Raw genomic sequence first — 268,000 nt, forward strand, 5'->3', positions numbered from 1 at the left:
TGGGGAATTAATAATGGATCATAAGGAGATGGCAGATGAATTTTGCCAGCATTTTCTTTTAGCCTTTTCCATAGAGGATACAATAAATTGCTTGAGATGGGTTGGTGATACATGTTTGGGTCTTGTGAACTTTACATCAGCGTTTTTAAAAAGTGCCCAGTTGGAAAGATAGTGCATTGGTTTTAATTTTCCAAAATCCCGAGACTTAATAACTGCAACATTCTTATCAAATACTAGGGAATCCCCTGGCCCATGACTGTTCCAAGAGGAGAAAATTCATGGAATGTGAGGATACAGAGGCACAGCATAAAGGAGAGAAGGAGCTTACTATCTCCCAAGGCAACCACATCATGCATCTCCTGCCCCACTTCTGGCAATATCTGTCAGTCCACGTTGACTTATGAGTCACCTGAGATCCATTGAACTCACGCTCATTCTCAAGACATCCTCAATCCTGAGGGACTGCTATAGAATGGAAGAAGAACGTGGAATCAACATAAGGGACTTCCTTGGCTTTGAATTTCGCTCATTTAGTTCCTGGGTTGAGAGGATAATTTACTGGACGAATTTAGCAATACTCTCTGCCCATTGGAAGACTGAGAGGTGAACTTACTGAGGGGATTTAACAGGACAAATGCTGAGAGTATGTTTTCTCCAATAGGGCAATCTGGAGCTAGGAGGCAATAGATTCAGGATGAAGTGCACACCGCTGAAGTGAGCAGTAATTTTTTTCTGTCAGAGGATAGCTGGTAATTGGCTTATTATTGTCACATGTTATGATATACAGTGAAGAACTTTTGTATGCAAGCCATCCAGACAGATCATTTGAAACATTCCTAAGTACATTGCAGTAGTACAAAAGGGGAAAAAAAACCCAAAATGTAGCATATAGTGCCATGGTTACAGAGAAAGTGCACAGCAGATAGACTTCAAAGGTTCATCCTTATCGTACAAGGGGGTCTGTTCAAGAGTCTTATAACAGTAGGACAGAAGCTGTCTTTGAGCCTGATGGTATGTCTGTGCGATGGACTGGGCTACGCTCACATCTCCCTGCGATTCCTCGCCATCTTAGGCAGAACAGTTGCTGTACCAAGCTGTGAAGCATCTGGATAGGATGATTTCTATGGATGCTCAATTTCCTTAGACTTCTGAGGAAGTAGAGGCACCAGTGTGCTTCCTTGGCTGTAGCGTCCACATTGTAAATCTTTGGAATTTCCTACATTTGGGATATTCCAGGCTGAAATAGGTAAATATGGCTGGAAAAATAGAGTTAAAGTTAAGCACTGATCAGCCATGGCCTTAATGAACAACCGTGAATAAGGACAGGTGTAGGCCTTAATGGCCTGTTTCTGTACCTACATGCTCTTAAACTCCCCAAAGCTGGAAAACCACAGAGTTAATTATGCGATATCTTTACATGAAACCTGTCAAGTTAGTTACTGTGCCACATGCAGCATACAAACACAGGAGATAAAAGCTTTGGCTAATGTTTACCTCAGAAATATCTCTGAGTATCACATGGCAGCAATGATGAGGGACAATGCATCAGTTGGCCCACAACAGGAAACTGTTTAAACAAAGTCTCTCTCTGATGATGATAAGCACATTGAAGAGTGCAGAAAATGCACCTCTGCTCTTCTTGTGTGAGAGGACAAGTAGTTTTCTGTTCAGAAAAGGGAAATTTTCAGATCTATTGCTGACAAACCCCTCTGTTTGGCCTCCACTGTCCATCCAGGTAAACACTGACACTTTCCCAGGAGTTCATTGTCACGAGGTTACAGGGACAAATTGTCCAGCTTCCAATAGAAGCACCAGATATACAAAAATAAACAGTTGTGATATTGATGAAGGCATTTTATTAGCATGTGGTTGTGGGTATAACATGTAAATAAGTAACATGCAAATAAGTCCCCTAAAGCAGGAAAATTCTAGAATGCAGAATATTGTACCATCTTTATAGCAAATGGAGAAGCATCTATTCTTTGGTTTATTGATCATAGTTTCAAAACCTAAGATTCAGAATAATAAGTTTATTGTAAATATTATTTCAGGGCAACATGTAACATCACCTTTGTTCCTCTTACCCGATCTGTTAAGTATTTCCAGTATTTTCCTCTGTGTGTGTGTGAGTGTGTATTGAATGGATGAGATCAGGAAAATACTTGCTCAATAGATTTGAAAAGGGGAAAGTTTAATTAAGCAGCAAGAGCTAATGAAGGAGGAGTCCCTGTGGTGAGTTTGATTTTTAACTGCATTTGTAAACAGGGCCCACCCAAAGAAGTTCAGCTGCTTTTGTGTCCCGGAATAATGAGGGCAATAGTTGGATGGATGTGGGACAGTGATAAGAAAGATAACATCCAAATTCATGATGGTCTAGTTGGACTGCTGAAAGTTGAATAGGATTCCAGTTTATCTCAAAAGCTTCAGTTATTTATGAAGTATAGTGGTGCGTAAAATTAACCACAACAGTTAATTTCATTGTCAGTATTCAATATTTTCTATAAAGCGCAAAAACCCTAGTTCCTCTGATAAACTTATATCAATGTTGCATTTAAGAGAGAGATTTACCTTTCACAGGTTTACTTACTCTGTTATTTTGGTCCTCCAGGATAAACAGGGGAATGTTGTGTCTGGCAGTATTAAGTTCAGAGATAATTAAGTGTTTTTATTTGGAGGATATATTTAACTTGTCAGCTTTTGCTAGTTTTCCAGGTTGCCACAGTTTCTTTGTGTCACTGTTTGCATAAGCAAATGACGAAGAAAGGGCTATAAACAGAAGACAGTGACTCACAACTAATTGGTCATAGCTGAGCATAACAATGTATTCACAACCATACCAAGATACGTACATATAAATTCTTAACATATGCACATGATAACCACATAACGCATTTCACAAATAATATGGAAATTGGTATCCAAGTTGAAAATAGTTCGTGACCCACAAAAGCAGAATACAGTCATAGAATCATTAAAAAATACAACACAGAAACAGGCCCTTTGGCCCAACTAGTCCATGTCAAACCATTTAAACAGTCTACTCCCATCAACCTGTACTGAGACCATAGTTATCCACTGCCCCTACGATCAATATATCTATCCAAACTTCTCATATATGTTGAAGTTGAGCTCACATGCACCACTTGCACCAGCAGCTCATTCCACACTCTCATGACCTTCTGAGTGAAAACATTTCCCCTCATGTTCCCCTTAAACTTTTCACTTTTCACCTTTAACTCATAGCTTTTAGTTGTAATCCCACCCAACCTTGGAAAAAGCCTTTTTGCATTTACCCTATCTATACCCCTCATATTTTCGTAAACTTCGATCAAATCTCCTCAAAATCTTCTATGCTACAAGGAATAAAGTCCTAACCTATTCAATCTTTCCACTTAATTCAGGTTCTCCAGACTAGGCAACATCCTTGTAAGTTTCCTCTGTACTCTTTCAACCTTATTTATATCTTTCCTGAAGGTAGGTAACCAAAGCTGCACACAATACTCCAAATTAGGCCTCACCAATATATTATACAAATTCAACATAACATCCCATCTCCTGTACTCAATACGTATGAAGGCCAATGTGACAAAAGTTTTCTTTATGACCCTATTTACTAAGAGAAGTTCAGACATGAACAGTTAAGCCAAATGTACAAACAACATTGTACAGTCCGTATGCCCCCCATTCCCTATGCCACTGCACCACACACCTTCCACTTACTGGTGCATAAATATTCAGAAGGCCATATGGAAACATAGAAACATAGAAAATAGGTGCAGGAGTAGGCCATTCGGCCCTTCGAGCCTGCACTGCCATTTATTATGATCATGGCTGATCATCCAACTCAGAACCCCGCCCCAGCCTTCCCTCCATACCCCCTGACCCCTGTAGCCACAAGGGCCATATCTAACTCCCTCTTAAATATAGCCAATGAACTGGCCTCAACTGCTTCCTGTGGCAGAGAGTTCCACAGATTCACCACTCTCTGTGTGAAGAAGTTTTTCCTAATCTCGGTCCTAAAAGGCTTCCCCTCTATCCTCAAACTGTGACCCCTCGTTCTGGACTTCCCCAACATCGGGAACAATCTTCCTGCATCTAGCCTGTCCAATCCCTTTAGGATCTTATACGTTTCAATCAGATCCCCCCTCAATCTTCTAAATTCCATTGAGTACAAGCCCAGTTCATCCAGTCTTTCTTCATATGAAAGTCCGCCATCCCAGGAATCAATCTGGTGAACCTTCTTTGTACTCCCTCTATGGCAAGGATGTCCTTCCTCAGATTAGGGGACCAAAACTGCACACAATACTCCAGGTGTGGTCTCACCAAGGCCTTGTACAACTGCAGTAGTACCTCCCTGCTTCTGTACTCGAATCCTCTCGCTATAAATGCCAGCATACCATTCGCCTTTTTCACCGCCTGCTGTACCTGCATGCCCACTTTCAATGACTGGTGTATAATGACACCCAGGTCTCGTTGCACTTCCCCTTTTCCTAATCAGCCACCATTCAGATAATAATCTGTTTTCCTATTTTTGCCACCAAAGTGGATAACTTCACATTTATGTGATGCATTATCAAGCTATCTGCAGGAACAGCTATCACTCAATTGATAGCTGTCTCACTTCTCAACAGAGACATAAGAAACTGCAGATGCTAGAATCTCAAGCGAGAAAACAAACTGCTGGAAGAGCTCAGCAGGCCAAACAGCATCTGTGTTTGATATTTCAGGTTGAAACTCTGCATGAGCACTCGCAATAGGCTGTGGGTCCAAATCCCATTTCAGAGTCCTGAGCACAAACTGGTATTCTGAAGCAGTGCTGATGTTGGGTAAGATTTTGAACCATAGAACACAAAAAGCTATATATCTATACCTGAATCTCTGTTTATCTGTCTATATCTATCTATCTGAAGATGAATGGCTGAATTTGGTCCAGTCCACCAATTCAAAGCAGTCCTGTAAGTGTTCTTCTGCCACCCATGATCAGACCTTTGTGGTTCTCACCCCTGGTACTGCAGTGCCAGTCTCTGCCTGTATGCGGGAGTAAAGGTACAGCCAGGTGATCAGGGCTTGCCAAAGTGCTGGCTTGCCTGATGCATTAAGTATTCTTGATGGTGGTGTAACAGTGGTCAAGTGTGGGCTTCTTCAGATCGGCCTGGTTGAAGTCTCCTGCAATGATTGAGAAGATATCAGGGTGCACTGTTGATCACAGTATCAGTTACTCCAGTGTCAGCCTGACGGTTGCAAGGGGTGGAATGCACACTGCAACCAAGATGAAAGCAAAGAACTCCCTCAGCAGGTAGAATGGTTAGCATTTGAGCTACAGATGTTCCAGGTTGGGGGAGTGGGACTGAGACAGAACTGCCACATCCGTTCACCATAATGAGTTAATCTTGACTCAAGCATCTTTGTTTTCTCCTTTACCTGATACCACTGTCCAGTCTATGCAGTGAAAGTGAAGCTCTTGGGCCGGTGTTCTGTGTCCAGAGCGCTGGGAGTGAGCAAAGCCCCTGTGAAGCAAAGTACATGACAGTCTCTGATGTTCCTCTGGTACTGAAATCTTGCTCTGAAGTCTTCAATTTTATTTTCCAGAGACTGAACATTAGCTGGGGGCAGGGTGGGGGGGGGGGGGGTGGTTGAGAAGGGAGGGACTTAGGTCCCTGCATTTCAGTTTTACCTGGAGCCCTCCCCAGCAGTCACATTTCCTGTGACAACGAAAATGTTCTCTGAGCATCCAGCTAATACACTTATTCCCTGGTTGCTCTACAGTCCCAAGTTTGCTGATTCTGAAGATAGCTCACTTTTTTTAAAAACAACTTGAAACAATGTTGTTTACTGCCGTGTCTGGTTTCAGTTGTAGTGGTTCTGAACAGAAATACTTGATAATACCCTTGGAGAGCACACAAGAAGTTGCCACTCTCCCTTATGTTGTCACCTCATGGGCCATTCCCAACAGAATATCAACTTCAAAAGACTGTAAAATGTCATTGGAATTGCATTATTAACTATTCTTAGAAGATGGGAAAGCAAAGCACTAAATTCTTCTTAGCTTGTGTAACCACAATCAACTCACTGCCTAGCTGTTCTTGCTGAATTGGAATTTGATTATTATCACATGCAACAAGATACAATGATGAACGTACAGTAGTTTTGCAAGACAGTGCTTGTTCAAGATGGACTCGTAGGGAGAAAGGGAGCAGAAGAACTGTTAACTTTGAACTAGTTATGATGTTATGTGGTAGTACTAACTTATCATGGAAATCATGTTATGTTGGGGAATAAAAATCAGTTGGCCACGGAACAATTTGAAGCTAGCCACTGTCAGCAACAAAAGGGAACGGGCTCCCTCAGTGACTCAGACCGTATGCAATCTCAGCAAAACTAATGACAGAACATTAGAATGTTGGTTCTAAGCTCTTGGTTTCTTGAAGGACGACAACAGAGTGCATAATGTCCCATTCTTAATCACAAGTCAGTAACAATGCAGGTAGGGTAAACCTAGCTACAGACTGAGAACAAGATTAGATTTGGATAGTTCCTCCCTGTTTAAATAGCCTGGCAACAACTTGGCATTGTCAGGGCTTCAATGGCCAAGTTATTTGTAGATTTGTACACCTCATTAATGCAAATATGTAATCATCCAAACATGTGGCAGCAACTCAGTACATAATAGCATGCAGACATGGTCAAGAGGTTCAGTTGTTGTTCTGACCAAACATCAGAATGGGGAAAATATGTGATCTAAGTGACTTTGACCATGGAATGATTTCTGGTGCCAGACAGGGTGGTTTGAGTATCTCAAAATTGATGATCTCCTGGGATTTTCATGGACAACAGTCTCTAGAGTTTACAGAGAATGGTGCAAAAAAATGAAAACAGAAACATCCAGTGAGTGGCAGTTCTGTGGGTGAAAACACCTTGTTAATGAGAGAGGTCAGAGGAGAATGTACAGACTGATTCAAACTGATAGAAAAGCAACAGTAACTCAAATAACAGCAGCAGAAGCCGACATACACTCAGTGGCCACTTCATTAGGTACAGGAGTTACTTAATAAAGTGGCCACTAAGTGTATTCATTACTGTCAGTAAGCAAGCAGGCAAGTTTTTTTGTATAGCACTTTTCAAACACAAGGCAGTTCAAAGTGCCTTATATAGAACAAGATTTAAAAATCAAACATCAAATTTCAAACAATATGAAAGAGAATAAAATCATACAAAAATAGATATGATAAATAGAAGTTACAATGCAAGAGATTCTAATTAAAAGCTGCAGCGAAAAGAAAAGTTTTAAGCCTCAATTTAAAAGAGCTTAAAGTTGGGGCAAACTTCAGACTCTCTGGAAGGTAATTCCAGATATGTGGAGCATAGGAACTAAAAGCTGCAAACACGAGGAAATCTGCAGATGCTGGAATTTCAAGCAACACACATAAAAGTTGCTGGTTAACGCAGCAGGCCAAGCAGCATCTCTAGGAAGAGGTACAGTCGACGTTTTGGGCCGAGACCCTTCGTCAGGACTAACTGAATGAAGAGCTAGTAAGAGATTTGAAAGTTGGAGGGGGAGGGGGAGATCCAAAATGATAGAAGACAGGAGGGGGAGGGATGGAGCCAAAAGCTGGACAGGTGATTAGCAAAAGGGATATGAGAGGATCATGGGACAGGAGGCCCAGGGAGAAGGAAAAGGGGGAGGGGGGAAAATCCCAGAGGATGGGCAAGGGGTATAGTGAGGGGGATAGATGGAGAAAAAGGAGGGAGAGAAAAAGAATGTGTGTATATAAATAAATAACGGATGGGGTACGAGGGGGAGGTGGGCATTAGCAGAAGTTTGAGAACTCAATGTTCATGCCATCAGGTTGGAGGCTACCCAGACAGAATATAAGGTGTTGTTCCTCCAACCTGAGTGTGGCTTCATCTTTACAGTAGAGGAGGCCGTGGGTAGACATATCAGAATGGGAATGGGATGGGGAATTAAAATGTGTGGCCACTGGGAGATCCTGCTTTCTCTGGCGGACAGAGCGTAGATGTTCAGCGAAACAGTCTCCCAGTCTGCGTCAGGTCTCGCCAATATATAGAAGGCCACATCGGGAGCACCGGACGCAGTATATCACCCCAGCTGACTCACAGGTGAAGTGTCGCCTCACCTGGAAGGACTGTCTGGGGCCCTGAATGGTGGTGAGGGAGGAAGTCTAAGAGCATGTGTAGCACTTGTTCCGCTTACAAGGTTAAGTGCCAGGAGGGAGATCGGTGGGGAGGGATGGGGGGGGAACGAATGGACAAGGGAGTCGCCTAGGGAGTGATCCCTGCGGAAAGCAGTGAGGGGGGGAGGGAAAGATGTGCTTAGTGGTGGGATCCCGTTGGAGGTGGTGGAAGTTAGGGTGAATTCTATGTTGGACCCGGAGGCTGGTGGGGTTTGGCTAGCCTCCAACCTGATGGCATGAACATTGACTTCTCAAACTTCCGCTAATACCCCACCTCCCCCTCGTACCCCATCCGTTATTTATTTATATACACACATTCTTTCTCTCTCTCTCCTTTTTCTCCCTCTGTCCCTCTCACTATACCCCTTGCCCATCTTCTGGGATTTTCCCCCCTCCCCCTTTTCCTTCTCCCTGGGCCTCCTGTCCCATGATCCTCTCATATCCCTTTTGCTAATCACCTGTCCAGCTCTTGGCTCCATCCCTCCCCCTCCTGTCTTCTCCTATCATTTCAGATCTCCCCCTCCCCCTCCCACTTTCAAACTTCTTACTAACTCTTCCTTCAGTTAGTCCTGACGAAGGGTCTCGGCCCGAAACATCGACTGTACCTCTTCCTAGAGATGCTGCCTGGCCTGCTGCATTAACTAAAAGCTGCTTCGCGTTTAGTTTGACCCTGGGGATGGTAGCAGACCTGCCCCAGACAACCTGAGAGCTCGGGAAGGTTCATAATGCATCTAGAGATAGGAGATGTATTTTGACCCTTGACACTCAGAGCTTAACCCAACCTTAACCTAACCTAACCTTAACCCAATGGAGCTGGAACCTGGCAAGGAGTCACCTCTTTTACAAGCAAAAGGAGGAGCAGCACTAATTCCAGTAAAAATGAAATGGACTTCAGTATCAACTTCTGAAAAATAATTCACTACATTTTGCTCTCACAGTTCAGTTTAAATAGGTGATCAGCTTTGTCAAGTGGACACTAGTGCTTTTAAAGAAACTAACAAATGACACATCATCGCAGAAAAAATAACTTGTGTTTGGTCCTGGCTTGCATTTGACTGGATATTCCAAAATGTGTAGAAGACTTTTTTTCTTGTTTGTTCATATTTTTGCAGCGTGGTTTTATTTCGAATAGTTTGGTTAAAATTTCCATTGAATGAAAGAAGGGCATTAAAGCTCTTGTCTTGTGCTAAAGGCATATATATTGCCTTGGAAATAAAATAGCTTGTAAGGCCACAGCCTCACAACTCCATTGACTTGGGTTCAATTCTGATCTCCGGTGCTGTCTGTGTGGAATTTGCACGTTTTTTGTGTCTGCTCCAATTTCTTTCCATATCAGAAAGAATTACAGGTTAGTAGGTTAATTAGCCCTGTAAATTGCTCCTAATATGTCAGTAAAGGGTAGAATAAAATAGGAATAGTCTAGGACTGGTGTAAATAAGTGGTTGGTACAGACTCGATATGCAGAAAGGTCTCTACAACTCTATTAAAGGTTATGCACCATTATTTCTCATGCTTTCTTAAAACAGAACAGTTAAGTTACAGCAGTGTATTTTGTAAACACGTACATTCAGTAGAATGTAAATTATTCTGACTCCAGTGACCTACATCAGAAAAGTGATGAATTTACTTTGAAAATGGTTACAGTAAAACTTTATCCTGGCATGCTCGAGACCTTGCTGGGGCTGGACTGGCAGAGCTTCTGGACTATTGGATGTTATTGGATATTAATTAATGCTCCAAGATTTTTAATCCACTCTTTTAAGGTGTTTCATATTTACATAGTTACATAGTACAATCCAATTTCCACTCAACCCAGTAAGCTTCAAGTGTGCGGGAAGCAGAATCAAATGAAGTTCAAGGAAATAAGAGTGACAGGGCCCTGGTGAATTTGTAGAGTGCATGGGATTTCTGAGCAATTGGATAGTGGATCTGTGGGAACAGAGGGATAGTTGACATTTTTGATTAACCCTGCATTAGGACTCTAGATTCCAGCATCCATAGTCTCTTATGTTTCTATTTTTATGCCTCTCATATTTGACATTGCTATCCTAGGAAAAAGTGTTGGAATTATACCCACTTCCAGCACCTCCTCTGGCAGCCTGTTCCAAATGCCCACCAGCCTCAGAGTGAAAAACCTGCCCGTCATATCCCCTTTAAATCCTTCTTCTCTCACATTGAACCGATGCATACTCACTTCAGACTCTCCTATCCTGGGAAAATGTCTGTGACTATCACTGCTTCTCAGAATTTTATACACTGCTATCATATCAACCCACCCACACCTTAGCCTCCAACTCTCCAGAGAAAACAATCCAAATTTGTCCAACTTCTTATTGTAGTTAATACTCTCCAAGCCAGGCAACATCCTGGCGAACCAGTTCTGCGCCCTCTCCAAAGCCACCACATCCAGAAGCCAGAAATGTACACAATTTTCCTCTGCAAAAGTCAATTCATGGTTTAACAATGAATAAATTTAAATCTGAAGAATTGATTATTGTTAACTAATGACATTAAGGAATATGGGCAGGCAGCCATGATCAGATTAAGTAGTAGAACAGCTTTGAGAAGTGAGAAGGCCTTTCCCTCTTCCTATAATCCTACGATGCTGTACAGCTACAGATTTTTATTGACTATTTTTAGATTTAAGCAATATCATTTTGTCCACTGAATATGCACGCCATCATCGGTTCCAAGGAGAGTGCACATAACTTGCTTTTACTAATTCATTACAATGCACTCAGAATTACACTTTAAGAGCAGACAGCCAGCTCTCCTTAATGACAAGTTACTTGGACATGAGGTGAATATAGGAAACTCAGTAATGTCCTACAGCCTGTAATAAAAGTAGGCTTCAGTACAAACCTTCTGAAGAATTTAAACAATTTAGAGCACATTAGAGAGCAGTGTGACACCGATTAGATTCAAGGAGAAGAGAGCCTGACAGAGATTAAACCTGTCAGTGGAGAACATGCTGGAACTTTGCCTAAACATAAAGAAAAGGCAGCAGAAATGTCTTGTAAAATCTACAAGGAGAATGATTAATTGCTCAGTCAAGCATTTATGATAAAATTCATATAACAATCATATTGTAAAAACATTAGAACTGTGCCTATAAACAGACAGGATTGTGTTTATAAAGAAACCATTGGAAAATTTGATATCTCCAATTTGCAATCTGCATCATACAACAAAAATGGGCTGGGATCTATCAGACAGTGGATGGTAAGTAATCTTCCAGAATGGGAATATTGTGAGACTCATTGTGAATTTTATGATGAGGATATCATGATTCTGTAACAGGATAAAGATAGCTTGAATGAACAGTTGGCAAATGGAGTCTCATGTAGGAAAGTGTGAGGTCATGCAGTTCGGCGAGAGGAATCAAAAGGTGCATTATAATCAGAATGGAACGAAATTGCAACTGAATGAATCAAAATAAAGTTAGAAGGTAGGTGCAGCAAGTAGTTAAAAGACAAATGGCATATTGGTCTTTAGCGTAATATTTCAAGATAGGGAAATTTTGTTACAATTCTACATGGTACTGATCTGTTCACACCGAGCATATCACACACAGTTTTAGACTCCTTATTAAAAATAAATTAATATCTTTTTCATTATCTATTCAGATTTTTTTTACATCTAATATTTACGTATATACACTCAGTGGTCACTTTATTAGGTACACATGTACGCAACTCATTAATGCGAATATCTAATCAGACAATCTTGTGGCAGAAACTCAATGCATAAAAGCATGCAGACATAGTCAAGGGGTTCAGTTGTTGTTCAGACCAAACATTAGAATGGGGAAGAAATGCAATCTAAGTGACTTTGACCATGGAATGATTGTTGGTGCCAGATGGGGTGGTTTGAGTATCCCAGAAACTGCTGATCACCTGGGATTTTCACGCACAGCAGTGTCTAGAGTTTACAGAAAATGGTGTGAAAAACAAAAAAACATCTAGTGAGTGGCAGTTCTGTGGGTGCAAATGCCTTGTTAATGAAAGAGGTCAGAGGAGAATATCCAGAGCAGTTCAAGCTGACGGGAAGGTGACAGTAACTCAAATAACCATGCTTTACAAAAGTGGTGTGCAGAAGAACATCTCTGAATGCACAATACGTCGAACCTTGAAGCAGATGGGTTACAACAGCAGAAGACCACAAACATACACTCAGTGACCACTTTATTAGTACCTAATAAAGTGATTTCATGTATTGCACTGTAATGCTGCCGCAAGAAAACTAATTTCATGTTAGATCTGAGTGATGATAAATCTGATTCTGATACAGGCCTCAATTACAGACTGAGAGTGAGAAGGGGGCAGGGAGAGAGGAATCATGGTTGGGAAAAAGAGAAGGGAGAGGGGAGGGAGCAGAAAGCACCAGGGAACATTTTGTAATGATCAATAAACCAAATGTTTGGAATCAAATGACCTTTCCTGGTGTCTCAGAACTGTGTGTCTCTGCACCCGCGCCGTCCCTTCCCACGCGCCCCCACCCTGGCACTCCTTCTCTGCCTTCTCTGAATAAATATGTCACAGTTGTCACTGACTTCATCCTGCATGGGTGAGTGTGTGCTTTCAAGAACATACTGGTTATATCCAAACCAGAAACCACGGATGAACCAGGAGATTCACAGTCTGCTGAGGGCTAGATCTGTTGCATTCAAAACTGGCGATCCACAACTCTACACGCCTCCAGATACGACCTATAGAATGCCAATATGAGAGTGTAAAGGTAATTCCATGTGAGGTTAAGAGTCACAATCGGATGCACGGCAACTGTGGCAGGATTTGAATACCGTTACTTTCTATGAGGCAAAACCTAAAAGTTTCACTCCCCAATTAACTGAACACCTTTTATGTATGTTTTGAAAGGGAGCATAAAACTACACCTGTGTGAATTGATGACGTTGTGATCTCTGTTTCAGAAGCCGACATCAGAACATTTGTCAAGAAGGTGAACTCCCACTGGGCTTCAGACCCCAATGGTGCACCTGGCAGGGTACTGAAAATCAGTGATAACCAACTGTCTGGAGTGTTCAAGGACATCTTTAGTCTTTCACTTATGCATTTGAAGGTTCCCATGTGCTTCAGAAGGGCAGCAATCATTCCAGTGTCCAAGAAGAACAGGGTGAGCTGCTTCAAAAACTATCGCCCATTAGCACTAACATCTATTGTGATAAACTGCATTGAGAGGTTTGTCATGGTTAGAATTAACTCCTACCTGATCAAGGACCTGGACCCTCTGCAATTTGCCTACCAGCACAACAGGTCTACAACAAACACAATCTCATTGAGTATTATTTCAGCTTTGGAGCATCTTGGCAACAGTAATAAATACATCAGACTTCTGTTCATTGATTACTGCTTGACACTCAATACCATCATCCCCTCAGTACTGATCAATATTTAAAACCAGGGCCTCTGTATCTCCCTCTGCAACTGGATCCTTAACTTCCTCACTGGGAAGCCGCAGTCTGTGTGGATCAGAAATAACACCTTTTTCTCACACCTCAACACAGGTGCGCCTCAAGATGTGTGCTTAGCCCACTGCTCTACTTTCTCTCTACATTCTTGACTGTACAGCTAAGCACGGCTCAAATGCCATCTATGAGTTCACCATTGACACAGCTTTTGTTGACAGAATCTCAGAAGATGACAAGGAGGTGCAAAGGAGTGAGATTTCTAGGCTGGTTGATTGGTGTCGCAAAAGCAACCTGGGACTCAAAATCAGCAAAACCAAAGAATTGATTATGGACTTCAGGAAAGAGAAGTCGAGGGAACACACACAAGTCCTCATTGAGGGCTCAGTGGTGAAAAGCGTGAAAAGCTTCAAGTTCCAGGACGTCAACACCTGTCTTCAGCCCATCACATTGATGCAATCGTGAGAAAGGCATACTATTGGCTATACCTCATGAGGAGTCTGAGGAGATTTGGTATGTCAGCAAAGATTCAAGCATGTTTAGACAACTGTACTGTGGAGAGCGTTCTTAATGGTCGATTTACTGCCTGGTGTGGAGACTCTCAGGTGTTGGATTGAAAGAGACTGTAGGGAGTTGTAGCGGCAGTCAGTTCCATCACAGGCACAATCCTCCCCGTCTTCAAAAGGTGGTGCCTGAAGAATGCAGCATCCATCATTAAGGACCCTCACCATCCAGCACATGCCCTCTTCTCGATACTACCACCAGGGAGGAGGTACAGGAGCCTGAAGACCCATACTCAATGTTTTAGGGACTGTTTCTTCCCCTCTGACATCAGATTTCTGAACACATGAACATTACCTCATAGGTTTAATAGGTACATTCAATGTCAGAGAAATGTATATAATATACATCCTGAAATGCTTTTTCTTCGTAACCATCCATGAAAACAGAGGAGTGCCCAAAAGATTGAATGACATTTAAAAACTTTAGAACCCCAAAGGCCTGCCCCAGCTCCTCCTGCCACGCACAATCAGCAGCAAGGCAATGACCCCCCCCACCCACCAGCAAGACAGCATCAACGTCCCCCCACCAAGCACTCAAGCATACAGCAAAGCATCAATGAAGACACAGACTTACAGTACCCCAAAGACTATATGTTCAGCTCTCTCTCTCCCTCTCTCTCTCTCTCTCTCTCTCTCTCTCTCTCTCTCTCTCTCTCTCCGTAATAAGTGATAAAAGAGGTATCCCCATTTCACAGTGAGAAGGTAGACATAACAAACAACTCGTTGATTTATGATGTGAAAACGTCTGTTTCATTGCTTTTCCTGAGCTCTGCACACAGAGAGTCACCCCCGGAAAGGCTTAGGAATCTGGACACACAGCCAGCAGCTAACCCGCTGCTCCTGATGTTCTGTGTTTCCCACGACGTCTCAGTCAAGGGCACTGGCCTTGAACCAGCCCATCTCCAGAGCCACGAAAATCCGGCACCCTGAAGGCATACTGGTCTTCCAGGCAGCGTCCTTGGATGTCAAAAAGTGGCCGGTCATAAGGCCCTGAGAGCGGGTCCCATTTCCGTAAAGAACCAAAGTCAGAGTGTAACTCCAGGTCAGGGTCTTCAAAAGGACCCTGAAAGGGGAAAAAAGGAGATATCAAAAATAGAAATCGAGCTGTTTCCGAAGATGCAAGCAAAAGAGTCACCGTTTAGTGCCATCTTGAATTTGTTCTGTCTCATTATTCACCTTTTGCGCTATGTATGTATTTAGATATCTACCTACCTACTTATATTGCATACAATTCTCTGATATTAAATGGAAATATCGAACTATTGAGAACCAGTGCAATTCCTGCTATAGGGTCACCTGGCATTCACTCAAGATCTGCAGAAAATTTCAGCACAAGATTATGTCTACCAGCTCCCAGGCGCCCTATGCAGGAGGCCACTGCGAAACTCCGAAACCTCACTTACAGAACAGAGCCAAAAACACCCACTTTCCAAGATGAAGAGGACATTGAAAACTGGAGAAGGTGCAGGAGGAGATGCTGATGCTCAGGAAGATCTTCAGAAGCTCAAGAAGGAAATGATTCATTGGCTGCTAAGGAATCAGAAACAGGGTCTGGGCGAGATCCTTCATCAGGAGCCCTGCCCTCTTGGAGCACAAAGGATCGACTACCTGCCCTTCTGCATGCCATACATCCCTCTTGCTCACCCTGGCCCCGTCCTTGGACCCTACGATCTACAGATCCATTACCCACTCTCGGCCTGGCCTCCAGGTTTCTCTCCCTTCCAGCTGAACTACCCCTGAAACACCTCCCGCATGGGATCAGCATACTGGGGGGGGGGGGGGGTGTTGACCAACCAGAGGCAGTAAGAATGCCATTGGGGACTATCTTCTCGTTTACCCAACTTGGACAAACTAGAAGAGAGGGAGAGAAATGTGACAGAGCAGGTCTGCCACAAGCAATTTCTTGCTCCCCCCCCCCACCCCAGTGGCCCCATAATTCTCATTATCTCTGTCTGGCAGTGCTGACTTCATGCTTATCCGGTGCACATGCTCAGTGCAAGAGTTCATTTTGGGGCTGGGGAAGAGTGAGGGCTCCTTGAAAATGGTTAGTTAATTGATTTTGTTGCTCACTGTCATTGCAAGCTTATTAAGATGAATGTATTTGTGATTGTAAAGAAGGATGTGAATTCCTGTACTTGGTTTTGTGCAATTGTTCAGGCTTATGGTAACAACTTCCCCACACCCCTCACATTCCAAGGAATGGGTTGTCCCTTCTCTCCTAGCATAAGAAGATTGCTGATTACAGTTATTTTAGTAAGTGATGAGAGAGAGTGTGGTAAGGTGTACTACTTTTAGACTGATGTTTTGGAGCTGTAGTCCTACAGGTCTGATGGTATATAGAGTATCACTATTTTTCTCTTTCGTCATTTTTGCTATTTTGCCCTTTTTTTCCACTGTAAGTATTTTTGCAGTTTTTACAAAAAGTTTTCTGCCTTTTGGCACACAATAAACACCTTTGCACTGATTGATCTATTGCAGCCTGTCATCTGAGTTTTTAAAGTTCACACCTTCAGCGGGGCATGCGACCCTCACCGAAACCCGAAGGTGAGACACCGCTCCTCTGCCTCCCGTGACCACCTCTTTGTTGTCCTTATCTCTGGAGCTTTGTTCTTTAGCGTCCGCATGTATGCAGGTAGGAGGACAGACAAGTGATCAGATTTCCTGAAATGTGATCTGGCCATGGAATGGTAGGCATTGCTAATCGTGGTATAGCAGTGGTCTAGTATGTTGGGACTTCTGCTGCTTCAGGTTATAGGCTAAAAGTAACTCGGCAGAGATTTACTCAAACAAACCTGGTGGAAATCCCCGACAATGATTTGAAATGCATTGAGGTGGACTGTTTCTTGTTTGGTGATAATGGCATGCAGTATTTTAAGTGCCTGATTACAGTCAGCCAATGGTGGTATGCAAACTGCCATCTATTGCCCCTCCTTAACTGCTGTTGGGAATATCAACTCCTGAACCAATGCAGTTCCCCTTTTTAAATTACCCCAACAGCTGTTGGGGATCAACTTTCAGGGTGTAGACCTGGTGACAATGTAAGAATGGAAGTATATTTCCATCTCAGGATTCTAAGTGTACAGATTGTGGAGCTCCCATTTTCCCAGAAGCCTCTTCTTTTAATGCATTTATATCTTATCCTTCAGTTCTTTTTTAATATCTTTTGTTTCATTGAACTTTTCAATTTTTCAGGTTTTTTTTAACATTGACTAAACAACAGCTTTTAAAATATTTTTGGAATGGTATTGCATGCCTGAAGTACAGTATCTGTTGTGTTTTGAAACCTTTGAAAACTGGCTGGTTTCGCTTGAGGGCATAATCTTACTGATTGTGGTGGTTTTCTCATCAATTTCACTAGTGATGTGATTCAGAACGCGTGGATTTGACGCTGCAGTTGTAATTATTGGACTTAAAGATAGCACTTTGCAGAAAATTCACAATGAAGAATATAAACACCACTGAGGAGGGAGGAGAAGATGGCGGCGCGACGCAGTGCGCGCGGCCGTTCCAAATTGATATCGATATTTGTTAACTAGAGGGCCGTGCACAATCCTGATTTGATGGAGACGGCTGTGAGAAGCACGGAAGAACATCTGGAGAAACTTCTGAAATGCCTGCTTCGCTGCCGCTGCTACTGTGCGATCGAGAATTGCTGGAGGGGAAGGCCCCAAATCCTCAGCTTTGCCTATTGCCTGTTGCTGGGGCCGGGGTCGAAGTGCTCAGCAGAGATGGTGCTCGGTGTCAGAGAGCTGGACGGAGGCTCGGAGTTTTCGGACAGACTCAGAGTCAGACTGTGCTCGGATGCTTCCAGGATGCTGCATCAGCAAGTTGGCGGTGCTGGAGGTTCACTGTCTGCGTGAGATGATGGGACTTTTGAGAGACTTTGAGACTTTTACCGTGTCCATGGTCTGTTCTTATCAAATTATGGTATTGCTTTGCACTGTTGTAACTGTATGTTATAATTATGTGGTTTTTGTCAGTTTTTAAGCCAGTTTGTCATGTGTTTCTGTGATATCATTCTGGAAAAACATTGTATCATTTCTTAATGCATGCATTACTAAATGACAATAAAAGAGGACTGCGTGTCCTCATAATCTGATCTAATAAGAAAATTGTGCCTGATCTCGTTTTATTAGTTCATGCTCACTGTGGCTGGCAAGGCAGCACAGCTGATAGAACTGCTGCAGCTCAGTTCCAGTGATCCTGGTTCACTGCTGAGTACTGCTGCTGTCTGTATGAAGTTCACACATTCTCCCTGTAACCACAGGGTTTTGCTCCAGATCCCTCTCACATCCTAAAGAACTGAAAGGTTAGCTAGCCACTGTGGGTCCTCCCAAGTGAGTAGATGAGAGGCAGGATGTAATTCTAGAAATATAATTAAAAAAACATAAGATCAACAGTAATTGAATCTGTCTTTAGTGATGTTTGTTGAGGAGTGATCATTGAATAAAACATCAATTTCCGGTCGTCTTCAAATAGTATCATCATATCTCTGAAGGTGGCCAGAAAGGTCTTGGTTTAACATCATGGAGACATCAGCTCCATGCTTCAGTGTAACCTGCTTCAGTGCTGAGTGACATAACCCAGTTTGTTGCTATGACAGTGTAGTGTTCCCTCATATTATACAGAAAAATGCAGTAATTGTCTTTTAACAAAACAACATTCTTTCAGTACTGCCCATCTAAAAATACCATTCCCCCCCCATCTGCACTGCACTGAAATGGCAGCCTAAGTAATGTCATTGTGTCCGGAATTGGATTGAATCCATGACTTGATGACTGATGAGATAAGTTTGCTAAAACTGGAGCCAGTTTTGACAGGTTTTTAAAAAGATTTAAAGATTAACTTTACTTCTACATGTTGTTCGTCCATCATTGTCAACGTTGATGAGGACCTCGACACCATTATGATGGTGTCGAGACTAGCGCGTGATTTGGATTTAAGTGAAGGAGAGTTGCGCAGCGTCAGCCTCACTCTCTCTTCCCAATTCCCATCTGGATCCAGTGGCAAGACAGAGTCTAGATGGCTGGAGATGGGACCAGGCGCAGTGGATGACCAGGACATCTTCTGTGTCTTGTCCTGCTCTACACGTTCCACGACGCTTGCAGAGACCACCTTCTTGACCGTTGGACCTTCCGCTGGTCTCGTCCGCTCAATCTGCCGGAGTCTGTCTTCACATGCTGGGATAGACAACTCCCTATCTCACCGAGGGTTTGAGACCCGTCGGCTACCCTCACCTGGTTTAGCCGGCTTGTCGAAGCCGTTGCCCGGGGTGTGGCCGCATCAAAACATACAGTGAAATGCATTGTCTACATGAACAACCAACACAGCCCGAGGATGTGTTGGGGGAAGCCCACAAGTGCTGCCACGCTTCTGATGCCAGCATCACATGCCTACAACTTACTAATCCTAACCAGTACGTCTTTGGACTGTGGGAGGAAACTGGAGCACCCAGAGGAAATCCAGACAGTCACGGGAGAATGTACAAACTCCTTACAGACCGTGGTGGGATTTGAACCCTTCCACTGCCGTTGTAAAGCGTTATGCTACTGTACCACCCCTTGGGACAAATTAAAATGGACAAAACATAAACATCTTGTGTTCTGAGTTTCTACGGATCATAAAGCCTGACTAATCTGAATGAGAAATAACAAAATCAATTTTTCTTCATTGGAACTGGTCAGGTAAGCTGTCTACCACGTAGCTGAGCTCAGGATAAATCAGAGGAACATGCCCACTCGACAGTTTAAAGCCAAAAGTAGCAGTCTAAGTGAGTTGTTGAAATTGAAAAATAAAACTTTGAAGTGGAATAAAACAGAAAAGGAGAGAACTTCTTCACTCAGAGGGTGGTGTGAGGTGCCAGCGGAAGTGGTGGTTGTGGGTTTGATTGCAACATTAAAGAGAAGCTTGGATAAGCGCATAGATGGGAGGGTTACGGAGGGCTATGGTCCAGGTGCAGGTTGATCAGGCTAGACAGAATAATAGTTTGGCACAGACTAGATGGGCCAAAGGGCCTGTTTCTGTGCTGTAGAGTGTATGACTCTAAAATCAGGGAACGCTCAGGCGGTCAGGAAGAATCTTTGGAAAGATAGATACTGTTTCAAGTTTTTGAAGTCTCAGAACATCCACAGATTCTGATTTTCAAACTCAGAGGTGGAGCATCATCTCCAAACAGTCTTCCTCATATTGTTTCAGTGACCTGATACTGTACTTGGAATGAATTTGTACTCATTGTGGTGTTGATACAAAACAAAGTCCTTGGATACTTGCAGCAGGTGTATTGCCAATGCAGCAACCCGTTGGAGAATTCAAGGGACCGAGCAGTATCTCCGAGGGGAAGTGGAATTGTCAACATTTTGAGTCTCAGGTCTGACATTGAGGAGGGGAGATAGCCAGTATAAAAAGGAGAGGTGGATGATTGGTGGACTGAGGAGAAGTGAAGGATAATAGGCAGATCGAGCAAAGTGGGAGACAGAGACAGATGGATGGTGCTTCTGCCTTCCCTTTTCTTAACAAATATTTCCTTCTGAATCATTGTAATACTAAACTATTTATAACCAATCAGAAATTGGATTAGAAAACTATTGGAATAATAGATTGTAACATCAATGGATGCAAAGAGGCTGATTAATTATGCAAAGAACTTGAAATCCTCAAAGACAAAATGGCTTAATTGTCCTTTTAAAATGCATATCCATATCCAATTTAAATTTCATTTATTTTCATAACTATTTGTGAACACTTTCTAATTGCCTGAGCATTTAATTATATTTGTTAAAGTGTATGGAAGATCTATGATAATATTTATACAGGAAAGTGATGTCCCCAGACAGATCCCTGTAATATTATCTACTCAGTCACACCAGCTGTAGCTGGCAAAAGAGAAGACTTAACTGAAGTGCAGAAAACGATGGTGTACTGCCCCTGTAAAGAGGTCAATTGCAATGATCTGGGGGCGTGGATTTAATTGGCATATAAATTAGAAAGAAATTGAGAGAGAAAGAAACTTTTTTCATCCAAAAAAATGGTGATGTGGAACTCACGATATCGCTGGGTGCTTACTGTAGAAACTCTCAATGCATTAACAAGCTATCTGGAAAGAGGCTTGACATAAAAAACCTACAAGTTTACGGATGATGAGCGCGAAAGGAGGATGATAGTTCTTCCTCTGTTAATGTGGACACTGTAATGACCTCCTCTGTGCTGTGACCTTCTATGATTCAAGTGTTGACTCAGTTGAGATCAAACCTCTCAACGTAGAATAATAGAAAACAGCATAAAAAGCTTTTTGCTGCTGCCAAATAGCATGGAGGTTCTTCAATAAGGGCAGAACAATATTCAGGAAGAGGTGTTTATTGATGACAAAATGTAAAGCAATCTTAAATGGAAAAAAGGGGATTGCATGAGGAACAAATCAGACATCAATAAATGTGTCATATTTTACTGACATTTTCAGTGTCATGAGCTGGAAAATTGATTAAATCCAGAAGACGCCATGACCATTTCCAGGTCAAATCCTGCTAATTGGTGTACTTCACAGAGAACTTCTGATCAGGAGTCAGCCATGCTACAGAATGTGACTTCCACACTGGGGTCAGATGGGTCTTATTCCCTGTGCAGTGCTGCATTTGGAATATTGCAAGGGCATGTGGACCATGTTGTACTGGCTGTTGGTCATACACACTCCCAAGCCAGCCATCATCTTAGTCATTGTGACAGGTGAAAACTGCACATGAGAATCTTATATAAATTCTATCACTGTACCCTCATAGAACATAGAACATTACAGCATAGCACTGGTCCTTTTGTAAACAAAGTCATGCCAAACTAATTGAACAAATAATTAAATGACGAGCTAAATTAGTTCTTCCTGTTTACATAAGGCCTATATCCTTCCATTCTCCATACATTTGTGTGCCTGTCTGAGAGCTTCTGAAATGCCTGTATTGTATTTGCACATTCCAGGCACTCACTATTCTCTTTGTAAAAAATCTCGTCCCGCACATCTCCTTTGAATTTATACCCTCCCACCTTAAGTTAAAATAAAATCTGGAGAAAAAAGCTGCTATTAGTAACCGTGACCATGAAACTACTGAGGTTTTGCAAAAAAAACTTTTGTTTTGAGATTACATGGGATGTTTGTGAAACCACATTTGGATATGGTGTAGCTTGGGTTTCTATTTGTGAGGAAGGTTTGACTCGTCCTGGACTCAATGTAACACAGGGTAACAACATGTCCTAAGATTTATCTAGAATTGTTAAGTTTGTCAAGTTTATTTTGACCGGCGCAGGTTTTCAGCCTGCTGTGATTATTTAAAGCTGACTTCCAATTAGTGCTTATCGCTGGGTCCTTGTGTGAGTGTTTCAAGAATGATTCAGCTCATGGTGTTGTTCAGTCAAGCCACCGACATTCTGTTGGAATTCAATTGAATAGACTCTTGTTTCTGTCTTGAACATGAGAGTCTGTCGTTCCTCCGTGCCTGGGTTCAGTCATTTGTCAGCGCACACCATGACACAACACTGACTCTTTGAGTGATGAAATGTAACTAGGGAAACTAGCTGGGCTTTAGAAGAACCAGGAGGGGTTTATTAAGATGTACAAGGGCTTTATTTCTAGCTTTTCCTAGTTCTGATGATAAGTCACAAACAAGAAGTATTAACTGTATCTCTACATATGCTGACTGACCTACTGATATCTCTAGCATGTTTTGCTTTTATTCAAGTTTCCGTTCATGTGGATACCAAGCGACTATTTCCCTTCAGTGCTAGTTTCAATTTTAGTGGCCATTCGTTATGGATTTCACTTCAGATTTTTTAATGCAGTCTATAATTGTTCCCTTCAGTTGGAAGGGACCTGAAGGAAGTGATTGACGGCCAGAGCAACACAAGACCCTTCTGTTTGCGAGGAAGGATATACTGATCCTAGTGCCAGTGTGATGCAGGGTAAAAAAACTGATTCTTGGAGTGAAGAAGAGCATGGAGAGCAGATTCCAGCATCTGCAGAATCTCTTGAGTTTATAATTTTCCAGAATTCCCTTGTTTCAAGAACATTACTTTTACAATGGTATATCATTCCACTATACAATTAAGGTCAAAGAAGGAAAACAGAAATTTAAAGACAATCTTGCTTACTGCCTATTAATAGGAATTATAATTAAAGATAAAGTGATGGAAGAGCTGTGGAAACTCAGTCTTTGAATTCATTTCAAAGTTCAAAAGTTCAAAGTTCAAAGTAAAATTTATTATCAGAGTACATACATGCCACCATGTACAACCCTGAGATTCTTTTTCTACAGGCACACTTAGCAAATCTATAGAACAGTAAATGTAAACAGGATCAATGGATAAAAAACTGTGCAAATGTAGTTTTAAATAAATAGCAATAAATAACGAGCATGTAATAACAAGATAAAAGAGTCCTTAAATGAGTGTAGTTATCTCCTTTTGTTCAAGAGCCTGATGGTTAAGGGGTAGTAACTGCTCTTGAACTTGGTAGTGAGAGTCCTGAGGCACCTGTACTTTCTACCGGATGGCAGCAGTGAGAAAAGAGCATGGCCTGTGTGGTGAGGATCTTTGATGATGGATGATGCTTTTCTATGACAATGTTTCATGTAGATGTGCTCAATGGTTGGGAAATTTTTACCCATGATGATCAAATCCACTACCTTTTGTAGGATTTTCCACTCAAAGGAATTGGTGTTCCCATACCAGGCCGTAATGCAACCAGTCAGCACACTTTCCACTACACATCTATGGAAGTTTGCCAAGGTTTTCAATGCAATGCCGAACCTCTGCAGAGTCCTGAGGAAGTAGAGGCGCTGTCGTGCTTTCTTCGCAATTATATTTATATGATTGATCCAGGACGTGTCCTCTGAAATAGTGACACCCAGGAATTTAAGTTACTGACCCTCTCCACCTCTGATCCTCCGATGATTATTGGCTCATGGGCCTCTGGTTTCCATCTCCTGAAGTCTACAATCAAAGATCAAAAGATTAAAACAAAGATCAATCGAGTTTTGGACATGGGAACAGCATGGGAAAATAGAGCTGAGGTATGAATGGTGAAGGGGATTCAAAGGGCCAGGTTACTTATTCTTGCCCCTACTTCTTAAGTTAATATCAAATTTCCGTAACTGAACGTAGAAATCTTTCGGTGATCAGTGAGCTAACATGGATATTGTAAAGGATAAGTCTTACCTGATGTACCAAGGTGATGTATGTGAAGTGATGAAAGAAGAAGGCAAGAGAATAGTGGTGAATGTTAATAAATGGACTTGTAGAAGTCATTTGTTAAAATCTCTTTGTCATTGAAAATCATTAAATTGAAGGGAATTTATTTTGAACACGCAAGAGTTTACAGATGTTGGAATCTGGAGAAAGAAACTGCTAGAAGAACTCAATGGAATAGGCAGCATCTATGGAGAGATATAGACAGTTAATGTTTCAGGGTGAGACCCTTCATCTGGACTGTATTTATTATTCTGGCTCAGAAATCATTCTGATAAAGGTCCTTTAATCCAAAGTATAAGCTCTGTTTCTCTCCACACGGACGCTTCCTGGCCTGCTGAGCACCCATGGCATTTTCTGTTTTAGAAGATAGCAGAGAAGCTGGAGATGGGGAACTGTGGCAGTGGGCAGCTTTTCAAACTTTCCTAATGCCATAATACTTAGAATAGCTAAAGACAATTTGAGGTTAAAATAGTAACTTGGAGAATGGCAAGTTTCCAAACTGGTTTGGTCCAAGAGAATTATAATCAAAGTTTAGTAGTCAAGGTTATAATTGAACCAGGTGGCATTATTTTAGTCCCTATCAAACCTATCTACAGGAGGAGGAAGGGTAGGAAGACAAACCAGAGCTTTGTGAATGACAAAAATGATAAAGAGTAAACTAAATAGACAGACAAGAGAAAATCTGCAGATACTGGAAATCCAAGCAACACACACAAAATGCTGGAAGAACCCAGCAGGCCAGGAGGCATCCATGGAAAAAAGTACAGTCGACATTTCGGGCTGAGACCCTTTGAGAGGAAATGACAGATGCTGTTACATACTTGTTGCTATTGTATATTTTGACCACACACTTAGTTGGAAATATCAGCTGAGATTTTACATGATAAATTACTTTACAAGTAGACCAGCTGTGCGGAGTTTTGTAAATTTACACAGCTGCTAGAAATATGTGGTGAAAAGTGAAAATGAAAATAACAGCGATAAAGAGCAAACATAAGACCAGAAAAAAGTATAAAAAGGAATACAAAAGTGTTATACAGGCAAATGAAAAGGAAACTGTAAGAAGAGAGTGGAGATGATTAGGGAACAAAAAGAAGAGGGCATTTGATTGGGAAGCTTAAGGTAAAGGAACCCTTAGGAGAAGTGATCATAATATGATAGAATTCACCCCACAGTTTGAAAGAGTGCGAAGCTGAAATCAGATGTATCAATATCACTGTGGAGTGAAGGGAATTACAGGGGCATGAGAGAGGAACTGGCCAAGGTTGAATGGAAGGAAACACTAGCAGGGATGATGGCAGAGAGGCAATGGCAAGAGCTACTGGGAGCAACTCGGAAGGTGCATAATTGATACATCCAAAGACAAAGTATTCTAAAGGGACGATGAGGCAACAGTGGCTGACAAGAGAACTCAAAGACAGCATAAAAGCAAAAGAGAGAGCACGTAATATAGCAAAATTAGTGGGATGTTAGAGGGTTGGAAAGTTTCTAAAAATCAACAGAAGGCAACTAAAAAAGCAATAAGTAGAAATGATGAAATATGTAGATAAGCTAGCCAATAATATAAAAGAAGATAACAAAGGTTTTTTTTTTGCAGATATATACAGAGGAAGAAAAGGAAAGAGTAGATATTAGACAGCTTGAAAATGACACTGGAGAAGTAGCAATGGGTGACAAATAAATGGTGACAAACTTAATAAGTATTTTGCTTCAGTCTTCACTATAGCGGACACCAGCAGTATGCCAGAAATTCAAGAGTGTCAGGGGGAAGAATTGAGTATACAGGTAGTTGCTATTACTAAGGAGGAGGTGCTTGGGAAGCTTGAGAGGCTTGGGAAGGTGAAGGTAGATAAATCACCTGGACTATACCCCAGGCTTCTGAAAGAGACAGCTGAAGAGATCATGAAGGCATTAGTAATAATCTTTCCAGAATCACTAAATGTTGGAATGGTTCCAGAGGAATGGAAAATTGTAAGTGTCACTCCTCTCTCTAAGAAAGGAGGGAGGTAAAAGATAGGAAATTATAGGGCAGTTAGGCTGACTTCAGTGATTGGGAAGATGTTGGAGTCCATTGTTAAGGATAAGGTTTTGGGATACTTGGACACACGTGATAAAATTGGCCAAAGTCAGAATGATTTTCCAAAGGGGAAATTTTCCCTTACACATTTGTTGAACTTCTTTGAGGAAATAACTAGCAGGATAGACAAAAAAGAGTCTGTGGATGTTGTTTACTTGGATTTTCAGAAGACCCCTGACAAGGTGCTGCACATGATGCTGCTAGACAAGATAAGAGTCATGGTGTTACAAGAAAGTTCGAAGTAAATTTATTATCAAAGTACATACTGTATATGTCACCATATACAACCATGAGATTCATTTTCTTGCAGACGTTCACAGTAAATACAAGAAACACAATAGAATCAATGAAAGGTCGCACCCAACAGGACAGACAATCAACCATTGTGCAAATACAAAAAGAAGGAAAAAAGTTATAATAAATAAATAAGCAATAAATATCAAGAACGTGCGATGAAGAGTCCATGAAAGTGGGTCCATAGGTTGTGCAAACTGTTGAGTGAAGTTACCCCTCTGGTTCAAGGGCCCAGTGGTTGAAGGGAAATAACTGTTCGTGAACCTGGTAGTGTGGGTCCGGAGCCTCCTGTACCTTCTTCCTGATCATAACACTGAGAAGAGAGCATGGTCTGGATGGTGGGGATGCTGATGGATGCTGCTTTCCTGTGACATTGCTCTGTGTAGATGTGCTCAGTGGTCAGGAGCACTTTACCCAAGGTGGGCTGGCCTGTGTCCTCTACTTTTTGTAGGCTTTTCTATTGGTCTTGCTGATATTGAGTGAGAGGATGCTGTTCTGGCACCACTCAGCCTATATGCCGATTTGTCACTACCTTTGATTTGGGCAACAACAGTGGTGTCATCAGCAAACTTAAATATGGCTTTGGAGCTGTGCTTCACCTCACAGTCATAAGTGTGAAGCGAGTAGAGCGGAGGGTTAAACACACAACCTTGTGGTGCATTTGTGCTGATGGAGATTGTGGAGGAGATGTTGCCAATCCAGACTGACTGGGTTCTGCAAGTGGGGCAATAGAGGATCCAATTGCACAAGGAGATATTGAGGCCAAGATTTGAAGCTCAATGATTAGTTTTATCCAGCTGTTCCAGGGGTGAGTGAAGAGCCAAAAAAATGGCATCTGCTAGCATTTATAGAAGATTGGCTGACAGGCAAGAAGCAAAGAGTGCAAATAAAGGCAGCCTTTTCTGGTTGACTGCCAGTGTTCCACAGGGGTTGGTGTTGGATACCTATATTCACATTATACCGTATGTAAATGATTTAGATGACAGAATTGATGGTTTTGTGACCAAGTTTGTGAACAATACAAAAATCGGTGGAGGAGCAGATAGTGTTGAGAAAGCAGGGACTTGGATAGATTAAGAGAATGGGCAAAGAAGTAGCAGATGGAATATAGTGCAGGAAAATCTATGGTCATGCACTTTGGTAGGACTAATGGCATAGACTAGTTTCTAAATGAGGAGAAAATTCAAAAATCAGAGGTGCGAAGGAAATTGGGAGCCCTTGTGCAGGACTCCCTAAAGGTTAAAGGTTAAAGGTTAACTTGTAGATTGAGACTGCGGTAAAGAAGGCATATGCAATGTTAGCATACATTTTGAGAGGACTAGAATATAAGAGCAAGGGTTTAATGCTGAGGCTTTATAAGGCATTGGTCAGATCACGCAGAGTATTGCGAGCAGTTTGAGGCCCCATATCTGAGAAAGGATGTGCTGGTACTGGAGAAGGTCCAGAGGAGTTTCACAAGAATGATCCTGGAAATTAAAGGGTTAATGTATGAGGAGCATTTGATGGTTCTGGGCCTGTACTTGCTGGAGTTTAGGAGAATGAGGGGGGATCTCATTGAAACCTATCAAATATTGAAAGGCATTAGATAGAGTAGATGCGGAGAGGATGTTTCCTATGGTGGAGAGGATGTTTCCTGTGGTGAAGGAGTCTAGGACCAGAGGGCACAGCCTCAGAATACATGGATGACCCTTTTAGCCAGAGGGTGATGAATATATGGAATTCATTGCTACAGGTGGCTGTGGAAGCCAAGTCATTGGGTATAATTAAAGCAGAGGTTGATACGTTCTTGATTGGTAATGGTGTCAAAGGTTACAGGGAGAAGGCAGGAGAATGGGGTTGAGAGAGATAATAAATCAGCCATAATGAAATAGCAAAGCAGAATTATTGGGCCAAATAGCCTAATTTTTCTCTTTTGTCTTATGGCCTTATGGTCTTATTGTCAGACCTGCACAGGCAGGCTCCTCCCATTCTCCACTCAGCTAAAAGGAGTCACCTCTCACTCGTTTCCAACTCATCACCTGCAGCCTATTTAAACCCAGCTCTCGTCCCCAGTCCTTGTTCATTGAACCAGCCTGCTACAACCAGTTGCTCCTAGCCTTCAGTTACCTTGCTGAGTAGCCAATCTCTCTTGTTTTGTGGCCCCTTGTGGCTTGTTAGTTTGCAGTTTATTACTAAAGTTATTGCTCACTGATAAATTTTCTCTGCTGCTCTGTGTTTGGGTTAAGCCTCCTCTACATTCCTGACACCTATGGCATAGCTCAAGTAAAAAATGTCCATGGTCTTTGCCAAGGGAGATGGTGTCATTGAGGTCTCAGCAAAGAAAAATATCATTAAGGTTCTGGTAAACTAAAAAGTTGATAAGTGGGGTTATGAGAAAAGCCAGCTGTATTTGAACTGGATAAGTCACCTGGTCTACTAGAGACATGTTGCAGTTTTCTGAGAAAATAAAGAAGGGAAGTGTGTAATAATCGTTCCACACATCTGTGTATTCAGAAGTGGTGTCTAGAGACTGGAAATCAGCAGCGAGAAAAACAGTTAACTCTGTATTTGCTAATCATCCAGTTTAATCTAAACTCTAAAAAACAATAATCAGGAACAGAATTGGTAGTCAAATCCTTGTAATCAGTGTTCAGCCAGTGAGAAAGGCAACTGTCTAACCAATTGAGTTTTTGATAAAATGTTTTGTGAAATTCATTGAGAGAAATGCATCTGACATGACATATAGAAACTCCAAAATGCATTTGATAAAGTACCATATGTCATTGCTTTGTCATCATTTTTGAAATCTGTAAAACCAAAGACTCTATAGCTGCATGAGTTCTTCAAGGCTATAAAGTGGGAGCACAGGGGGATTACTACCCAAAGTATACAGCCACCCTTCCCGTGAGCCTCCACCTGCCTCATCTGTGAAGTATTTGAGGTTCCATGTTGGTCTCAATAGCCACCTCAGAACCCACAAAGCCAGAGGGAAAATATGTCATTCTTTGATCCCTGAGGGTCAACTGAAGAAGAAGCAAGGTGGACAGAAGACTGAACAACTTACAGGAAACAGTGAGCAGTGGTCAATGGTTGATTTACAGATGAGAAGGAACTTGGTCTGTTGAACTTGAAAGTAAGTCCAATGTTGTATTTTACTAGTAGAGCCTCATGGAAAAGAGTGCTTTGCTTACATCCTCTGTCTAAGATAGAAATGTATTTAGTGCCTTGTCTCATGATGTTCTTAAGAATTGGAAAGCAGTGTGAAATAGAATAGAAGAGAACCCATCTCTATCTCTGATTGGTGTGCCATAACCATTGAATAATAATATGCATAAATTAATATTATTCAATCGGCCAATTGGTGCATTTCTAGTAATATTCAAAATGTAGTTGGATTTCAGCAGGAATGCAGTATATTGTTGCTGCATTTCCAATTGTGATACTTCAAATGTTGGAACGTATTGCAAAAACTAGCTATGTAATATATTTGTATTTAACTTGGCTGTCAGATATAGCATTGAACTTTCTCAATCTACTAGTTCATCACATGCCAGGGATCAAGACCCTAATCTGTATTTATAATACACTTGTAATCCTGGTGCATGAGTTCATGTATCTGGGATTTAAATCTAGAAAATCTCATGAGGTCAGATAAATGCCCATGATACCTGCTGTGCTGGATTGCCTGTGCAAATTTTTATCTTCTTACCATTAGTTGCTGTTCTTTAGTTTGTTCTGCCTTTGCCATATTAACGTTTCAAACTGCTTGACACTCAAAGCTGCTGTGCAGGTTGTCTCTGTGGTTAAGAGGGCATACAGTGCATTGATCTTCATCAATTGTGGGAATGTGTTTAGGAGCCAAGAGGTAATGTTGCAGCTATATAGGACCCTGGTCAGACCCCACTTGGAGTACTGTACTCAGTTCTGGTCGCCTCACTACAGGAAGGATGTGGAAACCATAGAAAGGGTGCAGAGGAGATTTACAAAGATGTTGCCAGGATTGGGGAGCATGCCTTATGAAAAAAGGTTCAGTGAACTCGGCCTTTTTTCCTTGGAGCGGCGGAGGATGAGAGGTGACCTGATAGAGGTGTATAAGATGATGAGAGGCATTGATCGTGTGGATAGTCAGAGGCTTTTTCCCAGGGCTGAAATGGCTAGCACAAGAGGGCACAGTTTTAAGGTGCTTGGAAGTAGGTACAGAGGAGATGTCAGAGGTAAGTTTTTTTTTTACGCAGAGAGTGGTGAGTGTGTGGAATGGGCTGCCAGTGACGATGGTGGAGGCAGATACAATAGGGTCTTTTAAGAGACTCCTGGATAGGTACATGGAGCTTAGAAAAAGAGGGCCATGGGTAACCCTAGGTAATTTCTAAGGACATGTTCAGCTCAGCTTTGTGGGCTGCAGGGCCTGTATTGTGCTGTAGGTTTTCTGTTTCTGCTTTAATAGTCATCCATGAATGAAAATGCATTGCAGGCACATGTCTATTTAGCTTTAACTCTTTCAGCCAGAATAGCACCAGGTAGATTCTAATTACTGTGTCCCTAGCTAGGGAAGCATTGAATAATCTTGAGTTCCTGCTCTTGATGGCAAACTGTTTAACTTGTTTGAAAGTGAATATATTTAAATGTTGATATTGAGCCTTGCTCTCAAGCTGGATATTAAATTAACTTGGACGTTAACTCATTAAATCACAAAATGAAATTGAGATGACTTTTGAGACTGAAAGTGCTATAGAACTTCCATAGTCGATGTATCAGTCCCTGTATGTACTTAAATATGGTGCATTAGCATTGTCTGAATCAATATTTTGATGCTGGTTGTTCCTGTTCAATGTTTCCCACAGCGAAATTGTCACCTATTATTCTGAACTCCGAAATTAAATGGTTGGGGATTTAACACATTTGTCTTCTAGTTTTCTTCAGATGGCCTTTTCAAAAATAAATACTAGATTAATACCTCTATTAAACACAAAGTGGAAGGATATTATAAATTTTATCTCGGAACATAAGAAGTCAGACATTTGGATTTTTGTGCCTGCTGTGGCTTTCAATAAGCACCTGTCAAGTGTTTTTTTCCCTCTCTCTTTAGTGTCACTCCCCTGCATTCACCTCAAATCCTTTGATTTCTTCAATATCTTGAAAGGCTATCATTCTGTTTTCAATATATTTAATGCTGGGGCAGAGAAATGCAGATATCTGCAACCTTTTTGGTGAAGAAGTTTCTTCTCACCTCAGCCTTGAATGGTCTGCTCATAATTTGAAGCTGTAATTCCTGGGACCGGACACTTCAGCCACCAGAAATTTCAACTCCACATCCATTCCACCAAGCTTTGTAAAAATGTTGTACTTTTCAATGAGATCTCACATTCTAAATTCTAGAGAGTTTAAGACTTGATAGCTTAACTTCAAGCTCCATTTCACGAATCAATTTGAACCTTTGCAGCAATCCCTCCATCACTATATCCATCCTTGGGTAAGGAGAACAACACTGAACACTTTCGGATGCAGTCTCACCTGAAATCTAAATTGGAGCAATATATCTATATCTTTGTGTTCAAATGCTTTTGAGCTAATGCACATACATGCTGAACTTTCAGGGATTTGTGTACAAGAACCTCTAGGTCCCTGTGACCACCAACACCTTTCAAGCTCTCTCTTAGAAAAAATACTCTGCCTTTCTGTTTGTGAAACCATAGGATGACCACACTTTTTCCACATTGTATTGCACAGCTCCATCATTATCAATCCCCTTAGGTTGTTTATATCCAACCCCACACCACTGTCCTTTTATGCACTTTCCTCATGGTCCATACTGCCAGCTGGTTTCATATCAACAAATTTGTATATATTACACTTATTCCCCTTATCTAAATCATCAGTAGAGATTGTAAATGGCTGGGCGCTTTGTGGAACTGCACTAGTCACTACCTCCCAATCTGAAAATAATCTGTTTATTCCTACTCCTTGTTTATTACTAATATCATTACAGTATCTATGAAATAAGTTCACAGGTAAGGATCCAATTTAGCTGCAGCAGTTCAAAAATAATTATACTACCCTGTTGTCTCCAGTCTACAACTTTATCGCAGGTAGATCACTTTCTTCATTCTGGACAATTATTGCTACAACAACCACTTCCTCCAAGAAATCTCCTTTTCTGATGAAAATCTAAAACTGCAGATGCTACAAGACTGAAATAAAGATTGAAATACTGGAGAAACTCAGAAGTTCTAAAATCCCTTTGAAGCAAATAGGATTTTCCTTTCCACTCTTCATTCACAGAGGGTTATAGGGCTGAGAAATATAGAATTATATTAATAAAACTTCAGAAAAAAATTTGCCATTTCTGATTTCCTTGGAATTACAAGTATAAGGGATTTTCTACGGATCTCTTTTCTCCATGAGACCTAATTTGTTTGTTTGTTCTTTCCAATGCCGTCACCTTAGATTACAAGCTATTTTGATGTACCACTTCATCTCCAATACATCACAGAGCTTCAACCTCTCATATTGATATACTTAGGGATTTAACTCAAGTACGGCACATTAAACAAGGTTGTTCACCAGTTTTTTGGTTTATGCTCTATGTCGAGGTCATGATCCAGCATCTGCTGCGGTTCTGAGTGGAACCATATCTGCAGCATAGGAGGAGCCTAAGACTCCCACTGTGTGCAGTTTGCTTTACTTTACAACACTCATTTAAAATTATTTACCACAATAAAGTTGCCCTATCATTCTTAATGCTCGCCAAGTCAATGTAACACAGTAACGAGAGGCAGACCAACTTTGTCTAAATTTGGCTGTAACAGAGTTCACTGTATGTTCGTCCAGCATCAGATGAGCTAAGTTGATGACTATATAGTGCTACAAGTACCAGCTGGCTTATTATTGTCATATGTACCAAGTGGTGTTCAGCTACTGAATTTTCCATATAACATTTATCCACCAATTTATTCAGGAGCCTATTTAGCTAAGCATTCCAAACTAAGGAAATACTTTGTTTATATAAATTCATGGCAAATTATATAAATTTCTGTCTTCATGTATATTAACTTACCTGGAATTTTATTAATACAGTTCTCACCCTATGTTTCTCAGCCCTATAATCCCCTCATTGTTACCATCAGGAAGGAGGTACAGAAGCCTGAAGGCACACACTCAATGATTCAGGAAAAGTTTCTTCCCCTCTGCCATTCGATTTCGGAATGGACATTGAACCCAAGAACACTACCTCACTACTTTATATTTTTATTTTTGCATTACTTATTTAATTTATATTTACTGTAATTCATGTTTTTGTCTATAATTATGTATTGCATTGTACTGCTGCCAAAAAATGACAAATTTCACAACATATGCTGGTGATATTAAACCTGATTCTGATATCTGTGCCCCTCTCAGATTTAACCACTTCACCATTCATGACCATGCCTTCAGCTCCAAAGGGCACAAACTCTTGAATTCCTTCCCTAAACCTCTCTTACTACTTTCATAAAACTCTAGAGTTGCATTTATAAAGGTGTCATATCAATGGAAGTAGTCTTTATATTGGACAGTTGTAGCCAGTTTGTGGTTAGACACTGATTATCAAAAAATAGGTACCTGGAACTCACTTTTCACACCAATTTCTTTCCCTCAGACTTGAGGTTTCTATGAAGTTTCCTCAGAATAACAAGCATAAGTGATTTTTCTACTGTGGTCTTTTCATAAGATTTAATTTGTTTATTTATTCTTTCCAATGCCATCACCTTAGATTACAAGCTATTTTGATGTACCACTTCATCTCCAATACATCAGAGCTTCAACCTCTCATCTTGTTATATTTAGGGATGTAACTCAAGTACGGCACATTAAACAAGGCTGTTCCACCCCGTCTACCTGTGGCTCCACTTTCAGGGAACCAGCTCCAAAGTCCCTCTGTTCTTATTCATAGATAATTTGTACAGAAGAGGAGTAAATATGAGGAAACAGAGGATGTGTGAGGGAGAAAGGAAAAAATGCCACTAGAACTTCAAGGGAAAAAAACTGAAGATGCAAAATATTAGTTGTTGCAAATCAGAAATAAGCAGAGGTTTGCAAACTCAGCAGGTCAGGTAGCGCCTGTGGAAAGAGGAACAAAGTTAATGATGCAAATAATGGCCTTTCATTCAGATTTGCTCATTTTAATACAAACTGAAAAGGCTGGTATTACGAAATAGTTGAACTTATTGCCATATTCAGAAGGCTGTGGCGTGCTAAGTGGAAGATAATATGCTGACCAGGTTCAGACTCTGAGGAGGGTGGAGAAGTGAAGTGGAAACTCAGAATCATCTGCCCTCTGGACTAGTTTTGTATTCTACTTTGCACATTGACTTTGGTACATGAATGCACAATTAATCACTCCTGTATTGCTGTGGTAAAATTTCATAACACCTGAGCTAGCAAGGTGTATGGATCACACAAAGGAATGTTTGCATTAAAAGTAAAGTCAGCTTTATGATAGCTAAAGGGAAGTAAAAGAAAAATACCTGTATCAGTTCTGAACTTTGAAAAGGTCCTGAAGTTCTCTCTGTCTCCAGGCAGTTTTGCGGTTAATGGCCGCATGGAAGAATTAAATTGAATACACTGAAAAGAACTCAATTATATTGTTTTGAAGGTTTTATTTTTTTTCCAGCATGTCAATTGATAGTATTTTCCACTGACAGTTCACCTGCTTCGTGAGCTCAATTCAAAAGGTTTTTAAAGGATCAGAGACCTTTTGTCATCTGTGTATTGGTGAGAGTGGAACCAATAGCCCCACAACTGCATACAAGTTTGTCAATTATAAACAAAGAGAAGCAGGACTGTAAATGGGTGAAAGCATTAACTGAGCGCTATTCACAGTCTCCAAAGGTCATAAAGCAAGTTATAGTTAATGGAGGTGGAAACATCAGAGGCTGCAGATGCTGGAATCTGGAGCAAAAATTAAACTGTGTAGGAACTCAGCAGGTCAGCCAGCATCTATGGAGAGAGATGCAAATTTGACAGTACAGGTCAAGATCCTTCATCGGGACATCAGAGGTATTATTACTGGTTATTACTAGTGTCTAAGAGTTTGGACTGCGGATCCTAAATCAGGAGTTCAAATTCCACCTTGGTTGCTGGGGAATTTTGCTTCTGGTAATTAAATAAATTTAAATTTATTGGCAATACCATGTAAGAAACTGAATGGGAGGGTTGGAGTCATAAGATTCAAAGAAAACTGTCTATAATATAGCAGACAAAGTCAATTTTCTCAAAAAGTTAAGCGTGATAAAGTCCGGTGAAAATTTAAATCTAAGGGGATTTTCTTATTGGGAGTAATTCTTCCTAATAAAATCAAGTTCATTTTTTCCAATAGAACAACATAAGTTTTGTTAAATGTAGAATCACTCCAAGTCACTTATAGAAGTATGCTCGCCAAATTTGATGGACATGGGAACTACGTAGTGAAAGCAGTGGAAATTTTTCACTTAATAAACAGAATTCATGAAAAATGTTTGAAAAATGTTTACTAGAAAATTACACAATCTCCCCTTCTCTGTATTCTCTTTTACTTTGAACTGCTTCAAGAAAGACTTTCTGAAACTGGTGAACGTGGGGAGTATGACAGTGACCAGAACAATAAACCATCTCATCTCTCCTCTGTTCCCTATAGGAAAAGTGTCTGTAATCAATACTTAACCCAGAAACTCAGCTTGCCAATGCATACTGCTACAAGAACAATTGTCCGGATGCTGTGCTGCACTATGCCCTCCTCCACACAACTCACTTGTAGTGAAAAAGTCTTTCTGTATACTTTGTGCAGTTCTTTTTCACCTTAGTATACTCTAGAGTTATGTTCTAATGCAAGACAGAAACAAGCCATTTGACCCAACTTGTCCATAGCAACCAAGCTGCCCATCTAAGGTAGACCCATTTGCTTGCATTTGATTCATATCTTAGCGTGCTCTGACAATGACCAGTAGTCTGAAGTTTACCTTCCTGCCAAGCTTGCACTTACCTGCAAATACTTATGGCATATATGCATTGATTATTTGGAAAGGTTGAGCAGCTTCAAGTTCCTGAGCATCAGCATCTCTGAGGATCTATCCTGTGCCCTACACAGTGAATCAATCATGAAGAAGGCGTGCCAGCAGCTATGCTTTGTTAGGAATTTGAGGAGATTTGGTATGTCTCCAAAGACTCTTGCAAATTTCTAGAGATGTACAGTGGAGAGCATTCTAACTGGTATAGAGGCTCCAATGCACTGGATTGCAAGAGATTGCAGAGAGTTATGAACTCAACCAGTTCCTCCATGGGCACAACACTCTTCGAGAGGCAATGGCACCTTCAAGACATAGAGTCTCAAGAAGGCAGCATCCATCATAAGGACCCTCACCATCCAGGACATGCCCTCTTCTCGATACTACCATTGAGGAGGAGGAACTGGAACCTGAAGACACACACTCAATATTTTAGAAACAGCTTCTTCTTCTCTACCATAAAATTTCTAAATGGTACATGGACCCATGAACACTACCTCATTACTCATCTTTTGCACTATTTACTTTGTAATTTATTATTTTTTTGTCTTGCACTCCACAGCTGCCACAAAACAATAAATTTCATGACAAACAAGAGAAAATCTGCAGATGCTGGAAATCCAAGCAACACACACAAAATGCTGGAGGATTCAGCATGCCAAGAAGTATCTTTGGAAAAGAGTACAGTTGACATATCGGGCCAAGACCTTTTAGCACAATTGGAGAAAAAAGATGAGTAAATATGTGCAAATTTCACGACATGCTATATGTCAATAATAATAAACTTGATACAGATTCTGTCAGCTAGAAAAATAGAGCTGCCTCTGTTAATAAATAAGTTGCTTTTTACCACAAAGTGCTTCGCAGAAAATTTGATTTACTCCAGAAATGTTAAATTCTTGCAAATAACACAGGAGAATTTATATGAACAAATTAGTTTGCAAGCTGATCCCAATTTAGTTTCCTTTCACACAAATAACCTTTAATAAATATGATAAATCTTTTAAATATACAGAATTCGACTTGCCTTTAATGCCAAGGTCAGTTGTACAATCCCAAGCAAGCTGCTCTGTGAGATAACCATTCAGGTGGCTGCAACAGAAATATACCCAGGCATGCTTGAACTAGCCATTGTTCAGCCATGGTCAAAGACTTAAACAGTATTTGTGCACCATTGTTCTATATCTTCCTGAACTGCAAGTAAAAAGTTTACTTTTTCTAAATAAATTTAACTGGTGATTCAGTGGTGTTTATTGGTTCAAGCAACACACACTAAATGCTGGTGGAATGCAGCAGGCCAGGCAGCATCCATAGGAAGAAACACAGTCAACGTTTCGGGCCGAGACCCTTCGTCAGGACTAACTGAAAGAAGAGATAGTAAGAGATTTGAAAGTGGGAGGGAAAGGGGGAGATCCGAAATGATAGGGGAAGACAGGAGGGGGAGGGATAGAGCTAAGAGCTGGAAAGTTGATTGGCAAAAGGGATACAAGGCTGGAGAAGGGAGAGGATCATGGGACGGGAGGCCTAGGGAGAAAGAAAGGGGGAGGGGAGCACCAGAGGAAGATGGAGAGTCGGCAAAGAGTTATTGTGAGAGGGACAGAGAGTGAAAAAAGAGAGAGAAAAAAGGGAATGAATAAATAAATAAATAAGGGATGAGGTAAGAAGGGGAGGAGGGGCATTAACAGAAGTTAGAGAAGTCAATGTTCATGCCATCAGGTTGGAGGCTACCCAGATGTAATATAAGGTGCTGTTCCTCCAACCTGAGTGTGGCTTCATCTTTACAGTAGAAGAGGCCGTGGATAGACGTATCAGAATGGGAATGGGACGTGGAATTAAAATGTGTGGCCACTGGGAGATCCTGCTTTCTCTGGCGGACAGAGCGTAGGTGTTCAGTGAAACGGTCTCCCAGTCTGCGTCAGGTCTCACCTATATGTAGAAGGCCGCACTGTCCGCCAGAGAAAGCAGGATCTCCCAGTGGCCACACATTTTAATTCCACGTCCCATTCCATTCTGACATGTCTATCCACAGCCTCCTCTACTGTCAAGATGAAGCCACACTCAGGTTGGAGAAACAGCACTTTTTATTCCGTCTGGGTAGCCTCCAACCTGATGGCATGAACATTGACTTCTCTAACTTCCGTTAATGCCTCTCCTCCCCTTCTTACCCCATCCCTTATTTATTTATTCCCTTTTTTTCTCTCTCTTTCTTTTTTCTCTCTCTATCCCTCTCACAATAACTTCTTGCCTGCTCTCCATGCTCCTCTGGTGCTCCCCCCCCCCCCTTTCTTTCTCCCTAGGCCTCCCGTCCCATGATCCTCTCCCTTCTCCAGCCTTGTATCCCTTTTGCCAATCAACTTTCCAGCTCTTAGCTCTATCCCTCCCTCTCCTGTCTTCTCCTATCATTTTGGATCTCTCCCTCCCCCTCCCACTTTCAAACCTCTTACTATCTTTTCTTTCAGTTAGTCCTGACGAAGGGTCTTGGCCTGAAACGTCGACTGTGCTTCTGCCTATGGATGCTGTCTGGCCTGTTGCGTTCCACCAGCATTTTGTGTGTGTTGCTTGAATTTCCAGCATCTGCAGATTTCATCATGTTTGCGTGTTTATTGGTTGTTCCAGGTCCAAAATGTCAGCTGACATTTCACATTAACAGTAATGTCAAGTACTTCAGAATATCAATGTGACATTGTTATATAAATACACATATTTCTTTTGTTTACTGATACTAATTGTGTGGCAGTAAGAACACTTAATTGGATTTGAAATTGGTTTACTATTGTCACATCTACTCACACAGTGAAAAATTGTCTTGCTCACTGTTAATGGTTCTTTAAATTTGTTATACTCAGGGTTTATAGAGGGGGATAAGCTCCCACTACCTATTACTCTGATCTCAAATGGCTGCCTTGTGGCTATACCCACTCATGCAGAAGACTTCGGGAGGAAAAATCCGGACCTGAAGCCCCTGCATTGAGTTCAACACTGACTGGCGATTCCTGAGACACCGCTGGTGCCAAACTGTATCGGTCTCTGCCGTTCCTTTGGATTCATCAGCTGCATGGGGAGGGGGAGCCTGCTGCATGGGCCACAGTTTGCACTCCATATCGTAATGCCCTGGCTACCGTACTTGTGTATCACATAGGCAGCTGGAACCCAACATCCATGGTCAACCCCAATCAATGGAGGACCTCATACTCTTCTTGCAGATCAAATCATCACATACTGCTTTGAGGTAAACAATATTGTTTCATATTCACAAACAGAAAAAAGAACCTGGACAGGATTTTTCTTATTATTATGCTTTTCCCACCCTCCCCCCCCCCCGCCCCTCCCAAACTGTCTTTAATTCCAGAGCTAAAAGCAAACTGCTGGAGGAACTCAGCGGAGAATCTTTCAGATCAACTAACAGTCGTGATTGATGTCAACCACCTCTCTGCCTCCAGACTACTGCCTCTCCCACTGAATTCCTCCAGTAGATTGGTTTTTGCTCAAGATGACAGCATCTGCGCTCTCTTGTGTCTCTCTTCAATTCCATTTCTGTGGGTTCTAATGTAGTTGATGAGCCCAACGTGGGATCCTGTGTCAGGATCAATATGGAACTCTGCCATAGGTAGGACAGGATGTGTTAGATAGGTTGGGAAGGTGGCTAATATGGGGGTGGGGGGGAAGTACTGCATTCTTTCTCCCATTTTTGCTCGGCTTCTGCATACTCGAGTGAAAGAGATTTGAGGTTCTCTATCCCATCTCAGATAGTACTTTTACATAGTGAGTTGGCATGGCCAGAGAGTGCAATGGCTGAGTGGAGGGTTACATTTTCTCAAAAGTTTTTAGATATTTGGATATAGGCGACGGGGTAGTGCAGCAGTAAGTACAGGGCTTTACAGCGCCAGTGATGAGGGTTCAATTCCTGCCACTGTCTGTAAGGATTTTGTATGTTCTCTCGGTGATTGGAATTTCTTCTCAAATTCCATTGATGTACGAATTAGGATTCGTGAGTCTTGGGCTCGGACTGTGTTGGACATTGACTCAATGCACATTTCACTGCATGCTTCAATGTTTCTATGTACATGTGATAAATAAAGCTTATCTTTAATGTTTATTCTTGCAATCTTTCCTCTCTATTTTTGATAATCTCTTGCCATGAAGGAGCTCCGGAAGGGTGCAAAGAATTTAACCCACTCATCACAACTTCTGAGTGTAATTGGTTCCTTGGTGCTGAAGCTGCCTACTGCAGCTGATATCTGTATTGAGCAACATTGTTTCAAATCATTTAAATAAAACCAACCATCTTCAGAATCAGCAAGCTTGGGACTACAGAACACCTCGCAGCAAGTGTAGCAGCTAAATGCTCAGGGAACGTCATCATTGTCACAAAAAGCGTGGCTGCTCGGGAGGACTGCTGGCAAAACTGAAACACAGGGCTCTAAAGCCCCACCCGATATCCTACTGGCTAATGTTTGGTCTTTGGAAAATAAAATTGAAGACCTCAGAACAAGGTCGCAGTACCAAAGGGACATCAGGGAATGTTGTGTCCTCTGTTTCACAGAGACATTGCTCACCCCAGCACTCTGGATACTGGCACGAGACAGAGAATATAGATGTCCTCCTGATCATTGCGGGGTGTTTCAACCAGACCAGCTCGAAAACGTCTCTGACAATTTATCACCAACATGTCACCTGAGGAACCAGAGGAGCCAACATACTGATCACTCTCACACCACCATCAAGAACTCTTACCATGCCATCCCACGTCTGTACGTCTGCAAGTCCGATCACCTGGCCATACTTCTTCTGATGTACAGGCAGAGACTGAGAACTATAGCACCAGTGGTAAGGACCACAAAGGTATGGTAAAGGGAGGTGGAGGAGCACTTACAGGACGACATTGAATTGGTGGACTGGACAATATTCAGGGATTCATCTTCAAAACTTCATTGTGACCTGTGTGGATGAGTGTGTGTCACTGTACAGGCTCGGAAAAAGCTGCAGAAAGTTGTAAGGTCAACCAATTCCATCATGGGCACTAGCCTCCCCAACATCGAGGACATCTTCAAATGGCAGTGTCTCAGGAAGGAGACATACATCATTAAGGACCCCCAGTAGACAGGACATGCCTTTAGTACCATCAGGGAGGAGGTACAGGAGCCTGAAGACCCACACTCAATGTTTTAGGAACAAACTCATCTCCTACACCATCAGATTTCTGAATGGTCCATGAATCCATGAACCCTATCTCACTATTCATCCTTTGCAATATTTATGTATTGATTTACTATAGCTTATAGTAATTTTTATGCTTTGCTCTGTACTGCTGCCACAAAACAACAAATCTCACAGTGGTAATAAACATGATTCTATTTTATTCTATTCTAGTTTAGTCTATTAAGCAGTTCCTATCTCTAAAGCACACAGGAGGGCAAGAATCACTGCTGTCTGGTAAACAATGAGGTTTGTTCCAGATTTCAGGTCTTGATCTTCCAACCAAAGATTGTAATAGCACACTGAAGGCAATGGTGAATTTCCCAATGGATGCATACTTACACCAACAGAATGCTCTTGAATTGTGGAGGTTAGTCTACACTTCCCAAAGTCTTTGTTGCATGAAGTGGGGGAGGTTTTGTTGACGACCTGTGTTTTACAAATGTTTAGTGTAAAACCTATTTTCTCATCCAATTCAATCAACAAGACAAAGATCCTAAATGCATATTGACAGAAAGTTGTCTGTCTACCTCAGCTTGATGACTGAGATAGGATTACAAAATTCCTTTTCATCCATTAGTTGAGCTCTGCTCCAACCAAGTGATGCTGTGATAATGGAGTCTGGACATGAGGTTGTAGTGAGAAAGACTGAGAAAATTGTGAGAGCAATAGCACAGACTTACTTGGCATCTGTCCACATTTACACTGTTGGTTCGGATCACTGCTTGCAAGCCTTCACATACGTTGTACATCTGGAATGAAAATGACTTCACTGGGGCTGACAAATTTGCTGAAGATGTTTGTTGGCAAACAGTTAAAGGTCTTGGTAAGGTCAGAAAAAGTCATGTATTGATGCAACTTCATGTGTTTTTTTGGAGTTTTCAACTATGCTTCTTAATGAATGGAGTGCAAACTGCAACATGAGGGCCTACTGCCCATCTACCAGGAAGTGATAATTGAGAAGGATCCTAATGATTATTTTGCCAGTGGAAATAACCCTTTGTAGCTATTGCAGCCAGATTTGTCTTGTTTCCGTCGTCAGAACACAGGCTAAAATCAGTAAGCAACGCAGGAAAACAACTATGGTCTCACATTCTTGCATGTAGCTCGTTCCATATTGGGCAATTCATGTTAAACAATCCTTATATTCACATGTGAACAGTACAGTGGTGCAGCTGGTGTGGACGCTGCCCATTGTCTCAGATTCAATCCTGACTCCAGTGTTTGTAAATGTGGAACTAACACTAACTCCCAGTGTAGATTTCCTCTGGATGCTCCAGTTTTCTCCCATGTCCAGAAATCAGATGTGTCAGTAGGTTAATTAGAGATTGTAAATTGTCCCTAGTGTGTAGGTGAGTGATAGGATTAAGGGGAATTGAGGGGAAAATATGGGGAGAATAATAGAATGCAGGATTAGTGCAAATGGATTTTTGATGGTTGGTACAGTCTCAATGGATCGCAGGGACTGTTTCCATGCTAAATGCCTCCATGACATTCTACTTATGAAATAATAAAGCAAAATCTAATGTAACAATGAGACTCTGTACATAACATGGTAAAATGTTACAAAGGACTTTGCAAAAGCATTATCGAGCAAAAATTAACACTGAACCACGGAAGTAGATAACATGTTTTTGTCAAAGAGAATGGATTGAAGAAATATCTTGAAGGATGAAAGAAAAATAGAAACTTGGAGAGATTCTGAGAAGTAATTCAAAGGACATGGACCTTGACATTTGAAGACATAGCTAACAATAGATGAGCAGTTAAACTTGTGATTGATTCAATGACAAGAGTGGGAGGAGCACAGCCATCTCAGAGTGTAACTGGAGACTATGAAGCATGGGAACATTTTAACATTAAGGCTTAGATTAACCAAGAGCCACTCTAGGTCACTGAGCATGCAAGTCATGGATGACTTGGATTTTAGAGCTTTGGATAACTTTTTATTTATGGACAGAAAAATGAGCGAGGTTAGCCAAGAGTGACCTGAAAAATTCTGAGTAATCCACGGAAGTCTCGGAAGAAAAGCAATGATAGCTAGTTAAAGTGTTCACTCACTGGAGGTTAATTTGAACTTGAAATTAAATCCAAATTAAATTTCATAAGTTACAAAACATTTAAGTATTCACGGACATCTGAAATCCGTCTCCAGCAATTAATGAAAATAATGTTTGAATTGATGTACATAAATATTATAAAATAAACAACTAATTAGTAAGTAGATTAAACAAATAATTGACTGATTTCTGCTGAAAGCAGGAACCTTAAGCCTAGTGAATGTCTGCAATAGTAAAGTGCTTGTTATCTACTAATGACTGTAAAGAATGGTCCTGCGTGTTTTATAGTGGCATGAAGAGCTTGTAGCTGATCAAGGCACAGTATGCAGCCTTGCACTTTAATCATCACTGAGTCCCCATCTGTACTCAAAGAAGAAGTGGAAGATTAACTATTTCTACTCCATCTGATTTTTGGTTCGGAACGCTGTTGTTCGCTTCCATTGTTTGCATGTTTGTACTTTTTTCTTTCTCTTGCACATTGAGTATTGGTCTTTTATTTTTATTTTTATTCTTTTTTTTCTTTAATTAATTTCTTTCGGTTTTCTTGCTTTGTGGCTACCTGTGAGCAAGCAAATCTCAAAGATGTATAATTTATACATTCTTTGATAATAAATGTATCTTGAATCTTTTATTCCCTACTCTCAATATTTTATTGTGAGAGAGTACAAGCTACTGACTTTAAAGTCCTGATTTTTGTGCACAGTTACTTGTATTCCAGCACATCTGCCAGAAGTGCATACGGCTGGGGGATCTGGAAGACCTTGTAAGGAATCTGGAGCAGCAGCTGGATGACCTTCGACTCATAAGGGAGAATGAGGCAGTCATAGATGAGAGCTACAGGGAGGTAGTCACACCTCGGCTGTCGGAAGCAGGTCATTGGGTGGCAGTCAGAGGGGGGAAAGCGAAGGTGAGCAGACAGGTAGTGCAGAGCACCCCTGTAGCCATACCCCTGAATAATAAGTTTACCGTCCTGGATACTGTTGGCGGGGGTGACCGACCAGGTGTGAGCCACGGTGGCAGGGCCTCCGGCACTGAGTCTGACCCTGTGGTGCAAAAGGGTGGGATGGAGAAGAGGAGAGCTGTCGTCATTGGAGACTCTATAGTCAGGGGAGCAGACAGGAGATTTTGTGGACGTGAGAAGGACACCCGCATGGTTTCTTGCCTCCCGGATGCTGGGGTCCGGGATGTCTCTGACCGGGTGCACGGCATCCTGGTACGAGAGGGAAAGCAACCAGAAGTCGTGATACATGTTGGGACCAACGACATAGGCAGGAAGAGGGATGAGGTCCTGAAGTGTGAGTTTCCGGAATTAGGCAGAAGGCTGAAGAACAGGACCTCAAGGGTGACGTTCTCAGGATTGCTGCCAGTGCTACGTGACATAGATGGTAAGAATTGGAGGAGATGGCAGTTGAATGCGTAGCTGAGGAGTTGGTGTAAGGAGCAGGGTTTTAGATTTTTAAATCATTGGGATCTCTTCTGGGGAAGGTGGGACCTGTACAGATTGGATGAGTTGCACCTGAACTTGAGGGGGAGCAATATCCTTGCAGGTAGGTTTGCTAGCATGGTTCGGGAGTGTTGAAACTAATTTGCAAGAGGGATGGGACCCAGAGCGATAGAGCAGTGAAAGAAGTGCATGGAGTAAAGCCAGATCTAACATACAGAGAGGCTTTGAGGAAAGAGAAGCAGAATAAACGGTGTAAAGACAGTAAGGTAGAAGGGCTGAAATGTGTGTACTTCAATGCAAGAAGCATCAGGAACAAAGGTGATGAACTGAGAGCTTGGATACATACATGGAATTATGATGTAGTGGCCATTACAGAGACTTGGCTGGCACCAGGGCAGGAATGGATTCTCAATATTCCTGGATTTCAGTGCTTCAAAAGGGATAGAGAGGGCGGAAAAAGGGGAGGAGGGGTGGCATTACTGGTCAGGGATATTATTACAGCTACAGAAAGGGTGGGTAATGTAGCAGGATCCTCTTTTGGGTTAATATGGGTGGAAGTCAGGAACAGGCAGGGAGCAGTTACTCTACTGGGGGTATTCTATAGGCCCCCTGGTAGCAGCAGAGATACAGAGGAGCAGATTGGGAGGCAGATTTTGGAAAGGTGCAAAAATAATAGGGTTGTTATCATGGGTGACTTTAACTTCCCTAATATTGATTGGCACCTGATTAGTTCCAAGGGTTTAGATGGGGCAGAGTTTGTTAAGTGTGTCCAGGATGGATTCCTGTCACAGTATGTGGACAGGTCGACCAGGGGGAATGCTATACTAGATCTAGTACTAGGTAATGAACCGGGTCAGGTCACAGATCTCTCAGTGAGTGAGCATCTGGGGGACAGCGACCACTGCTCCCTGGCCTTTATAATTATCATGGAAAAGGATAGAATCAAAGAGGACAGGAAAATTTTTAATTGGCGAAAGGCAAATTATGGGGCTATAAGGCTAGAACTTGCGGGTGTGAATTGGGATGATGTTTTTGCAGGGAAATGTACTATGGACATGTGGTCGATGTTTAGAGATCTCTTGCAGGATGTCAGGGATAAATTTGTCCCGGTGAGGAAGATAAAGAATGGTAGGGTGAAGGAACCATGGGTGACAAGTGAGGTGGAAAATCTAGTCAGGTGGAAGAAGGCAGCATACATGAGGTTTAGGAAGCAAGGATCAGATGGGTCTATTGAGGAATATAGGGAAGCAAGAAAGGAGCTTAAGAAGGGGCTGAGAAGAGCAAGAAGGGGGCATGAGAAGGTCTTGGCAAGTAGGGTAAAGGAAAACCCCAAGGCATTCTTCAATTATGTGAAGAAAAAAAGGATGACAGGAGTGAAGGTAGGACCAATTAGAGATAAAGGTGGGAATATGTGCCTGGAGGCTGTGGAAGTGAGCGAGGTCCTCAATGAATACTTCTCTTCGGTATTCACCAATGAGAGGGAACTTGATGATGGTGAGGACAATATGAGTGAGGTTGATGTTCTGGAGCATGTTGATATTAAGGGAGAGGAGGTGTTGGAGTTGTTAAAATACATTAGGACAGATAAGTCCCCGGGGCCTAACGGTATATTCCCTAGGCTGCTCCACGAGGCGAGAGAAGAGATTGCTGAGCCTCTGGCTAGGGTCTTTATGTCCTCGTTGTCCACAGGAATGGTACCGGAGGATTGGAGGGAGGCGAATGTTGTTCCCTTGTTCAAAAAAGGTAGTAGGGATAGTCCAGGTAATTATAGACCAGTGAGCCTTATGTCTGTGGTGGGAAAGCTGTTGGAAAAGATTCTTAGAGATAGGATTATAGGCATTTAGAGAATCATGGTCTGATCAGGGACAGTCAGCATGGCTTTGTGAAGGGCAGATGATGTCTAACAAGCCTGATAGAGTTCTTTGAGGAGGTGACCAGGCATATAGATGAGGGTAGTGTAGTGGATGTGATCTATATGGATTTTAGTAAGGCATTTTACAAGGTTCCACATGGTAGGCTTATTCAGAAAGTTAGAAGGCATGGGATCCAGAGAAGTTTGGCCAGGTGGATTCAGAATTGGCTTGCCTGCAGAAGGCAGAGGGTGGTGGTGGAGGGAGTACATTCAGATTGGAGGATTGTGACTAGTGGTGTTCCACAAGGATCTGTTCTGGGACCTCTACTTTTCGTGATTTTTATTAATGACCTGGATGTGGGGGTAGAAGGGTGGGTTGGCAAGTTTGCAGACGACACAAAGGTTGGTGGTGTTGTAGATAGTGTAGAGGATTGTCAAAGATTGCAGAGAGACATTGATAGGATGCAGGAGTGGGCTGAGAAGTGGCAGATGGAGTTCAACCCGGAGAAGTGTGAGGTGGTACACTTTGGAAGGACAAACTCCAAGGCAGAGTACAAAGTAAATGGCAGGATACTTGGTAGTGTGGAGGAGCAGAGGGATCTCGGGGTACATGTCCACAGATATCCTGAAAGTTGCCTCACAGGTGGATAGGGTAGTTAAGAAAGCTTATGGGGTGTTAGCTTTCATAAGTCGAGGGACAGAGTTTAAGAGTTGCGATGGAATGATGCAGCTCTATAAAACTCTGGTTAGGCCACACTTGGAGTATTGTGTCCAGTTCTGGTCACCTCACTATAGGAAGGATGTGGAAGCATTGGAAAGGGTACAGAGGAGATTTACCAGGATACTGCCTGGTTTAGAGAGTATGCATTATGATCAGAGATTAAGGGAGTTAGGGCTTTACTCTTTGGAGAGAAGGAGGATGAGAGGAGACATGATAGAGGTGTACAAGATAATAAGAGGAATAGATAGAGTGGATAGCCAGCGCCTCTTCCCCAGGGCACCACTGCTCAATACAAGAGGACATGGCTTTAAGGTAAGGGGTGGGAAGTTCAAGGGGGATATTAGAGGAAGGTTTTTTACTCAGAGAGTGGTTGGTGCGTGGAATACACTGCCTGAGTGAGTGGTGGAGGCAGACACACTAGTGAAGTTTAAGAGACTACTAGACAGGTATATGGAGGAATCTAAGGTGGGGGCTTATATGGGAGGCAGGGTTTGAGGGTCGGCACAACATTGTGGGCTGAAGGGCCTGTACTGTGCTGTATTGTTCTATGTTCTATGTTCTATGTTCATTAATTTACCAATTTGTACATCAATTTATAGAGTCAATTTAGATTCACAAGCTAAGTAAAAGCTATCAATGTATCATCATTGAGATGTGTTCCCATTTCCATGCACAATCCATGTGTTTCTCATTTGGCCTTTTTTAAAAGATCAATTTAAAATTTCTTTAGGAAAAGCCATTTCTCACTGTGCACATGTCGCCATACTAAAAACTGCACATTCAACTTCATTACATTTCCAGAATGAATCTTATAATTTTTGTACATTAAATCAGCACCATGTGGAATTGCTGTTCTCTTTCTCCAAAGATGCCCAGTACCAATATTCTATTATGCTCCAGTGTCATGGGAGACATATGAAAATGCACGCAAAGCCTTTTCCAACACCAGCTCCACCATTGCAGGAGAAAGATCACTGAGGGAAGAAGTAACACTAGGACAAAGGGCAGCAACAGTGACAAAGTACATTGGGAATGGAGCGTCAAGGAGTAGAGAAACAATCAAATAGTCAAGGGTTGAACATGCATAAGGTGCAAAGAGAATTATTGAAGATAGCAACACACATCAAAGTTGCTGGTGAACGCAGCAGGCCAGGCAGCATCTGTAGGAAGAGGTGCAGTCGACGTTTCAGGCCGAGACCCTTCGTCAGGACTAACTGACGGAAGAGTGAGTAAGGGATTTGAAAGTTGGAGGGGGAGGGGGAGATCCAAAATGATAGGAGAAGACAGGAGGGGGAGGGATGGAGCCAAGAGCTGGACAGGTGATTGACAAAAGGGGATACGAGAGAATCATGGGACAGGAGGTCCGGGAAGAAAGACAAGGAGGTGGGGGGAACCCAGAGGATGGGCAAGAGGTATATTCAGAGGGACAGAGGGAGAAAAAGGAGAGTGAGAGAAAGAATGTGTGCATAAAAATAAGTAACAGATGGGGTACGAGGGGGAGGTGGGGCCTAGCGGAAGTTAGAGAAGTCGATGTTCATGCCATCAGGTTGGAGGCTACCCATACGGAATATAAGGTGTTGTTCCTCCAACCTGAGTGTGGCTTCATCTTTACAGTAGAGGAGGCCGTGGATAGACATGTCAGAATGGGAATGGGATGTGGAATTAAAATGTGTGGCCACTGGGAGATCCTGCTTTCTCTGGCGGACAGAGCGTAGGTGTTCAGCAAAGCGGTCTCCCAGTCTGCATCGGGTCTCGCCAATATATAAAAGGCCACATCGGGAGCACCGGACGCAGTATATCACCCCAGTCGACTCACAGGTGAAGTGTTGCCTCACCTGGAAGGACTGTTTGGGGCCCTGAATGGTGGTAAGGGAGGAAGTGTAAGGGCATGTGTAGCACTTGTTCCGCTTACACGGATAAGTGCCAGGAGGGAGATCAGTGGGGAGGAATGGGGGGGACGAATGGACAAGGGAGTTGCGTAGGGAGCGATCCCTGCTGAATGCAGAGAGAGCAGGGGAGGGAAAGATGTGCTTAGTGGTGGGATCCCGTTGGAGGTGGTGGAAGTTACGGAGAGTAATATATTGGACCCGGAGGCTGGTGGGGTGGTAGGTGAGGACCAGGGGAACCCTATTCCTAGTGGGGTGGCGGGAGGATGGAGTGAGAGCAGATGTACGTGAAATGGGGGAGATGTGTTTAAGAGCAGAGTTGATAGTGGAGGAAGGGAAGCCCCTTTCTTTAAAAAAGGAAGACATCTCCCTCGTCCTAGAATGAAAAGCCTCATCCTGAGAGCAGATGCGGCGGAGACGGAGGAATTGTGAGAAGGGGATGGCGTTTTTGTAAGAGACAGGGTGAGAAGAGGAATAGTCCAGATAGCTGTGAGAGTCAGTAGGCTTATAGTAGACATCAGTGGATAAGCTATCTCCAGAGACAGAGACAGAAAGATCTAGAAAGGGGAGGGAAGTGTCGGAAATGGACCAGGTAAACTTGAGGGCAGGGTGAAAGTTGGAGGCAAAGTTAATAAAGTCAACGAGTTCTGCATGCGTGCAGGAAGCAGCGCCAATGCAGTCGTCGATGTAGCGAAGGAAAAGTGGGGGACAGATACCAGAATAGGCACGGAACATAGATTGTTCCACAAACCCAACAAAAAGGCAGGCATAGCTAGGACCCATACGGGTGCCCATAGCTACACCTTTAGTTTGGAGGAAGTGGGAGGAGCCAAAGGAGAAATTATTAAGAGTAAGGACTAATTCCACTAGACGGAGCAGAGTGGTGGTAGAGGGGAACTGATTAGGTCTGGAATCCAAAAAGAAGCGTAGAGCTTTGAGACCTTCCTGATGGGGGATGAAAGTATATTAGGACCGGACATCCATGGTGAAAATAAAGCGGTGAGGGCCAGGGAACTTATTGAAGATAGAATGGGGGAGACAAATAATATTAGCAGTAAGGATGAGACAGTACACCTAGTAAAATTCTCAACATTTAAATGAGCAATTATTGCTCCAGGCATATTCCTCATTTGTAATACATAGTGTGGTCGCGCTGATATGCAACGAGTGAAAGCAACACACTGAGTCGAGCAGGGTCTGGTTGAACTGTTTACTGTTTAAAATCAGCACGTGCTTAAGTGCCCGCTCCCAGCAACCCCCGCTCTTTGTGGGGCGGAAGTGACGTCGGCTTCCGGGCCGAGGTCTGCCCCGCACTCAGAGCCCCTTTGGTTGCCACTGGCTGCGGACTCGCCCGCGACTGCTCGAGCCGGCTCGCTTGCCTCGTGGGCGAGCCACCACATGACCGCCCCCCCACCCCAGAACCGGCACTAGGCAGTGCAGAGTCCACAGTCTGCACACTGTCAGTTATTTTAGGTGGCCGGCCTTGTCGTCGTGGGGGTGGCACCGTAACCAGGCATTCAAGGTCTAGGTGCACCAGTTTGAGACAGTCAATGATAAAAGACTCTTCACAACCGCCAATGTCAAGAACACAGGTTGTCCCATTACGGTGCACCACCTTGTAGGGTCCCTCGTATGGTCGCTGCAGGGGTGGTCTGAGCGCACCTCGGCGAACGAAAACATACTTGCTCTGTTGTAGGTCCTTGGGCACAAAAGAGGGTGTTGTTCCGTGATGGGATGTCAGGACTGGGGCAATTGTTCCAAGCTGCTCCCGGAGTTTAGTTAGGACCGCCGTAGGTGTGTCCTCCTGGCCACGGGGTGCTGGCACAAACTCACCGGGAACGGTGAGCGAGGCACCGTAAACCAGTTCGGCCGATGATGCGGGCAGGTCCTCCTTGGGTGCCGTGCGGATGCCAAGCAGCGCCCAGGGGAGTCCGTCAACCCAGTCTGGCCCTTAGAGGCGTGCCATCAGGGCTGACTTCAAGTGCCTGTGGAAACGTCCCACCAGGCCGTTGGACTGCGGGTGGTAAGCAGTCGTTCGGTGGAGCTGGATTCCGAGGAGTTGCGTCAGTACAGACCACAAAGCCAATGTGAACTGTGCACCCCTGTCTGAAGTGACGTGGGCTGGGAGTCTGAACCATGCCACCCAGCTGGTAATCAGGGCTCTGGCGCACGTCTCCGTGGCCGTGTCAGCAAGTGGGACAGCTTCTGGCCACCTCATGAACCTGTCCACCATGGTGAACAGGTATCTCGCTCCTCTCAAAACCGGCAGTGGGCCGGTGATGTCCACATGGACGTGTTCGAACCTCCTGTGTGTCGGCTGGAAGGGTTGCAGTGGGGCCCTCACGTGCCTCTGGATTTTGGAGGTTTGACAGTGTGTGCATGTCCTGGCCCAGTGCCCGACCTGCTTGCGTAGGCCGTGCCACACAAACCTGTCTGCGATCAGCCGGATGGTCGCCCGGATGGAAGGGTGGGCTAAACCGTGCAAGGCGTTGAAAACGTGGTGCCTCCAAGCGGTCGGAACAAAGGGCCGAGGTTGCCCCGTGGACACATCGCAAAGGAGCTCCTTACCTTCGGGCCCAATGGGTATGTCTTTCAGGCGGAGTCCTGAGACTGCGGTTCGGTATGCCGGCATCTCTCCGTCCAGTCGTTGAGCCTCAGGTAACGCCGCATAATCTACCTCCGGAGACAGAGAGGGCACTGATTGGATGGAGATTCGTGACAGCGTGTCTGCCACCACGTTGTTCTTCCCAGAGATGTGCTTGATCATGGTGGTAAACTCCCGAGATGTACGACAGATGGTGCTGTTGGCGGCCCGACCACGGGTCCGACACTTTGGCAAACACGAAAGTGGGGGGCTTGTGGTCTGTGAAGACCGTGAACTCTCTCCCTTCCAGGAAATACCTGAAGTGCCGGATGGCAAGGTACAGGGCCAGCAGCTCCCTGCCAAAAGTGCTGTACTTAAGTTCCGGGGGTCGTAGGTGCCGGCTGAAAGAAGTGAGTGGCTTCCACTGGCCTTCGATAAGCTGCTCGAGCACGCCGCCAACTGCTGTGTCGGAGGCGTCCACAGTGAGGGCAGTGGGGACATCGACCCGGGGGTGGACCAGGAGCGTGGCGTTTGCTAGCATGTTCTTGGCTTGTTCAAAAGCCGCCATCGCCTCCTCTATCTAGGTGACCTCTTTGACCTCGCCGGACATCAAGCCGAAAAGAGGCTGCATGATCCGGGCCGCTGAGGGCAGGAAATGGTGATAAAAGTTAACCATCCCAACAAATTCCTGCAGGCCTTTAACAGTGCTGGGTCTGGTGAATTGGCGGATGGCTTCAACTTTGCCGGCAGGAGCACAGCTCCATGGCGGTCGATCCAGTGTCCCAAGAAGTCGATGGCGGGTAGGCAGAACTAGCACTTGGCGGGGTTGATAGCCAGGCTGTAGTCGCTTAAGCGGTGGCAGAGCAGGCGTAAATGTGCTAGATGTTTCTGGCGGGAGCAGCTGGCAGTAAGTATGTCATCCAGGTAGATGAACAGAAAGTCCAGATCTCGCCCTACTGCATCCATCAGGCGCTGGAACGTCTGCACCGCGCTTTTGAGCCCGAACAGCATCCTGAGGAACTCGAACAGGCCAAAGGGGGTAATGAGGGCTGTCCTGGGTACATCGTCCGGGTGGACTGGGATCTGATGATACCCTTGGACCAGGTCAATCTTCGAAAAGATGCACGCCTAGTGCAGGTTGGCCATAAAGTCCTAGATGTGTGGTACCGGATAGCGATCGGACATGGTGGCGACGTTCAGCCTCCGATAGTCGCCGCACGGTCTCCACCCTCCCGCAGACTTGGGCACCATATGGAGTGAGGAGGCCCACAGGCTGTCAGAATGCCGCACAATCCCCATCTCCTCCATCTTCTTGAATTCCTCTTTCGCGAGGCGGAGCTTGTTGGGCGGTAGCCTGCAGGCCCGGGCATGAAGAGGAGGTCCCTGTGTGGGGATGTGTTGCACCACGCCATGTTTGGGGTTTGTTGAGGAAAACTGCGGTGTGATCATAGATGGGAACTCCGATAAAACTCTGGAGAACTCACTGTCGAAATAAGTGACGGAGTCCAGGTGCGGGGCCGGTAACCTGGCCTCACCGAGGGAGAAAGTCTGGAACGTCTTCGCATCGACCAATTGTCGTCCCTTCAAATCCACGAGCAGGCAGTGCGCGCGGAGGAAGTCCGCACTTAGCAATGGCTGTGACACTGTGGCCAGCGTAAATGTCCATGTAAGGGGGCTGGAACCGAACTGCAAGGGGATGGTTCTTGTGCTGTAGGTGCAGATGGTGCTGCTGTTGGCTGCCGTAAGTTCCGGTCCTGTTCTTCTAGTTCGGGTATCGTGGCTCGAGGGGGGTAGGACACTGATTTCCGTCCCCGCGTCTACCAGGTATCTTCGCCCGGAGTACTTATCCCAAACATAGAGGAGGCTATCACAGTGACCGGATGCTGTATCCATCAGCGACAGCTGGTCCTGTTGTTTCCCTGGAACGAGCATGGCGGTCGGCAGCGGTGGGCCCCAGAACCCCACCTTTGATGATGAAAACACCAAGACTCAGAAGTGGTGCCGTCCCTTGGTGTGGGTGTTACGTGCTGCGCTGCTGGAGTGCGGGAGGGCTGGGCTTTCGGCCGTGCTGCAGCACTAATTTTGATGGTGGTTCCGCCATTTTGTTTGGCGCGCCAAAGCATGTCTGCGCGGGCAGCCACCCTGCGCGGGTCTCTGAAGTCTTCATCTGCTAGCAGGAGACAGATGTCTTCTGGCATTTGCTCCACGAAGATCTGTTCAAAAAGCAGGCAAGGCTTATGGCCGTCTGCCAGTGCTAGCATGTGGCTCATCAGGGCTGATGGCGCGCGGTCACCCAGGCCGTCCATATGCAGTAACCGCGCAGCCCGTTCATGGCGGGAGAGGTCAAATGTGTGAATTAACAGGGCTTTGAGTTCCTTGTACCTGTTTGTTGCAGAAAGTCGATAACGCGGCCCGCTGTCTCCTGGTCGAGGGCGCCCACCACGCAGTAATACCTGGTGGCATCTGAGACAATTTGCCTGACCTGGAACTGGGCCTCTGCTTGCTCAAACCAGACCAGGGGTTGGGTGGTCCAGAAGGTTGGCAGTTTAAGGGAATCTGCATTTTGCAGAGCCGAGTTGTTCATGCTGGGTCCCAATGCCATTGAACTGTCGGGGTCACCAGTGTAGTCGCGCTGATATGCAACGAGTGAAAGCAACACACTGAGTTGAGCAGGGTCTGGTTGAACTGTTTACTGTTTCAATCTGCGCGCGTTTAAATGCCCGCTCCCAGCATTCCCCGCTCTTTGCGGAGTGGAAGTGACGTCGGCTTCCGGGCCGAGATCTGCCCCGCACTCAGAGCCCTCTCGGTTGCTGCTGGCTGCGGATTCGCCCGCGACTGCTGGAGCCGGTTTGCTTGCCGTGTGGGCGAGCCACGACAATAGAGTAAATACAATCTGGACATGCCTTTACCTACATTCATTGCACCAGAAATTAAAATCCCTCTCTTACAATGTTTCAATGCAAATTACTTCTGCAACAGTGGCATCCAAATATCATCGTGGATGCATGTACATATTCAAACAGAGGTCCTAAGAAATGCTTTTGGATGTGCATGAATCAGGCAGAAACAGCAATATTTAATAATGCGAATGGGATTTTAGAATAAATTCCTCTGAGTAGTAGTATTGCAAGGCTATGGTAGTTGGTGATATGGCCGTTTATTGACAAATTCACTCCAGTGTTGGTGTCAACATGAAGTGATAAACATTTTTTGACAAAAATTGAAAAGGAAATATTGTCATTGAAGTGCACAGAGTTGTGAGCGGAAAGATCTCCCTTCTCTGTCCTTAAACCCTATTTTATTTCTGCCATCTACATCCTTCCACTTTATTGGCAAGTAACTTTTGTCAGTTTATTCACAAATAGGACAATAAATTCTTTATTCACCATACTTTCCGACATGATAATTTTAGCGGTCTTTTCTTTAAATGTTATTTTAGTGCTCTGTGTTGACTTTGGAAGAAGTTGTCTCTGAAATAAAAAAAAGTGACCTAAACAAATGATTGTTCTTAATATTCCTCTTGATTGAGAAAATAGAACAAAGAACAGTAGAGCTCAGTCCAAGCCCTTGTTGTACTAACCTCTTAATCTACTCTATGATCAATCCAACCGTTCCCTCCCACATAACCCTCCATTTTCTTTCATCCATGTATCTAAGAGTGTCTTAAATGTCCCTAATGTATCTACCTCTCCCACCATTTCTGGCAGGGTGTTCTTCACACAAACTTCTCTCTGTGTAGAAAACCCATCGCTGACATCTCCCCGATATTTTCCTCAAATTACCTGAAAACTATACTTCCTGGTATTAGCCATTTCTGCCCTAGGGAAATGGCCAATGAGGATTTGCTTGGAAATTCATAAATTCTATATAAATAGTGACATTGAAATTGCTCTATGCCGCGTCTTTGGCATTGAGACAGTGGTGCAGGTTCCCCTAAAGCTGTTTTATGAAAGTCACAAAAGGCGGTGTGAGAAAGTTAAATGTCTGATTTTCCAAAAGAGCATTAGCAAGCTTCCCTGTACAATGTTACACTGGAACAACCTTGTTAGTTTATTGAGTTCTTGCAGGTTCTGCAATGTGACAATGTGGTGCAATTCTTGAAGCTTACTCTTAAAGTGATGTAATGCTATATGACTAGTGGAGAATATTGCCTAGTATGAATGGATGCTGCAGTGCTGGGAAAGAGTTGGAAGGGTACTGGGGAAGAATAATGTAGAAAACTCCCTTCTAGAGGAATGTGATATGTGAATGGGATGGAAGCATGTTCTGACCAGCACTTTCAGAGCCATGCTCTGATGCTTTTAGACAGAGATCTCTGTAATTGAGGAAGACTGCAATATAGGCAACTATCCATACCCATTTTGCCTTTTCCTGAGGGCTAAAGAAAGAAAAAAGTCCTGTTTGCTCAAATATAGAGTTTGGGTAGTTTTCCCAAGACGCTCAGAATTGTTAATTCAATTTTCATCTGCACAACACATTCTTTAGATGATTTGCAAATGAAGGTCATAACATATTAACAGAAGTTGTTTTGATAATGGAGATATTTGTTATTTTTCCATTGAATTCACATCCTACCTTTGTGAAAACATTCTTTTCTATATCATAGTAATCTGACTTTGAGTAGAGAAGTTTTGGGCACTTTTCTAGATAGCTGAATACTCACAGGGATATTTTTGGCAGGGATCTTATATTCCCCAACACTTTTCTTGAACAATATCAACAGTAATGCAACATTACTGTTCATGTACAATTACATTTTCAACCTCACTCGACTACCATTAGCACTTCTTAGCTCTGGTATCACTCCATGCTGAATATTATCCAGTATTGAATTCAGATAGGAAAGTTATTCCTCAATATTCAAACCTGGAGTGAGAAGAGGGTTAACAACAAACCTGGAGCCAGATTTTTTTCTGGTTGGCATTTCTGGATGAGATTGATGGGCAAGATTATAAAATGTGGAAATTTTAGCTGTTGTTCCTTTCCTTTCCAAGGAGCACACAAGCACATTTGATTTTACAGAGACTGTGTTCCTTTTCTGCACAAAGCTAATATTTATCTGTTGAATTCACTGAGCCACCTTAGACTTGAGTAAATTGGTGTAAGAAATCTTAGTGGTGGTAACTATGCTCATAGTATATTTTACATGTCATTAGTCTGAAATTGCAAAATTATAAATGAATCCAATCCTAATATATTACAACCAGTAAATAAAATAATTCTAATTTTAAAAACCACAATGCAAATATGTACATTTTAAACCATTACTAAGACATGGAAAACTTCAAACTTTGGATTAATTTCAATTTCTCCTATTCTTGATGGGTGTTTCTCCTCAATAAGGAATAATTTTACGATGAGCTATTTCAACAAGAGAGCTTCTTGTTTTTCAATATGATGCAACAGTAAACGCATTATAAAAGATCTACATTCCAACTATAGTGAAGAACTTCTTCCTTCTTTCTGCACAGCTGGAATTGCTGTAAAAAAACAATAATAATATTATAGGCCTCCCTCCCTGGTCCCGGTGGTTAGTTGTGTCTAAGACTCGTAGTGTTTCTCCCTGTCTCTGTGGTTAGTTGTGTTTAAGACTCTTAGTGTTTGTAGTGAAGACTGCAGAGAGAACACTAATAGAGTGATTATAGAAAAACCTTCATGTGACTTCTCTACTATACTTGAATAGCAAATTAATTGTCACTTGTTCATTGTAACTTATTTTGAATGAAACAAAATCAGTTTCAAGCTGCAGCTTATTTTAAAACCATACACCATGAGACCTCAGGGCCCCTCTTTATCTCCAAAAATCAGACTCTAAAGATCACAGAACAATCACACACGATAAATCAGTTCCAAAGCAAATAATGACTTAAGATCTCAATAATAATGTTGTACTGTAAACTGTACTGAATCCTTCCTATAACAAATGTAATACCACAACTCTGAAGTGATTGATAATGAACACAAATAGATGACACATTTTAAAGATATAGTTTCAAACAAGACAAGAGAAACTTCAGACATACTTTCATGCAAATGGAATCTCGGTTGCTTATAGTCATGCATCGTCACGTTACGGACTTTTCGCATTGATAGTTCATGAAGTTGTGAAGAAGGACCTCAGCTCGAAACGTCAACTGTTTATTCATTCCCATGGATGCTGCCTGGCCTGCTGAGTTCCTCCAATATTTTGTGTGTGTTGCTTTGAATTTCCAGCATCTGCAGAGTTTCTTGTGTTATTGATAGTTCATTGCCAGTTGCAACTTTAAGTATCTTTAGGGACACCCCTCTGGGTCATGAGAGTGTTCAGCCTCTCAGCTGGTCAGGACTTGGTGGAGGTCAATCCTCTCTATTTGCAGTGTTTTGAACAAGGCAGCCTTGATGTCTACTATGATGCTATTGGATCTGAGGAAAATGCAGCCCATCTGGGTCTGGTGTCTACTGTCAGTTCACCTTTCAGAGTCTGACCTTTAATGAGAAACTATATTAGATTAGACTAGATTAGATTATGAGGACACGCAGTCCTCTTTTATTGTCATTTAGTAATGCATGCATTAAGAAATGATACAATGTTCCTCCAGAATGATATCACAGAAACACAAGACAGGCCAAGACTGAAAAACTGACAAAAACCACATAATTATAACATATAGTTACAACAGTGCAAGCAATACCGTAATTTGATAGAAGAACAGACCATGGGCACAGTAAAAAATGTCTCAAAGTCTCTCGGAAGTCCCAACATCTCACGCAGATGGTAGAAGGAAGAAAACTTTCTTCCTGCCATGAGCTTCCAGCGCCGCAAACTTGCCGATGCAGCACCCTGGAAGCACCCGACCACAGCCAACTCTCAGTCTGTCCGAAAACTTTGAGTCTCTGACCAGCCCTCTGACACCGAGCACCAAGCACCATCTCTGCCAAGCACTTCGACCCCAGCCCCAGCCGTCAGCAACAGGCAAAGCCGAGGGTTTGGGGCCTTCCCCTCCGGAGATTCTCGATCGCACAGTAGCAGCGGCAGCAAAGCAGGCATTTCAGCAGTTTCTCCAGATGTTCCTCCGTGCTTCTCAAGTCTGTCTCCATCAAATCAGGACTGTGCACGGCCCCTATTTTACATGTGGTGGTATTTGGCATTAGTGGCTTCATCAGTATCTGCGGTCATTCCAGGTGTAGACTTCATTTTGGCCTCGGGCTTCTTCTTCCCGGTGTTGGCACTTCATTCCATCATAGTTGATCAGACAAAGTGGGATAAGCATAACTGCACTACTGTTCCAGAGGATGTATTGTTAATTATATTACCCCAGCAATAACTTGGAGTCTCTTGAATCCATTCTGGAGAAGGCGCTCACAACTACTTGATGTTGAATTATGTAGCCCCCCCGGCCACCCTCAGGGTCGCTCGGCTCGCTGTCGTCTAGGGAAACAGCCTCGGCCCTGCCAAACTGGGTAATTAGTTTGTGTGGATGCTGCGTGATGTACCCCACCCCGCCCAAATAACAGACAATACACCAGATACGATTAAATGATTTACAGTTTATAGATATTACTGGAACTATATAATTAATAGAGAATAAAATATAAAAGGAAAATAAAAGGTGCCACACTTATCAAAGTTCAATCCCTTCGTGCACAAACAGTTGGAGCTCAGGACCCTTCTTCTTCACCCTGCGACCCCTCGGACCACCTCGACCGGCCGCCTGGGACCAACAACGGTGGTCGACCAGACGCTCCACATGAGTCCGTCTCCGTCTCCTCGCCGAACGCCCTCCTCGGGGTCCGACCCCGTTAGCGGACATCACAGCACCTGGTCCATTCTCTGTCTCTCTCTCTCTCCCGCCTTCTGCCCCAAAACCCTGTGCATACAAATCTTCCGGATACACCAAAATCATAACAACTATCCCAATTGTCTAATAGCACCCTGCTGTCTGTATTAACCCAAGCAAATGTCTAGCTGGAGACTTTCTCAGCACTTAACATAACAAAGAAGCATTCCCAAGTATAACATAACAAAGAAGCCATTTTAATTAGCCTACGCAGTAAAAGACGAAACCCCCTTACACTTACTTGTTGGAATTTGAATTTTGGATCTACCTTTGGGGGTGACTTTATTCAAAACCCTTCCCATCACCTGCTCCCATGCCCCTGCATTTCCCTGCATTACACAGAGTTCAGCTGTTGCTTACTCAGACAAGCTATTTGTCCAGGAACTGTTTGCTACAAATGAAATAAGTTCTGTGAAATATCCACAAAATCAATTACAATTTCTGCATGCAATTCCCTGGTTCTGCAACTCTTTTTGTGACTTAAATGCAGTGTGCATATGTTAGCTCTAAATACCAGCTTAACTCAGCCTTGCTCTAACTTAATTATTTACTTCTGAACAGACTCAGCAAGTTTAAAAGAGACATTCAAAATTCTCATTTCATCTGTCTGCAAGTTTTATAACCCCTATTTCTCCAAGCATTTTTAGAAAGCTCTCCATGATCTGCTCTCTGTGATATGTCAGTGCCGCAGTATCTGATTTCAATTTTACTTCCAGAATCAGATATGTCTGCTCAGTCTTTCAGGGTATATTTGAAACCAAATACCCTCCTTTTGGGATATTTACATGTGCATCTTACTCTTTTTCTCATGAGCTGGTAACTAACCAGCAAAACTTCACCTCTTCTCCAAGAAGAACATCCCAACAGTTCCACTGCATCCAGCAGGGAAACTTGTAATACTAAAATTCCAGACTTACATGCACCATAAAATATTCTAGCCCTTTTGTTGTTTATCATCTACTGGAAAATGTCACCTTTTCTGAGCAGTTTATTGTTCTGCAAAGAAATCATTATTGCCATAACAACAACTACAAACAATACAAGCAATACTATCCATACAAACAAACTGTGGGCTATCTTGCAGCTGCTTCTTCTTGGGCACCTTCTTGAGCTGGCGTTAAGTCAAGACTCACATGGATTGACTTTGAAGAGCTTTTGCTTTATTTTTAGATACTTAAAAACAAAAGTGCTTTGCACGGTCTCTTAATCTGTGGACCCACAGTGGAATACTTATATTTTTTGTTTTCTTTTCTGAAGGACACCAGCTCCAATACATAATCAAAACAGCTGTGCTATATCAAGATTTGATACTAGTTTATTTTATTGATCCATTGAAGTCTATCGTAGACACTTACACTGTAGTGACCAAAACCATAGTGAAGATGGCAAAAATAGTATTGTAATCCATTGTGTCTGTGTAATGTCTAAAAGGGAATCAGTCTCCTCATAAACCATGAACTCTCAATGAACCTCCAATGATTTTGCTTGTTTTATGAATAATTAACCCATTTTATCTTTATTGCTCTTGTACTATTTTTTCACCTTGGGGTTCAACAATTGCAGGTTCAAATCCTGACATGACAGCAGAGTCTACACTTCAAGTGCATTTTGTCAGCTCTAAGGCATTACAGGCAGAAGGTTGTGAAAGGTGAAATAAAATGACAAATTCATTCTTTTATATAAATATGTTTGGAAAAAATATGCTACTGGAAAAAAGTACTAAATACCATTACATTGTTGATTTTAGGGGCATTCTAACATGCATTATGAGCTAAAGCTAAAGCTAAAGCGATATTTAATAAATTAGTTAAGTATGGTCCCTTGTTGCATGTATGTGCTCTAAAAGTCTAGAAGCAGAGTGTAAATGATGTGGTAGTGTATCAGAAACTGAAAGTCAAGGCACCAGGATATCTTGCAACATGACTTCAGCACTTTACAAAATAGTGTTGGAGGAAGAACTTGAATGCAGAAGTTACAAAATAACGGTAATAGAGCAGACTTTATGAACTTTTTTTAATTGCATACTTTTGTAGTTAAAAAGACTAACACATTAATTCACATTTAAGTAGATGTGAAAGGCAAAATGACAGAGAGAGAGAGAGAGAAACAAAAGTTGCAAGGGATTGAGGTCCCAGTTCAGGGCTAAAAGTAGGCAGAGCTCAATTCCTCCTTCAGGCTTCTTCCTGGCAGAACAGTTTTTCCAAAAATGGAGGACTCAGCAGCACCAGGCTTGCACATTCCTGTCTGCTCACACAGGGCTGTGATACGTATTTAAATGGAAGCTTTCCCTCAACCCAGGCTTCCATGGCTGATTTACTGTAAGTCCAAGGCCAGCCCGTCAGGATGGATGCAGGGAGAGGAGATTTAAAAACAGCAGCTGGAGCCGAGGCTGAAGGAAGGCGGGCAACCTGCCATTTACATATCAGTATCGGGGGAGTAGAATAACAGCTGATTGGACTATGGTGGTTGAAATGTAGAACAGAGAGAACATACATGAATGTCAGATGGCAACAGAGTGAGAATCATTGCTGGATAGAAATATTGTACAGTTGGTTGGATTACAACAGCACCTAGAGAAGCTTTCAACTGATTTGCCGCAATAACGGTGAAAGCTGATCACGGGTGCTTTCACAGATTTTAATGTCTAAAAAGAATTGTTACAAGTTGTGAGTTTAAGGAGGCAGTGAAAGGGAGGTAAAGTAATAAAGGAATGAAAGGGGGATGGAGGGTTCTCATTGACAGAAGGCACTGAATGGTTGAGTAAAGAAGGGATGGTCATTGATTTGGCAAGTTAGTGCCAGAAATTGGCGTTCCACATCTCATGCTCAATTAGACACCATGTGCCAGAGATAGGTGCTCTAAACAATGATGGGAGTGATCACTTCTGTCAGTTGTCACCCAATACAGGTTATAGAAAATCCCTCTTGAAAAGTACTGATACACCTGCTCCATCAATGCCTTTGCAAAAAAAAAGCCATTGCTGACTTCTACAGTGAACACCCTAAGGCTGACTTTCATAACTGTCTGAGCAAGTCTTTTTCCTTCAGTTAAAACTTGCCTTGCTGATCATACTCTTTCCCAGTCAACTATTCACCATCCAATATTGCAGCAGTGACATCAGGCTGGTGTTGCATTCTGATACCTTCAGTACTCCAAGTCTGAATCCTCGTACATTGGTTTGTACACACATGAAAACACAAAGTTCAATTTTCCATTATGGGAAAACTCAATTGATTTTACACTTTAGTTCAATTATATAGAGTGTACAAATGTGTAGCATAGATTTTATAAGCTTTTAATTTCAATATATTAGTAAATGTCTAACTTATTGAAGCAAATCCATAGATAGGGACTTTCAGAAGGCCAATTAGCGTACAATCTCACAGCATTTCACAAGAGAAGTATTTTCCACAATCCGAGAAAATAGCACATCTGTATCTTAATGGCATCTTAATATTGTTGGCACAGAGAGCTTCTCTCTACTGGAAGGAAGAAGAAAGTTGATCTAAGATCGTCACAAAGAAGCCAAATCCAAGAGAAGCATTCTTGCCAACAGAGTAAATGTGGAAATGGCCACCACAGAGAGTAGTTGAATAAATAGGGCAGATGCATTTAAGGGAAGTTAGATAATCTCGTGATGGAATAGGAGATGATGAGAGTGGGATGAGGCAGGATGTCAAAAGGCTTCAGAAGTCCATAGTGGGCCAAAGTGCTTATTCCAGGTGATCTTTATAATACTATGTAACTAAAAAATGAGAAGAGGATACATTCTTTTGAGTAAGAACCTGTCCATAAAGGCAAGGAAATGGCAACAGCAGCAAAATATTCCCTAAAGCAATCATATGGCATGAAGCAAATTATGGAATATCCCAATCAACAGAATGGGCAGACTGTAGTCAAACTGCTCATCTAACCATGCCCAGATCTCCTGAGTACTCAGGCAGTTCACGGAAGGATTTAACTGAATCTGAAATGATGTCGGTTTAATGACAATCTTCTACTTCTCCAGAACTCAGCAAAGAACACCAAACATTAAATGAGACTTCTAAACTATTTTTACAATCTCACTTTATATTTAGTTACTCTTCACTAATTAATTAAATCAGTTCGAAAATTTCCCTCACATGTCAGCATGCTGATGTTAATCTATCTGCGGCAGAATAGCAGTTAGTGTAACAGCTTACAGCACCACAATCAGAGCTCAATTCACACCGCTGTCTGTATGGAGTTTGTATCTTCTCACCGTGAATGGTGGATTTTGTCCAGAAGCTCCAGTTCCCTCCCACATTCCAAAGACATAGGGGTCAGTAAGGGTAAGTAAATCGTAAGCATGCTATGTTGTGCTGGAAGCATGGTGCCAGTTGTGGACTACACCCAGGACATCCTCGGACTGTGTTGGTCATTGACGCAAATGACACATTTCACTTTATGTTTTGATGTACAGGTGACAAATAAAGCTAATCTTTATCTTTATTACTTTGAACTGCTTTACTCTGTTTCCTTTTCTTGAACCCTAATTGTGAGTATTGTACCTAATGTTGCTTTATGTCAGTTGAACTGACTGAAGTTTTGATTTCTAACTTATTTCCAATTCGTACCCAAAGGGCAGACTCATTCAGTAACGTTTTGTCTCTCCTCAATGACCAGTGTCATTGCAGCTTTTTTTGTGACCTAGCTATCTAACTTCAAATGCAGAAAAAAACATTTAAAAGGATAGAAGAAACACTCTAATACGCTTCACAGCCATCAATGATAGGATATTCAAGTACTTCTGTTATGCTAGGTTTTGTAAAACATTGGATGAATGTCTGAAAGGTCAAAATGACAATTAAGCTCTTTCTGATCTTGTGGCATTTGGGGTCTGTTAGTGAGTAATGGTTGCAGAGTGTCTGTATAGAGTAAACACAGTAGGTCTGTTAATACCTATTAGTGACTAAATGGCTGTTGTTCACTTTGAGAGCTGGGTTGATGGATGGCTCATCACTTATAAGTAGACATTCCTTTTGTAAGTCCAAAGGAATGTTATGTGCTATGAGATAACAAGGAGTGACCATTACAATGTTTAATTGATATATGAACACTGTGTTATGGACACAGGCTGAGTTAATGTAGGATCAAAGAGTATGTCTGTCTCTGCGTGTCTCTGCATTATGAAGCTTGTGAATATATACCCTTTCCCAGTTTTGTTGTACTTCAACCAAGGACCGGAATTATGATCCGGGACTCGGAGTGGTTTCACGAGTGAGTCGGAACTCGGAGTTTCCTCAACAATAGCAACAATCAAGTGGTGGTTAAGAAACGTGAGCCCTGAAATCTTTGTAATTTGCAATGTAGTATTTTGTGTGTTTCATTTGTGCTTTCTATTTTATGATAATAAATTAGGCTTAAGGTACTTTGTTGTGCTTGTACACTTATTGCCACATCTCCTGGACACTCATAAAGTTTGGGTCTGATTAATCCAGCCCATTACAGTACTTCGGTGACATTTTAAGTACATCACACACAAAATTATGCCTTTTGGTGCATGCAAATAATGAAAAAGCTCTTCTATTACTAAGCAGCTGGGATGAAAGGACACAGTCCAGAAATGTCTTTGCCAAGAAATAAAAATAGAAAGGTTAGTATTTTGAAATACAGTACATTACCTACATATTTATATGCAGGGACATAAATATCTACGAAAATACTGAGATTTGTGGTAGGAAATGGCCTCTGGAAGCAACACAGGGTTTCAACCTCTATTAAATTAAAAGAAAAATTGGGATTAACTGCAGAATCTACCACATCCTTGTTCTTTAACACCGTGGAGCCTTACCAGAGTGCTAGAGGAAATGGTCTGTATTTGTGGCTCAAATTGCAATAACTTTTTTTTTTTAGTAGCAGCATGAGTCTAAACATCATCAAATGCTGTTAATGGATCTAGCAGGACAGAAAAACACTGTCTATCAGCTTTTGACAAAATTGCTAAATTATTATTCTATTTTAATCCGTACTCCTCTTCATGTGCTATTGTTCCTCATTCTACGTATGGGCAAGCATTATGAGTAGTAAAATCATCTTGAATATATTAGTGAAATTCCAAATTGATAAGGGTTCAGAGGGAGAACCCAAGGTAATTAAAGAGGTGTAATTGACTGTGTGTGAGCTTCTCACCTGTATCTTTTGTAATTGTCAAGGATAATCCCTCTGGACTGAAATATAGCTCATGTAGTTCTTACTTTTGAAAATCAGAGCTAGGGAACCGCAGGCTATTCTGGCTGACATAGTACAAGAAGTAATTTTAAGAGATGCCTTTATGGTCACTGGGCAATAGTTGAGGCCATCTGAAACCCACAACACAACTTCTGAAAAACAAATCTGAGTAATATGAGGGATGATCTTATTCAAACATATAAGATCCTAAGGAGGCTTGACAGGGTAGATATTAAGATGTTTTCACTAATGGGAAGGACATAAACAAGGTGATATAGTGACAAAGTAAGGGGCTGGTCATTTAAATCTGAGGTGTGTAGAAATTTCTTCCCTTAGACATTTGAAAGAGAAAAGAGAAATTAGTTAATCTATAGAATCCTCTGCCCAGAGGTTGGTGAAATTCAGATTATTTACGGTGTTCAAGGTGCAGATGGATAGATATTGGAAAGATTGAAAAATTGAGGGCTATGGAAAACCGGCATAGGACAGGATTTGAGGCCAGCATAGATCAGCTATGAACATATTGAATAGTAGAGAAGGCATGAGAGTTTGGTGACCTACTCTTGTTCCTATATTCTATTCCTTGTGTATTTTTTAACGTATTCATTGTTCTACAATTTGGTCATAGCTGCTGTGGCAGGCATTTACTGCCCATAAACACAAGAGATTCTGCAGATGATGGAAATCCTAAGCAAAACTCATGAAATGCTGGAGGCAGCAAATCAGGCAGCATCTATGGAGGAGAATAAACAGTCAACGTTTTGGGTTGAGACCTTTCACTAGGACTGCAAAGGAAGGGGCCAGAGCCAGAATAAGAGGTGGGAGGAGGAGAAGGAATACAAGCTGGCAGATGATAAGTGAGACCAAGTGAGAGGGAAGTAATTGGATGGAGGAGGGATGGATAAAATAAGAAGCTGGTAGGTAGAAGGGGTAAAGCGTTGAAGGAGGTACTTATTTGCCCTTGGGAAGATGAGAGTGAGCTGCCTTTTTGAATAAACACTCTCATCATTGTATTGAGGAGGGATTTCATGGTTTTGACCTACTGATGTTGAAGGACCAGCAATAAATTCCAGATCATGATGGTGTGCGACTTGGAAGAAAGTCTGCAGTACTGATGTTCCCATCCACCTACTGCCCTTGGCCTTCTGGGCAGCAGAGATTGTGAGTTTGAGGGGTTCTATGAGGATGGCCTGGGCAAGTAATGATACACGTTGCAGTTAATATGCACAAGTAGTGGAGGAAATAGTACTTTGGTTGATTGACGGGGTACCAATAAAGTGGATGTATTTGTGGTGGATGAACCTATCTTTTTGAGAATTGTTAGAGCTGGACTCGTTCTTCCTCTCCAACATCAGATTTCTAAATGTTCCATAACCTATGAATACTACCTCATTATTCTTCTTTAGCAAGACATAAAAATTATAATACATTACAAAAATAAATAAATAGTGCAAGAAACGAATAATGAGGTAGTGTTCATGTGTTCATGGGCTCTTTGGAAATCTGATAATGGAGGGGAAGAAACTGTTCCAAGCTCTCTTAAATTTACGGAATACTTTCCAATGTATGTCTGTACAAATTTGTAAAAATCTTTGGTGACATAGCAAATGCCTACTGAAGTGGAGCCACTGGAGTGCCTTCTTCATGACTGCATCAATGTGTTGGGCCCAAGATAGATCTTCTAAGATGCTGCTGTCCAGGAACTTAAAGCTGCTCAGCCTTTCCATACTGGCCCCTGAAAAGAACTAGCATGTGTTCTTTCAACTCCCTCTTCCTCAAGTCTGCAACAAATTCTTTGGCCTTGCTGATGTTCAGTGCAAGGTTGTTTTTGCGATACTACTCAACAACAACCTTGAACTGTCTCAATTCATTATGTTTCATTTATTATTCGTTGCCATTTGAGATTCTGCCAACAACAGTGATGATATTGGCAAATTTATAGATGGTGTTTGATCTGTACCTCGCTTCACAGTCGTGAGTTTACAGAGAGTAGAGCAAAGGGCTAAGCATGAATCTTGAGAAGTGCCTGTGTCACTTGTCAGCAAGGAGATATTACTTCTGATCCGCACTGACTGTCGTTTCCCGATAAGGAAGTCAAAGATCCAGTCGCAGAGGGAGGTACGGAGGCCTAGGCTTTGAAACTTGTTGATTAGCACTGAGAGGATAATGGAGTTGAACGTCAAGTTGTAATCAATAAACAGCAGCCTGACATATGTTTTACTGTTATCTAGGTGCTCCAAAGCTGAGGGGTGAGACTGCGAGATTACATCTGCTGTAGAGCTGTTGTGGTGGTAAACTAATTGCAGCAGGCCCAGGTCCTTGCTCAGGCAAGAATTAATTCTAGTCCTGACCAACCTTTCAAAGTAGATGTGAGTGCTACTTGGCAATAGCCATTTGGGTAGCTCATCCTGCTCTTCTTGGGCACCTGTATGATTACAGCCCTTTTGATTCAGATAGGAACCTCCAAATGCAGCTGTGAGAGGCTGAAGATGTTGGTGAACACTCCAGCCAGTTGGTCTACACCAAAGCAGAGTATGAGGTGCCATTCCCCTAATCTGTTTCTAGCCTCAATTTAGCAGCAGAGGAGGCTGTGGACAGCGTGGGAATGGAAAGTAGAATTAAAATGGCTGACTACTGGGAGATCTGGGCAATATGACAAGGATATGTATATATGCTAAGAGCTTAGGTCAAATTGTTAAATGAAATTTCACATGTGGTACCATGCTAGGTTTTTTTTAAAGACTCCCACACAATCCTGTGCTTGCGGTCATTCCCCATGTGCTCTCTGCAGCTGCAGTAACCTTTGGTAGTTGTAAGCATCTAAAGAATTTCAGGATTTCATTGCTGTAATTGTCTCTCACAGTGGAGTTGTGAATTACCAGCAACTAGGCCTTAGGTGGTGGAAAGTGAGGCCTCAGTCCCAAAATGCCAATAGCACTGTCAATAGTGCTGTTAAAGTCTTTTTTCAATTTTAAATGTCTCAAATACATACAGATTTAATGAACAAAATATTAAATATATTAAGTATAATGATAAATTTAATGGAATTAAAATAATCAATGTTAAATAAAACAGAGAAAAAAATCCACTTACCATCACTTAGCTTTTGACCAGGTCAGCAAACTCATCCAGATTAACTAAACGGTGCAAGAAACGCCGGAGTCAAGAAGGCAAAAGTTGAAGTGTACCTGGCCTCGCAGGCCACTCCAATTTAGCTGGGAATCCAGAAATGGAGTAAAAATTTGGACGTATTAAACACAAGAGTTTCTGCAGATGGTGGAAATCCAGAGTAACACACACAAAATGCTGGAGGAACTCAGCAGGTCAGGCATCACCTGCGGAGAGGAAAAAGCAGTCAACATTTTGGGCTGAGACCCTTCATCAGGAAAGGAGTGTTAATTTGTTCCTGACTTCCACATCTCCACTGCAGGGATCAGGAATATGGGGACCCATGTATTTCAGCACCCCAGCCAACCTGCTCAAAGCTGCCGATAAGCCTGGAGTACGATCCAATCAGGTACCTGCAGGTAACCATGCTAATTAAGGTTAAGATAATGTTTTTGATGTTACTGAACAAACATCATTGAAAGTTTATGACCAGTGTAGGCAACATGTAACTAAAGCTCACAGGATACTTGGTTGAATTAATGCAATTTCTTATAAAGCCATTTTAACATTATCCTGGTCTAGATTTTTTTGCCCAATTTTAGCCATCCCAAATTTAAGAACACTGGGAAAGGTCAAATGGCGAAAGGAAGCACTAATCTCTAGTTTAATGAACCTGAATTTTAAAAAAGCCTCAAAGAGCTGGGTTTGCTCTACAAAATAAATAAAAGGCAAGATAACATCCTGTTTATTAGATTGGTAGAGTTTAAATAGAACATAATTTTAAGCAATATAAGGTTAGGGAATAAGCAAGATATTATTAGTCAGTTTTTAATTTCCCAGAGAACTGCAAATCCTGTACTATATTGCCAGCTGGCTGTCTACATGCTGTTAAATGAAATTTGGATCAGTTCCTGACTGTGCATAGTAGAGTAGTTAAGTTTCTTTCTGGATAAAACCCGACCATGTGATCTCCTGGACTGATTTCAATTGTCTGATAAATTGGACATCAGCCCCAGAATATTTTTTCTCTGTTTAACTTGTCTTCAGCAAAAAGATGCCATGATACAAGTTTAGGTATAAGGTGGGGAAGGAATGGGAAGATTGGGAACAGAATAATGCTGCAAGGAGAATTAGGATGGACTTAATCAGAATTAGGTTTATTATCATTGACATATGACACGAAATTTGCACTTTTGCGGCAGCAGTACAGCACAAAAAACATAAAAGTTTACAAGTTACCAAAAAAAACACAAATAGCACAAAAATGAAATAATGAGACAGTGTTCATGTGTTCATGGGCCATTCAGAAATCTAATAGTGGAGGTGAAGAACTGTTCCAAAGTGACTGAGTATGCATCTTCAGGGTATCTGACATGTTTGTGCATGTCTTCATGCACCATCATGTCAAAGTAAGGAATATGGCAATTTCTTTTCAAATTGAAGTGATTGATCCATTTTTTTGAGGCATGTGGAAGTTTGAAGGGGAAAGCAAACAACTTTTGTTGATTGTACATTTTCCAAAAGACGCCCATTGTTCAGCTCAATTGGTAAAAAAAACTAACCTTAAGCACTTCTAGACTTTACTATGAGTGCATTTTTAAACTGAAAAGAAAAAGAACAGCAAAGTGACATTTGGTTTCAAAGCAGATCAATCAAACCATCTTATGTTCAAAAAAATACACTGCAACAATCAGTAGGTTCAGGTCTAAATGATGCCCTCATAAACACGAGGTTCTGCAGATGCTGGAAATCTTGATCAACCCACTCAAAATGCTGGAGGAACTCAATAAGTCAAGCAGCATCTATGGAAATGGATAAACAGTCAAAGTTTTGGGCTGAGACCCTTCATGAGAACTGGAAAGGAAGGGGTCAGGGCCCTGAATAAAATAGTAGAGGAGGGGAAGGTGTACAGGCTGCCAGGTGATAGGTGAGACATTCGCACAAGCCATTGGCTGCAGGTGATAGGTCATGGTTCAAGGCCACAATGGCCCAGAGGTCTAATATAAATTAGGGACTGTGGTGAGAAGAAATAACACTTGGGGTGCTGAACTGAGAGACCCAGGTGTTGATGAAGGCCTGCAGCCATTGATGATGTTAGAGGAACAACCTTTGGCCACCTGGTGGTATGGTCCACCATGGTAAAGACGTGTCAAACAAACTTTAAAGCAACCAGTTTCTGTGAAGCCTTCCTGCTCGGATACAAGAGGCCTTGAATGGAGTTAAAATCAGTATGCAGGCACAGTGGGGCGACAGCGACTGGTTGAGACATTGCACAGGAGAGAAACTCCTGCGTTCACGAACTTGACGTCACCCAACCGCAGGCCCGTGACTGCTATCCTGTAAGCCTGGACCTCTGGGTCGGTAGCTTAATCGGCTGCTATTATGGCATCACCAACACTGATGTATATGGCATCGACAGAGGGTCATGAGAGGCAATCAGCCACAGAATTATTTTTCCCTTGATGCCATGAATTCCAAAATGTGGGTCAAGGGCATTGCTGCCATGCAGACCAAAGGCCTGACACTTTGGCCATTGTGCGCACAAGGGGTTTGTGGTCAATGAACACTGTGAAATGGTGGCCCTCTAGTAGAAAAAGAAAATGGCAGATGACAGGTAGAGGCTGTTCATGCACAGCACCCAGAGCATAGTCTGAGGCATCAGTAGTGATGCCTATACATGCATTGGGGAGCAGGTGCACCTGTTCGAAAGAGCTTGTTTAGTGTCATCAAATGCTCTGGTCATGTCCGCTGACCACTCAAACATGCAATTACGGGCACTGTCTTTAGGGGCAATATCCAAGGGACGCACAAGTTCAGTGGTTCATAGAATAAAACAGTGATAGAATTCACCACACCCAAAAACTCTTTGTGCTTTGATAGTGTGGAAAGTCCATAATAGCGGCAACTTTTGACAGCAGGGGTGTGGCACCTTCTGTGGAGATGTGGTGGTCAAAAAACTTAATAGTAGACAACCTGAACTGGCATTTCACAGGGTTAATAATCAGCCCATGTTGGCTTAGGCACTTGAAAAGTGTGTGGAGATGTGATGAGTGTTCGGATTTGGATGCACTGGCAACAAGTATGTCGTCGAGGTAAACCAAAAGAAAATCTAAGTATTTTAACACAGAGTCCATCAGTCACAGAAAAGTCTGTGCTGCATTTTTCAGCCCAAACTGCATGCACAGAAACTCAAACAGGCCAAATGGGCTTATAAAGGCAGTTTTGGGAACATCCTCTGTGCACCCAGGCACCTGATGGTAGTCCCTGACTAAGTCCACTTTAGAAAAAGTTATCTTTCTGGCTAAACATGTGAAAAGTCTTGAATATATGAGACTGGGTAACAATCGGTAGGGTGGGGGGGGGGAGAGAGCAGCCTCGTTAAGACAGTGGTAATCGCCGCATGGACGGCAACCACCATTGGGCTTAGAGACCATGTGGGGTGGTGAAGCCCAAGGGCTATTCCACCTGCGCACAATGCCAAGCGTTTCCATGTTAGCAAAAATTTCTACACTCACAGGTGTGAAAATGTGGTGCTTGACCCCATGCTTTGTGACTGTAGTGGAAAATGTAGGTTTGGAGCGGTGCAGAAACTCGCCCAGCAGGCGACTGAATTCAAATGTGGTGGTGCATGCCCTTGACCGAGTCATTGTGGGGGTACAGGGTGGCAACTCAAAGTCCTTTGTGTTCTCAAGTTCTTAAGGTCTACATGCAGTCCTTTGGCACACAGGAAAGCTGTGTTGAGCAGAGGTCTAGCAATTTCAGCCAAGACAAAGTCCCATGAGCAGCATCATCCACTGAAGTAAAGCATCACACATCATGTCCCATAAGTTTGGATCCTGCTGCCATTGGCAGCCTTTAGTGAGGGTTCGTCTCTCTCTGCCTTATATTCAATTGGTGATGCGAGCAGCACACTCACTTGAGTGCCCATGTCGTGCAGGAAGTGTCTCCCTGAAAGGGGTGTCCGTAATGAACAGTAGACGACCCTGGCAGCTGGAACCCACGGTGTTCACAGACCTCTGATGTCCTGATGTGCTGGCACTGTCAAAGCTGCATGGTGGCCGCCATTTATTGGCATTTGTGTCAAAGCGTACATGGTAAAAACACAGACCCGCCATTGACTAGTTTGGAGTTGTGGGCATGAGTCTGCTGGAGGCTCTGCTGACAGGGCTTACTGAGGCAGGGAAAGGAGGAGGAACGATGCAGCTCTGCCCGGCTGAGTATAGAATACCGGCCATCTAGCAAGTTCCCTATAGTCCTTCATGGGTGTATTAGTGAGAACTGTGCAAATTTGATCAGGCATTTGTTGTATAAAGAGTTATTTAAAAATAAAACAAGGATGGTGATTGCCCAGCACGTGGTCCATTAGTTCTGAAGGCCTAGCGTCACCCAGGCCGAGCAAGGAGAGCAACTGGCACGCTCAGACTCAAAAGTCTGTAATAGGTGAGTTTTCAGAGTGACAGATTTATCATGTGCAGGTGGGTCTTCTAGTAGGCTCTGGCTGCAGTGGAACTACTTAGCAATGCTACGACATTGTAAAATTTGGTATTATCCTCAGTGATTTATTGCAGCACTAACTGGGCTTCCGCCCGTGCAAACCATGTGATAGGATGCTGTTCCAAAAACTCCAGCAGCTTCAAAGTGACTGTGTTGGTTGACAGGTCATTGAGTAATTCTGGAATTGTCCAAGAGCATCGGGGTCACCAATGTAGGATTTTGTGAATAAAGCACGCGAGAGTTGTTTTATGGGCTTAACAAAAGCCGCTGTCCTTTACTTCCATTATGAACCAAGCAAAAGCAATCTCCTTACACTGACGTCATTACATCAGACACCATCTCACCATTGAGTGAACACAACAACTTAATGATGGTGTTTGTGAATTATGTAGAACAGTTTCTATTACGGACAATATGTGTCATCTGTCACCCATTACATTACCCAACAGCTTGTTGCGGGGGGGGAGGTGAATGAAGTATGAAGTGGGGAGGGGATAGGTGGAAGCTATAAAGGACTGAAGAAGAAGGAATCTATTAGGTGAAGACAGTGAACCATGGAAGATAGGGAAGGAGGAGAGTAACCAGAGGGTGATGATGGGCAGGTGAGAAGAAGGGGTGAGAGGGTAATCATTTGGTCTCACCTATCAACTGCCCTGACAGCATTTATTCCTCCTCCTCCCCAGACCTTCTTATTATGGCTCCTGCTCCCTTCCTTTCCAATCCCGATGAAGGGTCTTGACCCAAACCATCAACTGTTTATTCCCCTCCATAGATGCTACCTGACTTGCTGAGTTCATTTGTGTGTGTTGCTAAATGATGCCCTCAGCTTGTTGGTGAATCCCTTCAGTGGGCCCTGTAATCCTTTCAATATGGACAATGCAACTTAGCATCTAGTCACTGAATGCAGGCCTCCTGTTGTAACAACAGAACTTTATGAATGTATTCAGTCAGTGCACCCTCCCAAGCAAGTTTTTCCAGCCTATCAAAAGACAGGCAATAAAACACTCTCATATAATTAGGTCAAGTGCAAACTAATAAAATGGCGTCTTTCAAGCTACATGAAAGGCAGTGTGCTGATTAAAGTGCTGGACAAGAAATCTGGAATCAGGAGTTTAAACTGACTATGAAGCCAGCTGAATTTAAATTCAGAAAAATAAATTCTCTGGAAATTTCTTTTAAAAGAAGTTAACATCAGTATTGGGACCAGGACACTACTTAAACAGGGCTTTGACCTGAAACATCAACAATTTCTTTCCTCCCACAGATGCTGTTTGACTACTGACTTCTTTCAGCAGATTGATTGTTGCTGCAAATTCTAGCATCTGCAGTCTCTTGAGTCTCCACGACACTGCTGGATTGTTCTTAAAATCCAATAGGTTCACTTCAGGAAAAGTAGCGCTCAGCTATATTGGCTCGTATATGTCTAGGGGAAATCCCGCCCGGCACTGGCCTGAACGCTTCCCGCTGGGTCGGTTGCTGTACCACTGCCACCCGACTCGATCCCACACATCAATCATCAGCCAGCACACACAGTACGTTTTACTCAGTACACTTTATCGATATTACTAAGTCTATGAAATGAATATAAGTTCGATACAGAAAAGGAAGTAATGGGGAAAAAAAAGGCGCCAGACTTATCAAAGTCCAGGTTCTTCGTGCACAAGTTGGAGCTCAATTGATTCTGGACGACCACCTGGATCCTGTCGACTCACGGCTCGGGACCACCCGGAGTGATCGATCGGAGACTTTCGCACATCCACCGTCCTCTCCGTCTCTCCTCCGACTCCCTGCCAAAAAACCCATCCACAGTCATATGAGACAGCATTATCACCCCAAGAAACGATAACATGAACACCCATTGTCTCATAGCACCCTGCTGTCTGTATTAACCCAAGCAAATGTCTAGCTAGAGGCTTTCTCAGCATTTAACATAACATAGAAGCCATTTTAATCCACATACGCTGTCATTTAAAAGATTAACATAACGAAGAAGCCATTTTAAATTTGACATACAAAGAAGAGACCCCATACAACACCTACAACTCTTACTTAGTCGAGTCTTTGCATAAATAAAAACCCACTTCAATGTAATTTGATTACTTTAAATTGCTTTGAATAACCTAATAACTATAGTTCATATTAATAAACTAATAGAATGTTGGACTATAAAATGCGCTCAGTGGAGTTCAAGTCTAGAGACGTCCTCCTTAAGCTGTAAAATGCACTTGTGAGGCCACACCTTGAGCACTGTGCACAATTTTGGTCTCCATATTTTGTGAGGATGTGAAGGTACTGGAGTGAGTCCAGAGAAGGGCAATGCAGGCTATGAGCTATGAAGAAAGGTTGAAAGAATTAAATCTTCTTAGCCCAAGTGGACGTACAATGAGAGGAGACATGATAGAAGTGTTCAAAATCATTAAAGATATACGTAAGGTGGACATCAGCTGCTACTTCAAAATTAATCCATCAGTGTGAACATGGAGCCATAGGTAGAGACTAGTTAAAGGGAGATTTCAGACTAACATCAGGAAGCATTTCTTTACACAGTGAGTTGTGGGCACATGGAACAAACTACCTAGTTATGTAGTTGAAATTAGTACCTTAGAGACCTTCAAATCTAAACTCAATAGTTATTCCAACACACAATGTGAATAGGAATTTGGCAAGCTTTGTTGGGCTGAATGGCCTGTTCTTCTCAAAAACTTCCTAATGTTCTAATAATCTAGTACATATAGTTAATAAATAATCTAATGCCTGCAATCTAATAAGCCACTGTGTCAAACTGTTTAAGATTAAAGATTAGATTTATTTATCATGTGTGCATCAAAACTTTGAAACACTCAGTGAAATGCGTCATTTGCATCAAATCTAATCAACGAGGATTGCGCTGGGGGCAGGCCGTAAGTGTTGCCATGCTTCTGGTGTCAACATAGTATGCCCGTAACTTATTAACCTTAGCCCTAACCACAGGTCTTTGGGCTGTGGGAGGAAGCTGAAGCACCCGGAGGAAACCACGTGGTGACGGGGAGAATGTACAAACTCCTCACAGACAGTGGCAAGAATTGAACACCAATCAGCGATCACTGGCACTGTAAATCAATTGCGCTGACCACTATGCTACAGTGCTGCTTGTTATATTAACAAAGTGGCCAGCCATCACCTTGTTAAGGATAATTATGAATAGACCATAAACAGTGGCCTTGCTGGTCTTTTTCTGAGCTCTACGACTCAATGACTCAGATCATGAAAGATCTGAGAATAATCTCAACTCTGCATCCCAATCTACCCAGCAATGGAGACTGCTCAATAATCTTATCATGTTCCTTCTACTTTTCAGGTAGACTGGGTAGTGAAGGTGTTTGGCATACTTGCCTTTATTGTCAGCATACTGATTACAGTAGTCGGGACATCATGTTGCAACTGCACAAATCATTGGTGAGACCACGTGCACTCATTTCTTGTGGCCCAGTTATATGAAGGATGCCAATAAGCAGGAAAGGCTGGAAAAAAGATTCACAAGGATGTTACTGGGAATGGAGGGCTTCAGCTAGAAGCAGATTCTGGATAGGATAGGAATTTTTTTCCCCTTAGAGCATAGGAAGCTCAGGGTGACCCTATATATCAAATCATGAGGTGCGTAGATAAGGTAGATGGTCACAATCTTTTTCCCAGGGTAGAGGGAGTCTAAAACTAAAGAATATAAATTTAAGATGAGTGGGAAAAGATCTAAAAGGACCTGAACTTCATGCAGAGGGTGGTCTATATATGGAATGAGCTGCCAAAGAAAGTGGTTGAGGCAAGTCTAATAATAATAATAAATTAAAAGTCATCTATACAGGTGCATGGATAGTGAAGACATTGAAGGATATGGGAAATGTAAGCAAATGAGACACCTAGGTCAGCATGGATGAGTTTGGCAACGGGATCTGTTTTCATTGTGTATAATTCAGTCACTCAATGAGGTACGTCCAAGAAGTCAACCTGATCAAACGCTGTGGTGTGCAAAAGCCAAAAATAATGATGCACTTTGTCTTCTTGCTTCATGTTCACACACAATGGCTCAGATATTTGAGAACAGTATGGAGATGCTGTGTATGCTCAGGAATGCAGGAGTAAACAAAAGGACGTGGAAGACAGGCAATGACAGACACACAGGGGTAATTAGTTTAATTTACTGTGCAACATGGCATAATTTCATTCATTATTTGATTTGGAATATTTACTTTCTGGTAGCTTTTATTCTTGCATTGTGGGGAATTATATGTGTTGACATTCAGAGACAAAGGAGAGAACTGTGGTGATGGAGAATGGGATGAAGTTATTTCTATTGCACTCTGATGGGTTATTCACAGACCACTGGGCAAAATGTGGCTGTTCCTGATCTTATACTCTTACCCATCCTCTTCCACATCATCCTTCTTTTTCTTCTCTTTAACTGCTTGCTGTGCAGCTGATGGTGAGGGCAGCGCCGTGGAAGCACAGTAGCATAGAGGTTTGTGTAATGCTTCACAGAGCGAACTGTGAGATCAGGCTCCAATTCCCATCGTTGTCTGTAAACAACACATGTTTCAATATACTGTATATGAAACAAATAAAGCTAATCTGTATCACCTTTATTTCCTCATGATGCTGCAACAGACTTCAACAATCTTAAGAGCCATACAGCCAAATATGGCTGAGACAACAGAAGCAGTGTTTTAGCATGCAAATATCCTAGTCTATCAGATCGACTGTGGTAGAATGCCTTTTATTGTATCTACACTGCATACTGTACATGTTTGTGTATTTTAAGGCCATATGACATAGGAGCAGAATTATGCTATTTGGCCCATCGAATCATCTCCACCATGGCTAATTTATTATCCCTCTCAACCCCATTCTCCTATCATCTTCCCATAACCTTTGATGCCCTTACTAATCAAGGACCTATCAAAATCTGCCTTGAATATACCCAATGAGTTGGCCTTCATGGTCGTCTGTGGCAATGCATTCCACACATTCACCACCCTCTGACTTAAGAAATTCCTCCATACCTCTGTTCTATAGGGATGTCCTTGTATTCTGAGGCTGTGCCCTCTGGTCCTAACCTCTCCCACTATAGGAAACATCCTCTTCTTGCACACTCTATCTAGGCCTTTCAATATTTGATAAGTTTCAATGAGATCCCTCCTCATTCTTCTAAATTCCAATGAGTACAAGCCCAGAGCTGTAAAACGTTTTTCATTCCTGGGATTAGTCTTGTGAACCTCCTCTGGACCCTCTCCAATGCCAGTACATCCTTTCTTAGATCCAAGACTGCTCTCGATACCTTAAGTGTGGTCTCATATGGCATTCCATCTGTATGTAGCCCTTGTGATCCAGAAACAATTTTTGATTTTCAGGAGCAACAAACAATCAGCTAGAGGAATTCAGCAGATTAAGCAACATCTGTAGCCTCCCATAGATGCTGCTCGACCTTCTGAGTTCCTGCAGCAAATTGTTTGTTACTCCAGATTCCAGTATCTGCAGTCTCTTGCACTTGCTTTGGTTTTCAGTGGTAGCTCATATTTAGTTAGCTGCAGTGAGCCCTTTCCAAGTGCCAGCTGGCACATTACACACCCAGGGAGTTGAGGGAGGGGGTATGTTACCGTCTGACAGATCACACATCTACGATGCAGTGACGCTCTGGCCTGCTAGCTGCAGTACCCACAAAATCCATGCCTTCCATCAGGAGAGAACTGGACAATGCAAGAAGATTGATATCCTGGGGTAACACTCAGGCAAAAATGAATTGAAAGACTTCCTTGTTCATTGATGCAACCATATATGATAGACCCTAACAAAGATGCAATTACTAGCAAATATGTGGTGAGGAATAGGACCTGGAAATGAAGTCTGGCTATATAAGATTTTAGTTGTGAGGATTGTAGCAAATAATGTATAAGAATAAGTAGATACTGTTGAGCAACATACACAAAATGCTGAAGGAATTCAGCAAGTCAAATGGCATTTAAGGAGGGGAATAAACAGTTGACGTTTTGGGCCTAGGCTCTTTTATCAATCTCTTGTGTAGTAGATAGAATTATCTGCATTACAAAAAAAAAGCTTTAGTTGCTGCAAGAAACTATTGACGTCAGTTTCAAAATCAAATTAAGAAAAAAGAGCAAAATCCATAAATAATAAAAATTGTAATAGTGCATGAAGTTTTAAAATGTTGAAAAACACCCAGTGGTTCAAACATGGAACCGAAAGCAAGATGTGCATTGTGTGAACATCCCAAAGATTTGGAACATTTTTCTTTTGCTTTTAGAATGAGCGACTCTACACACTGAGCCATAGGTGTTTACTGGAAAGGCATGTTTGTTAGTATGCTATCAAATAACCTTTATATTTCTGCCTGCAATATGAAATTATATTGACATGAGTGTTAATGTAGGTTATTTTGTGTCCTGCTTTGTTATTTGTACCTGGTATGGTATATTCATTAATGTTCAAGTTTACCAGAATCTGAAGTTTCAGTTATTGTGGTGACTCCGCCCTTATTGTAGTCGCTCCATATTTAACTGTAGTTTATTTATCTGGGACTACAGATCCACCATTGATCATTTACAGAGCAACTTTTCAGATCTTTGAGCCAGATGTGCACACTGTAATATCTTTAAAATCCAGCTACTATACAGACATCCACAGCACAGTAAATCAGACCTGAAGATTTAATCGCTGTGCAGGATTTTTTACCCTTGTGGAATAACACCTTTCCTGACAAGGGGGTCACTCTGCTTGGCAGGTGAGACTCATGACTGTGAAATAATCTCAGGTTCTGGGGCCTCATCCTTAGTGGTTGTAGGAGTTGATTCTGGGACTGCAGGAAGTGGTTCTGACAGCTCTGACCACCTTTCTTCTCTAACAATTGACTGCTCTCCTCATCTGATCAATGTGTCCTCTCCAGATAACATCAGACCCAATTTCCACTGTGTAGGAGAGTGGTTCAGTTCTTTTTAAATACCCATTTTTGATCATCTCTGTAGTCCTTCGTGAGGACTGCTTGTCCAGGAGTGAAACATTGAACCTTCTTGTTTGAAGGGACTTCAGTTTGTCTCAGCTGTTCGTCCTGCATACCCCTTCTGAGATTGGGTTTGAGGAGGTCCAAGCATGAGTGCAAGGGCTGACCCAGGAACAGCTTAGCTGGTGAGTTGTTGGTTGTGGAACGTGCTGCAATGCGAATGCAAGGAGGAAATTGGCGAGTTTCTGATTCAGTGTCAATGTAGTGTGTTCTGCTGGGTGGTATGGTGCAGATGTAATATGTCTTATTCCATTCATTTTCAGGAATGACTGAAACTGTTTCACAACAAACTGTGGTCCATCGTCACTGACTAAGTGTTCTGGAACACCATTCCTTGAGAAAAAGCTTCTCAGCACATCAACAGTGTGTGAGGCTGTAGTGGACTCTATTGGGAACACTCCTGGCAACTTTGTAGCTGCATCCACTACTACCAAGAAATCCGTGCCCATGAATAGTCTGGTACAATACACATGAATCCTCTGCCAGGGCAATGTATGCCATTCCCAGGGATGGAGAGGCACTGCTCTTGGCATCTTCTGGACATGTTGGCATCACGAACAGTGCGTGGCAAACTGCTTGATTGGCTGATCTATCCCAGGCCACCAGACCAAGCTTCAACCAATGCTTTCGTTTTGACCACATCGATATCACCAGTATGCATCTCCTCCAACAATTCAGCTCCCAGTTTGGATGGTACAACAACTCTCAATTCCCACATATAGGGCAACCCCCATCAAGGGCAAGTTCACCCTGGCACTGGTAAAAATGGGGGAACTGGAATTTCTGAAGCACATTCCAGCCACTTTGGGTGGCCATGTAGAGCTGAGACAGTGTGGGGTCTTTTCTGGTTTCCCTTTGGATCATCTCTGCCGTAAAAGGGAGACTTTCGATTTGTGTTAGGGAGAATACATCAAGAGGAGTGTCCTCTTTTGTAAATTTTTCAGGCATTTCGTTTTCCGAGGGTAATCAGAACACTTCATTAGCATTTCCAGATTAGTCGGCAGATTGAATTTGATCTTGTAATTGTGTCCTCCAAGAAACAGAGCCCATCTCTGCTACTGCTGTTAGTGGAATACCCCTCTGTGGATTGAAAATGGACACTAGTGGTTGATGATCAGTAATGAGGGTAAACTCTCTCCCATACAGGTACTGGTTGAAATGTTTTACAGCCAAACCAGACTCAAGGCCTCTCAGTCAATCTGTGTGTAATTTTTCTCTGCAGTGGTAAGGGAACATGATGCAAAGGCTATGGGGCGTTCACTTCCATCACTCATACCATGTGGCATGACTGCATTTATGCCATAAGGCAGGGCATCACAGGCAAGCTTCACTGGACAATGGTTCATAATGTGTGAGTACTGCGTCTGATATCACCATATTCTTTACAGTTTTGAAAGCCACCTCACACAGCTTTGTCCATTGCCATTTCTTCCCGATCTGAAGTTATCAGTTCAAGGGGTGGAGCACATTAGCCAGGTTTGATAGGAACTTGTCATAGTAATTGACAAATCCTAAAAAGGTCCACAACTGTGACACATTCTTTGGCCTTGAGGTATTCGCCACTGCTTGAATCTTCTCAGCACACATGTATAATTCTTGCGTGTCAATGGTGTGATCACAGTAAGTGATGCTTGGTTTAAAGAATTCACACTTGTTGCATTGTGCTCCCATAATCTTCTAATCGTTGTAACACTATTCTGAGGTTTTGGAGATGTCCCTTGTCATCCTTACCGGTAACAATGCTGTCATCCAGGTGACACTGAGTACCTGGGCAGCCTAGCAGTACCTGGTCCGTAGCTTTCTGTCAGCGTGCAGGTGCAGATGCTACCCCAAAAATAAGCCTATTATAGTGATAAAACCCTTTGTGGGTGTTTATGGTGAGAAACACTTTGGACTCTTCTTCCATCTCCATCTGTAGATAGGCCTCAGCTAAGTCCACTTTGCTAGAGTGTTTCCCTCCAGAAAGGCCTGCAAAGATATCCTCTGTCCTGGGCAGAGGGTATTGATCTATTTTCAATGCTGGGTTGATGGTGACCTTAAAATCAGACCCATTCTTCTTGGTTACTGGGATGACTGGCATAACCCATGTGCTCCACTCAATCTTGGAAAGAATTCCTTCAGCCTACATGCAGTCCAGTTCACTGGCTACTTTTGGCACGGTCCTGATCAGTTATTCCCTAGGTCCCTTTAAATTTACTTTGCGTCACGATCAGGACCGTTGAATCCTTGTTTTCCTTAATTCATTGTTTCCCCGTGTTTCTTGGGCTCTGTAATTAAAGGCACTTGAGTCTCAGCTGAACGAGCAGTATTTAGTGTCGGGCTTACAGCTACTTGACGCTAGATCATCATCGGACATCACCGAAGCAAGTGTGAGCAAGGCACCCTGCCGGAACAAGCCAAGTTACATCCCCGGAGCTACTCAAGTCTTCTCCCCGACGCGAGTGCCAGTAAGTCGCCTCTCTTCACTGAAGCCAGCCTGTTAAGTTACCTTGCCTGATTGAGCTGCTAAGCTACCTCACCGAAGCGGGTCCGTCAAGTTAACCCGCCGGAGTGAGACTAGAGCCGCTGTCTGTAGTTCCTGGACCGCGTCAAGGGCTTGCCACTACTTGGAGCCATTCCGTATCAAGGTATGAACTGTCTATCATTGTGTGGTACCGTCCCTTCGCGTCCTCATCTCCACTGAGTAGGTCCGGCCGTTTTGCCGCTACCCTGAGTTAGGAACTGTCTCCTCGTGTCCTCGTCTCCGCTGGGTAGGTCCGGCCGTTTGCCACTACCCTGAGTTAGGGAGCCCTGTCTCTCAGTGTTCTGCATCCTGTGTCTAAAAGAAGAGTCCTGGCTCTGTGCCCTGTGACCAAGGAGGAGCCCCGACTCAGTGTTCCGTGTCCTGTGTCTAAAAGAAGAGTCCTGGCTCTGTGCCCTGTGACCAAGGAGGAGCCCCGGCTCAGTGTTCCGTGTCCTGTGTCTAAAAAACGGTCCAGGCTTCGATGTTCCGAGTTCCAAGTCCAGGCTCTGGTGTTCCAAGTTCCAAGTCCGGGTCCCGAGTTCCAAGTCCAAGTCCGAGTCTAACCATGCTTATTCCCGCTTCTGCTTTGTTCACTCCTTGATCTCCCTCTGAACAATCCTTGCTTCCCTGCTTTCCTAGTAATGATTAATAAACTCTACTCTTGTTAACGCTACAAAACGTGTTTGTGTCCTGCTTTTGGTCCACCTGTACCTGCACTTGTGACAACTTTATCTCAGGAAATGGACAGGCTTTGTAAAACTTGGGTGTGGGATTTTCCTTTAACATTAATTTACCCTCGATATGTATGAATTTTCCAATGCCATCCTTGAGCTCAGCTGTGGCATCATTCAGAATCTTTCTTAATTTGTTTTCAGTTGACTCTATTGCAGCAGATGTGGCATGCAAATAGTGAATGGATCTTCAGTCAGGTTGTATTTGTCTCAGCCAATCACGGGCTCACAATGCTGGCCTTCCTGTTTTTACTACATAGAAGTCTAATGTGTCTTGTTGGTTGTTGTATTTCACCGTTTGAAAAGTGATTCTCACAGAAGTTATCTTTTCTCCACTATAACTTCTTAGTTTGATATCTGCAGGCTTCAGTTCACTATCTTTGAAATGCTGTTCGAGTCTTTTGTGAAATGACTGAACCAGTGTCCAATTCCATTTTAATTAATTTGCTGCTCACTTCTGGTGTAAGCCGTACTGCTTGCCTATTGTTAGTTTTCACATTGTAAACCATAAGGCTACTCAGTCCCATGTCACTCTCATCATTATAAGATTTTTTCATTAACAGCATGCAGATTAGTGCTCTTTTTGAAACTTCAACTTGACATTTTGTATTTTACCCTTCTCTGTGCAGTCCATTTATTTTTGTTTGCTTGACATGCCCTTTGTGTGAAGTCCTACTTTGTTGCATTTTCTGCAAGTTTCACTTTTAAACCTGCATTGGTCTGGTGTATATGAGACCCTGCCACAACGACGACACAATTTTTTTGGCCAGGCCAGTTTCTGTTTGGATGTTGCAATTTTGTTCACACTCACTTTCATTCCTGACTGCAACTCATTTGTGTCTCTGAATGTGGTTTTCATTGATATAGCAATTTCAATTACTCCTTTAAATGTGAGTTTTGCTTCAGTTAGAAACAGCTTTTGAATCTTTTCTTGCCAGATTCCACAAACTAAACAACCTCTCAGGGCATCATTAAGCCCAACACTGAACTGACAATGCTCAGACAATCTCTTCAATTCAGCCACATATGCTAAAATGGACTCCTCTTCTTTTTGATTCCACTTATGAAACCTAAAACACTCCGCAATCAACAATAGTTTTGTTCAAAAATATCCATGCATTACTTTCACGGTGGCAGCAAAGCTCATTTTGACTGGTTTAGTTGGGGCAGTCATATTTCTAAGCAAACTGTATGCTGTTCCACCAATTGCACTCAGCAAAAATGGCACTCACTTTACATTGGATATTTCATTTGCTTCAAATTATTCAGTATACATCAGCCAGTTAGCTTTTGTGCAACCGAACACATCTTTCTGATATAGTGAGTTATTTCTGCTTCTCTTTTATTTATTATTATTATCACCAGTATTTACTGTTTATGAACACACAATCTTTTCTGCCTTTTTTTAAAAAAACTCGATTGTCTTACTCCCCTAGTGAAGAAAACAAATTGCTGTGCTTTTTTTTTTACTCAAATATCTTGCTGCACTTCAACAGGTTGCTAGTTGTCTCATTTTACTTTAAAATTTCCTCATCGCCACTTTTATGTTTTGTAACTCTAAACCATAAAACTAATTGAAAGAAAAACACGGGGAGACCGGGAGAATGTGTACACTTCATTTCATTACTTTAGCAAGGTGCACACTTATGATGTGGTGGCGTGATGATGCATACTTTTACATATAACCCATAATGAATTATATAAGCAAAGAATGCTTAATCAAACAACATATTTATAATATTACTCAAATATAACTGAAGTATTAAATACACAACAGGAGAGTCTAGGAGCAGGCGGCACGGCCTCAGAATACAAGGACACCACTTTAGAACATAGATGAGGAGGAATTTCTTTAGCCAGAGGGTGTTGAATCTCTGGAATTCATTGCCTCAGACTACTTTGGAAGCCAAGTCACTGGATATATTTAAAGTGGAGGTTGATAGGTTCTTGATTCATAAGGGTATCAAAGGTCATGGGGAGAAGGCAGGAGAACGGGTTTGATAACTCAGCCATGGTGAAATGGCAGAACAGACTAGATGGGCTGAATGGCCTAATTCTGTTCCCATGTCCTGTGGTCTAAAAATACTTAGAAAAAATGTGATTATCCTCCATGTAGCTGCTGAGTCACAAGAGATCACTGTGTTATTGTGAACGTAACTGTAACTTGTATCCATTTTTAGACACAATGTTGATTTTGTTTCTCAGTGCGGAATTAAGGAAACATCTGGGAATGAAAGAAATAAACGAGAATGCAATGGATAATGTGTGTTAGCAGTGCTAATCTTGATACTGAGCTAGAAAGTTATGGGTTTAACCTGCATTCGGGGAATTGAGCTCATAATCTATTCTATCACTTCAGTACTGTATAATATGCTGTAATCGGAAGATGTAAGTATATGAAGTATATATGTGATGGACGGGTAGTTAGTGAAATTTTCATTAATGAAGGAAGATCTAGAAGTTAGAGTCTGTTTCCTTTTTCCTTGAATTTAGTTCTTCCCCTAAAAAAAATAATACTTTGATTTATTTGGAGTGTCTCTTCATATCTCTTGCTAATCTTTAAACTGCTTCAGCCTGTGAGAAGGCTGTCAACCAGGCCATGGTTAAAATGCCACCCAAGTCCCTTTCACAATACAGGAGTCCAATTCGCTTCCATGCATTAGATTCCCTGCTTTGTCAGCAAACCCAAGAGAGCAGAAAGCAAAATTTGACATGCATTAAGCAAGAAATAGATCTTCTCAGATTTAACGTCATAGTTCAGTGTAGGAGCTTTGCATTGCCAAAGGAGCTGCCAACTTGTAATGACGCTGTAAGTCAAAATTTTATATATAATTTAGATGAACCGAAAAGATCCGGTTCTAAACGCACTTTTTAGTTGCAACAGAATGCGTATTCTGCCTCCAGGATTAATTTCAATGACATTGACATGTCTTAATTGTGCATACAGTAATATTGACCAAGGTTGAATTTCCAGTTGCTGACGTTGATAGTTTTAGTACAAGAGACTTTTTCCAATATTCTCGATCAACAATGCTGTGCTTTTTGTGAGATTCAAATTCAATTAAACTTCTGTGGTACAGTGGAAACATGTGAAATTCTATATATAGCTTAGTGCGTTCTTTCTTTTGAATCTATTTCAAAATGCCATAATAGTTTCAGAAACATAAATGTTGGAAAAAGTCAGCCAATCCATCAGCGTTTGTGGAAAGTTAAACAAGTAAATATTTCAGGTTGAAAACCCTTCCTCATCTTTACCTACGGTCCTTGAAACATCTGCTCATAGTAACTTTTTTAAAACTCAGACGGTTTTCAACGATTCACCATCCAAGTACAAAGAAATGCTTTCAGTGATGTAAATAACTAATAAATATTTTACAGGCTTTGTTTACATCATTGCCTTCAGACACTGCTTTGTTATTTTGCAAACCAAACGTGGATTTGGGGATGCAGCCTGAGCAGTCCTGAGGAAGCGTGTGTCAATCAAGCAGCCCGGCGTTGAGGGGCGGAAGTGGAGCGGAAGTGGGAGGGAGGCGGCGGGGCTGCGTCAGCGTGAGCGGGGCCGAGGGCTCGAGCGAGCAGCCGAGAAAGAAAAAAATAAAACATTTAACCCAGCAAGAAAAATAAAAGTAAAACTCCAAGCAAAAACCAGGCGTAGACCAGTACAGCAAGCGGCTTTAACCAACCAGGTAGGAGGCAGCGCAATCGTCCGGCCTGTTTACTTCGTACGTGAGCTTTCGCAACCGTTTTTTAAAATTCTTTTTTTTTAATCCCTTAAATATTTTTAATGTTCTTTTTGAAAAAAAGTGAGATAAAAATTTACCTAGGTGACAATGAAAACCTGAGGGAAGTTAGAGACCGTAAGCAGCACGCTGACCGCACATTTCGAGTTTCATTTTTACATTCGGTGGCTCTTTTAAAAAAAAACGTATTCGGACTAATTGCGAATCAAACTCGCCTTTCTGTCCGGAGGTGGGTTTTGTTTCTGGTTTCTGGTGGGGTTGACGACTTTTTATGTTTAGAGGGGTGGGGGTAAAAGTTTTACTATGCGGAGAGGTTCAGTTGTGTGTTTTCCTTCTCATGAAGGTCTGACTTCTTTCCTCTGGGGCGGGCGGTCGTGGTTGTGTGGCTGTGTGGAGTTGGCGGCCGTGTCCCGGCACCGAGCCCCTGGGGAGCGGAGAGTGGGTGGCGTGGGAATGGATTTGAAAGGGGAAGGACGTGGGATTGTGAAGGGGGTGTCTTAAATGGAGGGTGGGGGATTTGGGAGGGGAGAGGGGTGTCGGGATGGGACGAAGAAAAGAGTGGAGGGGAGATAGGTTCAGGGAGGAGGAGGAGGCCGATTGGCGGGGATGGGCACAGGGAAAATGAGGTGGCATGGAGGGGAGAAGAGGGAGAGTGGGGTCGGGAATGGTGGTGGAGGGGCTCATGGAGGAAGAGGGGGATGGAAGGAGAAAGGAGTCTGGAGATGGTCAAGGAGGATAAGGTCAGAGGGAGGGGGTACGTGATGGGGGGGTTGGGAGAAGAAAGGTTTTGGAGGGAGGGGGGGTTTCAAGGAGGAGTTTGGGGGGATGAAGGAGGGTGTCAAGGGGATGGGCATGGAGGGGTCCAGATAGGAATGGAAGGGATGGGAGGGGATCAGGAGGAGACCGAAGAAGGGAGGGTCCATGGGAGTCAGAGAGGAATGGGGTGGAAGGAGGGAGATGCATGGAGGAGTGGGTGGTGAAGAACTGGGTGAAATGGGGGCAAGACAGTGGGGTGGTGTATGGGCAAAGAGTCGTAGAGAGGGATAGGATGAAGTGGGAGTGAAGGGAAGGACGGGGTGAGGTAGGGAGTGTGGATGAAGCTGGTGAGCAGATGGGAGCAAATGAGCAAGGAAGTGGAACGTGGGTCAGATGGTTGTGAATGCAGTGAGGGGGAGGATGGGGCAGTAATGGGCCAGGGAGGACAGGACTGAGGGAGGTGGAGTGGGGTGCAAGGCTAAGCAGGGTTTGAGAAAGGGATAGGCAAGAGATGGAGCAGGGTGATAGACAGGAACAAGGCATCATTGTCTGGTTTGTGGAATGAAACAAGAGGAAAGGGGATCCAGATTGTGGAGATTTTGAAAAAGGATTAGGTGATTGAGGAGTGGGTGCTGCTGATTTATGTAGCGGGAGATACTGTGTGGTTTGTAATGGCATGCATTACTTTTGTAAACAATGATTTGAATTCATCATTAAAGTATCTTAGGAAAGTAGTCATTTTAATTACTGAAATTAAGGAAGATATTCAGAATAAACATTTTTACATTGATTGAAAATCAAAATGTGTAGGAATGCTAATTTGATTGCTGTGCAGTCTTTTGAGCAAAAAGTTTCACGACCTGACCAGAATTGTGTGTATATATGCACACGTGTGTTGATATGTAATGGCTTTAAGGGGCTCATTCAGTGATGTCCTCATTACTTGCCTTACGACCCACCCATAAACATTTGAAAGAAATGTAAATATCAAGTAAAATTATGTAGGCTTGGTATCATAGAAAGCAGGTTCTTTGCCTCTTTGGTCTACTACTAGCAATCTATATAAGCCCTATTCTTGCTTTCGTCTCCTCTTTCCACTGTGCATCTGTTTGCTCAATTCATTTATTAAGGTTCTTTAAATGTGTCATCCCTGCCTCTGCAACCTTTCTTATGTGGCATGAAGTTCTATGTTTTTATTCATTTGTAAAGGAATTCCTTATTTCTTGATGTTTTACAGAAGCAGTTCTTGATTTGTACACAAGCTAAAAATGATTCTCTCCATCCATCATTTCAAACTTAACATTTTTAAAGACCCGAGTCCTCGTTCAGGATTTTGTCCTGAAACGTTGATTATCCCTTTTCCTCCACAGATGCTGCTTGACCTGCTGAGTTCCTCCAGGAGTTTGTTTTGTGCACCAGATTCAAGCATCTATAGTCACTTTTCTTCTATTAAAATCTTAAATCTTTGGTTTTAGATGATAAAGAACTCCAGGCTGGTGGATTTTGGTTGCTGCATCTCCTCGATCCTGGCACAGTTTGTGCAATTTGAGAAGTTCATTAAGCACATTGAAGAGCTTGAAAGCTAGTGTTGCACATCTTGCTCTCGTGACCTATGGTTCCAAAAAGAAAATGAAGGTAGCGTTCAAAACAGCTTAAGTGAGAAAGGTTCCGATTACTAGGCTGCCTAAAGGTCATTGTGAAGTTGGAGCCACAAGAGACTGCAGATTCTGGAATTGGGAGCAAAAAAATACTGTTGGAGGAACTTGTAGGGTCAGGGAGAATCTTTAGGAGGAAATGGATAATAAATGTTTCAAGACAAGATCCTTCTTTTGGACTAGATAGCCAGTATAAAGATGGGAAGGGTGGGGCAAGAGCTAGCAGGCAATAGGTGGTTCCAGGTTAGGAAGGGTTGATTGCCAGATGGGGGAGGGCAAGGTAGAGATAGGCTTGGAGGTGGTAGGTGGAAGCTGTCAGAAGAGCTGCAGATTATGGAATCTGGTAAGAAAGGAAGGTGAAGAGTAACCAATTGGGAATATTTGGGGAAAGGGTATAGGGCACATTGCAGGAGGAGAGTGTGTTTAATAGGCTGATGAAGAAAGGAACTGGTTGATGGAGGGGGTGGGGTGGTTATTGTGGAAGGAAAAGTGTGTGTGAGAGAGGCAGGGTAAATCAGAAGGGGAAAGGGGAGCATGTAACCTGAAATCGGAGAATTCATTGTTCATGCTCTCAAGTTGTAGATTACCCAGATAGAAAGCGGGGTACTGTTCTTCTAAATTGCTTTTGAACTCACCCAGGCAGTGGAAGAGGCTGAGGACAGACAGATTGGTATGGAATTAACACAAAATGTTGGAGGAACTCAGCAGGCCAGGCAGCATCTATGGAAAAGAATACAGTCAACGTCCTGGGCCGGGTCTTAGCCCGAAACTTCGACTGTGTTCTTTTCCATACATGCTGCCTGGCCTGCTGAGTTCTCCAGTATTTTGTGTGTAGTGCTCGGATTTTCAGCATCTGCAGATTCTCTCTTGCTCGTGGTATGGAATTAAAATGACTTCTAACTGAGAGCGGCATTTGGTTATGGTGGGTAAAGCATAAGTACTCAACAAAGAAATGATCGAGTCTGCACTTGGTCTCTCCAACTAGTGAAATTCACTACTTGCCAACTTGATCTAAGTAAGTGGATTTATATTCCAGTAGGCCAGGATTCTTTGTGAAAGTGATGTCCTCTGAAGCTGTTTGTTACAAGGATGGAGCGTACCCCATATTTTCTGCTTTTTACAGGGATCGCTCACTATGTGACTCCCTTGTCCATTCGTCCCTCCCCACTGATCTCCCTCCTGGCATTTATCCTTGCAAACGAAACAAGTGCTACACCTGCCCCGACACCGCCTACCTCACTACCATTCAGGGCCCCAAACAGTCCTTCCAGGTGAGGCGACACTTCACCTGTGAGTCTGTTGGGGTCATATACTGTGTCCTGTGCTCCCGGTGTGGCGTCCTGTATATCAGTGAGACCCGACATAGATTGGAAGACCGTTTCACTGAGCGCCTATGGTCCGTCTGCCAGAAGTAGCAGGGATCTCCCAATGGCCACCTATTTTAATTCCACTTCCTATTCCCGTTCCAATATGTCAATCCATGGCCTCCTCTACTGTGCGTGAAGGAACAACACCTTATATTCCATCTAGGTGACCTCCAACCTGATGGCATGAACATTGATTTCTCAAACTTACGGTAATGGCCCACCCCCTTCACCATTCCCCATCCCCTTTTCCCTCTCTCACCTTATCTCCTTGCCTGCCTATCGCCTCCCTTTGGTGCTCCTCCCTCCCCCCTTTGCTTTCTTCCATGGCCTTCTGTCCTCTTCTATCAGACTTTCCTTTCCCCTTCTCCAGCCCTGTATCTCTTTCACCAATGAACTTCCCAGCACTTCACTTCACTTCACCCCTACCCCTCCCGGTTTCACCTGTCTACCTTGTGCTTCTCGCTGCTCCCCTCCCCCCCCCACCTCCTAACTCTGACTCCTCATCTTTCTCTCTCCAGTCCGCTGACGGGTCTCGGCCCAAAATGTCGACTGTACTCTTTTCCATAGATGCTGCCTGGCCTGCTGAGTTCCTCCAGCATTTTGTGTGTGTGTGTTGCGACAGTAACGTCATATCTTTTCCAAAATGTGCAAGTTACTTTTGCTGTACTTCATTATTACTCTTTGCACAGACAGGGTTAGTCAATTCTCTTTCATTAAAACAATTAGTGTACCTACGCTCAACATCATTTTACCACCCTTGAGGTGGATTGGGTGTGAGTTTATTGTCTGTGGTTTGTGTGTATGTATGGGGCGGGGAATTATTGCATACGAGTCACACATTGGCTATGTCATTGAGTGCGTACAGCCTCTAAAAGGAATGTACTATCATAAGCATGGCACTATTCCCCAATTAAGCTAAGATGAAAGAAATACCTAGTGAAATTTATTGTTGGAAAGTAAATTAAGTCTGCAGATTTGTGATTTTCTAGGTACACTTGATCTATAATGCAGCTAAGTTATGAGAAAAATATATATGGAGGATGAGGGGAAATAAATTCTATGGTATTGAAACCTGAAATATATAACTTGGAAATGAGATCAGGCCCAGGTTTATTTTCTGTAAACATTTTGATCTTTTCCTTCAAAAACATGAACTGGTAAGATTTCAATGGTAAACAAAGTTCAGAATTGAGTGCATAACTACTAAAGCTGCTGCCCCACAACTGTACGGATCCAGTTTAATTCTGACCTCCAGTGGTATGTGTAGACTTCACACGTTCTCCCTGTGACTGGATTTCCTCCAAGTCTTTTTGTTTCCTTCCACATCCCAAAGCTGTGGTTTGGCTGCCTGGTGTCTAGATAAGTGGCAGAACCTGGGTGCAGGGAGAAGAGTTGAAGGGAAATGTAGATAAAATAAAAGGGGGATTAATTTAAATTGGTGTTTGAGTCAGTATAGATTTGCTGGTCCAAAGACCCTGTCCTTGCACTCTGTGACACCATGGCACAACTCAAATTTAATTTTGGTTGCCTTCCACAGAAGTAGTATTTTCTATCACTATTAAAGGTGTAAGTATTTAAGCAGTGCATCTTTGATGTACTCTGGATGTCAGTGGACAACTTTAACACCTGCATAATAATCTTTCTGTCTAAGAAGTTAAAGCAATATTTAGCTGAAACACCATTTACCTAATTCTTTGGTCTGTCTGCATGGTCTCAGTCCCACAGCTGGGATTTGTACAACAAGGTTCCCACCACTGGATTGCTCCTCCTCCAGTACTGCCATTTTCAGAGAGGCCTTCAGACACGAATCTGTTGCATTGTTGGGAACGTTACCACCCTCTGTGAGGTATGTATCTCATAGGCACTTTCTCTCACCAGGGTGCAGTTCCACACACTAATTAGCAGGCATATCGATGTTGAATATATGTCCCACTGACACTGATTCTCAAGATTCTACCTTGGCGTTTGTTCAAGTCCATTTGCAATACCTGCCCAGTCATTTAGTCTGTTAATTTCTCTCCATTTTGTGCCTTGGGGGTAGGGAGGACATGCTAATAATCTGCTCTGTATCCAAAATTGTCATATCAGCTGCCTCATTGTATTTTAAATTTTTTTGTAACACATTCCCAGTCAAATATAAAGGAATGAATTACCTTTTCTTTGTTAGTAATTGGACAAATACAGCATCGTATATCTCCAAAACAAACTGATTCCTTGTTCACTCCAGTATGACCAGCCCTATATTTATACCTTCTGGAACACTTACCCTAATTAACTTTTGCCTAAACCAGTGAATGTTTTCTTAGGAACCTCAAAATTTCATTGTTTTCCTGATTGGAAGGGAACAAATGTAACCTCACTGTTCAAAAGGGATTGAAACTGAAAACAGGAACTACTGTCCAGTTGGCATGACATCAGTAGTAGGGAAAATGCTCAAATCTGTTATTAAGGAAGTGGTAACAAGACACAAAAAAAAAATAAAAGGAAGATCATGTTTAACAAATCTGTTAGTTTTTTTTTGAGGGTGTAACTAGCAGAATTGAGCAGATCAGTGGATGAGGAGTATTTGGACTTTTTATAGACCTTTTCACACAAAGGGGTTGTTAACAACTTAGGTCATGAGTATGACTAGGGACTGATTTAATGGGCAGAAAACTGAGTAGGAATAAATAGCTCTGACAAATGGGATGCTACATGCCCTCCCCCAACTACTTCTAATCTATATCAATGAGAGTACAGGTCGACCTTCTGTAATCCGGCACCATTGGGACCTGAGGAGTGTCGGATTAGTGAAAATGCCGAATTACAGAAGGATCGCATTAAGCAATAGCTAACTGCCTCATCATACCTTTAAAATATCAAAGGATTCAAAGGTTCATTTAATGTCAGAGAAATGTATACAATATACACCCTAAAATGCTTCTTCTTCACAAAATATCCACGAAAACAGAGAAGTGCCCCAAAGAATGAGGGACAGTTAAATGTTAGAACCCCAAATTCCCCCCCCCACGCGTAAGTGGCAGTGAGCAACAATCCCCTCCCCACTAGCCAAAAATAAAGCGCACCCACTACCAGCACTCAAGCGTGAGCTAAGTAATAGCAAAGACACAGATTTGCAGTTACCCCAAAGACTACATTGTTCACCCGATAATTCAACATGCTGCAGGCTCTCTCTTTCTCCTAATAAGGGAGAAAGAGGTGACTCATGTAAATCAGTATAAGTTAGATAATGAAACAGAAATATTAAATGAGTAGCAAGTGAAACTTTAATGAAGTAATATACTGTACAGGCACAGATAAAATAAAGGGTACAGGTAAATGTACAGGAATTAACTTGTACAGAACAGTTGAGCACTTCCGCTTCTAAAGTGAGACGTTTAATATACCTTCAGGCAAAGTTACATGTCTGCAAGTGTGGGGTTGCCAGAAGCAGAAGTCGGAGAAAGGAGGTCTTCTAGAAGCCATGTTTCACGCGACTGCCAGGCGGCAGGGGATTCAGCGCTGTGAGTGCACAGTTACTGAGAGAATCCTCGTTAGTTTCTTTTCCTCTGCTTAGTAGTATGCTTAAATTCAGCGGATCACCATGTCTGATCTGAGGTCGTAGGCAGAAGAGAACTGAGTGCCGGCCGGGCGACACTGGAGGGCAGTGCGTGACTGCCGCCAGGCGGACCGACCCAGCGCGCGCCAGCTCCCCCGCCGCTGGCGGGTGCCGGGTGGCCGCGCCTCACATAAATGATATTAATGAATGTAGGAAAGCAAGCAGGAATCGCCTGTCTGTGCCTACAAGAGCGCGCCAACACGTGAACAGATCTAGCGCAACCAAAACAATGCGCAGCATTGTGGCCCAGAAAATTTGAAATTATAGTTGCGCGGAAAATTTGAAATCAGTGCGGATTATCGAAGGTACCGGATTACAGGTAGTTGGGTTAGTGAATGTCGACCTGTACCATGTGTAATAATCCCTGTTTGTTGGTGATATAAAGCTGAATGATTGTGTGTAATGAGGTTGCAAAAGGATATTAATGGGCAAGGCCATGGTAGTTGGAATACAATGTAGAAAAATGTGAGTCAAGCAGAAAAAATAAAATGGCTTGCTGTTTTGCCGGGGGGGGGGGTACTGCCATCCTAATACACAAAACAGAAACAAATGTTAAATTGGTCCTTGGAGTAAGAAGGTTTGAGCACAAGAGTAATGATATCTTACTGCACGTATTAAAAATCCCATTAAAGCAGCATTTGCAACGTTATGTACAGGACTGGTCCCCTGTGTAAGGCAGGAATATACTTGTATGAGCAAATGTTTCATCAGGTTGATTCTTGGGAAAGGGGGGCTTATTCTGTGACAGGAGATTAAGCAGACTACACCTTGATTCTCTTGAACATAGAAGAATAAGAGACGATTCCTTTGAAAGAGTGCAGCATTCTTGTGAGCTTGACGTGGTAGATGCAGGAATGATGCTTTCCTCGGCTGGTATATCTGGAATCTGAGGTCACATCTTCAAAATAAGGGGTTCACCATTTAATCCAAGATGAGACAAAATTTGATGGCTCATAAAGTAGTGATTTTTTGGAATCCTGTTGCAGAGAGGACTGTGGAGGGATAATCATGAAGTATGTTGCATATATCTTAATATCTAAAGATCTATCAAAGGAACTATGGAGTTAGTGCAGTGAAGTGGCACTGAAGTAAAAGACCAACCGCAATCTTATTGAATGGGGCAGCAAGCATGAGAATGGTATACTGTTTCATCCACTATAGCCTTATTGATGCCTCAGATAGCACTTTCCAAATCCATGATCACTATCAACTAGAATGACAAGGGTAGCAAAAGCATGGGAATATCACCACACAAAATATATTGCTATTCCTTCACTTGTTTAAAATCTTGTAACTCTGCCCCTATAACTGCCTCTATAACCCCAACAATATTGTGAGCATATCCACAGATCAAGGCAGTAACTCTGCATCACCTTCTCAAGGGCAATCAGGAATGGCCAATTAAAGGCTTGCTCAGCCTGTGGAATCCACATCCCTTGGATGAGCATGTGTATATAAAATTATCTCCATCTCTTGTGCATGGAGGTTATGTTAGCACTCTGTATTTATGTGACCGTTTGAGTTCTCCATCCATTTCTGGTCCCATGATACAGGATAGATGTGTATGTGCAGGTAAGGTTGGGAAAAGTGGTTTACAAAGATGTGACCAAGGGTAGAAAACTTTTGATTTGTTCAAAGGCTGATTAACTTGGAATTGTTTCTTTGGAAGAGGAGGCTGAATGAAAACTTAATTGTAGTACGTAAGATTATGAGGTACCTCGTGATAATTTAGGATCTATTTATCCTGGGTTCAAAAACCAGGGGGCATAGAATTAAAGAAATTGGTAGTAGGATTAAAAGGGGCAGACGGGTCTGCAACTTCAACATGCCAAATTTGTGTATTTTACTTGAGCATGTTTAAATCCCTTTAGACACGTTTCTGATCCGACTCTGGAATTGAAAGATCACAAATTAAAATGACAAATGGGACTTTTTTTTCTGACAAAGTAGATGTATAAGAGACCATCTGTCTTCAGCACCTCTACTGCTGATCAGGTGGCTGGGACATCTCCATTGGTTCCATTCTTACATATTTGGTTAACACCCTTTTATGACCAGACCACTTTTCAGCAGTCCTAATATCTCCTATGAGGACCAGTGACAACCTATTTCTAAATTACTTCTTTTCCATAAAATGTCGTAAGTGTAAATGCTGTATGTGATGATATTGTCGTTGCTTCATTTGATGCCTTACCTGTTCTGATGAAGGGATTTGAACTGTTTTTCTATTTTCTCTTTCCACAAAGTGTTTACAGTATTATCTGTTTTTATTTCATGCCACATCTTTTTGTTTACATATTTTCCACCTGTCCTGTAGTGACTGTTTTTCATTAATTTTACAAGTTATTTTAAATTTGAGAAACATCGTAGAAAAGTCATAGGCTGACATGCAGTGTACACACTAGCTGAAAATGATCATGGTTTGGGAAAAAAATTAAGCATCTCTAGTCAATCCAAAAAATGTGAGCTGTTTGCTTAGTATTCCCACTTTGAGTAGAAGAGTTAAGATATTTTAAAAATAAAATATACAGTATGTACTCTTGTGCATTTTACCTATCTACAGGGGATATTTTTAAAATTATACCCACAAAGCTATGTAATGTTTGTTTACTAATATTGGACAAAAATTATCTGTTGAGATTGAGTTTCTATGGCAGCTTAGCTAGCAAGTGCACTCTATAGCACGTTCTGGAGCAAGCTAGACAATGAAACCTCAGTGCAGTGCTTGACCCTTGTTCTTTACTGTTCTTAGCCAGAGCATTAGTGGGCATTGTAATTGATATTGAGGGGTTGCAATGTAGAGAAAGGGAAGCATTCGCTTCTGTTCAGAACATTATGTGCATGAGTGGGGGCATGTTCTACAATGCTTATCTTTGCCCACTCCTTTCTGTTTATAAGTACTGTGCTGGCAAACTAAGTTCCCTTCAAGAAAAGTAAGATCAGCATAATTTAGCAATTCTATTGTTTTCCAAGATTCAATAATTAAATAATTCCTCATTCTGCAAGCCAAGAATTATTTTCTTTTAGTCATTCATGAATGTCACTGGCAGGTGCTGACAATTTTTGTCCATCCCCTGATGCCATTAAGCTAAATAGTTAGTTGAAATTCAACCATACTGGTGGGTCTTAAGTCATATAGGCCAGACCAGGTAAGAATGGAAACATTTTTGGAAGGTTGTCATTAATGCAGATTTTTTAAATGCCCTGCTTTATGGTTATCTTGCCTGATACTGGCTTCTTTAGAGCATAGAACTGTGCAGCACAGGAACAGGCCCTGTTCAGTCCACTAGGGTGTCAATGCTGAATATTATGCCAAATTAAATTAATCTCTTCTGTCTGCATCTGATCCATATCCTTGCATTCGATGCATATTCATGTGCCTATCTGAAAGCCTCTTGAAAGTCACTATTTGCGTCTGCAATTCCAGATTTATTTAATTCCAGGTTTATTTAATTGTTCTTTTTACATTCGCTACCTGCCAAACTGGTCACTAGAGCAATCTTTGGATGCACGTATTACTCTAGGAGTGGGATTGAAATTAATTTGATCCCAATCCCATGCCCAACATAGGATCATTGAGACGAGATTTCTGAGAAGGTTGAGGTCCTCTGTTGGCCTCCATTTCATGTCTACCATCAGAGCATACTCATTAAATCTTAGACTTATACCAAGTTCGTGCAAATCTGGGACAATTTCATGCTAATGATGATGCCATTAGTTCTGAGGAACACCGATTAGTTTTTACATTTTACATCATTTGAAGTGCTCGAGTTTCTAAATTTGAGAGTCCCACACATTTTCTTTGAGCAACATACTTGAATAGAACCTTTGCTCTCTCCCAGGTGAAAACCTGTCATTGCTCTGACAAGTTTAACTCGCATGCTTGTTTTAACCCGAGTTTGCTAAAACACAATTTGGCTGAGTAAATTTGGCTTTTTACTTGTCTTCTTTTGCTCTTTCTATGACTGCTTTATTTAATCAAGTCTTTGTCATTACCATTCAAGTGCTTTCCTACCGATGCTCCTTTTACCGGCCGATTCATCCCTAAAGATGAAGTCTGGAGCTGTCCAGTTTCTTGTTGCACGTGCGAAGAAAATATTCCTGAATACATTTTAAAAATTCTGCACTCAGTCTTGAAACATTTTTCTTCTCAGTTAGTTCTAGAATTGTTGTTTCCTGCCACTTGGTCTACTTACTACTTTACTATATTTCTTAAATTTGCCTGCATAATTGTTCCATTCACCTCTCCTCTGTACATGGCGCACACACCAATTTTTGGATTTTGTACAGATTTTGTCTTTTTTTTGTTGTATGTTTTTAAAATAGAGCCATTCATCTATTTAATTAACGTCAAAGTTGCTGGTGAACAGGCCGAGAAATGTCGACTGTACCTCTTCCTAGAGATGCTGCCTGACCTGCTGCGTTCACCAGCAACTTTGATGTGTGTTGCTTGAATTTCCAGCATCTGCAGAATTCCTTGTGTTTACATCTATTTAAGTAACACATTTTTGTTTTGGAGCAACTAGCCTCAGAAATTCAGTACTGGTTTATTTTCCATAGGGCAGACTGATACAGTGAGTAAATTTCTTCCAAGCTATGAAGGAGTGATGCAGTAAATATATTTAATTCTTGTATCTATTTAATTTTATTTTTGGCAGTTTGTAGCTGAGACTGATTTAGGAAAAAAATTCAAATAAGGGCATATTTAGATGTCAAATATTGTGTAATACATTTTCTATTTTATCTAGATGGTTTGCTGAGAGAGTGAAACAAATATTATGTAAAAGGCAATTTCTTGGGAATCACTAGACTGGAAGAAAAATCTTACAGCAAGACAGGAGGTCAGCTGCAGGCTGGACCATGCAAGTCAGGTATATGTTGACCCATTGATACTATGGTATAGATATCAGCGTCAAATCTTCTCATTACAGTACTGGTAACAAGGTTCAGAGCAGTAAAATTTTGTCAACTTAATTAACATATTGACATACACTGCTTTTAAGGTTTCTTTTTATAGTTTATCCTTTCTGAATATTTAGAATCACTTTTCTAATTTCATTGATCAAAAACAAATATGTGCATATGGTGTTTGACAACGTAGTATCACCATTTTATTATTTTTGGTTTGCTGATATTGACAATTGTTACTTTTTATTTGGTGATGAAAGTGGAGTACATGTACCAGACCATGCACATTACTCCATAAACTATAATTAAAAATTAACCTGGTAAAAGTTGCTTTGGCAGATTTTAATTGATTATTTTTTTTATTTCGAGAAACAGCACTGTAATTAACCCTACTAGCCCAGTGAATCCACAATGCCCAATTGCTTACCATGTGACAAATTAACCTACTAACCTGTACATCTTTGCAATGTGGAAGGTAATCGGAGCACCTGGAAGAAACCAATTCCTTACAGACAGCAGCAAAATTGAACCTGGGTTGCTGATGCTTTAATAGCATTCCGCTAACTACTACACTACTGTGCTGCCCCTACTTTAAATTGCTAAATATCTCCAAGCAGGCAGAAATAATTCTCAATATTTTGATGTTAATGTAGCTTCACCATTGCAAGCTTTCATGAAGTTTGGACAATCTTCAAGGAGTCTTCATGTATCCACCTTGACATGGCTGCTATATTGTGTAGCTGTCAGCAGATCCTACTTAAGCATTTTTGTGGGAGGGTGGTATGGAAACTTCATTTCTAGGTAACCTTGAGAAGCTTCAATCAGCATTTGATTAGTACTGCTAGGCTTTGGGCAGTAAGAAATTAATTTTCCCATTAGCAATGAGAAGAAAAGTAATTTGAAATGATCAAGTGAACAATCAGAATTGTGCAGTTGTTTGCTTACAAGGAGCTGACTCAACACCTAATATTCCCAACAGCATGCGAAGAATTGGGTTTTCCCAAATGGGTGACCTAATGTGAATTAAACACTTTTTGAAGTCCCATGTGCTGTTTCAATATGTTAAAGATATCAAAGGAGCACTTCCTGTAATATGACTTGCTTTTGATGTCACACTTCCTGCAACATTAGGCTAGATGGTTGTGAGGGAAGCAGCCTGATGCTTTACACTTTGCTGGTTGATTTATATATTTTTGTCATCAAAGCTGTACTTTTATTTTACATCGAGTTTTGTGATTGCTGCTTTAATTTATGTTCCTGCCCAAATCTTTGGCTATCTACAACTGTATTCCTTCTTTATATTCCCCTGCCTCCTTCAATAGGCTAAGGGGAAGTATTCACATCATCAATGACATCCCCTCAATTTTTCAAAATTCAGCCAGAAACCAAGCATGTTCTGTTTTCTGTGCCTCATAATTTCTAACCTCTTCTCTATTGGCTTTTATTTTTCAGAGACTTAATTATACCACTGGTGATCATTATTTAGATCAGCATGAATGTTAGTTAATTTCTCGATATTTCGTTCATTGTTTTGAATTTTGGTAGCTCTACATGCTGAACTTCAGGGTTGCTTGAAACTTTATCCTATTTCTGGCAAAAATTTCAATCCTACCAATTCCAAGTCTATTCATAGAGATGATATGTTTCTCTTTCTTTTAAACGCAGAAAAAGTATATTTCCCTTCAGATTTCCAGTCATATCAAGAGAAATGAACAACTTAAGTGATGGTATACTATGCAAATTTGTTGTTTTAGCTTGTGAGATAGATACTGAAGGCAAACAAAGTTATAATTTTTCTGCATAGTTCAACAATCACAGAAATTTAGAACATACATTTGAAAATATTCATATTTCTGATCATGTTCCCATTATTCTGATAATGTTTCTAATATTGCTGATTCTATCAGCAGCAATAAAATCAATATAATTTATGGTAGGGTCTTTTAAGAGACTCCTGGACAGGTACATGGAGCTCAAAAAAAAGAGGGCTATGGGTAATTTCTAAGGTAAGGACATGTTCGGCACAGTTTTGTGGGCCAAAGGGCCTGTATTGTGCTGTAGGTTTTCTATGTTTCTATGTGCCTCATTCATGATGTTCTAGTTTGGTGCTGTTAAAGCAAAATCCAACCCCATCACCATCACTGAATATCTAATTAACTTGTAAATCTTATCTGTAATCCTGTTGGTTACCTTGAAATTTAGAAAAAAGATTATTTGGCTCATAGTCTTTGCTGTTTCTTTGTAAGAGCTAGCCAATTTAGTCCTACATCCTAGAATTCTTCACACTGGAAATTAGTCTTCTTGAAAACACAACAGATGACTTTTGTTTTGGACATTTCCTGTAAGGCCCATTCTCTTGTAGGTTTCATTCGCAAGTATGTTACTGACTTGAAACTAGCCCTTCAAACAGTTGCATAAGCAAACATTGTTTGCACAATGACTTTAAGTTTGAGTGATCTTGGGTCTGGATACATGTCACCTCCATTCTAGACCTTGCCATTTATTCTTTAATATAGTTATTTTGCAGTGGGAAATTCGAAAGTGAGGTTTATATTGTGAGGAGAATTGGAAAGTATTGAGATGTTATTGCAATTGTAGTTGACAATTTACTGGGTCTATTGCAGTCTCCTCGCTTAAAGTTGCTGCTTGTATGGAATCACTTAGCAGTAGAATAGGCAATTTCTTGAGCCAAGTTTGAAAATGATGCTCCACAAGCTGGATTGAAAGAGTCATAGGCTTTTGTAAGAGATAATAATCCATATATAATGCCTATGCTTCTTGCATTTTTTTTGGAATTGCCAGGCAGATATTGATTACATTTCTATCCTTGATGAGCCCTCTTCCATTCTTGGTTCTCAGCTGGGTGGTGCCTTGATGCTTAGGCTGCAGATGCCATTGAGAGTAGTAATGAACTATGTATGCCATTTCAAGAGAACCCTTCCACCCACTGTTTGTTCTTCAGGTCACAGGTTGTCTAGGTTGCCCTTCGGCACTTGGGTGCTTGCAGAACTGCTATTCTTCCCTTGAGGCAAGGTAATGTGCCCAACCCAAGGATGCTGTGTATTTGTGATTAATTAGGTCCTGAATCTCCTGGTTGTTTTTTGTCTGCAGAGAGGGAACAGTTAATTATATCAATTAATATGGAGGCCCAAGAAGAAATTTATGTGGTCAGCAGTTTACTGACAAAAGGGTCATTGGGAGCAGGGATGGACCTTGTGGAGAGGATGGATCTGGAGAGGGCATGAGGGCAGATAGGAGAAAGCAAGAGAAAGATGTCAGTAAGGCGAACACAGGTGTTGGAGCTTGGCTGGGTGAAAATGAAAAGGAGGGAAGCCGCAGAGGCATTTCTGACCTTCATGATGCCAAAGGTGTATTGGAATTTTTAGTGGTGGGGAAAGGAGTTTAAGGGGAGGTAGGCGGTTGGGAATACCATCCTTGTATTCTGGTATGCTTGTGGAATTGTCTGCCAAATTGTTTACAAGTCATACAGGTAGTAGTATGTGATTCAGTTGATTCAATCAGCTCATTGAATGCAAGGGCCTTTTGCAAAACTAAACTGATGTTTTGGAGGGAGATGTGTAGAGGGTTGCTACTATACGTAAAGCCCTTGCAGTCCGTTGAGTAAGCATTAAATGGGAATGAGATTGGCAGCAATAGTTTCTAACTTGTTCATGAGGTATGGAAGACATCCATACCTGATGCTACCAAGGCATCCAAAACTTGACGCTACCAAGTTTTCAGATAATTTAACCATAAATGAAATGCAAAGTTTTCTTGTGTTAAAGGTGCAATAGCAATTATGTCTGCAGTTAATTATTTTGCCTCATCCTATTAGGGAATAAGTTGACATTTCCAATTTTCTAACACTCTCAGATTTCACACTTAATAGATTAGTAATTTTATTATGGAACACTTTGAAGTGGAAACCCTGATTTCTTGTCAAATTCTGTATCTAAATTCAATTTGCTTCATTATTCATTTTCTTACACGTATCAAGGCGCCTAAGCTCTTTTTTCCCCTTAAATTTTCTTGTCTTACAGTCACTTTCTTTTACTGCGTAGAAAAGGTTTTTTAGTACTTTTTATTACTAACACATCCCCCATTGCCTTTATTCACACTTGGCCTGAATGTATTGTTACTTACATTTGTTAAGTTTTTCATATTCTAATTTTAAACTTTACACTGGAATTTATTATTCAGTTCTTTACATTTATTAAGTTTTTTCAATCTTGCTGTGCAACTTGTTTGAGAGCACTGTTACTTAATTACATCTGAAGCCTTGATTTACTGATGCAAAGTACTGATATTCTTCTATATTTGCCTTCTCCTTCTGTTTGAATGATAGTGCATGATACACTGTTGGAAGTATTGCCCTTTAGTTGAATAGTTAAACTGAAGTCCTTTCTGTCTTCAAGAGTGGATATAAAATACTGTACTCGGCATCTTGTGGAGGAAGATTAGGCCACTTCATGTGGAATGGTTATCATTCATCTCTTTCAGACCGTTATAGAAATTCTCTGTGGAAAATTGTTGGTTTGTTGGTATGTTTACCAATTAGCAGGCAGATTATTATATCAATTTGTAGCTAATGTCACATTTCAAGAAGTTATGATTACCTAATGTGTGATTACTTGATGCTGGCTACAAGTCAAAATATTCTGCTCTCCAGCCACTTTTGTCCTAAATTCAGTTTACAAGTGTTAGCCAAGGTTTGCTGTGTTTGTCATTTTGAAGTTTATAGTCAAAGCTTAATCTTAATTGTATTATTTAGAATGCTTAATCTGTCAGAAAAACGATTTTCAGATTTTGCTTGATGAGCTCACAGTGATCAAAATAAAATTGCATCAACTGCAGCAGAACAAAAACAATGACTGATGAAACAGTTAAAATAGAGTAGTAGTGTCAAAATAACCTGTTTGTCTGTTCCTGTGTGAAGCATCTGCAATATTAAATGCGTGGGAAGATTTCTGCAGCATAGCATTTTCTTCTGAAAACGCTTAATAGATGTAGTGCAGGCAATGACTTGTCAGCAGACTGATCTGTAAAGCAGTTAGTAACCACACTAATCTATCAGAATGAGGAAGCTACTTGCACGATCTAAAAATCTATCAAAGGTCATAATCTGATGACCTCAGAGGTATTTTCTGATGCATGTTTTTTGTATTTTTTTGCCCATGACTTGTTAGATTAGAACTTGTTCTTCTATGTGAAAGTAAATCAGTTATTAATCTGTTATTATCAGTGCAATTGAAATCCATGTATTTGATTGTGTACTATTGTTTTCATAATTTTACCTTACTGTGTTCACAGATGAATATCGGAATTTTATATCCGTAATTTCTATAAGTTTGTGTTAAATGTAAGTCATCAAAACTATAAGCATTTTTCAGAATCTGGTATCTGTGGACACTGCTAGATTTAAGCTGAGCCTGAAACAGACAGCAAAATAACGTGCTGTAAAAGCTACTAGAAAAGGAGCATTACCCAAAGAAACCCATAAGACATGGGAGTGGGATTAGGCCATTCAGTCCATTGATCTGCTCGCTCATTCTCCTGGCTTCTCCCCATAGCCTTTGACACCATGACTAATCAAGAACCTGTCAACCTCCGCTTTAAATATACACAGTGACTTGACCTCCACAGCCATTGGGTAACTGGATGATAAGTAAAGCTTTCCATTCTCTTTTGAGATGTTTAATTTACATCATAGGAAGATTATGTTGTTTTCTTCTGGCTGCAGAGCTCTCCAAAGCCTGCTGATTTTGCAGTGGTAACAAGCAAGAGTGTTTGCAGAGGAGATGCCCACAACAGCATTCATGACAACAGTGAGGGCAGAGGTTTGCACCAGATTCTTTGTACAGCAGCACTGTGGGTATCACATCTGTATATATAATGTTTCAATGAGTTTTAGTACTGATTCCATTCAAGTCTTTATTCTTGATAATGCACCCGAGGTTCTTAATAAGGTACAAGTGTATCTGTTGTTTAGGATTGTTCTTTTTGTTTGCCAAACTATCTGAATTTCACTTCTCAGAAGGTTGTGATGTTGAAATGCAGCATATATCTCATCGCAGCCCTCTTTTTGAAAGAAGAATGTCATTGTTGCACAATAGAATTGTGATTATTTTGTAGATTTAGACCGATTATCAACTTTGCTGATTTTAATTTTGCTCCTTGCCTCAAGATGATTAACCCAACAGTTCACTAATCAAATGTGTTGACAGTTTTAAGCAAGTGAGCAGAAATTTTAATGTTGCATTTACCATTAATTTGAAACTGAAGTAAAAATCTTTCAGGAAGGGAAAAGTTAATTTGCCTTTAGTGATTCACTTGCTGATGTCTTTACTACCCATTGTGACTATTCTGTTTCCTTCAATTTTGTTTACAGATTATGCAAATTACATTTACTATTGTGTGCAAACAATTATTTAAGAGTTCCAGTAGGTTCTTAGAGCTTTAGTTGTTTTAATATTTTAAAGCTTAACTCTCTTTTGCATGTTGCTTAGCACGCAGTGGATTTGAGAAAGGATTTGAAGTTGCTTTGCCAGGGTGATGTGACACGGTCTAATCTAGCTGCTTGGTCTGTATTTTTTTCAGCCCTGTCATACTTTTAAATATTATTGTAGAATGTTATATATGATTGCATTACTTTGTAATAAAAATGTGGTTTAGTTATGATTTGTTTTGACCCCTGTGGATTCCTGTGGAGTAAAATGTTTGAAACTGTAAAAGTAAATTCCGAAGATGCTGGAAATCTGAAATAAAATCAGCTTGTTGGTTGTATTTGTAAAGGGTGAAACAATAAATATTTGAAAAAGCTGCTGATGAAAGATTTTTTGACCCAATGTGTTCACTTTGCTTAATTATGTAAGATAAGTAAGAAACTAACCTTACAACTCGGAATGTTCACTTGTACTTGAAAAGCATATAGCACTCATTTGTATACTCCAGTCAAGGTGGAGATCTGATTGGCTCACATAGTAAAGGCATTATTGAATTGTCACTGTTCTATATGATACCCTCATATTTAGTTGCTGGCAATGGAAATAAATACTGGTACCTGCATGTAGTGGGTTGCTGATCTCCTGTAGCTGGTTTTGAAGTTTTCAGCTTAAGCTGCTAAATTAATTTGTATTGGATACTGTTTGTTTTTCTAAATTCCACATAAATGCTCTTGTTTGAAGTTTTGTACACCATGCACTTGTATTAAAGATATGTGGAAAATATAATAGATGGTGGTGGCATGTACTATTAAATTTTCAAATACAATAATTTTGTTTACTGAACAAGAAAAATTCCATATCTTGCATCTTGCTGTTATTATTTACTGGCACAGATGGATAGCCTGGCTGACTTTTGAGGCATTATAAAGAAATATTGGGTTGTTGTAAAACAGATCAATGAGGTCACTAAACATCATTGAGATCTTTGGAACAGGGAGAATTAATTTTAATTCTTCATGTAAGAGACCTAGGAAGCTTGATTCAGATTACTGAATCATTTTTAGTGATTTTTTTTTTCATTTGTAAGGTTACAGCCAGCAATTTAAAAATAATCTCGTTTTTAAGAAGGATGTGAAGAGCAATTTTTAATTTTGTGTACTAGCAATGTTAGCAACTTCTGTTGGATTGTTTCTTGAAGAATTGGAAAAATTCCTTATAAACTATTTGTTCATAATCTAACAAAAATTAAAATTTCTATTCAATTTTTGACTTCATTGTATAGATGAAGGCTGTCCTCAGTGCAGCAAAGTGTTTTTTAAAAACTGTTTTATTTACATCTTAATGTTTTTTTTCCACTTTATTGGAAGATAGATTAGTGTAGTTAAAAGAAGCAGTGGCCTTTTAAGATGGCTTACAAACATTTAGGACTTATTTTTTTATTTTTAATGGGATTTTCATGATTAATGTGTTGCCTTCTGTGTGGCCATTAATGGAACTGTTCTTAAGACCTCATCCAGAACATCCTAGTGATCATCAGTAAATGCATCAAATTGGTATGCAGTGAATACTGTAGATACTATGAAATCATCTGACCTTGATTGTGTACATCACCTGAAGATTAAAGTTATAAGCATAATAAACTTGGGCCAACGTGAGTGCAATTATAGCAAAATTCAAGATAGGTAGCGTTTAAGACAAGATTGCCGGAAATCTGAAGATGTTGGAAAAATTAGTGGGAGGAGGGGAGAGAAAGGGGTGAAGTTTCACATCAGTGACTTTTCATAAGATCATTAGCCTGAAATATTAAGTTTCTCTTTCATGGCTGCTGCCTGACTTACTTTCCAGTGGTCGCCTTGATTAGTCATCCTGACATAATTTGAATTATTGATATCTTCTCTACTTTTGTAATCAGTACTCCATATGTTATGTAAGTCTAATTTTTCAGAATTCTGCTATTTACAAGAACAGCAAATTTCGGGAGGCAGTCAAATGCAAATTTGCCCTAAGTTGTACACATTCTGATCTGAACTTAAATTGTTAATTAGGGTTTTGCCCTTGTTCATCCATCTTTTATTGGATATTTATTGTATATTGATCATTTAAGAGACAATGTTTGTCATCTTGCTTTTCCTTCATAAAATTATCAGGTGGATTTTATTAATCATTAAGTTTATTGTTCAAGAAACTATATTAAAATTTCTATTTCTACTGACCAGTCAGGGAGGAGAAAACAAAATATAACACTAAAATAAGAGTTCAAGCTTAAGTTCCACAATGTATAAAATAGACTGCATTCATTGATTAATGCATTAATATATTCATTATTTTTGTTGTTCATATGATACTAGCATTTTAAGTCATTGTTTTGAGTTGACTATTTTTATTTTCTGGTAATGGGTTTGTAAATTTTATCACTGTCTTGTAGGATTTCAGTTAAAATGCTTAAATGAGATTTGCAAGTGATTTGGTGTTTGATCAGGAGTCTTGAGGGATGTTTAATTAAATTTTATTATTTAAAAATTAAAATTATATTTTGTTCCTTCAGCCTGGAAGAAGTTTGTTTTGTGTGTATTTTTTTTCCAGCATATTTGTAGCTTTTTTTCTGATTTGCATTGGTAATACACTGTGAAAATTATAAGCTTCTGTGGAAATAAAAATTAGGAAGGATTTGTTTGTATAGATTTTGCACACGATTAACTGAAAGTTACAGAATCTGTGCTTGGATGTGAATTTGACATCTGATGGACGAAGTACCGGTGTCAGTAGGAAGTACTAGCATTAGTAGAGTATTGCGGCTGTGTAATCCTATTCATTTATCTGGACTGATTTTTAATGTGTGCACAAAAGAGACTGCAGACGCTGGAATCTGGAACAATGAACTGAATGCTGGAAAAAAATCATCTGGATAAACATTATCTCTGAGGTAAATAAGTAATCATTTTGGGCTGAGATTCCACATTAAGTCTGTGTTATCCAGAGGCTGAATTGCAGCAGAAACCACAGAAAACAGTGACTTACGGAAGTCCTGATGCAGGGTCTTGATCTGAAACATCAGCTTTTAACTTGTGCCTCTATGGGTGTTGCTTGACCTGCTGAGTCCTTCCACAGTTTTTGTTTCTGCCTTGTATTTTGGGATTAATCATATTAAAATTTGTCTTTGCACTGCTATGTTAAATGCAAATTTCACAATAGTTTTCTTATGTATAGTGTAAAGGGGTTGCATCAAACATTTGAAATAGTTTGCTGTGTATGTGCAAGGGTACATATTCGCATGGTCAATAGAAGGTTCAGAGATTAACATATTTTAATGCAAGCAGCGTGTTGGTTATAGTACAGTTTTTAATCTGCATTGATGTAGATTTAACTTGTGCTTTCTCAGTGATAAATTTGCAGTTTTTTTTCCTAAACTGATATTGGGGCTTCCCTTCAGATCAGATTGCCTGTTTTGTTTATGGTTTTTATTAGGACATGTGTTCAGTTGTATTATAGTCACCTTGATTTGTTTAAAAATTTAACAAGTTTTGTAGCTATGTATTGTATGCAGCATGTAAACATACCTGTGTGTTTTGATAAGCAAAGTATTGTCTTGTTTTTCATAAGTGTTTAGCATGAAGTAACAGATGCAGAAGTGTGCAGGCAGTGATTTTAAAAAAATTATGCTTCAGCTTTACTTTGAAGCCTTAAATAATTTCTTGCACTAGTTGGTTGGATATTGCAAGAAAATTATAAGATTGTTTTTGGCAGGTTTACAATAGAATTTCCAGTCTAAGCTACATTTTGGATATATGTATTTGCTAATTGTAAGTAAGTTCAAAACTTTCATCTTAATTCCTTGCAATGTTGTTGAAAATCTGTTTTAAGCACACACAAAATGCTGGAGGAACTCAGCAGGTCAATCAGCATCAATGGAAATGAATCAACAATGTGAAGTTTCGGGCTGGGACCCTTCAGGACTGGAAAGGAAGGGGGAGCATGTCAGAATTTAAAAAGGTTAGGGGCGGAGGGGAAGGAGGCTAGCTAGAAGGTGATAAGCTTCTGAAGAAAAGCTACAAGCATCTGTAAGGACAATACACACCCATGCAATCATCTGTTTGAACTTCTTCCATCTGGCAGACGTTTAAAGATGTTCTATGCCCGCACTTCCAGACTGAAAAATAGTTTTTTCCCCAAAGATATAATTGCTCTGAACCAATCGATCAAGCATCATCCATAAATTTGTTATATTGCTACTTTTAATACTGGTTTTATGGCCGTCATGCATCTGAGTTGCTCTTTAGTACTGCTGGACATTGCTTGTACAGGTTGGTTACTTGATTTTATTTATTGTTTATTTATTTTACTTGTTTTATAGCATTGAGTATGAGAGTTGCAAACTCATTTTTGCTGTATTGGTGCATGACAAATTGTACTATGCAATGACAATAAAGATATTTCATTTCCATAGGTGAAGCTAGGTGGGTGGGAAAGGTAAAGGGCTGGAATCTTGTAGGAGGAAGAAATCTGATAAGAGTGGACCATGGAGAATGGGAAGGAGGAGGGGACCCAGGAGAGGGTGTTAGGCAGGTGTGAAGAGATAATCAGGCAAGAGTGGGGAATAGAAAGGGGTGGGGGCTTACCAGAAGGAGAAAATGATATTCATGCCATCTGGTTGGAGGCTACCCACACGGAATATAAAGTGTTGCTTTGAAACGCTTTTGGTGGTGAGCATGGAATTAAAATTTATTATTGTAAATGTAAGGGACAACCTAATATGCATTTAATGTCTGAAATGTAGAACTGAGTAACGTACAAAATTAACAGAGCACATGATTTTTCTACAAAGTTTGTAGGTTGTTTGGTTTATGAAGGTAAGTTTAGGGAAAGTTTAACTTGATTTTCTTCAAATCATTAAAATACTTTTCTGATGACTGAACAAATGGAATAAAAGACCCCACCTCTGTGGCTTAGTTTATTCGTTGCAAGAACAAGGTGCTGGTTGTTATTGGGAAAGTGAGGTGTTTAATAGGGAAAATGTGTAACTGTTTTAAGAAGTCAAAATTCTGTCAATCATTTTGAAATTGAAGAGATGGAGTGAACCAGAAGTAATCAATTGTGATGATCCAGAGTCTGGATTAATTGTGATGTAAGGAATTACTTTGCTGTAAGTCCAAAATGAAGGTGAATGTTTTGTACGGAAAAGTAATTTCTGAAATTTCTGTGGTTTAAAAAAAATGGAAAGTCAATTTCTCTGAGGAAAAAAATACTGCTGTAGTTTTGAATCCAGACTTTAGCTGCCAGTTTAGTAACATTCCTAGTTTAGGTAGTTGCATTGACAGGCCAAGACTTTTATTGAACCACATTATGTTAAATTGGCTCCATCTGGCTAATACAAGGAGCTGTCTTGCGATTCCTGTCACAAGACTGACACATTCTCTGCTTTTCCTGAGATCTGTGACCTTTTTTTTAATTTTATGTTTCAATTTGCTGTCCCAACGGGGAAATTTGAACAGCCTTTCAGTGTCCAGGTAATTGGTGCTCTTGTCATACTAGATTCCTTCCTTCTTGAACCTTCTGTTACTTGGTATGTAGTTAATGAAAGCTACCTTGGGTGCTTTGGCCTCAATTAATATATATGATAGAGATTCATATTTTCATCAGTGAGTACTGTTTGTTCATGCTTTTTATTCTCTATATGACTTTAAGCAGAAAAAAAGAATTACAAATTGCCATAAAATCCCAGTTCTTTTGAGTTTTATCATTTAGATTTTCTTTTTTACTTGGTGTATTTAAAGTTTGTTTTATGAAAGTACACAAAAAACTTGTCCAAGTTTACTGTTCAGCCCCCTTCCATATTAATACCATCTCCAAGTGTTTGGTCCATAGCTTTCTATGCCTCGATGAACCAAGTGCTCACCTAGACCAGTGGTCTCCAACCTCCGGGCCACGGACTGATACAGGGCCGCGAACAATGCAGCGGTAGCCGGAACGCACCCAGCACATCTTTAAGAAAAAATCTGGGCGGCACCTAATTAATTAGCTTGTTTATTTTGGCTTTTTTCTTAAAGATGTGCTGGGTGCGCTCCAGCTACTGCTGCATTCTTCGCGGCCCTGTATCAGTCCGCAGCCCGGAGGTTGGGGACCGCTGACCTAGACACTTAAATGCTGTTAGCAACTCAGCTTCAACCACTTTCTCAGCCAGAGCAATCCAGGTACTTACTACTCTGGATGAAGAAAATCCCCCTCATATCTCCATTATATTTATTTCCTCTTGCCCTAAATCTATGTCTGGCACTTGCTACATAGCCTTCTATGCCTCAGTGTAAGTAAATGTACAGTTATGTTTCCAGTTGGCACTAGCAATGCTTGGTTAAGGTTTGGAATGGTATGTCTGATAAGCTGGTGGAAATTGGATGAATGAGAAACTTGCCAAAACTTGGGAATTTGAAGTGGGGGTGAGGGAGCAATGGGAAGCATGCTATTGGGATTAGGTGTTCTTAACATTTGGGACCATCTCATTGAACTGAGTTCACTCCTATGCTCTGCTGATTTTGTTTCATATCATGTTAAAGGTATTCTGTTATCAGGTACTAGGTGTGTCCTTGTTGATATCTACATTTTTTTTTAACCAAAATACAACTTAATTAGAATCTAAGCATCTATCAAGGATAGCATATCTTTACTGTTGAGGTCCTCATTATTTCAGAGTCAAGGTGACAAAAAGTTTTTTAAAGGGACTCGATTCTGCAGTAGGCCATTTGATGAGGCCATCGAACCGAGTTTTTTAGCAAATGATTGAAAGCTTTAAAGTTTGATTTATCACTGCACAGTGGAATTCATTGTGTGCCTCGAGAAGCAAAATTATTGACACTGAATAGTAAAAGCAGTTGATACCAGATATGCCTGCAGACATCTCCAAGGCTGAAGACTGGATATTTTGATTGCACAATCCTTCTGGACTTGAATGTGAAGCTTTCCATCCCTCCTTTTGTTCTATTGAAGACATGTAAATTAGCAACTTTTACCTCCCCAATTTTTGTGGGATATTTTATAGTAGCATCGCAGGTGTGTATTCTACAGTTCAACAGTGCACATTTGGCTCTGTGCACTTAGTTATCAAAAATTATACCCAAAGATGAAAGCATTTGATCATTATCTTTTCAGGTTAATAGATTTAACATCTATTTGATATAATGCCAAGTCTAAATGTTCAAATCAGTGCCATTGTTGTCGTGTGCCTAATATTTAAAACAACTTTTGAAATAACCAAGTTTGCAGGTTTAAATTGTATTTGTAAGCATACTTTTGTAATTTTCCCAATTCACTCTTGCTTGAGAATAATAAAATTATGCAACATTGTCTTGTAAAAGAACTAGCAAATACTGGTAATACTTAAAAGGTCTCTACAAAGTTAATGATTAACATAGTTGAATAAAATACTAGTCAATACTATGCGTGCCTTCTGTGGAAAATAATCTGCATTTTTAAGATGGTGGGTAAGGAAATTGTACATTAAGTACTGTGGGCAGCAGCAACCCTGAGTCTGGAAGAATCTATTATTATTAGTCTCTGGAAGTTATATTCTTAAAAGAGAAACATAGTGGGCTGTTATTCCAGACAGGAGATTGTGTCAGTAATCGACTGGTGCACCATGCGTGAATGTAGAGGGCCTATCTTGCTGACCTTGCATAGCCAGAGTCCAGAGAGGAGGCCTTGCCCTGAAACATTTCTGTTTTCAGTATTGGCTTAACAACATGCAGATTTAGGGTTGGCTTTTGTCTGTAAATGTTATCATTGATCATAATTTTTTTTTAAATACTGCTGGCATTGAATTCTATTTAAAAATATTAAAACAGTACACTGCAAAGACAAAAGTTACTATAAATTACAAAATAAGTAGTACAAGAAAGGGAATGGCAAGGTAATATCGCATGGGTTTGTGAACTGTTCAGAAATCTGGTAGCAGAGGGGACAAAGCTGTCCTGGATCACTGAGTGTGGGTCTTTAGCCTCCTTTACCTCCTCCCCGATGGTAGTAATGAGAAGAGGGCATGTCCAAGATAGTGAGGGTCCTTAATGATGAATGCTCCCTTCTTAAGGCACCATCTATTGAAGGTGTCTTTGGTGGGTTGGGGTGAAAGCAGCATCTTGTGATCTTGTGCATTGGAGCCTCCATACCAGACTGTGATGAAACCAGTGAATGGTGACATATCAAATTTCTTCAAACTCAGAACAAATCCTTGTGATTAATGTACAGTTTCTGGAAAATACACCCTATCCTCGTTATATGCGGGGGATACGTTCCTCACAGTCGACGCATAATGTGAATAATTATTTAAATGGCGAAAATAAGGATGCGTTCCAGAGGGCTTCCTAAATATGTTTTATCTGTAATTTATTCACATTTTCATATCAATGCGACACAAAAGCAGTACCACAAGACAACATTTGTATTATATTTCATCAATTTAAGGTAATATTCAATGTAATAAATCATAGTTAACATCCTCTGGTGTACAGTACTCACCAACAGTGGCAGGTGTGTTCACTCCAGGAGATGAGTGGTTGTTATGGTGTTGGGCAGCTTTACATGGATGAGGTGGATGGTTGTGGTCGTCAGGATCATATCAAGCACAGCAAGGGGTGAAGAAAGACTCACAGAACTCTTAGAACTGCCGGCAGCAAGAGATGACACTGACTTGAAGAAAGTGGTGAGGGTTGTTTGCTTGGCAGCATTTTGTTTTTCAGCATAAACTTGTAGGGAAGAAGGGTTGACGGCAGGGAATGACTGAAATGCTGACTCCATTCTAAACTTGGGTCCATGTCCATTGCCATTTGTGCCAAGTGTTCCGATTTCCACCATTCCCTCACTGTTGGTAAACTCCCGGGATTTTCAAAATCGCCTGTTGCTTGCAGCATCTAAGAGATAGTTCACCATAAAAAATAATACATACGCCTTGAATGTGGATCACACCTTGGTCGAGTGGTTGAATCAGCGACGTTGTGATAGGTGGCAGGAAACGCACTGTTATGTTAGGATGAATGCTGTCCAAATGCTTAGGATGGGCTGGCGCATTGTCAAGCAACAAAAGAACTTTAAAGGCAAGATTCTGTTCCCAGCAGTAGCGTCCCAGAGCTGTGTTACCTTCAGCTGATGCTGCGCTGTTTATAATTTCCAACTTTTTTTCAAGTGTTAATGCGGTTCTCTGCCGCTCGGCTGATGGCCCAGGACGTGACATCGGATGCTTAGGATGCATAGTTAAATATTTCAAGCACAAAATCACTGCACCGTATGTAAAACCAAAAGTTTAAGAGCGCAAGATCGTGCATCCACACCTTGCCAAAACCAATGCGAGACTGGCGGGAGTGAGATAGGTGCGTGCACCTGACTTGTATTGGCGGGAAAGCGGTGTTTCTCATCCCAACAGTGAGACCGTGAGGCGTGCGCACGTGACTTGTATTGGCGGGAAGCAGTGCTCCTCGCATAACTGAGTTTTGGATGTATGTAAGGAGACATTAGTAGAAGTAGGTTCCTCGCATAACTGTGAATCTGCATTGTCTGAAGACGCATATAACAAGGATAGGGTGTAAAAATGAAGACTTCAGAGCAACACTGCAGCAGCACAGGAGCATCAGGAACTGTTATGTACTCTGCTTCTCAGAGACACAGCTCACCCCTAATACTCCAGAGACAACACTCCAGCCTGAGAGCTTCACAATCCACCACATGGACCAGACAGCAGCATCAGGTAAAAGCAGAGGCAGCGATGCTTGCTTCATTATTAACTTTTTGTGGTGGAGTACAGACATGGCAGTTCTGTCTCTGTCGTGTTCTCCCAACTTGGAGCACCTGACAATCAAGTGTCATTTGTTCTACTTGCCAAGGGAGTTCTCTTTCGTCATCCACCCTGGCAGGCATAGGCCTGGCGCTGGGGAAGCTGAGCACTATGACCATTCAAGAGACAGTGCAATCTGATATTTTCCCAATCATCACGGGGTCTCTGTCTAACTACTGTCAATATACCACCTGTGCATCAAGAGGAACCAACATACTTGATCATTTGTTATGCCATCATCAAGAATACTTGAGGTTCGGTCCCGCACCGACATTTTGGTAAGTCCGTAACTTAGCTTTTCTTCTACTTCTAGCATGTTGGTGTACACTGAGAACTTCAGCACCAGTGGTAAGGTCAGGGGAGGTGGAGAACATACCCAAACCAGAAGATCCACAATCTGCTGAGGTCTAAATCTGTGGCATTCAAGCCTGGTGACCCAGAGCCTTATAAGAAGTCCAGGTATGACTTACGGATGGCCATCGTGAGAGCAGAAAGGCAATTCTTTGTGAGGTTAGATACATAATCAGATGCATGTCAATTGTGGCAGTGTTTGTATGGCCGTTACTTCCTATAAGGCGAAGCCTAACTGCATAAATGGCTGTGATGCTTCATTACCCGATGAGCTCAACACTTTTTCTCCATGCTCTGAAAACTTGCACTGAGAGTATTCAAATTCATATTCAACTTCTCACTGCTTTGGACCGAGGTTCCTATTTGCTTCAGAAGGGCAGCAACTATTCCCTTCTGGAAGTCCACAAGAAGAAAAGAGTGAGCTGCCTCAATGACTCGCCCTTTAGCATTCAAATATACCATTATGAAGTGCTTCAAGAGATTGGTTATGGCTAGAATTAGCTCTTGCCCTGGCAATTTGCCGATGGTTGCAACAGTCTCATTGATTCTCCACTCTGCTTTGAAGCACGTAGACAATCACAAGACATAAGACAGGCTACTGTTTATCAATTAAAGCTTGGCATTTAACCCATCATTCTCTTAGCTGTCATAACCAAGCTTAGACCTCTATACCTCTCTCTGTAACTGGAACCTTGACTTATTGGGAGACCACAGTCAGTGTTCAAAAGTTCAAAGTACACCCTATCCTCATTATATGCGTCTTCAGACGATGTGGATTCACAGTTATGTGAGGAGCACTGCTTCCCACCAATACAAGTCAGGTGCGTGCACCTCACTATCTCACTCCCGCCAGTCTCGCATTGGTTTTGGCAAGGTGTGGATGCACGATCATAAACTTTTGTTGGTTTTACCTATGGTGCAGTGATTTTGTGCTTGAAAAATTTAACTATGCCTCCTAAGCGTCTGATGTCACGCCCTGGGCCATCAGCCGAGCGGCAGAGAACCACTTTAACACCTAGGGAAAAAATTTGGAAATTATAAACAGCGCGGCATCAGCTGAAGGTAACACAGCTCTGGGACGCTACTGCTGGGAACAGAATCTTGCCTTTAAAGTTCTTTTGTTGCTTGACAATGCGCCAGCCCATCCTAAACGTTTGGACAGCATTCATCCTAACATAACAGTGCGTTTCTTGCCACCTATCACAACGTTGCTGATTCAACCACTCGACCAAGGTGTGATCCACATTCAAGGCGTACGTATTTTTTTATGGCGAGCTATCTTTTAGCTGCTGCAAGCAACAGGCGATTTTGAAAATCCCGGGAGTTTACCAACAGTGAGGGAATGGTGGAAGTCGGAACACTTGGCACAAATGGCGATGGACATGGACCCAAGTTTAGAACGGAGTCAGCATTTCAGTCGTTCCTTGCCGTCAACCCTTCTTCCCTACAAGCAAACTTATGCTGAAAAACAAAATGCTGCCAAGCAAGCAACCCTCACCACCTTCTTCAAATCAGTGTCATCTCCTGCTGCCGGCAGTCCTAAGAGTTCTGTGAGTCTTTCTTCACCCCTTGCTGTGCTTGATATGATCCTGACGACCACAACCATTCACCTTATCCACGTAAAGCTGCCCGACACCACAACAACCACTCTTCTCCTGGAGTGAACACACCTGCCACTGTTGGTGAGTACTGTACACCCTCGGATGTTAACTTTCTATGATTTATTACATTGAATATTACCTTAAATTGATGAAATATAGTACAAATGTTGTGGTACTGCTTTTGTGTCACATTGGTATGAAAATGTGAATAAATTACAGATAAAACCTATTTAGGAAGCCCTCTGGAACGCATCCCTATTTTCTCCATTTAAATAATTATTCACATTATGTGTCGACTGCGAGGAACGTATCCCTCGCATACAACGAGGATAGGGTGTAAATTTATTATCAAAATATGTATGTCACCATATACTAAGATTAATTTTCTTGCAGATATTCACAACAAATACAAAGAAACAATATAATCAATAAAAAAACACAGATGGACAAACAGCCAATGTGCAAAAGACAAATTGTGTAAATACAAAAAGAAAACCAAAATAATATTAGATAATAAATTAAGAGCAGGAGTTGGAGAGTACTTGAAACTGAGTCCATAGGCTATGGAATTAGTTGGGACTTCAGTGTTAGGGTGAGTGAAGTTATCCATTCTGGTTCAGGAGCCTGATGGTTGAGGGGTAATAATTGCTCGTGAACTTGGTGTTGTGGGACCTAAGGCTCCTGTACCTCCTCACTGATGGGCTGTGAGGAGATGCTAGTACTTATCCACACTATCAGCGCAGGTGTGCCTCAAGGATCCATGCTTAGACCATTACTCTATGCTCTCTACACTTGCGACTGCGTGGCTAGGCATAGCTTAAGCACGGAATAGATCCTCTGAGGATCTACCATCTACCTGCACTAGATCCTAGATCTAGTGCAGGTAGATGGACTAGGTTGAGAGTAAGCGTTCGGCACGGACTAGAAGGTGCTGAAATGAGATGGCCTGTTTCAGTGCTGTAATGGTTATATGGAGAAAGTGACGCCCAGGAACTTGAAGCTGCTCATTGTTTCCACTGCTGACCCTCTCAGTGAGCACTAGTTTGTATTCTTCCAACATTCCCTTCTGGAAGTCCACAATCAGTTCCTTGGTCTCACTGCTGTTGAATGCAAAGTTGTAGCGACACCACTCAACCAGCTAATTTATCTCACTCCTGTACTACTACTTGTCACCATCTGTGATTTTACCAACAATAGTATCATCTGTGAATTTATAGTTGACATTTGAGCTTTGCCTGTCTTGATTCCGTAAGGAGGAGATGTTATTACTGATCCGCACCGACCGTAGTCTTCCACTTAGAGAATCAAGGTTCCAGTTGCAGAGGGAGGTACAGAGGCACATGTTTTGAAGCCTGCTGATTAATATTGAAGGGGTAATGTTGTTGAACACCATCATTGTCTCAATGAACAAGCTCATTGTAATTGATAAAACAGCACCCTGACATCTGTTTTGTTGTTCAAGTGCCCTAAAACAGAGTGGAGAGCCAATGAGATTGTCTGCTGTAAACGTGTTGCAGCAGTGGGAAAATTGAAGTTGGCTCTGGATCTTGCTAAGTCAAGAGTTCATTCTAGCCTTAATTAACCAAAATAATCATTAAATTGAAGTAAATGAACTAAGAATTGAAACATTAAAGAGTACCGTTATTTTTAGTAATTTTCATTTCTAAATATTTGCGCTACAATCGGTGGTTAAAATAGGTTGGTCAGAGTACAACTAAGAAAATGGTGCCTCATCTTTTGAGGTAGATGACCCAAAGATGAATACCATCTTTGGGCCTACTGCATCATTGAGAGATGTATGCAAACATGCTGTGGGTGGGGAATGAACTGGCTATGGTAATGCTCTGGAGCTGGTAGAGGGATGTATTTCCTTTCATTTCTTCAACCATTCTTTATAGGAAATGGGGAAAAACATCACAGCTTGGATAGATTTTGCTCTGCCTAGTTTTTCCACTTGCACTATAGTAATGGTCTGGAGCATATTTGCATATTTAACTGAATTCAGGAAATGGTTTATGCAGCTATTATTGTGCTCGTAAGAAATTTGCATCAACGTTAATGCATTAGGATTCAGAATCACTTGCTCACAAGTTCCTGTGTTTCACAACTTTTAATTTAAACTGAGGACAAGACAGTTTTACCCCAGTGTGTGCAAACAGTTCCCTCTGACTCCCTGCTTCCCTCTTTCATCTTTGTCACCATGCACTCACCTCCTCGTAGTGTCCTGTCTTGCAGCTACAAGAGACCCAACACCTGCCTGTTTTACCTTGACAAGGCAATGGTTCATTTGAGTTTTAATGTTTGCTAGACTGTATTCAGCGCTTATGTGGTTTTCTTCACATTGGCTGACCACTTTGCAGAGTATTTCCATTTTGTTAGGACAATCTTGAGCTTCCAGTTGCTTGTCAATTTAATTTTCCAACCCAGTCCCACTCTAACCTTGTTATTGCTTCAACGAAACCTACTGTAAACTTGAGAAATGGTCTTTTAACTTCCAACCTGGCACATTACATCCTTCAGGACTTTGTAGCCAATTTAAAATAACCAGTTTTTCAAGTTTTCATCAGAACTGCTCAGTTCTGATATAAGGTCATTCATCTGTAATATTAGCTCCTTTTTCTTCTCTTGGCAACTGCTGAGTCATTTTGACCACACTCTCTCAACTAGCAAGACACTATTTATGACTTTCAAATTCTCTTTGTTTCTACCCTATAGCAGGCATTGCCTTTTGTTATTTCCACATCTTCCCTTTCTCTACAACAGGAAAAAAAATGCATTTGTTTTCTAATTTTATTTCTCATTAAAGAAACTGAATTTTTAAACTTAATTTCTTAAGTGCTACTTGATCTGAATAACATTTCCAGCATTCTGTTTACAGGTATTACTCATTGTTATTTGGACATCATATAGGTACTAAACCTGCAAAAATATAGTTGGTTAAGATTTGGCATACCAAGTTAGGAAGGCGTGATTCAGTATGAGTTTGTATAATTTGCTTCATCGGTAGTCAAATAGTGAAATCTTCCAGTTAAGGTGTTGCAGAGTTGCTGTCTCTGAGGTCGTGGCTCAGACTTAGTTGTTGTTTTTAGGTTTGTAGGGATTGTTTTAGGGACAGGGAAGGAGGGGAGTTGGGGGTTAGGGACAGGGATGTGAGGATTTACAGGTCAGGCTGGAGTCAGACCTCTACCCCATGTTTGAAGGCTAGCGATGACGTGGATGAAGGACATCCATGGACAGATGTTGTGCTAGTAAGTGCCGTGGATGAAAACCAGTGAGGACATGGGCTGGTGCCTGCACCCCAGGAGTCTCCAGTGGGATTGGAGATCTGTGCGGACAGGAGGCACGAGGGCCGATGATCCCTTAGGTACGTGAGTCAGTGAGTTCAGAATTTGGGGTCCCATCATCAGTGAGTCTGGAATTCAAAGCCTGGAGTTTGGTGTCCCATTATAGAGTCCTGGGGTCAATACAGAAGATCGAATCTTGAACGTCAATTGGAAGGCCAGAAGCCGATGCCTGGTGGGCAAAGCCCTGGGTTTATAAGTCCACTGGTGAAGTTGGAGGCCAAAGTCTGCAAGTCCCGTGTAGGCTGGAGACCCAGAGGCTGGCCTGCCTGGGGTTAGAGGACTTTTCTGAGTGAGGGAGGAGAGTGTCTTATTTTGCTGCTATTCTGCTGCATATTTTGGCGTGCTATGTTGGTGCCAGAAAATGCATGTACATGTGATAAATGTATCTAAATCTGAAATTGTTTGACTGCCTGTGCTCTGTATGTTCACTTAATTTGAAATTCAAAAATAAAAGTCTGGCACTTTGTATATCAGGCTATTTTAATTTTTTGTTAAAACTAGAGGTTTAAGATTACTGTGTTTTATATACAGCAAAGTAGAAGTGTACTATGCACTTAATATATTAAGTTTGCATTGCTCATGGAATGCTATAATTATGAGTTCATATTTTGAAATTTAGAAGTAAATTGAAATTAAATTGAGCATCTATAAAATATTAAAAGAAAATTTGTGCTTTCACATTAGTTGAGGCCTTGTAGTACTATTCAAGTTTAAAAGGAATCTGTGCAACCAACTTGTGATACAATGGTTATCTAGCACAGATCTGAACACTTCCTGTCTTTTCACTTTCTTATCAGTTTAAAACTTAAGGTGCTGGCATGTACTGTGAATAGCACTAAAAAGTGAAACTGGTTCACAATGAACCTATTATATAAGTAGCTAAACTCTGTAGCTGCATTGTATTTTGAGTTTAAAGAGTTCGGGAATAAAGCCTCTGACACAATAAAACCTTGTTGAAAAATTCTTCAGGCTAAGTAAAATGGTAAGTACTGTTTAAATGATAGGTGTTTAAATTATTTCGTGATGCTTGATAACTGTATAACTGGAAATGTAACATTCTTTCAGTTACTCCTGACAAAGGGTCTCAGCCCGAAACGTCGACTGTACCTCTTCCTATAGATGCTGCCTGGCCTGCTGTGTTCACCAGCATTTTTTGTGTGTTGCTTGAATTTCCAGCATCTGCAGATTTCCTCATGTTTGCGATGTTACATTCTTGTGTTTATGAAGATGGTGGTATCAATCCAGTATGTACAGAGGAGTTGGTTGAACCTCAGTGGTGGGGAAGTTATAATAATGACAGTAATGAAATGAATTAGCAGAGGAAGGCAGCCTAGATTTGAAAAGGAAAATCATGTCCAACTACTACAATTTTGTGAAGAACTGGAGTTCATGTTTTGATTCTGGCTTTCAAATGGCATCATAAGCTTGTCATCAAGATTGAGGACCACTAAATAAGTCTCGCAGCATGAAAAGAAAATTAAGTAATAGGAAACGGCAGTCGTAAATACAGGTTGAGAACTCCTTGTCCAAAATGATTTCAGCTGGAAGTGTTACGGATTTTGGATTTATTTTTGAATTTTGAGGTAGCTTGTGGATGGGTCCCAAGTCTAAACACAAAATCCATTTACACTACATATACCCTGAAGGTAGTTTTACATGGTATCATTAATACTGCATGAAACAATGTGTACCTTGAACCATCAGAAAGGTAAGCTCTCACTAGTTCAGCTGCCCAGATGCACAGTAGCTGTTCAGCATCGCCATAATTGCGGTCTCTGAATTTATGTACTACTGGTAAGCTGCCTTTTTCTTTCACTTGCTTAGCACACATACTGTCTGTACTTAACGGTAAAAATTATTACATACCACTAATATAATGAAAATATAATGTGTGCAGGGTAACAAAAGCAGCAGCACAGCAGCATCAGGAGAATACTTGAATCAGCTGTTCACCAACAACAAACAACCAGTCTCCACCTATGATACACTGTATTTGTATTTTTTTTAGGTTTTTATGTAAGGCATAACAATTATAGGTAAATCTAATGAGAACTGAAAAAAAGTCAACATTTTATTTTTAACGCAGTAATGATGTTGGTCATGTTACACTCAAACATGGAATTTTAGGTGGAGATGAAATTGAGATTTCATGTAAAAGTAATGTTTTGTAATTACAAAAAATGGTGATCTTCACTTACACACAAGAAGATAAATGCAGCACCAAACACTACAAATACATCAGGTCTGAGAAACTTTAGGAATTGTGAGAAAGAACATCAGAACTGGATGTGGAACCTAGAAGCTATGCTGTCTGGGTGAGGAGGCACTGTGCTGGATGACTTATTAAAATGTTTCTTCCAGTGTCGTCATCATGGATATTTGTCGTAGCAATCTTTTTTTGATGTTATAAATTCAATGCCATGGCTTTTCTTAAATTGATGCATCCAGCCTACTGAATAGTCACAATAACCTTCAATTTTCCATTTCTCATGATAGATTTTTACTTGTTTCATGGTCAGCATATAGTGAAGTGGCACATATTCTCTTCGCTGATGAATCCACTCTTTCAATATGCAATCGAGATCTTAATTTTTCCACATTATGCAGTGTTTTTCTATTATTCATGAACTTCTGTTCCCTACTTTCAGCATACAACTTTAACAGTTTGTTCTTCTGTTTCTTAAGGCCGTAGATGGTGATCATTCCTATGCCATACACCTCTCAGATGCTTCACATTTACACCGCTGTTAAGTTTTTCCAAACCAACTTTCTGTGTTATAGATAAACAAATTATTCCTTTTACTTTTCATTATTACCTATAGGGGTAAGTGCAGACTTTTTTTTGACATTTTTAACAATATCTTCACAGAGCAGAGGATAAGTGCAAAACGTATGGTAATCACTGTGAGTAGTGCGCAAAGGTCTGGCTATGATGACTGCTGAAAACAAACTGGCACCAACAGGGCCCCACTCAAGGTGTGTGAGGCTACTTCTCAAGATAGTCTGTGGTGCTCAGAGACCTGCACATCGCCTGGGATCCTTCCCAGTACCTTGTGAAATTTTCCATTTGTGGTGTCAGGTCAGCACTCAAAAAAAAAAAAAAAAAAAAAAAAAGGGGGGGGAGGGAATCAGATTTCAGATTTTGGATAAGGGGTGCTCAACCTGTAGTAGCAAAAGATTGTTTATCACATTGATGGGATAAGACCATAAGACATAGGAGCAGAATTAGGCCATATGGCCCATCAAACCTACTCCACTATTCAATCATGGTTGATTTATTATCTCTCTGAACCCCATTCTCCTGCCTTCTCTTTGTAACCTATGACACCCTGAATAATCAAGAACCTATCAACCTGTGCTTTAAGCATACACAATGACTTGGTCTCCACAGCTGTTTGTGGCAATGAGTTCCACATATTCACCACCCTTTAGCTAAAGAAATTCTTCCTCACCTCTGTTCTAAATGGACATGCCTCTATGCTGACGCTGTGCCATCTGGTCCCAAACTCTCACACTATAGGAAACATCCTCTCCACATCCACTCCATCTGGTCCTTTCATTATTCGATAAGTTTCAATGAGTCCTCCCCCCCCAGTCATTCTAAACTCTAGTGAGTACAGACTCAGAGCCATCAAACGCTCCTCACACATTGACCCTTTATTTCCCAGAATCATTCTCATGACTCCCTGGACCCTCTCCAATGTCAGCACATCTTTTAGATAAGAGACCGTAAACTGCTCATAATACTCCAGGTGTGGTCTGACCAATGCCTTATAAAGCCTCAGCGTTACAGCATTGTCTTGCATTCTAATCCTTTCAAAATAAAAGCTAAGATTCCTTACTATGGACTCAACGTGCAAGTTATCCTTTAGAGAGTCCCAAGTTCCTTTGCATCTAATTTTTTAAAATATTCTCCCTGTTTAGAAAATAGTCCACAGTATGCCTTTATTCCTTCTACCAAAATGCATGATCACTACACTTTCTTACACTATATTACATCTCCTACTACTTTACCCATTCTTCTAATTTGTCCTCCTGCAGCCTCCCTGCTTCTCAACGCTACCTGCCCCTCCACCTATCAATTCCTTCATCTGTCATTGACATATTGTATAACGTGAAAGGAAGTGGTCCCAACACTGACCCCTGTGGAACACCACTAGTCACCAGCAGCCAACCAGAAAAGGTTCCCTTTGTTCTCACTCTTTGCCTCCTGTCAGTCAGCCAATCTTATATCCATGGTAGCATAATTTTTGTAATACCATGGGCTCTTACCCTGTTAAGCAGCCTCGTGTGGCACGTTGTCAGAGGCCTTCTGAAAATCCAAGTAAATAACATCCACAGACTCTGCTTTATCTATCCTGCTAATTATTTCTTCAAAGAATTCCAGCAGATTTTTTAGGCAAAATTTTCCCTTAAGGAAACCATGCTTACTCTGGCCTATTTTATTATGTGCCTCCAAGTACCCTGAAATATCATCCCTAATAATGGACTCCAACATCTTCCCAACCACTGAAGTCAGGCTAATTGGCCTATAATTTCCTTCTGTCTGCCTCCCTCCCTTCTTAATGAGTGGAGTGACATTTGCAATTCTCCAGTCCTTTGAAACCATTCCAAAATCTAGTGATTCTTTGAAAGATCACTGCTAATGCCTGCATAATCTCTTCAGCTGCGGCCTTGAGAATGTGGTCCGTTTGGTCCAGAGTGTGTCTGGGACCACACTTTTTGTTTAGGTGTACAAATCATAAACAGGGGTTTTCTGAACAGGGAGCATATTCAGAAATTGGAAGTACAAAAGGACTTGGGAGTCCTAATGCAGGATCTCCTAAAGGTCAACTTGCAGGTTGAGTCAGTAGTAAGGAAGCCAAAAGCAATGTTAGCCATTCATTTCATGAGAGCTAGAATATAATTGATGGGTCTGAGCCTGTACTCGCTGGTTTACTTAGAAGAATAAGAGGGGGATCTGATTGAAACCCACTAAATATTGAAAGGTCCAGATAGAGTGGATGTTGAAAGGATGTTTTCAATATTGGGAAAGTCTAATACCAGTGGGCACAACCTCGCAATAGAAGGATATCCTTTTAGAACAGAGATGAGGAATTTCTTTGGCCAGAGTGCAATGAATCTGTGGAATTCATTGCCACAGACTGAAGCCAAGTTATTGGGGTATATTTAGAGCAGAGGGTGATTAGTAAGAGCATAAAAGGTTACAGAGAAAAGGCAGGAAAATAGGGTTCAGAGTTCTAAGTCCGAAGTAACGTTTATAGACAGTTGCAAGAAAAAGTTTGTGAACCCTTTGGAATTACCTGGTTTTCTGCATTAACCATAAAACATGAGCTGCTCTTCATTTAAGTCGCGATAATACACAAACAATCTGCCTAAACTAATAACACACAAACAATTGTACTGGTGTCCCCTGCTTTCCGAACGTTCACTTTACGAAACATCGCTGTTACGAAAGACCTACATTAATTACCTGTTTTTGCTAACAGAAGGTGTTATCACTGTTACGAAAAAAGCAGCGCGCGCCCCGAGCAGCTGCTCCTCCCCCGGATTTGGAACTGCATTCTCGCCGGCATTGCTTAAACACGTGCGTGTGAGCAGCCATTAGCAAGGAGTTCTAAGGTATCGGAAAAGCCTAAAAGAGCTCGTAAGGGTGTTACACTTAGCGTAAAACTAGACATAATTAAGCGTTTCGATCGTGGTGAATGAAGTAAGGACAAAGTGAGTTTGGCTTGTGGAAGTTGACGAAGATGATGTTGAAGAGGTTTTGGCATCCCATAACCAAGAACTGATAAATGAAGAGCTGATGCAATTGGAAGAGGAAGGGCTAACAATCGAAACCGAATGCAATAGCGAACGGACCGAAAGTGAAGTCGTCCAGGAACTGAACGTGAAGCAACTACATGAGATGATAGAAGAATGCGCGAGGCTAGCAGTCAAGCATACTGTCGTTTTTCAAGCCTTCCACAGCAGATGACGAACCTCGACCTTCGACATGGAGGCAGGCAGACATAGAAGAAGATGACCTGCCTGCCCTGATGACACCCAAGCTCCCAGGCCGCGGACCGATACATTGCCACGGAGAATGCAGCGGTAGCTGGGTGCGTCCTGGCCACTGCTGTACTGCTGCATTCTTCGCAGATCGGTATCGGTCAGTGACCTGGAGGTTGGGGACCACTGCACCACCCCAACCTCCGATGACTCAGCCTAACACACCATCATCAGTGTGCTTGGCGCTGTCTTCCCGATTCCAGTAAGTGATGCTACACTGTACATACATTATTTCTTCTTTATATAGGCTGTGTATTTTTACGTGTTATTTGGTATGATTTGGCAGCTTCATAGCTTAGAGGTTACTGGAGAGATTGTTTCTGCTGAGAGCGCTTGTGCCATGTTTCTGCTGAGAGCGCTTCCGCGAGATTTTTGCTACCAAGAACAGTGCGGCAATGATTGTAAAAAAAAAAAAGTATTTTTACTTTATATAGGCTGTGTATTTATGGTATCATTCCTGCTTTTACTATATGTTACTGTTATTTTAGGTTTTATGTGTTATTTGGCATGATTTGGTAGGTTATTTTTTGGGTCTGCGAACGCTCATAAATTTTTCCCATATAAATAAATGGCAATTGCTTCTTCACTTTACGACATTCCGGCTTACGAACCGTTTCATAGGAACGCTCTACCTTCAGATGGCAGGGGAAACCTGTACTTTTCATGTCTTTATTGAACACATCGCTTAATCATTCACAGTCCAGGCTAGAAAAAGTATGTGAACCTATGTATTTAATAACTGGTAGAATCTCATTTAGCAGCAATAACCTCCACCGAAGGTTTCCTGTAGCTGCTGATCAGACTTGCACAATGGCGAGGAGGAATTTTAGACCATTCCTCCATGCAAAACTATTTCAGGTCATCAATCAAAGTTGCTGGTGAACGCAGCAGGCCAGGCAGCATCCCTAGGAAGAGGTACAGTCAACGTTTCAGACCGAGACCCTTCGTCAAGACTAGCTGAAGGAAGAGCTAGTAAGAGATTTGAAAGTGGGAGGGGGAGATCCAAAATGATAGGGGAAGACAGGAGGGGGAGGGATGGAGCCAAGAGCTGGACAGATGATTGGCAAAGGGGATATGAAAGGATCATGGGACAGGAGGCCTAGGGAGAAAGAAAAGGGGGAGGGGGGTGGAAACCCAGAGGATGGGCAAGGGGTATAGTGAGAGGGGCAGAGGGAGAAAAAGGAGAGTGAGAGAAAGAAGGCCAAACTGTGGCCTTCTATATATTGGTGAGACCCAACGCAGACTGGGAGATCGTTTTGCTGAACACCTACGCTCTGTCCGCCAGAGAAAGCAGGATCTCCCAGTGGCCATACATTTTAATTCCACGTCCCATTCCCATTCTGATATGTCTATCCACGGCCTCCTCTACTGTCAAGATGAAGCCACACTCAGGATGGAGGAACAACACCTTATATTCCGTCTGGGTAGCTCCAACTTGATGGCATGAACACTGACTTCTCAAACTTCCGCTAATGCCCCACCTCCCCCTCGTACCCCATCCGTTATTTATTTATATACACACATTCTTTTTCTCTCTCTCCTTTTTCTCCCTCTGTCCCCCTCACTATACCCCTTGCCCATCCTCTGGGTCCCCCCCCCCCCCCCGTCTTTCTTCCCGGACCTCCTGTCCCATGACCCTCTCATATCCCTTTTGCCAATCAGCTGTCCAGCTCTTGGCTCCATCCCTCCCCCTCCTGTCTTCTCCTATCATTTTGGATCTCCCCCTCCCCCTCCCACTTTCAAATCTCTTACTAGCTCTTCCTTCAGTCCTAACGAAGGGTCTCGGCCCGAAACGTCAACTGTACCTTTTCCTAGAGATGCTGCCTGGCCTGCTGCGTTCACCAGCAACTTTTATATGTGTTGCTCGAATTTCCAGCATCTGCAGAATTCCTTGTGTTCAGGTCATCAATATTCAGATCATGCCACAGCGTCTCATTTGGGTTAAGGTCTGGACTCTGACTTGGCCATTCCAAAACACAAATTTTCTTTTTAAACCATTCTGTTATTGACTTACTCTTGTGTTTCGAATCATCGTCTTGTGGCATCATCCAACTTCTATTAGGTGACGTGCCGCTACCCTGACATTTCCCTGTAAAGTGTTTTGATACAGCTTTGAATTCATTGTTCCCTCAACAATTGTGAGTTGTTCAGGCTCTGAGGCAGCAAAGCAACCCCAAACCATGATGCTCCTTCCACTTTGCATTACAATTGGGATGAGTTTTTGGTGTGCAGTGCCTTTTTTCCTCGAAAAATAGTGGTGTGCATTTCTGCCAAAAAGTCACCTTTTGTCTCATCTGTTCACAGAACATTGGCCTAGAAGCATTGTGGAACATCCAGGTGGTCTTTTGCAAACTCGAGACATGCAGCACTATTTTTTTTTTGGAGAGCAGTGGTTTCCTCTGTGGTGTCCTTTCATGAACACAATTCTTATTCAGTGTTTTTCTTATAGTGGACACATGAACAGAGACTTTGACAAGTTCTAGAGATTTCTGCAGGTCTTTTGCTGTTACCCTTGTGTCCTTTATTATCTCCTTCGACATTCCACACTGTGCTCTTGGTGTGGTCTTTGCAGGGCTCCCACTCCTAGGGAGAATAGCAACATTACTCCATTTGTGGACAATTTCTCTTAGTGTGGACTCATGTCTTTAGAAATGCTTTTGTAGCCTTTTCCAGCTTCATGCATCTCTACAGTTCTTCTAAGGTCCTCTGAGGCATGGTGCACATAAACATATCTGTCTTAAGAAGAGCAGGCTCTGACAGTAACCTGACTTTGTGTGTCTTTTTATTTTAAATGTAGGGCAGGTTACCTCTACAACCTACACCTCCAATCTCATCTCATTGATTGGAACACCTGACTCCAAATAGATCTTATAGAAGGCAATTACCCCAAAGGTTCACATACTTTTTTTCAACCTAGTCTGTGATTGTTTAAATGGTGAACTCACTTGATAAGAAGTACAATTGTTTGTGTGTTATTAGACCATAAGACATAGGAACAGAATTAGGCCATTTGGCCCATCAAGTCTGCTTCACCAATCATGGTTGATCTTTTTTTCCCATCAGCCCTACTCCCCATAACCTTCGATGCTGCGGCCAATCAAAAACGTATCAATCTCTGCCTTAAATACACCTGAAGACCTGGCCTCCACAGCTGCCTGTGGTGACAAATTCCACAATTTCACCACCCTCTGGCCAAAGAAATTGCTCTACATCTGTTTTAAATGGATATCCGTCCATCTTTGTCCTAGACTCCCCGACCAAGGGAAACATCCTTTCCACATCTACTCTGTCTAGGCCTTTCAACATTTGAATGATTTCAGTTAGATTTACCGCCCCCCCCCCAATCCTTCTAAATTCCAGTGAGTACAGGCCCAGAGCTAGCAAACGTACCTCACATAATAACCCTTTCTTTCCCAGAATCATCCTTGTGGACCTCCTCTGAACCCTCTCCAATGCCAGCACATCTTTTCTTAAAGAAGGAGCCCAAAACTGTTCACAACACTCAAGGTGAGGCCTCACTAGTGACTTATAAAGCCTTAGCATCACATCCTGGCTTATATTCTAGACCTCTTGAAATGAATGCTAACATTGTATTTGCTTTCCTCACCAATGACTCAACCTGCAAGTTAACCTTTAGGGTGTTCTGCACAAGGATCCCAAGTCCCTTTGCATCTCAGATTTTTAAATTTTCTCCCTATTTAGAAAATAGTCTGCACATTTACTTCTTCTACCAAAGTGCATGACCATGCATTTTCCAACATTGTATTTAATTTGCCACTTTCTTGCCCATTCTCCTAATCAGTCTAAGTCCTTCAGCAGCTTTCCTGTTTCCTCAGCGCTACCTGCCCCTCCACCAATCTTGGCAACAAAGCCACCTATTCCATCATCTAAATTATTGATATACAGCATAAAAAGAAGTGGTCGCAACACCAACCCCTGTGGAATGCCACTACTCTTTGATTCTGCATCGCTACTGCACTCATCGCTACTCATCCTGCTGGCTGCAATTTTGTCCCATTATCTGCTTGCCCTTCAACAGTCCCATCAAACAGTCTCACTGTGTGCTACCTTTTCTTTTTTTTTTTACCACCTCTCTTATTCTGAGTCCCTTCAGTTTGGTCTACAACCCCCCCCCCCGCCAAAATCCTCCCCAACAGCTCTAACAAACTTGCCTGCGGGAATATTGGCCCCCCTCAGATTCAGGTGCAACCTGTCCCTTTTGTACAGGTTGTACCTCCCCCAGAAGAGATCCCAATGATCCAAGAACCTGAAGCCTTGCCCCCTGCACCAGCTTCTCAGCCATACATTTATCTGTCATATCATCCTGTTTCTACCCGCACTTGTGTGTGGCATAGGTAGCAATCCAGAAATTACTACCCTGGAGGACCCGCTTCCTGGCTTTCTGCCTCGCTCTCTAAATTCTCTCTTCTGGAACTCTTTGCTTTTCCTTCCTTTGTCATTGGATTGGTATCAATATGTACCAGGACATCTGGCTGCTCCCCCTCCAGAATGCTGTGAACACGATCTGAGACGTCCCTGACCCTGGTGCCTAGGAAGCAACATACCATCCGGGTGTCCTGTTCATTTCCACATAATCTTCTGTCTGTTCCTCTGACTACTGAGTCCCCTATCACTACCGCTCCCCTCTTCTCCCTCTTTCCCTTCTGCGCCACAGACCCATTCTCAGTATCAGTAACCTGATTTTTGTGGCATTCCCCTGGGAGGTCATCCCCCACAACAGTCTCCAAAATGATATATTTATTATTGAGGGGAATGGCCTTTGTGCTAACTGCCTATTCCCTGTCTCATTCCTTCCCGTGACAGTCACCCAGCTACCTGTCTCCTGCAACTTAAATGTGACTACTTTCCTGTAACACTGATCCATTATCTTCTCACTCTCCTGTTCAAGCCAGCTGTTTCTCCAGATCTCTAACGTGGTCTTCAAGGAGCTGCAGTGGATGCACTTCACGTAGGTATCGTTCCCTGGGAGACTCTGGGTCGTCCAGGACTCTTAACATCTGGCAAAAAGAACACACATTGGCCATATAAACTACAATAAGTACCCCTGACACAGTAAGAAAAAGGGGAAACTTAATAGAAACTTGCCCGGACAACTTAGCCAGAGCCGACACCTCTTTGGAGCCAAAGCCTAATACTCCCACTCTCACCACTGGCCCACTGCCAAAAATGGCAGCTCCACTTGTTCCTTCTGTACTTTTAGTCACTCCCCCCGTGCTGCTCCCGCTGCTGATTGGGACGCCGGAATTACACCGATTACCCGCGAAGCTCTCCTTTTAAATGAGTCTCACCGACCTGTGAGAAAAAGCTATTGTGTTTGTTATTGTGACTTAGATGAAGATCAGACCACATTTTATGAGTAATTAATGCAGAAAACCAGGTGATTTCAAAGGGTTCACAAACTTTTTCTTGCAACTGCACGTCACTATATACAACCCTGAGATTAATTTTTTGCAGACATCCACAGTTAATACAAGAAACATAATAGAATTAATGAAAGACCACATCCAACAATATGGACAAACAATGTGCAAAAGACAAGTTGTGCAAATACAAGAAAGAAAGGAGAAAAAAGTAATAATAATAAATCAGCAATATATGTCGAGAATATGAGATAAATAGTCCTTGAAAGCGAGTCCATAGGTTGTTAGAATAGTTCAGTGATGGGGTGAGTGAAGTTATCCCCTCTAGTTGAGGGGTAATAACTGTTCCTGAACCTGGTGATGTCGGTCCTGAGGCTCCTGTACCACCTTCCTGATGGCAGCGGTTACAAGAGAGTATGGCCTGGATAGTAGAGGTCCCTGATAGTGGATGCTGCTTTCCCTCTGCAGTGCTCAATGGTGGGGAAGGGCTTTACTGTGATGGACTGGGTCATATTCACTATTTTTTGTAAGCTTTTCTGTTCAAGCGCATTGGTGTTTGCATACCAGGCTGTGATGCAACCAGGCAATATTCTCTCCACCACACACCTATAGAAGTTTGTCAGAGTTTTAGATGACATGCTGAATCTTTGCAAATCTCTAAGAAAGTAGAGGCACTAATGTGCTTTCTTCGTAATTGCAATTGCATGCTGGGCCCAGGACAGATCCTCTGAAATGATAACATCGAGGTATTTAAAGTTGTTGACCCTCTCCATCTCTGATTCCCTGATGAGGATTGGCTCATGGACCTCTGGTTTCCTCCTCCTGAAGTCAATAAGCATCCTTGGTCTTGCTGACATTGAGTGAGAGGTTGTGGCACCACTCAGCCAGATTTTCAGTCTCCCTCCTATATGCTGATTCGTCACTTTTGATTCAGCCAGCAACAGTGGTGCCATCAACAAATTTAAATATGGCATCGGAGCTGTAATTAGCCTCTCAGTCATTAATATAAAGCGAGTAGAGCAGAGGGCTAAGCACACAGCCTTGTGGTGCATCTGTACTGATGCATATTGTGGAGGAGACGTCACCAATCTGAACTGACTGGGGTTTGCAAGTGAGGAAACTGAGGATCCAATTGTACAAGGAGATATTGAGTCAAGGTCTTGAAGCTTATTAATTAGTTTTTGATGGGATGATATTATTGAATATCGAGCTGTAGTTGATGAATAGCATCCTGATGTCTGTGTCTTTGCTGGCCAAATATTCCAGGGTTGAGTGAAGAGCCAACGAAGTATCTGCTGTTGACCTGTTGTGACAGTAGGAAAATTAAAGCAGATCCAATCACTTTCCAGGCAGGAGTTGATATGTTTCATCACCAACCTCTCAAAGTAGATGCAAGTGCTACTGTATGATAGTCATTGAGGCAGGTTACCTTGGCCACTGGTATAATTGAAACCTCATTGAAACAGGTGGGTATCTCACTGCCGAAATGAGGTTAAAGATATTGGTGAACACTCCAGCCAATTGATTGGGACTTAGTTGGGTACCCCATTTTTGGCTGCATCCTTTCCATGGGTTCACCCTCTTGAAAGATGCCCTCATGTTGGCCTCCGAGACTGAAATCACAGGGTCATTGGTGGCTGTAGAAGTTGGTGAAGGTGCATCTATATTTTGACAGTTGAAGTGAGCATAAAAAGCATTAAGCTCATCTAGGAGTGAAACCTTGTTGTCAACTATGTTGCTTGGTTTCACCTTTAAGGAGCTGATGCCATTCCGGCCCTGCTACAGCTGTCAGTGTTTCAGGTTTGATCCAGAATTGCAGCTTCACATGTGAGATGGCTTTCTGGAGATTGTACCTGGACCTCTTATATTTTACTTAGTCACCAAACTGAATGCCACTGATGTAGCCATCAGCAAGTTGCAATCTCACGGTTCATTCAAGGCTTCTGGTTAGGGAAGACCTTGAATAATTTTGTAGGGACACGCTCGTCTACAACTTTTCATAAAGTGCATGCCAACTGTGGTGTATTCATTCAGATTTTCTGAATCCTTGAACACTACCAGTCCACTGAATTGAAGCAATCCCATAGCCACTCCTCTGCTTCCTGTGACCACCTTTGTTGTCCTTGCCTCTGGAGCTTTGCTCTTTAGCCTCTGAGTGTATGCAGGTAAGAGGACATCCATGTGATCTGATTTCCCGCAATACAGTCTAGACATGGAATGGTAGGCATTGCTATTCGTGGTATAGCAGTGGTCTGGTGAATTGGGATGCCTTGTAATATGTTGATGATAATTGGGTAGCGACGTCTTCAAACAAGTCCAATTGAAGTCCCTGACAATGATTTGAAATGCATTGGGGTAGGCCATTTCTTGTTTGCTGATCACAGTACTCAATGCTTCATCTGCCTTTGATGGTATGTAAATTGTGGTTAGGATCGCGGAGGAGAACTCACTTTGTAAATAGAAGAGTCAGCACTTAATTGTGAGATGTTCCAGGTCGGGGGAACAAGACCACAAGACTGCTGCATCAAAGCACCACAGTTTATCATGAAACCCAAACTCCCACATTATTAAGGACCTCCAGCACCCAGGGTGGTGTTACCATCAGGGAGGAGGTACAGAAGCCTGAAGGCACACACTCAGCGATTCAGAAACAGCTTCTTCCCCTCTGCCATCCGATTCCTAAATGGACATTGCACCCTGGAACGCTACCTCACTTTTTAAATATACAATATTTCTGTTTCCTGCAAGTTCTTTTAATCTATTCAATATATGTATACTGTAGTTAATTTAGTTTATTTTTTAAAATTTATTATTTTTTCTCTTCTAGATTATGTATTGCATTGAACTGCTGCTGCTAAGTTAACAATTTTCACGTCACATGCCAGAGATAATAAACCTGATTCTGATTGTTTTGCCTTCAGCAACCTGGTCCATCCTATTTATCGAGAAGCCCTCGGGTTTTACCACCGAATCTGGCTTGTCTGGATTAAGCCATATCTCCGAGAATGCAGCAATACCTCATTTTCCTCTGATACAGCGATCTTTCCCTTAGGTCATCAGTCTTGTTCTCCAGTGAACGTACATTTGCCAATAAGATGCTGGGTAGAGGAAGTTTCATGCCTCTGTGTTTTAGCCCGGCTTGGAGTCCTCCCCTTGCCCTCTTAAAGGCGATGTACCTTTTAGGAAAAGCATCAGCCATGTTAGAATGGCAGAGCAGTCTCGATAGGTCGAATGGTCCAATTCTGTTTCTGTGTTTTATAGTCTTAATGGTCTAACTATAACTCAGTGATTCTATTTAAATATTATAACTTGCATTGGGTGAAATCGCAAAAGAAAATGTAGTTTTGAATTATGGTGATATCAGTCAAGTGTTCTGGTGATTGAGTGTTATTTTAATTCTGTGTCTCGCTTTTTATGATTGATCTAGAATTATATAATTAACCAAGATTGAAAATGTTACTTTGCTAATAGCATAACATATAAGTTATATAAACTGTGCAGCTTCTGCACCTCTGACCAGGGCAGTGCTGAATTGAGCTTTTCTGAGCTGTTGTCCAATCTTTGTTGCTCTTTGAACAATGTTTTCCAAACCTTACTTTCTTATCTTCTGACTCCCATCCTTATTACCTTCTCACAAAATACTTGGAAATGAGTAATTACAACTTGAACACAAGGAAATCTGCAGATGCTAGAAATTCAAACAACACACAAAATGCTGGTGGAATGCAGCAGGCCAGGCAGCATCTGTAGGAAGAAGTACAGGCGACGTTTTGGGCCGAGACCCTTTGTCAGGACTAACTGAAAGAAGAGATAGTAAGAGATTTGAAAATGGGGGAAATCCAAAATGATAGGAGAAGATGGGGAGGGATGAAGCTAAGAGCTGGAAAGTTGATTGGCAAAGGGATACAGAGCTGGAGAAGGGAGAGGGTCATGGGACAGGAGGCCTGGGGAGAAAGAAAGGGGGAGGGGAGCACCAGAGGAAGATGGAGAGCAGGCAACTTGATCTAAATTAGGGTGTCAACATATTAAGAAAAATGAAAATCTTCAAAAAGGTGGAAGGGTGAAAGTATTAATATTATTAACAAAAAGCCATATAATGTGGGCACAATGAAAACAGACTTGAGATAATACAGCAGGAACAGAATTCAGAGTAAAATATATTGTGATCACTCATTGTGCACTGATTGTATTAACTATTCACAGAACAGTTAATTTTGATATTTACTCAAGGGATCTGGGCTGTGCAATGGATTTTCTCTTGTTGGATATCATCATTGCCTGCAATATAGCAGGAATGTTACTTGCCACCTATCAGTTCAGTCTTGGATATTGTCCAGGTATTTCTGCATTTTGCTGCTTCAAAGTCTGAGGAGTCATGAGTGGTGCTGAACATTGGGTAATCATTAGTAAACACCCTACTTCTGACCTAACAACTGAAGGAGGGTCATTGATAAAGCAACTGAAGATAGTATACTACCCAGAGAAATTATTGCAGTAATGTCCTGTGGTACTGATAGACGTCCACTTTAACCATTTTCCATTATGCTAGTTATGATTTCAACCTGAGCAGCGTTTTCTTCCTGATTCTCATTGACTCCAGTTTAGGCAGAGCTCATTGATTCCATACTTGATCAAATACTGCCTTGGCATCATGGGTCTTTTCTCCCTGTTTGGACTTAAGCTATCATGAAGTCAGGAGTTGAGTAACTGGTGAACACAAACTGAGATTCTGTGAGTAACAACTGAACCTCTTGACCATGCCTACGTACTTTTATGCATTGAGTTGCTGCCACATAACTGGCTAATTAGATATTTGCATTAATGAGCAGCTGGAAAGGTGTACCTATCAAGGTGGCCACTAAATAGACTAATGGAGTGAATTTGTCCTGTTTGTCCTGCTTGCTAATTTTTCCATATTGTCAGGTAGATGCCAGTGTTTAGAATCAGACTCGTGTTTATTATGACTCACCAATGTCATTAAGTTTGTTATTTACTGCTGCAGCGGTACAGTGCAATGTATAAAATATGCTATGAAATACATAAATGTATATTAAAAGTATGTCTGTGTAGTGCCAAAAGAGAGCAAAAATAATGAGGTCATGTTCATTGTTCGGAAATCTGATGGTGAAAGGCAGAAGCTGTTCTTAAAATGTTGAGTGTGTGCCTTCAGCTCCTGTGCCACCTCTGATAGTAATGAGAAGGCATGTCCTGGTGGTGGGGGTCCTTAATGATGGATACCACCTTTTTGAGGCATCACCTTTTGAAGATGTCCACTGATGTAGATGCTAGTGCCCCTGAAGGAGCTAACTGAGTTTGCAACCCTCTGCAGCTCTTGTGCAGTGGCCCCTCCATATCAGAAACACTTTATTTGTCAGTATGTGATTGTGGTTCAGTTCTAAGCTTAAAACACAGGACAATACCATAACAGACAACACAATGGCAACCAACAGTTTACAAGATGATAGTGCAAACAGCCGTGAGCAATCAACAATTATGGTCACATGCACAAATATTAATAATCATTCTTAAATGAATGTGAACATACGAACAGATTAAAATTATCCACAGAACAAGGAGAACAACAAAGACCACTTAGTGGATGTTGTGCAGAATCAGTTAGGGTATTACACTTGAATGAGTTTTGTTGAGAAGTTGGATAGCTGCAGGAAAGAAGCTTTGGTCCTGGTGGTGATGGACTTGTAGGGTTTCCCTGATGGCAATTTTATGAATAGTGACTGCGAGGGTGGGTAGAATCAGCAGTAATTTTTTCAGTTCTTTTCTTTGCTCTGACGGTGAACAGGTCTTCTAATGTTGGTCGCTGTCAGCCAATGATCTTCTACATTGATAGAGGTGGTCACAACACACTTGATGGGTGAATAAAGATTCATCAGGATACGTCCTGAAATGTTAAGTTTCCTAAGCTGGTGAGGAAGAACAGTTTCTGCTGGGCTTTTCTAGTGATGAGTGTAACATGCTTGTCCCACTTCAATGTATTGGTAATGATAGCCCTCAGAAATTTGAATGACTCAGCCACAGACACAGCATGACCTTTCATTTCTAAACGGGGGCAGGTAGGGGTTTGTCAGCACTGTCTTGATAGCATTAAGCTCCAAGTTGTTAAAAGCACACCATGCTGCAAGGCTGATGCTACCAGTTAGAATGTTCTCCACAGTACATCTATTGAAATTTGCTTGAGTCTTTGGTGACATACCAAATCTCTTTTAATTCCTAATGAAGTATAACTGCTGGTGTGCTGCCTTCATAATTGCATCAATATGTTGGGCCCAGGATAGATCTTCAGATATGTTGACACACAGGAACTTGAAACTGCTCTCTCTTTCCACTGCTGACCCCAAGTATAGCTGTATACTTGGAACAGCTTGTCCAAGAATGTAGCGAGTTCTGAAGCTTGAGCCTTCAGGACTATCACTGGGCTAATTAACTCTCTGTGTGGAATTGAAAAAGTAAGAAATTTAATTTCTGGCTGTTTTTGATAAATTGCTTTTGGAAAGGCTTTGAATAAAGAAGGGAATTCTGAAATCAGTACCAAGGATGATCCTCATGCTTCTGACCGGGAAGCTATTTTTGTTGGAGGATCAATTGAGTGTTGATGTTTTGAAGACAATGGATGTGACTAGGTGTTTAATGCATAATAACTCCATTGTGCAGCTTGAATACAGAAACCTACAGTAAAATAAAAACTGCCTATCAAAATAACCCAGTTGAAATGAACTTCAATGTGAAGACTATAATTGTCATTGAAACATGAGTTTTCCCCTCTGGATTCAAACCCAGTCTCATCTTGCTCTGGCAGTGCTACAAAGGTCTACTAACCATTGCTGGATGTCACACTTTGGCCCTTTATGGATTGTATAGTTCAACTTATGGTTACTGCTGACTACTACGATACAACTGCAATCATACAGAACTCTTTGCATTAATCCTGAGGAACAAATGAGGCACTTGTGTATAAGAAATGCAAGTGAACACCTAAGGAAATCAAGTGGGCTGAAAGAACACTTGAGTTTGCTCTACCTGATAAGGTAAAGAAGAATCCTAAGGGCTTCTACAGATATATTAAGAGCAAAGGGATAGCAAGGGACAAAATTATCACTCTGATCTTCCAGAGGGTCAATCTCTGGGTGGAGCCAAAAAATATGTGGAGATGTTAAGTAGATTTTTATTTTGCTTCTGTATTTACTTGGGAGACGGGCACACAGTCTATAGATGTGAGGAAATGCAGCAGAGAAGTCATGGACCTTATACAGATTAGAGGAGAAGGAGTTTGCTGTTTTGAGGCAAATTAGGGTGGATCAAATCCCCAGGGCCTGACAAGGTGTTCTCTCTGACCTTGTGGGAGGCTAGTGCAGAAATTGCAGGGACCTCAGCGGAGATGTTTAAAACATCTTTAGCTATAGTGAGGTGCCGGAGGATTGGAAGATAGCTAATGTTCTTTTGTTTAAGAAAGGCTGTAAGTCCTGTCAAACCAACCTTGGAGCTCTTTGAGTAAGTTACCAGAAAGTTGATGAAGGCAAGGCTGTGGATGTTGTTTACGTGGACTTCAGCAAGGCTTTTGACAAGGTCCTGTATGGGAGCTTGGTCAAGCAGGTTCAACTGCTTGGCATGCAAGATGAAGTAGTAAATTGGATTAGACATTGGCTTTGTGGAAAAAGCTGAAGTGGCTGCAGATCATTGCCTCTCTGACTGGAGGCCTGTGACAAATGGTGTGCTGCAGGCATCAGTGCTACATTGGTTTGTCAGCTATATCAATGATCTGGATGATGTGGTAAACTGGATCAACAAATTTGCGGATGACACCAAGATTGGGGGTGCAGTGGATAGTGAGGAAGAGTACCAAAGACTACAGCAGGATCTGGACCACCTGGAGCAGGGGCACATGGAATTTAATGTAGACAAGTGTGAGGTGAGTAGTAGGGCACTAGGAAATGCTGTAGAACAGGGCTCTAGGAAATGCAGTAGAACAGGGCTCTGGGAATACAGATCCATAATTCCTTGAAAGTGGTGTCACAGGTAGATAGTCGTTTAAAAAAAAGCTTTTGGCACATTGGCCTTCATAAGTCAAAGTATTGAGTACAGGAGATGGGATGTTTTGTTGAAATTGTATAAGAAGCTGGTGAGGCCTAATTTTGAGTATTGTGTGCATGCAGTTTTGGCCACATACATACAGGAAAGATGCAAGTAAGATTGAAAGACTGCAAGGAACATTTATAAAGACTTTGCAGTGTCTTGAAGACCTGAGTTATAGGGAAAGGTTGAATAGGATAGAACTTTATTCGCTTGAATGTAGAAGTTTGATGGGAGGTTTGATAGAAATTATGAGGGGTATAGATAGAGTAAATGCAAGCAGACATTTTCCACTGAGATTGGATGAGACTAGAACTAGAGGTCATGGGTTAAGGGTGAAAGCTGAAATGTTTAAGGGGAACATGAGGGGAAACTTCTCTGAGGGTGGTGAGAATGTGGAAGTGGGGGATGTGGGTTTAATTTCAACAAAAGAGACATTTGTATAGGTGCATGGATGAGAGGGGTAGGGAATGCTATGGTCCCGGTGTTGGTCAGTGGGACTAGGTAGATCTATGATTTGGCTCACTAGATGGGCCAAATGGCCTGTTTCTGTGCTGTAGTGTTTGATGACTCTTCTAATATTGGAAAGCTAATCACATTGCTTTGCTCATTCCCTTTGGAATTTTGTTAGCTGCACAGTTAAGCTGTTTGAGCTGTGTATGTGCTACACAGCTGTTTTCAGCTAGACAACAGACACTCCCAGTATTTCATGTTTGCATTGGATACTTGTACATCTCAAACTTTGAAGGAAATGCTTTTTTTCGATAACAAACCCCGATGTGAATGCACTTAAGTTTGTAACATACTGTATATGAACTTCAAATATGAACATTCATATAAGTAATCAAAAACTGTATGTATTAATAGATAGTAATTTCCTCAGGAAAATAGAACTAATATTTTAAGTCATTGTCCTTTCATCCTTGATGAATATTTGCACCTTTTTTGTTATAAATTTCCAATGCCTGCGATTGTTTTTCTATTAACCACAGAAGGCAGTCTCTCTAAATTTCATATATTGTTTCTTGGAATGTAAGAATAACATGCTATCAAATTACTAAACTGTTAATGATGATTTGATTATTTTGAGGCATGGTTTTGACTGAGTCACAGAAATATTCAGTTGTTTTGCTTTTTGATTGCAGTTTTTTTCCTGAGAAAGTATTTTGTTACTGTACTGTATTTTATGTGCACTCAATAACTGCATTTTTGGAAAGAGCAAAGGGGGATAACTGAGACCAAATGGCACAGTTCTTGATATCCTGGGATAATGAGACGTGTGCACACTTGTTTGAAATGGCAGAGCTTTCTAAGAGATCAGCTTACAAAACATTTGAGACTCTGGCATTGTAATCTCTGCCTCCATTTTCAAAAACGGAGGTTATGTTGAATTACTAAGCGGGGTATCATCTGTAGAGGGAGAAACAATATTAGCACTTAAGTTAATGACTTCATCAAAAAAAAAGTATGATTAACCTTTATAAAACACTAATTAAGCAATCTGGTTACTGACTTTTAGGAGAGATATGAAGGTCCCAGAGACAGTCCCTAGTATTAAAACAGTTTCACAAAGACAACTGCAAAAGTAAATTGGAGAGACTGAAATTATTATCTTTGAAAAAAAGTAAGTTATGGGGAGATTTGATAGAGGTGTGTAAAACATAAATAAATAAATAAATCGAGACATGTTTGGGGTAAATAGAAATATTTCCATGATCAGAGGGCTCAAGGACTATAAGACATAGATTCTAAAGGTTCAAACAAGGAGACCAAACTTGAGAATGCTCTGCTTTTCTGCTATTCAGCAACACAACTGAAAACTCTATTTAATTTATTACTGAAGATATTATTGATTTAGTACTACTCCATTTTTACTAATTTACCTCATGCAATGTCTGTATCCTTTCCACTTTCCAAACATTTTTATGCCATATAAAGTATGTGTGACATTCATTTTGGGTTCTAGTTTGTACTGAATTTAATTCCTTACTAATGTAACACTTAGAGATTTTTTAAAGTTTTTATTGGTCTGTGTTTGTTTTCCTCAGCCCCCTACTGGTTTAGTACAGTAACATGAAATGTACCTGTAGGTTGATGGTTATTACTATTTATTTAAAATCTGCATATTATCATAAATTATTATTTGTAATGATGCTATCCCCTAAATATTTGTTTAAAGATAGTTGGGCAGTATGATTTCAGTTACATTCAAGTTATCCATCTTTCATTGTTAGAAAGGAATGTCGATTATCTTGATTTAAAACTTGATTATCTTTGTACTGTTTTGTACTTGTGAACTTTTATTCAGAAGCATTTTCATCATTGTTTTCATACAGGTTCCTGACATTGTCTTTACATGTTAACACTGGCTGCAACTCAAAGGTAAGAGGATTATTTCTTCATGGTACACAAGTTGACTACCGATTTTTCTTGCACCCTCGGTTCCTGAGCATTGCTGGATTACCCTTTTTTCTGGACTAAAAGTGGTCACATAATAATAATAATGGTAAAAATGGACTGTACAAGCTTAAAAGGGGTTATTAATTAAAGCAAAAAATGAATTTAAATTTATTCATTACTGTGCTTACAAAGACTGTTGCTTCTCTGTTATCTTTTTAAACTTTTTATCCAGTCGAAGTTGTTTCATTGTGCTTTGATCCCTCCCTGTGTAATTTTTCTTACATCAAATAAAAATTCATTAGCTTTTGTTCCGTCACGAAGGTACGTTTCTCTAGCCCTTTGATTAAATCACCCAACAACTCAATTAACTTGTCAATAGTAAATCTTTCAGTTTCATCTATTTCATCATCATTGCTATCATCTTCACCACTTGCAATGTTTTTATTAGCATTCAGAACACTGTCTATAATTTCCGAGTCCGTAAGGTGATGCACAACAGGTGTTTTGTCATTGACAATCATCCACTCACGTAGATTTTCTTCATTAAGATTACTTACTGTATGTTTGAAAGCAGGTCCGGTAACACTTTTTGCATACACAAGCAAATCATGAACAACTACTTTCTCCTTTGGTACATGAAATCCTGTGAAATCATCATCAAGCTTTTCTGGCACATTATCAAACGTCAAGGCAGGCCACAACTTATGCCAGCCATTCTTTAGTGTTGAAGGTTCTACCTTCTCCCACCTTTGAGCAATGAACCAAAGAACATCCTTCATGTTAAATTCTGTAATAAATGTCTGTACAGAGTTGCCAGCATTCAGCTCATCTAACAGACATTTCACAAAAAGTAAGCGATACTTGGCCTCGTAATTGTATTAGGGTCACTTAGTTTCTCTAGTGTGTTACCTAATGCGTCAGACTGGGAGCATTCCAAGTTAAAGAGTAATGTGTATTCCGTAACTGAAGTTTGTCTCCATTTATGTTAACATATTCCAAACCTTGATTTTCAATAGGCCCCGATACTTACTTGCAATTCCTTGCACTGCTGCTCTGTTGCCACCACCATGTAATCTAAACAGTTCCATGAATGCTGTGGGATTTGCCACTCTCATTTTCTCAACGTCCTGAATTTTATGGGTATTCAGATTCCCTTTGAGAGCTTCTACCCCTTGAATTGGTGTGCTCTCCTTCTTCCATTAATATATCCAAAAATTAGGCCATTTTGAAAGTTTTCCCAGGACGCTGAATACTGTTCTGCTAAGCAATTTAGAATAATCTCTTCTCCCACCCCCCCCCCCCAACTAAGCTTTGCAGTTTGCTTTCACCCAGCTCTTTCAGTTTTAGCCCTCAGTCCTCTAGACTGTGCTCCTCCACACAGTCTTCTGGCATACTATTCGCCAAGCTGCCATGCTTCCATGTCTTAATGCCTTTTGACCACCATGAATAATGCACATTTTGTATCACCACCCACATAGTGCTAAATTTACACACCTTGTACTGAAATAAACTAAGGCTACGTCCACACTACGCCGGATAATTTTGAAAATGCCGGTTTCGAGTAAAAATGACAGGTGTCCACACTAAGCGTTTTTCAAAATATCTCCGTCCACATTAGGCGGATATTTGGGTGAATCTCCTCCTACTGGGCATGCGCAGGACACACAGAAAACCAGCGAAGAGGAAACGATATAGTTAGTGCGCGTTTGCCCAGTTACAGAGTAGAAAAACTTTAAAGGAATTGCTCTTGGCTGTGGCCCAGGAGGACTTAAAACTTCAAAAAAAACAAATACTGGAGTGTATGGAGGCAACCAACAGGGAATTCACGGAAAGTATGACCCGGCTGATGACGAACATTGTAAAACTAACTCTGTTGCATTAATAAAGCACCTTGTTAAATGTATAAAACGTCTGCATCAGCGTTATCTTGTATTTCCATACAATGTTACATTAGGCTGTTACACATCTATTGTCAGAGAAGTACTTGCATAAATAGGTAAACCACCTTCATACAAGCAAGGACAGAAAACAGGGCGAAGTGAGTATACTTATTCACTTCTTCACTTCGTTGTTAAAACAACGAACGTCTGTTCCGGCACGTCATGACAGCGTTTTTAAATAGTCAAAAAAGCTGACTTTACAATTTAACTCTCATGCCGTTCACACCGACTGCGCGTTATAACAGCTGTACGGCAGTGCTTGCGCAGTACCAAGCAGAAGCAGAAAAAAGCATTGTTGTTGTGTTGTCATGACAACGTTTTTAAATCTCTCCGGTTATCCCGTACACACTACGCCGGATATTAAGCGTTTTCAGATTTATTCACTCTGGAGAGTGTTTTCGAAAATCTCCGTTTTTGGGGGCTGAAATGCCGGGCCAGTGTGGACGGGAGGGCAAAACGAAGAGAAAAAGCTTCGTTTTCAAAATTATCTGGCGTAGTGTGGACGTACCCTTATAAAATCTGGTTTTGTAATAACAGTGCAAGAGGTCAGTGTGGAAGTGGGATGGAGCATTAAAGTGGCATTTTTATCTGTATAATTTAGACCACTCACTTGTGTATTTACTCAGTCATCTGCATCAGATATATTCTTCGGGAACAAATAAAATTCCAGTATTTGAAAGTAAGTGTGTGTGTGTGTAATATATAGCAAAACCTGAAGCATGATTTACACATTCCATTTGATTCCAGCTAGTTTTCAGAAATGTCACCTTGGCTGTATGCTCCACTGCAGATTTTATCGTTGGCATTGTAAGGTTTTGTGGAAGATCCTCAAATTTCAAAAATTTGAAGAAGTTATTTGTAACATGCTTAGTGGCAGCTTTTTGGGACAACCCTTAAAGAACAAATTTTAATTGAGAAAATAACTAGGATTCCCTTTGTTTATTTGGGATACTGCTGCTTGATTGAAATGGGGGGCTAACTCCGAACAGTTTCTAACTAGCATCAGTCGTGTGCACTTGTGAGGCCGTTAAACACTAAACCATGTTTAGAGTGAATAGTTTTTAAGTAGCGTCAGTTGTATGTGTTTCTGTTCAAAAAGCAGTGATTTTTTCACCGATAATTGGTGAGAAATGAGCAGTAAGACAATTCAGAACCGTTTTGCTCACTGTGGTTTCAAGCATTCAGGCTTCAAATTGCCAGAAATGGCTGTAGGTAAAAATGAAACTATTTCACTACTTCAAGTTAGGAACTATGAAGAATTTGAAGGTAATTATGAATATTTTGAATGTTACCATACAAACGAAGATTTGGAGGATGCAATGAACAACATTGTATGAAGATAATTCATTATCTACGCTAGGTATCTGCACAGATTTTATTCATTTATGGTCAATCAGAAGAAGAAAACGACAGCGTAAGCTAGATGAACTAATCCGTCGATAACTAGGAACTAATACAGTTTTATTGTATTGTAATATTGGTAGTGTTCTAATTTGTTGTGCATTTCATTTAAATGCATAATTTTTTACTCAGTTAACTGGTAGTTTGTCCTTAGTTTAATACCTTTTTGACTGTTTTCATGAAACTTCAGCTAATTGGGGCAGCTGCTTAATTGGGCCAAAAGGTACTGGTCCTGACGTGATCTAATTAACTGGGAGACATTTATTTATACAACACATTAATTTCAAATGTTGATAATTACATTGTAGAATCTACCACATGATTCTAAAATGATTCTAAATTTTTAAAAATGAAACCAAAGAAGTTAAAGTTGTTTTGAAGTTGGTTAATTTCCCCTGAATTCATCCTGTGTACCTCTGGAATAGGACCAGCTTGTAAAGTGGTGATGGAGAGTTGAGACAGAATACAGTGTTTTCATGGAGAGGAGCAAGGAAGGAAATCTAACTGTCAATGTGAAATCCTCAAATGGGTTGGAAGTGATCCAAATGCTCAACTCTATCACCCAAGGTCTGGAAATTGTTGCCCAGAGCCAGGTTGATAAAGTGTCTCACAATCTTTTGGGGCGGGGGGGGGGGGGGAGAGATGAATAAATTAAAAATCCTGAAATAGATTTTTTGAGAAACTGAATATATAACAGACATGTATGCTATAGGAGAGAGCTATTTGTGGCTGGAGGCCTGTAATATGTAACTGATAATGTCTTGTAACTGTGAGGACCAGAGAGGAGTAGCAGCAAAATAAATTGTTTAAAAAGTGTGTCTCAGGTATGGAGTTGCTTGTCTTGTTAAAGTAAAAAAGAAAAGAAAAGGTGAGTGAAGATGAGTGGACATAACTTCACTTGCCCAATCACTGAACTGTTCCCACAACCTATGGACTCACTTTCAAGGACTCTTCATCTCATGTTCTCGATATTTATTATGATTATTTCCTCTTATTTTTTCTTTTGTATTTGCACAGTTTAATGTTTTTTTGCATGCGGTGGTTTGTCCTGTTGGGTGCAATCTTATATTGATTCTATTATGTATCTTGGATTTATTGAGTATTCCCACAAGAAAAAGAATTTCGGGGTAGTAATGGTGACATATATGTACTTTAATATAATTTACTTTGAAAAATCTAGCAATAGCCATTTTGAAAAGGGCTGATATGAGGTGTTATTGTTGAGGGCAAAGTCCAAGCTTGGTGAGGAGGACAAGCAACAACAATGTTTTTAAAAGTGGCACAACTATGTCTTCAAGACATGCGATCTCCTGCATCTCCTCTCAAACCATATGAATCAGCTGGAGCAGCAGGTGGACTCATAGAGCATCATGCAGGAGATAGTAAACATGAACAGGAGTCTCTGAGAGATAGTTTCACCAAAAATCAAAATGGCCATTGGGATTTCTTCCAGAGTAGATAATACAAGAGGCTTGCATTTCACCTGAACTAAAGGAGAGCCAATATGCTAGCAGGAAGATTTGTTAGGTGAACTTAAGACATGAATAGGCACATTGGACTGAGATATTGTAACTGTTAGAGAAGTATGGTTGGGGAATGGGCAGGACTGCAGCTGGGGTACAGGTGATACATGAATGATAGAGGCGGGGTTAAGAGAAGAGAGGGAGTTGCCTTTTTGATGAACGAGAATGTGACAGTACTTATAGAGTCTATTCCTAGGGAATAGACCAGTGAGGCTATATGGGAGGAACTCAAATAAAAAGGAAATAGTAGCATTGATTAATGTGCCTTATTTAAGGAGGGCTGCATGGGCAGGATAGTGATCTTAACATCAGTGGCAGGAAGGTTACTGAGCAGGATTATCAATAGTCACCATAACTTTGTGCGTGAAAAATCATGTTTCAAATTTAATCCTTTTTTCAAAATATGACGGAGAGGATTGACAATAGGCAGTAGACAATGTCTGCATTCACTTTTACAAGGTACTTTTAGCAAGGCCTTTCACGTGGTAGGTTGGTCTGTAAAATAAGATAACATGGGATCCAAAAAATGATCACATACGATGCAAAATTAGCTTGAAGAAGTCAAAGAATGTTACTGGAGGTTTTTTTTTCTCTCTAGATCACTGTCCGCTGACCAGTGGTATACTGTAGGGATTGGTGCTGGGTCATGTATTGTTCATTATCTATATTAACAGTTTGAGAATGTAGTTAGCATGGGAAGTGTGTGGATGACATCAAATTGATGGTATAGTGGATAGTGAAGGTCATTTAATACTTACAACAACATCTAGATCAACCGGAAAAGTGGGCCAAGGAATGGCAGATGGAATTTAACTCAGATATCTGCACAGTATTGCATTTTGTAACTTAAACCAAGGTATGACTCTTACAGTAAATGGTAGGGCCTTGGAGTATCTTGCAGAACAGAAAAACTTATAAGTATATTGTTCCTTGAAAGTCGTGGTACAGATAGAGAGAGTGGTAAAAAAGACACTTGGCATTGGTCAACCCCCTGAGCACAAGAGTTCAGACATCCATGGTACAACTATACAAGACATTGACACATACTTGGAGTATTATGTGTGGTTTTAGTTGCCTAGCTATAAGAAAGACGTCATTAAGCTGGAAATTGTACCAAAAAGATTCACCTGAATGTTGCTGAAAATGAAGGGCTTGAATTATAAAGAGAGGCTGGATAGACTGGGGCTTTATCCTGTAATTGAGTCTGAGAGCTATCTTGATGGAGTTTTATAAAATGATGAGTTTTATAGATAAGGCAAATGGTCAGACTTCTCCCTGGGGAAGGGAAGTCTGAAACTAGATGGCATAGAGTGGAAAGATTTAAAAGGGATCAGAGGGGCACCTTTATCACACAGGGTAGTTTGTATGTGGAACAAGCTGCCAGAGAAGATAGAAGCAGCTGGTACAACTACAATGTTTAAAAGACATTTGATAGGTACATGGATAGGAAAAGTTTAGAGGGATAGAAATCAAACATGGACAAACAGTACTAGCTCGGTAGACAAGTTGGGCCAAAGGGACTTTTTCCTGTGCCGTGTAATTTAATGCATGGGTTCCCAGCCTTAATGCCAATTAACAAGGGGCCTGTGGACCCCTGACTTAATGCCTCTCTGACATTATTCTTACAGTACTGTGTAAATGTTAAATATGTTTCAAGAAATGCACATTACACATCATCTTTTTTAAATATGTATTTAATTAGGATGATGGCAGTGTGGAGGTGAAGTCTATGATGGTTTACAGAGCTTAGATGAAGAGTCGCAGTCTCTTTTGACATTGATCAATCATTAGTGTATGTTAAGGTGAATTTGGGCTGGGGCAATGTTTCATTATCCCAGCATTATTTTTGTTGGGAGAGGGTGCGCAGGAAAGGACCTGATGAAGGATGTTGCCCTGAAATCCTCCATTGATGCAGCCTGACTTGCTGAGTTGCTCCCGAATTTAATATGACTTGTATGGTGTCACTTTCCTTGCTCAAATTCTGTAAAAGGCTGTGTTTGTGGTTATGAGTTAACCTTAAGTAGGAATATATTAAAGTGGAGCATTTAGCATATCAGATAGTTTTGTGGGTTAATGGAGATACCATCTTGATGAAGCTTCTACTAGCATTGTTGAATGTGTGAATGCTACGCAAGTGCTAAGAATTAGTTTCTGTGCGTCACATTGAGTCAAAATTGAAATATGGAGGACAAGATATGTAATTTCATTTGGTTAGTGTAGTCGCAGCAGCAATTTTCAGGGGCATACAATATGTCGCTATCTTTAGTTTTTCTGTGGAACTTTTGGGAATTGATATCATAGCAATTCCTTAAATTGTGTAAACTGCACTGCCGGAAAAAAATTTTTGCTTATCATTTTGGAGAGCTGGGTGAAAGTACACCCAGCTTAGCATTAATTTGGTATCGATGACCTTCTCCTCCCCCCCCCGCCTCAAATGTAAATTAGTTATTCAAGCATCTCAAATGTGTTTTTTTTATTTATGCTGCTGTTATAAACTTTTTGTCTTGGTCTGTATTCAATAGATGAACATGTTTTGAGTTAATAAGTTTTCTGCTTATTAATTGGCTGGTCAATTCAGCTTGAATAATAAGTAGTTCCACTACTATAATTTCCTGTGAATGTCGGTGGTCTTTCCCAGTAGTCAAATCTCTTGATTCATTATTATTGCCCAGTGCTAAAATCCCACCACAAAACATGATTTGATTAGCTGACTTGGGCCACCAGGTTTCAGTAACAGTTATTACCCCTCAACCATCAGGCTCTTGAACCAAAGGGGATAACTTCACTTGCCCCATCACTGAAATGTTCCCACAACCTATGGGCTCACTTTCAAGGACTCCATCTCATGTTCTCAATATTTATTGCCTATTTATTTATTATTATTTCTTTATCTTTGTATTTGTGCAGTTTGTTGTCTTTTGTACAGTAGTTGACTGCTCAAACTTGTGCAGTCTTTCATTGATTCTGTTATGGTTATCCTATTATGGATTTGTTGAGTATGCCCCACAAGAAAATTAATCTCAGGGTTGTATATGGTGACATAAATGTACTTTTGATAAATTTACTTTGAACTTGTTCATAACTAGAACATTGTATCTGAATTTCTAATTTTCCAAAATTTTAGGACCTATTTTTACTACCTTTATTACCTTTGGGGCCACTTACTTGTGGACTGCTAGGTAACTGTTTCATCTACAAACTCCCAAGATTAGAATTGAACCCAGATTGCTGGAGCTGAGACAGCCTCTCCACTAGCTGTAACACAGTGCTGCTCATGAGAATCTGCAATCCCAATCCCGTGCCTTTCTATCCTAATCTTCTTCTCAATCCTTTATGGATTACTTTTGCTTTAAAATCATAAATTACCAAATATCAAGCAACAATTTATATTCTAGTTTTAAGTAATGGCTAGTAAAGAACACACTTGTTGTCCTAGGTTGTAATCTCATTGAAGTGGAAGTACTCAGCATTGTCTTAACATATAAAGCACGGGCCATTCATAGTCATGCTGCCCAGGTGCAGGCATTTTGGCCCACCTAATCTATACCGATTTTCAATCACCCATTTACATTTTTGTTCTTCTGTCTTATATTTCCATGAGCTGTTCTCTGATCTACTGACCACTGGCATTCCAGGGTAATTTAGTGGCTATTTAGAATGCATATCTTTTATGGGCAGTAGCCAGAGGAAACCAATGTAGATGCATGCAAACTCAACACAGACAACATTGGAAATCAGGATTGAACCCTAGTTTAAAAACGCAAACACGAGGAAATTTGTAGGTGCTTGAATCCTAGTTTGCTGGAGCTATACTATTCAACTCAACCATTTTGTTGCTGTATTTATTAAAAATTGTCAAAAGTTTTATTAGTTATAAACTTTATAAGCAAGCATAGTCCTTAATTTTAATAGAGGATATTACATTTAATTTAATGTATCAGAAATGGTTTAAGTTTTGAATATCCCCTGCTTCTCTCCTCGAAGGACATGTGTTCAGACTGAGTGATGTTGAATTGGTTTTTTGTCTGATTTAATGATTTTTCATAGTTGGAAAAAGATGGTGTGCACTATTCATTATATATGTGTGATTACAGTATTACGGTGGCCTTTTGCACTGCAGCAAGTAGTCATTGAACAATATAGCTTGGAGTCCACTATAGAGAGTCTGGGACCTGTTATTTGGGCAGGTAACAGCATACTTCTCAAATTATTCAGACTGAAGAATCCTTACTGAAATATGTAAAGTTTATATTAGAAATGCAAATATAAGATGTTTCAATTTAGTGCAAAGTATAGAAAGCCAAATGAGAAATAACAAGATAATTAGAGAACAAGTAAAATTAAGGTCTCCTTTTTAAATTTCCCACAGAGATTTATCTCTGAAGGAATGCAATATCGTAACTCTCAAAAGTTAATTTTTAGAATCAGGAAGGTCGTCAGACAGTATAAAATTGACTTGTACTTGAATGGGCAAGCTCTGTTTTTGTGTGGTGCTCAATAGGTGTCTAGAAAGCTAGTATTATCACTTTACACCCTTTGTTACCCTAACCTCTGGCTGGTGTACTGTTGCAAATCTTGTGAAGGAGCAGCTTAGGTTTGATAGTAGCTTATTGATTTTTGCATTCAACTTTGTATATGAGAAGGTTGAAAGTTGCTTCAGGATTTCCTTTGCAATAACAAGTGAGATATGAGCCCACTTTTAGCCTACTAGAAAGATTCAGGCTACTGCATTTTATGTGAAGCCTGTCTTAAGATCTTGAGGTTTCAATTTTTGACATACTATTTCCCACACTCTAATGTAAAATTCCACTATTTACACAATTATCAAATCTTTGTCCTAATTTTAGAGTATTTGCAAATAGACTGATAATGAAAAGTTTGTTCTAGAATAATGCAGCACGGAAGCAGGCCCCTCAGTCTAACTCATCCACGCTGCCCAAGATGCCCATCTAGTTCCATTAATTTAATATTTGAAGGTAAAAGCATTTGCAGGACAGCACAGGGGGCAGAAGTGGGGTGCGAAGGGGCCAACCTGATGGGCTGACTTCTGTTCTGTAATAATTCTATTTGAATCTGTTTTTACTTATCTACTCAAGGAAGTGTACATTGTAGGGTTGTGTTAATTTTTAATATTTTGCTGTTTACTTTTAATGAACCTGTCAAAGTTTGAATGTTGAGGTTTCTATTTTAAGTGAATGTGCAAGACTGAAGTCTGATTTGTACAAATTCTGAAAGAACATTAGTGATTTCCTTTGCATTTTAGAGCGAAGGAATTGTTCTTGCTTATTTATAAAGCACGATTCAAGGAGAGATGCAAGTTCAGAATTGGGAGCTGACTAGGAAGTAACTTTAGCTTGTTCAGACAGGAGAGAAGCAACAGAGGCAGCTCTGAGGATGGTCATGAATATGGCAAATGATGATAGAACAATACGGATATGAACAGGCCTTTTGGCTCATGATGTTGTGTCAAACTAATTATCCTCATGACACTGAATCTCTTCTGTCTACAGATAGTCCATATCCCTCCATTCTCTGCATATTCATGTGCCTTTCTAAGAGACTCTTAAATGCCTCTATCATGTCTGCCTCCATTACCACCTTGGCAGTGCATTTCAGACACCCAGCACTGTTTTAAAAAAAAAACTACACCAGCAATCTGCTCTACCTGTGTCTCTTATGATATTATAAATTTCTATCAGGTCTCCCCTCAGTCTCCACTGCTCCGGAGAAAACAACCCTGGTTTGTTCAGTGTCTCCTTATAGCATGTTCCCTCTATTCAAGCAGCATCCTTGTGGGGGAATGGGGGAGAGGGAGAGAAGAAACTGTTTTGTGCCATTTCCAAAGCTTCCACATCCGCCCTGTAATGAGACCAGAACTTGAATGCAATACTCCAGATGTGGCTTAAACAGAATTTTATAAAGCTGCATCATTAACTTCCTGACTTGAACTCAGTGACTAATAAAGTCAAGCATGCCATATGCCTTCTTTACTACCCTGTCAACTTGTGCAGCCACTTTCAGGGTGTTATGGAGGAATTAGACCCCAAGATCCCTCTGAGGATCAGTGCTGCTAAGGGTCCTGCCATTAACTGTGCACATGTTAGATTTGATCTTCCAAAGTGCAACCCCTCTAACTTGCCTCAATTTAACTCTATCTGCTATTTCTCCACCCATATTTGTAACTAATCTATATCCTGCTGTATCCATCAGCGACCTTAAACTGTAAAACATAGCAGAGTTAGGCCATTCAGCCGACTGCTTCTGCAGACGCCCTGCTTTCCTGACACTGCTACCAATCTTTGTGTCATCGACAAACCAACTAACCCACCCATCCACCTCTTCGGAGAAGAAAGAGGAAATTGTAAGAGAAAGGACTATGTACACACACTTGGCCTAACTTATGAAATTTCAATTGTCACAAAATGTTCAAAGTACATTTATTATCTAAAGTATGTACACCATATGCAACCTTGAAATTCATCTTTTTGCAGGCAGCTACGAAACAAAGAAACACAATAGAATCCACTAAAAAACCCACGCAACAAAGACTGTCAAGCATCCAGTATGCAAATAAACAAATAATTGTGCAAAAAAAACTAAACAAATAACATACAGAACATGAATCGCAGAATTCCCTAAAGTGGGCCCACAGCCGCGGAACCAATTAGCACTGAGACAATGTAGGAGCCCGATGGCTGCAGTACCAGTTCTGCGTGGTAGTGAGTAAAGCCTCACCAAGCTGAACACCAGTTTGTCCCTTGCCCTCACCCTTGACGCCTTAGTCTTTTTAATCTGGCTCATGCTTAAGCCAGCTAAACATCAGTTCATTTATCGCTCTCTGACCTGGGTCTTGCCAAATCCTTCAGGATTCTGCAAAAATGACAGGTCGTTCAGATTATTCAAAAAGATGGTTCCCAAAGGGGAATTACAGGCTGCAGATTGCAGTAATAGTAGTCCAGAAAAAGTATATTTAGTAGAATAGTTAGTAGTTTTGTTAGCTGTCTGCACAATGTTTTTGTACATCACCAGCACCAACTTGCATCAGGTAGAAGTAGAAGTAATCAGTAATTGGTTTATTATTGTCACATGTATCAAAATAGAATGGGAAAAAATGCACGCCATCCAGACAAGTCATAAAGCATAAGTACAAAGGGAAAAGCAATACAGAATGTGGAATATAGTGTTACAGTTACAGAGATGTGCAGTGTAGCAGACAATAAGGTGCAAGAGCCAGGATGAGTTAGATTAAAAGATCAAGAATTTGTCTTTTATCCTACAAGTGGCCCATTCAAGAGTCTCATAGCAGCAGGATAGGAACTTAAGCAAGGTGATGTGTGATTACAAGCTTTTGTATCCTGAGCATTGGAAAGGTGGAGAACCCCTTGCTTCATGTTATTGGCCATTGACATAAAATAAAATTGGGAATCCCTGGTTTAGATGTTTTAGAGATGACCAGGCATTTCTAGTCAGGGCCAGGGAAAGGGCATTTCCTTGTAGACCTGTTTCAGTGGTAGGTAAATTGTAGTGGGGCATGATTGTCTGAGAGGCTGGACTTAATGCATGCTGTGACCAGCTTCTTGAAGCACCTCGTGATGGTGAATGTCAGAGCCACTGAGTGGTAGTTAAGGTTTGTTATGTTGTTTTTCTCGTATACAGGAATGATAGTGTCTTAAAGCAGGTGGGGACCCTAAATTTAAGCAGGAAGAGGGTAAAAATGTCTGCACATACCCATGCCAGCTGACTTGTACAGGATTTAAGGACACAGACAGGGGTACCAGAGGCTTCCATGGCCACTTGGTGTCCCAAGCTGCATCATTCAATCCATTGCTTGATTCCCTTAAAGACCAATCTCATATCCATAACGTTTATTATGGGTTCAAGTACATTGGAGACTGTTGGGGAGATCGGTGATGTACCACTCTGCTGCTTTTCAAAACGTGCTTAGAATGTATTAAGCTCATTGGGAAGGGATATGATATTAGCAATGCTGTCTGACTTGGTTTTGTAGTCAATTATAACATGTAAGCCCCACCACAACTGACAGTGAGCCTGAGACTCAGTTTTGGACTGGTATTGTGTTTTGGTATCTCTGATAACTTTATGGAGGTGGTATCTTGACCTTGAGTGTAAGTGACTGGAATAGGAGAGTTCATTTGTAAGTATGTGGAAGCTTTAGAGAGGGTACAGAAGAGGTTTACCAGGATGTTGCTTGGATTAGAGAACACGTCTTCTGAGAAAGAGTTAAACGAGTTAAGGCTCTTCTCTTTGGAGCAAAGGAGGGTGAGCAGCAACTTGATAGAGGTGTATAAGAGAATGTGAGGCATAGATATAACCATATAACAATTACAGCACGGAAACAGGCCTTCTCGGCCCTTCTAATCCTTGCCTTCTAACTCTTACTCTCACCTAGTCCCACCGACCTGCACTCAGCCCATAACCCTCTATTCCTTTCGTGTCTATGTATCTATCCAATTTAACTTTAAATGACAACATCAAACCTGCTTCGACCACTTCTGCTGGAAGCTCGTTCCACACAGCCACCACTCTGAGTAAAGAAGTTCCCCCTCATGTTACCCCTAAACTTTTGCCCTTTCACTCTCAACTCATGTCCTCTTGTTTGAATCTCCCCCACTCTCAATGGAAAAAGCCTATCCACGTCAACTCTATCAATCCCCCTCATAATTTTAAATACCTCTATCAAGTTCCCCCTCGACCTTCTACGCTCCAAAGAATAAAGACCCAACTTGTTCATCTTGTAGATGGTGTCATAAAGTGCATTTAACCCAGGACAGTAATGGCAATACAAGAGGATATCCATTTAAGGTGAGTGGAGTAAAGTTTAAGGGAGATGTCAGAAGTGGATGTCAGAGTAGCAGGTGCCTGGAACACACTGCTAGGGTGGTGGTAGAGGCTGATATAGCCATATTTAAGAGGCTATTAGATAAGCACATGGATGGAAGAAAAATGGCTTTGTAGGAGGGAAGTGTTAGACTGATTGTGGAGTAAGTTTATATAGGTTGGCACAACATCATGGGTCAAAAGGCCTGTACTGTGCTGTACTGTTCTGTGTTCTATGTATGTCCCTCATAATATTTTACACTGCTATCAGGTTTCCTATCAGCCGGTCCTCCAATGAAAATGCACCCTTCCTATTCAGTCGCACTTCATAATTAAAACACTTCGTAGGTTTTATTGAATAATTTGCCAAGAGTTTTAATGAATCTTCTCAATTATACAACTGATAGTTAAAAAATACATACAATTGAATTTCCAATCTCATGCTAACTAACCATGTAACTTACTACAATTAAATGCTCCTGAGAGGCTACATACCAGTAATTAAGTGAGGGTGATAAAGGTTATTCTTCAATTGTCATCTAATAAAAAAAATTAAAAAAGGATTTGGCCCTGTTACAATAAAAGCTTCTTCCTAGTGGAAAAATATTTCAGTAAATTCTGTGCACATTTATTTCAATAGCTGTAAGCACTACAAGAGTTTAAAACAAAAAAGAAATTGGGAAATTCAAAAATTACATTGTTTTTTTTAGCACACCTTTGCTTTATGGAATGCAAGACTTTGTTTTCTCATTAAAACTGTCTTTTGTAAATCCATGTTCACTTACTTGAATTGGTTGTTTATTTTGTAGCTTGGGTAAGTGATTTTTATTTACCTTTCAGATCTTAGACCATGTCAGTATGGATTCAGGCCCAGCAGCTTCAGGGCGAAGCTCTGCGTCAGATGCAGTCCTTGTATGGGCAGCATTTTCCAATTGAAGTTCGGCATTATTTATCTCAGTGGATTGAAAGCCAGGCATGGTATGTACAATTCAGATGAAAATGCTTAAGTCAAATTATTCAGTAGTTAGTGCTATTTGGCTACTATTAGAAAGGTTAGTTATAATGTGGTCCCGAAGCATCGGCTGTTCTATTTCCCGCCATAGATGTTGCCTGATCTGCTGAAATCCTCCAGCAATTTGGGTGTTGCTTCAGATTGACAGCATCTGCAGCCCTCCATGTGTCTCCAGTTATACTTTATCATTTCAAGTTTCAAACAGCTTGTGATACACTTATCAGTTACAGTCCTTTTACATCTTTTCCATGTCCAAAGATAACTACTTTTAAAAACATGGTGTTTTTTTTCATGAAATAGTTTCTTCTATCAACATTTTGTCAGCTTGGACAATGCTTAAACTCATTCATTTTGGATGTTAACGTTATCAGTCTCTACACATTTCTGCTGTTACTTGGAATTCGTTCAATCTTCTTTCAATTCTTTATTAATTACACTAGAAAGTAAGTTGGGACTATATTGCCAATCACTTGAAAATCAAGCCACTTAAAAATGTAATTGCTCCTATGTAATTTTCAGTTGCGTGAGTTTGTCAATGTGTAAAAACATTTTAAATGATTAAGAACAGTTATACCACATTTCATGACTCCAATACTACATGAAGTAGTTCACTGCCAGTTTTTGAAGTTAATTCTTGAAGGAAATGCAATCCCATCTTATCCAGATGGCTATGGCTGTGGATGTTGAGTCAATAAATCTTCAGTGCTGAGATTAATATGTTAATTCATTAAGAAATATGGAAAGAAGGTTTAATTGCCAATGAGATCAGCTTTGACTAATGAAAAAAATGGATCTAATGAGCTAACTTCTTGGAACAAACTTTCTGGGTTCTGACTTGATTTTCGATACAGGTAATTCCCACATTATGGTCATTTGGGTAACAGAAATTCACCGTTATTGAATTCACAGATCACTACCTAAAAGTTTGAGATGTGGAATGAAATTTGTTAGTACTAAATTTAGGTTGTAAAAAAATAAATCATTTCTATTTTTACACTAATTTAACTATTCAATATACAGATATAATTACTGTAATTTATTTACTTATTTATTTTGGTCTATATTATCATATATTGCATTGCACTGCTTCTAAATTAACAGATTTCGCGACATATGCCGGTGATATTAAACCTGACTCTACATTTTTTTCAACTTGCATTGATACATGAGCAGATGCTATGGCTTCATATTATGAAAGATCAGTTATAAATAATTATCGCCAAGAGTACCTCACCACCTCCCCATATGGAGTATTCAGTACCGCATTTTTAGTAGTAAGTGCCTGTTTCCAACACATCATATTTCTCTAGTCATTTGTGTGATGGATGGGCAATGGCATTTATAGTTGACTGATGACTAACTATCCTGATACAGGTTGGTTTATTATGAATATCCTTTTGAGTGTAATCTGGTAATAACTGAGGCAATACTACCATCACAGGTAAGTTTCTCATAAGATTTCAAACTGAAGCCTCACTGTCCTAATTACACTAACCTGTTTACTGTTTGAAGAATATCTGTTCTGCTATTGTTCTACCCAATGATTATTCCTCAACAAATTCTTGATATTATCTGTTGCACATCACATAACCGTTTGATACCTTGCTGCACATAAGTTGGCTGATGCATTTCCAACACTACAAGAGGCTCAATTTCAAAAAATTAATTGGCAGTGAAGTATTTCAAGAAGCTTTGGAGTCATGAAAGGTGTGTGGTTATAAATGGTTTTTAATCATTATAATTTTTTATACAGTCTAACAAACTTGTGCTGCATGAGGTGGAAAGTTTGGTGCATAAGATATTCCTTGAAGTGTAGCTACAATTTTAGTGTTGGGAATTTGGCAACTAATTTGAGTACAGCAGATTCTCATGAATGGCATTGAGACAATGACCAGAAAGTTGACTTGATTGGATGTTGCTTAAAGGATTAATTTTGAAGATGCCGCAGTGAACTTCTATTGTTTTAAAAAATAAATGCCATAGAATTCAGAAGTATATCTGAGGGGCCAGACATCTATTAGTTTGATTCTTCTGAATGCCAGCATGGCGGTGCAGCACTAATTTTATTTTTCAGTAAAATATTTGAAGGCTGCAGAATATATTGTAGGGGTAAAATAAAAATAAATTTGTGCATTAATACTTCTATTGGCATCATGACCTTGGTATACCCTTTGGATTTTAATACTGTGCTTGTCTGCCAAAATGTAATTTGCTTCACTAAAAACTTAATCAGCTGAGAATTCACTAGAGCACTTGTAAAAACAGCATTTCAGATTGGTTTTATAGGTTTCCTAAATTTCAGAATAATTCTACATAGTGTTAGCCATATGAGCCAAAAATAAAATATTCTTTAAGTTTTGCTAATGGATGTGTTTGTTCATTCATTGCCACTTTGTGTAATGCTTCTGTGGCTAATGTCACAAGAAACCCAGCATTCAGAATGCCTTGGAGTAACTTTAATTGGTCATATATAATGTGACTTTTATTGACCAAAGTAAAATAAAACAGTTAGGGCACAACTAGAGAACTTTCCCTTTCACACTGTAGTAAGGATGAGATAGCACTAGAGAGGATACGGAAGAGACTTGTGAGGCCACCCTCTGTGTGGGTAGCCTCCAACCTGATGGCATGAATATCGATTTCTTTGGTTAAAAAAAATTCCCTCCCCTCCCCCTCCTCTTCTATTCCCCATTGTGGGCTCTTACCTCTTCTCACCTGCCTATCACCTCCCCCTGGGTCCCTTTCTCCTCCCCTTTCTCCAATGGTCCACTCTCCTCTCCTGTCAGACTCCTGCCTCTCCAGCCTTTCATCTTTCCTATCACCTGCTAGCTAGCCTCTTTCCACTCTCCCCACTTTTTCTTTACTCTGGCTTCTTCCCCCTTTTTCAGTCCTGAAAAAGGATCTTGGCCTGAAACGTCGACTGTTTATTCATTTCCATGGATGCTGCCTGAGCTGCTGAGTTCCTCCAGTATCTTGTGTGTTGCTTTGGGTTTCCAGCATCTGCAGATTTTCTCGTGTTTATGAGAGTGTGGTGAATTACAGTGTGAGAAGGGACTGTTTAGCTTGGAATAGTGTTTTATGTTTCCTCAGTTTGGCATTGTATTCTTTAGACAAAAGGCTATTTGGAGGAGATTAAATTAAGCTATATAAAATCATGTAAGACCTAAACAGAGGGAAAAAAAACAGTAAGAATCTGTTCATCTTGACAGAAGGCATAATGATCAGAAGGTTAAGTGGTTAAATGATCAGAAGGATTAGAGAAGAGTGGGGGGAGGGGGAGGAGGCATTGGTTTTAGGGAGTTAATACTCTTAAATAATGGGAATCTGGAATACTGCCTGGAAGGTTAGTAATACAAAATCATTCACTGCATTTAAGAAGTACTTGATGAACATTTGAGTGCTTTAAATTTCAAGGCTCTGAATGAAAAGTTAAGCCAGATTTTGCCTGTGGTGGACAGGGAGGAGTGAATGATCTTTTATTCCATAAATGTCGATGATCCTATGATTTTTTTCCTTGTGCTTTGCTTCCATAGGTGTTCAAACAAATTCAATATCCCTTCCCATTAATCTTTTAAGTTAAAACTGCAGTTCAATGTTTGGTCAATTCCCTTGTACTTTTTTAAGCTATTAATTGGTTAAGAGTTTCAGTTAAAAACTGTTTGTTGACTTGCTTCTCTTCAGGGACTCAATAGATTTGGAGAATCCGCAAGATGAATATCGAGCACAGAGGTTGCTTGAGACATTAATACAGGAATTGCAGAAGAAAGCTGATCATTTAATGGGTGAAGATGTTTTTGTACTAAAGTTGAAATTAGGGAATTATGCCACTCAGTTAAAGGTAGGTGTTAACTTTAAATATTGTCCGATATAAATAAAGCCTTATTTCTGTGATTTGGTATGTCAATGAGTAAATTGTATTTTTACATTATAAACCAAATAAAATGTAGAATATTTTATTGGTTTCCAATATTGGCTAAAAACAATTTTTGATAATTTTGCCTTTACCGGTAATTTTTTAGCCTGTCACCTACATCAAGTATATTTTATTTTTGTTCCGCCATTGTTTATGAGAATTATGATTTGGTTTCTTTCAATTTCATACTTTTATTAACAATTGTATTACATAATAGACTGCCAGTAGTAACTCGCTAGAGTCCTCTGTCCTGTGCCAGTCTTTCAAGTTGTTCCCCCTTCCCCCAAGTTTAGCCCCTCTTTTTGGTGTATCCTTCCTCTCTCAGGGATGAGGTCTTTAGAGCTTCTGTTGCCTTTTCTGTATCACTGGGCAACAGAAGGGAATGGTGTTGCTAGCCCCATGCCCAACCCTCCTCCTTTAGCAGCCAGGCATGGGACCATCCAGGGCAGAGTTAATTTTATTTATTTTTTTTACCAAACAGATATACAAAGTGGAAGGAAGTTGCAAATTGTATGTGTCATGCCAGTGTCTCAATTATATTAACATCTGAGTAAGAATGTATTATGTAACACTTTTTGGCCTGGGGAGTGGGGTATCTTTTATAAGCATGACTTATTCAACTCAGCAATATTATCTGCTCTTCTGCACCAGTAGTCTGACAAATCTTTCACTAGTTTTTACTCTAGCTCTCCACCTCTTCTGGGAAAATGGACAGCTTGACTTAATTTGTCTGATATTGAATTGGCTTACTACTTGGATTGGAATAAGGCTTTACCTTCCTCAACTAAATGATTGCCAGAATTACCCATCTAAATTTGTTCATGATTGCTGTTGGATCTGTAAAACTAGAATTTGACAATTCTGCCTTCAACCAAGTTCAAGATTGACATTTTAGAAAAGAAGGCAATTTGTTGTTAAATATATTTTTCTTATGTCAAGGAGTTTAAGAGGTGCGAACTTAGGCCTTGTGCATTTCATTGTATGGATTTGAGCTTTGGACAGTGTAACTTTTGAATTTTTTTTTAAATTCTTTCTAGAATACATATGACCGTTGTCCACTGGAACTGGTTAGATCAATCAAACACATTTTGTACCATGAACAGAGACTGATTAGAGAAGCTACAAATGTAAGTTCTAAATTCGAGGGGGAGGAAATCCTTTAATAGAGCTTTAGGTCTTTAATCACTGGTATAAAAAGTAACAATAGCTTTCCTGAATTGAGAAACTAAGGTGAAGGACTTACCAAGATTCAAAGGAACAAATGTGAAGATGAATCATTTGGAAAGTAGTGATTAGTTCATCCAGGATTGGCTTAGAAGTCTGCAAATTGTAGGAGGAATGGAAACCTGAGGCAGATAAGGAGTGCTGTATTACAGAGATCCTTGTAAATGATATGTCATTAATAGAATAGAACTTTATTGTCATTGCTCAAGATAATGAGATTGTGGTGCTACTCCAGTCTGTGCAAAACAGTTATTTAAGCTGCATGCGGCATCACTTTATTTTTTAAAAGATCCCATATTTACATGCAACAAGTGACTTTGATAGTCTATAATACTCCAAGGCCATTGGCAAGCCAGAATGTAGCATTATTTAGCTGCACAATAGCCTTCATCAGTTAGCAGTATAGGGGAGGAGGAAGAACACATAGATTATTGGATTTAGGTCTACAAAGAGCAGCAGGAGATACAGCTGCGGAGTTGGTTCAGTGCTGAGGCGAGTAGTGAGCTGAATTTCACGTTCATCCTTCAGCCTCGGCGTTGACGCCTAGATCTTTTTAATCTGGCTCGGCACTTAAATTAGCCAATCATCGATTCATTTTTCACTCAAGTTTCGACCCCAGATCTGCTCCAGTAACATCCAAATATTGGTTTGTTTTTCACTCTTGGGCCTGGGCCCCACTACTTCAATCCAGCCCCAAGTCCACTCCAGTATGGGCGCCGCGACTGTACCTGCAGTTTTGAGAGTAAAGTTTGTTGAATCCTTCAGAATGCTGCAAGAACAGCAGATAGTACAGATGGTTCTAACGCATGACTCCCAAAGGGAAATTACAGACTGTAGATTGCAGTGATTGTAGTTCAGAGAAAGCATAATTAATAAAATAGTTAGTAGTTTTGTTTGCTGCCTGTAAAGCATTGCCATGTCTTGCCAGCGGCATCTTTACCAGAAGTTATAACCGGTATGCAGTTTCAAACAAGGACAGAGGAAATAATGAAGTCAAGAATGTGGTACATTGTGGACAAGGAAAATGGCAAAAGACTAGAGCTTGAAGTTGTGATTTGAGGTACAGGAGAACTGAGGAAATTGTCTTCTAAGGGGATCTAAAGATAGAATATTAAAAATGATGTTTGAATCCAATTTCATATACAAGCTGCTATATCTGGCTTTGCCAGTGATCATGATGTTTGCACACGACCTTCATAATTCACTTATGTAGAATTCTGTCAGAATCTTTCCCCTTTTTTGTGGCATTCTAAAGGGTAAGTTTTAAAGTTCGGTAACAGCATAATGTCAGTAGAACAATGACGCACCAGTCTAAACAATGTTTATCATTTTAAAACAATATTGAAATTTTTTTTTGGCCTCGTTGCTGGGTTATCTTCTCTGGGACTACAAACAAGCTGTGAGTGTAATCTCTTGAACATTTTGGGCAAGCACAAAAGAATTTGCTTCTATAATACGTAGCCTGACCATCTGTAAGTGCGCACTTAACTGAGCAGGCAAAATCATGTTTATCTTTTAAAAAAAATACATTTAAGCCTTGGGTGATTTATTTTGAAATAAACATTGTTCTTTGATTTAGCTGATTAAAGAGAAAAAAAATCAGCCAGAATTTTAAATCCTTAATTTTTCCATTGAAAATGAATGTGTTTTGGAACCCCACAACTACTATATAAAAAAAAATATTTTGGACCCTGTCGCCATTCATACATAGATTCAAAATGCATTTAATATCAAAGTATGTATGCAGAATACGACTGAGATAAGTCTTCCTATAGATAGCCACGAAACAAAGAAAACTGTGGAACCCATTCAAAGAAAAATATCAAACCCCCAACACCCAAAAAAAACAATTGGACAAACAGCAAAAAAATGAGTGAGAAACACAGAATATAAATGGTTGTGTTGTTCGCTAGCACCATCTTCTTCATGTATATCTTTGGATTAAAGCTCTTGCTCTAGGTTCATGAAGAAGATCTCAATTTTCAATGAGGGATATTAAAGTTGCACCCCCTTTTGGCAAGGGAGAATTTTCCGTGGGAGTCTTAGAAAAATAGTGTCGTACGCATCCTTAGACTACACCTAGCTAACATGCAGTGTTCAGATTTCGAAGTTGTTTCGAGACTGTTTGCGCAGGACACATGGCCATTCGTCATTTTGTCACTTAGGATGTTCCTTGCCTCAACTATATGAGCAAACTACTTTTTGATGAAGGCACTTATGAAGCGCCCTAAATGTGAAATAATTATACTTGGAAAATTAGTAATCGTAGTAACTACTTTTTTTTTGACAATTAGTTGCTTGTAAGTCTTCCCTAAATCAGAAATGTGTTAAAATATAAAGTGTCACAAACTCAGTTTATCTTGTTTATTTTTACTTAGACAAAATTACCCAAATAAATTGACGCCAAAATCTGTGATTCTGCTACCTTAATTGATAGGTTATCCTTTTCATTATTTGTTCTATTACATTGATGAAAGATTGCATTCCTCTGAAACATTAACAGTGAGTAAATGACTGCAACAATTTGCAGTTATTCATCTTCACCTTGTTTGCCATAACTAGGACAAGTTGTTTTAGGCACAGCATTTAGTGACATCCAGAAAACCTGAAAAAGGGAAGAACAAAATCAAAATTACAATAGAACATATCATTCGTAATGCTTATTTTTGAATTGATCTTTTTATTGCTTTGGTAGAATGTTTAATTTCTTTATTGATGAGTCGAAGGCCAAGTTATTCATTTATCCTGTGGGCTTATAATACTGTTATAAATAGATGTCAAATGTAAACAGGATGAAGATGAATGTCTTCCTTTGAATATCAAACTTGGTAGGTAGAAACATGTTTTTTTAACAATTGATTTGTCCATATTTGGAATGATAGTTTTGATTTATTGTTTGGAAGGATTTTTAAACATTTAACATTTAATCCTTGTCCTTGGTATTTGTAAATGTAAAAGAAACATGAGTAAATAGGAGTATGGATTTTTGCAGTGAAATGCTGAGTAAGCACCAGTGAAATCAACTAATGTTTCTTTATAAATGTAGCCAAGTTCACCAGTAGGTATACTGGACTCCATGTCTCAGAAACACCTTCAAATAAACCAAACATTTGAGGAACTAAGGCTATTGACTCAGGATACTGAGAATGAACTACGAAAGCTTCAGCACACCCAAGAATACTTTATTATACAATATCAAGAGAGTCTACGGATACAAGGTAATTAGGGTTTTGCACCAACAGAATTTTTAGTGGATTTCAACTTTTTTTGCAAATGGTTTGTTCTGATTGTTTATTTTAAGATTGTGTATGTTAAATGAGAAACTGTTCATAAAGTTTTTATCATATGTAGAATTAAAAATTCATTGAGGGCATCACTGTAACATAGCAGTTAGTATAACGCTATTATTTCAGCAATCCGGATTCATTCCCACCACTATAAGGAATTTGTACATTCTCCCCATGACTGCGTGGGTTTCCTTTGGGTGCTCCAGTTTCCTCCCACATCCCAAAGATGTACAAGTTTGTAGGTTAATTGGTCACATGGGTGTAATTGGGCAGCGTGGGCTTGTTGTTCAGGGATTAGATCTGTTGATGATAATGCATTTCCAAGCTAGTATCACATAAGGTACGCAGTGGACTGTGGTTGAATTTGAGCCTTGAATTGTTTACTGTGCCCTATGGGCAGCATGATGGTGTAGCAGTTAACGTAACACTATTACAACGCCTGCGACCTGTGTTCAATTCTACCTTTGTAAGGAGTTTGTATATTCTTCCTGTGACCGTGTGGGTTTCCTTGGGGTGCGCCGGCTTTCTGCCACATCCCAAAGACTTGTGGGTTAGTAGGTTAATTGATCATATGGGTGTAATTGAGTGGTGTAGACTCCTTGGGCCAGAAAGGCCTGTTACTGTGCTGTATCTCTAAATAAAATAAAAGCAAAGGAAAAATTAAAACCTAATTTACTATAATGCACATTGTATAAGAAATAGCATAAATGTGACTATTGCACTCAGTTGTAATTTTCAGGTGAGCAGGAGATCTTCGAAATCAGAACATTTCCTACTGCAGCTGGTTCTCTCATCACCAAACAAAAAGCATGGTTTATAATAGAACTCTGAGGAAAAGTGTGATTTTCTGCAGATGGACATGTAGTGAGTGTGGATCGTCAAATGTCTTGGATTTTGGAGCTGCAACTGCCTGAAATTGCATAACTTTATGCAAAACTAAAGCCTTTTGCCATCATGTATCTTGAAAAATCTCCTCCATTCCCACTCCATTGTTTTTTAAGTAAAGTTGTCTTACAAATTTGCAAAATTCTGATGCCAGACTAACCAGCAATTTATGTAATTTATTATCTCTGTCAACCCCATTCTCCTGCCTTCACCCCATAACCTTTGACACCCTTACTAATTAAGAACCTATCAACCTCCACTTTAAGTACATCCAATGACTTGGCTTCCACAGTCCTTACTAAGTAACGTACACAAAATACTGAAGGAGATCAGCAAGTTGGGAGTATCTGTGGAGGGGAATAAACAGTTGATATTTTGAGCCAAGACCCTTAAGTTCTTTTCTTTCATAGCTTGACAGCCCTCTCCTATTTATGGTTTATGAGCTATGTCATTCCAAGATCTGTGTGTTCCTCCCCAAAGTCTCAAAAGTCCCTTATAAAGTTCTGGACCTTTGTGGTCTTTTCCTTATCTTGCTTTTTTCTTGTCTGATGTGTTGTGGCCAGGAAATGCAAGAATGCAAAATCTATTCCTGGTGGCGCTGGTAACGACAGCAGCAAATGGGTACCTAGTCAGGTTGGCTGTCTGTTCCATCAAGAGAGTGGTGGTGTTTGGATGCCCTGGTTATTGCTGTACTCCACAATGACACAGGTTTGTGCTCTTGCATCTGCGGAGTCATTTCATTTAGCCCACAAGCCTCTGTTACCAGGGCCAATGATAACTGAGGTGAAGTTTTTTTTTCCCCTGCACTATCTGCGATGGAGGTAGCAGCTGTTGTTCCTGCAAAAATTAGTTAATGGACTGGAGTTCATAAACAGCCACAGATATTTTGTAGTGTGTGAGCCATTTGATTTATCTGTGAATAGACAATGGGCCTGTACTTTGTAATCAGTCCCACAGTGATGGCACTTGCTGCTGACCTGATAAAGCTTACCACCCATATCTAGAAATCCCCATGGTGTGGCTTCTCCTTTTCTCCAGCATTGATTGTGGTAGGACAATCTGATTGTGGTTCAGAGGGATCCCTGGTTTTGAGAAGCTATTATGAAGAATAAAATTATTAGATATTTTTAGAGGGTTACATGTGCATAGAACTTCATTTTTGGATCCGTTTTGAGTAGTAATTATGGCCTAGTACATTTTGAAAACTCGCTCAGATATACATATTCAGCGCAAAGTGTGTTGCATATGCTAACTTTTCACTTATTCAACCAGTGTTCCTTGATATCATTAGGGAAGGCTATATAACAGGACTGAATCAGTGACAGCTACTTTGGGATTTCCTTCTCAAGCCATTGGTGATTGCTTAATTTCTTGTTTTTTGAATTCTGCAAGGTTTGGTTTGGATGCATGATTGAGTGAAATTCTCTGAATTCTCATAAGGGGAAAAATTCTACTACTAAGATTGTTACAGGCACAATTTGTGCAGTTTTTTGATGGAAATCTCTCTAACATTGGTTTTAGTAAAGGTGATTGAACAACAAGACTTGTACATAGATCAAGCCATTTTTAAAATGTGAAAATGTATTTTTATTTAACACTGTAATATTATTTTTCTAGCTCAGCTTGCTCAACTTGCACAGCTGAGCCCGCAAGACCAGAACCGTATCTTGCGAGAACAAAGCTTGCAACAAAAGCGGACGTCTCTGGAGGGTTGGTTACAGCGAGAAGCCCAGACACTACAGCAATACAGACTGGTATTTACAATTTCATAATATTTTCTTAATAAAGGATGTGCTGCTTGACACCTTCTGAATAATATCTAAGAAAATAAAAATTGATAATGGCTTTAAACTGCAGAATATTGTGGATTCAATTACATTTATCTTGGTAGAGTTTTGCACCCATGAATGTGTGAAATTAATTATTCCCAATTTCAGAAGCCACCTAGTATCAATTGTTTATCTTGGGCATAACCTATAAAGGATGAAAAGTGAATTGATCCTGGATGTTCACTTTGAGTGACATTGGCAGTTGATGAAAATTTAGCACAGTCTTGTGCTGTGCACTCGTAATTTTTTTGGAATGAACATTAAATGCAAGTGATGCATGGTCAGCTGTTTGCCTTGCTAAGTTGGTTACCGTAATATGTAAAATGAGAAATGAGCTGGTGGGATTTATTACCCAAATTCATTCATTATATACATACATGACGGTCTAATGGTATTGATTTCTGCAATTAACAAAGATTAATTCTGTAATTAACCTTTTATCCTGTTGTTTCTGAGATAAAAATTTGTAAGCAGTTTGCCAAATTCTTGTGTCATTTAGAGTCATAGAACACACAACACAGGAACAGGCCTTTTGGCCCATCTAGTCCATCCCAAACTATTAATCTACCTAGTCCTGTTGACTTGCACCTGGACCATAGCCCACCATATCTCTCTTATCCATGTATTTATCCAAACTTCTCTTAAATGTTGCAATTGAGCCCACATCCACCAATTCTGCTAGCAGCCTGTTCCACACACTCACTAGACTCTTGAGTGAAGAGGCTCACCCTCATATTCCCCTTAAACATTTCACCCTTAATCTATGACCTCTAGTTCTAATCTCACCCAACCTTAGAGGAAATAGCCTGCTTGCAAGCTATGTAAGGCTATTTATGCCCCTACTAATTTTTTTTTATACCTCTATCAAATCTCTCTTCATTCTCCTATGCTCCAGGAAATAGTCCTAACCTATTCAACCTTTCCTTATAACTCAGGTCTGCAAGCCTCAGCAACATCCGTACTTTTTTCTCTATGGTCTTTCAATCTTAGCTTTCCTGTAGGTAGGTAACCATAATTGCACACAATACTCCAAATGTTGGCATCACCAACATCTTATACAATTTTAACATAACATCCCAACTCCTGTACTCAATACTTTGATTTATGAAGGCCAATGTGTCAAAGCTCTCTTTATGACCATCTACCTGTGACACCATATTCAAGGAATTGTATATCTTGTTTTCCTAGATCCCTCTATTCCAGCACACTCCTCAGTGCCCTACCGTTGACTGCGCAAGTCCTACCCTGGTTTGTTTTCCCAAAGTGCAACACCTCCAACTTGTCTGCATTAAATTCCATCTGCCATTTTTCAACCCATTTTTTCTGTCTGGTCCAGATCTCGCTGCAAGCTTTGGCTTTCCTCACTGTCCATATATACTAAATATATTTGGAAATCTTGAGTAACACAAAATTTCTGGAGGTTAACAGGATTAATTGTAAAGTGAATAATTTAACACCTAGGTCCCCAATTAATCGATGTACTCTTTTAATTACACTCTATTTATGAAATACTGTAATTGGAAAGCAAGACCTTCACATATTGGAAATATGGGAAAAAAAGTAAATGCTGGAGATGCTCAACAGGCCAGGCAGCATCTATGGAGAGAGTTAATATTTCAAGTCGATGAAAGTTTGTTTTAGCCTGTGTTAATTCCAAGCACTCATTGTTGTCATTTCTCTCTGTGAAATTATAAAGATTAGTTTTATTTGTCACATGCTTGTCGAATCATGCAGTGAAATATGTCATACCATGAAAATCCCTATCAATTTAGATTTGGTTTATGATTACTTCATCACTTTTGGTATAAAGCCATTAATCTGATAGAAATATTAAGTTTTGAATAGACTTTGTACTTTTCATCAAAGAAAAGCTTCCTCAAGTGAAATTCATTCAATTGGTATATTGGTTCCTTTTAAAAAAAAAACACCTTGGATTGTTTCCAACAGTCACAATCGACATTGGCAATACAATTTCTAACAAAGTGTAAACTCCTGTGTACTTATAGGATTTAGCTGAGAAACACCAAAAGACATTGCAGTTGCTTCGTAAGCTCCAGACAATTATTTTAGATGATGAATTGATTCAGTGGAAACGACGCCAGCAGTTGGCAGGGAATGGTGGTCAGTCTGAAGGAGGTTTGGACGTTCTTCAGTCATGGTAAGAAATTCATATTTGATTTTCTTTTTTAATTGAATGTTTCAAAATAACAAAACTGTCAAAAATATATCTGGTTATTAATGGGATTTGATTGAGTTACGTTATCCTCTATTACGTGACTGAAATTGGAAGCTTTGAAGTTGAGTGTATTGGCTGAGTTTTTGTGTCATGGATGTATTTGTTCACTTTATTCAGTAGTTCATTGACTCATGGAGGAATCTGAGGAAGAAATCTGCAACAAAAATTTCAGGGAGATATAAATAGTCAGTACAAGGTTGGAGTGTGGCTTTTTATGCCTATGTTGTCTCAATCATATCTTTCTGAAATTTGCATGCATGCAGATTTGCCTTGCCAACTCTTTCCATTATTTAGTGGACTAAGGCATGTTCCCAGAAGTGTAACTACATTTTAATTTCAACTAGGTTCTGTCTTTGAGCCCTTGAGCATGTTTTCTTTTCTAAGACCATAACAATATCTTTCATCAATAAAGCAACTACAGATGTTGATCATGTGATGTATATCTTCACTATATAATAACCCCATGCCTTTGCCTCATCATGCTTAGTTGTCATGGTCTCTTTGCTTACATATAATCCAGATTTGCACTTTCCCTTATTTTGAACTAATTTTTAGTTTATCACCAAAACAAAATTCTGCAAAAGCTCAAAATCCTAAATAAAGAGTTTTGGAAGTATTTAGCAAGTAATGGAGAGAGAAACAAAGTTAAGTTTTTACTTAAGACTTTTGAACAAAACTGGGATAAATTGGAGATTTAAAAATAGGTGCAATTTGCCGGGATGGCGTTCTCAGTGAGAACTGAATGGAAGTTCTGTGATAGTGGAGACTGGGAGAGATTGAATGATACAAGTGGTGGAGGTGTTGGTGCTGACTGCTTGGAGAAGGTGTAAACTGGAGGAAATGGAATCGTGTCAGAAAGGGAGAGGAAAAATTGCTGGTGATGTGAGATAATAGGTAAAAATAGCTGGTTGCATATAATAGAATTCATGGCAGAGTCTGGAAGACTCTAACGTGCCTGGTCAGGAGTTGAGATATGCTCGAACTTGCATTGGTCTTCTTTGAAATACTTTTGGAGGCCAAATATAAAAGTGGGAATGAAATGGAAAAATAAAAGAATGGCCAGCTGTGCAGAGGTGATCCACAATGTATCCCTAACCCATTTCTCTGTTTGCATTTCCGACTGGTTTAATGCTGAATCCTTTGACAGTCTTCCTCACTCTCCACATCTGTCAATTTTTGTGTCATCTGAAGAATTATTAATCTTACTAAACTTGCTAATACATTTTCGTCCAAATAACTTGAGCATCGATTCCAGGCCTTCAGTCATAATATCCCTCACCACTACCCTTTGTCTTCCAGGGACAACGAAAATTTGAATTCAATCTACTAGGTGTCTGTAGATCCCATGTGCCCTAATCCTGTGGATCAGCTTCCATGGGAGACCTTGTTCAAAGCTTTACTAAAGTCTATGTAACATCTACTGCCCTGTTTTTCAGTTTTTCTGTGCAAGAGAATATATTTTTCACATTGTATCCCATCTTCTATGTCCTCATCCATTCCATTACTCTAGCTATATACAACAAAGACCCTCTGCATTCCTTATGGAACCATACTGGCAACCAGTTTTGGTTGTCCTCATTAATCAAAAAAAAATCATTTGTAAGACATGACTTCTCCTGCACAAATCCATGTTGACCCTAATAAGTCTATACATTAACAATGTGAATCAATCCTATCCCTCACTCTTCAAGAATTTCCTTACACTGGCTCACTGGCATACAATTTCCTGGCATGTTAATGGGCTTCTAAAGTCCAACATCAAATTCAGCAGTTTTAGATAATCAGCCTTCCCATCCTGGTATTTCATTACCAGCATTTAGATTTTTTTTCCATTCTTCTATCAAATGCTGAATTTATTTGTTTCCTTTTTGGCAGACCTGCCTTTTGTTATTCAGTCACTTTCAGCCACTACCCAAATATAGATTTTCCTGTTGGTTCTTTTATCCCCTCCTATCTTTCTTTGCAATTTAGAAACATTTTTTATTTCCTTTGGTAGAATGTTCCAAACAGTCAGTACCCTCTGGCTGAAGAAATTTTTTGTCTGTCCTAAATGCCTAATCCCATATTTTGGACTGACCCCTGTTTCTGGACACTGGTTAAGTAAAACATTGTCTCTGTACCTGCTGTTGCAAGAGCCATAAGAATTTGTTAATTTCAGTGAGACCATTCTTGTTCATCTAAAATCCAGAGGCAAAAGACCCAGGCCTTTTTAAGTTCTCATCACAGGATAATTTTGCCACAGTCCTCCCAATTTCTATGTTTCACTTCCTCTTCCATAACCAAATCATTTTTGGGTAGGGAGACCAGATCTGTATATGTTATTTCAGACATGCTCTCTCCAGAGCTCTTCATAATTGTAGTAAGATGTCATTGCTTCTATGCATCAATTATGTTCAAGAAAGATCATCATGCTGATGGCTTCCTATTTGCTCGTTGAACCTTCTTGTTAGCCTTCACTGTCGTATACATGAGCACCCATGTCCTTCTGAGAATCAATATCTTGGAATGTTTCAATTCCTATCACTTAAAAGAAATGTTTTCAGTTTTTCTGTGCAAGAGAGTATATTTTTTCACATTGTATTCCATCTTCTATAACCTCATCCATTCAATTACTCTGGCTACATACAACAAAGACCCTCTGCATTCTTTATGGAACCACACTGGTAACCAGCTTTGTTTTGGCAGCAGCTTAGCTATATTGCTCTTGAATTATTTCATCCAAATTTTTAATCTGCTGGGCCCCAGCACCAACCCAAGCCAGTATGTTTTCCACACTATTTCTTTAATTGTCTCATTTTATCTCTCCCTTTTAATAGACAGACATAATTGTTGAAAATAAGTTATTTTTCATATTTGCAGATGTTAAACTGTATTGATCACAACCTGTGATTTATTGTTGGGTTTCTACAATCAAGTAGCATATTCTTTAGCAACAGATATATTTAGGCAAAATGATAAGCATGTTCAAAAAATTGTCTTTCAGCTTCTAGAATTTAGTGTTCATCTGTGTTCCAATTATAATGGTATGTAACCAGGTCAAAAGTTGCTCTTATACTTGGCATGCTGTTACTAGAAAATCTGTTACACTTGTAGGTGTGAGAAATTAGCTGAGACAATATGGCAGAATCGTCAGCAGATCAGAAGAGCTGAACACCAACGACAGCAGCTTCCCATTCCAGGCCCAGTGGAGGAGTTGCTTACAGAGCTCAATGCAACAATTACAGATGTAATATCTGCACTAGTTACCAGGTCAGTAATGTAACATACCGCATATTTAACATTTCGCTGCAAACAATGTGCAGTATTTCACTCTCGGAATCACAGTCACCTAATTTTCACACAGTAATGCTCAAGGGGAACCCATCTTGTAAAGGCACTGCCCAGAAGAAGGCAACGGCGAACCATTTCTATAGAAAATTTGCCAAGAACAATCATGGTCATGAGATAATGATTGCTTGCATCATACGACACGGCACATCATAATGATGAATGCTCGAGAGATCACATTGAAACCTATTGAATATTGAAAGACCTAGACCGAGTGCATGTGGAATGGGTGTTTCCTATGGGGGAGGAGTAGGGAGTCCAGTACCAGAGTGTACAGACTCAGGCTGGAAAGATGTGTCTTTAGAACAGAGATGAGGAATTTTAGAGGGTGGTGAATCTGTGGAATTCATTTCCACAGACATCTTGTGGGGGCCAAGTCATTGGGTATAATTAAAGCGGAAGTTGGTATGATTAGTAAGGGTGTAAAAGGGTATGGGGAGAAGGCTGCAGAATAGAGTTGAGAAGGATAAATCAGCCATGATGGAATGGCAGAGCAGACTCGATGGGCCAAATGACCTAATTCTGCTTCTGTGTCTTCTGGTAAGACTGGATATAAAATACAATTTTTCAATCAAATTTCCATTTCATTCCAAATCCTAATAAAAACATTTTAATGGAACACACTTTGCCCTTGGAAACTCTCAATAATGTAAGCTATTTCATCACCAGAAATTGTACGACTATAGAGAAACGGCAGGGGAGTGGAAATATTCTTGCACAGAACCAGCATGGTCACAGCAGGCTAACTAGCAGCCTCTTGTGCTATAACTTTTCTGTGGTTGTGTAAAAATTGCAAGGAGATGTGTTTTTGGAGATTAAAAGCTATTTTATAATGTTTAATTTGTCATAAGCTTATTGAAGTAGAACACATTGTACAAAGTAGTTATTCATTTGTTTTATACAGCACCTTTATTATCGAGAAACAACCCCCTCAGGTTTTGAAGACTCAGACAAAGTTTGCAGCCACTGTACGTTTGTTAGTTGGTGGAAAGCTGAACGTACACATGAACCCACCCCAAGTAAAAGCAACTATTATCAGTGAACAGCAAGCAAAGGCACTTCTGAAAAATGAAAATACAAGAAAGTAAGTACCTCATCCATGAAATTCAGAAATCAGTTTATCTATTCAGTGTACATTCCATTCAGTTCTATTTTACTATATCTCAGTTGTTCTGTTCTCCCACTAAGTTATCCTGCTCATTGCTTGCATAACTTAATGTTTCTCTGCAAAGAATTTTATCTGCCCTTCATTCTGCAATGTTTCTCCCAATTAGAGACACACAAGACTGCAGATGCTGAATTTGGGAGCGAGAATTGTTCTGCTGGAGGAACTCAGTGGGTGAAGCAGCATCTGTAGAGCAAAGGGATGGTTGATGTTTCAGGTCAAGACCATTTCAACCTGAAATGTCAACCATCCCTTTGCTCTACAGATGCTGCCTGTACCGCTGGGTTTCTCCAACAGATTATTTTCCTACTAGTTATAGAACAGTACAGCACAGTACAGGCCCTTCGGCCCACAATGTGTTCCGACCCTTAAACCCTGCCTCCCATATACCCCCCCCCACCTTAAATTCCTCCATATACCTGTCTAGTAGTCTCTTAAATTTCACTAGTGTATCTGCCTCCACCACTCACTCAGGCAGTGTGTTCCACGCACCAACTACTCTCCGAGTAAAAAATTTCCCTCTAATATCCCCCTTGAACTTCCCTCCCCTTACCTTAAAGCCATGTCCTCTTGTACTGAGCAGTGGTGCCCTGGGGAAGAGGCGCTGGCTATCCACTCTATCTATTTCTCTTAATATCTTGTACGCCTCTATCGTGTCTCCTCCCATCATCTTCCTCTCCAAAGAGTAAAGCCCTAGCTCCCTTAATCTCTGATCATAATGCATACTCTCTAAACCAGGCAGCATCCTGGTAAATCTCCTCTGTACCCTTTCCAATGCTTCCACATCCTTCCTATAGTGAGGTGACCAGAACTGGACACAGTACTCCAAGTGTGGCCTAACCAGAGTTTTATAGAGCTGCATCATTACATCGCGACTCTTAAACTCTATCCCTCGACTTATGAAAGCTAACACCCCATAAGCTTTCTTAACTACCCTATCCACCTGTGAGGCAACTCTCAGGGATCTGTGGACATGTTCCCCCAGATCCCTCTGCTCCTCCACACTACCAAGTGTCTTGCCATTTAAGTTGTACTCTGCCTTGGAGTTTGTCCTTCCAAAGTGTACCACCTCACACTTCTCCGGGTTGAACTCCATCTGCCACTTCTCAGCCCACTTCTGCATCCTATCAATGTCTCTCTGCAATCTTCGACAATCCTCTACAATATCCACACCACCACCAACCTTTGTGTCGTCTGCAAACTTGCCAACCCACCCTTCTACCCCCACATCCAGGTCGTTAATAAAAATCACGAAAAGTAGAGGTCCCAGAACAGATCCTTGTGGGACACCACTAGTCACATCCCTCCAACCCGAATGTACTCTCTCCACCATAACCCTCTGCTTTCTGTAGGCGAGCCAATTCTGAATCCACCTGGCCGAACTTCCCTGGATCCCATGCCTTCTGACTTTCTGAATAAGCCGACCGTGTGGAACCTTGTTAAGTGCCTTACTAAAATCCATGTAGATCACATCCACGGCACTACCCTCATGTATATGCCTGGTCACCTCCTCAAAGAACTCTATCAGGCTTGTTAGACACGATCTGCCCTTCACAAAGCCATGCTGACTGTCCCTGATCAGGCCATGATTCTCTAAATGCCCATAGATCCTATCTCTAAGAATCTTTTCCAACAGCTTTCCCACCACAGACCTATGGCTCACTGGGCTATAATTATCCGGACTATCCCTACTACCTTTTTTGAACAAGGGGACAACATTCGCCTCCCTCCAATCCTCCGGTACCATTCCCGTGGACAACGAGGACATAAAGATCCTAGCCAGAGGCTCAGCAAACTCTTCCCTCGCCTCGTGGAGCAGCCTGGGGAATATTCCCGTCAGGCCCCGGGGACTTATTTGTCCTAATGTATTTTAACAACTCCAACACCTCCTCTCCCTTAATATCAACGTGCTCCAGAACATCAACCTCACTCATATTGTCCTCACCTTCATCAAGTTCCCTCTCATTGGTGAATACCGAAGAGAAGTATTCATTGAGGGCCTCGCTCATTCCCACAGCCTCCAGACACATCTTCCCACCTTTATCTCTAATTGGTCCTACCTTCACTCCTGTCATCATTTTGTTCTTCACATAATTGAAGAATGCCTTGGGGTTTTTCTTTACCCTACTCGCCAAAGCCTTCTCATTTACTCAGATCTCTAAATATCTGAAACCATTTTCACATTCTTTAGTAATGGCATATCCCTGTGCAGCTTAAAAAATGTGAATTTACTCTTTCTAATATTTTTCCTTCCTTCCTTAGTCTAAGCAGTGATGTCCCCATTGTTAAAGTAATGTTTTATTTTGAGTACACGTATAATATTCATTGTGCCTGTATTAAGATTTTTTAATTATGCATTGACATTTTAACGAAATGCGTCCATTCTGAATGTATATTACTTGTACCTAATTTAGGCTAAGCCTGGTATTGTAGAATCCAGAATTTTTCCCACAATAGAGGAACATTAATTTACTGTTTTGTTTTGCTTAGCCTCATTTAGAAACTTAAGAAATTCATTATCTTCAAAGTCGAGTTTATTGTCATATGCACAAGTTACTCAAATGCACGGGTGCAATGAAAAGCTTGCAGCAGCTTCACAGGCAAAAAGCATTATCTAAGCAGCATTCAAAAGAAGAGCAAGTTAAATTTAAACAATTTTTACAAGAAGGAATACAATTAGAGCTAAAGAAAACACTGTCCATACTGGTCAAAGTGCTTATGATATTGCTTAGCTCTAGTAATTAGGGTTGTGCCAGATGGTTCAAGAGGTTGAAAGGAAGTAGCTGTTTTTGAAACTGGTGACGTGCCACTAGTAATCCCTTACCATAGTCCAATATTTCATGTACAGTACTGTGCAAAAGTCTTAGGCATCATAGAGTTTATGTATAAATTTTGTTTTAGATGTCTATGGTCTTGTGCATTAGTGTGTCAGTGGAAAAGAGCAAATTTTAGATTTTCAGACATGTAATTTCTAAAAAAAAATGTTAGAAAATATTTGTATTTCATCAAAGAAAGTAACATTAATTAATAGACCACTTTTCAAATAAAAACTTGATTACTTTGTTGGTGTAGTTCAGTGCGTAATTAAACACAGGTAACATACAGGTGCTAATGATCAATGACATGATGAGTAGAATTAACTGAACTGACATGGATTGAGAACAAATCAAACTGGGTGAAGGATAACTGAAGTAAAAGGTGAGGGTGTGGCAGATATGACAGCTTAACCTTCAAATCATCCAATTCTGACACCATGGCAAGGGTGAGCATAGCAACGAGACACAAGATAGTTATCAGCAAGGCCTCTCCCAAGCAGAAATTTTGCAGCAGACTGGAACTTTAAGGTGTGCTATCCAAGCTCTTCTGAAGAAGCACGAAGAAATGGGCAAGGTTGAGGACCAGAAACACAGTGGTCGGTCACGGATATTGCGTGCAGCAGATGGGAGATTCAGTACATCGAGCTGACATCTTTCTAAATCAGAAAAGGTCCAGCACTGCTACCAGCTCTGAACTCACAGAAACCACTGGAACCCAAGTATATCCCTCTATGTTCTGGAGAAGTCTTGTCAGAAGTGGCCTTCATATAAGAGTTGCTGCAAAAAAACTATTCCTCCAAAATGGAAACAAGTCAAGAGACTCACGTACGCACAAAAACACAAAGTCTGGGGTGCTGAACATTGGCTTCAAGTGCTCTGGACGAGGAGTCAAAATATGAAATTTTGGCTCAAACAGGAGGCAGTTTGTATGTAGAAGAACTGGAGAGCGCTACATGGATGAGTACCTGCTACCAACAGTAAAGCACGGCAGAGATTCCCTACAGGTTTGGGGCTGCAAATGGAGTTGGTGAACTGGTCAGAATTAATGGAATCCTCAATGCTAACAAGTACAAGCCGATCCTTATCCATCACAGAATACCATCAGGGAGGCCTATGATTGGTCCTAACATCCTGCAGCAGTACAATGACCCCAAGCACAAGGTCAAGGTCATAAAGAACTATCTGCAGCGAAAAGAAAAGAAGAACAAAGGGTTCTGCAACAGATGGTATGGCCCCCATAGAGCCCTGATCTCAACATCCACGCTGTGTGGGATTACCTGGAGAGACAGAGGCAAGCGAGAATGCCAAAGTCTGCAGAACTGTGGCAAATTCTCCAAGATGCTTGGAACAACCTACTAGACAGTTTTCTTATAAAAGTGCATGATGGTGTACCTAAGAGAATTGATGCAGTTTTAAGGGCAAAGGGTAGTCGCACCAAATATTGATTTGATTTAGTTTATTTACTGCTTACTGCTCTTTATTGTAAATTTTTTGATACTTTAGAAATTTTTCATTTTTTTAAGCATCTTTGCTTTACTGGATTATTTTACATGTGCCTAAGACTTTTGCACAGTGCTTTATAAGCTGAGTGAATATTTTATATTTTAATCCCATCAAATAATTTTAATTTTTCTTTTGAATTTTGAACATCTGGAATTTTCATAATCTGCAGTTTCACCTTTGTGATATTTTAAAACAAGTACACCATGGAGGAATCTGTATTAAACATCTCTTTGCTTAAAGTTATGTCCTTCCTACTCCCTCACTAATTTGTCTTTTGTAACTCCTTTTTCTATGGATTGCACTAATTATTTTTGACTCTCCAAATATTCTCTGATTAACTTGGAGTCATGAGCGATACCGTATACATATGGGCACTTTGGTCCAACCAGTTCACTAATCAGTGCCCACTCAGCTATTCCCAGTTTCCTGCATTTGGCCCATGTCCCTTTAAACCTCATGCCTCGATGTACCTATCCAAGTACTGTACATGATATTTCTGATTTGTTCCTCTGTTCCTCCTAAATCTAAAATTTCTCATTTGTAACTTCCTAAAACATTTTTCTTCATCCCTTCTGTCAATGTGTGTCCTGCTTAAACTTGCCACTTGGTTGCCATCAGAGGGAACAGTACATTTTGTGGATGGGAGGAGTGAGGGTTTGTGATGCAGGCTGTTATCATTGATATGGGGTGGATATTTAGGTTCTATGATGAGACAGACTCTGCTAGGGAGAAAATCTTTAAAAATTAGAAATGTGAAACTAGTAACCTGGATTACTGCAGTGCTCTGCACCATCTGGAGTAGAAATGAAGATGATCAATGTGCAGCTTGAGGCATCATGCAGGGTTCGGGGCTTCAACTTCATGGGGTATTGTGACTGGCTCTGAGACAGAAGGCATCTGTTCAAAAAGGAAAGGCTGAAACATGACAGGGATCTATGTATTCGAGGACAGATTCACTTATGATATGGGAGGATTTTAACTAAGGGTATGGATGCTAGCACATGGAAGTGGAAGAGAGCAGTACATAAGGGAGGGTGTGTGTTGAGAAAAGCTAGAGAAGGAAACACAAGTATGCTAGTAAGGACCACGAGGAATACCAGCACTGAATATTTACCCACTTGTGTTTCTGGCAGTGACAGCAGTGGTGAAATATTAAATAACTGTTGTGTTATGGAGTACCATCAAGCAACAGGAACCTTAAGTGCCAACTTTAGAAATATGGTAAGCAAAAATCTTTAGTACAACATTTGGTATCCCTACTACAGTACAGTTGATTTGGGACCAGTTATTTCCTTTATCCCATTATTATTCTCCTCATATTCTATCAACTTGCTTGTCACTAGCCTGCACACACCGAGACAAAATTACTGTGGCCAATTAACCTACCAACCTACTTGTCTTTGAGGTGTGTGTGTGGGGTGGGGGGAGGTGGGGGGGAAGTAAAACACCTGAGGGAGAATGTTCAAACTATGCTCAGAGAGCACCTGAAATCTCTGGCATTGTTAGGCAGTGGCTGTACACTAGAAAAAGATCTGAGCAGTATCATTTGAAATGTCATGATCACTTCATAACTTTTGTTTATTCATGGTGCTTGTATGTTGTTGCTGCTGCCAGAGTCTATTGTTCGCCTCCAGTTTCCACTAAACTAAGGTGGCAGTTAAGATTCAACCACATTAGTGATTTTACAATCAGAAATAGGGCGCACTCCATTAGAATGGAACAGATGAGTGTTTCTGGTAATCTGATAGCTTCGTAGTTGCTAATTTAATTCAAAGGATTCAAAGTACATTTATTATCAAAGTATATATGCAGTATATAACCCTGAGATTCATAATCTCCAGACAGCCACAAAACAAAGAAAACCATGGAACTTGTTCAAAGAAAAATATCAACCCTCTCCCTCAGCACAAAAAAAACAAATTGCGCAAACAGCAACAGAACATCAACCCCTGCGCAAAAAAAACATGCAAACGGCAACAAGAACATCAATCCCCTACGCAAAAAAAGCAAATCGCGCAAACAGCAACAAGAATATCAACCTCCCCATGTGCAAAAAACAAGTCGCGCAAAAGGCAACAAGAACATCAGAAATCCCCCCAAGTGCAAAAACAAAATCGCGCAAATGGCAACAAGAAAGAATGAGCGAAAGCACAGATAATAAAACACAAAATTGAAAGAGTCCATATTCAGTTAACTCAGTATTCATTAGTCCAATCCACAAAAAGCAGACCCAGAGCCTTGGTGCCATCTTTCGACAGAATCAAGGGAGGGAGAGGCCACTCGAACGCAGGGACCTTCCCTCAGGAGCAGCAAGTGAAAGGCTAGTAGATGGCGCTGCACACTAGCTCACCTTCCATACTTGCCTCAATGTTTTAATTTTCCTCTGCTTTAATCGGTGAGATCTGCGAGTAATGGTCTATAAGCTGCTTGGCTCAAGAATGTCACCTGCAGTAGCATTGTTCGCTCATGCCATCTTCCGGAGGCTTACTCTCCATATTTGAATTGAATTAAAATTTCCCAGCTGCTGTGATTGGATTTGAACTTGCATCTTTGCATGTACAGTCCATTATGTTAACTACAAAGCCACTTCAATGTGCGGTGTAGTGGGAGAAACAATATGGGGTATATGGGAGATGTGTGTTTATTTGTCAATATTTTTGGGAGCCCAGGGTGGGTCAAATGCAAAGATCCATATTTTTATAAACAAAATGTAAATGAAGTTTCTGTGTTTCATAAATTCTGATAGTGTTGCACAATCTTGATGCCACTTTATTTTTGATTGTTTTAGTCTTTGAAACGAATCAAGCGTTCAGATCGACGTGGCGCAGAGTCTGTCACAGAAGAAAAATTCACAATTCTTTTTGAATCACAATTCAGTGTTGGTGGAAATGAACTAGTATTTCAGGTTAAGGTATGTTACATACAGAGCTTGCAGAGAGATTGTAACAGCAAAATTGTTTTATGCTATTGCGTCTAATTAATGTCCAAATAATTGTTTTCATTCTGGCAGACTTTGTCACTTCCGGTGGTGGTGATAGTTCATGGCAGCCAAGACAACAATGCCACTGCCACTGTACTCTGGGATAATGCATTTGCAGAGCCAGTAAGTTGCATAATTTGTCTTGTACTGAGTTTAATATTATATTTCATAGGAAAGCTATAAAATTTGCAGTAAATATAGATCAATGTGTGTGAACACATCAGTAATCATCAATTTAGGTAGTGTCTGAACACTAAAGAAAAAATTAATAAATCTGTGAGAATTGGGTTTTACAGTTACATAATCTGGATTTTTTTACTTGCCAAGTTCTCAGATCTTCATCTCTAAAGTTACCTTGAGATGTTGCAGATAGAAAACCTATAAAATAATTAAGGAGGATACTTGTATTCAAAGCAAACAGTCTTCTAATTTTTAGAACAAAATAATCCTCCTTGATTTTTTTTGTACTGACCAGAAAAGATTTCTGGGCATCTGTGCTGCTCATCAAATTATATAATAAGACTGTATACAGATTTTCCAGGCTATAATCCTCTTTTGAGACATTTGGCTCAAGAGCAACTTCCAACGTATATAGTGTATAACCAGATTGGCTTTGTATCAAATCCCTCTCCCAAGTTGTCATTTTAGAAACAAACTTTGTGTTGAATTCATGAATCTTAATTAGATTTTTAAAAATTGTATAAGATCAATGTGAAAATGCTGAAGAGGTTTTACTTCTCTCTCATTAGAAACCATTAGGATAGCAATAAAACATTAGGATAGATAAATCCCCAGGACCCAACAGAATCGACCCCAGGATACTTTGGAAAACAAGGGAAGAGATTGCTGTGCCTTTGGTGATGACCGTTATGGCCATCTGGCCACAGAAGTAGTACCAGATGATTGGAAGGTGGCAAATGTTATTCCTTTGTTCAAGAAAGGGATTAGGGATAACCCTGCGAATGATAGACCAGTGAGTCTTAATTCAGTGTTTGGCAAATTATTGTAGATTCTTAGAGGCAGGATTTATGAGTATTTGGAGAAGCATAGTCAGATTTGGAATAGTCAGCATAGCTTTGTGAAGGGTGAGTCATGTCTCACAAGCCTGATTGAATCCTTTGAGAATGTAACAAAGTACATTGGAGCTAGAACAGTGGATTTGGTGTTTATGGATTTTAGTAAGATGTTTGATAAGGTTCCCCATGGTAGGCTCATTCAGAAAGTCAGGAGAAACTTTGCTGTGTGGACATAGAATTGGCTTACTGATAGAAGGTTGAGGGTCATTGTAGATGGAGCATGTTCTGGCTAGAGGTTGGTGACCAGAGGTATTCCACAGGAATTTTGTAAATTACTTGGATGAGGAACTGGAAGAGTGGATTAGAAAGTTTGCAATTAACATGAACGTTGGTAGAGTTGTGGACAGTGTAGAAGGTTGTCGTAGGTTAAAGTAGGACATTGATAGTTTGCAGAGCTGGGTTGAAAAGTGGCAGACACTGGCGTTTAACCTGGAGAAGTGTGAAGTGATTCACTTTAGAAGGTCCAATTTGAAGACAATGCAGCGTTAAGATTCTTAGTAGTGTGGAGGAACAAGGGTATCTTGGTGTACACATCTATAGATCCCTCGAAGTTGATGTGCAAGTTGATAGAGTGGTTTAAGAAGGCACATGGTGTGTTGGCCTTCATTGGTCGGGGGGGTTGAGTACAAGAGCCACAAGGAGATGTTGCAGCTCTATAAAAGTCTGGTTAGACCACACTTGGAATATTGTTCTGCTGTGGTCGTCTCATTACAGGAAGGTTGTGGAATCTTTAGAAGGGGTGCAGAGGAGATTTAGCAGGATGCTGCCTGGATTAGAGAACATGTCTTTAGAGACAGGTTGAGCGAGCTAGGGCTTTTCTCTTTGGAACGAAAGAGGTTGAAAGATGACTTGCAAGAGGTGTACAAGTTGATAAGAGACATAGATCAAGTGGGCAGCCATAGACCTTTTTCCAAGTCTGAAATGGCATAATTTCAAGGTGATTGGAGCGAAGTATAGAGGGGGATGTCAGAGGTAGGTTCTTTACATGGAGAGTGGTGAGTACGTGGAACATCCTACCAGGGTTGATGGTAAAGGCAGATAGATTAGGGGCATCTAAGAAAATTTTAGACAGACACACAGATGATAGAAAAATGGAGGGCTATGTAGGAGGGAAGGGTTAGATTGATCTTAAAAAAGGTTAAAAGGTCAAAATAACACTGTGGGCCAAAGAACCTGTTCTATGTTCTAAATAACACAGGACCTCAGATGTTCGATTCTTTTCAAGTTTAACTGCAAATAAGATGACTAATTTATCTTACCTGGTTTAGTTAAATTAGTCATTAAATTGCTTGATTGTTTTTTTTACTCTGTAAATACTTATTTAGAACATGCTTATCATTGAATGGCTGGAATGTATTTGTGTTAAAATGGAAGTCTTATATCAGTAAAATGTTCATACTGGTTTCCTATTTGCATCTTCAGGGTAGAGTCCCATTTGTAGTCCCTGATAAGGTACTGTGGCCACAGTTATGTGAGGCTCTCAATATGAAATTCAAAGCAGAGGTTCAGAGCAACAGAGGATTATCGGAAGAAAATCTTGTTTTCCTAGCTCAGAAAGCATTCAGCAGTTCAGCTATTCATCCAGAAGATTACAGTAATATGACTATCTCCTGGTCTCAATTTAATAGGGTAAGAAATTATCTTAACCATTATGCAGCTTTTGTGTGTACTTGCCAGTGTGAAAGACCTCCAAAAGCTGGCTTGCGCAGTTTCAGAGAAGTTAACAATGAGAAACTGGCCCTTTCACCAGTCTGCATGTGCGTGTATGTATTTTGGCTTCACTTGTTTTCCACATTTTAATACCCTTGAAGGAAAAGTTGTAACACATTTGTAACTCATTGTAACTCATTCCATTTTGATTAACTATGTTCATTGCTACAGTATTTATCATAAACGCTTGATAAAGTATTTATGAATCTGCAAAAGTGACGATCTCTTCAGCCTTTCCTCATTCCCACTTTCTTACTCTCACTCTAGTGCGGTTAATACTAGCAATCTTCCTCACCTTCCTCTGATTTCAGAGTAGTGAATTTCTTTCTCCAGATTCTTGTTCAAGGCAATTTTTACTCTTGTCAACATTCTGTGTGACACTTCTTATTATTTTACTCTTTCCTCAGTTTATAGTTGCTGGCTTAGTCAGTTACTTCTCCATTTTTTACTAATGGTCTTCATTCTTGTTCTGGGTTTGTAATGATGTTCTATCCTATCTGCTTTCCCATATAACATCCAATCACCCCATTTTATACTGACAGAGATTATCACCTGAATCCTATCCCTTTAAGATGTTTTTTTTTTACCTTGACTCCTTTTATGCTTTTTCTTTGAAGTATTAGCTATGATTCAGTTAGTAACACCCTTAATTCTGAGTCAATTTTTTGATTTGTTTCATTCTAGAGTCTTAAAGACAAAAAAATCTGGTCTGAAATGCTCAATCTTTGAAGTGTCAGAGATGACCACTTTTGGATAACTTGGTTAACTGAAGCCCATCTATTATCTCTGGATAAAAGAGGCCCATGCCAGTACTCCAAATATATAGCAAGGGGGAATTGCCAAAGTCCTAGCCAATACTCATTCCACAATTAATATCATGAGACTGTATCAACTGGACATTTACAGTTATTCTTTGAAACCTCTAGTGCTCATATTAGCATTTCTGTGAGTTTGCTTCTGTGCACCATCTGAGATCTATCGTGCACTCACAAGCTGTTGTAAACAAGTGCTGCAGAGTAGGTAATCTTCCCAAGTTAGAGGACCCTTCAGATATAACCTGAAAGAGTTCCCAGACAAACAAAACTGACCATTGTGATTTCTAAGTGAGTGACTGTATTTAATGAAATAATACTTTAACTGTAAAAATGTTTTGGATCTTCTGTGATGATGTAAGGGGTATAAAATATGGGTGTTTGTCTATTGTATACTGTTTTACTTTTAGCAAAATAGTGAACCAGTTTTTTTTCTTAATTTTTCTTAAGTCCTGTCTTTTTCCTCTTTGCTGAATCCTGCTTTTGTCCTTTGACCAAAACTTGACACTGTTCATGCCCGCTATTTATCACAGTTTAATAATTTGCAGATACAAGCAGAAGTGAGATTGATTTTTTTCATGTTGACATTTCCCAGTGAATGCTTTCTTACTGTGCATTGGGGATGTATTAGAATCATCCAGTTTCTTCATGCTTGAAGAAACATAAAATGGTCCTAATGCATCTCCAATGTCTAGGGAATGATTGTAGAGTGATTAGTGGAATTAAGGGATGTGCCCATTCATTCTTGAATCTTATTTCCATAAGCTAAAAATACTAGAAATTATCCAAAGATTGCTAGTTTCATTTTGTAGATGGAAGAATGAACATAAAGGTGAATAGGATCCAATTTGAAACATTTTGATTTTATTTTCAAAAGGAAAGTTTACCTGGTCGAAGTTTCACATTCTGGCAGTGGTTTGATGGAGTTATGGAGCTGACAAAAAAACATCTGAAGCCTCATTGGAATGATGGGTAATTTCTTTAAAGCTATAACTGTTTGACTGTGTCTGCTTTTGGTAGCTCCATGTGTTCCTGCCTTTGAACGCACTGCAAGCCAATCACTTTAGTGTTCAGATGTTGAGGACATTCATTTGCTTTTTTCATTCATGCAATATTGGCACAGCTGGTAATATTTATTGCTCATTCTGGATTAACAATCTAGCAGGAATAAGTACCTAGTCAAAAGAAATTCAGTAGTGAAATTGGCAATAAAGTGTTCAGTTATTTTTTACAAAGCAACTTGAGTATTTTATTTGAAATGAAACTTTAATAATATTAGATGTTCATCTGTGTTTCACACAGGGCGATTTTGGGGTTTGTAAACAAGCAACAGGCACAAGATATGCTGCTTTCCAAGCCAAATGGAACCTTTCTGCTGCGATTTAGTGACTCAGAGATTGGAGGGATTACAATAGCGTGGGTAGCAGATAACCCCAACAAAGCAGGTGTGATCATAGGAAAGCATCTCTGTCCTTCTGACTCTTGTGGCAGCTGTCATGGAATTAACCTTTTAAGTCATTTCTGATTAAATGTTAAAATGTTTAGATAATTGTGAAAGATATGTATTTAAATTTTTAAAATAGTTCAGTGTATTCAAATCCATTAAATACAGACTGGCTCAGAGTTTAGAACACTCTGCAAATGAACGAACTTCCATAATGTTCAATATTTAAAGCATTAAAACAAGTTTCTTTAAAAAAAAACTGCCACTTCTCTTAAAGCATAAGTTATGTATTATCTTTAAAATGTAAATTTTACAGGTGAAAGGATGGTTTGGAATCTTATGCCATACACAACCAAAGATTTTTCAATTCGATCACTGGCAGATCGCATCAGTGATCTCAATCATTTGCTGTATTTGTATCCAGACAGACCCAAGGATGATGTGTTTTCTAAATATTATACACCACCATTATGTAAGTGTCAATTCTTTTACTACTTAAGCATGGGTGTTTCTCCTGCCACTACAAGGCGAGAAAATGAAACCAATCATATAATCTGCATGTGATTGATTGCTATTGTGAACAGATACTTCTGCTTTACTCTTTTTGTAGCTGCTTGAATTATCAAATACAAAATAAAAGTACTTTGTTAATTTTCTTTTGCATTTTGAAGCAATAATATTTAAAATCAAAACAATCAAATTACAGTGTAACTGATCATGGCTATGTTTTACTTCTGTAGCAAAGATTTCAAGTATATTATTCAGAATGTTTAAAGATCTCCAAGTGTTAATGTTTTCTGTTGTTTTGTTTGCTTATCCCCAATTGCAGCAAAAGCAGTAGATGGATATGTAAAACCACAGATCAAACAAGTGGTTCCAGAGTAAGTATTGCAGTAACGTGTTCAAGACCACTTTAAAAGTTTGTTTTAATTTCATATCCAAGTTTCTGCAAATTGTCTGATGGTGCTTTCTTATCATTTTTCTTTGCTATTCATTATGTAATTAATTTTTTTGTCACACTTAATTTCTGTCACGTACCCCAAACAGTAATAAAACAAAAGGCTGAAGATATTCATCAGGTCAGACAGCAATGGTTGCAGATCAGTGACTTTATCAATTATGGGAAAATTAAAATGTTCAAAAAGCACTTGATAAGGTATCACACCACACCAATGTTTTTATTGGAAATAATAGCTCGGAATAATAGTTCATTGGTGTGGATAGAAATTTGCTGGCTACCAGGAAATGGAGAGCAGATGTATGTTTTTGTTCCTGAGAAGATGATTTCGGTTGAGAAGATGTAGCAAGTGATATCCTATAGGGATCAATGTCGGGTCCTTGATATATTGAATACAAATGTGGAAAGTTATGCATCAGTTACATAGGACCAAATCTGAAGTACAAGATGTCTTTCTTAAGACTTGTTTGAAATATGTTGCAGCTTCATAGATGCTGCACTGACGCAGGCCCTTCAGTCCTTTTGGGTCCATGGGTCCATCAACAATGAATCACGCATTTACACTAGTCCTGATTTTTCTTTATGCCCAATTGACATTTACTGTCTCTCTCCACTACCCCCCCCCCCGCCCAATTCCATGGCTGGTTTACACACTGGGTAATTTACAGTAGCCAACTTGCATGTCTTTGGGATGAGGGAGGAAACCAGAGCACCTAAAGGAAATCCATGAAGTTGCATGGAGAACTTTTAAATTTCACACCAACAGCGCGTAAGATCCTGCTTTCTCTGGCGGACAGAGCGTCCGTTTTTAACAAGAAAGATTTGATGCGTATTTTTTTTTCCTCTGAGGGTCTTAAGTCTGTAATTCAGTTTATTTGAGGTTGGAGTAAGTAGAATTGCAATAATATTAAGGCGGAAGTTTTAGATGTTTAAAAAGCGAGATAAGTGACTACTGAAGGGAGATGGAAATGCGGAGCTGAGGTTACGTCCTTAGCAGCCATGATTTAAATAAATAGTGCAGTTTTGAAAGGCTGACTAGCCTACAGCAATTTCTAATTTGTTTGATCATAAGTGAATATGTTTTCCTCAAATATTGCTTGAATGTTTCCAGCATTTTCTGTTATTTAAAATATAGCCCATTACGAGGCCACTAGATTATTTTTCCTATTGGAATAGCTATAGAGAATTTGATTATTCTTAATGTGTGATCTGTTCAGAGATCTTCTCAAATGTTTAGATCAGTAAAGGAACATGGCATGTTAATGTTTTATTAGGTTGGTCTGAAGTTTTATGGTGCAAGCTGCTATATCGTATGAAATTTGTAACTGCATTTACAATATTCTAGATTATTGCAAGTGTTTGTGGGAGTGATCATTCAATCACCTATACTGTTTAAAACTGATCTTGCTTGTTGCAGATTTGCTACAGCATCATCTGATGGATCATCAGCGAGTAATACCTATATGGAACCAGCAACATCGCCTGCAGTTTGTCACCCACCACAATATCCTCTCTACCCACAGAAGTAAGCTTTTTTCTCCGATTGTTAATTATTTTGAGGACTTGTGTTCAGGAGAGATCCGACTTGTCTTTAAAAATGCCTATTTTGATCCAAATGAACTAATTTTTATGACTTAGGAATGTATTTGATGGTTTCACTTTAAGTTTGCAATCTGTATTTTTGTTTCAAATTCTCTTGGAAATGCGGGAGTTATCCCTATGCAGAATCTGTTTATAAGTGAGTAACATAACTAATGGTAAAATATTAAAATTACAATGTGCCTGTAATATAAAACAATACCTATAATGGGTTATTGGCTATTTATAAGCACATCACTGTTTCAAGACAAGTTTGACAAATTCATAAATTACATTGTTGCCTTGAGGAAAAATCCATTTTTGCTTGGATCTCTGCATCAGATGAATTAGCAATCATGCTTTTTAAAGTGGCCTTTGTGGCTAGCATGATTGTAAGGGTCCCATATTTCTTTGATTACTTTGATCATTTCACATGATTCAATAAAGCAATGTAAGCAATGCACTAACATGTGAGCATTTCTCTTGGTAGCCTTGTGCACATAAGCATCTCAAAAGTATCCAACAATCTTCGAGAGATTAATATACACATACCTGCCCCCCCCCCGCCGTTCATCTGCAGTGTGTAGAAGTACATCATTTAATCTATATTGTCTTTTTGCTTGTTTTTTTTTTCCAACCAAAATATACTAATTCGCTGTAAATTGCTGTCCATTTTGGTAACCTCGCAGCATACTTTTGTTCTTTAGCTAAGCACTCTGTTACAAAGTTTGGTGCCATCTGCAGTGTTGAAACTTTACTCAACACACTTATATCCAAATCATTAATATTGTAAAATGGTGGTGCAGATTTATTTCAAGTTTGTCAGACACAGTTGGTCAATAGCAAATCCATGCTGGCTGTTATATTAAATCAAATTTCAGTTGTGCCCATTATATTTCCTGTGATTGTCTTGAAAAGCTTTGAGCTGCTCAGATTAAACTGATCTGTCTGTAGTTGCTAAGGACATTGGGATTCCCATTTTTCCTCTCCTCTTGCACTCCGCAGTATGTAGGAAGGATTGGAAAATTACAGCAAACCCACTTACAATCTCCATTGCCATTGCAGTCAGCCCATCTGCTACCACTGAGATTAGATAGTTTGACCAACATCTAGCCCTAAATAAGACAATTTAAGCTAAATATTCTGAAGGACCATGACATTGTCTTTAGTTACAGATGCAACCAACTTGCTGTGATTTCGATTTTCCATCCTCGTCTCATCTAATTGGCATAGTGTCTGCTTGTATCTGATTATTGTTTGTAAAGTGGCATGGACATTGTCCTAAAATAAGTGTATTCTTGCAAATTCTTGCTTTAACTTAGGATGTATGAAATGGTTTGTTTACAAAGATGCATTCGGAAAATGCAACAGAAATAATTTTTAGCAGATAAAATTGGCATACTGAAAATTGAACTCTTTATAATATTTCATGATTTTCTGTTGTTCAGCCCAGACAGCATGCTTGATCCTGATGGTGATTTTGACCTTGATGATACAATGGATGTTGCCAGACATGTGGAAGAGCTTCTACGCAGACCAATGGATAATCAGTGGCTTCCTCATCAATCAACATGATTGCCACCCCCACCTCACAGAAAATTGTTTCTTATGGTTTCATTCCATAAGTTGCTTCATTTCCAAATCGTTCATAATGTGAAATGTTAATATTGCTCGTGAATCTAATATTTTTGTGCATGTTGAAGCAGTGCAAATGTTTCTAAATGTCCCGATTGCTTGGAAGAGGCTGCAGTTTTGGAGACTGCAATTACTATTGTTATTTTATGTTGTACAAAATGCAAGTTGCTATTTGCATGATTTTTATTTACCCTTCCAGAATTTTAGTTACGTTTTGGTAAATAGTGTTAATTTGTATTTTAGTGTGCCAAGGCAAATGCTTAACTAAGTCCCAAATTGGATCATTCACTTAGAAACCAGTCAAAGCTACTTTATTTGTGCATGGATTCTATTTTTCAGTCATTCACCGAGATATTACTTCACATGATTTATTGGAAATGATTACTCAGTTTTTGATTGAAGCTTTGAATATTGGCTCATAATTGGCAGAAAAGGGCCACAATAACAGAGATTTTGCTCCTCTTTTGGAATTTACAAATTGACTTATCACAATATCAGTGACATATTGAAGAGATAGGTGGGAGGGATAGTTTGTATATTTTTGTATCCCTGAACCATTTGTTCATAATTATATTTGTGTCTATGGTCACTCTGAATTGAACAAGGGTTTAAAAATAATCATACATTCAACCACTTTCATTGAGGAGTGTTTAAAAAAAGATAGTTATGTATTTGAACTGTCTCAGGATCAAGGCAATTTCAAACAATTTCATTGGATATCTAGGCTATGTGGTTTGTTTTAAAAAAAAAAGTGCATGAGTTTGGAATGGCATAGCTTTCAAGATTTACACTGCAAAATTAAGGCATGTATGTGCTCTGTAGGTAACTATTTTATACTGTATCATTTTTGGCAAAATTAAGTACTTGCTAAATTTGATCATAAAGCTAGTTACTTTGGAATACTTAAATTTGTTGCAGATATCAGAGAAAAGCTGTACAAGGTGCTGTTTAATCATGTAAGAGCAATGTTATCCTTGCAGGTCTACTTGAAGAAAGTGTCTTACTTTGGTTGCCTTTATGCCTGTATGGCAGACCTGTCTTCTGTTTGATGTAGTGTTAAGCCAAAATGCCATGCTGAATCAATTGTACTCAATATCTTGATCAGTCTCGTGAGTAATAAGAAATATGTGCAAAATGGATTTAGTACATTTTGACCTCTGATAGTTAAGGCTCACAATGAGTAAAAGCAGCCAGACTTTTCAGATGCCTTAAGCAATAGTGTAAATTAATTGATGCAAAAGCTGCGTAGTATACATAAACTTAAGTATGCATTCCTGAATATGACTTGTCACTGTTCCTGATGTTGGTACTATTCGGACGTAAGTTGCTAACTGAAACTTCTTGTTTCAATAAATGCTTTTTAAAGGGACCACTGGTCTAATCAATAGGTAAAGGGAATGTTTGAAATCATTCATTTTTTAAGCAACCACTATTACAATTAACAGGGATTGAAATATTTTTTGAAGGGATCCCCATTCTGATATTTGCCATTATCATTTGTTCAGGAATGCCACGTTCAGCCTAATAGCCACAAGCAAACTGTGGACAACATAAGCAATGAAGATGTTTACATTTTAAGTACTAGATATGCTTACCCATTTTTAATCAATTATTCTGGCTGCTTCTGTTCAAATGCCTGGGCCTACTGAGATGTAACAAATTTAAATTTAGTTACATAATTGGTTATCTTTAATGTAGGGAAAACTAACAAAATACCAGCTACACACATCAAAGTTGCTGGTGAACGCAGCAGGCCAGGCAGCATCTCTAGGAAGAGGTGCAGTCGACGTTTCAGGCCGAGACCCTTCGTCAGGACTAACCTGAAACGTCGACTGCACCTCTTCCTAGAGATGCTGCCTGGCCTGCTGCGTTCACCAGCAACTTTGATGTGTGTTGCTTGAATTTCCAACATCTGCAGAATTCCTGTTGTTTGCGTCAAAATACCAGCTAATTGCTACTGCCAAACTTTAATTCTGAGACAATTATGGAGTTGTACATCATATGGTGAAAACATCTCTTCAGGACACTTGCATATATTACTGGCATTTACTAAATATAGTCCATACAGGGAAAAAACATTCTATTCCTCTAAATTCTGGTAGGTATGCTCCCACTGTTTTTGGTATATAAAATGCTATACTGTATCTTTCATTCAGCTGTATCTTCCCTAGGAAAGATTATTCCTCCCACAACTTCCCGACCAGACTTCATTGGCAACATAATGTTAAATCACTTCCTAACGCATATCAACTGAAGCATGATTTGACTCGCAGTCTTATATTGGCCAGTGCATTTTTTCTACAAGGAAGTCCTATAGAGAAAGATGCATTTCATTCCTTTTACGTGTTAGCAGAAAGCAGTGGAATAGTTTACTTCAGGATGTGAATTTAGTTTAGACAAGAATGGGGTGCATTCTCTTTTTAGATTTGCTTTATCTCAGTTCTTGGTCCATGTCATACAATTTAGTAGCACAGATGGCGCATTCAAGATTGCTGGCTTGAGAACTGATCACCTTTGAAAATGGGATGAAGATGTATTGCTGAGATAATGTAATGATTCTAAAATCTGTTACAATGAATTTTATCTGTTACAGTGGCTGTTACTTTTATATACATATATATAGTTTCTGCTGTCTGGCATTCATAATGAAATTTAAAGAAATCTACTGAAACTATCATTAATATTCAAGTGGTGCTGTTATTGTATGTAAGTTGAGAGATGAATTTTAGTGGAATATGATCTGTCTTTAAGGTGTCTGTAACAGTTACTGGTTTGCTGGGGGAGGGGGTTTTCTGATGCAGACACTGAAGCCTTATGTTAATTCAGTGTTACAGTGGTGTTAGAAAGTTTGTGAACCCTGGAGAGTTTTCTCTATTTCTCCATAAATACGACCTAAAATGTTATCAGATCTTCATACAAGTCCCAAAACTAGATAAAGGGAACCCAATTAAATAAATAACGGAAAAAAACATTATACTTGTTCATTTATTTATTGAGGAAAAATGATCAAATATTGCATGTATTTGTTGGAAAAAGTATGTGAACATTTGCTTTCAGTAACTGGTGTGACCTCCTTGCACACCAATAACTTAAACCAAATGTTTCCGGTAACATATTGGCTTGGAGGAATTTTAGGCCGTTCCTCGTTACAAAACTGCTTCAACTCTGGGATGTTGGTGGTCTTCCTTGCATGAATTGCTTGCTTCAGGTCCTTCCACAACAACTCAATTGGATTAAGGTCAGGACTTTGACTCGGCCATACCAAAGCATAAATTTTCTTCTTTTTAAACCATTCTATTGTTGATTTACTCTTGTGTTTCAGATCATTGTCTTGTTGTATTATCCAACTTCTATTAAGCTTTAGGTGACAGACTGCTACCCTGACACTCTCCTGTAAAATGTCTTAATACAATTTTGGATTCATTGTTCCCTCAACAATTGATTGCAAGCTGTCCAGGCCCTGAGACAGCAAAGCAGCCCCAAACCGTGATGCTCTTTCCACCATGCTTCACAGTTGGAATTGAGGTGTTGGTGTGCAAAGCCCTTTTTCCTACAAACATAGCAATGTGCATTTCTGCTAAAGAGTTCCAACTTTTGTCTCATCTGTCCACAGAACATTGTCCCTGAATTGTTGTGAAACATCTAAGTGGTCTTTTGCAAACTTGAAACGCACAGCAATGTGTTTTTTTTTTTGGAGAGTAGTGGTTTCCTACGTGGTATCCTTCCATGAAGACCAATCTTGTTCAGTGCCTTTCTGATAATGGACACACGAACAGAGACTTCAGCAAGTTCTAGAGATTTCTGCAGGACTTTTGCTGTTACCCTTGGATTCTTTTTCGCCTCTTTCAACATTGCACGTTGTGCTCTTTGCAGGATGCCCACTACTAGAGAGAGTAGCAACAGTACTGAGTTTCCTCCATTTGTAGACAGTTTCTCTTACTGTGGACTGATGAACACTCAGGTCTTTAGAAATACTTTTGTAGCTTTTTCCAGCTTCATGCATCTCTACAATTCTTCTAAAGTCCTCTGAAAATTGTTTTGATTGAGGCATGGTGCACATAAACAGATCTTTCTTGAAAAGAGCAGGCTGTGTCAGTAACCTGACTTTGTGCGTCTTATAGGACAGGGCACCTCTACAACCCACACCTCCAATCTCATCTCATTGATTGCAACACCTGACTCCAAATAGCTTTTGTAGAAGGTGTTACCCCAGAGGTTCACATACTTTATATATGTAATATTGGATCATTTTTCTCAATGAACAAGTACAATGTTTTTGTGTTATTTAATTGGGTTTTCTTTATCTAGTTTTAGGACTTGCGTGAAGATCTGATCACATTTTAGGTCATATTTATGCAGAAAGAGAAAATTCTACAGCGTTGACAAACTTTCTAGCACCTCTGTATCTTCAAGGCAGGGCATCGTTCAGTATAACAGAGCCATACAAGCTAGCACTGGTTTTCTTGAGAGCTTCAGGAACCCAGCATACACTATTGGAGCATTTCCACTTTTGGTTGAAGAAAGTATTTTTCTCAGAATCATTTGGAATCCTCTGTTTCTATTGTAAAGGTCCAGAACCTCTGTGATATAGCTCAGTTCTTTATTCCCTACCCTCAATTCAATCCTAGCCTTGGGTTTATTTAGTGAAGGAAGTTGTGGCCTAGAAAGAAGTCATTTAGTATATGTGAAAGTTTTCGGCAGAGTGGTTAGTAGTGTATAATAAGTCATAGTAGTCCTCTTGCCTGGAAATTTGGTGCCAACAGAGACCTCCAACAGCATCCTGAATATCAGCTAAACTGAAACTAATATTCAGTGAATGTGAAGGTGCTTTGTAAGCAAACTGCATAAAATATCACACCCTGTATTTTGCTGATAAATCCTAAATGCAGACTCTTCAGCAAAATTTTTCAGTGGGTGCATTGTAGAATTCACTGTGGAAAGACAGTGCTAGAGTTGGATTTTGCTGAGATTCACTGAATCAAATCTAGTGCCACGATAGACTTGGTACAGGTCCCCAGTCCATTGATTTCAATGGGGGTTGTAGGGCTACAGTGAAAAATATGCAAGTTCCTATTTAGATTATTTTTGGTTGTTTGATGTTTGTATCTTTAATGGTGCTTGTTTTTAGTTGAATTTACTTTTTTAATTTTTTTCAATTTTACATGTTTAAAGTGTAACAAAAGTTAAAGCCAGCAACATTTTAGAAACCCTAATGACTTTGGCTTGCAAAGCGAAGGAGTTGGGAGGGTTAGGGCTTCACCAGCTCTCAGAAGCTATGTCTCCATCTCTGTAAACAAACTGTCAATCAACATCTTTTGTGCACCTATCAAATCCCAGTTACCTTGACTATACCTCTTCCCACCCTGTCTCCTGCAAAAATGCTATTCCGTTTTCTCAGTTCCTTCATCTCTGCTGCATCTGTTCCCAGGATGCGACTTTCAAGGCTTCCTTCAAAGAATGGGGTTTCCCTTCCTCCACCATTAATGCTGCCATCACTATTTCCCGAACACCTGCACTCGCTCCATCTTTCCGCCACCTTAATAGTGATAGAATTCCTCTTGTGGGACCTACCATCCCATGAGCCTTGTATCCAACACATCATCCTTTGCAACTTCTGCCATCTCCAAAGGGATCCTACCATCAAACATATCTTTATCTCTCTCTTCTCCTCTCCCCCAACTTTCCACAGAGATTACTCCCTCGTGATTCCCTTGTCCATTCGTCTCTCCCCAATTAATTTCCCTCCTGGAACGGTCTAGGTTAATATGAGAACCAAACATTGCAACTTAAATTGGGCAGAATGCAGAAAAACACTGTTACATGCCCTTCACTATCACAAGTAGAAGCAATCTTTATCATGAGTCCACACATCAGGAAGGGTTCCCTTCTGGAGGACTGTTCAAATCTGGATATTTTGTAAATCGGGAATGAACAAAAACTGTATGGAAGAGAATCACAGAAGCAGCTGTGATGGAAGAGCAGCCAGCCTCACTGACTCATTGAGCAAGTGAATACTCAATTCTCTCAAGTCTGTGTGATTTGGCCCAGCCACTCCTAATCTTGTGGCTCAGTGTGGGGGTGGGGGGAGGGGGAATGTTGAGAGAAGACACAGGGAAATGCTCTGTTCCCACCTGGGAAAAGATGTCTGCAGTCGCACAGCAGCTAGGAAATCCAGTCTCATCCATCCTGCATGTCTCCCAAACACCCGAGAAAATATCTGCTCAACCCTGATAAAGATCACCTGCAACCTATACTGGCTGGCAAATCTATCTCCATACAGACCTTGGAACAGCTGGCACAACAGCTCAATCCACTAATTACTGATGATAATATTGCCTCTGCCTCAGCAGCATCCAGCTATGTGGTTGGCCTCCAACTGCACTGACTAACTCCAAATCATTTGTGATTTGCTTCACACTTGTGTAGTTCTGCTATAGAGTTGGGGTACTTGTTTAAAAATTGTTCAAAAAATTTCGGAAACTCAAATTAGCAAGCTTGTTTGTATGCAGAGGTGTCCTTAAATTTGTTTGCAACCCGGACCGGGCCTATATATTTAAATAAAAGCGTTTATTATATAGTGGTTAAGCATGTGAAGAAAACCGAAATAGACAGAAATCAAGAACAACCTTGAAAGAATCATTATTTTTTTTTCAAATTATAGAGTCAATAAATACTCAAATGCTTCATCATTTCATTAAAATTTGATTGTCAGAAGTTTGAAGAATTTTTTTCTTGGTACAGGATTAAAAATAAAAATAGCTGTTACCCATGCCTTTTAATCTGTACATATGGTTGGAAATACGAGCTACTTGGGTATCATCTTGGTGTTAAGGCCAAAATATATTTTTCACAGAATCAGCAACAATTGTGACAGAGATGCTGTGACCCACAAGATATCTGGCAAGGTTGAGCCTTGCAATGCTGACTTAGTCTTGCTTTTCTCTCCTAAACCATAACCAATAAGATGGCAAAACCTCAATCAGTATTCAGTTAGAAACCTGTATGCCATTGACTGAGAACAGAATTGGGTTTAGCTGTGAGTTTACACAATTAGTTTTAAGCTCATCATAAAGTTCAAGTAGATGATAGAATTTTTTTTTCTAGTGATGCTTCATCTGTCAAATTAAATTGACCTTGTAGACCAGCCACCAGAGTAAAGAACCAAATTCTAGCAGGACGGTTACTCATCAGGAGGCTAAAAATAATACTTGTAACTGTTTAGTTGCTCAGGTTTTACTCAGTATTGACCTAATGTTTGCGGCAAGCACCTATTGAAAATTAGATTGTGAAGTTCAATTCACGTAAAACTATATTCAGTTTTTCTTTTTCCACCCCTCCAGAGTGTGATGCCATTGGTCAGAAAAAATAATTAGAGAAGCATAAAAATAAGGTTGTGTCTCCACCATGACACAGTGACGTGGACTGATGAATGCATTCCTGTGTGAATTTTAAAAAGACAATTATATTTAGCCTAGCACTTTTATAAGTAATTTAGTACATGAAGGATTCTTGTAAAACGAAGAGTGGACAACTACACCTTCAGTGTACTTTCAACCTGTTCTACTTCTCACCTAGAGTGATGTAATTGTATTTTGTCCCTCTAAAAATGATGAAAGAGGGGGAAGAACAATTTGCAGTCTCGACCTAATTTTACTAATACTAGTTAAAGCAATATTTTAATAGAGTACCTAAGTTATGCTGTACATGTTCATTGTGCTTATGCTATGCACACCATAAAAGATTACAGATTAACAGTGACAATTTTATGGTTTGTTATCACTAAATCCATAAAACAGCACACTTTTCATGAATTTAGTTACAAAAGTATTGTAATAACATAAACGTTTACAATCTAAAAGTTCATTTAAATTGGATAGAATGTATGTCTGTTAATAAGCTTTCCAGTAAATTGATTTATTTTTTAACTAGCTCTGTTGTCTCAGTGCTTTCCTCATTTTTGCATCTGGTTAACTGGGTTTCAGTTAAAGCGAACTGTTTTTAAAAAAACTTGTCTACATTGTTTTTTTTATGCAGGAGCAGTTTTTGGTTTTGTGGAGTAAGGTCAGCATTTTTTTTTTTTGCAGTTATATACCTGGATTGTGGACAAATAACCAATTTCTAACCATCCTCTCTCCACACCTTTGCAATCAATATTTGCAGCATACTAAGCTGAAGATGGTCATCAGGCTGGTAGCATGTGTGGGCAGAGAGGAAAAGAAAGTGAAAGATAAGCAGGTTTTATAAAATGCAAAGAGCAGGAGAAAACAAGGTGGAAAGGTGGTGAGATTAAATGACAAATGTGCAAGGAACAGAGTTGAGGTCTATAATTGGCAGGAGCCCTTAAATGAAGACAAAATTAGAACTATTGTTAGTTGAGAGAAGAATGTTAGGCAGAAGGTCAAGTTATCCTGCTGTTAAAATACTGCTTTAGGATCTTTTTCTCTCAAGCAGATAGAAGAAGCCCCAGTGTAAATATCAAGTGAAAGTAGTTTTGGGATTAGAACATTTCTGTGCTGCATTGGAGCGTTAGTGGAGGTAAACACATTCAAGCTCTGGGTCAGAGATTGAACCTTCAGGTTTAAATAAGAATTAGTCACAGAGTAATACAATATGGAAATGAGTCCTTCAGCCAACTCATCCATGGTGACCAGTGCCCACCAAGCTAGTCCCATTTGCACCTGTTTAGCTCATATCCCTCAATTCCTCCTATCCATGTACTTACCCAAATGTATTTCAAATGTTACTGTACCTATTACAGTACAATAATTTTGAATCTATTGAAATAATTCAAAGCTGTGTAATTTTGTCTAAGTTTTAATAATTGCATTTTTGCATTAAAACATTTTACCTTCCAAAATGTTCAGTCACGCCATATAAAAGTTGTTCAAACTTGTGGTCATCTGTCACAATTGCCTGGTTCTAAATCTATCTTTGCTGCTATTAACTTTAATTAATAAAATGTGATTCTAAAAGTACAGAGAATGAAATTATGTCCCCAGAATTTTTTTGTCATCAATCACATCTCAAAATTGTTTCATGCTGTTGGATAAGTGGGTATTTCATTTAAATGAACATTTAAAGCCATACAATTTGGATTAGTTTTCCATTTTGTTGAGAACCCAGACTTCCCAATCACCAATTATAGACATACATTTTTGTACAGTATTCATAGTGGTGCAAAAGAAATTGTTTCAGACTATTTGAAAGCATGATGGGGTACCATAAACAGTACACAAGACATCACTCAATTCACTTTGTTGAACCAAGGAAATATATGTTGCTTAATTAAGGGTAAACAGTGAATTATATGGGTAGTCTTTAAAAAAAATGCATGCAGAGAGTTGATTTTTGAACACCAACATGTATTTAGTGCATCTAGAATCTGGCATTTACATGAAGTGATGGATTCATGACTTACTGCAACTGAAAGGCTCACCATTTTTCTAAACATGACATTCTGCATATTCCATTATAGGGATGCTGCCTGATCTGCTGAGTTCCTCCACCATTTATTCTAAAGCAAGATTTTGTATTTGGCAGTACAAATGGAGCTCTTCATTCTGTGTAAAGCTGGGTGCAAACATATATTTGTGTGCCAACTTATTGCCAAGTAGTGGTAACATATTACTTTCAAGGTTTCTTGGGTCTACTACTGTATAAGGACAAGAATATAGGAGCAGAAGTAGACCATCTGGCCCTTCATGTGTGTCATGCCATTCAGTATCATCATAGCCCTCAATTCACTAAGAATTTTTCTATTTCCACTAATAGTGAACCAGCATCGATAACCCTATAGGTTTACTACCATCTGCATGAAATTCTTATGCAGCTCTATCCTCTAAGTCCTCTCATTTAAAACTTTCCCAATAATAAAAATATTTCACCATGTCCCTTGTCAAGTCCAAGGATTTTGTGTGTTTCAATAAGATCACCCTTCATTTTTCTAAACTCTAAAGAATAAAGAAACAACATTCTCATGCCAGGAATTAGTCTAACAAATCTCTCCAAAGCTGGTACCCGGGATTATGTAAGTGTTCCATTTCTGAGAACTGTCCATAATCCAATTTATCTGTGAGCCAAAAGCAGACAATTTCTCAGTAAGGGAAAAGCAAGTGGGTGACAGAAATAACAAAAGTTCACTCATTTGCAGCCAATTGATGATATAGTCATAAAGTCAGAGCGCCAGCAGAGACAATGAGATTGCATCAATCATTTCTTGTAAATCAAGCCATAGTTCAAACACTTGCATGCACATACAAGCATTTCCAACATGAATCCTCTGGTGTTATTTTAAACTTTGAAAACTATAACATCCCAGACCCATAGCAATTTGCCAATAGGCCTACGGCAGATGTGATCTCATTGGCTCTTCATGCAGGCTTGGATCATCTCAGTGTTAAAAGCAATCATTCCCACAGTCCTGATCGAAAAACTGGGCTTCTGTACCTCCCTCTGCAACTGGATCCTCAAATTCCTAACTGAAAGACCATAATCTGTGCAGATTGGATATAACATCTGCACCTCACTGACAATCAACACTGGTGCACCACTGCTCTATGCTCTCTACATCATGACTGTGTGGCTAGGTACAGCTCAAATGCCATCTATAAATTTGCTGATGAGACAACTATTGTTGGCAGAACTTCAGATGGCAACGAGAGGGTGTTCAGGAGTGAGATATATTAGCTGGCTGAGTGGTGTCTTAGCAACAACCTTGCACTCAACATCAGTAAGACCAAAGAATTGATTGTGGACTTCAGAAAGGGTAAGACATGTTAACACATAGCAGTCCTCATCGAGGGATCAGAAGTGGAAAGGGTGAGCAATTTCAAGTTCCTGGGTGTTAATATCTCTGAGGACCTAACCTGGACAAACATATTGATGCAGCTGCAAAGAAGGCATGGCAGAGGCTATATATCATTAGGAATTTGAGGAGATTTGGTATCTCACCAAAGACACTCAAATTTCTGCAGATACTTTATACTTCATTGTCGCCAAACAATTGATACTAGAGCGTACAATCATCACAGCGATATTTGATTCTGCACTTTGCGCTCCTTGGAGTACAAATCAATAGTAAATATTAAAAATTTAAATTATAAATCATAAATAGAAAATAGAAAAGAGAAAGTAAGGTAGTGCAAAAAAAATGAGAGGCAGGTCCGGATATTTGGAGGATACAGCCCAGATCCGGGTCAGGATCCGTTCAGCAGTCTTATCACAGTTGGAAAGCAGCTGTTCCCAAATCTGGCCGTACGAGTCTTCAAGCTCCTGAGCCTTCTTTTGGAGGGAAGAGGGACGGAAAGTGTGTTGGCTGGGTGGGTCGTGTCCTTGATTATCCTGGCAGCACTGCTCCGACAGCATGCGGTGTAAGGTGAGTCCAAGGACGGAAGATTGGTTTGTGTGATGTGCTGGGCTGTGTTCACGATCTTCTGCAGCTTCTTCCGGTCTTGGACAGGACAACTTCCATACCAGGTTGTGATGCACCCCAGAAGAATGCTTTCCATGGTGCATCTATAAAAATTTGTGAGGGTTTTAGGGGACAGGCCAAATTTCCTTAGCTTCCTCAGAAAGTAAAGGTGCTGGTGGGCCTTCTTGGCAGTGGACTCTGCTTGGTTGGACCAAGTCAGATGTACTGTGGAGAGCATTCTAACTGGCTGCATCACCATATGGTATGGGGAGAGGCTGCTGCACAAGACCAAAATAAGCTGCAGAGAGTTGTAAACTTAGTCAGCTCCATCATGGGTACTAGCCTCTCCAGCATCCAGGACATTGTCAACGAGCAATTCCTCAAAAGGTAGAATCCATTATTAAGGACCTCCATCACTCAGCTCATGCCTTGTTCTCATTGCTACCATCAGGAAGGATGTACAGGAGCTTGAAGGCGCATATTCAGCAATTCAGGAATAGCTTCTTCCATCAGATTTCTGAATGGACATTGAACCCATGAACACTATCTCACTATTTATTTTATATATCAAAGAATGTATACAGTATACATCCTGAAATTCTTGGTCTTTGCAGACATCCACATAAACAGAAGAGTACCACAAAGAATGAATGACAGTAAAAATGTTGGAACCCCAAAGCCCCCCCCCTCAGAAATAGCAGCAAAGCATCAACCCTCTCCCTCCTGCACTTATTTCAGCAAAAAGCATCAGCACCCACCACCCACTAAGCAAGCAACAGCAAAGCTCCCAAAAGAGACCATGATCTGCAGTTTTTCCATTTTTTGCTATTATTATGTATTACATTGGACTGCTGCTGCAAAAATGTCAAATTTCATGCCATATGCTGGTGACATTAAACCTGATTTTAATTCTGATTCTGACCAAGTACAATTGACAAGGGAGAGGGTAAACAGCCAGACATCATTGTTCATGTTAGCACAAGTAACATCAACAGAGAAAGGGATGAGATCCTGCAGAGTGAATATAGGGAACAAGTTAAAATGCAGGACTTCTAGGTAGAAATCTGGATTACTTCTAGTGCCACATGTTAGTGAGGTTAAGAGTAGGGAAATATTGAAAATGAATGCCTGGCTGAAATATTGGTATATTCAGGAATTCAGATTTTTGGACCATTGAGATCTTTTCTGGGCAGAAGTAACCTGGACTGGAGGGGGACCAATATCCTGGCAGGCAGATTTTCTAGTGCAGCTAGGGTGGGTTTAAAATAGATTGGCATGGGGGTGGGATTCCAAGCATCAGGGAGGCAAATAAGAGACTGGAAAGTGATGGGAAGTTGAATAGATATGACAGGCAGCAGAATGGCCAGAAGTGAGTTAAGTCTATTAGGATTAATCTGCACTTATTTCAATACAGGAAGTTGATAGGTAAAATGGAAGAACTTAATGGTTGGGATTGTTATGTGGGACTGGGATATTTTAGCCATAAAGGAAACATAGCTAAGGGAGGTCAGGACTAGCAGCTTAATGTTCTGAAGTACAGGTGTTTTAGGTGGGATAGAGGTGGAGGAAGAGGAGTTGCATTTTCAATTAAGGGGTATGTCACAGTAGTGAGAAAATAGATCACCCACTGAGGCCTTATGGATGAAGCTGAGAAATGAGCAGGCATAATCGCATTATTGGAATTGTACTAAAGAGTCCCCAAATATGCTGAGAGATTGTGTGGAGCTGTAAGAATTATATGGTTGTCACAATAGGGGATCTTAACTTTCTTCAAAAGTTTAGATGGGGCATTCAGGAAAGTTTACTTGAGCAATATATGGAGAGGGTAAAGCCCAGCCTGTTGTTGGGTAACATGGCAGGCAAGTGACTGAGGTGACAGAAGTACTTTGACAACAATGACCATAGTTATATTAGTTTAAAAATGGTATGGAAAGGGACCATAGTGGTCGACGGGTTCAAGCTCCACACTGGGACAAAGCAAATTTTGACCCCCTGAGCTTGTCTTCTTTAGGCATTTTTGGTCGAACTACTTGCAGTCTTTGGGAACGCAAATTTAAGAAAAGCACACTGACGCAGAACAGTACTAACGCTTGGGTGGCAATAAGTAACTGTTCCGCTCTCTGCTGTTTATAGGATGACCTCCGCTGCTTTAACGTCAGCGCGCCGGGTGCGAACCTCGCAGCGTGGCTGAGGCGGAAGGTGAGTAAAAGCCCGTCTGTAACTAGCGGCCGTGGTAAAGGGCGATGGAGTTTGGGCACGCTGACAATCCAAGCGGGTCGTCAGAATCTCCCACCGTTTTCTGTGATACAGGGACGGACCCCGACATGATTAAGTCTGATTTTATTCGTTTCTGAATATTATAGGGAATGTTATAAAATATAGAGCAGTTATTCCCGGAAGAATAAAATAAAACCTCACGGTGAAAATAAAATGATAATTAATACCGTCGCACGATGCACGAGAAAATGTTATGCCGACTGACAAATACGAACGAATTAGATTTCCTGTTATTTCTCGGCTATATTTTCAGGCCTCGTATTCATGAATTACAAATACACGTGATCTCTCCCGATTCTGTTTCCACCACCCATAATCACTGGGTAATTTGACTCCCGTGAAATGAAAGTGAAACTCTTGAAAAACAGGCCAAGCAGAATCTGGGAAGAAAAAAGAAAACGCTAGATGTGTCTCTTCATATAGATCTGAACACTGATGACGTTTGTGGAGAAAAGGAATTTGCAACTTATTTTGAACAAATACACGGTGATACTTTAATTGATAATCTTTGACCTGCCTTGTGCTTATCTATACCATTTATGAGATCCAGGGGTGTTTGGATAAGCATGATTCGGGGAACATGGAGTTGACGCTGAATGAAAGATGGTAGACTAATGCAGCATTATTAAAGGTGGCGACAATCGATTTTCGTTCAACAAATACCCCTGGAGGTCAGGGTCTGAAGTTTGCAAATTTGCAGTAAAGTTGATAAGTTTTTTTTTCACAAATAAAAGTTATTAATTTGCATTGGAATATATTGAACACAGATAATAAACATTAATGGGTTCACAGTTAAAAGTACTGTTTGCAGTTCAGGACCTATAGGAAGAACGTTGTTGCTTTAGAGAAGGTACATTAACATTCACTTAGATGCTGTTAAGTATGAGGAAAATAAATATAATTTGACAACTTGGATTTATTCCATTGCAATGGTACAGATGTGATGCAAAAGTGTTGAAAATCATGCAGGATGTGACAGTGAGTACAGCCAGAACTACACTAGTCTGGATGTCAAAGATTCAAACATTGTTAATTGTAAGACATTTAGAAGAACAGCAGGAGAAAAGTCTGGAAACTGAACACAGAGTTTCAATTCAGATGGAGACTTTCAATACAGGAGACATTTGGGAAGATTAGGAATCATAAACAATAAGTTGATACTGGCCATAGCATGGAAACAGACTCTAGTTCAACTCATCCATGCCAGCCCAAGATGCCTAGTTCCAGTTCCCCTGCATTTGTCCTGTCTCCCTCTAAGTGTTTCCTAACCATGGGGCTGGAGAAAAGTACTATCAAATGATTATTTTTAAAACTTTTCTACTTTGTTGATGTTAATTAAGGAAGCGTGTTTAATTAAATTAACTTACTTTCATACAAAGTCATATAATATATACTTGCAACACAGACAGAGGGTATTCACCCTGTAAAGTTAATGCCAATTTCAAGGGCAGCTGTCTCATCTCCCCTCCCTTTTCCCCATGTACCCCTTGCAACATACTGTTTCATACATGTCCATCAACCTCCCCCCCCCCCACTTGTTTCTTTTTTGTCATTATCCTACACCAAGGATATTTACAGTCACTAGTTAACCTACCAGCACACCTTCACACCTTCGTGATGAGGGAAGAAGCTTGGCTCCTGGAATAAAGAATACACAGTCGTGGAGAGAACGTGAATACACCCAGACAACATCCAAAATTAGAATCCTGAAGGTGAGGGACATCAGCAATATTGTGTCAAGTTGAACTGGTGGCAGATCACTAGGAGGTAGTATTTATAATGGTGGGATTTCACTTGTATTTGATGTATTCACAGTGGTTATTTCTTGACAGATGCTTCTCCTTGCTGCCTTTGTAATCCCTGCCCTGTGGGTATTGGTATTGCTCTGGTATTATATCTGCAGAAAGTCGCCGGGCCAGAAGAGACCTTTCTTCAGCCTTTTGCACCAGTACCTCTTTCAGAGGTATGTGAGCCTTCTAAGCCTTTGGCAGAGGCAAAGACTTGAACTCAGCACCAAAGATGTTCAACAAGTGCAGCAAAGCACTCTGCTGCACAGGCTGCACAAGGATAGAAACACGGAGTATGGAAAAGTGTACCGATTCTCTGAAGTTACAGACCGTGAATCATTCTGCAACTTTCACCTCCTGACACAATACGGTCACTATAAAGATTACATCCAGCGCATTGGCAAAGGAGAGGAAAACGTATTGATTTCCGAGAGACCAAGTGCCCTCTCTGTGACATCAGGGACCTCAGGCTCTACCGCTATCTTACTGAGCGTCGAAACAGCAACTAGTGACTTCCATCAGGTACTGGAACTTTATATAATGTGGTGTATCTTTGTGTTTAATGTCTAAAGGGGGGCATGCTAGCGTAGCGGTGAGTGCGGTTTCTTTAGAGCACCAGTGATCACTGATTGGGGTTTGATTCCTGCCACGGTCCGTAAGAAATTTGTGTGTTCTGCCAGTGACTGCGTGGGTTTACTCTGGGTGCTCTGGTTTCCTCCCACATTGTAAAGGCGTACAAGTTAGGCTTAGTAAGTTGTGGAATGCCATGTTGGCACTGGAAGCATGGTGTCACTTTCCTGGCTGCCCTCACAATCTTTGCTGATTTGGTTTGACACAAATGATGCATTTCACTGTACGTTTTGATGTACATGTGACAAATAAAGTTAATCTTTAATCTTTAAATTTAACTACTGATTTCTTTCTACTTCATTCATCTATTAATTGAAGAGTCGAGGATCTAAGGGCACGGCCTCAGAATATAGGAACACACCTTTAGAACTGAGACGAGGAGGAATTTCTTTAGCCACAGGATGATGAATCTGTAGAACTTGTTACCACAGAGGACCGGGGAGGCCAGGCCATTTGTGTATTTAAGGTAGAGATTGATATGTTCTTGATTGGAAAGGGAGTTAAGGTTTATGGGGAGAAGACAGTAAGAGGGGGTTGAAAATAATGTTGGTCATGATTGAATGGTAGAGCAGACCTAATTCTGCTCCTATATCTTATGATCAAATTAAGGCAATATTGCTCCAGCCTGTCCGCTGCTCTCCAAGATATATATTTTTGAGGTTCCATGTCGTGATTCTCACTGACTTCTGAGTACAGTGCTCAATGGAAAACTTGGTGTGTAAACACAGAAAATGTAGTACGATTTTGGGTGTGCAGTGATGATGAGCAGTAAATTGTTTCACATTGTAGCAGAATTTGATTTCCATTGAAATTTTAATTTGTTGTGAGCAATGCTACAGGAGATGGGTAATATACCTATGTATTTAAATCACAGACTAACCAAGTAGATATCAGTTGCATCAGGAAGTCTTTGTGTGAATCATAAACATAATGTAACCAGACATTCTGCAGATAGCTTTCACTGCGCAAATTATGATCAGCAAATTCAGTGACATTTAAGCAAAGAGCAACGTAATTTTTAGTCAATGACCTTGCTCAGGCAATGAAGAGTATGCCTTCGCAGAGGAGAGTTTGAGCCATTCCCCCAGGAAGTGGGGGGAGGGGGTTGTAGAACTGGAACGTGCTTTTGCACAAGGAGAAAACTGGAAAATGGAATGTTAAACACAAAAGATTCTGCAGATACTGCCAATCCAGAACTACACACACACACACACACACACACAATGCAGAAGGAACTCAACAGGTTCGACAGCATCTATGGAAATAAATAAACAGTCGATATTTTGGGCTGAGAACCTTCATCAGGACTGGAAATGAAGGGGTAAGAAGGTGGAGAGAGGGAAGGAGTATAAGCTGGAAGATAATAGGTGAAGCCAGGTGGATGGGGGAGGGGGAGATGAAGTGAAAAGCTGGGAGAGGATAGGTGGAAAAGGCAAAGGGCTGGAGAAGAAGGAATCTTTATAGAAGAGGAGAATGGATCATGGGAGAAAGGGAAGGAGGAGGCATACCAGGGGATGTGATAGGCAGGTGAGGAAAAGAGTAGAGGTAAGAAGGTGCCAGAGGGGAGAATTCAAGAAGAAAAAGGGGGGGGGAGGGAAGAGAAATTACCAGAAGGAGAAATCACTGTTCATGCCATCAGGTTGGAGCTACCCAGACTGAATATGAGGTGTTTCTTCTCCAACCTGAGAGTGGCCTCATCATGGCAGTAGAGGAGGCCATGGACCAACATGTCGGAATGGGATTGGAGATTAGAATTAAAGTGGTTGGCCACCAGGAAATCCTGCTTTTTGTAGATGGAGTGAAGATGCTCAACAAAGCAGTTCCCCCAGTCTATATTAGGTCTCACCAATGTAGAAGAGACTGCATCGGGAGCCGGATATAGTAGGTGACCCCAACAGATTTGCAGGTGAAGTGTTGCCTTACCTGGGAGGACTGTTTGGGGACAGGAATGGTAGTGAGGGAGGAAGTGAATGGGCAGGTGTACCACTTTTTCCACTTGCAGGGATAAGTGCCAGGAGGGAGATCGGGGGAAGGGACGAATGGGAGAAGGGAACCATAGAGGGAGTGACCCCTGCGGAAAACAGAGAGTGGGGAGAGGGAGGTAAAGATGTGCTTGATGGTAGGGTCCCGCTGGAAGATGAAATATTGCCTGGTGGTGGTTGAGTCGAGGAGAACGTATGTCTGCAGCGGCTGAAGAGAAAGGAACAGAAGGTGCCTTCCCCCTTGTATCCTTGCACCAGTTTGTGTACGTAATCAACCTGATAAAAGGGCACTGAAGACAAAAGTTCAAACATTACAGTAAGTCAAAGAAAGATAGAACAAGATGAGCTAAAAATATAATTGGTGTATGTGGGACAAATAAAAAAGGGACTCTGCCCCCTATCGTATTTGTAAATCGCAACTGTTAAATGTGTGTATGCATCTGTATTATGAGTTATTCTGTATACGGTGGAGATTTACGCCATAACTCAGCAGCATATAAAGTTTGGGCTTTAAAGAAGCAAATATACGCTCACAAGCTGAGTGTAAGACAATTAGATATTAGTTAAAACAATACAATGTGGGGCAGCATGCAATGTCGAGGTGGAATAACTGATAGTTTGCATATACACAGGAAGTTGCAGTTTTGAGATGCCTGCCTCTCGCCTGGCTGTGGTGTAAAAGTCCCTCACCAGTGTATTGTCCTTACAACCCCCTTAATGCCATGAAGTAGTGGTATTTGCTCACTCTTCATCTGATGATCATACCTGTAAATGGATGGAGCCTGTGTAGGAAATTATGATGGTGATATGTCATAATGATAAATAATCTCACTGATCCTGAAATTTCAAGTTAAAAGTGTAGAATATTCTTAGATTTTAGTGTTTGTTTGTTCATATTTAGATCACTTTTTATTTTCTGTACATAATTTCAATCTATGCTTTTTGGTTTAGACAGTCACAGTGAGCCTCAATGCTGTTTTTCTGCTCGCACCTCCTGTTCACCTCAGTGAGTCTGTTTTAAATCCTTACAGAGTATCCAGACATTGTCAAGTATCAGCCATAACCATATAACAATTACAGCACGGAAACAGGCCATCTCGGCCCTTCTAGTCCGTGCCGAGCGCTTACTCTCACCTAGTCCCACCGACCTGCACTCAGCCCATAACCCTCCATTCCTTTCCTGTCCATATACCTATCCAATTTAACTTTAAATGACAACATCGAACCTGCCTCAACCACTTCTGCTGGAAGCTCGTTCCACACAGCCACCACTCTCTGTGTAAAGAAGTTCCCCCTCATGTTACCCCTAAACTTTTGCCCTTTAACTCTCAACTCATGTCCACTTGTTTGAATGTCCCCCATTCTCAATGGAAAAACCCAATCCACGTCAACTCTATCTATCCCTCTCATAATTTTAAACACCTCTATCAAGTCCCCCCTCAACCTTCTACGCTCCAAAGAATAAAGACCCAACTTGTTCAACCTTTCTCTGTAACTTAGGTGCTCTTTAGTGATTGATCCTGGTTCCAGTAAACAAATGAATTAATTATATAAATCAATAAAGTAATAAAATCTGATTCCCAGCAAAACTTAGTAAGTTTTCAAAATGAAAATTTTGAAAGTTTTTGAAGGATTACTTCAATATGAAGATATTGATTATATTAACAATTTAAAATCTTACTGAAAGTATTAAGAATATATTGACATTGTTGGGTTGTGATTTATTATTCCTTGACTGAACTGATTTAACTGGAGGTGTGGTTCCAGTTAGTAATACAAATCAAAATCAACTGTATTTGGCATAGACACTTAAATGTATTAGGAATTTGCTGTGGTGTATTGGTCAGGGTGCAACCTGCAACAGAAAAAGTCCAACAACTTTTTTAAAATGATATAACGAAAGGTAGAGTTTAAAGTAAAAAACAAAGTAAGGTTAAGTATGGATATGAATAAAAAGTGCATAAGTACATAAATACCAGCATGTATTTACAATGTAAGTAGCATTATAACAAGCGGTTTAAAGTGTTTACAGTGCAGTGATGAGAGTAATAGATAGGGGGGGTGAGGGGGTTAACTAGAATGGTCGACCAGTTTATCTGCCTGGGAGAGAAAATGTTTAAGATGGTGTGAAGCTGTTGGTTTTAATAGCTCTATAGCGCTTTCCAGAAGAGAGGTTTTGGAAAAGGCGGTTTGTAGGGTGGGTAGTGTCTGCAATGGTTTTTCCTGCCCATATCTTTGTCCTGACACATACTGTACAGGTCCTGCAGTGATGATAGACTGCAGCCAATGACCTTTTCTGCTGACCTGACAACTCAGTGTAGTTCTTGTACATTGTCAGAGGATGCTGCACCGTACCGAACTGGGAAGTGGCGCTGAAGAAGCCTTGGCTTGTGCTGTAGACTATTTCATAGGTGTACATCAGCCACTATGTGGCTGAGGGAGTCGGTGAATTGGCTGCCTTGACCTGGATGGGTGTTGAGTTGCTCGGGTGGAGGGGAGTTGAAGTGATCTAATTAGGTGGGGAATCAAATCCTCAACACAAGATTCTGAAGATGCTGGAAATCCAGAGTTAATATGCATGAAATGCTGGATGAAGAGTCTCTGCCCAAAATGTTGACTCTATTCCTCTCCATAAGTGCTGCCTGACCTGCTGAGTTCCTCCAGCATTTTGTGTTTGTTACTCAGGTAGGAGGAGAGCCACCTTTGGCATTCCAGACCAGTGTGAAGTTTACAGTTGGAATGTCATCTTTAAACAATTCCTTAAAGTCAGGTTTGTTCCTATTATTAAAATGATAGATACTTCTTATAGAAATAACCATAGTGATTTCTCCAGTATATTGAAACTCTTTGCTATCACTGCCTTATATTAACACTGTCTAAAACTATTGATTTTCTCCATGTTACAGGCCTTTGGCGCATGCTATAATGCAAGGATTAATACCTACCCACAGACCAGAAATCTACAGAGAACTGCAAAGTTTTTCTACCCACCCGTTTGGAGAAAATCGGAATCCGACCTTCTAATTGGCTCCGGCTATGTCTCTACAATGGCTTCCAAACACTCACTGAGCTCGTACTCGACACCTGCGGTCGGATATGAAATAACAGCTGCAGCTGAGGCACAGTACATCCACCTCCTTTTTGCCCTCAAAGATCAAACTTTGGGGATCCTGGAGGCAACCTTTGCTTCCATAATCTATCATGCTTTTGCTTTTCTGCAGCTTCGGTGGGAACAGTTGGTTGAGGACATTAGGGTGGGGCGTGTGAATCCAGAGCTGACCGTTGCCGAAGGTGTTCGCCTGAAGTTAAATGCCCAGTTGAAGCCTGATCCGCAAAGGGCGTTGAAGCTTGCTGCAGAGTTCGTGAGTGGATTTAAGGGAATTGCTCGCAGAGTGTGGCCCCACCTCAGCTTGGTTGTTGCTGTGGATTCTGGTGCAAACAAACTGTACGGTGATCACCTGAAACGATTCTACTGTGAAGGTGTTCCTATTTACTCTCCTATTTATGCAGCCACTGAAGGTAACGAGGATTCGCTTGGCTTAGCGTAATACCCTAACTACTTAACAAATTTCTGTGTTTCGTCACATTCCAAGGTCAGATAAATGAGGCAAGCAGCTCTCAGGCTCGCCGAGATATACTTCCAATCATGAGCTTGAATTTATTTTGTGCCTTTAACATAGAAAAAATTATCCCAAGGCAGAACGGCATTGTAGGGAGAAAGCTGCCAAGCCAAAAGCTTGGTTGATGGTTTTGGAGACGGATCCAGAGTATTAAACTTGGCCCAGACTGGCTTACTCCTTTCCTTTCCCATGTACAGTGTTACGGGAGATCTCGACAGAAATGTGCAAATGGTTATAAACACATTTTGCAGATGCTGGAAATCCAGAGTAACACACACAAGAGGCTGGAGGAACTCAGCAGGCCAGGATTAAGGTCTAGACAGTGGACAGCCAGAACCTTTTTTTTCCCACCAGCGTGGCAGTGGCTAATACCAGAGGGCATCCTTTTAAAGTGAGTGGAACAAAGTTTAGGGGGGAGATGCCAGAGGTAGGTTTCTTTCTTACGCAGAATCAGATTTAATATCACTGACATACATCGCCTTGTTCCTTGCAACAGCAGTACAGTGGGTGCGGGGTTGGTGGCAGAGGCTGATACATCAGGGATGTTTAAGAGACTCCGAGATAGTCACATAGATGTAAGAAAAATGGAAGATTAAGGTGTCGATTGATTGTGGTGTCGGTTAAAAGGTTGGCACAACATTGTGGGCTGAAGGGCCTGTACTGTACTGCACTGTTCTAAAATCAGTTTGTGATCCTGAGACATGATCAACATAATCATTCACACAAAATGCTGGAGGAACTCAGCAGGTCAGGCACAATCAGTGGAGAGGAATACAGAGTCAATGTTTCGGGCTGAGATCTTTTATGTGCCTCTGGAGCCTGCTTGACCATTTAACAACATAAGGCTGATCCAAATCAACTGTTCTAACATTTGACACTCTTAATGACTAACACTCTACTCGTTTCGTTTGTGAGTAAACTCGGTGTCATGTCTCCACAGCTTTCCGGGATAGGGAATTCCAAAAATTCACAATGCTGAGCAGAAGTATTTGTTCTGAATAGCAGACCTATCCCAAGCTATGATGTCCATTTCTAGGCTTTCTTGTTGCAGGAAATGTAGGTGTAAGACATCAGCTATTAACTTATACTTTGGAACATCATTGTAGGTTCATTCATTTTGGGGGAAAAAATCATCCTATCCATCAATATCATTTGAAGCTGAGTATTTTCAAATGCTATTTTCATCAATGAAATACAATTGCATGTACTCCTCTATCCATATTCTGCAACACCATGGAAACACTACCATCAAATAATTACTCCACTGTAATACTGAAACGACTGACTTCAGATTTTCCTTCTTAAAATCTAGGTGAATTTGATTATATTATGATCACTTGCCCCAAGGGTTCATTTACCTTCATGTGGTACGGAATCAAAACTGATACATGGACAGGGCATCCCCGTACGCCCTCACCTACCTGGGCCACATGCCTCTCATTCTGTTGCACACTTCTCTCAAGTCGCCTCTTATTCTCCTTTGCTCCAAAGGGAAAATCCCTAACTTGTTTCAATCTATAAGATAGATATAAGATAGGATAAGACATATTCTCTTATCCGGGGCCATCCTGGTAAACCTCTTCTGCAACTTCTCTAAAGCTTCCTCAACCTTCCTATAATAGTACAGTACAGGAACAGGCCCTTCGGCCCACAACATTGTGCTGGACCAAATAAATTGGTAATCAAATGGTCATCTAAACTAATCCTTACTGCCAGCACAATCCATCTCCCTCACATTCATGTGCCTATCTAAATGTCTCTTAAAAGTCCCTAATGTATCTGCCTCTACCACCCACCTCAACAAGTGCATTGCAGGCACCCGTCACTCTCTGTGTTTTGCATGCTATCCATACAGGTCATTTCATCACATCAGTACATTGCAGTAACACATGGAGAAAACAATAAAAGAATGCAGAATAAAGTGTTACAGTTGCAAAGAAAGTGGAGTGCAGGCAGACAATAATGTGCAAGTTCATGACTAGGTAGATGTGAAGTCAAGAGTCTACCTTATTGTACAAGAGGTCTGTTCAATAGTCTTGCACAGTGGGATAGAAACTGTCGTTGAGCCTTGTGGCACATGCTTTCAGGCTCTTATATAACCTACCTGATGGGAGTGGGGAGAAGAGAAAATTTTGGGGATAGGAGGGTATTTGAATATGGCGGTTGCTTTACAGAGGTAGGGAGAAGTGTAGACAGAGGCCATAAGATGAGATAAAACTTTATTTATCCCAAAGGAAATTATTGTTGCAAGGTTGTTCAGTCAGAAATAAAGACAAAATGTAAGCATTGAGGTATAAAAATACAAAATGTGCTTTAAAAACACAGATGTGCAATGAAACCATATACTTGTATACTTGAGGAGGAGGAGTTGTTGTAGGGTTTTATAGCTACAAGGAGAAAGGATCTCCTGTGGTGTTCAGAGGTGCCATGAGGAGGAAGCTGGTGCTTCATGTGAAAACCTTGTAATTTAGCCTGCCCTTTGTGAGAAGGTATTTGGAACACGTAAACTACTGACTCAATAAAGCTGAGTAAGAGCAGTTACCTCCCCAGTGAAATTGACCATCTGGTGTCCACCTTCCAATGTGAACATGGTGGATTCTAGAATTTCTGCAACGTTAGCATAACGTCATGGGTTTAGCTCACCAATTTCCAAACAGCTTCTTCCTGTGTGCCATCAGGTTGCTGAACAGAACACCAACCCACGGGCACTCTCATTATCGCTTTTTTTTTGCACTGCTTATTTGTTTTGTAACTTAAAGTCATACTTTGCAGTGTACTGCATAATAATAAACTTCATGCCATATTGGTTAGTGATCATAAATCTGATTCTGGAAAGGATTGAATTGATCCTGATGATTCTACAAACAGTGATCAATTTGTTGGGTACCTCTGTACCTAATAAAGTGGTCACTGAGTGTATGTTCGTGGTCTTCTGCTGCTGTGGCCCATCCGCTTCACGGTTTGACGTGTTGGGCATTTAGAGACATTCTTCTGCACACCACTAATGTAATGTCTGGTTATTTGAGTTACTGTCACCTTCCTTTCAACTTTGGCCATTCTCCCCTGACCACTCTCATTAAGAGGACATTTTTGCCCACAGAACTGCCACTCACTGGATGCTGTTTGTGTTTCGCACCATACTAGAGACTGTTTGTGAAAATACTGGGAGATCAGCAGTATCTGAGATACTCAAACCACCCCATCTCACACCAACAATCACTCCACAGTCAAAATCACTTAGATCACAGTTCTTCCCAATCTTGGTGTTTGGTCTGAACAACTGAACCTCTTTGACCACGACTGCATGTTTTTATGCATTGAGCTGCTGCCACATGATTGGCTGATGAGATATTTGCATTGATGTACAGGTGTAGCTAATAAAGTGGCCGTGGACCATGTGATTGGTTCAAACGGCCTGATACCATACTGCAGTTTCAGTGTAATCCTATATAGGGATCGTCTGTATTGATGTGCACCTGCAGGGGATCTTATGTTCTTGGTTTTGATGTGGAATGGTGGGCGTGAAATGTTCCTCTGGTCTTTACCTAATGTAGCCATTGGACAATCCCGAAGATGAATTTTCATGATTAACGACGCTGATTGAACTTGCAGTGGCATGGTGGTGGAGTTACTGAACCAATATCCAAAGGGCAGGAAAGTTGATGGAGAGACACGAGTTCAGATCTTTGGGGAATTTAAGTGTAAGAATTTGAAATGATCTGGAATTAAAAAATAAACATTTGTAATTGTGGTCGTAATTGTTATAAAAACACACCTGGTTCACCAATGCCTTTCAGGGAAGGAAAAGTACCTCCATCACCTTGTCTGTGCTATGTGCCTTTATACCCACACCAGTGTGTTTTGTTCTAAGACATAAGACATAGGAGCAGAATTAGGCCATTTGGCCCATTGAGTCTACCCTATTCTCCTGTTTTCTCCCTGTAACCTTTGACACCTTTACTAATCAAGAGCCTATCAATCTCCACTTTAAATATACCCAATGACTTGGCCTCCACAGTCATCTGTGGCAATCAATTCCACAGATTCACCACCCTTTGGCAAAAGAAATTCCTCCTCATCTCTGTTCTAAAGGGGTGTCCTTGTATTCTGATGCTGTGCCCTCTGGTCCTAGACTCCTCTCTACATCTACTCTGTCTAGGCCTTTCAGTATTCGACTGGTTTCAATAAGAGGAGCCCCCCTCCCTTTAGTCTTCTAAACTCCAGGGAGTACAGCCCCAGAGGCATCAAACACTGCTCATATGTTAACTAAAATGGCAATTAGAAATGACCAATGAGCAACACAGTCTGTGAATAAATAAACCAAATAAGATGAGCCCTGGCATAGAATAGTCCATTTACAGTTTGCTCTTGGGCTCAAGCAAAGGATTTGGCCCCTGCTATGGCGAGCCGCCAGCGAGTACTGACAGACTGCATAACTGGAGCCTGACACTCTCAGCCCCTCTTGTCCTTGTGCATACTTTCCACCAAGAATCATTGAACAGCAGGGAGGAACTGGAACACTGGCTCTTTTATTTTCCCCGATTTAGCTCAAGGGCGCTTAGAACAAATGTGAGTATGTTTGCTGAAACATCTTGAACCTATTTCCTAGGCCTCATTGGAGTGAATCTGTGGCCAGAACAGCAGGAACGACATTACCTTCTATGTCCGCAATCAATGTTTTATGAATTTATTCCTGTTAACTTCTCTGAAGATGAACAACCACAAACACTGTTTATGGAGGAAGTGAAGGAAAATGAGTTATATGAACTGGTCATCACCAATGCATCTGGTTTGTACAGGTAAAACATCAGATATTTAAAAGCAAATTTAAACATTGTTACTTGCTTTCTTGCATTATTAAGAAAGTAAAATATCAGCATATTGCAAACTTATATTCAAAGGCAAAGGTTTAAAAATGCAGCACAATTTTTTTTAATTTGTTACTGTTGGTTCTGTTCTATTAATTGAAGTCTGATAATTGAAGACACTATTGATGTCTGTCATGGCTGTCTGTTCCCTATCCTCTTTGCTACTGCCATCTTAGGGAAGCATCCTAGTAATGTTGAAGGTCAATAGGTGAACAAACCTCACAAAGCATATGTCATTTTAAAAGCTTTATAATCATCATGCTTTGTAAAGTACTTGAGCTTCATCGAGCAGCGTCTATCACACATCTTGTTCTGAGCTCATAATGGACCTGTGAGTGTCTGCTTCCTACTTAACCTGTAAACTGCTGAATGCAAGTAGTCTCCATTCGATCCATTAGTCACCATTGGCACAGTTCAGTCCACTATACTAACTGGTCCTGAAACATTAACCCTGTTCCTCTCTCTCCAGATGCTGTCTAATCTGCTGAGTACATCTAACATTTTTTTTTGCTTCTATTTCAACTTTTTCATCTCAGTTTTTTTTAGCTTGTCGATAACTGCTTAAGTTCTGGTATAATTCTGCTGAACCCAAATCAGGGTTAGCACATCCTCCCCCATGTGAAGAGCCACTGACTTGAAAATATTAACTTTGCTCCCTCCTGCTGATGTGTACAACCTGCTGAGCATTTCCAGCAGTTTTTAAAAAAATTTATTGTACTCCACGTGAATTTTAACCAGAACTTTCATTTCAGCCATCCTTTGTATGTTCCAGACTTCACAGCTTAAAGGTGAAGCTTTAGAGAGGATGCAGAGGAGATTTACCAGGATTCTGCCTGGATTACAGAGCATATTTTATGAGGATAGGTTGAGCGAGCTAGGGTTTTTCTCTTTGGAACAAAGGAGGATGAGAGATCACTTTATACAAGTGTACAAGATGTAACTCTGTGTCATCAGTAATGTGCATCCATAGATGTCCACTCCTTCATCTAAACTCTAAGATTGGCTGCCGCTGTTGTTAAGTTTTGTATGTGTCCAGGTTTACTTTTGGCCTTTGGGGATCATGAGGAAAATGAGTAATGAGCTGCATGTTGTATGACCTTGTAGTACCAAAATTTAGCCACAGGATGGAGCTCTGATCTAGCTAATGCGTGCAACAGTGAGTGTTCCTCTGATTCTCATCTCCGGGAATGTCCACACCCAGCACGTGATCATACAATATGTACAAACATAAACATGCAAAGTACTGGAGTTGTTGTTGACACAACGATTCTTCCTGCATTTTCATACACCTGAAATAGAATTCCACAGCTTCAAGACATCATTGTCCATGCTACACATAATTGTACTGTATGAGTTGTGTTACTGAACTAATATTCAGAGACACAAACTAATTATCTAGAGTTCAATTTTCACTACTGCAGGTAGGGAATATAAAGTTATGTTAATAAAACGAATTGGAAAATTGAACCATGATTGGTAATGATGACCATGAGACTTCCAGACAGTGATTAAAACTCTATCTAGTTCCTTAATGACCTTCATTTAAGGAATTTTCCTTGGTTGTCCTTTATGCTTGCTTCAACATGGCTCCAGACCCACTGTCATCCATTTTGGTTCCAGTAGCTCTTTTGAAAGACAACTACATGCAAACAGCAAGTTCTGGGTAGGTACCTGTTGTGCCTTTTGTAACCTCAGGACATCCCAAACTAATTTATAATCATTAGCTTATTCTCTTTTAAAGTATAGCCATTACTATAATGTAGAAATCGTGACACTTAATCAGTGTACAGCAAGCTCTCATGAATAACAATGTGATGAGATTTTTTAGTGACACGGATTTGGCAACAATTGGATATGCACCACTAGGGAAAATACTAGGGCTTTGATCAAGTTGCTCTAAATCGTTCTGGTCTTCGTTCCAATGACAGACTACTTACTGCCAACATGATATCAGCCAGTGAATTGCTGATAGGGCGGGGTGAGTAACATATACTGCAACAAATAACCTGTTGCTAAGCAGAGTAAATTACTCAATAACTAGTCAATTTAATGCGTGGATGAAATTAATGACAATGGCTCCTTCTGGTAATGGCAGCATAATTACTCCAGAAAATGACTCCCAAGTCCAAGGGACTATAGAGATGCAGAAAAATGTTTTAGTATAATGGTGCGGTGGCTGGTTGATTTTAGTTAGCCAGTTTTATTTGATTGTGTTTTATTTAGCGATACAGCGCGGAGTTAGGCCCGCCTGACCCTTTGCGCCTCGCCACCTTAGCAATCCCCAACAAACCTGATTAACCCTAACCTAATCACCGGACAACTTGCAATGATCGATGCGCCTACCCGACACGTCTTTGGGCTGTGGGAGGAAAGCGGAGGACCCAGGGAAAGCCCCCACATTCTACGGGGAGGACGTACAGAGACCCCTTACAGGACGCCACCGGAATTGACTCCGAACTCCGGAACGCCCCGAACTGTAATAGCGTCGTGCTAGTCGCTTCACTGCCGTGGCGTGGAAGCTGTGGTTATTTTAGTTGGAGCCGAGGCACTGGGAGGTGATTTGATTGTTAATTGGTGATTGACCTTGCACAGGTTCCAAGCTGTGCAGTGGGAAGGTGATGAGGTAAAAACTTGGCAGAATTGCAGTTTCTAGTGTATTGTCAATTTTCTCTGCAGGTTATAAAACTGTAGAGGATGACAAATAAACTCCCTTCTGAGCTTGTAAGGCATTATGATGACAGACAAGCCAACAAACCATATACTTCCAGAGCCAGGAGTGCTCAGGAACTCTGCGGAACGCCCAGACCCTGGTCTAGACAGGCAGTATGAAGATGCAACCTCAAACCCCACGGGGAGGGTTGAGTCCGACAAGGGGGCTGAGCGAACTGCGCCTCTTTTGCGTTGTAAGGTAAAAACAATCATCTCAACCTTCAACGCAAACACCATCCGCCTCTTGCCTCGATGCACAGAGTTGGCATCACAGGCAAGCAGCTACAAGATCTCCATCCTGGGGATCCAAGAACACCGTCATGTACACCCTGACAAAGAGATAAGGTTCACAGACGTAGAGGGGATGCACCTCATCACCTCGTCTGCATGGAGAGAGCTGACGACAATGTCAGCACAAGGTGGAGTAGGGCTGATGTTGAACCACAAGGTGAAGGAGGCACTGAGGGGCGTAGTCTCAGTCAGTGACAGAATCCTTACTGCGGAATTCAACGGAAACCCGGCGACCTCTGTCATCATCTGTTACTCCCCGCACAACTGCAGCGAGGAGAAGGAGGTGGAGGCCTTCTACAGTAAACTTCACAAAACTGTCACTTCAATAATGGCACGTAACTTCCTGGCCGTGCTCGGTGATTTTAATGCCCAGGTTGGACTGGAAGATATTCCGTACTCATACCAAGACTTTACCAACAGAAATGGACAATTTCTAGTTGATTTCATCCAGGAACACAGTCTCATTGCCGCCAACACACAATTCAAGAAGCGAGCTGGTAAACTGTGGACATACGAAAACAGAGCCTCCATCTACAGGAAACAGCTCGATTACATCCTCGTAAGAACAAAATGGCGTAATTGTGTGATCAACACAGAAGCCTACAGCACCTTCAACTCAGTCAGTTCTGACCACAGAGTAGTGTCAATGCAAGTGGGACTGAGCCTGCGGCAACCCAAAGCCACGGGTCCCAAGGAGAAGATAGACTGGAAGGCATTCTCCTCACAACCTGTTCTTCAAGCTCAGTACACAGTGGAGGTGAGAAATCACCTCAGCCCACTGGAAAGGGAGGAGGAAGAGACTGCCACCGACCGCTATCAACGGCTCATAGACACACACACAGATGCAACAAAGAGTTTGCCTACTGTGAAGCGAATCAAGAAGAGTCGGACCTCGAAACATCCTGACGTCGTGTCAGCAAGAAGTGTGGTCAATGCTTGTCATGCCAAACTTAGAGGGAGCGAAACAGAAGAGCTAAGAGACAAGTTCAAGGCAGCAAAGAAGAATCCCTTTGCCACCTATGACCAACTGAAGGAAGGGGAACTAGCTGAGAGGATTAGAGAGGTAGAGTCTGCTAATGAAGACAAGCAGCACGGAGAAGCATGGCGCCTAGTCAATGAGAGCAGCAGATGGAAGAAGTCCCCATCAGGTCAAATAAGTGATAAAACAGCAGAGGACTGTGTCTAGACTATGGTTTACCCACTTTAAGAACCTGCTGGGAAGCCCTCCAACGATCACAGAAGAAGAAGAGGACATACCCACGATACTAACGCAAGTCAACATCGATGACAGCCCATTCACCATTGAGGAACTGAAGAAGGCCAAATATGCACTCAGACAGGGCAGGAGCGCTGGACCAGATGGGATATCACCAGATGTCCTGAAGAACTGCGACCTGGATGACATCTTGCTGGACATATGTAATACAGCACTGATGAGAGGCGGCAAACCAGAACAGTGGTCACTCTCAAACATTATCCCAGTCCCCAAGTCTGGATCCCTCACAAAGACAGATAACTACCGCAGTATCAGCTTGACCTGCATCTTAGCAAAGCTATACAATCAGATGATCTTGAACAGGATTCACACCGCCATTAACCCTAAGCTAAGATTCAATCAGAATGGTTTTTGGCAGAAGCGCACAATAGTGATGCAAATACTTGCTCTCCGTGGAATCATCGAGGAAGTCAAGAAGAACAACTTACCAGCCGTGCTTGCTTACATCGATTTCCGCAAAGCTTCTGACTCCATTCACTGAGGTAAAATGCTGAAGATCCTGAAAGCTTACGGAGTGCCAGACCATCTACTGAGAGCAATAGAGTCCAGTTATACCAAAACCATGGCGAAAGTTATATCACCAGATGGAGAAACAGCAGTGTTTGAGCTCCTAGCTGGTGTGCTGCAAGGACACACTCTGGCACCCGACATCTTTATAATTGTCCTTGATTACGCTCTGCGACAGGCTACCAAAGATCATGACAAGCTTGGTTTTACCATAAAACCAGGACGAACCAAAAGGGTCAGACCAGTTATGCTCACAGATCTCGATTTTGCAGATGACATAGTCCTGCTCTCTGACCGGATGGAGGAAGCACAGCAGCTACTGACAAAAGTGGAAATTGAGTGCAATAAGATTGAACTTCACCTAAACGCTAAAAAGATAGAGTACATGGCGTTTAACTGCGACGAAGGTACTCTCAAGGCCGTAAAGAATGGTACCATTAAGAAAGTCTTTGACTACGAGTACCTTGGGTCAAGAATGATGAGTTCGGAGAAGGACATAAAGATACGGAAGGCGCTGGCGTGGAGGGCTATGAATGACATGAAGGAAATCTGGAAGTTGAACCTGACCAAAGGGCTTAAAAAGAGGATTTTCATAGCAGTCATAGAGTCCATTCTCACGTACGGATGCGAGGCGTGGACACTCACCAAGACTATGTGAAAGTCTCTAGATGGTTGCTATACACGAATGCTCCGGATGGCTCTTGACGTGAGTTGGCAACAGCACATGACGAACGTCGAGCTCTATGACGACCTACCGATGCTCACCACTAAAATCGAGACGAGGAGACTGCAACTAGCAGGGCACTGTCTACGCCACCCCGAGCTACCTGCCAGCCTAGTCATCATATGGGAGCCCAAGCACGGGATGATGAACCCTGGGCGCCCTCCCAAGACTATGGTCAACACGCTCCTAGAAGACAGCGGCGTGGCTAATGTAGATGAACTGAACACACTGATGAGGGAGAGGGAGAAGTGGAGGGTCCGTCATCATGCCCTACACCGGCCCCCTAGGCCTGAGTTGACATAGTAGTCATGAGCTTTTACGAGGATGATTGATAAGTTCCTGGTCTAAGGTAGAAGGAGATGAGTTATACAGCTCTCGTTACGTGCACGTGCAGTTCAACTCTTTGAGTGATTATGCAGAAAGTTTGAAGTTAATAACTCATCTCCTTCTACCTTAGGCCACAAACCTATCAATCACCCCTGGTATGTTCTGCTCATTAATTAAATGCAGATGTATTTCTACTTTGGGCTCACTGGGTGATAAAGCCCCATTTAGCTAAGTTGCTTTGAAGTTTCGGAAACTGAGGTTTAGCATTGTTTATTGGGGAATTACAGGCACAGGGCCTCCATGTGTGAGGTGCTCTGAAATAGACAGAAAACTCAAAATTCAACTTTAAGAAGTTCATGCTGTACCTCAGAATACCTCATGATGATTTTTGTTGATCCTTTCAGATACCGGATTGGAGACATTGTGAAGGTGGTGGCTTTTCACAATCAGAGTCCAGTGGTTGAGTTTAAGTACAGGTGTGCAAGTTTACTTTCATCAGTTTGTTTTATCTAGTTTTTTTTTCTGTGAAATATTTACCTCAAAAATAATACATTAATATCTTTTTATAAATTTCTTTGTCAGGCAAGGGCAGATGTTAAATGTCAGAGGAGAAAAAATTACAGAGGAGGCCTTCTACCAAACACTACTGCGTGCTGTGAAGTTGTGGCCTGGTGCTGTGCTCCTTGATTACTGTTGTGTAGAGAGTGGCCTTTTGGGTGAGTGTTATTTGATAAGTGATAAATCTGAAGGGATTTTCCCTGTACATTGTAGAGAACGTGCCTCGTTCGATTTTATAACGTGTGTTGTATTACCTTTGCTTCAAAACTGAAAGACAAGCTTGCAGCTGGTGATTGGAGCACCACAATGCTGAAGCAATAACCATTGTATACCTCTGCTGTCCAGAATCAAAGGAAAGGGCTTTTGGCGGAATCCAACAGAGAGAGCAAGATGACCATTACAGAACAAGGAATCCTCCAGCAGCTCGTCGCTCCAGATTCCAGCATCTGCAATTGCTTGTCTCCTCCAAATTTCCTCTTACTTTAGAACATAAAACAGCTTTTAGCACAGGACTTTCAGCCCACAATGTTGTGCCAAACTAATTAAGCCGATGATTGTTCTAATCCCTTCTGCCTGCACATGGTCCATATCCCTCCATTCTCTGCATATTCATGTATTATCAAAGAGCTTATTAAATATCTCTGTCATATCTGCCTCCATCACCTCCCCTAGACACCCACCACTGACCTTTTTAAAAAAAAGACTTGACCCACACATCTCCTTTCCACTTATCAAAAGCATTTCTGCAGATCCTGGAAATCCAGAGTTAACACGCACCAAATGCTGGAGCAACTCAGCAGGTCAGTCAGCATCCATGGAGAGGAATAAATAGTCAGCGTTTCAGGCCGAGACCCTTCATCCTGACCTGCTGAGTTCTTCAAGCATTTGTTGTGTTACACTATTATTTGACCCTGGAAGAAAGATACCAGCTGTCCACTCTGTCTGTCATCTACCTTTGTAATTGATAAGGGATAACTAAAATACTGTTGTTCCAAACTCCACATTGTTTTCATAAATCATGGTTTGCATTTATGTAGCTCCTTTCTTCAAATTCTTTTATAACACTTGTACAAACGTTGTAAATTCAAGAAGTTGAATTAAAGATCCTGCAAACACTGAAGTGCTAAGGATCAGACTTTCTGTTTTATTAATATCACAGGTGGGGCGAGCAATTGTTCTCCAAAATACCAGAGATAATGCTCCTGCCCTTTTTAGAAACAGTGGCCTTTACTGGAGAAGCAGAGAGCTTCAGTGTAGTATTTTAACCTAAGGTAGCACCTCCATCAGTTCAACAATCTCTCAGTGCTACACTGGTGTGTCAGCTATTGTTTTTATGCTCAAGCTGCTGGAGTAGAATGTACCACCAAATTTTAACTCAAAATCAGAATGTTACTAAATTTATCACAGAAATATATAATTTACACTGGTTTTACCCTCTCTTTCTATCATTTGAAGGCAAAAGTATTTTGTAGACATGTAGAATTATTCAAATCACACTGCTGCTTATAGATGCACCAGAGCGAAGCTGAGAGGATCAAACATCTAACCCTAACTTGATGAATCAGGTCAGACTGAGCACGTTGCAAGGTGAACATCAGTGTTATGTGCTTTCACTAGGGTTGCAGACAGTGTTTTTTACTGTATGTGTTAATGCACCATTTACAAATGGATGCAGTCAAATCAGGATGCATCGCACTCAAACTTAAATGAGCTGTTCAAGTAGATAGGCTCGAGTTGGTTTGCTGGGGAAGACGATGGACGTTTCCCTGAATGTCAGAGTGCAGAGCTGAGCTCATACACGTAACTGACTCCTCCTCTGAATGGGATCCTGTTTCTGCATTTATTAGCTACTGCCTATCAATCTCTTTCAGAGTTCTATGTGTTTCAATGAGTTCTCTTTTCACAGAGTTCCACTGTTTACTCTGTACTTACTCATTTATGCCTTTGCTGTCTATGCATCATTTGTTCCTCTAAGACCAACACAAGTGCCTATGTCCAGAACTGACTGAATGGTGAGGAATTCCGCATCCTTTGTAGATACCTCATCCAAAGCACAGGACAGGTGAGGAGTGCCCGAAGGCTTGTTTTTCAAAAAAAAGTGCTGGACACCGATGGCAGTGTATGATGTGTGTGGAATTGATGAGAAACTTGTCCTGCTTTTGTCGGCAAGAAGTATAATGCAATACATACATAGCACAGGCATAGATGATATTCAATCCAGTCAGAAATACTGATGCATGGACTTTGCCTGGCACTTGAGGAAGGACTCAGTCTTGGAAGGCTTCCTAGCAAAACAGCTTCCACAGAAACAAACTTTCAGAGCTTCCAAACAATTGATCCACAGGGAATACTCCACTGTCTCTAAGAACCATTTTAATGTTTGTAATGACTGGTGTAGCCAATCCTCCCAGGAGCAATGCTTCACACAGAGATCAAAAACTAACAAACTTAATACCCAGATCCACCCAAGTTCCCTCTTTCCACATTTTGTTACAGTACTAAGGAAGCATTATTGTTCCTCTCTGTGTCTTGTGGTACATCAGGTGGCAACCTTGCACTTAACCGTTTTTTTACCATGCTGAGTTGCTAGCTCAACACTTAACCCAGTGTGCAAGGAGCCACTCAGATTCGAACCCGGGACCATTCGCCTCTAAGTCCAGTGCTGATGCCGCTACACCACCGGCTGGCTTACTGAGGAAGCGTGTTCTTGTCTTAATGATGAGTCATTAAGCAGTCTTTTACCTGTGCTGTGTAGATGTGCCATGGATCCCAAGAGCCTCTTCAAAGAAGAGCAGGAAGATTTCTCTTCCTTGAATAATCTTAGATATTAATCAAACAGGTTCCACTTGTCATGAGAAGACAGAAATAGTTGCTTTCTCGTTACTGATGGCTAACATTGTTCCTTCAGTCGACACCACCCAGAAATAGATTAACTGGAAATTAGTCCATGTCTGCTTCCCATGGTACTTTGCTATGTTTAAATTAATTGTTACAATTTAGCAAATTACAATGATAAACTTCAGGGGGACTTCCGGTAGAGCTCATGGAGTGAAGTCGTGTTCTTGACTCGCTCCATCACCTCTTGAGTTTTTTTTCCTATGATCAGCTATATTTAACTAACCATTAAGGCATCGACTTTTACAATAATCTGAAATAAATTGGGCTTTTTGGTATTCGGATGCTTTTAAGGTCTGCTATGTCTAAGAACAGTAAAAATGGGAAAGACGGCAAACCTCCGGTTAGACCGAAAGGTACCGATCTCCCTCCGACTGAACCACCTTTGACTTTGAAAGCTATATCGGATCTAATTCAAAGGGAAATATCAACCTCTATAAAGGAGCTGATTCGTGCGGAAATTTCAATTAATTTCCAGAAAATTGCCGATTCAATCGATAAAATGCAAACATCTATCACGGAACATCAGTCGGCTATATTTAATCTTCAAAAATCCACGCAACAAAATGAACTCAAGATGGAGAAAATTGAAGAAACAATTACTATAATGAAGAAAAAACTTGACTTTCTGACTTTTAAAAACTCTGACTTAGAATCCAGAATGCGACGGCAGAATATTCGAATTATTGGTGTTCGTGAAGCTGCTGAATCTGACAACTCTATAAAGTTTTTTTTCTCAACTTTTAAAAGATGCATTTCCTACCATATTTCCTGACCAACCACCATTATTGGATTGGGCTCACAGAGTTCCATCATATTCGTCTAAGTCAGATAAACCTCGGCATGTCATTTTACGTTTTCATTATTTTCAAGACAAGGAGAAACTGCTTCGATTTGTTCGATCTAAAGGTTAGATTGAGTTTTTGGATCTTCAGTTCCGATTCGTGGAGGACTTCAGCAAACAGATTCGGCATCAACGGGTTCGTTACAGATCTGTGATGTCGGAACTCTACAAGATGGATTTAAAACCAGCGCTGCTTTACCCAGCGCGTCTAAGGATCCGCACGCCTGACGGAGCTTTCCGTTTTTTTGAATCTCCATCGGATGCCCAGAGTTATCTGGATCAATTTTCACCTTCAACATCTTAATCGTAATTTTTAACTATCTCTGTTTGATCGGAGGTTGTGAATCTGTCGGGTTTAATTTTTGTTTGCTTTATATGGGCAGAAAAGTTTATTTTTGATTAATTAATATGGTTGCCAAACTTTCTTTCCAACTGCGTCATTCCTTTCTTTTTCCTTGGGGATTATGGGTGGTTAGTCCCTTAGTATCATTTTGCGTATTTCCTTTGAGGCCTTAAATTTCGTAGTCTTTAAATGTACTTTTTTTTGTAGGTTTTCCTAACTAGTTTATATTAATAATTTCATTTCTTTTTTTTGGTTAATCATTGGATTTGTGGTCTGTTACGGTTTTCTTTATATTTTCTGGCTTTTTCTCTGTTTTACATTGTGCTTGTCTTAATTGATCTACCTTCTTTTATTCTTCTACTGTTTTATAACTAGCTGATCTTTTTTATATTTACACTTTTTTTAGTGAGCATCTATCGGAAGTCATGGGGGTAGTTTTAGTGCTTGCTTCTTTCTGGCGGGTCTGCTTTAGATCTAGCCTTGGGGTCATGGGATGGGGGGTGGTGGGAGGGGCTTCACGTTTTAGGTTTTTTCTTCTTGGGCTACTTACATTACTGAAGTATTGGTTGCGTTCTCCTTCCCGTTATCTCTGGTTTGTTCTGCTCCCTTTCCGGGTTCATGGGTCGAACCTATCGTCAATCCTTTTTTTTGCGGGTTGACTTTAGGGTTTATGGAGTCTATTATTAATTTTGTCTCCTGGAATACTAATGGTCTTAATAATCCTATTAAAAAGAAAAAAGTTTTTAAAGTATTCCAGAGACTTAAAGCACATGTTCTATTTTTACAAGAGACCCATGTGCGGAGGGGGGACAGACTACATTTTTTTAAATTCTGGAAGAGAAAACAGTTTCATTCGAACTCTAACGCTAAGATTCGAGGCGTCTCTATTTTTATAGACTCCTCAGTCACTTTTGTACAACATGATATTATCTCTGATCCGAATGGTAGATTTTTACTGGTTAGTGGTCTACTATTTAATAAAAAGGTAGTTTTGGTCAATGTTTATGCACCCAATATGGACTGTCCGGAATTTTATAAATCATTATTTAATCAGTTCCCGAATCTGAATGAGTTTTCATTGATCTGGGGTGGAGATCTTAATACTTGCTTATCCCCAGTTTTGGACCGTTCGGCTCCTTATACGGACTTTACCCAATAAATCTGCAACTTTGATTAACTCATTCCTCTCTGATTCTGGGTCGACGGACATCTGGCGTTTTTTGCATCCTCAGGAAAAAGATTTTTCTTTTTTTTCACATGTTCACCGTTCTTATTCAAGAATTGATTATTTCTTTATTGATTCTCGGCTTATCTCTTCGGTGATTAAATGTGATTATGACTCTATTACCATTTCGGATCATGCTCCACTTAAGCTTTCTATTAAAATTCAGGTCAATGCACAAAATAATAGACAATGGCGTTTTAATTTGTTGCTGCTTCAGGACTCGGATTTTGTTAACTTTAGGAATGAACAGATTGATCTTTTTTTTACAATCAACTACACAGAGGATATTTCTGTGAACATTCTTTGGGATACTTTTAAAGCTTATATTCCTGGTCAGATTATCTCGTATTCTGCTGCTTTGAGGAAGAAGCTGAAGCAGGAGGAGCTGGTCATTGTGGACAAGATTAAGGAAATTGATAAGAAATATGTTACAGCTCCCTCTGAGGAGTTGTATAAACAAAGAACTGAACTTCAAATGGAACATAGTTTATTACTTTCGTCTTCGATTGTAAACCAATTAAAGAAAACAAGAAGTGAATTTTATGTACACAGTGACAAAGTTGGCAAATTGTTGGCTAACCAATTGAAGTCTAATTATACTAAATCTCAAATTAATCAGATTTATAATCAAAATGATCGATTGATATTTGATCATGCGGAGATTAATCAAACCTTTTTTGATTTTTATTCTTCCTTATATCAATCTGAGTCTTTACGAGACTCTAAATATATGAATGACTTTTTAGATAACCTAGATTTCCCTGAGATTTCACAGGATATGTCTTCTATGCTAGATACTCCCATTACCACTGATGAGATTAAGAATGTTATTTCCTCTATGAACCTGGGGAAAGCTCCTGGCCCTGATGGGTTTACCGTGGAATTTTATAGGTTTTTTGCACCTTCATTAATCCCTTGGTTCGGTAGGGTTTTGGAGGCTTCATTAAAACTTGGTAAACTTCCCGAATCCTTCTATAGAGCGTCAATCTCTCTAATATTAAAGAAGGATAAAGATCCTGCTCAATGTGCATCTTATAGACCAATATCTTTATTAAATGTTGATTCTAAAATTTTTTCTAAATTATTAGCAAACAGATTAGAAAAAGTTCTCCCTTTTATTATTTCGGAAGACCAAACGGGTTTTATTAAAGGTCGTTACTCTTTCTATAACATTCGCACATTGTTAAATATTGTTTATACCCCCTCACAAAATGTTCCTGAGTGTGTTATCTCTTTAGATGCTGAAAAAGCTTTTGATAGAGTAGAATGGCCTTACTTATTTAAGGTGCTTGAAATGTTTAATTTTAGCTCGAAATTTATATCTTGGATCAAACTGTTATATCATTCTCCTATGGCCTCGGTCCGTACTAACTCCTTAAGCTCACCTTTTTTCCCTCTTTTTCGAGGTACTCGACAAGGTTGTCCTCTTAGTCCTTTATTATTTGATATTGCATTAGAACCTCTTGCAATTGCCATTCGAGAATCTCCAAATATTATTGGGATAACTCGGGGCTTAAAGTCCCATAAAATATCACTCTATGCTGATGACTTACTTTTATATATTTCTAATCCTCAAAAATCTATCCCTGCTGCTTTAGATTTATTAGCACAATTCAGTCTTTTTTCAGGTTATAAATTAAATCTTAGTAAGAGTGAACTTTTTCCGATTAATAAACAACTTCCCTTGTATCATAACTTTCCGTTTAAATTGATTAATAATTATTTCTCATATCTTGGGATTAAAATTACTTATAAACACAAAGATTTATTTAAGACTAATTTTTTACCCTTAATTGATCATATTACTCAACTTTCATCTAAATGGTTTCCATTATATTTAACTTTGATTGGTTGTATTAATGCAGTTAAGATGTTTTTTCTACCAAAATTTTTATATATATTTCAGGCATTACCGATTTCTGTTCCAAAATCTTTTTTTGATAAAGTTGACTCTAAAATTTCTTCATTTATTTGGCAAAATAAAAACCCGAGACTGGGTAAAATACATCTACAGAAAGCTAAGAGAGATGGAGGTTTAGCATTACCTAACTTTAGATTCTATTACTGGGCAATTAATATTCGACATATGAAATTTTGGTTACTTGACCAAGATACACGATCCATCCCTAAATGGGTAGTTTTGGAATTACAATCTGCTCAGGGCTATGCACTTGGCTCTATTTTAGGTTCCTCTCTTCCTTTCGATTTGAAACGCCTCAAACTGGTTTCTAACCCGATAGTTAAATATACCTTACGTATTTGGTTTCAATTCAGAAAATTTTTCGATCTTAACCAATTTGGGCTAGTGATCCCTATTTTTAGGTAACATTTTTTCCTCCCTCTTTCACGGATCGTGTGTTTCAAATTTGGAAGACTAAGGGTATTTCACGGTTTTTGGATTTATTTTTAGATGGTTCCTTTATGTCTTTTGAACAATTATCTAATAAATATAATTTACCAAGAATACATTTTTTTAGATATCTTCAAGTTAGAAATTTCCTAAGTACTATACTTTCTTCCTTTCCAATGCTTCCTCCTACATATATTTTAGATACTATAATTAACCTTAATCCATGTCAGAAAGGTGCAACGACTATTATTTATAATATTATTATGAAACTTAGGAAAGCTCCATTTGATAAGATTAGGTCAGATTGGGAACAAGAATTGGGTTCTATTATTTCCGTGGATGACTGGGGGCAGATTTTACAATTAGTCAATACTTCCTCTATCTGTGCTAAACATTCCCTAATTCAATTTAAAGTTGTTCATAGAGCACATATGTCCAAAGATAAGTTAGCTCATTTTTATTCTCATATTAATCCTTTATGTGATAGATGTCCGGGGCAGATAGCTCCCTTAACTCATATGTTTTGGTCTTGTCCTACTCTGGAAACTTTTTGAAGAGACATTTTTAATATTATCTCAAAGGTATTGAATATAGATATCTCTCCTTATCCTATTACTGCTATCTTTGGATTACCTAAAATTTCCAGTAATCTTTCCCCTTCAGCCCGTAGAATGATTGCATTTCTTACTTTAATGGCAAAAAGATGTATCTTACAACATTAATGTTAATGCTCCAACTACCTTTTTTTGGTTCTCCCAGACGATATTATGCTTAAATTTGGAGAAAATTAGAAGTAATCTTTATGATTCCTCATTTAAATTTGAACAGACCTGGAGATCTTTTATTCAATATTTTCATTTAATGTAATTTTTTTTTTCTCTTTTGTTTCATATTTATATTCCCTTGTTTTTTTAACTGTTTTTAATGGAGGTCGGGTTTGAGGACGTGATTTTAAGTTCTTTAACTCTACCTGTTTCCAAGTTAGCCCATTGATTTGCTTTGCTTTTAGTTTAGTTGCACGGTGGGTTTTTTTTGGGTTTTTTTTTCCCTTTTCTCTATTGATATATATAAAAATTAGTATACTATTAATTTACCTTATTATTTTATGTTTAAACTGCACTGTTTGTATCAATTTTTTTCTGTATTAATATCCCCTGTAATTTCTAACAGTGTATTAGTGCTTATATGGTTTACCTTTTGTATACTTATTTAATAAAAAGATTTAAAAAGAAAGAAAGATAAACTTCAAAGTTAATCAATTAGTTATAAATTATCCATAACATGATGTGTAAGTGAAAATTCTTTCTGTCAATGTACCAATATAGTCCATCAGATTAATGCTATGACAGATTGTAAACTTATCTTACCACTTTTATTAAGGGAAATGACAGCTCTTAATTTTCAGTGGCTTTACAGTGTGTCAAATATTGATAATTATGGTAAGGTTCTTGACTGTGACATCCAGGGGCTGATTTTTCTCAATCTGTAGCAAGACGATCAATGTTAGTATACTTGGAGTAACTATAACTCTGCTATTGTGATATAAAATAGCCTGTTTTTAATTCAAAATTATTGTAAAGCATTTCATTGTCAAACGAACTGCTGAAATACAGGGTTATGCTGATAATTCTGAATTCTTTACAAGTAGCTCAAATTTCTTCCTCTAGGACAATTTTCTGGTGGTTCAGATCCTCATTATGAGGTATTTGTAGAGATAGAAGGAGTCAGAAACTTGTCAGAGGATCAGCGTTACAAGGTGAGACTCCATCTTTATTTTCCTTTATGGAGAAAAATTATGCTGATTTAAGCTTAAAATTATTTCACCTTTGAATTTTTCAGATGGTTGTAAAGCAAAAATATTTGATAAATAATATAATCATAGAAATCATGTAAAATAGCCATTCTCCTATTCTGATTGGTAGTAGATTTATCTATCCACCTCAACAGAGCGTTATAGTTAATTTTAGATTTATTTTCTGTTTAATTGCTAACAAAAGCTAAGCTGTATTTTATTATTATTGACATCCACTTATCTATCTCCTTTAGTTGGATCAGTGCCTTCAAGAAGATTCAGCAGTGTATCAGTTATTTCGACGCAAGGGCAGCATTGGACCAATGAGAGTTCACATTGTTGCAATGGGCAGCTTCAAGGAGCTAACAGATTTCATCATCGCAAATTTAGGCACTTCGCATAATCAGTTCCAAATCCCCCGTGTTCTGAAGAACAAACAATTTTTGGACTTCATTCAAAGAAAAGTGATTTCATGAAACCTTTGCTTTTTTAGTTTCATGTCTTTGAGCCTTAATTTAGCTTCATTCACCTCTTCCTTGCATTGGATTGATAAAGACCAACAGCAGCCCCTTTTGGATGTAATTCTACCTGACTCTTGTGACTGATTTTGTTTTTACCCTTTTGTTGCGAGTCTTCATGAAGTCAGTCCTGGGGGTTGGTGGTGTAGGGGTGAGGTGGGTGTTGTGGTTGGAGCTGGTCAGACTGTGCAAGCTCTATTGGAGCGTGGAACCAACCCTGATGGACAGTCATTGTCATTTTGCCAATATTTGGATTCTAATATACTGTATACTGTAGCTTCCTATGAGGTCTCTGCAGTGAAAATTGTGGATTGGATGCACTGGAATGAACTGAAATCCTGCTTCAGACACTCTGTGAGAGCACTGTTGGTCAGTGGGATTTGGTATCTGCCGAGATGAAACCTCTTCCAGAGAAACCCACTATTATCATAACTAATCACAGCTCATTTATCTGCATAATTATTGGGTTTTTTTGCTTTAAAGCAATTTACAGCAGTAAACTTATACATTCAGTTATTAAATCTGCTTGTATTGATGCAAAATTTAACTTTATTGTTCCTTCCCTTGCAAGTTACTTGCAGGGGACTGCTGCCATTGCTTGACAGTAAAGAGTTTTTTTTACTCTGTCACGTTTTAGCCTGGTTGTTGCCTGTCCTGATATACCCAATTAAAGTTGGAGTTGGTCCACCGCTATGTGTTTCAAATGTGGTCATTTTGATGGTACAACCTCACCCGTGAGTGATTGCTTTCTGACATGGAACATTTGTTTGTATATAGGGCAGACAGTCAACTGTTCCATCATGTGGTTGTGCTGTGGGAACTTGACACAACACCTTCACCTTAAAACCAGTGTGTGGCCTCTTATGAATGCGATAACATCTAGGCAGCTATTAATCTCGCCTATTTGTGTGTGACTACAGCACAAATAAAATCATGGATGTTTATGATATGAATGGAGTCCTCACAGCCTTTCGAAGTATTATCAGTTGATGTATTGCAGTTGAGAATTTTCACACTTGTTCTGTGCTTATCCAGATATCGTTTGATAGGCTTTCCCCATGCATTTGAGAAATGAGCGTTAGATCCCCACCATCATCCTGCTGCTCCCATTTAGTCCTTTCAGCTATTGTCATAAATCAAAGGCTGTAGTTAGTGAATGTGCCACATTGGCAATCTGAGATTGTGAAGCTGCTTCTAAACTCTAAGGATTAATTGGGGCACAGGGGGACTACAGCTTTTAAGACAGAAAAGAGTAACAATATGATTGTCCTTTCTTTTAAAGTTCAAAGTAAATTGATTATCGAACTATTTTGTGTCAGTTTTCACTGTGAAAGACACTGCCAATATGCCAGAAATTCGAGAGTGTCATGGGGCTGAAGTGAGTGTAGTTGGTATTACTAAGGATTGGGAAGCTGAAAGGTCTGAAGGTGGATAAGTCGCCTGCACCAGATGGACTACACTCCAGGGTTCTGAAAGAGGTGGCTGAAGAAATTGTGGAGGCATTAGTAATGATCTTTCAAGAATCACTAAATTCTGGAATAGTTCCAGAGAAGAGGAAAATTGCAAATATCACTCCACTCTTTAAGAAGGGAGGGAGGCAGAGGAAAGGAAATTATAGGCCAGTTAGCCTGACTTCAGTGGTTGGGAAGATGTTGGAGTACATTATTAAGGATGAGGTTTCAGGTGAAGGCACTTGATAAAATAGACCACAAGTCGGCATGTTTCCTTAGGGGACAATGTTGCTTGACAAATCTGTTGGAATTCTTTGAGGACATAACAGGCAGGGTAGACATAAGAGTCAGTGGATGTTGTTTACTTGGATTTTCAAAAAGCCTTTGACAAGGGGCTGCTAAACAAGATAAGAGCCCATGGTATTACAGGAAAGATACTAGCATGGATAGAAGATTGGCTGACTGGCAGGAGCCAAGAGTGGGAATAAAGGGGGCCTTTTCTGGTTGGCTGCCAGCGGCCAGTGGTGTTCTGCAGTAATTGATATTGGTATTAGCTTCTTTTCACGTCATATGTCAACGATTTGGATGATGGAATTGATGGTTTTGTGACCAAGTTTGCAGGCAATACGAAGAAAGAAGGGCAGGTAGTGTTGAGGAGGCAGGGACTTAGATTGGGAAAATGGGCAAAGAAGTGGCAGATGGAATATAAAAGAAAGATAAAGTCTGTCCGGAGCCTTGTGGCCCATCAGGCTGGTGCTTATGCCGGTTTCTGTGGGTGAAACGACTGAGAGTATGAGGCTCCCCCCCACCCCCGCCCCCGGATAGGGCGCCAGTCTATCTCGAGGTTAACCCCCAGCATTGGCCGCTACCCATTTTCAGCTGGGTGGACTGGAGCAGTGTGTGGTTAAGTGCCTTGCTCAAAGACACAACACGCTGCCTTGGCCGAGACTCGAACCCACAACTTTTGGATCGTGAGCCCAACGCCCTAACCACTTGGCCACGCGCCACACACATAGTCTAGGGAAATATATGATCATGCACTTTGGTAGAAGGAATAAAGGTGTAGACTATTCTCTAAAGGGAGAAAATTTTAAAAAAGCAGAGGTGCAAAGGGACTTGGGAGTCCTTGTGCAGGATTTCCTAAAAATTAACTTGCAGCTTGAGTCGGTAGTAAGGAAGGCAATTGCAATGTTAGCATCCAGTGTTAGCAATGAGGATTCCTTCAGCATCTGGTGACCCTGTGATCTCTGTTTTAAAGGGATGGGGTACTTTGTAAGGCTCTGAAAACCTGTGTCAACCAACTGACGGGGGCATTCAAAGACATCTTCAATCTCTCATTGCTATGGCGGCATCCATCATTAAGGACCCCCACCACCCAGGACATGCCCTCTTCTCATTGTTACCATCAGGAAAGAGGTACAGAAGCCTGAAGGCACACACTCAGTGATCAAAAACAGCTTCTTCCCCCCGCCATCAGATTTCTAAATGGACATTGAACCCATGAACTCTGCCTCACTACTTTTCTTTAAACTGTATTTCTGTTTTTTGCACAACTTATTTTAACTATTTAATAGACGTATATAGACTTTATGTAATTCAGTTTTTTCTCTATATTTGTTTATCATGTATTTCATTGTACTGCTACCATAAGGTTAACACATTTCGTAACATATGCAGCTGATATTAAACCTGATTCTGATTCATTTCAGGAGGACTAGAAAATAAGAGCGAGGATGTAATGCTGAGACTTTATAAGGTACTGGTCAGACCGCACGGAGTATTGTGAGCAGTTTTGGACCCCTTGTCTAAGAAAAGATGTGCTAGCATTGGAGAGGGTCCAGAGGAGGTTCACAAGAATGAAAGGGTTAACATACGAGGAGCATTTGTTGGTTCTGGGCCTGTACTTTCTAGAGTTTAGAAGAATGATGAAGGATTTCATTCAATATTCAATAGGTTTCAAAGTCCCAGATAGAGTGGGTGTGGAGAGGATGTTTCCTGTAGTGGGAGAGTTTAGGACCAGAGGGCACAGCCTCAGAATGGAGGTACATCCACTTAGAATAGAGATGAGAAGGAATTTCTTTAGCCAGAGGGTAGTGAATCTGTGGTATTCATTGCCATGGATAACTGTGCAGACCAAGTCATTGTGTGTATTTAAAGCAAAGGTTGATAGGTTTTTGATAAGTCAGGCTGTCAAAGGTCATGGGGAGAAGATAGGAGAATGGGGTTGAGAGGGATAATAAATTAGCCATGATGGAATTGGTGGAGTAGACTCAATTGGCCAAATGGTCTATTCTGCTCCTATCTCTTACGGTCTTATGGAGTTCATAGCTTGTGTTCAGTGGTCAGTTCAGTGTTGAGATCAGTGAAGTTATCACGCTGGTTCAGGAGCCAGCTGGCACGGAGAAGAGTATGGCTTGAATTCTTCAATCTTATTCGTGGTTAAGATCAGAGGTCTTTTTTCAGTCTTTATTATGGTTTCCACAATCAGATTATTTTCAGATGATTTCCAAAAAAAATATTAGGACTCTGTAAAGTGCAACTGCAGTAACATTGGTAATAATTGTAGATTAGTTCATGCTTTAACTTGCAGTTTTGCTTACGTCTTCATTTATTGTCACAGTGTTGTAAACGTGTTCTATTTTCTGCCCCATTCCTTTTAGTAAATAACTCTTCCAACCCTTTTTATTAAACCACTGAACAACACGTCACACAGAGAAAATGAAATCGGTAAATGGTCTGCATGCATCTTGAACTGCCTGTGAGGCAAATTTGAAACAAATGTTGTCATGGATCTTTATCTGTTAAAAATAGTGAATAGTATTTACCAGTGTGGCCTTCAGTGTGATTTATCCCTTCGTATCTATTTTCCTGCTGCCAAGTGACACTTTGTACTGGCAAAATCTGTTTACTGTTATGTTAAACACCAGATAAGATTGACTAAAGTTCATTTACTCAACTAAAGTATTATTTCCAACTTCATTCAGACTGTGGGGAACCTTCAGTTATTGGGGAGTGTTTGCCCTGTGTTACCTATAATCAGCGTTCTTTATATCTAAAAGTGTGAATGCATTTGCATTTGACTGTACAACTCATAAAATGGGACATGCTTAGGTGTGTATAATGATCTTTTCGTAATTTATTAAAAAAATATAGTTAAGGTCATACAATGTTAAATCTTCTGAGTCAAATGCTATGCAGGTGAAAGATTCCACTGTTACGGAGTCATTTTGATTTTGTATTTGTTTGCCTAGATTAATTGTAATTTTTCTGGTACCTGTGGCTCTGATTTTAAAGGTCTCGATTGTTTGCCTAAACTTCTATCTCATTCATTGTCTATCTGTTTCATCAGCAAAGCTTAAAACTAAATTATGAAGACTATAACTGTGACTTTTCTCATTAGACTTCCAAAAATTATAACTTGAGAACAAACGGAGAACATTTTCTTTTGACAAAAAGTACATTGGCAGTTAAAGGGGCATGAGAGAGCAAAGCCCCCACTAACAGCAATAAATTGATGACTGGAACAGCAGCTGGTGCCTTTAATTTATAGTCATTGGCCAAGACTCCAATTAACAAAAGATCAATTAATATCATCCAACATTATAACCATATTTCTATTGGTGTTTGAAAACGTTGCTGATTGCTGACTGACTTGTTCACTGCTCTGTCATCGTAAGGGTGCTGGGGCAGGGTGGGCTCTCCAAAAATTAAACTGTTAAAGTACAATGTTTTGGTGTAGCTTCTGTTGAGTTGTAGACTCGCACAGCATGGAAACAGGCCATTCAGTCCATCAAGTTTGCGTGACTATCAAACGCCCATTTACAGTACCTGTATACCAAATGTAGGGTTGTCTCCACCAGTTACTTCCCTGCTTCTGTTACTATCTCCACCCTTTCCTCTCCTACACATCTCCATCTGCCTATCAACTTCACCTCACCCATCCTTTGCTTACTAGTTCCTATCCTCTCCTTCCCCTCATGTATTTATTGTGGCTATCTATCTCCCCCTTACACTCCAAGTCCTTATGATGTGAAACAGTGACCACCTCTTTGCCTCCACAGATGCTGCCTGACCTGCTGAGTTCCTCCAGCAGATTGCTTTTTTTTGCTTCACAGTAGGCCTATATTTATACTCCCCTTATTCCCACAAAGTTCCCCCAGATTCTACCACTCAACAACACACTAGTGCCATTTACAGGGCTAATTGATCTGCTCATTTTAGGGATGAGGGTGGAAAACAGAGGAAGCCAGCATGGTTTCAGGGGGAATGTGCGAAACTCCATGCTGGATTGGACCAGTGTCTCCAGAGCTGTGACACTGTACAGCAAGCTGTGCTACGTTTGGTAGAGAAAAGCAAACCACCTCCACGCTTACTGTCCTGGAATCTGCTGGTATGTGTTTTATGATTAAGAAAACCCATAACAACTCGTTTATTGAACTCCAAACACTGAGCACAAAGCATGGTAAAAGTACTTTGTGTAAATATGTCATCACGCAGGCCAACCTCTTAATGACAAGCCCAACTCAGGGTCGGTGGCTGTGAAGTACATATGTTTCCACCAATTACAGACCGCCCAGAAATGCACGTCATGGCAGATGAAAACAAACGAGGTGGAATGTAGGTCAACAGGAACCCAAGAGCGCTGTACGCCATGATGGGAGGTAGGAATAGGTTCAAAGGAATTGAATTTACTGAGGAGAGTGGAACACTGTTGAGAGGCTGACCAGGCGGTTGTGGCGTCAGGAATAAAATCACAGCTGCCGGTATACCAACTCAGCTGCGAAAAACTGCATGTCCTCTTTCGGAGCTGTTCTGAGCCCCAGCAGGATGCATGGGAGATGATCATGCCAACACTCATTGGTCTGGGAAGCCCTCAGAGCAGTCTTTAAGGAGCGGTGAAACAGCTCACAAAGGCCATTGGAATGCGGGTGATACGCCGTGGTGTAATGTAGCCTAACTACAAGGTTCTGGGCCATCGCAGCCCAGAGGTCTGATATGAATTGGGGACTCTGGTCAGAGGAAATATCAGATGGGGTGCCAAGCCGAGCATCCCAGGTGCTGATAAACGCCCAAGCCACGCCTGCGACTGTTGCTGATGCTAGAGGGACGACCTCTGGCCACCTGGTAATACAGTCCACTGTGGAAAGGAGGTGCGTGAAACTACGGGAGGTGGGAAGAAGACCAACAAGGTCTACATTGACATGGTCAAACTGTCACTCAGGGATCTCAAAAGGTGCCATTGGCACCTGAACATGACAGTTAACCTTTGCCCACTGGTGCTCCACACAGGCTGCTGCTGATTCCTTTCTAAAGTCGCTCTGCACAAACTGTACTGCAACCAGTTTCTGTGAAACTTTCTGGCCTGCATGCCAGAGGCCATGTACGGAGTTAAAAACAGTCCATCTCCAGTTTGCAGACACGATAGGGCGAGAAACACAGGAGAGAAACCCCAGCTTCCTTGAATTTAATGTCAGGCTACCACAGGCCCGTGACCGTTGTTTGGTAAGCCTGGACCCCTGAGTCAGTAACCTGATCAGCTGCCATGCCAGCATAGTCAACCCCTATGGGTATGGCCTCGGTGCCTGGCCATGAGAGGCAATCGGCCCTGACATTATCTTTCCCCTTGTTATGTTGTATATGTAGGCCAGCTGGCATTGTTGCCATGCAGTCCAAGGGTCTGATATTTTGGCCATCGCATGCACAAGCGGTTTGTGGTCAACAAACACTATGAAATGGCAACCCTCTAGAAAATGGCAGACAACCAGATAGAGACCAAGAAGCTCACGATCACGTGTTGTGCTTCCTTTCAGGGAGATGGAGCTGCTGGTTGAAGAAGGCAAATGGCTGCCACACACCTTCGACCAACTTGCACAGCATAGTCTGAAGCATCAGTAGTAATGGCTATAGGTGTGTTGGGGAAACGGATACACCAGTAGGGTCGCATTAGAAAGAACCCCTTTGGTATAATCAAATGCCTTGGTCATGTCTGCTGACCAGTCAAGCACATGATTAGGGGTATTGCCTTTAAGCGCACTATACAGGGGGAGGATAAGTTCAGCAGTTCACGGAATGAAGCGGTGATTAGAAATTCGCCATACCTGTAGTTTTCTAGTAGCGTGTGGTGGTGGAAAATCTATAATAGCAGCTACTTTTGATGGGAGGGGTTTCACACATTCTGCAGAGATGCGATGGCCGAGGAAGTCAATGGTTAACAACCAACCTGGCATTTAGCAGGGTTAATAATCAGCCCGTGTTGGCTTAAGCGCTCGTAAAAGTGTGCGGAGATAAGATACATGTTTGGATTTGGATGCACTGGCAACAAGTATGTCATCCAGGTAAACAAAATGAAAATCTAAGCCTTTTAATACAGAGTCCATCGGCTGTTGGAAAGTCTGTGCTGCATTTTTCAGCCCAAACGTGGTATGTGCAGAAACTCAGAGGCCAACTCCAGACTGGAGCAGCAAATCCAAGAGGGATAAGTAGGCTGTTGATGGTTGATAGCATGCCACAATGGGTAAACACTCTTTCGGATCAGCAATCTGGAAAGTAGGGTGTTGGTAGCAAAGTCCCATCCCAAGGCTCAGACTGTGCAGACTGCGCTGCGTAGGAGGGAGGTCCTTTCAAGATCAAGGTTCTGTAGATCTTTGGCCAGATCTTCAGACTGAGACATTCCATGACCTCAGCACTGTTGGATGTGATCTTATGCAGCCTGAGATTAAACTGTGCCATTACGTTTTGCTCTGGTTTCAGCAAGCTGACTACTTCTTCTGCACTAGAAAATGATTTAAGACCATCATCAATGTAGAAATGCCTTTCTATGTACCTGTGTGCTTCAATCCCAAATTCCTACTCTCTCGCTTAATAGCTGTCTTTTTAAGGCTGTAGATTACCACATCTAGCGAGGGGCAGTTACCAAATACATGAACTGTCATGCTCCAGAATCTCATTGCTCATCTGGTGGTCACAAAACCACGAGGATCTGAGGTGGTCTCGATGATCCTCTTTCACTACGAAGCTGTGGAACATACGATGTTCCATGTCTGCCATCACTGCGACAGACTCAGTTCTGAAGTGCATAAGGAACACAAGCAGATTGTTATTGAGGTTTGGATCTCGCAAGACCATTTTGTTCAGCGATATGTCTTTGAACTGCACACTTGAATCAAAGACAGTTAGTATTTGTGAAGGTTTCTGGGGGTGATAAATACCAAAGTTGGGCAAATACCAGTTTTCTTTGTTGGAATCTGGTGGAGGCAATAATTCAGCATGATTGTTCCTGAGAGTCCCTCCGTGAACTCTACGTAATGATCTTTCATTTCTGGTTTCCCTGTTAATGTGTGACTGAGGGACTTGAGTCGACTAAGGGACTGCTCTCTGTGTTTGGTAGGTTCTGTTGTGGAGAATGGAAAGGAAGCGAAGCTACCCAAATGTTTGACTCATATTTGTTAAACTCTTTGTTGATAATCTGAAGGAATACCTCATCTTCGATGGAAGGTGCCAGTTTATAATCATCTTCCGACTGGCAGAAGACCAGTTTGCCTGAATCTGGTTGAGCGGGAGCTTGGTTTGCTTATCTTCAATCTTCTCGTTCATACAGATCCTCCTCTCACAGGGTCTGCAATGACTTGGGTGCCCCTTCTCCAGGGCATTCATCTTAAATGTGCTGACAGTGGGCTGATGAGGCAGGCTTCACTCACTGTGACCCAACCCATGTCCAGTCATTGGGCATAAGTTGTATTGAGCTGACCATTACGCTATTCATGTGCCTCACTGTATGTGCCCAGATGGTGTCTCTACCATGCGTCAGGAGAGTCTCAGCTGAAGAGTCAAATGGGGGAATCTTGTCAGCTACGTATGTCCTTAAGATGTGAATGACCACGTGCTTCAGGACCAGCTTCAGGAGTTCGGATTTCATTGCTATCATTGGGAATATGGTCACACTCAATGAGGGTTGGCAAGGGTATACAGACCTCTCTCCCCGCCCCCCCAGTCCACTGTTGACTCCATGACAAATCCACTGGCTCTTCTGGCAACTTCCGATGTTCCAGAACAGGTCCTTAGAGTGAATGAGGAAGTAGAACTTTGAATACTGAATATGTTAAAGAATGTTGATTTTTGCCACTGCTACATTGCTGTGATCACCTAATATCACATATGCCTTTATTTTTCAGCTCAGGAAGTCCTTTTGAGCAGATGCTGACTGGACATATTTTGGAGCAGGATTTGCCTTGGAAGGCTTCCCCACATACCTCTGTGCAGGAGCAAGCAGCTTCATCTGATGGAAGCCCAGCTGGCTCCCCGCCATGCTCTGCTGCGGGTATGCTGGAACCAGTCGTAGCCCAAGGTGCTGGCCCTGAATGAAGTGTTAATGAGTGCTGGTCACTGTTGGACTTTAGGCAGTGTATGATAGCTTCACAGTCTTTTGCTTGCTGTGCTGTTGAAGTACAACGTTTGAAACATACTGAGTGCTCTTTTGGAAAGCGTCTGTGGTCTGCAAGCAGCTTTTCTCTGAATCCTCTGCATTTCCTCAAGGGGTGAGATTTCTTATGAAGAGGGCATCATCTATCAGAGTTCATGACAGTTTTCCACTTCACTTTTGATGACTGGAATAGAGGTTTTGTTTTTCCACGCCTTTGCTGGAGACGCCTCTTTCAATGAGATGTTGCTGGAAGTTAAGAGCATAAAACTAGGGTCATTTTGCATTTCTGCGTGTCGGCAGACGAATTCCATAAAGAATGAAAATAGCAGGTAGGAGGCATGATGCTTCATTTTATACTTGAACCCTTTAGTTATCCACTTTTCTTGCATATTGTTTGGTAGTTTCTCCACTATAGGGTTTATTCCTCTTGCTACGTCCAAGCAACTCAGTCCGAGTAGGTAACCCCTTGTTTTTGTGGCCTGCAATTCCAACAACTGATCTGCAAGTTCCTGTAGCTTCCGCAGCTCTTTGTGTAAGAGCTTTGGAAAATTACCAGGTTTGCTAAACAGATTTTTTGATTGCCTCTGGAGAGCCACAGTATTTCTCCAGCCTCTACCACAGTATTTGTAAACCTGTAGCTGGATTATTAATGTGAACTGCCCTAACTCTTGTTGCATGTTGGAAAGACTTCCCATCAAGCCAGTTACAGAGAAGGTCCAGTCTTCACTAGGTTTGAGACTTAGTCCTTCCACAGCATTGTAAAAGCTTGACTTCCAGGACAGATAACTGGCAGACTGGTTGTCGAACACTTTTAGTCCTGCTGTGACCAACTCTCGATGAGCCAGATACCAAGCCAAATCTAATGCATTTGTGGCTCCTGAATTGAGGTTTGCCAATTTGTTTCTTGGGATGGATGGAAGTTCAGTCTGTCCACGTCTGTGCAGATGGGATTAGCATCAGTAACAATGCTTGACTGAAGTCTTTGCCATGGTTGAACTGCAGAAGGGGGTGTATTGGGTCTTTGCTGCTGTAGACCTTGACTGTCATTACCTGGACCATGTGAAAGACATGCTGGTTCAGTGGTGAGGACAGCTTCTCCCTGTAGAGCTGGATCACTGACTTTTTATAGCCAAAATGTATTTGGACATATTCTTTAGTAAGCTGCATTGGCTGTTGTGATGGCAAAACATGACTGATTTCAGTTATAGACTCACCTCTTGTCTAAATCAGCTGCTGCTTCATACAACTTTGCCTTTGATGCAGCCTCAGATTCATGCTCTTCTTTGAACGCACTTAATGTAGCTTCGACACGGGCTCTATCCATGTCTTTTCGTGCTTTCACCATGTCTATTCGAGCTTTCTCCATTTGCACTTCAACTTCACACTTAGCACGTGCTGCTCTCACTCTTGCCGCTTCAGTTCTGGCGGGGGCTCGTGCAGCAGCTATGCTAATCGTGGTTTTGTCCGAGTGTCGTGAAGAGGTGGTGGATGAGCCACGTACTGGCCTGACTTCCAGATCTTGGCGATCAAATCAAATCAAAACTAACCTGTGCAGGAAGTAACATAAAAAAGTAACTTGCATATAGGAAGTGATGCTCATACAAAATGAATTGTGCTTATAGAGGCCAGAACAATTAATATGTATAATTTTTATTTAATTTTATATATCTAAATAAAAATTCAATAGGTAGTGCAAAAAAGAGAGTAACAAAGATAGCTTTCATGGGTTGGTTCAATGTCCGTTCAGAAATCTAATGGAGGGGAAGAAGCCATTCCTAAAACATTGACTCTGTGTCTTTAGGCTCCGGTACCTCCTCCCTGATGGTAGCAATGAGTAGAAGGGTCATAAATGAAGGATGCTGCTTCTTTGAGGCATCGCCGGAGGATGTCCTCTGCTGAGGAGGCTAGTTCCCATGATGAAGCTGGCTGTTAACAAATTTCTGCAATGCTTTCTGTGTTTGTGCAGTGCCCCTTCCATACCAGATGGCGATGCAATCAGTTAGAATGACATGTGGCTCAAAGCCCTTTTTGGCCTCCGCAGTTGAAGCCTGTTGAGTTCCTCCAGCAGTTTGTTCTTTTTCCCTTCTTTGAATAAGCTTTTGGTTACTACCGACATCACCTTACATGGTTCTCTGTAAGTGAGTGTCAGTCTGTCGCAGTGATGGCAGACATGGAACATCGTATGTTCCACAGCTTCGTAGTGAAAGAGGATCATCGAGACCACCTCAGATCCTCGTGGTTTTGTGACCACCAGATGAGCAATGAGATTCTGGAGCATGACAGTTCATGTATTTGTTAACTGCCCCTCGCTAGCTGTGGTAATCTACAGCCTTAAAAAGACAGCTATTAAGCGAGGGAGTAGGAATTTGGGCTTAAAGCCCACAGGTACATAGAAAGGCATTTCTACATTGATGAGTATTCTTAACAACCCAGCAGTTTCATGATTGTTGTTATTGAAACTATTTCAATATTTATTTCTTCCTTAATTGTATATTACTCATCTGCCATGGTTGGACTTGATTTTGTGCCTTTGGATCAGTGATCCAGTGCTTTGGTTACTGGGTACAGCCACTAATACTGTATATGACACCGAACACTTTAACACTAACACCTCTGTTATAGATATGGAAAATCTTTGGTAGGTTTCTCTACCTTAAAAATGTAATATAAATAAAATTTTTTGTTGCTGCTAAATGATGGAACAGCTGTTGGCTTCGTGGGTCATCCCTCCAAGAGGACCACAACCTTGTTGTAGGGTTTGAAGGCTTGCGTGCTTCAATGACCCAGAGACCTATGCTGGCTGGAATCGGGGCTTTGTACTTTGGCTCTTAGTAGGGTCACCCATGCCAAACAGGTCAAAGAGTTGAGGCCAGACTAAGAGTGGTCTACCGGTCCTCCAGGTTTGGGGGTTCAGCGTTCAGCTCAGGGCTAACAACCCTGACTGGTAAAACAAAATTGTTAGGGAAACAGCAATGAAGAATCCTTCTACATCTGAGTGCGATGGTATTCCTGAGTTTCCACCCGGAACTTCCATGAGTGACAGTAGTGAAAACCAAGGGAAGGCTGCTGACATGATGAAGGAAGCCCTGAACACCACCAGAGATAGATGACCTTCATTGCTACCCTAAACGCCAGTGGCGTAACAGGAAGTAGGTAAGTAAGTAAGTTATCACACAAGCTGGTGTGATAGATGGATTATACTGGAAGGGTACTGGATGGTCAGCATTGGGCATCATGGGCCGCAGAGCCTAATTCTGTGCTGTCAGGGAGATTCCAGATTTTTGTTTGTATTAAGTAAGCTGAGCTCTGTTTACCAGCTGAAATGCAGGAATTGATCAAGCTACTCACTTGGATGGTGGGTGGCTGTGCTCAGCTGTAATAACTGTGACAATTGTTTTTGCTTAGCTACACCCCTGACAAGTGAGTTGTACACCATCAGCAGCTTAACAACAGCACGAATCCCTTGTCATCGCTTCAGGGCATTGCAATGTACGGTTCAGGTGATAGTCACACCGTGTTCGTAATTCAAGGTCGCTGTGCAGTTGCCAAATATTGCTTTTGACTTCAGAGGTGAAAAATAACTTGGACAAAGGCTGTAGATGCTGAATATCTGAACTAATAGCACAAAATATCGGAAACATAAGAGATTCTGCAGAAATCTTAAGCAATGCACACAAAGTGTTGCAGGGACTCGGCGAGTTAGGCAGGATCTACGGAGGGGAATAAACAATCTTGGAGCGAGTGATGAGTCACAGATGTAGCACCAGGTCTGATGAAGGGTCTAGGCCCAAAACATAGACTGTTGATTCCTCTCCATAGGTGCTGCCAGACTTGCTGAGTTCCTCCAGCGCTTTGCATTTGTTGCTCAAAATATCAGAACTGCTCGTTGTCATCAGGTGAGGAAAAAATGATACTGTTTCAACCTTCTACATCAAGACCACTTGAACTTGATTCCTCTAAGTTCACAGATTCCCAAATTCTCTCTATGGATTCTGTCTATTCTTTTCGCTGCCCCAGTAAAGCAGCCAGTTTAGTCAAAGACCCAACCCAGCTTTTCCCATTGGGCAGAAGCCTGTGCCACCAGACTGAAGGACAGCTTCTGTCCCACTATGATCAGACCTTGAATGGATCTCTTGTACAATAAGATGAACTCCCGGCTTCACAATCTACCTTGTGGCGATCTTGTACTTTGTTTACCCGCACTGCACTTTCTCTGTAGCTTTTGCATTTTGTTCTGCATTGTTATTGTTTTATCTTATTCTTGCTCAATGTACTGTGTAATGATTTAATCTGTACAAACAAAGAGCAAGACAAATTTTCATTGTATCTTGGTAAATTGACAATAATATACCAATACCGTGGGTCAGTATCTTAGCCAAAACCTTTGGGGGTGGAGTGAGGGAGAACGTTATGTTTCATTTTATAGAGAAATGCAGGACCTACCTCTTGACTCGCACAACTCATTTTCTGCTGTCTATTGATATTTCTCAACAGCCAAATATTTTCCTAAGCCTTGCAGTGTGGGCCTAGAAGTACACCCAGACCAGATTGGTTGATTTTCCTCTAGTAAGTTGAATTTTAGCATGTTTACTGGTCTTATTTCTGACGTTATCAAGTTTATTAAACCTATTTCTGCATCATATTACTCTAGGATTTGCACTACACCATGTACATAATTTATACTGAAGAATAACGGTCTTGTTTAGCAGCCCAGAGATTATGTTTTTGGTGCTATTTTCATGCCAATGTACTGAAAATCACACTTAACAAAACATTAATGCTGAGGAGGAAGAATCACAGTCACAGTTTTGGTAGTATCAACTGACACAAAATGTGTGCGTGTTTTTTCTAAAAAAAAATATAGAATCGTAATGAAAGTGGGTTAGTAGTATGTTTATGACAGTCTGGTACACACACTTCAGGTGCTTATTTTGAGTATCAGTTCTTAGCTAATCCCAAAAATCAACATTGGTCCAAGGTAGAATCAGGGTTTTTCAGGTCGGTTCTCTAACACTACCTCAGACTAGATCTCTCTCAACTTGCATGGATGTCATTATGCTTACTTTACATCTTTTTATTTATTTACTTATTTAGAGATACAGCACGGAACAGGCCCTTTGAACCACGCCGCCCCAGCAACCCCAACAGACCTGATTAACCCTAACCTAATCATGGGATAACTTACAATTGTCAGTTAACCTACCCGGTACATATTTGGACAGTGGATGAAAACCAGAGGACCTGGAGAAAGTCCATGCATTCCACTGGGAGGATGTACAAAGAATCTTTAAAGAGGATGCTGACAGAGAACTCTGAGCTCTGATGCCCCGAGCTGTAATAGTGTCATGTTAACCGCTATGCCACCGTGACAAATTGTTTATTTTGTCATGTAAGTTATGTATAATTTATGCAAGTGTATAATATGTAATTAAAGTTTGTCATGCTTGTAATGTACTGTACTGCTGCTGCAAAAAGCCAATTCTTTTGGCACTTATATACTGAGTAAGTATGCCCATGACAATAAACTTGAACTTAATGTAGCCAATTAGGCAATTCAGGACAGAGGCTGGTAACATTTTGTTCGAAGGACACAGAATGGATTCAGTCCCAAGGCCTAAGACTGACAATGAAAGCTCTGCTTATCAATTAGGTTTTCACTGATGCTCATGTGGAGGTGCTCTTTGCCTGAGATCTGTGCATCTCACCCATGGAACTGTAACCATGACAAGGATTCTGTACCGTCAGGAGTGAAGAAAGAAGGCACAATGGGAATGAAGGTAACAGTTTATAGACATTTCTGTTGAATATTTGCCTCTTATTCTTCAGCTTTTTTTGTCATTTTGTACCCTGTATCCCATAGGCTACAGGACTAAAAACATATTGTTTGGTTATGTCATGAGAGAGATTGAGTAAGACTGATGTTTAATTTCTGGAATTTACAAGATTGAGAAGGATGGAGAGGCTGGATGCCAAGAAGCTCTTTCCTGTAGCTGGACCATAAGACATAGGAGCAGGATTTGGCCATTTGGCCCTTTGAATCTCCTCCACCATTTGGCCATAACTGATTTATTTTTCTTCTCAACCCCATTCTCCTGCCTTCTCCCCGTAACCTTCGATACCCTTACTAATTTAAAACCTATCAGAATCAAGTTAATCATCGCTGATGTATGTTATGAAATTTGTGGTTTTGTGGCAACAGTACAGTGCAATACATAAAAATTACTGTAAGTTACAATTAGGAATATGAAACAGTGAGATAGTGTTCATGGGTTCACGGGCCATTCAGAAATCTGAAGGCGGAGGGGAAGAAGCTGTTCCTAAAATGTTAAATGTACATTTTCAAGTTCCTGTACCACCTCCTTATTAATGTTCATAATGTTGTTGCATGAACAAAGTCACCGGCGAGAAGTACTGGTGGCTATGAAGCAGCCTCTTTATTCGACAAAGTGAGATACAGCAGGCATCAAGTGGAGACCCTTACAGAGGTAAGTGATCTGCTTGACCCAACGTAATTCATGCTAAGGATCAAAGAAACATTCAGGACAATTCAAACACACCCATATATGTACAATGTTCCCTTTGAACTACATATAACAGTTTCAAATGCCTGGATCTTCCCAGCATCACACCCAAAATAAGTGTTCATTGCTGTCGTATCTATGCAAAGGACATTGATTGAGTCCATGCAAATGTAGACTATTAGTTACGTGCCCGTTTCCTGGTCTGTCTGGTCTGCATTTTACTATTCTGAGCTGCATTTTAAATTTAATCTTCAATGCATGTTCGAAGCAGAAGGCTAGTGGCTGAAATCTGTTAAAGTTAATTGCTACATGGGCTAACCCCAAAAATTGCCCTAAAGATAATGAGGAAAAGACGTGTCCTCTGTAGTGGGAGACCTTCATGATGCACACTGCCTTCTTGAGGCACCATCTTTTGAAGATACCCTTGACAGCGTGGAAGCTAATGCCCATGATGCAGCTGGCTGAGTGTAAAAACCTCAGCCACTTTTTCTGATCCTGTTCACTGGTCCCTCCATACCAAACAGTGGGGCAACCAATCAGAATACTCTGCATACTCTCTAGAGTCTGCTAACATATACTCAATAACTTAGCCTCCTAGATTCTTCCACCGCCTAGAACATGGGAAAATAGATTCTGGATGAAGTGTGATGTTAGGAAAAAGTTGTTCAGTTTCTGTACCACAGAACCCCACTGATGCTTTATCATTGAAATCAATAGATATTAGAATTCAAAAAGGGAATTGTGAGATAAAGGGACCTGGTAGGAAAGAAGATGAGGTACCTACCTGGATGGCTTGTAAGCTTGAGGGCCTATATGACATAATTCAGTAACCAATGTATGAATGACATGTGAAAATACCAAGATTATACTGCTTTGATGCACTGCATTATGAATTCCTGCTTACCAAAGCTATTAACTGTATATATAAACCTTGCGAAAACTGTTTAAAATTTTATCGGATCACTGAAAATTAGTCTCTAATCTGGCAAGATCGAAGATGTGTTTATAAAGTTAATTAGATATATTTTTCAGCATGATAGGATCAAAAATTCATCTTTCCCAGAGTAAACAGTAATAGTTGATAGGTTTCTGATTAGTAAGGGCATAAAAGATTATGGGGAGAAGGCAGGAGAATGGGGTTGAGAGGGATAATAAATCAGCCATGATCAAATGGTAGAGCAGACTCGATGGTCTGAATGGCTTAATTCTGCCCCTGTGTCTTAACAACAACTTCTGTGCTGCTTCATGTCATGCTGGAATTTCAATTGTACCTCTGGACATTAGGGGGATATAAGATGATATCACTCTCCAAGCAAAGATACATTTTGGACATTGTGAAGTAAGGGGAAGCAGATTGTCTCAGGAGCACCACTTATTGGTCAGCCCAGGAACAACCCAGTTCTCTCAAAGCTGCATTGACTGGAATTAAGTCAATCTCATCCTTCCTGTAGTCAGTCGGCACCCATTCCTCATGTTCCCAATGTTGCTGTTGTCACCTGCCACCTACGTGAATGATCCAATCCCAACCCCCAGGTATGATTCCGACTTTGTATTACATATCCAATTGTTTCTTTGTGTCAGGCAAAGATTGTTTGGGGAATTACATTGTCTGCAATATAGTCACCATCTTTTTCATACTGTTATCACTGTACTGTGTTCTTCTTTTCAGTGAAAGCTGAACAGATGGAGTTTGTGAGCATGGATCACAAAAAGTATCAAACCTATCTCTTGTATTTTTCGAGAGTTATAAATGAGTTGCATTTTACACTTGGTACTAGATCAATGGAAACCGGAAATTGAATAGCCTTTCTCCGTCCTTATCCATTAGTTTCTAGTGTTGGGGAAAATGAATGCTGTAACTTTGCCCTGTTGCGCAACGTGTGGGCTGCTTTCTGCAATTATACTGGACCATTGGATTCAATTTTTCATCACTACGCCGAGTTTTGGAGGGAGGGTAGAGTGGAAGAATCATTTCTCTCCATCAGGGTTCCAGATGTCAGAAGTGGAAAAATCTTTAATTAGCCAACTCCAGCAGCCAAAACCTTGACCACAAATTTGGTCCAAAAATAAACAAATGAGGGAGGAATGTTACAGTGCACTCATAAATAATTATTTAGAGGAAGTGTCTATTCTGCTCAGAATCTGGAAACTGGGAAGTGTGTGATATATAACTCCACAAATCCATTCATTTTAAAATCCTATTACATTTGGAATTCCTCTAATTTTAGAATTGGCAATACTCAACTGCTCCGTTTGTTTAAGATGTCATACTTTCTGTTCAAAAGTATACACATATTTGGAGGGGCAAATTCAAATTCAGCAGAGGGTTTCTTCTTGCAATGCTTTTGGTCCTTGCACCTACCAAGCAGCTTATTATGATGAGGAGGGAAGGGACTGACTGTGACGCCACTGATTCACTTCACAAAGCGGAGGCTGAGGGGAGATCTGATAGAAGTTTATAAAATTATGAGAGGCATGTTCTAAAGTAAGAGGAAATTTGAAGGAGACACAAGGGACTGCAGATGCTGGAAAGCAGAGGAACAATCAGTGGGTTGAGTATCTGTGGGGTGAAAGGAATTGTTGATCTTTCAGGTTGAAACCCTACATCAGGAAATTTGAAGGGATGGGGCACTCCCTGATTTCATCATTTTGGTGCACAGGAAGACTCCGGAACAGGGTGTTCCCAACCTGGGGACCACGGACCCCTTGCTTAATGGTATTGGTCCATGGCATGAAAAAGCTTGGGAACCCCTTCCCTAGAGGTGGGTTATCCAATGTCCATCAAAGTCCTAAGGAGCACTAAAAACCGAAACAAGGGTAGGCAATAATCTGAAACTGTTTTAAGTGTGAAACTCGCTCATTTTAGCTGCTCCCTTACACAATTTGAAGGATGTCGCTGCACTGCAGAGAGTGCAGAGGATTTTCACCAGGGTGTTGTCTGGGTCGGAGGCCTTTAGTTAAGGGGGGGTAATGGATAGGCTGGGCTTGTTTACCCTGGAGTGAATGAGGCTGAGGGGTAACCCGATAAGACAATGGGTGGCATAGATAGGGTATTAGTTATTTTTTTCCCATGATAGGGCAAAAGTTTATGGTGTGATGAAGGAGTTTTAAAAGGGATTTGAGTGTAAGTACTTTAATGCGGAGAATGGTTAATATTTGGTATGCACTGCCAGGGGAGGTGGTGGAATCAGATGTGATTACTATGTTTAAAAGGCAGTTGGGCAGACACTTATCTAGGTAAGACATAGAAGGATATTATCTTAATGCAGGGACTTGTATAGGGAAGGCATAGCAGGTACAGGCCTAATGCAGGCAAGTGGGATTATAGTAGATGGCCAATAAAGGTTGGTCAAAGAGCCTGCTTCTGTGCTGTATGACTTCGTTAAAGACCGAGCATCTGAATGCTGGTCCACTACATTCTACATGGTACTGTGAGGACATTACTTAACTTTGTATTGAAGAAGTTTTCCATGGCATCTGAAACTACACGCAAAGACAGAAGTCCTGCTGTCTGCTAATGGCTGTACTTAGATCTGTAAACAACTTGATGTTCCTTTCAGACACAGTAGCCCAGCCTAACTTTCCCATGGGTCCTCTGAATGCCTACCAGACTCTCTAGAACTGCTTCTGGCCAACTCCGAGAAGAGAATGTTAATGTTAAGCGGGAACACTTAGATTCATTGAATGTCTTTTACATGCTCCGGATGTTCCAGAGTTTTTATGGCCAAAGCTGGGGTGGTCACTTGAGTGCGAAACACAACAAAGGATTTGCAAACAGTGAAGTCCCACAAGGTGACCGGTTGAGAACCAGTCTCCCCAGAGCAATAATCACCTTGCTAATAATTCACACTTTGATTTTGACGCGTTTTTATGATGTGAAGCATTGAAAGTTTCAGTATTCTAACAATGGTATTTTGTATGAATTAATTAGCAGTTCACACAGTAGAACAGATTGCAAGGAAAGTATCTACTCCACACCATGGAGTGCTCATTCTTACTCAGATCTCAATTGACGCTTTCCTTAATGCCTCCTCCCACTTTTCTCCCTCTTCTTCTATTCGACTCTGAGCAATAGGACTGTTATGAAACAATATTTGTTGCCACTAACCGTTCCCTGCTGAGCTGATATATACCAATTGCAACTACTTTCAGTTCATCAGATGGCAATATCTTTACAATACCACAACTTAACATGAAATATGTTCCTTCCTCAGTGAGAAACTGGTGAGAATCCATCGATATTAAAAAATGCTTTTTAAAACAAGCACACTGCTTTTCTTGCCTGTACTGACTGACTAAAAGGCAAATTTTCTTGAATACTCAGTGAAAGATCAGCCTCCAATCCAAATATTCACTAATTAAAAGAAGTTGTCCTAAATTAACAGCACATATTTTATAACCAATTATATGAATAGAATAGAGCAGTAGCAAGGGGCTTATGTGCCAATGGATAAAAATATTGTTGTTCTTTTTCATATGACTTGAAGAAACTTTTGCAAATAAAGACTACCAATACCTTGCATTGGCAATGAGCTGAGAAATGACCCACAGCAACGATATTATAGGGAAATCAGAGATAATATTCTTCTATGCTTGCCATAAGACTGTAAGACATAGGAACAGAAATAGGCTATTTGGCCCATCTAGTCTGCTCCATCATTCCTTCATGCCTGATTTATTAACCCTCTCAATCCCATTCTCCTTTGACACCCTGAATAATCAAGAACATATCAACCACTACTTTAAATATAGTAATGAGTTAGCCATCTGTGGCAATGAATTCCACAGATTTACCAGCCTCAGGCTAAAATAATTCCTCCTCACTTCTGTTCTACGGGGATATCCTTGTGTTCTGAGGCTGTGCCGTCTGGTCCTAAACTCCCCCACGAAAGGAAACATTCTCCCTATGTCCATTTTACATGGCCTCCCTGTTCTTCTAAACTCCAATGAGTACAAGCCCAGAACCATTGAAAACTCCTCATATGTTAACCCTTTTGTTTCAGGGAACATTTTCGTGAATCTCCTCTGGACCCTCTCCAGAACAAGGTAATTTTCCACGAAGCTTCTGTTCTGGAAAGATGTAATAATAATAGGGTTGTTGTGGTGGGAGATTTTAATTTCCCAAATATCGATTGGCATTTCCCTAGAGTGAGAGGTTTAGATGGGGTGGTGTTTGTTAGGTGCGCTCAGGAAGGTTTCTTGACACAATATGTAGATAAGCCTACAAGAGGAGAGACTGCACTTGATCTGGTATTGGGAAATGAACCTGGTCAGGTGTCAGATCTCTCAGTGGGAGAGCATTTTGGAGATAATGATCACAATTCTATCTCCTTTACCATAGCATTGGAGAGGGATAGGAACAGACAAGTTAGGAAAGCGTTTAATTGGAGTAAGGGGAAATATGAGGCTATCAGGCAGGAACTTGGAAGCATAAATTGGGAACAGATGCTCTCAGGGAAACGTACGGAAGAAATGTGGCAAATGTTCAGGGGATATTTGTGTTGTATTCTGCCTAGGTACATTCCAATGAGACAGGGAAAGTATGGCAGGGTACAGGAACCATGGTGTACAAAGGCTGTTGTAAATCTAGTCGAGAAGAAAAGAAAGGCTTATGAAAGGTTCCAAAAACTAGGTAATGATAGAGATCTAGAAGATTATAAGGCTAGCAGGAAGGAGTTTAAGAATGAAATTAGGAGAGCCAGAAGGGGGCGTGAGAAGGCCCTGGCAGACAGGATTGAGGAAAACCCCAAGGCATTCTACAAGTATGTGAAGAGCAAGAGGATAAGATGTAAGAGAATAGGACCAATCAAGTGTGACAGTGGAAAAGTATGTATGGAACCGGAGGAGATAGCAGAGGTACTTAATGAATACTTTACTTCAGTATTCACTACGGAAAAGGATCTTGGCGATTGTAGGGGTGACTTACAGCAGACTGAAAAGCTTGAGCATGTAGATATTAAGGAAGAGGATGTGCTGGAGCTTTTGGAAAGCATCAAGTTGGATAAGTCACTGGGACTGGACGAGATGTACCCCAGGCTACTGTGGGAGGCGAGGGAGGAGATTGCTGAGCCTCTGATGATGATCTTTGCCTCATCAATGGGGATGGGAGAGGTTCCGGAGGATTGGAGGGTTGCAGATGTTGTTCCCTTATTCAAGAAAGGGAGTAGAGATAGCCCAGGAAATTATAGACCAGTGAGTCTTACTTCAGTGGTTGGTAAGTTGATGGAGAAGATTCTGAGAGGCAGGATTTATGAACATTTGGAGAGGCACAATATGATTAGGAATAGTCAGAATGGTTTTGTCAAAGGCAGGTTGTGCCTTATGAGCCCGATTGAATTTTTTGAGGATGTGACTAAGCACATTGATGAAGGTAGAGTAGTAAATGCAGTGTATATGGATTTCAGCAAGGCATTTGACAACGTACTCCATGCAAGGCTTATTGAGAAAGTAAGGAGGCATGGGATCCAAGGGGACATTGCTTTGTGGATCCAGAACTGGCCTGCCCACAGAAGGCAAAGAATGGTTGTAGACGGGTCGTATTCTGCATGGAGGTCGGTGACCAGAGGTGTGCCTCAGCGATCAGTACTGAGACCCCTACTCTTCGTGATTTTTATAAATGACCTGGATGAGGAAGTGGAAGGATGGGTTAGTAAGTTTGCTGATGACACAAAGGTTGGAGGTGTTGTGTATAGTGTGGAAGGCTGTCAGAGGTTACAGCGGGATATTGATAGGATGCAAAACGGGGCTGAGAGGTGACAGCTGGAGTTCAACCCACGTAAGTGTGAGATGGTTCAGTTTGGTAGGTCAAATATGATGGCAGAATGTAGTATTCATGGTAAGACTCTTGGCAGTGGGGAGGATCAGAGAGGTCTTGGGGTCCGAGTCCATAGGACACTCAAAGCAGCTGCGCAGGTTGACTCTGTGGTTAAGAAGGCATACGGTGTATTGGCCTTCATCAATCATGGGATTGAGTTTAACAGCCGAGAGGTAATGTTGCAGCTATATAGGACACCGGTCAGACCCCACTTGGAGTACTGTGTACTCAGTTCTGGTCGCCTCACTACAGGAAGGATGTGGAAACCATAGAAAGGGTGCAGAGGAGATTTACAAGGATGTTGCCTGGATTGGGGAGCATGCCTTATGAGAATAGGCTGAGTGAACTCGGCCTTGTCTCCTTGGAGCGATGGAGGATGAGAGGTGACCTGATAGAGGTGTACAAGATAATGAGAGGCATTGATCATGTGGATAGTCAGAGGCGTTTTTCCCAGGGCTGAAATGGCTAGCAAGAGAGGGCACAGTTTTAAGGTGCTTGGAAGTAGGTACAGAGGAGATGTCAGGGGTAAGTTTTTTACTCAGAGAGTGGTGAGTGCATGGAATGGGCTGTCGGCGATGGTGGTGGAGGCAGATACGATAGGGTCTTTTAAGAGACTCCTGGATAGGTACATGGAGCTCAGAAAAATAGAGGGCCATGGGTAACCCTAGGTAATTTCTAAGGTAAGGGCATGTTTGGCACAGCTTTATGGGCCAAAGGGCCTGTATTGTGCTGTAGGTTTTCTATGTTTCTGTGTTTAACTTCACAACCTGAAACTGCATGAATCTGCAAAGTCAAGCCATTGAGTTGAATGGCTTGAAGGGGGGTGGTTGAGGGGATGTAATGAAGCAGCCAAGTGGGCCCATTGAAATACATTTGGATTTGCATACTCTTCCACAGCCTGTTCTCATTGTGAGTGAATAGGGGCAGAATGCGATGTAGCCAGGAGCCTGAGAATGGGTTGGCTGGCCTCCACCAAAGGTGTTGTGTGCCAAATGACTTCCTCCTGTGCCGTCAGTTTAAAAGCTACTAGCCTGAGCAGAACAAAAGCTGTTTAATTGCATAGGTTCTGTTTTTAAAAGGCTTAAACTTTTCAGAAATAATTTATCCAATAGTGAAGTATCCAGCCCCCTCCCCACCATCCCAGTCACTATCTGAATAGCTCTACTTGGTGAAATGAACATTCTCAGTAGTTGTGTCCATACAGAGACAAACTGAACACGTCATTACAAAGGATGTAATGCTGAAGCTTTAAGGCATTGGTCAGACAGCACTTGGAGTATTGTGAGCAGTTTTGACCCCTTACCTAAGAAGGGATGACTTGGCATTACCGAGGGTCCAGAGGAGGTTCACGAGAATGATCCTGGGAATGAAAGTGTTAATGTATGAGGACAGTTTGATGGCTCTGGGGCTGTATTCGCTGGAGTTTAGAAGAATATGGGGGAGTTCACTGAAACCTGACAAATATTGAAAAGTGTAGATGGATTGGACATGGAGAGGATGCCTCCTATATTTACAGCCTCAGAAAATAAGGATATTCCTTTAGAACAAAGATGAGGAAGAATTTCTCTGTCCTTAATTTCTAAAATCTGAGATAAAGCAACAAGGGTGTAGAAGCCCTATTGTAATGAGGATTTAAATGAGATAAGGATCTCAAATGATGTTGCCCAAATAACTTAAATGTTCAACTACTTAAAGCCCTGGCTACTGCAGACTTTAAGGAGTTAGTTGATTCTATGTAAAGACTTCTTGCAATCACCAATCATTAATCAATTTTTTATTATTACCTGCTATAGTAAGCAAACTTTTGATTGAATTGAAATATTACAGATAATTCTGAAGTAATCTAGTCTGTGTTCACTGTGACATCCTTAGTCAGTATTCAGATCCTGATTTTTTTCTCTGTGTAATGATATTTATCATCTGTTTGCTGAACACTCTGTTATGTTCAATGTCTATTGGACAGAGGATGTCAGATTTATCAGTGATTAAAGCAAACAGTCATAATCAGAGATTGAAATGAAATACATGAGATCCTGATTATCAATTATAAATGGTTGCCCTGGAAATTAACAAAAATATGACTGTCTTTTTAAGCAACACACATAAAAGTTGCTGGTGAACACAGCAGACCAGGCAGCATCTCTAAGAAGAGGTACAGTCGACGTTTTGGGCCAAGACCTCCTGACGAAGGGTCTCAGCCCAAAACGTCGACTGTACCTCTTCCTAGAGATGCTGCCTGGCCTGCTGTGTTCACCAGCAACTTTGATGTGTGTTGCTTGAAATTCCAGCATCTGCAGATTTCCTCATGTTTACTGTCTTTTTAAGATGAGCCATTCTGCATCTTACATGTGAATAACTTGATTTGACATGGCCAGATTACGATCTTAAGTGATGGTTGGTGCGTTGTTCTCAAATTACTGAGCAGACCCAGTAACTTGGTAAAAAGTTGAATTATTCCATTGATCCACTTCTAATTTATCCCAATGCAAGATTCTGACCCGAAGTGTCGACATTTCCTTCCCCCCCCCCAGAAGATTTCCTGCAGCTGAATGTTTGTTGCTTCACGTTCCAGCAACGGCAGTCTCCGTGTCACTAATTTATACTTGTCAATCTTTGCACTGCTAATTTCAGGATTCTTCACTGCTTCAGCAAAAATATGTTAAACACATCTGAAAAAGGAGATAATGGAGTTGTTCACCCAAAAACTGATGATTTATCAATGGCAGGGCTTGCTATTGTTTAAGGAGAATGGCCACCATGCCCGTATGCAAGATAATTAGAGATTTGCCACGGAAGCAGTGAACCAGATCGGTAGACAGTGCCTCAATGCAAACCTGCCTGTTTGTCTCTGAATTCTGACATTCAATTACATGAAGGTTCCACATTTGAGCTGTGAATAAGAACTAAAAAGGACACAAGTCAAGTCATTTCAACTCTAAGAATTCCTTTAACAACATGCTAACTGGTAATTACTGCCTATAATCTCCCTGTCTCTGAGAACTATTTCCTTGGGCATTAATTATTGGAACATATTTAAGTTCAAGTGAAAGTTGAATTACGTTTTCTTTCTGTTTCTTTCATCTCTTTCTCTTACTCTGATTTTTGTTCCCACATCTTTATTTCTCTTTGCATAACCAGTTTGACACCTTTCTAATTTATAGTTATCAGCTGATAATTTCATTCTGATTTGTTCACGAGATGCACAAATGCTTCCCATTTTCACTCTGACAGATTTTCTGTAGAGGAAGTTCTTTTGTTCACAATCTTCTAGTTGCAGCAGCTTTTGGAGTAAAATTTTGTGCAGAATAACAGAGCAAGAACACATCTAACCTGGATCCATTGTGATCCTGTAGACCGCACACTGACTTGTGAGTCAGCAAAATAGTGGTTCAAATCCCATTCCAGAGATTTGAACACAAAGTTCTAGGCTGATGATCCAGAACAGTACTGAGGAAATGCTTCTCTGTCAGAAGTAGCACCTTTCCAAGGTGATTTTAAATCCAATAGATGAAAGAAAAATGGAGGGCTATGTTTGATTGATCTTAGAGTAGGCATAAAAGCTAGCACAACATTGTAGGCTAAAGGGCCTTTAGTGTGCTGCACTGTTCAATGTTCAAAGCCTCAACTATTTTGCCCAGTGAGGTGTAAGACTAAATACAATGCAGCAAATTTATAGAAAAGTGAAACTTCGGTCTTAGGTTTGTGGTAGCAGGTGAAAAGGAAGTTGAAATTGGTCTGTAAGGTGAGGGAGCACTAAAATAGTCACGATTCCAGCTCTTGATCCTGTTTGAACCGAATTGGTTTTAGCGTTTTTTTCAGTAGCGTCTGTGACAGATAGTCCCTCAACATTCACTGTCGATTTTTTCTTGCAAAGACTGACTAGCAGTAGGAAGGTACAGTTTTATCTTCGCCATCTAGCATCAACAGGAAGCCGGGATGCTAGTTGCATGAGAGTTGCTCAAAGACGAAATTACTGTACATCACAAAATTGGTAAATTGGTATATTATTGTTACATGTATCAAGGTACAGTGAAAAATTTGTCTGCATACCATCCATGCAGATCAATTAATTACAACAGTGCATTGAGGTAGTGTGAGGTAAAATAACAACGGTGCAGAATAAAGTGCCACAGTTACGTAGAGAGTGCAGTGCAGGTGCACAATAAAGCGCAAGGTCATAACAAGGTAGATTGCGTGGTCAAGAGTCCATCTTAACATACTAGGGAAACATTCAAAAGTCATATCAGCAGGATAGAAGCTCTCCTTGTTCCTGGTGGTACATGCTTTCAGGCCTTTGTATCTTCTGCTTGATGGGACGGGGAGAAGCAAGAATGATCAGGGTGTGTGGGGTATTTGATTATGCTGGCTGATTTTCTGAAGCAGCGAGAAGTACAGACTTCTACAACTGCACTGCCCTTATACTGTACATAAATGTGTATAAACTAAAAATGGCCTTTCACACTTATCTTGCATAACACAGAAATAAACAACTCACTGTTTGAAAAATGGCTTTTCACATTTATCTTGTATAACACATTATATACATAAATAGATAAATAGGCATCTGTTAGTCTCGTGAGACCATGGATTTGTGCCTTGGAAGGTTTCCAGGGCGCAGGCCTGGGCAAGGTTGTATGGAAGACCGGCAGTTGCCCATGCTGCAAGTCTCCCCTCTCCACGTCACTGACGTTGTCCAAGGGAAGGGCACTAGGGCCGATACAGCTTGGCACTGCTGTCGTTGCAGAGCAATGTGTGGTTAAGTGCCTTGCTCAAGGACATAACACGCTGTCTCAGCTGAGGCTCGAACTAGCGACCTTCAGATCACTAGACCGACGCCTTAACTACTTGGCCACGCGCCAACAACACATTATATACAATCCACTATCTTCATAAAAGTGAAACAGTCTTGTATAGGACCTGCATAGGCATTTATGCATTGGCTAGCCTGGGCTGGGCCATCACTTAAATTTAACTGTCAAAATGCCAGTAAATGTCAAAAGAGCAGTGTAATTTATTCACTGTGTTCCAGACATTCTAATGGCATTTCATCAGATTCAACAGAGCTTTTATGTATCAAATTTGAAGGATGAGGCTTACTACCCCTCTTATGTTTATTTTTAGAAGCTTTTTGTATGACGCATGGCTCCGGGGTTGTACACCTAATGGGGGTTTTTTTCCACTTTTTCTGCTTAGTAGGGATTTTAAATTATTATCACAAAATTTTTTCAATCTTTAAAATAAAGGTTTTTTTCCTTGAGACATTGTAAGTGTTGTTACTTCGATGTACTCATGTTTTTTTTTGAATAATATAATAATAAAAAGATTTAAATGTCCTCTTGCTTTCAAGCTTTCCTTCTCTCATATAAAACCTGTGAATGAAGAAGATGAAATTGCATTGGAGTTTGCACAGGAAGGCAATTTTATTGCTCAACAAATTTAAAAACATATTCTCAGGCCTTTTCCCTTGGTTGCATTGTTTGCTGGTGCCATTTTTCTTCTTGAACTTAAGGTTTGTTATCATTCAGAATATTTTCTATGATTTCATCATAGAGATGATGTCACTGTATTTAATGTCATTGTAACATGAATACCTTTGTCAATTTCAACCACTCATCCCACTCAACTATTGAAAGTTTTCCACTGGACTCTCAGTATCCACGTGGTCCACCAAGTTCATGATTTCATCACAGACAGTTACCATGGCTTGTCTTTACACACACAGTTCCTTCAAACACTTCTTCAAGAGATGATCTTCTTCAAACATGACAAGCCGTAATTGTTGCCAGCATCTTCACCTTTTTCCATGCACAAGGCACACTGAAACTTTGGTCTTTGAGGCAATTTTTGTCTGAAAATCTTGAATTTTGCTTTTGTAGTTCATTAGTCTTCTTACAAAATCACACCAGAGCAACACTTTACATATTGTATTGCTTCTTGTCTAATAGGCTGAATTAAAACTTGTTACATTGGCAGAGAGGAAAATAACAAGAATATTTCCATTCCCAAGTTCTTTTGCAGGAGGATGAGTGAGTATGCCAGTTATCTAACAACTCTACTATGTCAGGCAGGACTGTATTTTGTAAGTGTTTGTTTACACTCAAGTTTCAAAGTAAGTTTATTAACAAAGTACATACCTATTTCTGTCACCATATACTACCCAGAGATTCATTTTCTCGCAGGCATTCACAGTAATTACCAAAAAAATCACAATAGAATCAATGAAAACCGCACATGACAGAGACTGACAAGTGACCAACGTACAAAAGACAACAGGCTGTGCAAATGCAAATAAGCAAGTAAATATCAAGAGCACCAGTTGTAGAGTCCTTAAAAGTGAGTCTGTAGGTTGTGGAATCAGTACGGTGTTGGGGTGAGTGAAGTTATCCATGCTGGTTCAAGAGCCCGAGAGGATGAGGGGTAATAACTGTTTCTGAACCTGGTGGTGTGGGACCTAAGGCTCCTGTACCTCCTTTCCGATGGAAGCAGTGAGAAGAGAGTGTGGCCTGGATGGCGGGGGTCGATGATCGTGCATCAACTTCTTGTCGATGTGTTCAGTGGTGGAGAGGGCCCAGTGATGGACTGGGCTGTATCCACTACTTCTTGTAGGTTTTTCCACTCAAGGGCATTGGGGTTTCCATAATAGGCCATGATGCAATCAGTCGGTATACTCTCCACAGAACTTCTATAAAAGCTTTAGATAACATGCCAAATCCATGCAAGCTTCTGAGAAAGTAGAGGCACTGCCGTGCTTTCTGTGTAATTGCACTTACGTGCAGGGCCCAGGACAGCCCTCTGAAACGAAAACACTGAGGAACTTAAAGATGCCAGCTCTTTCTACGTCCTGAAGTCAACAATCACTCCTTGGCCTTGCTGGCATTGAGTAAGAGGTTGTTGTTGTGACACCACTCAGTCAGATTTTAATCTCCATCCTATTAGCTGATCCGTCACCACCTTTGATTCGGCCTGCGACAGTAGTATCGTCAGCAAACTTAAGTATGGCATTGGAGCCGTACTTAGCCTTGCAGTCATAAATATAAAATGAGTGGAGCAGGGAGCTAAGCACACAGCCTTGTGGTGCGCCTGTGCTGATGTGACAGTACAAAAACAAGTTTCTCCATCCATCCAGGCATTACATTGAGATTTATGGTCAAAGGGGCAATGAGTGATACCTTTAAAACATCTTGACTTTGAATATCAAACAAATTTCACACGATGGATTCCTGTGGCATTTTCATACATAAGCATAGTTAAGTGGTTTTTGTCTTGCATAAAACCTCAAACAAATATTTTACTTGCTTTCATCAGTATTATAGATTGGCTTGGCAGTCAGAACAAATTCAATAACTTCTTAAAAGTTTTACAAAATTCCTCCATTGCTTTTGTAAGGGTGGGTTTCTCTTCATCAAATACACCATTATAGTAATGTTAAGGAGGCACTTAGATGCATGAACAGGCAAGGAATGGAGGGAAATAGACCGCATGCAGGCAGATTAGCAGATTACATTGGCATCATGGTTAGCACAGACATGGTGGACCGAAGGCCTGTTTCTATGCTGTCCTCTTGTACGTTCTATAACAACATCATGTCTTTGATTCCCAAGCTGAATCTTGAAGCAAGTAAGCTATCTTTGGCAAAAGGCACAAGGCTCTGTGCTTTTAATTTTTTCCTGCAGTTAGTTCCTTTGCCTTTCCTTCCAGATTGCTCAAACTGATCTCAAAGGAAGGCCTGTCATTAGTAAGCACAGTTAGGCTTTGCCGTATGCTTTTCAACACTTTAATCACTCTGAGTTCAGGAGGAACTCTAAGCTTTGCACCTTGTGATTTAATGTCATAAATCTTTGAGCTGAAATATTGCAGAAGGATATTATAATTTTCACTCATCCCAGTCTATTACACATTTCCAATTTTTGTTTCAATTTTAGAATAACACATTTCCAGTTGAAATCAGGAGCATTCTTATCTGACATAATGGACAAATGCATAAGGTGTGTGAAACATTCACCACTTGTAAACACCCCTGAGGGACTGAGGGTGAGCTGCTGCGCTGATGGAAGATGGCTGTGAGCAAAATCACACCAGAGGTACAAGAGATTGCTGATGCTGGAATCCGGATCGATACACAAGATGCTGTAGGAACTCAGCAGATCGAGTAGCACGCAAACACCAGGAATTCTGCAGATGCTGGAAATTCAAGCAACACACATCAAAGTTGCTGGTGAACGCAGCAGGCCAGGCAGCATCTCTAGGAAGAGGTACAGTCGACAGTCTCGGCCTGAAACATTGACTGTACCTCTTCCTAGAGATGTTGCCTGGCCTGCTGCGTTCACCAGATCGAGTAGCATCTAGAGAGGGAAATGGACAGTCGATGTTTTGGGTCAAGACCCTTTATTTTGACTACTAAACACACCAGAACCTGGCATGCCATATTCAAAGTCACCTTTTTAAAAATATTTTATGAAATGGCTTAATAGTGTTAGTAATGTTTACTGGTTGTATGAAAACCCTGAATGTATAAATATTGGATAAATCAGAGTTTACTGTGCAATTGACCTGCTGGTGCCTATTGGCTTTCAAATAGTTGTGATGTCTGAACCTTCTTTGCAAAGTAAATTACCAGTAAGTGACATAGGAGAAAATTGAGAAAGAAATCCACATGACCATAAATATTTAAAATCTGACTGCAAAAATACAATTTACTATCTCTCACATAAAAAGCGTCCATAGTGTGAAACTTGCTTCAACAAGAAAATGAACAGAGAAATTAACAGATTTGAAAGGGAGAATTAAACTCCTGCAGTTTTACCAAAATCCCTCATTATTGATGTTGGTAGTAAGATAGAGAAGAGTTCAGTGATAATATAGTATCTGAC

At 40.7% G+C, this 268,000-nt stretch overlaps 2 protein-coding genes across 11 annotated transcripts; both read left to right on the forward strand.

The window, feature by feature from the left end:
- Positions 1-87,936: 87,936 nt before the first annotated feature.
- Positions 87,937-194,742, forward strand: LOC140191659 (signal transducer and activator of transcription 5B-like). 6 transcript variants are annotated; one of them, XM_072249261.1, is made up of 22 exons: positions 87,937-88,095; positions 90,381-90,540; positions 93,645-93,773; positions 143,837-143,882; positions 158,443-158,580; positions 162,296-162,452; positions 163,565-163,654; positions 166,798-166,969; positions 169,541-169,677; positions 171,759-171,910; positions 175,082-175,237; positions 176,220-176,399; positions 181,933-182,020; positions 183,588-183,710; positions 183,810-183,902; positions 186,278-186,484; positions 188,255-188,349; positions 188,680-188,822; positions 189,138-189,293; positions 189,651-189,702; positions 191,197-191,304; positions 192,806-194,742. In XM_072249261.1, exons 5-22 carry the CDS (start codon positions 158,453-158,455, stop codon positions 192,930-192,932), a joined length of 2,364 nt encoding a protein of 787 aa, XP_072105362.1. In that variant the 5' UTR covers positions 87,937-88,095; positions 90,381-90,540; positions 93,645-93,773; positions 143,837-143,882; positions 158,443-158,452; the 3' UTR covers positions 192,933-194,742. The 6 variants fall into 6 exon arrangements, with proteins under 6 accessions (XP_072105362.1, XP_072105366.1, XP_072105361.1 ...); XM_072249265.1 differs by lacking the exon at positions 93,645-93,773; XM_072249260.1 differs by lacking the exons at positions 90,381-90,540; positions 93,645-93,773 and adding an exon at positions 100,274-100,396.
- An 11,795-nt stretch (positions 194,743-206,537) lies between these two features.
- On the forward strand, positions 206,538-238,181 carry ghdc (GH3 domain containing). 5 transcript variants are annotated; one of them, XM_072248622.1, is made up of 9 exons: positions 206,558-206,601; positions 206,933-207,165; positions 208,512-208,988; positions 213,985-214,597; positions 219,308-219,497; positions 225,805-225,876; positions 225,983-226,116; positions 235,283-235,371; positions 235,662-238,181. In XM_072248622.1, the coding sequence occupies exons 2-9, from the start codon at positions 207,115-207,117 to the stop codon at positions 235,881-235,883; spliced, it is 1,848 nt and encodes a 615-aa protein (XP_072104723.1). In that variant the 5' UTR covers positions 206,558-206,601; positions 206,933-207,114; the 3' UTR covers positions 235,884-238,181. The 5 variants fall into 5 exon arrangements, with proteins under 5 accessions (XP_072104726.1, XP_072104723.1, XP_072104722.1 ...); XM_072248625.1 differs by lacking the exon at positions 206,933-207,165 and having other exon boundaries at positions 206,538-206,601; positions 235,662-238,180; XM_072248621.1 differs by lacking the exon at positions 206,558-206,601 and having other exon boundaries at positions 206,636-207,165.
- The last annotated feature ends 29,819 nt before the right edge of the window (positions 238,182-268,000 follow it).

Source organism: Mobula birostris, chromosome X (genome assembly GCF_030028105.1).
Source record: "Mobula birostris isolate sMobBir1 chromosome X, sMobBir1.hap1, whole genome shotgun sequence".
In the NCBI taxonomy this organism is placed as follows: Eukaryota; Metazoa; Chordata; class Chondrichthyes; order Myliobatiformes; family Myliobatidae; genus Mobula; species Mobula birostris.

Bases quoted from the DNA above. Each gene is read 5' to 3' on its own strand.
- ghdc (XM_072248622.1), top strand. From the start codon at position 207,115: ATGACGTTTGTGGAGAAAAGGAATTTGCAACTTATTTTGAACAAATAC. The intron at 208,989-213,984 runs GTACTGGAACTT...TCCATGTTACAG, and splicing joins CAACTAGTGACTTCCATCAG to GCCTTTGGCGCATGCTATAA. The intron at 214,598-219,307 runs GTAACGAGGATT...CCTATTTCCTAG, and splicing joins TATTTATGCAGCCACTGAAG to GCCTCATTGGAGTGAATCTG.
- LOC140191659 (XM_072249264.1), top strand. From the start codon at position 158,453: ATGTCAGTATGGATTCAGGCCCAGCAGCTTCAGGGCGAAGCTCTGCGT. The intron at 158,581-162,295 runs GTATGTACAATT...GCTTCTCTTCAG, and splicing joins TGGATTGAAAGCCAGGCATG to GGACTCAATAGATTTGGAGA. The intron at 169,678-171,758 runs GTATTTACAATT...GTGTACTTATAG, and splicing joins CACTACAGCAATACAGACTG to GATTTAGCTGAGAAACACCA.